A 205,417-nucleotide genomic window follows, 5' to 3' on the forward strand; every position below is an offset into this window, starting at 1 on the left:
AGCAGACAAGAATACAGCGTCAGCGACTCCATTAAATAATTTAAAAAAGACATATGACGTCTGAAAATTGTCTTTTTTTATGTAACTTTTACGTGTTTTTAGTTTGGATTGTGCTATAATTGTTAATTTTATAATAATAAGTTTATTATTGTTAAAAGAAAGAAAATACGACTAGAAAAAAAATAGTAATATAATATAATATTATATAAGAATTGCTATAATTTAACAGTTATTAATTGTCAGTAAAACACCGATCTTTACATTTAAGGAAGCTGTACACAGGTCTCTTGATGGTTTTAGGCTATTTTATTTCTAGATTTAAGTCATGGGCTAGTTTTATGCTATTTTTTACCTATCCCCTCTTCCCCTTAAATACATCACATAGCCCCACGCTAGAGTGCAGTCCCTATATATATAGTAATCTATAAAATATAAAAATGTTATGGAGGGAGGGGACATTGGACTATAATTTATACTCTGCATGGTACCCAAAGTTAAGAAAGCACGTCCTCTTTCATTATTTCTTTGGGTATTACTCTATCATGCATTATCTTGACATTAGTTAAAGGGTGAGCAAAAAAAATGCGTAGATTTTTAAAATTCATATTGCGCGGCTTGTGTTAATGGTAGAAAAAAGGCACGTATGTCGTTAGAACCGCTAAGAAGTCTATTTCCAGGAAATATAAAAACGATTCCTGTGCTATGCATAGTTTAGGAGCTACGTGTTAAACTGTCCAAACTGGTGTAAATTTTAAAATATAACTAAAATTTAGAGAAGATATTTTGCAAAATGAGATGCCTACATTTTTAAATTTCGAATTGTGCGGCTTGTGTTAATAGTAGAAAAATGTTACGCATACCGTTAGAACCGCTATGAACTGTATTTTTTGGAAATATAAGAACGGTTCCTGTGCTACAAATAATCTAGGAGCCAGATGTTAAAATGTCCTAAAATTTACTCGCAAGTCAAGTTTTAAGTCAGTTAGGACATTTTAACACGTAGCTCCTAAACTATACATAGCTTAGGAATCATTTTTATATTTCCTAAAAATATATTTCCTAGCGGTTCTAACGACATGCGTGCCTTTTTTCTACCATTAACACAAGCCGAGCAATTTGAATTTTAAAAATCTACGCATGTTTTTTTTACCCTTTAATTGTTAATAAATAATCCAAACTAATTAACGGATAATTTTTATCTACAGAATGGGTATTTTTGTTTGTTATAATTGTAATTATGTAGTTCTACATATGATATATGAATCTATCGTTCATTGTCTTATCACTAAAGATTTCTTTTCAGATAACTAACAAATATTAAATCAAATCGTATCTCATCATAACCGTTAATTATTAACGGCATAACCATGGAGTACGGCGAGGTATCGGACCCTTACCGTTATTGTCTGAAAGCCTCTGTCTCAAGTATTTGTAACGAGGTGGGCTTCGACGCGGCTGAACCCGCCGCCATTGAAACCTTAACAGAATTGTTGACAAGCCTTCTCATTGAAATTGGTCGTTCTACAAGGTAAATTAAATTGTTGTATTACTTTAAAACAGGGAGGCATGAAACATTGGGTTGTTTATTATACTAGTCCCCTATGTTTTATAATAACGTTTTTTTTATTCGTTGGCTTAAAAACTTTAGTGAATTTTATTAAAATTTGGTTTGGCGGTTCATAGAGTTGAGTGTCCAAACGTTTCAACCACTAATTTTGTGTATCAGCATTGGGGATATACATCAATTTATCGGACATTGTCTTATCCCTTTAGATTCCTAAAGGTTACACAGTTCAAATGATTTATCTCAAAGTCATAATGTTTTTTTTAGGCAATTTTGTGAGTTGGCTGGGAGAGTGGAGCCCATAATCGCCGACTTAATCCTCGCCATGGTTGAGTTAGGCGTGCCTATCACGGGACTGAATGAATTTGCCCGCCGGCGGACAGCCAAAGCCGTTACTACGCCGGGACAGGTAATTTTATGTATTTTAATTTTATGCATTTGACCTTTTTATTAAAATTTTTATGTGTAAATCATAATTATTTTAAATAACCTACCTAGGTATTTATTAAAGTTTTCATGTTTCTATATTTTCTATAGGTTCATACCCAACTTATTAAAAACATTTTATGTATTTTTTATATTAAAATGCGACTTAAGTAAGATTACTATTATATTCCCTACAGATTACTTGGGAATATTCATCCTAATTTACTTATTACTCTACTGCACTTAAAGCAGTAAGAACAATTTATTGTCTTTTGTTTTGACACAGTTTTAAATTTATTCAGTCCACGACACGCGATTAAACTTGAGCAAAAGTTGCAAGTTTAACAAAAAGTATGTATTTAGTATCTCATTAAATTTCATTAATTTTAACACAGCCAAGTCGCTACAGAAGAGCATAAAGAAATTTGCCAACAGACGAAAAATGTTCCCACCACTTGGGCTAGGTAGTTGTGTGGATTATACATCTATACTTATACATTTATACACCACAGGCACCGGAAGTGAAGCAGCCAACTATCCTGCACACGGGCAACAAGAAGCGGCACCCCGGCCACATACCCGAGTACATGCCTGAGCTGCCGGACAGCCACAGCTACATACACACACCCACACACAGACAACCTATTACTGACTATGAAAGTGTCAGAGAAAAAGGTAAGATTGAATTTTTTTTTTAAGTGAATAAATAGTTATTTATCGCATCGTATTACAAACAGCTTTCATCGGATAGTAAAATGAAAAATTATAAGATTAAACCAGTTTTGATAGCCCCAAGGGGCCGAAGGTCCGGACTAACAAAACTGGGATTAATTTTATGATATCTATTTCAACATCCGAAAAACTGTCTGTAACAAGATGCTATACATGATTTTTCAGTATGGCTTAGAACAGGGCAATTATTATGTAAAATTTTTTTGTGAAAACGCCCCTAGAGGCCTTTAGTAGTCACACCACTTTATATTTTAGTTTAAAATACATAAGTTCCTGATTTTTTTTTTCATTCCATAATATCGGACCCTTGCGTCGGTACAAACACATCCTGTTACTTTTATATAAGTGGTTTATTAACTAAAAATATGTAAAAAAAATATTTCAGCTGCAAGCCAGAAGCGTGACGTGGAGCGTGCCTTGACCAGGTTTATCGCCAAGACTGGAAAAATCCACAATTTGTTCAATACTGACGATACAAACCTATTCCCCCTCATCTCATGTGTCAAAGGAACAGAGATTATTTGATATTATAACATTTATTTTAAGAGATTTTTATCGGATTAATATAGAATATCTAATAGGTCACAGATAATCATATACAAGTAGTAAGTTTTTTTTGTTTGAAGCCTAAGATCTCAATAACTACTAAACCGATTGAATTCTTCATTTGAGGTAAGCTTCACATAAATCTTGTGATCGATTTAGGCTATTCTATTTTCTGATTTTTTCTTGGGATGGTTTCAATCTATTTTCTAGCTTCTCTTTGCGTCTTCAAATGCAGAATACCTAGAAGCTACGGGTGTTGCCGCTTGTATATGTAAAACTAATGGCTTTGCTTGCTACTAGCATGTAGGAGCTTTGTATTTGAACGGGGGAAAAATGGAAGGATAGCTTAAAATCACCATCCCAAAAATCTAATTTCGAAATGAATTACCTAGAATCTATATGGATATTCCCTAAAAAGTAAAACTCTATTGGATCAGCATTCGTGAGATCTTAATGAATTTATAACGTGGATATATTGTCAGCTCGTTCATACAGTAAAAACTAAAAGGGAGGGAAGGAAGAGACGAGGGTTGATGAGGGTATCGTTATTTTAGTCATCTGCGAGCATCACTTTATCAGAGTACTTGTAAATCTGGTACAATATCCAATTAATAATATATCAATTTTTGATGGCAATCCGTCGAATTTTTGGGCCGGATTCGGATTCCGGATTCTTAAAGAATCCGTCAAAAAAAGTGGCGGATTCTTGCGGATTCCGCATTCTTAATTTGGAGGATTCCGGATTCGGATTCCGGATTCTAGCAATATTTAAAAAGATTTTTAAAAAAATTTAAAAAATTAAGTGCTACATATGTCCTAAAAATTAATGTTCTTGGTGTTCTCTATAATTCACGTCCGAGAATCGAACCAGATTTTAAAATATATTATATATATATTAATGAAAATTTTTGCCTTCAAAGAGGAGGAGTTGAAAGAAAAAACTCGAGACGCTAATTTAGCCTACCAATTAAGAATCCGGAATCCGCTATTAAAAAACGGATTCCGGATCTGGATTCGGATTCCAAAATTGGCCAAAAATTGGGCGGATTCCGGATACGGATTGCCATCCCTAATATCAATGTAACTAATTGAAAATAATCTCTGACCTGTCTGTCGGAACTAGGCGAAGACGAATACAAACTGCCGCCCTACGTGGACGCACTCATCTTCAAGGACCAGATATTCGAGGACGACCCGGAGATGGAGCGGCGGACCCGCAAAAAGCGGTCATTCGAGCAGCTCAGCACCCAGGCGCCGGACGGAACCGGCGACGAATCGGACGACGAAAATGATCCGATTTTAGGCGGCGGAGGCGGTAGTAATAACGGCTCCGGCCTGCCGTTGCCGGATCTGAACACGTCGCGGCTGAACGAATCTCTGACCGAGACGGATTTAAGTGATAATCCGTTTTTGCGGCCGGTTCGGTTACCGCGAACGCCGAAAAAACAGCGAGATTGAAATGATATCTATATAACGTACCTAGATAATGTATTTTTTAATAATTTGTATTTAATTGTATAAACTTAATATCAGAATGAAAATTGTATGTATTATCATATTTTTGTTGTAAATTTCTTCATTTCAAATATTTTTTTACTTAATTTCGATTGTCCTTTAATCAAATATTTTCTTTGAACAAATATTGGAGAAAAAATGGGATTTAAATAGTTAATTCATTTTTAAGATTTAATAGGTACCTAATGCATTTAAAGTTTAAGTTCAAATGCCTATTATAAATTAATAATTTCATGACATTGTTCCTTATTGGGTAAAGGAATTTGGGTTAAAAAATAATAAAAATTAAAAATACGGATTTGTTGTAAGAAATGTTGACACCCTTATTATTTGTTTCTTATCTCTTGCTCTTGCAGACAAAATAAAATAATAAGTAAAATGTTAGCATCGCGTAGCTTGGGAGTGATTAGGGGGGCATCATCAACACTTTCTTCATATAATATATCTGCCAGGAATATTATCAACTTTTATTTGTACTAAAGAGAATCTATTCTATCATTCAATTTGTCTGTCCGTCCGAAAGTTAGGCCTTAACGCTATAAAGGAAATGTGATTTTCTTGGCTGCTATAAAAGATACCTAGACTGATAAAATTTTAGTAAAGATTCTTATGAATTATGTTTTGTCAGTCTATCTGTTGGTCATGCTTCAGAATATGTAAAAGTTTTTTTTTGTAAGGCTTTGTGAATTTTTTGGATTTTTGCATATTTTATCTCATTTTTTCATTGTTATGAGAACTGAACATCTGCTCTATAATTGACTTTGTCTGTTTGTCCATTCCATGATTTTTTGTGCTTCGCTACTTTTGAATGTTGTCATCCTTGTTTGTATCAATATTTTTGATAGAATATTCTAATCTATTCTACAATTTATTTATTCTGTCGGTTGGTCTCTCTATATAAAAGAACATAGCCACAATTAAAAGTTGATGAGAATAATTGAATATTTAGAGCCATGTCAAACCTTGTACCTGCTTATTCATCATACAATAATTTAAAGTAAGTTTTAAGTTGCTGCTATTCTGTAATTTACTTTATCTGTCAGTCAGTCATTCGTTAACGCTATGGGTGAAGTGTGATTTTCTCAGCTACTATTAGAGATCGACTCCTTAAAATTTTAGAGAAGATTCCTATGACATTTGATTATCTAATCTATAGATTATTTTTTTGCTTCACTACTTATGGATGTTGTCATTCTTTTTATAATTATCTTTTGTGCACATTTTTGTTCTTGTAATGGATTTTTAATGACTTGTCCTAAATAATAATTTAAGGTTTTTAAAAACGTACTTTTAGAAAATATAATTTCGACGCTTATTTTAGGTTAGGTTAGATAAAAGGTTAAAAGTGCCCGACAGTGTTAGAGATTGCAGACATGTTTTTAAGTATGAGGGGAGTGTAGGATAATTTTTAAAGACAAAATTTACCACTTGAAGAAAGGAAAAGACCACCGATGATTACTTGAAACTTTCACTGTACCCGGCCCCAGTTATTACAAATTTTAATCAAATAAACACTTAAATTTTACATATTCTCCCTCTGTTCAGTGTGTCCCAGCCGTCCGAGTTCGTGTACAACCTGGAGTTGAACCGGCCCAAAAAGATGAACGCGCTGTCCATGGAGATGTGGGGCGAGATTGGGGACTTCTTTGACCGGGTGGGCGAGGACTCCGACTGTAGGGTTGTCGTACTCAGTGCCGCAGGGAACTTTACTATTTTATTTCTAGGGAGGGGTGAGACAATTGACAGTGATTTATACTGAGCTGGATCTTTTAATCATTTTAGTGGTGAGCCAGATCGGGGTGCGCCGAATTTCAGCCAATCACAGCGCGGCATTTCATAAATGCTGTGCTCTCATTGGTGGAAAGTTGGCTCACCCCGATCTGGCTCACCACTAAAATATTTAAAGATCCAGCTCTGGTCCCCAAAGAATATATAAAAACACAGTTTTCATACGTTGGCTTAAATACAACAATGAAAATCGATATATTATCCATGTACGCTGATAAAGTGATGCTCGCAGCTGGCCTAAATAACGACACCCCCCATCCACCCTACTGGATTAACAAACTGGCCAATAAATGAGGTCCATATTAGCAGGCTATATTGATGACAAATTTTCCCCTGTCAATATATCCATGTATATCATATATCCATTATTCATTACAATGTAAAATATCACATTAGTGAACATTCTTGACGATTATGTCATATTCACTTTTCTGTAGGCTACACGGCAAATACGAACACACGAACATACCCTAAATGTAGAATAGTAAAAGTGAAACTGTTGCTACGCTCTAGGTAAGATGTTTACCTCTGGTATTGACTTGGTGGATCTATCAGAATTGGCTTCCGTCGTTTATTCAGGAATAGTTGTATTTATCATATATTATTACTTGGATGTTGCACCAGGTTTTTTTGTACTCTGATCAGCTGGCTAAAATAACGATACCAAACCAATTACCCCATCTTCTCCCCTCCTACTTGATGAACGAACTGCTATTTATGGGGAGGATCCTTTGTTGTATTTATCATATAATCAAATCTTTAGGAATACCCAGGGAGGAAGGGGACATTTTACTGTAAGAAATACAATAGATTTATTATTAATTGGATCTTATGCCATGTTTCATGTACTTTAAACTTGCAGTGGGCTATAATAACGATTACCCTCTTTACCCCATTACCTCCCCTTCTACTGGATGAACGAACTGGCCAATAAAATATCATCTTCACATCCTAATCCTAATAAACAAAGTAACTAGTAAGTTTTTTTTGTCTTTTGCGAAGGATCTCACTAACCGCTGAACCACTATGGTTCTCCTTTACAATGAAGATTCTTATAGGTCAAGGTATGGTTTTTAACTATTTTTGGTGAGGTATCTTCCACATTAATTGCCCCTAGATGCTTATAGGGGCGTAACCGCTAGTACTTTAAAAAGAAATACAACTTTGAATTATAATTAGATGACGATATCGCCCGTAAGTGTACAGTAATGTATAACAAAATTCGCCGGCTACAGAAACAATTCAGGCAAAGTTCGCCAGCCATTAGTTCAATTTATTTTTTTCAGTGAGGGAGAGCTCATTGAATTGTAATTTACAATAGTACCCAAAGTTTTATAATAACTTTGACTTATTTGATGAATTAAAAACTTTGGGCACTTTACGTGAATTTTAAATAGTAATGTCCAAACTATTATACCTACCAATAATTGAAATCTACAAAAGTCATAATTTTGATTATCATTAATAGGGATCTATATAAATTTATTTCTCATTGTCCTATCCCCTAAGATCCCTGAATATTTTGGGCTTAGAATAATTCCTATTGCCATTCATGAATTTTAAAAACTTTAATTTTTGTTGCCTAATATAATGGCGGGATTTAATAATAGTACCCTGGAACACTGCCCCAAGCCGATTATCGGCGCCATCCATTCCGCCTGTATCGGCGGAGGCGTGGATCTTATCTGCGGCGTTGACATCAGAATGTGCACAGAGGATGCTTGGTTCCAGGTTAGGACAAATATATTGCTTTCCCTTAAAATGCATATAGAGCACTGAATATCTGAAATAGATTGAAATTAAGGGGGAAAGATGGGGGGGGGGGGTAGTTTTTTCCTTGAATTTCCAGTGTGGGGACCTAACGCAGCGTTGCCCATAACCTACGGGGCTATCCACCAGTAATAAATAAACAAGGATGAAAACATCCATAAGTAGCGAAGCACAAAAATTATGTATAAGATTTTAAAGATTAGTTGTCAAAAACATGTATATTAGGGAAAAATCACGAAACCTTTTCAATATTTGTTTTTAATTTTTTAATACTTATATATCAGTACTATGACTAACAGACTGACGGTAAAAGTAAATTGGATGATCAAAACAACAGGAAATTTAATTTTGATATTTTTAACTAAAAAAATTTGGAAATTGGACCATAAACACCAAAGATACCAGGAAAAATGAGAAAAATATAAAAATAGCCAAAAACCTGCAAAAAGGCAGTCTGACCGCCATTGATGTTTCCTTGAAAAGACAGGAAATTTAATTTTGATATCTATAACTGACAAAATTTTGGAAATCGGACCATAAACACCAAAAGTATGGATAAAAATGTGAAAAATACAAAAATAGCCTAAAACCTGCTTAAACACAGTCTGACCGTCATTTTTTTTATGAAAAGACAGGAAATTTTATTTTGATATCAAAAACTGAAAAAATTTTGGAAATTGGACCATAAACACCAAAAATATGGAGAAAAATGTGAAAAATACAAAAATAGCTTAAAACCTGCTAAAAAGCGGTCCAACCGCCATTTATGTTTTATAGTTAATTGGGCTCCTTAATAATGGGAATGTTGTCAAAAAATTTCAGCCTTTTATCTTTTATAGGAGCCGAGAAAATCACGTTTCCCCCAAACTAAGACATACGGACATACAGACAGACGGACATTTCAAATTATAGAGTAGCTTCGCTACTAAAAATAACCTAACATGACCTAAATTAATAATCCCTCCCCATATTATAAGTGCTCTCGAATAAGCACTTTAAGGAAAACGCCAAAAATACCAAGGAGGGAGAGGATCATTCATTATAGATAAAATATATCAAAAGGTTCAATTAAAAAGTATCAAAAAAATTATCCAACTAAAGATTAACTTATCCATTGTTTCTTTCAACAAAAAATACCTAGTATAAAAATATGAAGAAACTTTATTAACAACTACAATCTATTTAAGGTGAAAGAAGTCGACATGGGATTGGCAGCTGACGTCGGGACCCTGCAGCGGCTGCCTCGTGCCATTGGCAGCCAAAGCTTGGTCAACGAGCTGTGTCTGACCGCTAGAAAGCTGAAGGCCCCGGAGGCCGAAAAGATTGGTCTTGTCTCCAGGGTAAGGATAGTTCAGCTGATAATACAACATTTTGCCTCCTAATTGACTCAAATTCGAATGTTGTCTATCTAAATCTACATATATAAAGCCTTTACAAAAAAAAAAGAATTTCCTCGTTCGCTTTATTTACCTGGCCCTCTATCTTTAGAATTTTTACTTTAGGTATACGCTAACAAAGAAGAAATGATGGCGGCAGCTCTGGAAATGGCGGCAAATATCGCCGCAAAATCGCCGGTTGCGGTGCAAGGCACAAAAATCAACTTGGCGTACTCCAGGGAACATTCACCAGACGAGGGACTAGACTATATTGCCAGGTAAGCCAAGTGGTTGAAATGTGTGGACACTCATTTTAAAACGAACCAACCAATTAAATAAACCGTTGTCAAGTCAACGAATAAGAAAACGTTATAATAAAACTTTTGGAATTATTGTAATAAACAGCCCAATATCCCCTCCCTCCTTATTAGGCCGACTCAAGATGCAAAATTTTTTGGCGCGCTATTTTAACCCATTCTATTCATAAATATAAGACTATTGATACCTTTAAAAGTGTTCTCAGACTATTTTTTCAGCAATATGTCAAATTCGAATTTCATAAAAAAGGGGAAGGTTCCCCCCTGGGGGTGAAATTTTTTTTTCTTTCAAACCATGGCTTTATACACCTTCCTGAATTCGTCTTGAAGAGTACATTAAGAATCAAAAATCGTTTTTTAAATATATTGATCCCAGAAAAAGTTATCCTCAAATAACCGTCAAAATCACCTGATTTTGCTAAAATGGCCAAAATTGTTAGTTTTTTGAGAATAGCTCTTGCTATGATCAAAATATTTTAAAATCGTTTTTTGATCCTTAATGTACTCTTCGAGACGAATTCAGGAAGGTGTATAAAGCCATGGTTTGAAAGAAAAAAAATTTTCACCCCCAGGGGGGAACCTTCCCCTTTTTTATGAAAATCGAATTTGACATATTGCTGAAAAAAAGCTACCAGAACACTTTTTTTGGTATCATTGGTCTTTATTTCATAAAAGGAATGGGTTGAAATAGCGCGCTCATTGAATTTCAAAAAAAGTGGTAATTCTGAGTCGGTCTACTCCTTATACTTATTTCATTATAAAATTGAACACCCACAAGGCAACAAACCATATATTATAATAAAACCTTTGTATGAAAGTCGTTATTGTGCCTTACCGTAAATAACACCCAACAGACAATCAGCTTTATGGTTCAAAGATCTTAAAAAAGATTAAATTTTCTAGTGTGCCTATTTATAGGCTAAGGTATATCCCCACTCTTACTATTGTATTGTCACATGTCTGTCATTATTAATGTTTTTATTATTGACCCTATTTAAGCTAAGACTAACCCCATCAACGTCTTAAAACATAAGGGATTAAAGTTAGTGGTGGAAAAGTTTGGACACCGCTTGTTTGTACCAACGAGCAATGATTTTTAATAGTCCCCAAAGTTTTTAAGTCAACAAACGTGAAAACATGGTCTTGAAACTTTGGGGACCCTCCCTCCCTGTGACATACACAACAATAACCTTTCTGGTGTATTTCAGGTTCAACATGGCGATGTTGCAGAGCGAGGACGTTATGAAGTCCGCCATGGCGAGCATGGACAAAACTGCTCCGCCCCCAACCTTTGCCAAACTGTGATAAAACAATACCGTTGTCAAAAATTTATAATATAATACATTTTACATGGAGTAATAGAAAGATTAACATTAACATTATTGGATATTTATATTGGAGGATTTTCGAAACAAAATTAGAAGATTTTTCACATTAAGAGTTATTTTGGAAATTTAAATCATTATTTTAGTACAATACCTACCTATTTATTTATTTTAAACTATTATGTATTAAGATATTACATACTTTTATTTATTAGAAAGAAAATATTTATCAAAAGTGCTTTTAATACAATATGTATATATACATACTTAACCAAAAAAACTATTTCAGAGTGAAAAATGCTGCTGCGCGCATGTCAGCGGTGTCAGCAGCCGGCGGCAGCTGCCCTGAGACGCCACGCGCTGCCAGCCACACAGAAAGCTGCCAGGAACAAATACTTAAATTGACATTACAGCAGCGAAGCTGTTCTATAATTACATATGTCTGTCTGAACATCAAAGATGTTTTTTTGGAGGGAGGGAGGGCCATTGAATTGTAAATTACACTGGTACCTAAAGTTTTTAATTACGTTTTCTTATTCGTTGACTCATAATCGTTGGGTACATTTATTAAATTATGATTGGTTGACTCTAAATTTTATTCCATTGATTTTATCTACAATTAATTGTCCTATCCCTTAAGAGCCTTGAAAACTAGCATATATTTTGAAGGATCGGTCCATTAGTAGGTAGGAAACAAACAAATAATTTAAGTATTGGTCTTAGTAGCCTGTACACATCAGCGGTCAGCGCGGCTGTACAGATTAAGATGCCTTCCCTTTCCCCAACCATGGAGGAGGGAACTATTGTAAAATGGCTCAAGGTAATGTAACTTTTTTTTTGTCGCGCCGCTACTCTTTTATTTTGGACTCTCTTGACGTATATACTAAATTATTTTATTTAGAACAAGGACATATTGTCTATAGATAGATAGTGAAGTTATAACTTCTCATCAAATAGGAAGTTGACAACACTTCTCTTGCCCTTCGAAAAAAGCACTTTTAGAAGAAGGGACAAATGTACAATTTAATTTAATTGTTTTTATAAGTATTCAATTTAAAAAAACGCTTTCAGTCATAGAATAAGGAGGAATAGAAATGAAAACCCTAAATATTTCTGGGAAATTTGAAGGAATCTTTGACTTGCGCAGTAAAGACAATAATGCTAAAGTAAAAATCACAATGACTAGTTGGACAAAATTAAAAAGTTTAATTTGTATCTAAATCCAATAGATCCGGTTTAAAATTTGGTTTTATATAGTGTTATACAATTTTAATCTTTAGAATAAATTTATATCTTATTCAGTAAGGCAGGTAATCTTGGACCCTTAATATCAATGGTATCATACGAAGAAAGTCACAACTGAAACACACCTCGTGTGGAAGTAAATCCAGCATTTAATGTTTAGTCGTTTTAGACAATAATGATAAGTTAATTGTTAATGTACACCTTGTTTTGATAAGTATGATTGACCACATTTATAATTTTTAAGGTCAGCCAATTAGGTACAACCCCTTTCCCCCCGCCCCTCCCCTACCACAAGTTAATGTATGGATGTAGTTGCTATCATGTATAAATCAGCTGTTTAAAAACAAACATAAAAGCGCAACCTAGTTTTATAATATAAATACTGAGACCAATATTTTTTGTAAATTTTCTTACATAATTTAATTTTTTAAGGCTTAATATGCACATTAAATTCATTTTTAATCCATTGTGAATAGGGAAGGGAAAGCTGGATTCTTGGCTACAAGGCTTTTAGTAAATTATTGCAAAAGGAATTTATTTTAAATATTTTTTCGTAATATTTACTGAAATCATGTTATTTACTAACAGCCTTATAGCCGTTTTGGTCTTTCAAAAGTTCCAATTTTACTTCAGGCTAGCCAGGCAGAATCTTTTACCTGGATTCTATTCTATACTTTATCTTCTTTGGCTTTCAGTTCATAAATACATAAAAATATTCAATATTTTTGTTAGTGTATCTGTCAGAACTACATAAGCAAACTTGGCATATCTTGGCAATTTGTCATAGCATTTTCAAACTTTTTTTTTGCAAAAAATAATAATCTGGCAAAACAATAGAACTTAATCTTTTTTTTATTTCAAAATCCATAGGAGGTAGGTTGTTATAAAACCAATCTTGTTATTTTCTTACTTTTATGGTTACTCAAATCCTTGTTTTTCTTTTTCTGTAGAAAGAGGGCGAATCTGTTGAGCCCGGAGACGTTGTGTGTGACATCCAGACAGACAAGGCTGTTGTCTCCATGGAGGTAGATGAGGAGGGTGTCCTGGCCAAGATCCTCATCCAGGCAGACTCCGGCACCACAAAGGTAAGCTTTTCACGGAGGGAGGGGTCATAGGGCTGTTTATTACACTAGTCTCCAACGTTTTATAATAACATTTTCTTATTCGTTAGCTTAACAACTTTGGGGACTTTCATTAAATTTTTAATGTGAGTTCATTAAGTTAAATGTCCAAACGTTTTAACCACTAACTGCAATCTACACAAGTAGTAATTTTGTGTATCATTATTTGGGATGTACTTTAATTTATTGGCCATTGTCTTATCCCAGATCCCTGTAAGCTTTTGCTGTTCTTATGCCTTTAGTTTTGACAACAGTTTTTACTTCTTCCACAAATTACAATTTTTAGAATTGCTTTCTCGTCATTGTATGGCCCTTGGTACTTGTTTTTGTTTGTTTTTTATTAGTAACTATATACCTAGGTACCTATTTCATTGTGTTTTTAGTTATTTGAGTTTGGGGGGGGGGGGTGGTTAATGGTTGTAGATAACAAAACTAGTTGTAGATAACTAAAGATGAGTATGTTTGTGTTGAATATTTTATGTTATCTTACCCTAGTACCCAAAGTCCAATACAACTAAAGCGATGAAATTTAGATCCATTGCCCCTTCCCGATCCCTGATCCAAATAATCCAATCCATATTTTTATTGTTATAGGTTGGAGCTCTTATCGCCATAATGGCAGAAGAGGGTGAAGATTGGAAAGCTGTGGCGGCTTCCGGAGCTTCTGCCGCGGCTCCTGCAACCCCAGAGGCCGCAGAACCAGGTAATAAGAACAACTCCTGGAAAATACTTATTCAATATTTATACAAAACGATTTTTTCCTTCAAGTTTTACTGTTTACACCACAAATCTAAAAGTCATGGAACTCGACTAAAAAAAGAGTTACAGTTTGTCTTAGAGATTCCAAATTGTTAAATTTGACGAGTAAAAGCAAAATAAAATTCGGCGGTTTTCGGCTTGAGCGGTGGTTCCGCCGCCGTTTCCTCACAGTTCCATACTCTACCTCTTTAAAGCTATTGCCATGCCAAATTCCCCCCTCCCTTTATTGTAAGCTCTTTTTTCAACTTTAATTTGTAAATCTGATTCCTATTCGTTCAGGCGACTCAGTTCAGAACTAAAATATAATCTTCATTTATAGAGTTTTTAAAGCTATTGATCGATCTCAACCCAAATTAACATCTTTGTAAAAGCCATTTATTGAAATTAAGAAAGCTTACTTGAAATCAGACTTCACTATTATTTTAGAAGCTCCTGCTGCCGCCGCCACAACCGGGGGCTCGACACCCGGCACCGTGATCAACATGCCGAGCCTGTCGCCGACCATGGCGGAGGGCACCATTGTCAAGTGGTACAAGAAGGAGGGAGAGAAGATGGGCGCCGGGGACCTGCTTTGTGATATTCAGGTATATAAGTAAAAAAAATTTTGGGGTGTACTATAAGTATTACTAGATGCTTCGTCCCTAGCCTCTAGGGGCGGATTGACTTGACAGGAAAATAGCCTAAAACCACCCCAAGAAACCTGCCCTGAAAAGAATTACCCAATTCGGATCAGAATTTTCCGAGATCTTTAGCTACAGACATAAAACCCTTTCTACTTTATATTATAGGATAAACTATTCATTTTCCTTCAGGTTTCTAGTTAATATTATCTTTTTAAGAATCTTGTTAAGAAGTTGTATAACTCTAAATTTTAATTTTGTTAATCTTCGCTTTATACATGTTATAAACCTTTGATAATCGATATATTATTGCTTGGATGTTGAATCAGATTTAAATGTACTTTGATAAAGTGATAAATAGCTGGCTATAATAACTTTACATCTTTACCCCTATAGTGGATGAAGGAACTGACCAATAAATGGGGTCCATATTAACAAACTAAATTGACAACATATTTTCCCCTGTCAGTATATCCACGTATATTCTATATCCATTAATCTACCTAGACTGACAAAGCTGTGGTATCCATGGAGGCTGATGACGATGGCGTCCTGGCCAAGATTCTGGTGCCAGAGGGAACTACTGGCGTACAGGTACACACTTTTTAGTAACGAAGCCAATTTATAATTCACTTTATCGGACCGTCCGTCAGTTCGTAACGCTATGGCCTGGGGAAAAACATGATTTTCTTGGCTCCTATTCAAGATATGCAGCTGAAATTAAGTGATTGAATAAGTTCATGTTCTTCATATTTCCATTAAATTCCATTGTTTTTGCTTATTGTTTTGGGTGCTAGATCGATTCATAGATTTTCAAGTTTTCGTGATTTTCTCAACTCCCTAGGTATTCTAGATAGGCGGCTTTATTTTTCAGAGATTGTAGAAGTTCTCATTCTATATATTTCCACCAAGTTTGAGATTTGTGTATTGGTCGGGGTGCTAGATTGATTCCTAGATTTTCCCGTTAATATATATTTTTTAAAGGTTTCGTGATTTTTTTCATTCAGTTTAATTACTTCTCCAGATGTCCATCCACAACTTTTAAGCTTCGCTACTTATGAATAATTTCATTTTTGTTTCATTGTATAATAATATCCTTTCTCTTTAAAAAGTATTAAGAAGTTATTTTCTATGAAGTTGGTTTTAAAGCAGTAATAGTTATTTCTCGCATCGTATTATAAACGGCTTTCCGCGGTTAATGTAATTGTACAATTATAAGATTAAAACCAGTTTTTTTTAGCCCCGAGATGCCAAAGGCACTAGCTAAAAATTTTTAATCTTATGATTGTACATTATTATATTCGTAGAAATCTGGATATAATTCGATGCTGATCATAGTTTTTTCGTATGGATAATCCACCGGTTTCGAATGAATACGAGAAATAAATTCCAAGTCTATTACCTAACTAAGTAACATGACATTTATTTGGAATTAAAGATTAAACAAACAGTTTTAAAAAAATTTCCTTGTTTTGTTTTGTGTTGACGTTAAACCATAATTTTCCTTGTACCCATATTATATCACAAGGACGTTTGCTTCTGATGCTAGCAATCAGGTTTTAAGGCATAATTTTACTACATCTGAAGGATTGACCTCTTCGGGGCTTAGAGAAGCTTCGGGTACAACTCCTCTCCACACCACCTTGAAGAAAGGGAAATAATTAAAGCACCAGGGATTGAGGGGACATTGTTTAAACTAGCAGTGTCCAAACTTTTCAACCAATAATTTTTATATAAAAATAATTGGGGATGGACATTGTACATCTATTTATCGTCCTTTGTCTTTTCCCTTAAGATCCCTTATCACTAGACAGACATTGGTGAATAGTTGGAAAGGTTATGCGGGGGAGAGGGGACAATTGAACACATGGTACACGCCAGGCTTGTATGGTAGCTACGCCATAAGCATTCAATTTCTATTGATTTTAAGTATTGTTTATTTTCTTAATGTTAAGAGAGTTACGTCTTATGATTATTCGACAAAATTCAAGTAATCTATATATTATTACTGGATGTTGTATCAGATTTTCAAGTACTCTGATATACATCTGGCTTAAATAACGATACTCGGACCCGTCCACCCCCTTTAACCCATTTACTCTACTCCTACTGGATTTACGAACTGGCCAATAAATGAGAGCCATATTACCAATCTATTTTGACGACAAATATTTTGACGTCAATATATCCACATATATCCTATATCCATTATTCAAATATTTTAAATACACCTTTTTAGCATATCATGCCGTAAAAGTATGTTACTGCCATACTGGTTGATTTTTTGACAAGTTATACCCACGAAAATTAAAATTGTTGTCAATGACACCTTGAATTTGGTAACTGTGGCGGCGGTGGCGGCTGCCGGATATCAGCTACGGCAGCTGGGGCGAATTTTTCGGCACCGCTCTTATAAAGTTTAAATAAATAGTTATAAATCTTCCCAGGGCCTATGAGAAGCTACCCTGTAAAGGAGAACCATATCGGTTCAGTAGTTAGCGAGATCCTTCGGTACAGACAGATAGACAGAGATTCTGTTATTTTATTTTAAGGATAATAACCTAAACTTGATAGCAAAAACTTAATCCAAAATTTTGGCAATTTTAAGTCACCTAATGACGAACCCTTTCTTGTGGGTTATTTTATTTATACTCAGAAATTTTTAGGTCAGGTTTTTTTTACTTTACAACTATCCTAAGTTGTTACGTGCAGTTATGAAATTAAAGATAAAAATTACTAAATAGTTTCTTAATAAACAAGGATGACAACATCCATAAAAGCGAAGCACTGAAACGGTAGGACAAACGAACATTAACACTTGTATAGTGTCTGAACTGAATAATCAGAATATAAAAGTACAAGAGTCGAAGCAAAATTGTAAGTAAATTTGTTGAAAAACTGCTTGATACAGGATAATGTTTATGGACATACTGACATTTTTAGGACTTAATTATAGAGTTGCTTCGCTTATAATATTGTATTTTGTTGTCCCAGGAATCAGTATACAAAAAAAATCAGATCAATCGGATGATTAGATCACATCAAAATTTGTTGTTGAAAAAGTAGAAAAATCAACATGTTTAAAATAGACGTACGGGCATTTTGGTAATGATTATAGAGTTGCTACGCTTTCTAAATCGTACCTAACAACTACAGAAATCATCATGCAAAGTTTGAAATGGATAGGACAATTCTAACATGCCTAAATTAACGAAAAAAGCTATCTATCTCGGACGGACCGACCCTAATTATAGAAAAGCTTCGCTTTTAAAAATTAATGCAAATTTGAGAATGTTTGTGTTTATGATAATCCAGGGATCTAAAGGGCTAAGATAATGGTCGATAAATTGATTGAAATCCCCAATGATAATGATAATAAGAACACATTAATATAAATCTTTGGGGACTAGTATAATAAACAGCCCAATGTCCTATCCCTCCCTGGTGATAATCATAGTTTGTTGGCCCCGAATTAACATTTTATTATGTTCTAGACTTTTCTGGATTTTTAAAAACATTGTATTTTAATGCAATTCTGCAAACTCTTAACTATGTCTGAATAAAGTTATCTAGTATTTACAAGAATTAATATATTTGAGTCATATTACAAATGTGTACACTATCTAACCAATAATGTAATAGGATTGTTGCTATACTGTTTCCTATTGGTTTAATTATGGGATTAGATATCAAGTCTTGCTATATTTATAGTGTATTTAATGTAATTCTGCAAACTAAAAACTATTTACTGTGTCCTAATTAATTTAATCTAGAATTTTAAGGATTAATATATTTCAATCATTGTGTACACAATCTAACCAATAATGTGGTCGTAATTTCTTTCACCGATTTCCTATTGGTTTAAATATTGGATTTTATATCTAGACTTGATATATGTATTGTGTATGTAATGTAATTCTGCAAACTAAAAACTGTTAACTGTGTCTGAATTAAGCCATCTAGTATTTTAAGGTATAAATATATTTGTATAAGTAATTGTGCACTCTTTCTAACCAATACAGTAATAGAATTGTTAACTGTTTCCTTATTGGTTTAATGATGGGGTTATAAATCTACACTTGCTATATTTATTGTATATTTAATGCAATTCTGCAAACTAAAAACTAAAAACTGTGTCTGAATTAAGTTATCTGGTATTTCCAAGAATTAATATATTGTCCAGTATGGCTTTTAAACCGATTTATATCGTCGGGATTAGATCCGGTTCTCAGCCATACAGAAAAATCATGTCTAGCATCGTATTAAAGACAATTTTCATGAGTATTAAAATAGAAATCCTAAAATAAATACCAGTTGAGTTAGCCCGTGCCTTTCTATTTCAAAAGGGGGGGGGGGGGGGGCGAAAGTGACACTTTTTGAAACCAAAACTTAAAGTCAAAGGAACTCAACTAAAAAAAAGAGTTACAGGTCTGACATTTTGCATGGCAGTTGCTTTATAGGGGTACAATGTAGAACTGTGAAGAAACGGCGGCGCAACCGCCGAGAAAAGGCAAAAAAAAAATTCGGCGGGAAACGGCGGTTTTCGGCGGTTGCGCCGCCGTTTCTTCACAGTTCCATATTGTACCCCTATAAAGCAACTGCCATGCAAAATCTCAGACCTGTAACTCTTTTTTTTTTAGTTGAGTTCCTTTGTTGACTTTTAGTTTTGGTTTCAAAAAGTGTCACTTTCCCCCCCCCCCCTTTTTAATTATACTTTTCTGTTCAGATTGGTGTACCTATTGCTCTCATGGTTGAGGAAGGCCAAGACTGGAACGACGTTGCCATTCCAGCCGGCGGTGAGGCCGCCAAACCCGCCCCAGCGGCTGTAGCCGACACCCAGGCCGCGGCTGCCGCCGCAGTTGCCAGTTCCGGCACCGTTAGTGTTGCCTCGGACCATCCGTTTGTCCATCCCTCTCAGGTCGGTCCGGCGACTGCTTTGCTGATGTCACAGTTCAACATTAAGCCGGAGAACATTACCGGCTCCGGCCCCAAGGGCAACATAGTCAAGGCCGACGTTAAGAAATACATCAAAGAAAACAATCTATCCGCGGTTGTGCACTCAGTACCGCTGCCGCAGGCAGCCGCCAAACCGGCCGCGGCACAAGCTGCAGCTTCCAAGTCACCCGCCGCCAAGCCCGCTCCTCGTCCGCGCAGCGGCTACACCGATGTTGAGCTCACCAACATGCGCAAGGTTATCGCCAAACGGCTGACAGATTCCAAGCAAACAGCGCCGCACGGCTACAGTTCCGCGACGGCGGTTATTGATAACGTGAGCCGGCTGCGGAAGGATTATATCGCCTCTGGATATAAAGTTTCTATTAATGATTTTGTTATTAAGGTTGGTGGAGTTATATCTAATATAGAATTCTTATTTCTTTACACAAATTTTTAAAGTAGGATGTCTTATTATGATTTTAGTCATTTTGCTTTGTTATTGAAGGGTTGGAAAGAAGGTAGAAAAATGGACTAAAACCATCCCGCTCATAAAGTGTCAAATGAAATATTTAGAAAAAGATAAGATTTTCCTTGACTTTTTTTTTGTTTGCTAAAATAGTATGATGAATGCGTGTATGTCTGTTTCTTTTTAGATTTTCAATATTAATTTCAAAAAGGCACCAGTTTCAAGGAGGGAGGGGACATTGGGCGATATCTTGCACTTGTCTTCAAAGTTTTATATTAATGTTTTCCTATTTGTTGGCTTCCAATTTTGATTGGTTGGTTCATTAAGTTAAGTATCCAAACATTTTAATCGATAATTGTAATCTACAAAAGGGGTAATGTTGTGTATCATCATTGGGGATGCACAACAATTTATCGGCCATTGTCTTAGACCTTTAGATCCCTGGACAAAATGATTAACTCCACCTAAACAACAAGGCTGTAGCAACTGCCCTGCAATACGTACCCCAGCTCAACGTCAACATCATCAACGAGGAGGTCGTGCCCATGTCAACCATCGACATCAGCGTGGCCGTGGCCACCGACAACGGCCTCATCACGCCGATAGTCAAGGACGCCGCCAACAAACCGGTGCAACAAATTTCGGCGGACGTTAAAGAGCTGGCGGGACGGGCGAGGGAGAATAAACTCAAATTAGACGAGTTCCAGGGCGGTTCATTTACAATTTCCAACCTGGGTATGTTTGGCATCGCCGAGTTTACGGCGATTATTAATGCGCCACAAGCGGCGATTTTGGCGGTCGGCGGCGGCCGCCAGATTATTAATCCGGACACAATGAAGCCAGAGACAATTATGACCTCAACACTTTCTTTTGACAGAAGGTAAAATACTTTTAGGGGAATAAAAGGATAGAATGATAGTAACGGGATGTTTGTCTGTGTGTCTGTAGCTTAGGATGTCACTGGCCGCTGGAACGATATTGTTTTCTTTTACAATGAAGCTTCTTGTAGTTCCAGGGAAGGTGTTTTTTTATCATCTTTGGTGATGAGCGTCAGTTTATTGTGCATTGTCTTATCCCCGTAAATCTCTAGGAAAGTATATACTACCTAGTTAGATCTAAGATTTTGTGTTTTGGAGTAATATCAATAATAATAATTTTAATAAAATATTATTATTTTCTTTAATTATTTAATTTGACTTTTTTTGTGTGCTTTAAATACTTTTTATACATTAATTGCAAATTAAATGTTAAAACGGTATATGTTCATTGCCATTTAAAAGGTGCAATTTTTTCAATTAAACATATTTGATATAATTTTATTCCGTTATTTTTATATTTATTAGTACAAGAATCGATATATTTTTACTTGGATGTTGCACTAGATTTTATGTATTCTGATGAAGTGATGCTCACAGCTGACTAAAATAACGATACTTCCCCTCTACACCCTATACTACATACCCTCCTCTCCTACTGGATAAACGAACTGACCAATAATTAAAGTTCATAATAGCAAGCTAAATTGACGACAAATTTTCCCCTGTCAATCCTATATGCATTGCTCTATTACGCATTTTTTCTTATTTTTTAGATTTATTGATGAAGCGTTGGCTGCCGACTTTATGACGGTGTTCAAGACCTTGATGGAGAGGCCGGAGCTGCTGGGAACCGGTTTCCTGCCCAGCATCAGGATGGATAGATCTGCGGCACAGCTACAATAATTTTCATACATTTTCTTATTTTTTTTGCTAGAGTAAGATTTTATATAAGGAACTTGAATAGAGGGATTTGGCATCTTTGAAAAAATGTTTTGTCTGTAGAGTAAAAAAATTCTCAGGGGGGGGGGGGGTGGTATTACCTTCTTTTACCCACCCCTACTCCTTTTTGGAACATCTTACCTCAATTTTTTTTTACTTGTAGGAGGTCAATTATTCAGTATGGCGGAGAACTGGTTCTAATCCAGCGAATATTAATCGGTTTCGAAGCCATTATTTTGAAAAATATTTCGATCAATTTTTAATAGTCATTATAATCACATAGAATTTTTTATTAATTTTTTTTATTTAATATTGTGCCGTTTTAATAAATAAGTTACATTCAGTAAAACCAGTGAATTTTTGAGAAAAAAGTTAGATACAAAATAAAACATTATTTTATTATTTGCACGGCTTGGCAGCCGCGCGTCGGCCACAACTGAGCTTTAAATTTAAATTAGCTTGAATGCTTTGCTGAGGCTTACATATGGCTGAGGCGCGGCTGTCGAGCCCTGATTAAATGAATTGCATCTATTTGGGTCTATTATCAATGCATTATTGTTGGTTTTTAAATAAATAATTAGAAAAAATAAGTTTAATTTTTATTTCATTTTTTATTATGTCCTATTATATAAGATAGTAAGTTTTTGTTTGTTTGTAGCTTAAGATCTCGAAAATTGCCGGTCCGAATGCGATGTACTATTTAGAGAAACTTTAAAACTGTCTTTGGTTGGTTTTAGGCTATTTTTTCTGCCTCCTCTAGAGGTATGGGGCGATGGAACTAGTTTAATACAAACTTTATCATAATTGGGGATCTACATCAATTTATCAGCCATTGTCTTATCCCGTTAAATCACGGAATCATACTACTCTACATATAAACTTTATTATTAATGTTTTTCAGATATTAATATTCTTTATATTAAATTATTACAAATGGTAAAATTATGACAAATACTTATTCAGCAATGTTTCAATTTTAATTGATTTATTTAACAAATAAAGTGAGTTATATAGAAGCTTCGCTACTAAGAAATATTGTTTTTATTTATTGGAAGATTTTTAATTCTGAAGGGTGTACAAAAAAATTGCATCCTTTTTAAAAACACATTTGCGCGGCTTGTGTTAATAATAGAAAGATACCACTCATACCCTTAGAACCGCTCTGATCTCTAGTTTTTGGAATTATGAATATCAACTTTACATTTTTCTACTATTAACACAAACCGCGCACTTCTTGTTTTAAAAAGGATGCATTTTTTGCACAACCTTTATTGCAGTTTTAATGATTAAGTTGTCAAAAAATGTTTAGTTACAAAATGAGCGGATGTTACATTGCAGAAATCAGGTAGTTTTTAAAGCGACGCTTCTCTATAATCAAAGTCTGTACGGACGTCAAGATTGTCCTGTTGATTTTTAACTTAGGATGATTATTCCTGTAAGTTAGATACGATTTAAAAAGCGTAGCAACTCTATATCGTTCATTTTAAGCAGATTTTAATTTTTTTTATGACAATTTTTGGTATGATATTATCCTGATATTGTAACAATGATTCTTAAGACAAAAGGTACAATAGTTCAATGCACCCCTAGAATCAAGTCCTAAAAATATAAGTATGTTCTTAAACAGAATCCTGTATTTGAGTAATTTATTTGAGCCAGAGCTGCGAGCATTACATATAAATTAAACAACATTAATTTGATTTCTCCAAAAAGTGAAGATTCTACGACCTACGTAAGACAGAATTGGAAAAATTTTATCATTTATTGTCCTATCTCTCTATCTCTAGTTCTTTTATACAGTTTTAATTACAAATTAACTAGTATAGTACGAATTAATAACAGTATTTTTTCCAGGGAGGGAGGGAATATTGGGTTGATTATTACACTAGTCCCCGAAGTTTTATAGTAATGTTTTCTTATTTGTCGGTTTAACAAGTGAAGTAAGCAAACGTTTCGTCAATTGTAATCTACAGAAGGGATATTTTGGTGAATCATCATTGGGGATGTACATTGTACATCAATTTATCGGTCCTTGTCTTATCCCGTTAGATCCCTGATTTTTTAATTCAAAGTAATAATCTTCCTTTATAAAGCATGCTCTAAAACTTACTTTGTCCGTCCGTCTGTCTATAGCGCTATAAAAACATGGGGAAAATTGAATAGATGCGCTTCTGGTATTACATGTAAAGATTCTCAATACCATTTACTATAAAAATACAAGGATGACAACATCCATAAGTAGCGAAGCACAAAAAATTGTGGATGGGAATACGTAGAAGTAGATTTAAAGTGTATTTATTAAAATCAAGAATTTATTTATTGGAGAAAATAAACACGAAACCTTGTTTTATTTTGTATGATGAAGACAGTTACATATTAGATGCACATAACAATGGGAAACAATATTTTGAAACTGTTAATGCAAAAAAAGTTTTAAAAATTGGACCATAAACACCAAAGATATGGGTAAAAATGTGAAAAATATAAAAATAGCCAAAAACCTGCAAAAAGGCAGTCTGACTGTCATTGTTGTTTTCTTCAAACGACAGTAAATTTAATTTTGATATCTTTAACTGAAAAAATTTCGAAAATCGGACCATAAACACCAAAGATATGGGGAAAAATGTGAAAAATATAAAAATAGCCAAAAACCTGCAAAAAGGCAGTCTGACCGTCATTGTTGTTTTCTTCAAATGACGAAAATTTTTAATTTTTAATATCTTTAACTGAAAAAGTTTTGAAAATCGGACCATAAACACCAAAGATATGGGGAAAATTTGGAAAATATAAAAAATAGCCTAAAACCTGCTATAAAGCAGTCCGACCGCCATTGATGTTTTATAGTTAATTGTGCTCCTTAATGATGGGAATGTTGTCAAAAAAATCAGCTTTCTATCTTTTATAGGATCCGAGAAAATCACGTTTCCCCCAATTCATTAATTACGGACGGACGGACAGACGGACGGACATTGTGAATTATAGAGTAGCTTCGCTACTAATAAGTTTGTTATTATACAGTACTTATCTTATTTCGTATATTTCTGTGCTTCGCCACTTATTTATATTGTCATCCTTTTTATGATATGTATTAAATATCAGCGATCTAAATGGATAAGACAATTGCTGATAAACTGATGTACATCTCCAAGTATAATGCACAAGTTAAACCCTTTTGTAGATTACAATTGGTTGAAACGCTTGGACAATCATCTTAATGAACCTATCAAAGTTCAACAAAAGTCCGAATTAGAAACGTTATCATAAAACTTTGGAGACTAGTAAAATAAACAGCCAAATGTCCCCTTCCTTCCATGATTAATATGGAATAATATTTACTAACGTCAATGTCAGGTCATGTTTATGCCTAATTAATCATATATTAAACAAGGATGACAACTTCCATAAAAGTGAACCTCTGAAATCAGAAGGGTGGACAAACAAACAATAACTCCTAATAAGTCTAAACAAAATTATAAAGAAATTTGTTGCATGTTTTCAAAGGACGTATATACTAGAGTATAGAGTTGATGCGCTTTCTAAAATCGTACCTAACTTTTAGAGGAATCATCATACAAAGCTTAATAAAATCTTATCCATTGAGATCCCTGCTGTTTGATAACCTTTCCTCTTCTAATGAGAAGCACCTAGAGGACTCTAGGGGCGTTGTCGCTTGTTAAACAATTGAAGTAAAAGAATAGAGGGGACATGAGCTATATATAACTCTAGGGACCCTTTGCCGACTTTCAATTGGGAATATTATTTAATAGCATCGGAAATATTTACACATCCATATCGCTTCAAAAGAGCAGAAAGTAATTTGCTAGCAGACAAAAAAGGTCCCCACCACTTGGGCTAGGTAGTTGTCTGTGTTATACATTTCATAATTAACCTTTATTTATGTAAGAGTAGGGAAACTAATACTTATACAAAAATATAAAAACACCAATTGTACATATTATACCTAGGTATCCTATTATATAAAGTAGTAAGGTTTTTTTTAGTCTGAAGCTCAAGATTTTAATAAATACTCAACCGATTGAGTTCTTGCTTGTCCTATCAATTCAAATACAGAGCTACTAGATGCTAGGAGCGCAGCTGCTAGTATATTATATAGAACAAGGATGACAACATCCATAAAAGCAAAGTACTGAAACAGTTGGACAAACGAACATTAACACTTAATGTCAAAACTGAATAATCAGAATATAAATGTATAAAAGTCGAAGCAAAATCGTAAGTAAATTTGTTTAAAAACTACTTGATACAGGATAATGAAAAGAGCAATCCGTCACGGATGTACGGACGGACGGACCAACCCTAATTATAGAAAAGTAATAATAATTTTATTAATTACTATGCAGTAATTAAAAGAAAAAACACTTGTAAATATTTATCATTTGGACATTTAGTAAAGCTACTTTATAACTCAATTTGTCCGCATGGTAAGGAGTTTATGATTTCTTGGAAGATGGATATTTTTTTTGTGATGATTTCTCTTACAAAATATGATAATAAACAAAATTATCCCCACTATTATCCCTACCCTATAACCTGTACCAATGTCGCAAATATTAATGTTAATGTAAGTGTTATTGTTATCATAACCCCGCTCCCGCACGCCCATAATAGTGCTTATCACTTATCTTAAATCGGCAACTAAGGACCAAAAACTTGAATAAAACCCAAAACAACTTTTTCCATCGCACCGAAGCTTCTTAACAAATTATATTTACTAAAAGTAATTTAAAACTTGGTCGAAACTGTAAAGACATATTCAAGATTTTATAGAAGATTTTTTCTGGTTAGGTTTTAGGCTATTTTATTGGTGGTTTTCATTTTTTTTAGAAATGGGGGAGGGGAAAGGTAGATTTTTGTTGAAATATTCCCAAATATCATCGACATAAATGAACCGTCCAACAAACGGACTCAGCTACTTGTAAAACAGTTTCGCTATTAAATAAATGTTTATTGGGGATGACTTTGTAAAAAAAAATTAATTAACATCCCAAAAAATTATCCCCTAAATTATATTACAATTATTTGTTGAATATACCATTTAAGATTCAATAGAAGTACCCAAAGTTTTTGTTAGAAAACTGTGGGTCCAGTGTAATTAATGTCTAAAGTTCACTCTCCCCCTCCTAGGTAGGTTACTAAAAACTTTCTTAGACTGGCAAGTTAAACCAGACTATACTAGTTATTTAATTATATTTCATACTATGTCTACTGTCAGGTAATTAGATAGATTATTACTTGGATGTTGCACCAGATTTTCATGTACTCTGATAAAGTGATACTTGCAGCTGGCTAAAATAACGATACCCCTTATCCACCACCTTTACCCTATCCCCTACCCTCACACTGGATGAGCGAACTGGCCAATCCTAGCAAACTAAATTGGCGACAATTTTCCCATGACAATATATCCACGTATCATATATCCATTGCTGTAAGATTTCTTTTTTGGAGGGGTGTTTTATCATATTCGCATGATAAAACACTGACTTTTATATAGTTAAGTTTGTCCGTCTGTCTGTATTTTTCATAAATCTACACAATGGATATTTTTGTTTATCATCATTGGGAAGTAAATCAATTTATCATGTTTAATCTTATTATATAAAGTAGTAAGTTTTTTTTTGTCTGAATCTTAAGATATCAATAACTACTTCTATTTTTCTATTTTAGTTAAGCTTCATATAGGTCCTCTGGTGGTTTTAGGCTATTTTGTTTAAAGATTTAAATCTTTAAATGGTTTTAAGCTATTTTCCTAGCCCCTCTGTCCCGTTGAATACAGAGCCCCTTGATGCCGCTAGTTTCTTATCTATAATACAAAGTAGAATGATGTCTGTCCGTCCGTCCCTTAAGATCTCGGTAACCACTGAACTGATCGGATTCTAATCTTAAGGGTATATACCTATTGGTCCTCTGTTGATTTTAAGCTATTTTCTTCGGGGGTGGGACACCCCCAACCCCCACAAAAATGAAATCCCCCCCCAAAAAAAAAATTGTTTTTAGGCAGTTACTTCAAAATAAATGTCATCACCAGAAATACTTAATTTTTTTTATATTTTTTTTTTAAATTACCTCTTGGGATATTAATTATAAAATAAATACTAAATTAATATCACTCTTTTTGCTAAAGAAATGAAAGAAATTCAGTTACCGGAACAAAAATGTTTTCTTATTTTCATTTATAGGTATTCAAAGAGCTTTTTACAGCGCTCAACTTTATTTTCAATTATCATTTAGGCCTGTTTGTCGGCTTGTAACACAAGTTTTTAAAAATTAATGTCCATTGTCTCTTCCCTGAAGATATCTGATTTTAAATTAATAATTTCAGTGGCCATGTGACCAATAAATCCTCCCCCCCCCCTTGTGTCATAAAGGGGGAAGGGGGGGGGGGCGAAAGTGACACTTTTTGAAACCAAAACTAAAAGTCAAAGGAACTCAACTATAGGGGTACAATATGGAACTGTGAAGAAACGGCGGCGCAACCGCCGAGAAAAGGCAAAAAAAAATTCGGCGGGAAACGGCGGTTTTCGGCGGTTGCGCCGCCGTTTCTTCACAGTTCCATATTGTACCCCTATAAAGCAACTGCCATGCAAAATGTCAGACCTGTAACTCTTTTTTTAGTTGAGTTCCTTTGTTGACTTTTAGTTTTGGTTTAAAAAAGTGGCACATCCGCCTCCCCCCTTTATATTTGTCTTCAGATAACTGCTGTTGACGAGATCTTTTCAATTTAAAAAAAATAGCCTAAAATCTTACTTAGACCTATAAAAAGCTTCTCTTATATTAAAAACTTAACCAGCTTAGAGATTAGTAAGATCTTAAAGGACTAACAAACAAAATACAAATTACCTTATATAATAAGCGTTTAAAGTCGCCTATTTTAAAACAAATTATAGCCCCTTCTCCATCGTTTTGATTGCTGAGCCGCAAAGTAGCAGCCGGCCGCAATAAATATCAGACATACAGAAACACATCCTATTACTTGTTTAATATATCCCTCAATGTTCTCAATCATTTTGCCGTTATGTTTAGCAGGCATTTTTCTGATTAATCCTTATTAAGGACCAATCCAATCAATAGTTAGACAATAAAATGATAAATAGGCTTCTAAGTGTGTGTGTGTGTGTGTGTGTTTGTTTGTGTATGTGTGTGTGTGTGAGTGTGTGTGTGTGTGTGTGTGTGTGTGTGTGGTGTGAAATAGCCTTATTTGTTGTAATAGCAGTGTTGTAATGGATATAGAATATACGTGGATATTATGACATGAAAAAATTTTTTTGTTATCAATTTGGGTTGCTAACATGGACATCACTTATTGGTCATTTTGTTTATCCAGTTGGAGGGGGGAGGATGGGGTAAAGGGAATAAATGGGGGGATAATTATTTTAGCCAGCTACGAGTTTCACTTTATAGGAGAACATGAAAATCTAGCGTAACATCCATGTATTAATATATCCTTGTTGTAATAACAGTGTTGTTATTATGGTAGGCCTAGGGTCATCTCAGGGGTGCCAGAATGTTAAAAATTTTGCGCATTTGACAAAAAAAAAAGTTTTATTTTGGCACCTGATTTTAAGCTGAGGCATTCTTACAACTGTTTCTTTTTATGTCTTGCATTTGACACAGTGATATTAAGTACAGTTTTCAATGTCTTTAGATATGGTATGCAGTGGTGTGCACAGGGTTGAGGAGTGTGTGGAGAAGTAAACTTTGAGGGTGTGAAAGAAGGAGGAATGCAGGCCTTCCTAATATTGATTTTAAGAGGGATGTAAACACCCCACTTCTAGTATGCAAAATGTTATATTTGCATTTAGAGTTTTATCTAATTTTGTGCATTTGTTAACTAGAATAATCTGAATATGAGTGATAAAATAGGACAAAAGGATTTAGGGGGGGGGGGGAATTCTGACACTTTTGTATAAACAGTGATTATAGGCTTTGTCTTTGGACTGAGAGGATAGGTTATTAGGGAAAAAATCATTCTTATATGATGAATTTCCTCCAGATTTAAGATTTTTTTGGATAGGCCTCCAGGTTCCGGAGCTCCAGACCTCCAGGTTGTCTCTCTACAGGTAAAAATAAAAAAAAAATTTTTTTTAAGAGTTAGATGTCAGCTTATAACACAAAATATGTATGTTTTTTCTGTCCTAAATATGTGAATAACAATCAAAATGAAGTATATTTTGTTTTATAAGTTAACTTCTAAATCTTATTTTTAATTTTTACCTGTACAGAGAATACCTGGAGGCCTGGAGCTCCGGAACCTGGAGGCCTATCCAAAAAATCTTAAATCTGGGGGAAATTCATCATATAAGAATGATTTTATCCCTAATAACCTATCCTCTCAGTCCAAAGACAAAGCCTATAATCACTGTTTACGCAAAAGTGTCAGAACTTCCCCCCCCCCCCCTCTTAGAAACAGAATAGCAAGATTAAATGTCCAGGTTATCTTGTGCTAAAGTTGTTGAACCTCATTGTATTTAAAATACTAAGTGCAACGATGAACTTTAGTTAATTTTTTCTTTTAATTCTGAGTGCTTGTTCTCATGATTAAGGTAATATTATTTGCTAAGATAGTATGTATGATAAAATAAATTAACTTTTTTTTGGTCGCTCAACTTAATTTGTAACCCTTTTCGTAAAAAAAAAAATTATAAAAATAATTAAAATAACAATACTTACAATGCATTGTTGTAATATGTAAAAGCGTATAATTCAACAGACATGCATTGAATTTAATTATGTGAATTTTAAATAGTTCCCAAACATTACATAGATGGGCACTAATTTTTTTGAAAAACACACAATTGTCAGTATAATTTCATGATATTTTAGTTATTATTAAGTAAATTTTATACAATATAAAAATTAACTTTTTGTTATTTTAAATAAAAAGTACATCAATCATTTTATGTTTTATAGACCATAAAAAACACTTTTGCTAATTATCAACATTGATATTAATATGAAGGATACACCTTCTAATTGAATTTGCAATTTCAATATAATATTTGATATAAAATATATGTGGATATATTGACAGAGGAAAATTTATTAATCAATTTTGCTTGCTTATATTGACCTCACTTATTGGTCAGTTATTTCATCAAATAAGAGAGGAGTGGATGGGTTAAAGGATAGATAGGCAGTATCATTTTTTTAGCCAGCTTCAAGTATTACCATAAAAGAGTACATTAAAATCTTGTACAACATCCAAATAGTAATATATTGATTGATATAATATGAATTTTCAAGATTTTTTATCACTTACAAGCTATTATACAACAGTTTTTGCAGCAGCTTATAATCTGCTGTTTCACAGCAAATTTAGCTGATGTCAAATGTTAAAGATTTAGAATCATAATGTTCAGCTAAACACTTTGCCAGAATAGATGATGAGAGATTGTGGTTAGCTCATGGCATTTAATTTTTATTTTGGGGATAATAATTTTTATTGGGTAATGTCATACTTATTATGAAGGGGGGTATGGTAATGCACTGTTATTACTTTGCCAAATAGCATAAATACTCCCTAAAAATAGTGGTATAATCAGTGCAATCATTTACAAGGCTTACACTTACTGCCTAAGAATTTAAGATTTTAGCATTTCTTTTCTTCATTCTAAAGCAGTTAGATCAGAGTTTGATTCTTTTGGTTCATGTTTTAGGATATTTTATTGGATAAATGGAAAACAAACCTTCTGAGAAAAAATCATTAAAACAATTTTCTGCAATTTAAAACATGTAATTTATGGTCATTTAAAGCAACCATCTGACACCCCTGACTCACAAAAAAGGTACCTATTCGTGTAATAAAAAGGCATGAAATTCTGTTTTGTCATGTAAAGGGTTCGTACCGTTTAAGTGTACATATACATTTTGTGTAGCTAGGGGCGTGCACAGTACTTTTTGGGGGCTTTGTTAGGGGGAGGGGGGGAGGTGACGGACTAAAGTTTTTGAAGTTAGAGTTGATGACATTAGTAGATTGTGATATCTTTTAAAAACTTTGGGTGTTATGGATGAGGGAGGGGGTGGGGTTATATTGCCTCGATTATCTATCAAAGTATGCACGTCCCTATGAGTAGTAAAAGTATTATTCAAGCAAATAAGGTTTTAAAATTATGTTACATTTTAAATTCAACTTTAATTATCATTTTATTTTTTGATTTCTTGTCTATTATCTTTTTTTGGTATTTTACCTATTTTATCATTTTTTTTTGTTAAAAAAATAACATCAACAAAAAGGACAATTATGTTTATAATTGGGAGACATTACACATTAATAATATTTTATTTCCATTGTCTTATCCCTTAATACTGAGTTTACTTTTAAAAGGCCTATTTTGGGGGCTGCTACTGTTGAAAGGCCTATTTTGGGGGCTGCAAATTGAAAGGCCTATTTTGGGGACTGCAAATTGAAAGGCTATTTTGGGGACAGCAAATTGAAAGGCTATTTTGGGGGGGCTGCAAATTAAGAGGCCTATTTTGGGGACTGCAAATTGCACCTGACAACAAAAATGCTTTATTGCATTTTTTTTACACAAATGAATAGATTTTTTTTAGCAGTGCAGCTGATCTGAAACTAGGATATTTCCGTACGTATGTTTGTAATTAAAAGTTAGTTGCGCCAAATTACTAATTTTCTTATACCTAAAATAGGTATAAGTAACTGAAATATACTTTACATTTTACTGTATATTAATCTATTGTTCAACGTTGTTATTGTTGCGCTACTTATGAGCACAATATAGTTGTTTTCAAACGAAAAAAAATGCTTTTTAAATATTTAAAAATAAAAAATTGTATTAAGAAATCAATACATACTTATTGAAAGGTTTTAGCATAAAAATTTGATTTATATGAATAGTTTTCCTTTTTGTGTTTTCTGTGTGTATGTGTGTGTGTGTGTGTGTATGTTTGTGCATGTGTGTGTGTGTGTGTGTGTGTATGTTTGTGCATGTGTGTTTATGTGTGTGTCCTGGGCTATTTGGTTGTGATTTAATAAGTGGGAAAAAGGAAAATGTAAATAACAAACGAATTTTTTTCCAATATGGCTTCGAAACCGATTTATATCCCCTGGATTATAACTCTCATACATAGTGAAAAATCATGTATAGCATCGTTTCACAGATAATTTTCCACGAATATTAAAATAAAAAAAACCTAAGATTAAAGAGCATTAATTTTATCCGTTTCTCTGGGCAATTAGTAAACTTCTCTAAAATTTGTGACGTTAATCAAATAATTTGGGGCATATTCTATAAAACTAGGGGCTCTGTATTAGACTGAAATATAGGATAAAACCACATGAAGACCTAAATAGATAAAGTTACATAGCTTAAAACCTTCCCATGACCTGTGAAAAGCTTCAATCAGATGGAGAAGAAGTTATTGAAATTATAAGCTTCATGCAAAATTAATTACTACTTTATAAAATAAGATTGGATATTTAAATTACAATGATATAAAACTAAAATATAAATTTGATACTGAATATTCATTTCCTATAACTGTACAAACTTCCCCCCCCCCCCCTTACTATTTTATAAAATAAGATTGGATATTTAAATTACAATGATATAAAACTAAAGCACATTTTTGCAACATTTATCTAAAACTTTATCTCTTAAATATTTTGGTATGATTATGGTTGTGCGTCCGTCTGTCTGTCTGTCCGTCTGTCTGTCTGTGCGTGTGTAGTAAGCTCGCTTCAACAATTTGTTCACTCTAATACATAAATAGTAGTTGCTAAAACTTTCAATAGCTAACACACACACACATACACACTCCACCTTACTTTTATATACACAAATAAATGTTATAAAGTACTATTAATGTTAAACTATAACAGGTGAATTAAATTAAAACTGTAAGTGATTTTAATAAAAAATAAAGTTTAGTTTGTTTATAACCTTTGCATTGCTATATAATAATTACAGAAAATGTGAAAATAAAGTTTTTTTTATGAGGAAAATCATTTAAAAAGTTCGTGATCAATTATAAGTTTTTAAAAATGGTAAGAAAGTATTTTTTTATTAGCGAAGCTTCTCTATACCTAGGGAAGAATGGATGTATGTTCGTTTGTATTTAAACAATTCAGCTATTCAGAGTTGTATATATTACTTATCAAGAAATAGATTTCTTTTTTTGTTATTTACTTATTTGTTACATATAATGTATAAATAATTTTTTTGGAATTTTCAAGTCTTTTAGCTAGTAATAAATATTGAGGTAGGATGAGGAAACACCGAGAAAACTGTGTATACATTTGGCAATTAAAATTCAACTGACCTCAATTTGACAACTTGCTCAAATGTATTGATGTTTAGTAGAGAGCATTTTTGGGTAAAGGGGAAGGCAGATAAATTATTTTAAGGATTTAATTTAGAATTGAAATACCTAAAATATACAAAATGTTTGAAAAGGTTGCTATGGCCAAAATGATAACTTACCTTGAGGGGACATTGAACTCTAAATTATTCCAGTACCCAAGGTTTTAGAAACTTATTTTCTAAAACTTTGGGTACTTCTATTTAATATTGAATTATTGATTCAAAATAGCAGTGTTCAAACTTTAAACTAAAAATGATTTTGATCTAGATCAGGGGTAATTTTGTTTATTTTAATTGAGGATACACATCATTAATTGTCTTATCCCTTAAGATCCCTGACTTGTGTTTTGTTTAGTTTTTCAAGATTAATTGAAAATGGATATAGAATATACGTGGATATATTGACAGGAGAAAACTTTTTTATTGGTTAGTTTATTCATCCAGTAGAAGTGGAGGGGATGGGGGTTATCGTTATTTAAGCCAGCTAGGAGTATTACTTTATGAAAGTACATGAAAATCTTGTGCCACATCCAAGTAATAATATATCCATTTTGTTGAAATACTGGTCGGGTAATCACAAAAAACATGTTTCAACAAAAATGGATAACAAGAATTTGCGTCAGGTGCCCAATAAATATAGAAAGACTAGATGAACCACCTCTGTTTTGGACCAATAGGAACACAAATATCAGATTAAAGCCAGGGATCTAAAGGGATAAGACAATGGCCGATAAATTAATGTATATTACAAACTATTATAAGCAAAATTATTACTATTGTGAATTACAAATTTGGGTTAAATCGTTTAGACACTGAACTTAAAGAACCAACCAATAAAAATTCGATAAAAGTTTCCAAAGTTGTTAAAACTTTGGAAACTAGTGTAATAGACAGCCAAATGTCCTTTCCCTCCCTGGACTGAATCATATGTGACACAATATATACCTAAATATCTTCGTCTGCTAGAAATTATTTTTTAAGTTGGACGGATTTTTGTGTTTGATTGTCCATCTAAGTTAATTAATCTATTAGTTGCCTAAATGCGTTCAAAATGTACCCTGAATTATATAAATGCTTGGATGTTGCACCAGGTTTAAATGTAAAAAAGTGATACTCGAAGCTGACTAAAATAATTAAATCCCCCATCAACCTTCTTTACCCCATCCCCTGCTTTCCTAATGTATATATACGAACTTGCCAATAAATGAATATTAGCAACCTAAATTGACGACAAATTTTTCCCTGTCTATTATTTTTTATCCATTGCGACGTTACTCTAAAACATGTCCGTTCGTCAGTCTATTTGTTCGATTTGCGGGCGTCTTATTTTTTTAATGGAATTATTTTGTTCAATTAAAATCTCTTTAGTTATAAATTAATTATTTTTAATTTGTTTCAAATAAGGAGGCGGGGGGGAAGATCGGTGCTAAACATGTCAATCTACCCCTCCCCCCCCCCCCCTCCCCTAAACTTTCTTCAATACTTTAGTTATATTTGATTTCTATGTATATTCACCTTTTTCTCTCTTTTTTAAAAGCGAAGCTTTTCTATAATTAGGGTAGGTCCGTCCGTCCGTACGTCCGTCCGTCCGTGCGTCCGTCCGTCCGTCCGTGCGTCCGTCCGTCCGTCCGTCCGTCCGTGCGTCCGTACGTCCGTCCGTCCGTCCGTGCGTCCGTACGTCCGTAACGGATAGCTTTTTTCGTTAATTTAGGCATGTTAGAATTGTCCTATCGATTTCAAATTTTGCATGGTGATTCCTTTAATAGTTTGGTACGATTTAGAAAGCGTAGCAACTCTTTAATCATCACTAAAATGTCCGTACGTCCATTTTAAACATGTTGATTTTTTTACTTTTTTAACAACAAATTTTTATGTGATCTAATCATCCGATTGATCTGATTTTTGGTATATTGATTCCTGGGACAACAAAGTATAATATAATCAGCGAAGCAACTCTATAATCAAGTCCTAAAAATGTTAGTATGTCCATAAACATTATCCTGAATCAAGCAGTTTTTCAACTTTACTTACAATTTTGCTTTGACTCTTATACATTTATATTATGATTATTCAGTTCTGACACTGTACAAGTGTTAATGTCCGTTTGTCCTACCGTTTCAGTGCTTCGCTTTTATGGATGTTGTCATCCTTGTTTGCTCTATAACTCACTTTGTCCGTTTACCAATCCGTTTTTTTGTACTTGTTATCCTTGTTGTTATTTTCAATACAATTTTTATCTTTTATGCAAATAAACATCACGCTTAGTAAAAATGTTAATCAACAATTAAAAAATTATTTTTGCATAGCAAGCCAGGGATCTTAATAGATGTATTTCCACAATGATGATACACAAAATTATTCCTTTTGTAGATTACAATTTGTAGTTGAAACATTAGGTCACTCAACTAAATTCACTAACCAAGCAAAAATTAATAAAAGTCACCAAAGTTGTTAATACGAGTTTATAACTGCATAATTAGATATAACTTGCATAAAATAAATTGCAGTTATTTTTATTGCATTTTTTTACAATTCAAATATGCAATTTTACTTTATAAACCTCAGAATCCCTCACAAATCCACCTACTTAAAAAAATAATTAAAAATTAAAAATTTTCCATTTGCTACAAAGTAAAGTAGATGTTTTGTTTTAATTGCCATGGATCTTAAAGGATAATGCCGAAATATTGGTTAAATTATCTCGCCAATTAAGACAATCTTGATTCATCCAAAACAAAGTTTTTTATTTTCTTCATAAGATTCTCCTTATATTTTCACTTGACACTTTCAAACATATCACTATTAAAAAATCACAAGTGAAAAAATAAGAGAAATTTTTACGAGAAACAAAAATAAGTTTGTCGTTTTTGTAGAGCTTCGACTTTTGGTTGTTGTCATTCTTGCTCGGCAGCCGCGACAAAGCCTCAAATTTAAACCCGTTTGGTTAGGTTTAGACTTCCAGCTGCTTTTTAAAATGGTAAAAGGTTGATTTCTCTGAGGTTTTCGGGCGGCTGACGCGCGGCTGCCGAGCCCTGGATGTTCTCCTTGTTTGAAAAAGCAACTTGACTGGCTGAGGGTTAAAGTTGCAATTATTGTTTATATATATAATTATACAATATATATTGTTATTGCTGATGTAAATAAGATGTAAAGGTCTTTTATTAGTTGCGAAGCTACTCTAGAATTTGTCTGTCCGTCCTTCAGTCAGTATGTAATGCTATAAAGGTAGTTTGATTTTATCGGGTGGTATTTAAGAAAGACATATGGAATTTTCAGCGAAGATTCCTATGGATCATGCTTATAAAAAGCCATAAAAACTTACTTTATTTAAAAGACTTAGTGATTTTCGTTGATTTTTTTTAATACTCTTTTTTTTGCATTGATTACTAAATATCTGCTTTATAACTCATTTATTTTGTTTGTGCATTTATGGATGTTTTTTGTGTTTCGCTACTTAAGGATGTTGTCATCCTTGTTGATAATTTGTTGTACCTATTTATTTATTTAAAAAGATAATGGCAATATATAAGAATTAGGCCTGTGCTGATTTGTGCCATTTTCACTTTATCTTATTTGTTGGCTTAAAAACTTTGGGTACTTTTATTGAATTTTGGGCGTTATCCTCTTTCGGTCTAAATTTCGGTAATTTTTAAATATTTGAAAAATAAATGTCTCGTAATAGGTATACAAATATATATATAGCATTTTACATAATTGTTTTATTTTCTATGCATAATTGAGTTTTTTAAAAAGACCCTGTATAATGTCCAAACTTTCCAACCCTTAATTTTAATCTGCATAATGGTTTTGATATATCATATAATTCTGGATGTTCCTCGATTTATTATCCATTGCCGTATCCCTAAAGATCCAGGAATTTATTAATTTACCACTAAAAGGTTTAAATAAATCACGCAACCTTGCTATTGATAAAATAATTTTTTTTTATCAAATTATTTTATACAGTTCTCAAGGGACATGACAATGGACGATAAATTGATGATAAACAAAATTACCCCCTTATGTAGATTAAAGTTGTTTGTTAAAAAGTTAGAACATTACAAGTTTTAAACCAACCAATCAAACTTCATTCAAACTTTTGGGCACTTTTATGAAATGCTAATTGGTTGGTTCATGTAAGCAGAATCTTATCACGTACCTAAGATCTCTGAATAAAAAAAACTAACCTTTAAAACAGCTAATTATAAAAAAATTTAACCTTATAAACTTTTCAATTAAATTAAAATAGGAGTTATATATCTAGCTATTTGTGGAGATGAATTTATATTCTATTTTTCTCTCCCTTCCAAATCTGAGATTATTATTGAATATTCTGGATTGAACATTAATTTATCTCCAATTGACTAGCATGTTAAACAACTCTCCTCCGACATCTTCAAAAAAAATCGCGGCAACCCTAAACACCCAGTTCAATTATCTTTTTGTCCTTTTCTTTTTTTCAAAACAATAAGTGTGGGTTGTCTGGTGGGGGTCAAAGAACACAATAAAAATTTGCACTGCTTCTGTCCGGGTTATTATTTTCTTATCTTCCTATTGATATTAGTAGCGCAGCTACTCTTTAACTAGGGTTTTCCAATGGATAAAGAATATACGTGGATATTATGACAGGGGAAAAATGTCGTCAATTTAGGTTACTATCATGAACATCACTTATTGGTCAGTTCGTTTATCCAGTAGGAGGGAAGGGGATAGGGTTATTTTAGCCAGCTAAAAGTTTCAGTTTTGATTGCTATTTCACTTGTAATTTATTGGTCAGTTCGTTCAAACTGTAGGAGGTGAAGGGATGGGGTAAAGGAGGTGAAAGGGGGGGAATCGTTATTTTAGCCATTTATTATATTATTTCTATAGGGATGATTTAATTTACAAGGCTGATGTTAGAAATTTCAAAATTTAATTTCTGTCATATATTCTACTTGTGGATTTTTATCATCCTTGTTATTATATACCAACTTTATTTATTAAATTTTATTTTTATTAGGTATAAAAACAATAAGAATATAATTATGTCCATAAGAAGCGCAGCAATAACAACATAACAACAATAAAAACAGTACAGAAAAGATTGAAATATTTAAGTGGGACTACCATAAGCACCTCCGGCTAGAAGCATTATAAAGTAAGCGGGCGGGTGTGACACTTTTTAAAACCAAAACTAAAAGTCAAAGGAACTCAACTTAGACAAAGAGTTACAGCACTGAAATTTAAAATAGTAGTCGCTTTAAAGAGGAACAATGTGGAAATGTGAAGAAACTGTGGTATAACCGCCCCTATCGCCAAAAACCGCCGTTTCACGTCTAAAATGTTTTGCCTTTCTCGCCAAATTAGACAATTTTAAATCATCTGAGACAACTTATTTTTTTTTATATTTTCACTTGACACTTGTAAAAATTTTTTAATTTTGCAAGAAAAGATAATAAAAAATTACGGCAGGAAACGGCAGTTTTCGTCAATTGCGGCGGTTCCCCCGCCGTTTCTTCACAGTTCAACATCGAATCTCTTAAAAGCAACTGGCATGCCAATTTTCAGTGCTAAAACTATTTTTTAAATTGAGTTCTCTTGTTTTTATTTATATTTTTCTGGACAAACGGACAAACAAAGTGGCCATTGTGACAAGAGTAGCCACTCTCCTTCCAAAGCATAAATATTTCTATTATTTTTTAATTATAGAGATTCTTTACTGAAAAGATTTTACCTTGCAGTCCTAGGAATCACTACACTATTCAAATGAATTTGATTTGCTATGCTATATAAATTAGGATTAGGCTAGATATCCGACCATTTTCAATATCCAGCCGGATACCGGATATTGAAACTATCCTGATACCGGATATTCAGCTGATGTCTAATGCCGGATATCCAGTTATCCGGCCGGATATCCGGTAATTTGCCGGATATCGGGCCATTTTCAATATCCGTTCGAATACCGGATATCCGGCATTAGAAATCGGCCGGATATCCATCATCCGGCCAAAAAAAGTATCCAGCCCAACCCTTATCTAAATTATACCTTATTGCTTCATCCAAAGTATCATCCAAAGTTTGAAATCTATCGGACTATTCTAATAATCAGAATTTATGAGCAATGCAATCCGTTTCGGACGTACGGACCTTATATATTCGTAGAAAAGTTTCGCTCTTTAGAAATATTTTTATTATTTTTATCTCTTAGCAATAAAAGCTAATAATGATTTGATAATTACTAAGTTATTTAATTTAGTGTTGCTAGTGCCGCTGTCCAGAAAGGAGGGGAGAAAACTTTCTTCTCGATCCTTTTATCGGAGAAAACTTTCTTCTCGATCCTTTTATCGGAGAAAACTTTCTTCTCGGGACTTTTAACAAGTTTTGTTCAGAAAAATAGTTTCAGGTAATCATTATTTAAAAGTATCATAATGATTGTTTATGTGTGTTTGTAGCTTAAGATCCCGCTAACCGCTGAACCAAAATGGTTCTTCTTAATAGTGAAGCTTCTCATAGGTACAGGGAAGGTTTATAACTGTTTTTTTTTCATGTGCATATGTTTTTTTCTCGAGTTTTACAAATATTTTATTAAAAGTTTTATTTAATAAATGTTTTAAAGAGATTTTTAAACCAAATATTTATTAAACTTTAGTGTTATTTTTCTTTATTTTGTATTTGAAATTATTGAAATATTTCTCCTAATTGATAGAAAGTATACTGCATTTTCAATGACCTTGAGTGGGTCAAATTAGAAATATACACGGATAAAAGGATATTGCTTAACCAAATTTTTTTTATCTTTTTTTAATTTACTAGCGGCTACACTTCTAGAGGCCTATAGAGGCACCAAGGAGATGGGATTTATTTTAGATTTAATAAAAAAAATTTAAATTCTGGGGGGTTGGTGGATTTTTTTAAGGCGGGGTCGACCATCCTTTCCCCCCATTTTTTTCCACGAATATTAATAAAAATCATAAAATTGATACCAGTTTTGTTAGCCCGGGCCTTTGGCTTTCGGGGCTAACAAATCTAATTTGAATCTAACAATTTTTTCATTCTAATATCCGTGAAAAGCTGTCTACAATAAAATGCGATAAATAACTAATATCCTTATAATTTCGCTAAGAAATGTCAATAATAGCAGGGATTTAAAGATATAAGGCAATGAAATTTATGTACAAATTCAATCTCTTTAGAGTCAAATAATTGGCGGAAAAGATTGGACACAGCTAGATTGTACAACCCAATTTAAATTGAATAAAACTATCCGAAGTATGTAAGCTAAGACTAAGTAAATGTATTTTATAAAACTTTGGGGACTTGAATAATTTTGAGTCCAATGGCACCTTCCTCCCTGGTTAGCTTTCACTAATAGGGAAAGTACGGCCACTCACGTTTTCCTTCTAGAGTAGCATAGCCACTATTAAATTTAGACTGTTTGTCTTTTCTCATTAAACAATCATGAATTAAATAGAACTTTACTAGCGGCTACTCTTCTTTTGTGAGGGGGAGGGAGGGGTATTTTACTAGGGCCGATTTATCTTGAAAGAATGAAGTTTTTTTTTTTTTACTTACAAGAGCTTTATCAGTTCTGTCCACCAGTTAGCGAGATCTTTTTGTTCAGACACACACACAGACAGACAGACAAACATTCTATTTGATCCTATTTGGGATTTTATTGTTCGTGTTTAAGGACAATAATGAATATGTATATTAATCATAGGAAATAGCATAACAATATTTAAAACAGAGGGTGCAATGACTCTTGTCTTTTTTAAACTTGAAAAAACTGTAATAGTCAAAAGAAATACTTGTAGCGCAGTGCAAATGAAAGTGTTTTGACTTTTGTGTCAGAACCTAAATTGGGACATAGTTCATTTCATTACCCTAGGTTAGGTAACTTCATTTCACTTTTCAATAAAATTTAAAATGCAGCGGTTTTTCAGAAAATTAAATTTGAAAATTTCAAGTTCAATTTTCACCCACTAGGAGTTACCGCATAATCATGACAAGAAAAGCGAAGATTACTTATTTACAATTTTGAACAACTTTGCTTTTATAAAGTTCTTCATAAAACCACTCCTGAAGTGAGTTAATTAATAGCCATTTTTATCAATTGCTTTGCTAAGGTCAGGAAAATTCAGCTTTTAATAAATTATATATAGAGAGGTTTTATGACTGACTTTATAAAAGCAAAGTTCTTCAAAATTTTAAATAAATAATCTTTGCTTTTCTTGTCATGATTATGCGGTAACTCCTAGTGGGTGAAAATTGAACTTGAAATTTTTAAACCTAATTTTCTCAAAAACCGCTGCATTTTAGATTTTATTGAAAAGTGAAATGAAGTTACCTAACCTAGGGTAATGAAATGCACTATGTCCCAATTTAGGTTTTGACACTAAAGTCAAAGCACCTTCGAAGGCACTGTGGTAGATGCATGGATCCTAAGGTATAAGACAATGGACAATAAATTTATGTACAACCCCAATGATGTTAAACAAAATTACCGTTTTAGAAGATTGTAAAAGTGATAAAGGTTTTGGTTGTGGAAACTGAACAACCACAATTCAATATAAGTTTTTGAATCAACAAATAAGAAAACGTTGTTATAAAACTTTAGATTCTAGTATAATGTACTTTTATTAAATATTGATTGGAAGGCACTCACCAGAAGTGTCCAAACTTTTACAAATTTGTTTCCGTCGATTGTCTTATCCCTTTGATCCCTGTACTACATAAAATAATACTTTTTAATATCATTTCATGTTTTTAGAGCAATTGAATTTTAATTCGCAAAAACCTAAATGAAAAACATTTATTATGAATTATGAATGATTAGTACATTAGTATAGGATATTTTTAAAAGGATTTATATACGCACATAATTAAATCAGGGATCTGAAGGGATAAGACAATGAAGGAAAATTATGTTGATAAAAAATTAGCTTAAGATTAAAATTATTATTTTAAAAAGTTTGAACCAAACAATCATGATTCATTAAAAGCACCTAACATATGTATGCCAAGGAATGAGAGAACATTTTTATAAAACTTTGGGTACCAGTGTAATTTACAGTCCAATGTTCTCTCCTTCCCTGGATGGATTCAATAGAAATATTATTTTCAATTAAGGACAGAGAATTATATTATAAATAACAATTATAATGTCCGTTTGTACGTCTGTCTGAAATATTTTGGAGAAATGTGATTTTCTCGGATTTTTTAAAAGATAGAAGTCTGAAATTTATTATGAAGATTCCCTATACCAATGAGCATCTAGTATATAATTTACTTTTGTCTGTTAGAATGTGTAAGTCATGCTATAATAGTCATTTCTTTCATCCTATTATAAACCGCTTTCCGCGGATATAGAATGTACAATTATTAGATTAAAACCATTTTTTTAGCCCTGAGGTGCCGAAGGCACGGGCTAAAAAAATGGTTTTAATCTTATGATTGTACATTTCTATATTCGCAGAAAGCGGTTTATAATACGATGCTATAGACATAGTTTTTTCGTATGATGAGAACCTGTTCCTGTCCACCGGATTCGAATGAATACGAGAATAGTTATTTATCATATTTTCGTAATATTGTGAATGCTAGAAAGGATATTAAAATTATTTCAACAATTTTGGTCATGTGATCAAAATTTGAAGTTTCCTTCTACTATTGCCCCCTCTGGGGGCGAAGTAGGTGGAAATTTAAATTTTTGTCACTTGACCTTAATATTGGTGAAATAATTTTGAATGACCTTTCTTGTATAAGCAATATTAATAAAATATGATACTTGGTTTTGTCTCATTCTCTATCTTTTTCTTAAATTCAAAAAAGTCTATCAAAAAATTTACATCATCTAAGGGTGAACAATAAATATCTCTGTCTATTTTTCTCTATATTTCTTCCCCCTCCCCCCTCCCTCACTTTTCTGTCTATTTCCTTCACTCTCTCCTCCTCTTTTGTACGCTCATTTATACAATAGAGATAACCTAGAGACAGCACAAGGGAATTTTGTTTACATTATGTATCAGCTATAAATTGTTGAATATCTTAGGTTAAAGCTTTCCTTGGGTGAAATTTTTGAAGAAAATATTTCTTCCATCATATAATGTGAAGCGTATGACACAACATATAATAAGTTAGTTATAAATAATTTAATTTCTTATAATAAAGTTATCTTTCTAAAAATTATATCATTGCAAAATTTAGTTGCAAATAATGTTGCCTATAGGGCTGTATTTCATATACAACAAAAAGTGAACAAAGGTTTCTTTTTAAGAAAAAAATGGGGTCAGATTGACCATCTATGTCTAATGTTTATACCCACATCAAATATTAAATTATAACAATGTACAGTAGAGTGGATCAATTTTGGACATTGAATTTGTAATCAACATCTACAGTTTAAACATCATATAAGAAACCTAAATATAAAAAATTGATTTTGTCCTTGAGGGGAAATGGGGGGAAGGTGTTTCCATGCATTAAAAATTTTAGAAGTTTATTCTGGAGGTGCAACTTTTTTTCTTTCAAAGTATTGCTTTATGCATCTTTTTGAATTTGTCTTGTTTATTAATATAAGAATATCAAATTGGTTTTAAAAAATATTCATCCAAGCATGAAAAATCTTAAATTAAATGTAAAATCTCTTGGTTTTTAAATTTATTTATGGATTTTTCTTGCTAGGATCAATAGTTTTTAAAACAGATTTTTTATTCTTATTCTACTCTTCAAGACAAAATTGGGAAGGTGCATAAAGCTATACTTTGAAAGAAAAATAATTGCCCCCCCCCCAAAAAAAAAAAAAAAAATTCTCCCCACAAGTGTCTTTCTAAAAGTTTACATGCATCAGCGAGCCTCCCCATTATTCAAAATATTTTCTTTTCATTTTTTGGTCTCTTATATGATGTTCAGACAGAAAGTGTATGTAGCACATTTAAAGGGCGAATATAGGTTTAATATGATATGAGCTTATATGAAAGGTGCCATTACATACTTTTAAAATAACTATGCTAAATTTAAAAATTCAAAAAAATTCTTAAGTAGATTTTACAATTTTTGCGTTCACTTCAACATATGATAAATCAGAAAGTCAACAAAATCGTTTTTTTTAACCATTATAAGACCTTTTTTTCACTATTTTTCTTAAATCAATTTGATTGTTATATTGGCATGCATCTTATAAGATAATTTAAATGTTTATTTGTTTTAATTATATATTATTTTATTACATTTTTAATTTCCGTCAAAATATTTTACGCAAGAGTGCCTCAAATATAGCGTCAAGGGTAAATAATACGTTTTAAAATTTATTTTTTCTATGAGGATCTGTGATTAATCCCTTATGAAATATTTACCCTAATTACGATACGTAACACGAACATACATACACAAACATGATGCAACTTTTAGCAAAAAAAATAATATTTTAATTTTTAAATATTTTTTTAAATTAGTGGTTCAGCCCTTACTTTTTCAATGTACTTTTACAAAACTATTTTATGAAAAATTTATTTGATCAAAAGTAAAAGTTGCAGCATCCAATGTCTGTCAAATCCTTTCCTCTTCATTATGACTATGATTGAACAGAAGCTTTATAATTCAACCTTCAGACACTGCCTTGTGTGATGCAGTGATGTTTGGATTTCTTAGGGAACTACATTGGATACGCAAAATGACGCAATTCTAATGACGAATTGGATCGGTTTTTGGCTAGAAACAGACTTATACAGTTAAATATGTCTATGTCTTTAAGTTATTTATAATCTATATAATGGCACCTTTGAAATAAGCTCATATTATATCAAACCTATATTCGCCCTTTAAAATTAGAAAATCATTGAAGATCAAGCCACTCTAATGTACAGCATTTATTTCTTCAATTCCACAGTACAAAATTATTCCTGTATTTAAATTTAACATATCATATAGGAAAAAATATTCCTGTATTTAAAATTAAAAATCATGTTGGAATTTTTTTTACAATTTTTAAATTTTTTAATAATGTACAGCAAATTATTTCCTTTTTATCTCATGTTTTGAAATTTATAAGATAGTTAGAATAAATTACAGAAATAATGAAAGATTTAAAGAAGAGAGCGTCAGGGGGGGGGGTCGAGGGGGGTTTCCCCCCTCAGGAGAGGGGGGGTTGAGGGGGGTCTCCCCCCTCAGAAAAAGCTTGGGCTTAAATCTTCAACAAATAAAGAAAACAAAATTATTTAAAAAATTTCTTTTTTATGTTAAATATTATTATTTTTGTGACACTTGATTTTGAATGACAAAAAATGTTGAAATAAATATTACCCACTGTATGAAATGTTAAATTAGAAATCAATAATGATGTTGGAAAATTTATTCTCATTTTATACTCTGAAAAAGGGAATTGACAAAAAATAATAATTTTTATTCCAAACTTTTAAAACAGCATGCCTATTTCTTATTGGTTGACACTCGAATTAAAATAAAATAATGAATATTATTTCAAGACCAGAAATAAATTTGAAATAAATAATTTTCTTTCCCCTATATTTTTTATTCCAAAATGCCAAGAATTAATTTGAAATAAAATAATTTTCTTTCCAATATTTTTATTCCTTTTTCTTATTGGACGTCATTTTGTGTCCAATGAGAGACTAGTGTTTAAATATTTTAAAGCTTATTACAGCATTTATTTTGAATATGATAATAGCAACATTCTCACATTAAATGTGATAAAAGTGATTTTCTATCTATTTGTTGTGACTACTAAACATCTGCTCTGTAACTTACTTTGTCCGTTTGTCTTTCCATGAATTATTTGTTTTGCGACTTATGAATGTTGATATTCTTGTCGGAAATATAAACACAGCCAAGTCGCTACCTAAAGAGCAGAAAGAAAATTGTTAGCGGACGAAAAAGGTTCCAACCACTTGGGGCAAGTAGTTGTCTGGGTTATACATATGATCTATAATTATACATTTATTGTTTCTACTTTAGTTTGAATATGTTCTACAGAATAAAGCTCCCTATCTTAACCTTATTGTTAATTTAGCAATATGTATCTATTAGTATCCTATTACTAAGTATTTTATCTAATTCGTTATCAGGCATAAATGTATAGGACAATTTGAATAAAATTCAAATACTTTTTCAGGGGTGTATGTTTCCAAGAAAGGGGGGGGGGAAAATGTGGTGACTCGTGCCACGACATACCAGCAATTTTATTTTGGGTGCTACTCCCTTAGTTTTAGAGATAATTGGGTGAAATCTTTTGGGCTGGGTCACTAATTACCCCAACTAGAGGTATCTTTCAAAAAAAACGGCGGCGGGTCCGCCGCTCCCGCCGTTCGCCGCCATTATCCGCCGCCGCCGCCAAAATTTTTTTTATTGCATTTCTCGCCGAATTAGGCAATTTGGAATCATTTGAGACCATGTTATTTTTTTCAAAAATTTTTCCCCTTATAACCAACCCTGCGGGGGGACTTAAGTCATTTTTTTTCAAATTCTCGTTTATCAAGGTATATCTTAAATTCAGTGCCTCTCCTAAGCTTTTAAAGATATTGAGACAAAACCTTTTGAGGTAGATCAGTAAAATATATTTGAATAAAAAATGGCGGCGGTACCGCCGCTCCCGCCGTCCACCGCCATTTTCCGCCGCCGCCAAAATTTTTTTTATTGCATTTCTCGCCGAATTAGGCAATTTGGAATCATTTGAGACCATATTATTTTTTTCAAAAATTTTTCCCCTTACAAGCCGTCCTGTGGGCGGCGGAAAATGGCGGTGGATGGCGGGAGCGGCGGTATCGCCGCCATTTTTTATTCAAATATTTTTTTGCTGATCTACCTCAAAAGATTTTGTTTCAATATCTTTAAAAGCTTAGGAGAGGCACTGAATTTAAGATATACCTTAATAAACGAGAATTTGAAAAAAATGACTGAGTCCCCCTGCAGGGTTGGTTATAAGGGGAAAAATTTTTGAAAAAAATAACATGGTCTCAAATGATTCCAAATTGCCTAATTCGGCGAGAAATGCAATAAAAAAAATTTTGGCGGCGGCGGCGGAAAATGGCGGTGGACGGCGGGAGCGGCGGTACCGCCGCCATTTTTTATTCAAATATTTTTTACTGATTTACCTCAAAAGGTTTTGTCTCAATATCTTTAAAAGCTTAGGAGAGGCACTGAATTTAAGATATACCTTAATAAACGAGAATTTGAAAAAAATGACGAAGTCCCCCTGCAGGGTTGGTTATAAGGGGAAAAATTTTTGAAAAAAATAACATGGTCTCAAATGATTCCAAATTGCCTAATTCGGCGAGAAATGCAATAAAAAAATTTTTTTTGGCGGCGGCGGAAAATGGCGGCGAACGGCGGGAGCGGCGGACCCGCCGCCGTTTTTTTTGAAAGATACTTCTAGTTGGGGTAATTAGTGACCCAGCCCAAAAGATTTCACCCAATTATCTCTAAAACTAAGGGAGTAGCACCCAAAATAAAATTGCTGGTATGTCGTGGCACGAGTCACCACATTTCCCCCCCCCCCCCCTTTAACTAGATTGGAAAATAAAGTTTTAAAAGCTATTGATCCATCTCAACCTAAGACTACTTTATCAAACTAACATCTTTGTACAGGCCAAATAAATAATTCAAAAACAAAGGTTTTCATTCTCAATCGTCCTATAAACTTTTTTGACATTTTAAACATATTTACACTCCTGCTACATATATATTAATGTTCTAACAGCAGACCAATACAAAACCAATAATAAATAGTTAATGAAAAATAAACACCCCTGTATTTTTGCCAATTTGGGATAAGGTGTAGAGCAACACTGATTTTTAAGCCTATTTTCATAACTTTGGGGGAAGTGTACAAATGCCGCAATTTGTTATCTACAAAAGCAGAATAAAGTCAATGTGAGATTCATAGTTGAGACAAATGACAAAAAATTTATGCACACCTTACTAAATTATAATAAACAAAATTATTCCTTATGTAAACTAAAATTATTGGTGGAAAAGTTTGGATACTGCCATTCAAATAAAGATTTAATAAAATTTCCAATTTATGATAATTTATGACAGTGATCAAGATCAACATGTTTATAAAACTTTGGGGACCTAAAGAATTATATTTTATGAATTAAAATCATTTATAGTTGTTACAGTGATAGGCTAATGGGTGATAAATTGATAATATCTTTAATCCTTTAGTGTAAAATTATCCATTGTCATATCTCTGTTCCCCTGCAGTATTAAGTAGATCTAATACTATTACGTTAGGTAATTAATCCATTAATATATATTCATTCAATAAATTGCTTCATAGACTTTTTTTACTAGAAGCTACACCCATGTATCTAGGGGCACTGTATCAGAAAGGGGAGAGAGGGGATAGAAAAGAAGCATAAAACCACCACAAGACTTAAATCTAAAAATAAATAGCCAAAAACCAGCAAAGGACCTATGTGAAGCTTGCCAAAAATAGAGATCCCATTTTGTTCAGTAGTTGTAAAGATGTTGAGCTTCTGAAAAAAAACCTTACTCTCCTTTATATGAAAGGATAGACTAGAAAAGTTATAGGCGGGGGGGGGGGGGGGTTAGTATAGCAATATGAACTTTTACAAATAAGATAAATTCAGGGATGGTGGGAAATTGCACTGTAACTTACACTGGTAACCAAAGTTTAATAACCATGTTAATTTTTCATTGACTTACAGACTCTTTGTTGTGTCCAAACTTTTCAACTAATGATTTTAATCCACAGAAGAGGTAATATTGATTATCGTCATTGTGGATGTATTTATCATTTTTCGTTTATCCTCTTAGATCTCTAGATTGAATGAAATTTTTGTGATGTATTACTACTTTTTTAGAGGGGGGAGGGGGTATAGAAATAAACATTTTTTATGTATAAACTATATATATCTTTTAACAATTGATATATTATCATATGGGCGTGGCAACAGATTTTCGTGTACTCTGATAAAGTGATGCTCAAAACCAGCTTTACCCATTTGCCCTACCCTCCTACTTGATAAATGAACTGACCAATAAATTAACACTGTATTAGCAACCTAAATTGATGACAAATTTTCCCCTGGCAATATATGTATTTAAGTATATCCTATATTTATTTCTTTAACACTTTACCCAGCCAACCTTATCTTTTTTGATACAATAAATAATTGCTAAAAATTATTTTTATTTTCCTTATGAATTATTATAGGTCAATTAAACATTATTTTCACCTGAAAAACATAAATCATCATCAGAAATTTAGGGAATAGTTAACTCTACTTAAATAAAGGGTGTCTAGAAAAAACAATCCCTTCACTTTTTTCAATATAACCCAACAGTTTTGGTCAAAAACTAATAAAAAATAATCCAATTCATGCTTTACCAATTACAATAACAATAATGAAAATTGAATCTACTTACCTCTCCAGAGCACTACAGCTCGAGACCTAGCCCTTGTAGAGAAGAATGCTCTACCAGGAGATTAAATAAGGACAAACCTTCTTAATTACTTGAAATCTTATACATAGACCCCTAAATGTTTAGACTATTTGATGGGGCATGTAAAACCGTTTCTATAGACACCTTAAAGGGACTGGGCTCAAAAAAATTATAATCTGATGATCAAACCTTAACATCATCTCTTTCATAATATCTCAAAGATAAGGCAAAACGGGCTCCCATTTCCTATTGGATGATTTAGATAGTATGTATCTAAATCTTATATGTTTATTGAATTGAAAATTTGTTTTTTTACTTATTACTAAATCTCTTAAAACATGAAGTTTATTTATAAGCTATTTGAAATGTTGACAAATTATAAAAAAATAATATAGAAGTAGCCATAAATGATCTGGTATCTACTAGATTTTATTGAGGACCATGACATTGTACATCAAGACTGTGCACTGTACAATTACATCAACACTTGTACAACAGTGTACAAACACCTGTACCTTAAATTGTATAGAGAAGTAACAGGATATCTAAATATGTTCACTTATCACTTATTGGTCAGTTCGTTCATCCAGTAGGAGTGAAGGGTATGGTATAAAGGGGGTGTATGTATTCTAGTCAGCTACAAATTTTACTATATTAGAGTAGTTGATAGTCTGTTGTAAGATCCAAGTAATAATAAATCCATTGTCTTTGATTAAGAATACATTAACAAAAAAATAACAATCCTTAAAATTTTTACTTTTTTTTAAAAGGATACCTACTATTCAAGATTCAAATTGGCACTTTCATTTTTTATTTTAAAATCTGTGTAGAATATGAATCGATATATTAATAATTGGATATTGCTCCAGATTTTAATGTTCTATTATAAAGTTATGCTCACAGCTGGCTAAAATAACAATACCCCTTTACCCCCTCCCCTTCTTCAGCTGGATGAACGATCTGACTAATAAATGAGGTCCATATTAGAAAGCTAAATTGATGACAAATTTTACCCTGTCACTATTCTATATCCCCTTGAATATATCATATTTTCAGCTTTTCCAAAAAGTTATGTCAATAAAAAAAATATATAAAATGTTCAATACATAAACTTATACTTTTAATCATTATTAAAAGTTCATTGTCCATTTTATACAAATAAAAACTTATTATTGAATGCATTTATAACTAGTACAGGAACAAGGATGACAACATCCATAATATAACAAATTATGGAAAATAAAGTAAACCAGGCGGAAATACAAATGTGGTAGAGTAGATGTTCATTTGTAAGTTGATTATTTTAAGGATAATTTTACATAAGACCTGTGAACAATTTACATTCTCAGAATGGAAATCAGGCCAGGACAAAAGGGGTCGCTATCTCAAATCGCATCTCTGAAAATCCTTAATTTTATTTAACTCCTGGAGCATTATGAGCTGATAGGCCATGTAACTTATATATTTACTGTATCCTCATCGGTTAAGAGAATCTTCTTAATAATTCAGCTGCATATCTTTAAAAGCGATAAAAAGTTCCATTTCCTCCTTATGAACAGTTTGACTAAAAATATTCTTTGCTTCTACAAGAGTGTTTTGACTTAATTAAACACCTCTTATTTAGTAGCGAGGCTACTCTATAATAAACTTTGTCTATCAGTCCATCCGTAATGCTTTAGTTAAAATAGTGATTTACTGCTGCTGCTAAAGCAAGATCTCTGATTTTTCTTGTCAACATTCCCATCTTTATTTTTCCATTCTGTGGTGTATTATTGCTTTGCTAGTTTTCTAATTATGGCAATGTTCTTGTTTCTTCAATATATCAGATAATTATAAAAATTCAAAGCTTGTATTATCTGCTTACAAAAAGTTTTGACTTTTATAAAAACAAAAAAGTGTATTTTTAATTGCTTGAGTAAATCGGCCATTTTTTGATTTTTGACATTTTTATGATTAGTAAAAGGTGAAATAAATAAGTAACAATTATTAACTTAAAAATAACCATCAAAAGTGCATCTTTTTGAAAAAAAGTTACATTACAAAAGAAAAGCAATTAAGACCACATTTAGTTACATGATCGAAAAACCGTAGGAATAAATCTATAATCCTTTCATAAAAAGTAGCTAGATATATCAATTACTACTGAACCTATTTAGTTTTTATTTCTATGGAAGCTTCATATAGGTCCCATCCCTGTGTGGTTTTAGAACACACCCTTTTTTTGTCAAAAACACAGTGGCTGTATTTTTGCTAGTGGTTAAAGTGGCAGCACCCCTTTTGAACAATTTTATTTTTAAGGTAAATTCTAAGGATGGTTTTACGCTATTTTTGCTCTATTCTACTACTTAGATGCCAAAAAGCAGTAACATATGATACAGTAAAACACAAAAAATTATGATCATTTTTTCAAACACTGCCGTTGAATAAGCTGAAAGAGATATTTGTATAAAAAACAAGGATGACAACATCCATAAAAGCGAAGCTCTGGAACGGACATTAACACTTGTATAATGTCAGAACTGAATAATCAGAGTGTAAATGTATAAGAGTCAAAGCAAAATTGTAAGTAAATGTGTTGAAAAACTGCTTGATACAGGATAATTTTTATGGACATACTTACATTTTTAGGACTTGATTATAGAGTTGCTTCGCTTATAATATTGTACTTTATTGTCCCAAAAATCAGACCAATCGAATAATTAGGTCACATACAAATTTGTTGTTAAAAATGTAAAATCAACTGTTTAAAATGGACGTACGGACATTCTGGTAATGATTATAGAGTTGCTACGCTTTCTAACTCGTACCTAACTTCTACAGGAATCACCAGCCAAAGTTTGAAATCGATAGGTCAATTTTAACATGCCTAAATTAACGAAAAAAGCTATCCGTGACGGACGGACGTACGGACGGAGCGACCCTAATTATAGAAAAGCTTCGCTTTAAAAAACAAATCTTGCACTACAGAAGGACAAACCAACGGAGCCAAGTGACATGAAAAGTAGCCTAAAACCTTATATACAGTCATTTATAATTATAATTGTGTCCAGTGTTTGAAAGCAATCATTTTTATTACTTTTAAAGTAAACATTATATCAGGGATCTAAAGGGATAAGACAATGACTTATAAACTCATGTACATCCCCAATGATAATACACAAAATTACCCCCTCTGTAAATTACAATTAGTGATTGAAACGTTAAGACACTCAACTTCATGAATCAACCAATAAAAACTCTCACTAAGAGTCCCCAAAGTTGTTCAGCCAATGAATCAGAAAAATGTTATTATAAAACTTTGGGGACTAGTGTAATAAACAGCCAAATGACCCCTCCCTCCCTGGTTGTTGAAGGATTAAAATGCATTGATATTGTAAATATAGAAAGATATCAGGAAAGAAAAATTTTAACCAAGTGGAAAAAAACCTCTAAGCCAACCCCCCTCCCCTAGTGGTCATTTATCCTGCGGGGCACCAGCCCTGAAGGGAACTCAGTATGGCTTCGAAACCAATTTATATCCTCTGGGTCTCAGTCATACTGAAACATCATGTATAGCATTGTATTACAGAAAATTTTCCTTGAATGATAAAATGAAAAACATGATATAAATACCAGTTTTGTTAGCCCAAAGTTTAGGTGGTCCATTTAGCAAAATAAGGAACGTTGTGGCTCATTTCCAGTTTGTACCAGATACACAATATTGCTCTTGTGTATTTCTTTACTCTGCACTAAAATAAAACTAGGACACTTCAGGAAGGTAGAGGACATTGGGGGGTAAATCAATCCACAATCCTTTCTTCCCCCGAATATCTACCAATAAAGTTGGAGAAAATATTGATTCCTCAGCCATTGTCCTATCCCTGTGTATCCCTGAATATATCATCGGGGAGGGAGGGGACATTGAGCTGTTTATTACACTAGTCCCCAAAGTTTTATAATAACGTTTTTTTATTCGTTGGATATATAACTTTGGGGACTTTAATTGAATTTTGATTGGTAGGTTCATTAAGTTGAGTGTTTGAAATACTAATTATAATCTACAGAAAGGGTCGTTTTGTGTATCATTATTGGGGATGTACATCAATTTATTGGCCATTGTCTTATCCCTATATATCCCTGCCTATATCATAGTATTTTATTTATTCCCTGGAATAAAAACTTGAAAAATCTGGACACAATTTGCAGTGTCTAGAGAAAATATAAATATTATTCATCAGCTGATTTTTATTTATTTACATTATTATTATCTAATTATGGTTTTGGTCAGTTTCTTTGGGTTAAATTTAAGAGAAGCTTTGCTGTTGAAAGTGCTTTTAAAATTAAAATGTCTTTGGAGCTTGGCACTATTGGGTCTTCCAAAAAGGGTCTGAGACAGAAAGAAGGACTGTTTTTGAGACTTAGAAAGAAAGGTGATCTAAAATAAAATTTTTCAAAAATTTCTTATTATTTTTTAATTTTTAGAAATAAATCATCTTTATGTAGAACTTTAAAACCAAACTAAGTTTTATCAGGTAGGAAGGTTGACATGGGCCTGTAAATTATGCTGGTACCCAAAGTATTTCTGCTTTTAAAATTCTTGTTAGGTTTTATTACAATTTTATCAACGTGTTATTGCTGCGCTAACTAAGAACATAATTATACTTGTTGTTCTCTTGATTATTTTTGTAGCACGTTTTACATAGTACAGCTTTCCAGGAATCTAAAGGGATAAGACAATGGTAATAAAATGATGTACATCCCCAATTATGTTTCCACCTCTGTAGATTAAAATTAGTGATTAAAACGTTAGGACACTCCATTTAATGAACCAACCAATCAAGATTCAATTAAGTCCCCAAAGATGTTGAGCCAGCGTTATTATAAAACTTTGGGGACTAGTGTAATTAACAGCCCAATGTCTCCTCCCTCCCTGACAGCTTTCCATTTAGAATTTGATACAATAACTTTGTTTAGTAGCGTAGCTTCTCTATAATTAGGGTTGGTATGTAGGTCATAATGTACTTAGATATTTATCTATTATTGTAAATGTCATATTTTGGGATTTATTGACAATACATTTACAAAATTGTGCTTCTGTATTTTATATTTCACTCTTTCTTTTAATACATTCCTACTTTTGTAACTTTTCTATTCTCTCTCTCTCTTTTTTTTTCTCTCTCTCTTTCTCTCTCTCTCTCTCTCTCTCTCTCTTTCTCTCTCTCTTTCTCTCTCTCTTTCTCTCTCTCTTTCTCTCTCTCTTTCTCTCTCTCTCTCTCTTTCTATCTCTCTCATTCTCTATCTTTCTATGACACTTAGATTAAAATTTTGACCAAAAATCAGCCTGCTCAATTAAATTTCTCTAAAATTATTAAAATTCAAAATAATAAAATTAATTATTTTTAATTAAAATATTTAAATTTCAAAAATGATTGAACTGTTGACCTTTTTACCCCTTTCCTGAATTTGTTACCTTTGCAAGCAGCTCCGGCCATGCTTAGATTGGGGTGGAATTTGTTTGGGTACTGTCACATGAAGGTTTTAGGCTATTTAAGGAGGTTATAATGAAGTAATGTTACAATATTGTAATAGCAGAAACCTGCCTGATTAAGGACAGAACATCAAAAGTGTGCCTGTCAGTGTTTTCAGTGTGTTGTTTATGCCGTTTGTCCGTCTGTTGTTGGCATGTTTTAGCTAGGCAGTATGTGTCTGTTTTCTGCCTCGGGGGAACGTTTTTTTCACCCCCCTGAAATCGGCCTGCGGTCCGAGGATTTTGTGTGGGGGGGGGAAGTATGGGGGAGGCATTGATTTTCATTGCACACACACATTTTACACAGAAAACAAGGATTTAAACATGCATGAAAGCGAAGCTCAATAAATCAGATTAATGAACATCAATTAATAATAATATTGAAGATTTGCTGCACAAAATAGTGCCTTATCATTTTAAGAATCATTATTTAAATAAGAGAAAATTCTATCCTGTGAAAATTTGGTGTCCAATAGCTTTAACATCATGATACAAAAAGTTGTCTCTTTTAAATTGTTTTATATTCTACCTAGGGATGTAAAGGGATAAGACAATGTTTTTAATCTGACAAATATGAAAACATGTTTTTATATGACAAATAACTTTATTTTCTTTTGTGGACTGAATGATATACCTTTAAAATAGAAAGCTTCGTTATTTAAAACACACAGACAGACCCACCGCCGGACGGACGGACAGATAGATAGTACTGTACTAGGTTCTCTGAGAGAAATGAATACAGTTCCTTCAGTGCTATAATATTAGCTCCTCCTGCCTCCCATTCTCTCTCTCTCTCACTTTCTCATGTGTTCCTTAGGAGATCTCAGCTGATTTTTCTAATATTCTCCATATAAATGTATATTTCTTCATCATATATCATACAGTTATCATAAAACAATTGCATACACATTGTTGTTGTGCTTGAATTTTAATTAATTCCACATTTTTAAAAAGTGTAAAAACGATCTAGTGATTCATTGTGAAATTTAAGATTGTTATACAACAGTCATATTAACACTCTGTATAGTGGTGTGTGCAAACTTGACACCACGTGAAAGAAAATTCCCGCATTTTTTCTTACTTTTCAGCGGATTTTTCTATTGTGTGTGTATTGAGTGCGCGGCAAGGTTGCGCATTTTGTTTGGCGGCTTTTTTTCTGGTGGTTGTCGCAAACTCTTGTTGGGGGTGGTGTAATGTATCATATGTGTTTCAGTAATTCTGAAATCTGTACACATTTTAAGCAGTTTTAAGTGCAGAAAATGGCCTATAGTTGTTCAACACAAGGCAACAGTGGAAAGTTTAGCGGCGGTGGAAGTGGTTGTGGTGGTATAACAGTTTTCAGCGGATCAGCAGCAGCAGCTGGCGGTGGTGATACTTGTGAACTTTCTGCAGCGACTGCGGCGTCCGACGAAGAGCCGTCTACAGGGGACAGCTACCGGAAGCCCGACGATTGACAACTAATAAGTGTGGATTGTGGACCTAGCCGGCTGCCCCACGGCCGCTGTCATGTGGCCGCCTTGCGGACATCTTCGCTAGCAGCTTTTTTAGTATGGTTGCAGCAGTTGTCAACTGCTAGCAAGTGCTTTCAGTACTCAGTAGCGGCTCAGTTTAGCGTCGGAAACTGTCGGACGACTTGCGGCAATCTGGCGACTACAGTTTTTGGGCTGTTGTTCAATTTCTACCCGCGCAAGCCCCCCTAGCAGTTAATAAAGACAGTAATATATAATACACACAGCTTTTTCTACAATATTTAACCTACATAAAGGAAAACTTTTTTAGTACGTGAAAGACGATTATTACGGGTTAAAAAAAAACTCTAAAAAAAGAGCATTTTTAAAGCATTGCTTTTGTGAGTTTAGTTAGTATCAATAGTGATACTTTTATCAAGTATAGAGCGGCGCACAGCTGCAGCTTCCCACCAGCCTGCCATAGGTATGGTGGGGGGTAGGCGGCTTCCCATGGTGGACCCGCAGGTCCAGATTGAGAAGGAGTTGGGTCACAGCCCCTCCAGCCAGAAACTATTGCCAGCCAATGAGAGTAAGCAGTTAAAGAATGATAGATAGATAGATTTGACATCCAACTATTTAGATAGATAGATAGATAGATATCTAAATTGCATAGAAAATAGAAAAATAATCTCAACTTTTTAATATTTTTAAATAGTAATATTGTTTTTAGGTTGATATTTCTCTAACCATTATTAAGAACATACATATTTATTTATTAATGTAATTATTGATAAATAAAAAAAAAACAATAATGTTAATAGTACATTCATATACTATGTATAAGTAAAAGTAAAATTAAGATCCATTAAGACTAAATCATAATTCAATTTAATTTTTTTCTAGAGGCGATTTCTCTTGGGAGGGTTGAATGTAACCTACCCCAATATAGTTATAAATATCCATGTACCTATGAGAAGCATTACTGTAAAGGAGAACCATATCGGTTCAGCGGTTAGCGATATCCTTCCCAACAGACATACATACAGGGTGGGGCAAATAAGACCGGACAAACTTTAAACGGCCATAGCACCAAAACTACTTGACCAATCAGGACGTTTGACCACACTATAAAAAGCTTATGTAATGACCTTTTAGCACAAAAAAAAATTTGGACGAAGATAGACGTGTACACCGAGCTGGCCGCGCATATGTTCAACAAGACAGATTCCAAATGCGCCGGTGGCTAATGCGCAAAATCACATAACGTAGGGTCCGATTGGGAAGGAGTTGGAATCTTGACCCCAAATTTTGTGGGTGTCTTAGGCTCATTGAGACACACATTTTGCCATGTTTAAATTTATTTTAGCTCAATCCTAGCCGAAATGAGATCAATTTTTCAATATTTTGAGCCTTAAGAAATCACAAACAGTTAGGCCCGACAGGGAAGGAGTTGGAAATTTGACCAACAAATTTTTGTGTGTCTTAAGCTCATCGAGACACGCATTTGAGGAGTACTTAAAGTCCACTGTAGCTAAATCCTAGCCCAAATGAGAGCAAAAACATGGATTTTGTCAATTTGGCGGTTACTCGTGTTCCTAAGGAAATGTGGCCTCCCAGCAGCCCGATCTTAATTCAATGGACTTTTGGGCCTAGGGCTACTTTGAAGCATGCACCAATAGACCTGCCCATACCACAAAGACCTCCCTCATTGCCACTATCAAGGAGAACTACGCCAGCTTGGACAGGTACATTTTGACCTGGACCTGCCTGCGGTTGAGGAGGCCGGTAGAGGCGGTGATTGGGGCTGGCGGCGATTTTGTTGAATTATCTACTAGTCATATACCTATTTTGCTTGCCAGTTTTTAAAATTCAATAAAATCTTTAAAAATGACGATTTTATGTTTATTTGTTTAGAAGTTAGAATTTGTCCGGTCTTATTTGCCCCACCCTGTATATACTGTTACTTTTATGTTACCTTAATAATACAATTCTGACAAAGTTTTTATAAATCAAACCAGAATAAACCAGTTTAACTGAAGGTACAGGGAATCATTACAGGGAATCATAGAAGGGTGGGACAATTGCTGATAGATTAAACATTAAGATATATAAGTTTTCCGGAATTTTAAAGTTAGGGGGAGATTTGAAATCTGCATCAAATTTTGAGGATTTTTTATAAAATTCGTTTTTTCTATAATTCTTTATCTAAAAGCGGAAATGCAATTTAAGTTAATTAATTTTGACATCTGTGATTGGTGGATTTAAAAAATCTGCGCTCTGATTGGATGGCGTACATCATTCAACCAATTAGAGCGCAGGTAGCTTAAAATGCATTTCCGCTTTTAGATAAAGAATTATACAAAAAACGAATTTTATAAAAAATCCTTAAAATTTGATGCAGATTTCAAATCTCCCCCTAACATTAAAATTCCGGAAAACTTATATATCTTATTAAACATCCCCCTAATTTTTTGTGTGTGTTTTATTCTGCCTTTAGTAGATTGTAGATTGAGGGTGTGATTTAATAGATTCTAAACGATTTGTGTTAAAATATGCATTTGGTAAATATAAATGTATAAGGAAGTAAGCTACTTTTTAATATTCGTAATTTTCTATTATATATATTTAAATGATAAGTTAACATCTGAGCTGGATCTTTAAATCATTTCAATGGTGCGCCAAATCGGGGTGAGCCAACTTTCCACCAATGAGAGCACAGTATTTTACGAAATGCCGCGCTTTGATTGGCTGAAATTCGACGCACCATTGAAATGCTTTAAAGATCCAGCTCTGCTCTTTAACTCACTTAGTCCGTTTGTCCATCCGTGATTATTTGTGCTTCGAGAGACATATCAATGTTGTAATTTTTAGAAATATGTAATATTGGACTGTAAATTACACTGGTACCCAAACTTTTTGTAACAACACTAACTTATTCGTTGACACACAAACTTTAGGCACTTTTATAAAAATAATGTCCAAACTTTTCAACCAATAATTTAACCGTGTTTTAGGTAACGAGGCCATGCGAAGTTCAGGCCAGATCCTAAAGTCCAAGGGACTCGACCTGGATGGCATCAAGCGCAGGTTCAGCAGCCAGGTACAATACTTGGATTGTATAACCTTTGTCTGTACTAAGTGTCAATGGATATATTATTACTTTGATGTTACACCCGATTTTCATGTTCTCTAATAAAGTGAAACACGCAGTTGGCCAAAATAACGAATCCCCCTTCCATTCCACTCTCTTTCTACTGGATGTAGAAAATGACCAATAATGAGTTCCATATTAAATTCCATTGACGACAATATTTCCCCTGTCATAATATCCAAGTATATTCTATATCCATTATGTACATTAAGCCGTTTGGCCGCAAGTTAGCAAGATTTAAAAATTTTATTAAAATAATCGATTCTGGCAACATTTTCTTTTTATTTTTAGGCTGATGAGTTGGTGCTAAATCCTGGAACCGACAATGAAATCAAGATTTGGGGATACAAGGTACGATATGACATATTATATATATATTTTTATATTTTCATCTGTTTGAAATGAAATATCATTAAACCGACTTTTAGAAGACAAATGGAAGGGGTAAAAGGGTGTAAACTGTATACCCCCCATAAACTTAATTTAAACCCCTCTATTTACCGCTCTTAAAATTTTTAAAAAATACATTAGATTACCCTCTCCAACCTCTAAACTCCTCATTTTACCGCCAAAAACACTGCAATCAATCAATCAACATTTTTGCGCCAAAAACATTACAATCATGAATCAATCAATTAAGTCTTTTGGCGCCAAAACACCACAATCAATCAATCAACCTTTTTTGGCGGGAAACGTTGATAACTTTGCGCAATTGTAGGAGAACCCGTTCAAGAAGGCTATGACCTTGTTGGCGCTGATCCCAACGCTCGGCTTCCTCGGGCTGGTGCTGTACTGGGTGGAGAAGTGGCGGCTGTACATCACCTGTGAACGGTGCAGCCTCGCCGAGGCCACCAAGGTTCTCATCAGGGTAAGTAATTGTCACTGGAATCTAAAGGGATAAAACAATGGCCTGTAAATTGATGATCAGCCCCAATCATGATGCACAAAATTACACCTTCTGTAGATTAAAATTAGTGGTTGATGGTGTAAACAATCAACTTAATAAACCAACCAATCAAAATGTAACAAAAGACTTCAAAGTTGTTAAGCCAATGAATAAGAAATCGTTACTATAAAAAGTTGGGGACTAGTGTAATAAACAGCACATTGTCCCATCTCTTAATTACTAAGGTAGTGGAGTACAGCAGGGTTAGGAAAATGGAATATAAATTGCAAACCTTAAAAATAATAGACAAGATTATCGTTTGTGTACAATTATTGGTGGAAATGTTTTGACACTTGTTACAAGCCAACCATAATTTATCCAATCCACAATACAGGGACAGGATAACATATTGACATCTAAAAAACAAATGGGTATAGTCCCTTTCGTGGCAACGCCCCTTAAGGAGCGTTTTTTCGTATTTTCACAGTAGCTTTTCTCCTATTTCTAGCCCCTGCGGGGGGCCCTTACCCTGAGGGCCCAATTGCCTAACCCTGCGGGACAATCACATAATCCAATGTAACCTAACCTAACTTAAAATAACCTATCAAAAGCCATTTTCAAAATACGACGAATCGCCTCGTAAGGGGCGTTGCCACGAAAGGGACTATTTCCAAACAAATTCTTATTTCTTGACCAGGCTACCGTACTTTATTAATATTATTTTTATTAAAAATGATTGTTTTCTAATTATTTTTTTATAAAAAGTCAAAGATAAGCTTTATTATGAAAATGAAATGTCAAATGATATATATTATTTTCTCTAATAACCTTTATTACTTATAAATTAAAAATTATGTAAAGGAACAATTACTCTTTGAATGATAAAGAGAGGGGTAGGTTTCTGGTAGAATCCGTAAAGGTGTGTGTTTTAAGGCTTAGAAATAGTAGTAGAACGATAATATTAAATAAATATGTGTATTTCCTATTGAAAAGAACTATAGACAATTTAAAAAAAAAAAGTTAACATAAATTTTTATCGTTCTACTACTGTTTTTTACTTATAACACATAACTACGGATTTTTACCAGAAACCTACCCCTCTCTTTGTGTATCATATTGACTATGTGGTGCTTTCCCTTCAAGTGCCTAGCGAACACAGTAGTCCCTCCTCATTGGGAAAATGTGATTTTCTCTTCTGTTAGTGAAGATAGACAGTTGTAATTTTGAATGAAGATTCCTATAACATATGCGCATCTAGTCTATGCATTATTTAGTCCGTCTGTCTATCGGTCATGCTTCAAAAGATACCTGAATACTTATTTCTTGATTTTCTGAGGTTTTTTGCCTTTTTTTTTCTTTGTTATGAAAACTGAAAATCTGCTCCACTTTGTTCGTTTGTCCATTTTAAGATTTTTTTATATGCTTTGCTACTTATGGATGTTGTCATCTTTGTATAATGTGATAATGACTTTTTCTCGCATTCATTCGAATCCGGTGGTTAGGAACCGGTTCTTATCCATACGAAAAAAACTATGTCTAGCATCGTATTATATCCAGCTTTCTACGAATATAAAAATGTACAATCAAAAGATTAAAACTAGTTTTTAGCCCGTGCCTTCGGCACCTCGGGGCTAAAAAACTGATTCTATATCCTCGGAAAGCTGTTTATAATACGATGCGAGAAATAACTATTAATGCCTCTCTATGCACGTGGTAAACGTCTGAAAAACGTACTTTCCTTAAAGATAAGAGTAAAGGATATTTTTTTGAAAGAAGTTGTATCAACTTTTTTTTTTATAGCTAGCCGGTTCTTTTAGTAAGTAGTAGATGTAAAATTTTTCATAGAATTCAGATATGCAATCGGTTTTTTTGTAGACCTCTTATTTTTTAAGTAATTTAAGTTTTTAAAAAAAATAATTAAGTCGGTTTTAAGGTACTAAAACGCAACAAAATAAAAGAAGAAAATGGCCAGTAAGAACAAAAATAGTAAGATCTTTAATTTGACACCTTACTTTTAAAATTCTGTTGAGTAATTATTGAAAAAATCTATTTTTTTAACCTCGGTATAATAAAAACTTTAGACCTAAATATTTTCTCAAACAGACATAAAAAACATGGGTTCATATATACCTTCAGAATCAGAAAAATATTACGAATCCATTGTAAGCAAAATTGAAAAAAATTAAAAAATTAAAAAATTAAAGAAATGGCCAATTATTTTTTTTGTTCAGACAACACTATTGTCTTCCCTTTTTTACCCCCTCTTTACCCCCTCTTTACCCCCTTCCCATTTTTATACTCAATTGAAGAATTAAGACGTTGCCTGTACAATATAATATGATATTTTCATATAATTCCTTTTATTGTAGTTTATATACTATATTGTAAACTTTTTTTTTCAATTTTGCTTACAATGGATTCGTAATATTTTTCTGATTCTGAAGGTATATATGAACCCATATTTTTTTATTTGTGAAATAATAAAATTAAGTTCAAAGTTTTTATTCTCGTGGGTTAAAAAAAATCGATTTTTTCAATAATTACCTGACAGAATTGAAAAAGTAAGGTGTCAAATTAAAGATCTTACTATTTTTGTTCATAATGACCATTTTCTTTCTTTTTTTTGTTGCATTTTAGTACCTTAAAATCGACTTAATTTTTTTTTTTAAACTTAAATTACTTAAAAAATAAGAGGTCTACAAAAAAAACCGATTGCATATCTGAATTCTATGAAAAATTTTACATCTACTACTTACTAAAAGAACCGGCTAGCTATAAAAAAAATAGTTGATACACCTTCTTTAATAAAATCATGAATTAGAAATATTTTAAAAAATAATCACGAATCATGTTCATTGGTACAGGGAATTCTCACAAAAATTCAGACTTACGGACTGAATGACGGACGGACAGACAAAGTGAATGATAGAGTAGCTTCGCTACTAATAAGCTGTTTATAAGGATTAATACTAGTGTAACTTCTGTTCTATAACAGGGCTAGATTCTATCATTCTCCTTTACAGAGTAACTTCCCATAGGTCCTAGTAATGTTTTTACTAATTTGGGGGAGGGTACCATCACCCTCCCAAGAGATATATTCATAAAAAAAATTACTGCCCACAAAAATTTTGTTTAGCTTTTTCTTTTTAAAACTATAATCAAAAGTGGGAGGGTTGACTTCCCGCTGGCCTCTAGTGACATAGCTGCTAGTATATTATTGCAGAAAGACAGAATAATTTAACTTGTATTGATCCAATACTGTTGTATCTTTTTATTTTACAATTTTTAATTTATGATATTTAGGGATCTAAAGGGATAAGACAGTGGACGATAAATTGATGTAGATCCCCAATGATTATAACAAAACTACCCCTTCTGTATTGTTGGAAAAGTTTGGACACTGCTAGTCACTACCCAATCAAAAATTAACAAATGTACCCAAAGTTTTTATAAGTCATTTAATAAGAGAAAGTGTTTTTAAGACTTTATTAATCTTATTTACACGAATAGCCTATATGTAGTTTAAAGATAGCTACGATAGTAAAAATATTTGAACTCTAACGTAAAATGGAAAATTTTTGACTTGCTGTTAAATTACCTATGTCCCCCCGCCCTCCCCTCATTCCCTTTTCTCCCCGGCGCACCGGTTAAATTCCATCAAAAATACTTTATCTTTCAATTCAGGGATCAAAGGATAAGTAACAGGGAAGAAAGGGACTTTGGACTGTTTATTAAACTAGTCCCCAAAGTTTTATGATAACCTTTTCTTATTTATTGGCATAATAACTTTAGAAACTTTGATTAAATTTTGATTGGTTGGTTCATTAAGTTGAGTGTCCAAACGTTCCAACAACTAATTGTAGTCTACAGGAGGGGTAATTTTGTGTATAATTATTGGGATGTATAACAATTTCTCGGCCGTATTATATCCCTTTAGGTCCATGTGAAAAGGTAACACGAGACTTTACCGCGTCAAAAATAAAGATGTTAAAAACATTTACCAACTGCTACATGTTAGATAAGCATAAATAGAAAATTAGGGAATGCCTTGGCACAACATTAAATTATACTCAGTTACAGGGATCTAAAGGGATAAGACAATGGCCGATAAATTGATGTACATTCCCAATGATGATTCACAAAATTACCCCTTTGATTTTCATCTTAAACCGTGCCATAAATAAAGATGTTAAAATACCTTCTGCTCCTACTAATTGTAGTTGCGCGACAATTATATGGGGGAATGCCTTGGTGCAACTTATTACCATGCACAGTTAGGACTTCCAGTCAATGATCGTTCTATCTAGTAAATTTAAAGTAATCTTTGAATCTCCAGTTTCTAGGATGTTTCTAAATGTATTAAATTTTTTGTTTAACGAAATTTAGATCCTTTAATTTTTCCTTTTAAAGATTTGTTGTTTTTTACATTCAAAATAATAAATTGTTATCTTGCATTATATACAAACAGTTCAAAGTTATTTAATTTGACATTTGATTAATTATTTTGCATTATGAAGTCAGGGCTCGGCATCCGCGCGTCAATCGCCTGTAAGCCTTACGAAAATCAAACTATTACAATTTTAAAAACCAGAGGTGAATTCTTAAAAAAACTTTTGCCTCACTAAAATCAGTTTGCCTTACTAAAAATTTAGCAAGGCAAAATTATCCCCTCTAAATTTTTAGCGAGCCACACTGATTTTAGTGGGGCAAACTGATTTTAATGAGGCAAATTTTTTAAAAGAAATAACCTCAGCTAGAAGTTTAAACCTGATCAAAATAATGCGATACCTCTTTTTTTTAATAAAATATCAAAGCATCTAAACGGGTCCTGGATGTGCTTGTACCACTATTACTTCCCCCTCTTTCCCCCAACCTTTTGCGAATATTAGGTGTTTTTTTCTAAACCATCTTAACGTAACGATGGACCCTAATAGTATGAAAGCTTCGCTATTATAAAGTATTTTTAAAGTTTTGATGAAATATGATTCTTTAGCCAAATCAATGATTTCTTAAGAAACAAGAAATTTTATTGATATTAGCGAAGCCAAAAAAAGTTTAGTATAATTATCGGAGGGAGGGGAAATTGGACTGAAAATTACACTTAGATCCAAAGATGTATAAACATTATTTGTTGTATGGCTTTATAACTTTGGGGACTTATTCCAGATTGGCTGCTACAAACTAACAGTATCCACACTTTTCAACCATTAATTTTAGTCTAAAAAAGGGTGTAAATCAATTTAACATACATTGTCTTATCCCCTAAGATCCCTGCAAATCTCTCTTTACAAATAAAATTAAATATGAAATGATCTTTCTGTTTTTCAAATATTTATTTATTTATATGGTTTCTTTTCTTTGCAGTTTTAGAAACAAAACTTCTCTGCAATTCACCGTAGGATCCCAAAAACACAAGTTTTTAAGGAGGGAGGGGACATTGGAGTGTTAATTATACTGGTCCCCAAAGTTACTAACACGTTTGCTCATTCGTTAGCTTAAAAACTTTGGGGGTACAAACTTTTCAACCAATAAATTCAACCTACAGCAGGGTTTATTTTGTTTATCATGCCTAGGTGTCTATTTGCCGTCAATTGTCTTTTCCCTTAAGGTATGTTGAAAAAGCTTTACTACTTTAGGATTTAAATCTTTCTTGTAGGTTTATTACATACACTGATTATAAGAAAAGGGGTAGTTTCACGAAATGCATTTGAACTTAATTTAGTGAACCGCATATTTTTTGCTAGCTAATGTGTTAAACTATATTTATATGGCATATATTTGAAAGTATTTCAATTTTCTACCATGTAGTTTTGAAAATATTCTGACTTGAAAATCGTCTTTTTGTGATATATGCAATTTAAAAAGACGATTTTTAAGTCTTGATATTTTAAAAACTACGTGGTGGAAAATTTAAATTCTTTCAATTATATGCCATATAAATGCAGTTTAACTAATTAACCAGGAATAAAAATGCGGTTCACTAAATTAAGTTCAAATGTATTTCGTGAAACTACCCCTTTTATAAAATAATATTATTTTGTATCTTGCAACTTATGTAATAATTTTAGATTGAAAAGAAACTTATGGCTTTAAATTAAATAATACATTTGTTGCTTTGCTATGATCAAATAATTTCATAAGAATGTATTGTATACTTACTACTTATAGAATTAAAAATCAAGAAACCTTTTCTTATGCAAAATATTTATAATTTAAAATATTTGATAACAATGCAAAATATTTATAAAATATTTTGATAATAACAAGAATAATAACAAGTATGAATTCCAAAAGTCATACAAGTTGAACAGACTGACAAATTGAGTTATAGAGCTGGTTTTTATTAATCAGTAAAAAAGATTGGGAGGCGAAGAAAAATATGAAAACAATATTAAAAAGAAAAAATAACGAAATTAATGTTTTTTTTTGTATAGGATTACTACAAGGGTATCCACACCTCGCTGTATGTGAAGGAGATGAAGAAGATTAAAACGACGGTCAGCCCGGACACCATCTACAAAAATTCCAACCCTGAGGTCAGTGGTTCGATCCTTCACAATAATTTTGACTATTAATATCTAAAATTTTGAATTTATCTTCTTTATTTCTAGTTAGGTTTACTAGGGTACAGGATAGCCCCGCAAGGAGTTATGTTAAAGAAGTTAACTCCCTTCCCTCAAATTTTCAATATGTTTAAATCTTAAGGATGAGGGGTTTTGTGTAATCGCAAGGCACTTTGGGGAAAAGCAACAGTTACTAATTATGAGATCTGTGTGTTTAGCTTCCTAGGGTGGTTTTAATTGTATTTGACTTGTCAAAGCGAGACTATTATTTTATTCACTTCGGCCATCTGTCCATTAAGATATTGGAGAATTTTATTTTACCGGCTGCTATTTATGATAAACTGCTGATTTTTTTTGGTAAACATGTCATTTTCTTGTATACTTAGTATTTTTTTTCAAATGGTAATTACAAGAACGATTGGATAAAAAATTTATTGAATATATATTTTTGTGTAGAAGCCAAGTACAGAAACCAAGATCCTACGCTGGTTCAACTTTAAGAAGCGGATGTACGTTTGGAACGCGGAGACCGCGACCTTCGCCGCCATGCGCGGCATGGACGAGGCCGGCCTCACGCTGGCCGAGATGCAGGAGTACGCAGAGAACGGCGGCATCAGCGAGACGGCGGCTGGCCTGCGGCGCATTCTGTACGGCGAGAATGAGATTCAGGAATTTATAATGAAAACTAGTGGCTCTGTATTAAAAGGGGCTAGAAAAATAGCTTAAAACCATCTTAAGACTTAAATCTAAAAAAAGAAATAGCCTAAAATCATCACGGGACCTATCTAGTGAAGCTTACCTATAATAGAGAAACCAATTAGTTGAGTAGTTATTGAGATATTATGCTTATGACAGAGGAAAAATTGTCGTCAAATTAACTTGCAAATATGGACCCCATTTATTGGTCATATTGTTCATCCAGTAAGAGGGAAAAGGATAGGTTAAAGGGTGTGGATGAAATATCGATATTTTAGCCAGCTACGAGTTTCACACTATTAAAGTACATGATAATCTGGTGTAAGATCCAAGTAAGATCCAATACATTCATTATAAATATGTGATGCAGGTGCCTGTACACAGTATACCTGTCCTGCTCATCAAGGAGATCCTGTCGCCTTTCTATGTGTTCCAGGTATAGTTCATTATTTGTAGCGTAGCTATACATATTATATTTGTCTGTACGTCAGATTAAATTGTTGTAATGGTCATCAAGGAGATCCTGTCGCCTTTCTATGTGTTCCAGGTATAGTTCATTATTTGTACAAAGCTACTCATGTATATGTATTATATAGCTGTCTGCACGTCAGTTCAAATGACTATTGCTCATTGAAGAGATTCTGTCGCCATTTTATATGTTCCAGGTATAGTTCATCATTATTAGCGAAGCTACTTATGTTTATGTATAGCTGTCGGTACGTCATTTCAAATGACATGACTATTGCTCATTGAGGAGATCCTGTCCCCCTTTTTATGTTCCAGATATAGTTCATCATTAGTAGCAAAGCTTCTCTATAGATAAATAGCTGTATGTACGTCATTTCGTATGTTCTGGAAGGAGACAGTTAACCATCCTTTTTACGTTATGTAATGGATTTTAAAAGAATTGACCATAACAGACAATAAAAATACATTACTTCTTTTATATAAAATAGGTTTTAAAATAGTTTTTTATCTTATTCTAGGTGTTCAGTATCTGTCTATGGTATTCTGACGGTTACTGGCTGTACGCTACCGCCATCCTGGTAAGTTAGTTGGATAGAATAGCTGCGCTCCTGTCCTATTTGTTCGAAAATGACTAATGTACAACCCAATGATGATACACAGAATTACCCCCTCTGTAGATTACAATTAGTGGTTAATACGTTAATAGACTCAACTTAATGAACCAACCAAAGAATAAGAAAACGTTATTAAACTTTAGGCACTATTTTAAAAGCAGCCCAATGTCCACTCCCTCCCTGCATTTTACAGTAGATTATACTGGTCCTCAAAGTATTACAAACACCTTTTTCTCGGTATGAGAACTTTGGGGACTTTCAGCAAATTTAGAAATGCCTATACTTTTCCACCATAAATTTTGATTTCCAGAAGGTGTGTTTATCGTCATTGACAATGATTTTTCAAAAAGAGCATTAACATCAAGGTGGGAGGGGACAATGAGCTGTTTATTGCACTAGTCCCCAAAGTTTTCTTATTCGTTGACTTAACAACTGTAAGGACTTTTATTGACTTTTGATAAATGAAGTTGGGTGTCCAAACGTTTTGACCTCTAATTTTAAACTACAGAAGGGATAATTTTGTGTATCATCATTGGGAACGTACTTCAAATTAGGACCATTGTCTTATCCCTATAGATTCTTGATAAACATACGGACATTCCGACATTAACTGTAGAGTAGATTTGCTTGAAAACTCTTCTTGATTTTCCTATTGTACGATGAAAAATCCCAAAAGATTTGTTCTTTTTTAGCAGACTAATTTAATAACCAAATAAAAAAATCAGTTTTTATCAGGTAGGGAGGGGACATGGGACTGTAAATTACACTGGTAACCAAAGTTTTATAAACACGTTGTCTTATTTGTTGGCTAAAAAATCTTTGAGTACTTTTTATTAAATCTTGATTTAATGGTAAAAACTACTAGTGTTCAAGCTTTTGCACCAATAATTTTAATCTACAGAAGGGGTAATTAAGTTTATCATAATTTTAGGTTTACTCAAACATCAATATATTGTTCATTGTCTTATCCATTAAGATTACTAGATTTTTATCTATTTCTTGCTCCCTAAAAACATATAAACAAGGATGACAACATCCATAAAAGCGAAACACTGAAACGGTAGGACAAACGGACAATAACACTTGTATAGTGTCAGAACTGAATAATCATAATATAAATGTATAAGAGTCAAAGCAAAATTGTAAGTAAATTTGTTGAAAAACTGCTTGATTCAGGATAATGTTTATGGACATACTTACATTTTTAGGACTTGATTATAGAGTTGCTTCGCTTATTACATTATACTTTGTTGTCCCAGGAATCAATATACCAAAAATCAGATCAATCGGATGATTAGATCACATAAAAATTTGTTGTTAAAAAAGTAAAAAAATCAACATGTTGAAAATGGACGTACGGACATTTTGGTGATGATTATAGGGTTGCTACGCTGTCTAAATCGTACCTAACCATTAAAGGAATCACCATGCAAAATTTGAAATCGATAAGACAATTATAACATGCCTAAATTAACGAAAAAAGCTATCCGTTACGGACGAACGTACGGACGGACGTACGGACGGACGTACGGACGGACCGACCCTAATTATAGAAAACCTTCGCTTTTAAAAATCTTCTAAATAAAAAATACGAAGTTCCGTCTACATAATAAATGTATAGAGTCTAGATAATGAATCCATTTTTTTAGTTCTAAAATTTTGGAGAAGAATGTATTTTCCAGTATGGCTTCGGAACCATTTAATAGCCATACTGAAAAATCATGTATAGTATCGAATTACAGACAATTTTCCACGAATATTGAATAAAAATTAAAAATAAGTAGGTAATATTTTTGTCAGCCTTAGTCTAAAGCCTTTCGGGGCTAACAAATCTGGTTTTAATCTTGAAATTTTTCATTTCAATATCGCTGAAAGCTGTCTTTAATACGATGCGATAAATAACTATTATTTACTAAGTATATTTGCAATAACTTTTATTTAATGAAATCTTCCAATTTTTAACATGTACAAAACGGCCTGCTTAATTGCTTCAAGATCCATGTCAGATCTATATAGGAAATAAATGTCTATAAACGAGCTCAAGTTTTCCAAGGAATATTTGTTTAAAACTCATAGTGCTCCAATAATCCATAATAAACTCTCATTGCCCAGAACGATAAGACCCATAATTTTACTTTATTAAAAATAAATTCCTTTTTTTTATTTCATGTTGCTATTTACCTTATATCAATGTATTTAATTTCTAATCATAAAAAAGAAAATTTAAATTTATAATATAATAAATCTAAGAAAACTCTGTTTTAAAAGAATTCGATTGTGGCGACACTTTGTGTGTTCAAATATTAAACTAAAATTGTAATCATCATCATTAACCCTTTGGTGATGGTAATGTAAAGAAAAAAATATAATTTAAAAAATCTTTTTAAAATCATTTAGATTATTAAATATTTACTTTCTTTTAGATAGTAATGCCGGGTGAGGAAAATAGATTTATTGAGAAATAGATATAGCATATAGAAAACTAGCCAATAGGGAGATAATTATATCGAGCCAACTCTAGTTAACTAATATAAGCATGTTTCATAACATGTATAATATACATACGTTTTGTTTATATAATATTTTTTGTTGCAATTTTCGTTACGTTTAAAGTCTTAAAAAGCTACTTTTTTACTTTTTGCTAAAACTACGCATACTTAGACTCAAAAAAGAGACACTAGATTATTTCAGTTTTTTAGTAGCGAAGCTACTCTATAACTTACTTTGTCCGTCCACCAGTCCGTCCGTAACGCTATGGGATAAATTGGCGTACATCCCCAATGTTGATAAACAAAATTACTACATCTGTAGATTAAAGTTCATGGTTGAAAAGTTTGAACAAACTATTCAAGATTTAATAAAAGTCCTCAAACGTTTTAAAGACAACGAATGAGAGAACGTGTTTATTGTACTTTGGGTACCTATTTATTATACTAGAGGTGGCGTTCTAAAATTATCCCGCTATTAGCTAGATTAAATATTAATCTTTTTCTTCCATTGTCCTATCCCTGTTTAAAGTATTTATAATTTTGCCTCTCTTTCTTTTTAAATATTTTTTTAGTTCAATATCTGACCACATTATGCACGTATCGCTAGTATCAAATTATTTTAAAACTAAGTTTTCTTTTATTTACTACTAGTGGCTTCGCCCCTAGCCTCTAGGGGCTTCGCCCCATGAGGTAATGGAAAGTCAACCCTCTAGAATAATTTTATAGTTATATTTTCAAAAAAGGTATTCTTTGCCGAATTACTCTTTGGTAAGATTAAACCCAGGTTGTGCGCCGTGTGCACAAAAATTTCAATTCGTAAAAATTAAACCGAGGTTGTTCACCGTATATCTCGTACGGGGTGAATTTTTTTTTTTTTTTTTTTTTTTTTTGAGGGGGGGGGTTCATGGGGGCTTCGCCCCATGGTGCAGTGGGGTTCCCCCAACCCAATTACTGGTTTTTGTTTACAAAAATAAAAAAAATAAAAAATTTGAAAATAGGGATTTTTATATTTTTATGGGGGGTTTGGGTGTCCCACCGTCCTAAAAAATAGCCTGAAACCACCAGAGGACCATAGGTATATTCCCAGAAGAGTAGAGCCCAATTTGTTCAGCAGTTACTGAGATTTTACAAAAAATGTAAAAAAAAAAAAATTTGATGGGGGTGGTTTTTTTAGTTTTTGGGGGGGGGTTGGGGGTGTCCCACCCCCCAGGAAAATAGCTTAAAACCATCACAGGACCAGTAGGTATAATCCCTGAAGAGTAGAGCCCAATCGGTTCAGCGGTTACTGAGATCTTAAGCTTCAGACGGACAGACAGACGGACAGACGGTCAGACGGACAGACATCAAGCTACTTTGTATTATAGATATTCTAAAATTTAAAAATTTCTGTTTTATGAATATAAATTTAATACTTCAATATAATTCAAATAGCAACATGAAATAAAAAAAAGAATTTATTCTTCATACAGTAAAATAATGGGTCATATCGTTCTGGTCAATGAGAGTTTATTATGGATTATTGGAGCACTATGGGTTTTAAACACCTAATATTCAGAAAACTTGAGCTCATATATAGACATTTATTTCCTATATAGATCTTGATGCAATAAAGCAGGCCATTTTGTTCATGTTAGAAATTGGAAGATTTCGTTAAATAAAAGTTCCCGTAAATATAAGTATTAAATAACTGACAGTTCATTGCCCGACTGTGTGTTTCTATAAGAACATGTTTACGAGTACACTTTTTTACAAATACGTTCTATCTACATTTTAGTAGCTAACCCACTCTACAATTCTCTTGTTCCGTTCGTAATGTTAAGTGGAAAATATCATTTTCTCAGCTGTTATTTAAGATAGACCGCTATTTTATGTTGTGATGATAACCACACAGCATTAAGTATGTAATTTACATGCCACAAAAGACCTATCCTATATCATAAAGTAGTAAGGTTTGTTTTACTGTAGACTAATATTTAGATTCACATAGGTCCGTACATGGTTTTAGTCCATTTGTCTGCTTTTCCTACTACTCCTCATATTGCAGAGTCCCTAGATGCTAGGGGCGCAGCCGCTAGTAAATATATGATTTAATAAGGTTTCTAGAGTTTTCTGCTTTCTGTAAATTCCTTGTACATCTATGGTTTTTTTGTGCTTCTCTTCTTTTGGATGTTGTCATCCTTATTGTATTTTTTTGACGGACGGAAAGAAAGCGAGAACAAGCGTCTTATTCTTTATGTATTGACGCGCACAAAACATGGGACGAGCACAAAAAATCGTATGTTACAAAAATTAATTGTTTAGTTAAAAAATCTTTAAATATACATGGCAATTTTTAAAGCCGGCAAAAACAACATTTTGTTCGATTGCCTAGCTTTATCTTCCTATTAGTAAGCTTTTTTGTCTGTAGCGAAGGATCTCGCTAACCGCTGAACCGACATTGTTCTCCTGAACAGAGACGCAGGTTTTCAACTGTTTTATCTCAACCTATCCCAATAAAGAATAACCTTCCAAAAAAATATTTTTTTCCTTTTGAAAACTCAAATTAGAAATAGGGTGGTCCCATTTTTTTCTACCTCCTACCTAAATTGCATCTAGAGGCTTCTAGAGGGCGTAGCCGCTTATAAATAAATAGGTACAAAATCAACGAAATGAAATGAAAAAAATAATTTTCTAAATTATAGGTATTTTTATTTATTTATTTGACGTTCTTGGCTTTAAATCTTAAAAATAAATCTTTCAATAATGGATTTATTATTACTTGGATCTCTCACCAGATTATCATTTATTCCAATAAAGTAAAACTTGGAGCTGGCTAAAATAATGATCACCCCCATGGACCCCCTTTACCCCATCCCCTACCCTCGTACTGGATGAAAGAAGTGACTAATAAATGATGTCCATGTTAGCAACCTAAATTGACGACAATTTTTCCGCTGTCAATATATCCACGTATATTGTTTCAACTATCATTATAATTTTATTTTTTACTTGATATATTTTAATTGTCAAAATGACAAATAACAAAAAATGGACGAGGAAAAGAAATTCATTTCAAGTATATACACTGTTAAAAATAATTTTTTTTTTTAGCATCAGATGATACTCTATATTCTTCACATTAATGTATAGTATCAATCCGTACGTAGTAGGAAAAAAACCTCATTACGATACAAGGAAGTTTTCAATGCAGTATTAAGTATTAGATAATGTTCTGTGAAGTAACACCTAGTACTAAATAATGTATTTGTCTGTATAGTATTGTCTAATACGCTCTTGGGAATATAATTCAATACGTTAGAAGTAATTTTTCATTGCCCTCCTTCGCAATTGTTGTTACCCTCTATCATAATTTTTGATACTTTGTAGGGAATGAAACTGTTTTACTTTGTATGAAAGATCAGTTTATAATATATGATTATTATATGTACATATACATTTTGTTATATCAACAAACATACCAAGCAGAGCCATAAAACATTAATTTAAATGTAAATTTAGTAAAAAAATTACTTTAAAGATGTTTAGGACTAAACATTATCCTTAAAAATAAAAACTATGGTCAGTCATAATTACAAAAAACAAAACTATAAATCTGAGCATAAATAGTAATATTTCATCTTTGTCTAAAACGACCAAGCATTGAAACACTTCCATGAGAGGTGTGCACGAATGGTGCCTGATTCAATTATTCTTTACAGTACGGATTCGTACCCTAGAACGAATGAATAGTTACTATTTTAATAAACCATTCTCTTGCGTATTGTCTGATATGCTACAGCGTATGAAATAGTACTAAATCAAGAAACATTTCTACAGCGTATTTTCCGATACCCTACAACGTATAAAATATTACTATTTTTATAAACTTTTCTACAGCGTATTCTATAGTACCCTAGAGCGTATCAATCGATACTAAAAAAATGTATGGGTTCTGTATAGTAATAATTATTGTGTTATATAGTATTACATAGTGTTATATATTAATTATATAGTTGTAGGGTACTTACGGGTCCAATACTCTCCAGAGTATCAATTGATACTAAATAAAAAAATTATTTTTAACAGTGTAGCGTAGCATCTCTATAATCGTTACCAGAAAGTCCGTACTTCCATTTAAAACATGTTGATTTTAAACCTTTTTAACAAAATTTTTTATATGATAAAAAATTGTCCTATTAATCTGATTTTTGGAACAATCTGTTTTTAAGCCATTGTGCATATTTATATACAATTTTGTTAAGACTTACAAATTAATGGTCTGCTTATTAAATTCTTACACTCTACCTACAAGAGTTATTATTCGTTTGTCCTACCATTTCAGAGCTTCGCTTTTATGGATGTTGTCATCCTTGTATATTTGTATAAGGATGTTGACTAAGAGATATAAGTGCTCCGGAATTGTAATGTAGGGAGTAGATTTGAAATCTGCATCAAATTTTAAGGATTTTTTTTATAAAATTCGTTTTTTGTATAATTCTTTATCTAAAAGCGGAAATACAAATTAAGTTAATTAATTTTGGCATCTGTGATTGGTGGATTTAAAAAATCTGCGCTCTGATTGGATGTCGTACATTATTCAACCAATTAGAGCGCAGGTAGTTTAAAATTCACCTATCCTATTGGTCAAAATTATTTAACTTAAAATGTATTTTCGCTTTTAGATAAAGAATTTTACAAAAAACGAATTTAATAAAAAATCCTTAAAATTTGATGCAGATTTCAAATCTACTCCCTACATTAAAATTCCGGAAAACTTATATCTCTTAATGTTGACATTAAAAAATATATCTAAGACCATGTACTATGAAAAATCAGGGATCTAAAAGGATAAGACAATGGCAGATAAATTATTGTACATCCCCCAATTCCGATGCACAAAATTACCCATTCTGTAGATTACTAGTAGTGGTTGAACGCTTAAACACTCAAGTTAATGAACTAACTATCAAAATTCTATAAAAAGTCCCCAAATTATTAAGCCAACGAATAAGAAACCGTTATTCTGAAACTTTGGGCCTGGGGTCTAGTGTAATAAACAGCTTAATGTCCCCTCCCTTCCTGATGAAAAATACTCAACAATTCAGAGATAAGACAATAAATTTTAATTTCCCCAACTAGATCATGTTAATATTTAGAGGGGGGGGGGGATGTGTGTAAATTAATTAATGCTATTTGCTATATCTTCCCTGAAAAGAGACTATAGTAATAATTTTCACTATATAAAAAGCTACAAATCATATAAAAAAGAAAAGCTATAAATTCATCTTTTTCAAAAAGATAGTGTTTTTTTTAAATTGTAAAATTTTAAGCTACGTCTATTTTTTTCTAGAGATGATTTCTCTTGGAATGGTGGTGGTACCCTCCCCTACAATAGTTATAAACCTTTACTGGACATATCAGAAGCTACAATGTAAAGGAGAACTATATCGGTTCACAGATAGACAGACAGAGTCACAGATAGACAGACAGACAGAGTCACAGATATACAGACAGACAGAGTCACAGATAGACAGACAGACAGACAGAGTCACAGATATACAGACAGACAGAGTCACAGATAGACAGACAGACAGAGTCACAGTCAGACAGACAGAGTCACAGACAGACAGAGTCACAGACAGACAGACAGAGTCACAGACAGACAGACAGAGTCACAGACAGACAGACAGACAGAGTCACAGACAGACAGACAGACAGAGTCACAGACAGACAGGCAGACAGAGTCACAGACAGACAGAGTCACAGACAGACAGAGTCACAGACAGACAGACAGAGTGTGAAGTAGTAATGAAGCTTAAATCCTAACAATCATAATCAACGAAAAAAGGTATCCATAAGATAATGCTGATAAAATTATGTAAATCTTCATTAATGATACACAAAATAACCCTTTCTGTAGATTATAATTATTGGTTACACTTTAGGAAACTCAACTTAATGAACCAACCAATAAAAATTCAATAAAAGTCTCCAAAGTTCTTAAGAAAATGAGCAAGAAAACGTTATTAAAAAAACTTTGGGGACTAGTGTACTAAACAGACCAATGCTCCCTCCCTCACTGTATCCATTATGTCAGTGACGGATGGACGGACAGACAGACATGAGATGAAGAAAAGCAGAGCTCAACAAATTGCGACTATTCATGGTTGAGCAACATTTAAACAAGGATAACAACATCCAAAACAGCGAAGCTGTTTTTGTTCGTTTAAATGGACAATCTGCCGACATTTGAACCAAGGACGTCCAAGGTTTTACTTGTGGGGAGTAAAATAAGGGGGATGTTTTAATGAATTTAAAAAAAAAAAAAAAAATTTTGGGGGGGGGGGGGTAAAATGATCGGTTTCAATGTTTGAGGGTGGTAAACACCCATTTACACCCACCCTTGAACGTCTATGATTTGAACTAATATTTGTGCAATACAAACGAACATATTGTAATATTAAATGTCACAAAAAGCTTCGCATTAAAAAGCTTCAATGACCTGCTTTTTCTATGAGTAAAAACATAAATAGAAATTTTGAATAACACATAGTGTTTCTATACAAGGATCTAAAGGGATAAGACAATGGCAGATAAATTGATTTACATCCCCAATGATGTTACTCAAATTTACTTTTTCTGTAGATTACAATAAGTGTTTGAAGCGCTTAGACGCTCAACCTAATTAAGCAACTAATTAAAATTCAAAAAAGGTCATAAAACAAATGTGAAAACGTTAATATAAAACTTTGGGAACTAGTGTAATAAACAGTCCAATATACCCTCCCTCCCTAATTTCTATACAATATACTTGAATGTAGCTAGTCTTTTACTTAAACATGTCTGTATGTCCTTCCGAGATAAACCATTGTACATCCCCAGTTATGATAAACTAAATTACCCTATTGTAGATTAAAATTATTGGTAGAAACATTTTGATACAACTAGTTTAAATCAACTTTTTAACAGTACGATTATTTTGTTTGTTATAATTGGTGAATATAAATAAATTTATCGTCAATTGTCTTATCCCTTAAGATCCCTGAAATTATTAAAGGTGGCAAAAGTATCATTGTTATTTTAAAAACTAAAATAAATAAATAAACAAGATAATTTATATCCACAAAAACGCAAATTTGCACATTAACCCTGAACGGTCAAGGGGGGGGGGCGTTTTTTCCGGTTTTTTGTCTCATTTTTTGGTGTGAAAAATAGAGGGCTATAACTGAGTGACTTTTTAAATATGGATATGACACATAACTGAGAGTTGGAATTTATTGAATATCTCCATCCTAGCTGGGTCAGGATGCCAGCAAACCTGGCAGATCCATTCAACTACAAAAAAAATATATGAAAGATTACAGAAAATCAAAACATTTTGACATAATAATGAATTTTTATTAAACATACTTTTCAAATAAAAATTACGTACTTTACAATGAAATAAAAAAAAACAAAGTCATATTTTAGCACAAATTGTGCTGATTTGAAGTTTTTGAAAATTTATGATTTTATAGACTAATTTATCTGATAATATAAAAGTGTGTTTGTAATTAAAAAGGGGAGAGCGGGCTTTTTATTGAGTGTGTTTGTTCATATCACCCACGAATTTATGGCTTCTGTAGCCTAAAACCATCCTGGGATCTATGCGTTGCTTTCCTAAGATGGAAAACTTAATTGATTGGTTAGTAAGATCTTAACAGACAAACTGAAAAAGCTTACTATATTATATAAAACTAGCGGCTGCGCCTCTGGCATCAAGTGGCTCTGTAATTTAAGTGGCAGAGGGAGGGAAAACAAGACCTAAAAATAATGCTTTGTCTGCTGGAAGAGTTAATAATTTTGTGGCATTCTGCGCAAGTAACCAAAGTCTTTTAAATTAGGCAAAATAAGAAAAGCTGTATTTGTCCTAGTACCCAAAGTTCTTGGCAACGCGTCTCTAGGGGCGTTTCGTCGAATTTTCACAGTAGCTTTTCCCCTATTTCTAGCTCCTGCTGGAGGCTCTAACCATGCGGGGCCAACTGCCTAACCCTGCGAGGTAATCACCTAACCTAAAATAACCCATCAAAAGCTACTGTGAAAATACTAAGAAACGCCTCTAAAGAGGCGTTGCCACGAAAAGGACTATACCCCAAATAAGTTTTGATCCATTGTCCCATCCGTTAATTCCTGTAAAAATATCCGATTAAAAATTGTGTATCAAATAAATTACTTGGAAATTGATAATTCAGCTCTATATAGATAAAGAGAAACTAAGCGATTTTCATTTTTTTCATTTATCAACCGACCAATCAAAATTTAATAAAGTTCCCAAAGTTGTTGAGCGAGCGAATAGAAAATGTTATTATAAATCTTTGGAGACTAAAGTAAAAAAAGCCCAATGTTCCCTTCATCCCTGATATGTTTCTCTGTCGGTCTATAGTTAATCCTCAATTGTTATTAAAAATTGACTGATAAATGAAATTCTTTCTCTGCAGAATTTTAGGTATTTGCAAATTGGAAGCAGGTAGTAAGCTGTTTATACATCTATACTATAAATCTATATTGGGAATGGGTTTATTATTACTCGGATCTTACACCAGATCATCATGTACTCTATAAAGTTAAACTTGTAGCTGGCTAAAATAACAATACCCTCTATACACCCTCTTCACCCCATCCTCCCCCCTCCCATCCTATTGGATGAACAAACTGACCAATAAATAAGGTCCATATAAGCAAGGTAAATTGACCACAAATTTTCCTGTCAATATATCCTTATATATTTTATATCCATTACTAGCGGCTGCTCCTCTAGCATCTAGGAGCTCTAAATTCGAAAGGATATGGAAGGGCAGAAAAATAGGTTAAAACCATACAAAGACTTAGTTATAAAAATAAAAAAAATAGCCTAAAACCATCTTAGGGCCAATACGAAACTTCCCTCTAAAGGAGAACCATATCGGTTCAGTGGTTAGCGAGATCCTTCGCTACAGACAAAAAAGGTTAGTACTTTATATAATAGGATAATAGAAATGTTTTCTGTATTAAAAAGCAGATATTTCTAGCTTTGGGAGTCCTCATATAGAAATTATTGTATGAAGCCTTTTAATTTTGAAAATACAAGATAGTACTTTAGTTTAATTAAGAACTCATGTTTTAAAATTTAAACAGTCAACAAAAATTATTTGATTTTGCTTGCAGTTTGCACGGCAGGGTTCGTAAGGGATAAGACTATGGGCAATTTATGGAAATTTTGGTATTTTAGCGGTCAAAAATAATTGTTTGATATCTAAATTAATATCGAACTAGCAGTGCCCAAACTAAACAACCATTCTTGGGGCTATTGTGGTAAAGTCACTCTTTACCACAATGAGTACCTCCTTAAGATATCCCATGAACTAGGGAACCTTATTATCACTAGGTAGGTACTTGGAAGATGTAGGCTGGGAGGACTTCTGGGATGGAAGGTCATCTTGGTGAGGGTTCTTCAGGCAGGAAGGTCTTCTTGATGGACTGCTACTTCCTTGTTATATTACAAAAAAATATTTGTTAAATAACAAAGATTTCTTTGGAGTTATATATTTATTTTGACTGTTAACAGTTTCAAAGCAAATACAGAACTGATTTATTACAATAAATATCTCAGCTTTTATACCCGTCAATTCAAATCAGCTGACAAAATGTTGACTTCATTTTTAAAATGGCTACTTCCATGATTCAAAATGGCTGCCTTCATTTTCAAAATGGCTGCTTCCATGATTCAAAATGGCTGCCTTCATATTCAAAATGGCTGCCTTTTGTTAACAAAATTTGAATTGACAATAAGAAGATCAGAACATCAATATAGACATTATATACATCATATACATAACATTTATATACATAAAATTTATGATACTAGTATTCAATCTATTGTGTTGTGCTCATTTTCAATGCTAGGATATCAGAAAATGCATTATGTGTGTATCAGAGTTCATTCAAAAACATGTATATTGATTTTTATTGAACTTTGCACTTTTTACAATAGAGAATGTGAAGAGTATTAAGGTTATATTGCACCTTTATACATAGTCTTGTAATCACACAAGTTTTGTTCTTTGACCACAAAGGTATACTAAGTTCTTCAATCACAAAGATAAGTCTTTAACCATAAAGGTCACTTCAATTGACCACTAAGGTCTTTGCACAAAACCACAAAGGTTTGTCCTGGACCACAAAGGTCCCTTGATCAACCACTAAGATTCATCCTTGACCACAAAGGTCCAGTCTATCACAAAGGTCCAATATATATGTCCTGGACCACAAATGTCCCTTGATCAACCACTAAGATTCATCCTTGACCACAAAGGTATTACTTAATCAATCTCTATAATATAGTTAACCACCAAGGTTTATTTTATCACAAAACCACCAAGGGTAAACATTAACATAGTATTCAAGCTTGGCAAATATAACTAACTTTTTATATTGCCTTGCTTAATACTCCACTATATAATCTCAATTGTTTAGAATCTTGATAACACAAATTTGTTTATTTATATGTGTCATGATTCATAGTTTCTAAACAAGGACGCTTTACAACACTATGTATTCAAGGTTGGTCCAGAGGGGGTCTATAAAATAACTTAAACCATCCTAAGACTCTAATCTATAAATAAAATAGCTTTAAGCCATCACAGTACATATTTGAAGCTTACCTTTCGGTTCTGTAGTTATTAAGATCTTAAACTTCAGACAAAAAAAATTCTACATAATATAAAAGGATTTCTAAACTGTATAATTTTTTTTTTATGTTTTGTTGTGAGCGGGATAATTAATTTATCTCACATTGACATTTCCCTTATAAAAACTGAGCTCGATTATGTAAAAAAGGTAATACAGACTTTTTACGTCACCTAACGTTATTTTTAGATTTTTATACTATGTAATCCTTAAAACGTAAAATACAGGAAATGACAGTATCATGATGTCTGTCTGTCTGTACTGAAAGAGTAGGTATGAATCTTTTACCTTGAAGCTTCCTATATGTCCCAGGAAGGTGTTTTATCTATCTTTTTGGGTGGGGTACCTCCATCCTTCCATAAGAAATCGCCCCTAAGAAAATAAAATACCCCTAAGAAAAAATATTTTTCTTTACTTTTTCTTTTTAAAACAAAAATTTAAGGGAATAAACACACTGCACCCCCCCCCCCTTCCCTCCAGTTTTATGATTGAAGGGATCATAGAGGTCTCTAGGAACGTTTTCTTTTCAAATTTATAACGTTTGTACCCCACAAAAAAAAGTTATTTCATTTTCTCAAAAAGAGTTCATGAGAACTTTATTTAGAGCAATTTTAACAAAGGAAAGGCAAAAACTAAATAAAAAACAAAAACGTTACATAACATAATATTTACATATCGCATTGTATTATAGACAGATTTTCGCGAATATTAAATTAAAAAATAAAAATTAAAACCAATTTTATTAGCCCCGAGACGCTAAAGGCATGGGCTTACTACAAAACTGGTATTTTTTTAATGCTCGTGGAAAATTGTCTGTATAAATCATTTTTCAGTATAGCTGAAAACCGTTTCTAATCCAGCGGATATTAATCGGTTTCGAAGCCAAACTGTAAATAGATTTTTTCTTCCTAAATACTTATTCTCGTTTTTAGAGTTGTATAATCTGAAATGAAATTTTTGTGTTTTATTCAACCTAAAAATGTCAACATTTAAAGAAAAAAGTACGTCTAAAATGCAGAACATTTCTATCAACTTCCTTTCCCTTTAAAAATATTGACCGTGGATCTAAATATATTATTTTCTCGTATTCATTCGAATCCGGTAGATAGAAACCTGTTCTCATCCATACGAAAAAACTATGTCTAGCATCGAATTATATCAAGCTTTCTCCGAATATAAAAATGTACAAACATAAGATTAAAACCAGTTTTTTAGCCGGTGCCTTCGGCACCTAGGGGCTAAAAAAACTAGTTTTAATCTTATAATTGTACATTCTATATCCGCGGAAAGCCGTTTATAATACGATGCGAGAAATAACTATTCTCTCCTTTTTGAGCTATGGTGAATTTTCTAAATGGTTTTTATAGATGTTTAATACCGTAAGACAAGAAGTTAATAAAAGGCCATAAAGGAATATAGCTGAATAAATAATTTTAATATTTTTTTACTCCCCCCTATGGACTTTTTCATCCTTGTTATTGAATTTCACCACTGTTCTAATAAATGTGATTTTTTCTCACTTTTTTTGACAGCTAAAGTACAAATTATTGTTTTTCTTTGAAAATCTCGAATTTGACAAATAAACAAGTAGCCTAATTATCTAGTAGCGAAACTGCTCTTTAAGTATCAGTGTCTGTCTTTCTGTCGGTAATGATAGACTGGCCCGATTTTTACTTTTTTTTACTCTTTTTCACTTTTTTTAACTTACCTCCTCTCTATTACCCTCCCCCATCCCATCTTCTGCACATCCCTTCGGCCCTCACTAACCTTTTAACATTTATTGAAACAAGGATGACAACATCAATAAAAGCGAAACACTGAAACGGTAGGACAAACGGACATGAACACTTACATAGTGTCAGAACTGAATAATCAGAATATAAATGTATATTAGTCGAAGCAAAATTGTAAGTAAATTTGCTTATAAACTGCTTTACACAGGATAATGTTTATGGACATACTTACATACTTGATTACAGAGTTGCTTCGCTTATAACATTATACTTTGTTGTCACGCTTTTTTAATCCTACCTAACTAATAAAGGAAGCACAATGCAAAATTTGAAATCGATAGGACAATTCTAACATGCCTAGATTAACGAAAAAAGCTATCCGTTACGGACGGACGGACGTATGGACGCGACCCTAATTATAGAAAAACTTCGCTTACAAAAAAAGGGAAAACAATACGTGTCCGGGACATATGGATGGAGGGACGGACATATCATATTAATAGAAAAGCTGTACCACTAAAACTAATTTTAATATCATATTGAATTTTTAAGCATTTATTTATAAAAAATTGTCAATGTGTTGAAAGAAATTTGCATAAAATCAAATTAAAATAGATAAATCGATGTATTGTTACTGGGATGTTGCACCAGATTTTCATGTATTATAATATAGTGAAACTCGCATCTGGTTAAGATAACGATACCCCCATCCAAACCCTATACTCCATCCCCTCCTACAGGATAACAAACTAACCAAAATTGTCCTGATTAGCAAGCTAAATTGACGACCAATTTTCCCTAGTCAATATATCCACATATATTGTATATCCATTTTCATATGTTAGTTTTGAACAAACAAAAATAATGAGCAATTTTCCAAATAGCTAGTCTTTTTATCTGTTTATAAATATTTATTTTTTACATAATATTTATTGAATTGCGTAATTTTATATAATATTGAATGAATTAAAACAGACTTTATTTTGCAAAATTCTTCTTAAAAATGCAATAAATACTGTACAAAAAAAATAGTGATCTTTTTCAAAATAAATTGTCTTATTTTATAACAGTTTTTATGTTTATGCCAAACCCCTACAGAGGGGGGGGGGGGGGGTTGTAAGCCTTTGGGACAGAAAAAAGCTTAAAACCATCACGGGGCCTAGGTAGGCTTTCCATAATTAAGAAAACTTCTTTTAAAGGTTAATGAGATTTTAACAGACAGACAAAAATATTACTACTTCATTTAATTTTAAAGTTTAATTTATTTTTTGAATAAAATCTAATGTTAGAAGCTATTAGTAAATTATAAAGAAGATTCACGCTTATTTCTGACATGCATATGTGTTCTAATTTGTGCATTAATACAGGGATCTAAAGGGATAAGACAATTAATGATAAACAAAATTACCCCTTCTGTAGATTACACTAAGTAGTTGAAAATTTTGGATACTCGACTAAATGAACCAACCAATCAAAATTCAATAAAAGTCCAGAAAGTTGTTAAGCTGACAAATAAGAAAACGTTATTATACAACTATGGGAACTAGTGTAAAAAACAGCCCAATGTCCCCTCCCTCCCGGATTAATATAATTTAATTTGATACATAATGTGTCAAGCACTTATTTATTTCTTATAATTTAGTTCGTTGATCTTTACTTAAAATTTTTTAATTTTTAAAAAAAATTTGATAAACAATTTACGCTATTTTAACCTTTTAAACCAAGTATAATATTTTTTACATCATTTGTATGACGGGGTTTCATAAAAAAGTTGTATGTTACAATTTATGAAATTAATCATTTAGTTTTCAGTATGGCTTGGAAACCGATTATTTTCCGCTGGATTAGAAACGATTCTCAGACATCTTTTCCGCGGAAAGCTGTCTATGATACGATGCGATAAATAACTATTATTTCATCATTTAGGTGACCTCAGTGTTGAGCTTGACGGCTGCCCTGTACAACACGAGGAAGAACCAGGCCAACCTGCGGGACACCATCGTCTCCAGCGAGACCGTCAAGGTGTTCAGACCCCAGCAGGACGGCGGCAGCATCCTGCAGGTCAGTATTATTCTGCTAAACTAACATGGTGTTTGTCTGTCTGGACTGAAAAATTTGCTAACATTAGAGTAAAACACTAGAGGGGGAAGGGGTTAAAGAACTGTATGTCCCCATCCCAAGGACCTTGAGCCGACTCTCAATTGGGTCTTTGAAAATCAAACAATAGTGTCGGGAACATTAACAAGCCAAGTAGCAGAAAACAAAAAAAGTCCTTGGAAAAGTTGTTATCTGTATATATGTACATCTTTACTATAGATTTGTTTCTCTAACCGAAGAAGGTTTTTAACTATTCATGCTATTGTGCTCCTGAAAACTAACTGTAGCCATTCTTGAGATATTAAGAATACATAGACAAACGCACCTATCAAATTCACATCCTATTTCTTTCAGGACATGATGTCAACCCAACTGGTTCCTGGTGACGTCATCAAGATACCAGAACATGGTTGCCAGTTGTTATGTGATGCTGTACTATTAGAGGGACAGGTACTATTATATTAATTTATTAATATATCTGGCATCATGATAAAGATATTAGAACATTGTTGCCAGGTGTTATGTGATGCTGTACTGCTAGACAGACAGGTAGTGTTATTATATCTGGCAACATGATAAAGATGTTAGAACATGGTTGCCAGATTTTATGCAATGCTGTACTACTAGAGGGACAGGTACTATTATTATATCTGGCAACATGATAAAGATATTAGTACATGGTTGCCAGATGTTATGTGATGCTATACTACTAGAGTGACAGGTACTATTATTCTTATATCTGGCAACATGATAAAGATATGAAAACATGGTTGCCAGATGTTATGTGATGCTATGCTACAAGAGTGACAGGTACTATTATTCTTATATCTAGCAACATGATAAGAACATCAGAACATGGTTGCCAGATGTTTTATGATGCTGTACTACTAGAGGGACAGGTACTATTATCGTTATATCTGGCAACATGATAAAAATATTAAACCATGGTTGCCAGATGTTATGTGATGCTGTACTAATAGAGGGACAGGTATTATTACTATTATATCTGGCAACGTGATAAAGATATTATAATATGGTTGCCAGATGTTTTGTGATGCTGTTCTACTAGAGGGACAAGTACTATTATTATTACTTGCGGCTACGCCCCTAGAGGCCTCTAGGGGCACTTGAGGAGGAGAGAGTCAAATTTAATAACCCAATTTCTTATTTTAAATTTTTAAAGAAAAAGTTAAAAAAAATTTTGGGTGGGGGGGCGAAATTTTTTTTTGGAGGGGGTGCCCCCCTTCCTCATTTTTAATTTTAGTTAAAAAAAAATAAATTTTTTTTTTGGGGGATGGGGTTGGGGGTGTCCCACCCCCAAAAAAATAGTTATAAACCTTCCCGGGACCTATGAGAAGCTACCCTGTTAAGGAGAACCCGATCGGTTCAGCGGTTAGCGAGATCCTTCGGTACAGACACACAGATACACAGACATCCTGTTACTTTAGTATAAGGATTATATATCTGGCAACATGATAAAGATATTAGAACATGGTTGCCAGGTGTTATGTGATGTTGTACTATTATAGGGCCAGGTATTGATAATATATCTGGCAACATTACATGATTATAAGATACTAGAATATGGTTTCCAGATGTTATTTGATATTTTGCTAATTGTTTAAAGGCCTAAAATGGCAGATGTCCTACTTAAAAATTAACAACTTATTGTTTTAGGCCATCATGAATGAGTCCATGTTGACCGGTGAAAGTGTCCCCGTGACGAAGACAGCCTGCCCCAACGACGAGGCCCAACAGTACTCGGCCAAGACGCACGAAAAGTACACTCTCAAGTGCGGCACTGAGGTCATCCAGACCCGCAAGGTCAAGGGCCAGACGGTGAAGGCGTTGGTGATCAGGACCGGGTATTTGACTACTAAGGGAGATTTAGTGCGGTCAATCTTGTACCCACCTCCTGTGGACTTCCAGGTAGTGTGTTTTTTATGAATGAATTACTAACGGACAAACAAGCAAATTTGGCTGAAATAAATTATTTATGAACAATCTTGTTCATTAGTACTTGAGTGCAATATGTCGAAAAACAAAAAAAAAGATTTCCAGTATGGCTTCAAGCCCGATTATCATTCACTGGATCAGAACCGCTTCTCAGCTATACTGAAAAATCATGTATGACATTGTATTACAGACAATTTTCAACTTATGATATAATTTATATCAGTTTTGTTAGCCCTGGCCTTCGACCAATTGGGGATTTTATACTTTTCCTTTTAACATCTACGGAAAGCTGTCTTTAAAACGATGCGCAATTCTGTTGATACTATTCTGCAAGCTTTTTTACTTCAGGTAGCTGCGTAGATTCTTTGCTGTTTTCATAGCGCATTATGTAAGGCTGTGAAGAATAAAATTAAATATGCTAAAATTATTAATAGGTTCACTGTAAAACATATGATACTTAATAAATATTATTTAGTTACAAAGAATCTAAATATTATTTATTTTATTTTAGTTTGAGAAGGACAGTTACAAGTTTATAGTGTTCCTTGCTGCTATGGCCACTGTTGGCATGATTTATACTTTTGCTAGGAAACAATACTATAATTATTCTAAATTATGTATGGAAATGTCGTATTCCTACTTTGAAATAGCGTATACTAAATTTGAGATGTCTTATTCCTTCTTTGAGATGTCGCTTTTCTACATCGAAATGTCGTCTTCCTACTTTTAAATGACGTATTCTTACTTTTAAATGTCGTTTTCTTTCATTGCATTGGGTTGATTTTTCTTAGGATGGTTTAGGTAACCTCCCCTAGACATATTTTTAGAATATCTTTGCAAAAAAAATAATAGTTTGACAATAGTTTGGCCATTAAAAGTTACATAATTTAAGTATTGATCTCTGCAGGATGATTATCGACGGCGAGACCTGGGAGGACATTGTACTCAGTGTCTTTGATCTCATCACTATTGTAGGTTAGTACAGCCCCCCCCCCCCCCTGATAGTAGAGACCTGGGAGGACATTGTACTCAGTGTCTTTGATCTCATCACTATTGTAGGTTAGTACAGCCCCCCCCCCCCCCCTGATAGTAGAGACCTGGGAGGACATTGTACTCAGTGTCTTTGATCTCATCACTATTGTAGGTTAGTACAGCCCCCCCCCCTGATAGTAATGACCTGGGAGGAAATTGTACTCAGTGTCTTTGATCTCATCACTATTGTAGGTTAGTACAGCCCCCCCCCCCCCCTGATAGTAGAGACCTGGGAGGATATTGTACTCAGTGTCTTTGATCTCATCACTATTGTAGGTTAGTACAGCCCCCCCCCCCCCCCCCTGATAGTAGAGACCTGGGAGGACATTGTACTCAGTGTCTTTGATCTCATCACTATTGTAGGTTAGTACAGACTCCCCCCCCCCCCCCCTCCTGATAGTAGAGACCTGGGAGGACATTGTACTCAGTGTCTTTGATCTCATCACTATTGTAGGTTAGTACAGCCCCCCCCCCCCCCCCCCCTGATAGTAGAGACCTGGGAGGACATTGTACTCAGTGTCTTTGATCTCATCACTATTGTAGGTTAGTACAGCCCCCCCCCCCCCCTGATAGTAGAGACCTGGGAGGACATTGTACTCAGTGTCTTTGATCTCATCACTATTGTAGGTTAGTACAGCCCCCCCCCCCCCCTGATAGTGGAGACCAGGAAGGACATTTTAAACGATTTTATTCATTTTTACTGATTTATTTTTATTTCAGTACCGCCGGCCCTTCCGGCGGCCATGACAATCGGCGTTGTCATCGCCCAACGGCGGCTGGGCAAGAAGGGTATCTACTGCATTTCCCCGCGTACCATCAACGTGGCCGGGTCCATTGACTGCGTGTGCTTCGACAAGACGGGCACTATCACGGAGGACGGTATGGACATGTGGGGCGTCATGCCCAGCGCCAAGGGCGTGCGGGCGGTCTTGGCGGGTAATGGCGGACAGACCAAGGCGGAAGAGGCGGATGGCAACACCGCCCGTCTGTTGGATCCAGTGAAAAAGGTTTAGCTTTAAATATTGTTTTTTTTCATGATTTTTTACAATGATGATAAACAAAATTACCCATTTAGAAGATTCAAATTATCAGTTGAAATGTTTGGACATCAACCAAATGTTCACATGTTTGAAACCAATCAATTTTAAATTCAATAAAAGTACTCAATGTTTGAGCATACAAATAGATTAAAGTTTAAAAAGTTTTTACCAGTTTTATTTACATTTATTTACGTGTCCATTTAAAACATGTTGATTTTTTACTTTTTTTTACAACAAAATTTTGTATGTTAAAATTATCCGATTCTTCTGATTTTTGGTTTACTGATTCCTATTACAACAAGGTATAGTGTTATAAGCGAAGCAACCCTATAATCGAGTCCTAATAACGTTAGCATGTACTTAAACAGTAACATGTATTTAATCAGTTTTGCAACAAATTTACTTATAATTTTGTATAGACATGTGATTTTGCGTTAATAGTCAGTTTATTCAGTTCTGACACTTAACAAGTGTTAATGTTCGTTTGTTCTTCCAATTCAGAGATTCGCTTTTATGGATGTTGTCATCCTTGTTTAAAATAGCCCCGCTACAACCAAATGATAACTCGAAACAGCAATTTTAGATATCTTAATTGACCTTTTTCATCTAGATAATTGATCTGAGTATGGAGAGCGAGATGAGGGTCGGTATGGCGGTCTGTCATGAACTCAATATCATTGATAATAAGGTTGGTTTTTAATTGATTGATTGATAGATTGATTGGTTGCTTAAATGGGTTGATTGATTGATTTTAACATACTTATTATTTTTGATTTATTTATTGATAGATTGATTGATAGATAGATTGATTGATTGATAGATTGATTGATAGATTGAATGATAGATTGATTGATTGATTGATAGATAGATTGATTGATTGATTGATTGATCTATAGATTGATTGATTAATTGATAGATTGATTGATAGATTGATTGATAGATTGATTGATAGATTGATAGATATATTGATTGATATATTAATTGATTGATAGATTGATTAATAGATTGATTCATAGATTGATTGATAGATTTATTGATTGATTGATTAATTGATTAATTGATAGATTGATGGATAGATTGATGGATAGATTGATGGATAGATTGATAGATAGATTGATAGATAGATTGATAGATAGATTGATAGATAGATTGATAGACAGATTGGTAGATATATTGGTAGATAGATTGGTAGATAGATTGATAGATAGATTGATTGATTGATAGATTGATTGATAGATTGATAGATTGATTGATAGATTGGTTGATTGATTGATTGATTGATTGATTGATAGATTGGTTGATTGATTGATATATTGATTGATAGATTGATTGATATAGATATATTGATTGATTAATTGATTAATTAATCTAAAGATTGATTGATTAATTGATAGAATGATTGATAGATTGATTGATATTGTTTGAGAAGCTACACTGTGAAGAAGAACCGTGTCAGTTCGGCGGTTAGCGAGAACTTTCGGTACGCACAGTGTCACATACAGAGATCCTTTTACTTTAATAATGATAAACAAATTACCCTTTTTTTCTAGGTGATGGGAGATCCTTTGGAGGAGAAGATATTTGAGTTTACAGGCTGGAGCCTAGAGCAGGATGGAGAGGATCCAACTCAAATGGTAACAACAATAATTTCACTTCCATATACCTATCCCTGCAGTAACTGTTGCTTACAATTTTAAAAGAAACAAAGTAGAATGATGTCCACATTTCATCTAGATTAATTAGGACTCTTTTGTCCCTCTCAAATAATTCAAAATTGTCAAATTTGGCGTGATAAAGCAAAAGAACTTTTTAAAAAAAAAATCTCTTCGTACCCAATTACAGTTCTACTCCAGATTTTATGTTCGAAAGCACATAATACTTCTACGGTAAAATGACCCCCTTTGTTATTTTAGTCAAACTTATTATTAATGTTGACATCAAATGCTACGTTAAAGTCAAACCAACAATAATAGTACAGAAACTAAAAGACTATTAATGGTGTTAAATTTATTTCAAACAGACGGTTTAAGGTCTTTTTTGAGTAAAGGGAGGATTTGACCAGTTATTTCTGAAGTATCTCGTTTAAAAAGAAACATCCTAGCAAGTTTAAAATTAATATAAAGCTTCCTAGGAATTGGTATAATAAAAATCTAGCTATTTAATTAAGAAAGGGGAAGGTAGGTTGTGCTAAAATTCCGTAAAGGAGTGAGTTTTAAGGCTTAAAAACAGCAGTAAAACGATAATATTCACTAAATATATGTATTTCTAATTGAAATTTTTATCGTTATTACTGTTTTTAACCTAAAACTCACAACTTATACAGATTTTTAGCACAACTTACTTCCCCCTTAAATACCACCATTAATCTCGCTAACCTTATAACGATTTGGCTCTGCTTTTGAGGAAATATACTTATCATATGAAGTATATGAAGTTATAGAAATATTTTTTTTGAGTGAGGGAAGTAGTCACTAGTTGTAGAGAATGTAATTAAAATGTAACAAAATTATTTTCATTTTTCAGGACAAATTTGTGATGCCTTACGTGCGTTCGCCGAAGGACCAGGCAACCGGCGCCTACATACAGGCCGCGCCCGCCCGCGTCTGCGAGTTCAGCTCGGACACGCAGTGCATGTCGGTGATCTGCCGCGTGTTCAAGGAGCACGCGCACAGCGGAGAGTTCAGCGCGCCAGAGTGCGTTATTTACTCCAAGGCAATGATTAATTACATGTTTGAAATTTTTTGGTTTTATTGCAAGGATTTAAAGGGATAAGGCAATAGCCTAAATTGATGTACATCCCCAATGATGATACACAAAATTACCCCCTCTGTAGATAACAATTAATAGTCAAGACGTTTGGACAATGAACTTAATGACCAAACCAATCAAAATTCAATAATTCCCCAAAATTGTTAAGACAACGAGTAAGAAAACATTATTATAAAACTTTGGAGACTAGTGTAATAAACAGCCCAATGTTCCCTCCTTCCCTTGGTTTATTTAAATTGAAATTGACAGGAAGTGGACATTGGAGTGTAAATTATGTTGTTCACCAAAGTTTAATAAATACATTATCTCACACGTTGGCTTACTTGGATCTTACACCAGATTATCATGTTCTCTTATAAAGTAAAATTTGTAGCTGGCATAAATAACGACCCCCCCATCCCCTTTCTTACTCCTATCCCCTCCTCTTCTACTGGATGAAGAAATTTATCAATAAATAATGACCATGTTAGCAACCGAATTTTGTTTCCTGTCATAATATCCACGTATATTATATATTCATTAAAGTAATTGATCTGTATGGCAGGGCTCTCCTGAAAAGATGAGACGGTTGTGTCGTCCAGAGACAATCCCCGCGGACTTCACAACCATCCTGGATGAATATGCCAGCCAGGAATTCCATTATGTTGCCAGATATTAATGCCCACATACATATTTTCTTTAAAAAGGATGACAACATTCATAACTAGCGAAGCACAGAGACAATTTTAACAAACAGGCTAATGAACATATTAATGGATGAATATCCGCTGGTTTGCAGCCATGCTGAAAAATAATGTTAAACAGCGGATTACAGACAATTTTTCATGAATATTACCATAGGAATCTTCACTAAAAATTTCAGCTATCTAACTTTAATAGCAACCGAGAGGAAATCAGATTACCGACTGACTGACGGACAGACAACGTTCATTATAGAGTAGCATCGCTACTAAAAAGAAGTAGAAAGTCTAGATGAATAAAAACCTTCGTTTGATAATTGTCCGGGCCAGGGATGGTTTTAGGCATTTGTATTTTTATAATTTAGCCTGGGTGTGGTTTTAGGCTATTTGCTCTTTGAATAAAGAGCCCTTAGATGGGCGCAGTTAAAAGTATTGCAACATAATGACAGCGTGTATAACTGTAGGGGTACCGTATCCTGGCCCTTGCCTCGCGCCACTTGCCCGCCGGCCTCGCCAAGAACGTGAAGCTGGCCAAGCTGGAGCGTGCAGACATTGAGAGGGACCTCACCTTCCTGGGGCTCATCATCATGGAGAATAGGCAAGAGAATAATAATGGATTGATTATTAATTGTATGTTACACCAGATTCTTATGTACTCTAATAAAGTCCTACTTACAGCGGGCTAAAATAAGGATACCCCCCATCTATCCCGCTTACCCCATCCCCTCTTCTCCCTCTGGATAAACGAACGGACCAACACATTTTCCCCTTTCTATATATCCACGTAAATCCTGTATCCATTTTTATAATAAATCCATTATTTGTTCTTAACTATAGGATCAAGCCAGTTAGCAGTGAAGTATTAGCAGAGCTTCATGGTGCTAATATCAGGCAGGATGTAGCAAAATATCAAAAATTATTATGAATCCAAAGGGATAGGACAATGGTCGAAAAATTGATGTACATCCCCAATGATGAAATACACAAATTTACTCCTTCTGTATATTACAATTAGTGTTTGAAACATTTGGACACTCAACTTAATGAACAAACCAATCAAATTTCAATAAAATTCCACAAAGTTGTTAAACCAATGAATAGGAAAATATTATTGTAAAACTTTTGGACTAACGTAATAAACAGACCAGTGTCCCCTTCCTACCAGGTTAATTATGTAAAGAATTTTTTCAATCCTTCATAAATAAAATAAAAATATAATTATTTTAGAAAAGATACAACATTATTTTCTTCTTCATATAAAATTCTCCTTCATTATCTGTATTTTAATCCATAAATTTCATATGTAACTTTTTCAGTTCCATAAAACATTCTTTGAAATACTTTTATCAAACTAGCACTTTTGCCTCTAGCATCTAGGAGGGAAGGTCGGAAAAAAAGCCTAAAACCATTTCAAGACTTGAATCTGAAATGCAAATTAGCATAAAACCATCCCAGGACCCATGTGAAGCTTCCCTAAAATGGAAAACCCAATCGCTTAATTAGTTAAAGAAATATATAGACAAAAAACCTTACTGCTATACATATATTATAATAGTTGCTTTGCCCCAGCTAGGGAAAGGTGGGGGATGTCAGGAAAACAGCCTGAAACCATATCAAGACATTTATAAATAAAGCATCCATGAAAAGTACAACCCATTTAGACCAGCAATTTCCGAGATCTTTAGCTTCAGACAAAAAAACTTACTACTTTAGTAGTAATTTTATTTTGCTACAACTATCAACTGTACAGGCCAATCATGGTGACCGGCGACAACATCCTGACCGCCATCAGCGTCAGCCGCAACTGCGGCCTCGTCAAGCCCGGCGTGCCGCTGATCCGCGTGAGCGCCACGGTCGAGAACGAGTTGAACGACAACCCGAGCGTAGAGTTTACCGAGTTGGACGACATTCGAACCCCCGGCAAAATGGAGATAAAAGAGGCAGGCGCTAAAACTGACTACAGTCGCGTCGATATGGGCGGCAATAATTATTACTTTGTGTTGGACGGCGCCGCGTTTGAGACAATTGTGCGGTACTACAAGACTGACCTGCTGCCGTTTATTGCGGCCCGCGGCGCGGTATTTGCCCGCATGCGGCCTCACATGAAGCAACAGCTGGTGGAAACTCTTCAAGACTTGGACTACTTCGTGGCGATGTGCGGCGATGGCGCAAATGATTGCGGCGCCCTGAAGGCGGCACATGCCGGCATTTCTCTGTCGGAGGCGGAGGCCAGCGTAGCCTCGCCGTTTACATCGCACACTCCCGACATCTCCTGTGTGCCGCAGTTGGTTCGCGAGGGACGCACGGCGCTGGTCACTTCTTTCGGCATCTTCAAGTACATGGCGGGCTACTCCATCACCCAGTTCTTGTCCGTTATGATCTTGTACGACATCTACTCCAACCTGTCCGACACGCAGTATCTCTACATTGACATGTTTATAATCACCACGCTGGCCGCATTTTTCGGGTTGAGCCGGTCGTACGCGGGCCCGCTGGCGCGCTCCCCACCACAGAACTCGCTCATCTCCTTCCTACCGCTGTTCAGCCTGTGCACCCAGCTGGCCATTGTCATTGCATTTCAGGTGACGGCGCTGAAGCTGATCGAGGGCCAGCCGTGGTACGTGGCCTACGACTACCAGAACCCGTGCTTCATCAACACGACCGTGGAGGCGGACTTCAGCGCGACCGGCCTGCCGACCATCGACGAGTATTGCGACCCCGAGGCCGACATTGATCCGGTGGCGTCGTATGAGAACTACGCCGTGTTCAGCGTGTCGCAGTTCCAGTACATCATCCTGGCCATTGTGTTCTCCAAGGGCTACCCCTACAGGCGGAGTGTCATCTTCAACATTCCGTTTATGGTGACATGTGCAATTTTGACAGGATTCTCCGTATACCTGGTTCTGGATCCGGTTAAGGAGCTCATCTATGAATTCATCATAGGTATAAATTATAAATGTTTTTGCAGTGCGGCTTTATTTTAACTAGATCCTGTGCGTCGATACCTTACTAAGTTACTAAGACTAAACCTATCATCCTTTAATATAAAGTAACATAGAGTGATCAACAAAGTTTATTTAAACATGTTATTTTTATTTGACAAAAAGAAGCAAATTATGAAATTAATGTTAAGAAGCAATAAAGTTATCGTCAATACATTACTGAATATGAAATTTTGATGTATATTATTTTAAGTTTGTGTTAGATTTTTAGAATTGTCCAATAAATGAAAAAAAAATCAGTTTTGGTTGGGAGGTATTTTTTTAGGGGCAATTTCTCTTGAAAAGGTTGAGTAGCTATGAACCTTCTAAAGACCTATCAGATCTTACATTAGGAGAACCATATCGGTTTAGCGGTTAGCGAGATCCTTTGTTACAACCAGACACACATTCAGACAGAGATCCTGTTACTTTATTATAAGGATTAAACTGCAAGTAAATAACTAATTAAAAATTTCACCCAATCAAGTTCATTCTGTATTTTCCCTAGGTTTCCACCTGTTTCTGCCGCCCGCTGATGAATTCTGGTTCCGGCCGCTGATGCTAGGACTTGCAGCTGGTAACCTACTCGTCGCCCTCTTTGTCGAAACTGTTATCTGCGACAGGAAAACAGACCTTTTAAATCAGAAAAAATGACTTGCCTTTTAAACAAATTGATGTAAGCCACCAATAAAAAAATACTTCTGTGGTTAAAATTATTGGTCGGATAAATAGGACACTCTAAACTCTAAACAACCAATAAGGATTTAATAAAAGTACCCAAAGGTTTTAAGCAAACGAATTAGAGTGCCTTTTAAAAAACTTTGGGTACCATTGCATTTATTGGACTGTAAATTATCTTTCATTGCCCTTGTTCCAGTTTAATTGGGTGGTTCAAACTTGTAGTGTTGAAACTTTTCAACAAATAAATTTGAATAGCTGACGGGGTTATTGTTTTTATTGCAATTAGAGATGTACAATGTACATTGTAGTACAATATATGTAATTCAATTCATCATCTATTGTCTTATCCCCCCCTGTCAAAATTAAGCCTAAAATAGCCCTTAAAACTTTAGTTAACTATTTCTCCTTAAACTAAAATTAGATAACAAATAAAATTTTGACAATCTATAGGGATAAATTTTTGTACATCCCCCAATGATGATACACACAATTACCCCTTCTGTAGATTAAAATTAGTGGTTGAAACGTTTAGACACTTAACTTAATGAACCAACCAATCAAAATTCATTAAAGTCCCCCAAGTTGTTAAGCCAACAAATAAGAGTATATTATCATAAAACTTTGGGGACCAGTGTAATAAACAGCCCAATGTCCTTTCCCTCCCTGATTTTAAAGTCTGTTTGTGCTGTAGGTGCTTCAAACAGAAAGTGGAGGCCATGAAGAAAGGAACCAAGAAGCACGAGCAGCTGGAGAAAGAGCTGGACAGGCGCAAGGATTTCCCCAACATCGCTGCTCAACCAACCTCCACCATGAACACGCCCAAAAAGGCGGGCGGCGGCACCGGTAAAGACCACAACGTCATCATTACGGAGCAAGGCGTCTCTGACGCAAATGACGCCCTCAACAGTCTTTTCTCCACCCCAACAAGCAACGTTGTGGGTCACGAAGCCGCCGCGGTTGTTCTGAACCCACCGCCGTTTTCGCCTAAACGCCATCAAAATCAGTTGACCAACAGCTCTCCGGCAAATGGGACTGTAAACGGTGGTGTTAGCGGTAAAGCCGCCGTTCTCAACCACCACAACAAGTTTCAACCATCCTTGTCCTCGACCGCCGAGTCTACGCCGCTGCACATGAACGGTATCAACGGCGCGCCCGGCAGCAAGTTCGACTCCGCTCTGTCGACGCCGGTACGAAGCCTTCCATCGCCGAACCTGGTAACCGCCATTGGTGCTGGCCTTCAAGAAACATCTGACAGCAGCTCTGAGTGCAACAGCAAGTTTGTAAGCTGCAACAGCATTTTGATGGATAATGAAACGGTGGCTGCCGCTGTCGCTGATGGATTCCTTGCTAACGGTGCAGCCATCGGCGGCGGCGGTGGTGATGAAAATCTGTTTAAACCTTCTGAAGAGGCAGCTGGGACCGCCGCCGACACGTTTGGAGGCGGATACAATCATACGACAACGGTTGCGGAGCCTGGGTATAACAAGACGGGCTCCAACTCTCCAATCCCCTACCGGTGACAATTACAACTACAATTTGAAAAACAAAATGGCGACTACTGCAACCACGTGTTGTACGCCATTTATGCTGCGGCTTTTTATATATCTTATGATAAATTTTGGTTGTATTATGTCAATACTGATTTTGAATATTTACTATTGCTATTATTATTATATTTGTTGGATGTTTTATATGAAGAATGCCAATATAAACCTAATTCTGAAATATGTGTTTTAATTTTTTAGTATTGAAGCTACTCTATAATTTGAAATGTCTGTCAGTCAGCCACAAGGAAACGAGATTTTCTCGGCTGCTATTCATGATAAACTACTTATCTGTTATGTTCAGATCATCCTTCAGTCTGTATGTACTGTATAGTTTGTAGTCTGTCTTTATATGTATTAGCGGCTAGTAGCCTCTAGGGACACCATAGGTGGGGGGTGAATTTGACTAGCCCCCCCCCCCCCTATCAATTTATGATTTTAAAAAAATTTGGTAGGTTATTTCTTGGGGCGATTTCTCTTCAGAGTGTATTCTGACAAGCAAATATAAAGGAAAATTTCCCTACAACCTCCTTTCCCTTTTCCTCCCCTTCTTTCCCACCCCTCTTCAGTTACATGACATAAACATTAAGCAAAATATACCACCAGACACTTTATAAGGTTTCGTAATTTTTTGGGTAGAATTGTTGGTTGGAATAGCTACCCCTGCCCTCACCCAAAAAGTTTTAAACCTTTCCAGGAAATATAAGAATACTAGAGTTGGCTCAATATAACTATATCGCTATTGGCTAGTTTTCTATAAGTACATATCTATTTATCTATTTCTCAATAAATCATTTTCCTCCCCCGCTATTACTATCCAAAAGAAAGAAGTAAATATTTATTAATTTAAATGATTTTAAAAAGATTTTTTCAATTATATTTTTTTCACATTATCATCACCAAAGGGTTAATATGATTAAAATTTTAGTTTTAATATTTTAACACAAAGGAAGTGTCGCCACAATCGAATTCTTTTAAAATACAGTTTTCTTAGATTTACTCTATTATGAACGTATATTTTTTATTTATAAAAATAAGGATTAGATACTTCAATGTAATTCAAATATCTACATGAAGTGAAAAACTTAATTCATTCCATAAACAAATAGGATAAAGGTCTTATCGCTTTGGTCAATGAGAGTTTAATGAGGATTATTGGAGCACTATGAGTTTTAAACACTTTACCATTGGAAGATTCGAGCTCATTTATAGACGCTTATTTACTATATAGATCTGTTATGGATCTTGATGCAATAAAGCAGGCTGTTTTGTAAATGTTAAAAATTGGAAGATTTCATTAAATAAAAGTAATCGCAAATATACTTAGTAAATAAGAAACGTCACTGTTGAAAAGAACCATAGCGGTTAGCGAGATTTTTTGCTACAGACAAAAGATATTTTTTTCTGGCATGTTTTTCCTCTAGATGCTGGGAATTATAAAAGCATTCAGAGGTAACATTATTTTTAAAAGTTTAATAAAGCAGCAGATAGTGTCTAATAAACAATACGTCATGTAATACTAATGACCAAAGACAAGCCAGTATACATTGTAATTGGCAAATGGTAAAATGTATATTGGCCAATCATTGGTTATTTATATTGTATGATGTCATTCTTTATTAGGCACTATAAACTGCTTCTTTAGAATTAGGGACTGTAATTTAGCAAATTAATTTCATTTAATGAAAATTCGTATATTTTTGTGGCGTTATGGTAAAACTTGTTTTGCGTTGTAGCTGAAGGGAAATGGGTAAGAGGCCGGGGGGAGGAAGAGGGTTGTGAGGAAATTTTTACTTGGAATTGTTCGTCAGAATTTTGGTCCCTTGTAGAGTGTCAAATCTGAATAATCAGAATATAAATGTATAAGCATAAACAAAATTGTAAGTAAATTTGTTGCAAAACTTTTTAAATACATGATATTGTTTAAAAACTTACTTACATTTTTAGGACTTAATTATAGAGATGCTTCGCTTATAACATTGTTCCTTGTCGTAATTGGAGCCTGTATACCAAAAATCAGATGAATCGGATATTTTTAACATACAAAAACTTGTCAAAAAAGTACAAAATCAATGTTATAAATGGACTTTTGGTAATGATAATAGAGTGGCTGCGCTTTCTAACTATTATAGGAATCATCATACAAAGTTTAAAATCTTTAGGACAATTATAACCTGTTTAAATTAACGAAAAGAGCTAACCGTTACAGACGGACGGACGGACCGACCCTTATTATAGAAAAGCTTCGCTTTTAAAATTTATTTTTTAAGATTTATAACTAATAGACAATTCTAACATGTCAATTAACGGGTGTAAATTACTATAACTCAAATCTACAGAAAAGCATTGCCTCAAACAACCGGGCAATGGCGCTACAACTTGCCGTTCCAGACTCTAACGGTCTAGACTCACTTTCCCGCGCTTTTTATCAGTTCTCATGGGGGGTCAGGAGGTTTGGTGGGCTTTTTAAAAATTCCATGCACATTGTAACAGTACGATTGTAAAGCTTCAAGACAACTTTTTGTTATGTGATTACAAGGATATTATATTTATAGACCCAATAATGAAGAGGAATTGGCCAATATTTTGGTTTCTTGTCCAGTATTAGCTCAGCAGTTAGTATATATAGTGATTTTTATATGATTGTGATTAATAGTATAACATAAATTTTAAATTTGTGAATATTAAAATTGTTTAACTTACAGGAAAAGCTAGACCACTTCCTAATGAGAGAGAACATTAAAGTGTTATACATAAAAAAAAACAGAGAAAATAAAATAATACTTAGAGTAATTATTGATTTGAAAACGCTAGAATTGATAAGACTCATAAACCAAATGAATAGCAGATATTTAAACATTTTATGTACGTTTTTTTAAAATTATAAATCACTTATTTAATTGCAGATAAATTGTGTACAATGATGATACACAAACTAACCATTTCTGAAGATTATAATTAGTGGTTGAGACTTTTGGACACTCAACTAAATAAACCAACCAATCAATACGCAATAAATGTCCCCAAGGTTGTTAAGACATACAAAAACGTTATTATAAGACTTTGGGGACTAGTGTGATAGGCAGCCCAATGTCCCTTCTCTCTCTGTAATCATTAATAATTATTCCATCGATGGATAATAAAAATATTAAGTCCAGGAACAAGCTGGCCACATTATTGGTTAGAGGGTGTACATATTTTGGAACAAATTTAAAAGGCCATTTGAAAGTGGTAAAAAAACTTTTGCTCTTTTATGAAATTAAATTTGCAGTTTATGAAATTGTACTCAGAGATCGGTAGTGATAAGACAATGGACGATAAATTTATGTACATCCTCAAGTATAATAAACAAAATTTCCCCTTTCTGTGATTTAAAGTATTAGTAGAAAAGTTGATTCAATTCATTTATTTAAGCCAACACACGAGAGAACATTTTTTTTATAAAAGTTGGGTATTAGTATAATTTACAGTCCAATGGCCTTTCCCCTCCCTAAATTGTATTTTTATTTTTTTTTAGTAAACTTTTTAGTAGCGAAGCTACTCTATAAATCACTATGTCTGCCCGTCAGTCAGTCAGTCAACAACGTATACATTGTTTTGTCTGTTATTTGGGGTTATTTTACGTATTCGTGTTTTTCTCGACTCATTTTCAAGATAGAGGACTGAAATTTTCAGGGATTAATCAATTTTACATTCTACATATTTTCACCAAGATTTATTAAGATTTGTCCATAAATTGAGGTGCTAGATCGATTCCTAGATTTTTAGGTTTTCGTGATTTTCTCTATTCCTATTCAGGATTGACAGCTGAAATTATCAGGTATTGAATATGCTCAAATTCTACATTGTTAAAAGCGAAGCTTTTCAATAATTAGGGTCGGTCCGTCCGTCCGTAACGGATAGCCTTTTTCGTTAATTAGACATGTTAGAATTGTCCTATCGATTTCAAACTTTGCATGGTGATTCCTTTAATAGTTAAGTATGATTTAGAAAGCGTAGCAATTATAATTAAACGATTGATCTGATTTTTGGTATATTGACTCCTGGGAAAACAAAGTATACTAATATAAGCGAAGCAACTCTATAATCAAGTCCTAAAAATGTAAGTATGTCCATAAACATTATCCTGTATCAAGCAGTTTTTCAACAAATTTACTTACAATTCTGCTTCAAATCGTATACATTTATATTCTGATTATTCAGTTCTGACAAACTGTACAAGTGTTAATGTCCGTTTGTCCTACCGTTTCAGTGCTTCGTTTTTTTGGATGTTGTCATCCTTGTTCCATCAATTTTTATTAAGATTTGTCTATTAATTGCGGTGGTAGATCGATTCCAAAATTTTTAAGATTTTATGATTTTAAAGGTTGCGTGATTTTAAAGGTTTCGTGATTTCTCTATTTTATAAAGTTTAATGTTTATTGTAGAACACTGCTCTATATTAATTTTTTTCCGATATCCCTTTATAATTTTTGAGCTTTCCTACTTATGGATGTTGTCATCCTTGTTTTCTATATAGATAGACAGTCAGAGAACAAAAAATACAATAATCAAAAAGTTTTGGTGAAAAAAGGATATAGCGAAAAGTAATTGATTTAAAAATTGGTTTCATTTTAACAATATGGTGATTGATGACACAATATCATACAATTCGAAGGCCCCGGGCTAACAAAACTGGTTTTTCATTTAAATATCCTCGAATTTTATTTTGGTTTTTCTTTTCTATAGGTGATTTCACCTGGGAAGGTGGTGGTACCCTCCACCATAATAGTTATAAACCTTCCTAGGACCTATGACAAGCAACATTGTAAAGGAGAATCATATCGATTCAGTGGTTATCGAGATCCTTCGGTACAGACAGACACACACACACAGATCCTCCTGTCACTTTAATATAAGCATTATCTATGTAAGGCTAAGATGTAAAAAAAAACAGTTTTGTTTGCCCGGAGGCCTAAGGCCCAAGCTACAAAAACTGGTAAAAAATGTAAGATATTTATTTTAATATTCGTAAAATTTTCTGTAATATGATGCTATACATGATTTTTCAGTGTGGCTGAGAACCGGTTCTAATCTAGCGAATATTATTCGGTTTGGAAGTCATTCTGGATTTTTTTGTAACTTATATAATATTCGGTCCAGACTTTTTATAATTAAAATAATTTCATTACTTCGTTTGTAGCAAATCTTCTTTATACCTTGTGATAAACATAAAATACCTTTACTTTAGAGCTTTTAATGGACAAGTCTAATTTAAATCCTTATTTGAAAGTAACAGGATCTCTGTTTGCTTGTACCAAAGGATCTCGCTAACTGCTAGAAAAAAATAAGTGAAACTTATACATTTATTGGTACCACCACTCTCCGAAGAAAAGAAATACCAAAAAGTATTTTTAAGTGCTGCAAGGCGGCGCCACTGTATGACTTACTGGACTTCCTTTCGTACAAGGGTGCCAAAAACTACAATTTAAAGTGTGTTATCGATTTCCCCCACTTTTGTGAGGCCTCTAGGGGCGTATCCGCTAGTAAAAATTAACAATCTAAATTATTAAAAACAAAGTGATCACTCCTATAAATTAAAATTATTTGTTGAAACACTTCTAGTTTGAACAATTCAATCAAGATTTAATAAAATTATCTTACGTTTGTAAGCTAACAAATAAGAGAATGCGTTTATACAAATGTCAGTCTGTCGGTATTACCACAAAACATTTAGATTTTGTTATGTAATAAAGGTTTCGTCATTTTCGACGAAGCCCAATCTGTACCACTTTTGAATCCTGTAACGTCATAAAAATGAGGGAATCTACATCTCTTTTTTAGGGGTTTTCTTTCCCACTTCTCCTCTCATCTCCCTAATTTTTATGACGTCACAGAAATCAAAAGTGGTACAGATTGGACTTCGTCTAATTTGCTATTGCTCTTTCATTTCCTTTCCCTCTTTTTATTTGACCACTGAATATCTGCTGTATAACTCAACATGTCCGTTTGTCCATCTGTCATTTTTTTGTTCTTAGGTTCTTGTGGATGTTGTCATCCTTGTTATTTTCTTACTATATTCTAACCTTGTAAATCAATATTAGCTAATCAAATCAAGTAAAAAGCTTATGTCATTTTTTGTACATTTTTTTTAGTAGTGTAGCCTTTTTTTATATTCGCGCAAAGATGTCCTAATAAGTACAATACATAACTATTCCAGTATGGATCCAAATTCTGTTCATTTCGCCTGGATTAGAACTGGTTCTAACTTCTGAGCCATATTAAAAAATCATATCGTTTAAGAGAAAAGAAATAAAAATCACCTTTAACTAGCAAAGTTGCAGAAATCTATAGTGATAGGACACTGGTCGATTAATTCATGTACATCCCCAATGATGATACACAAAATTACCCCTTCTATAGATTGGTGGTTGAAACGTTTGGATACTCAAAATAATGAACCAACAACTAAATTAAAAAATTTTGTTAACAAAAAAGAAAATGTTACTATGAATTTTTGAGTACTAGTGTAATTAAACAATAAACAGTCCAATGTCTCCTCCTTTCCTGGCTAGAATCATACAAATTTGACTAAATATTATGTTACTAAGCTCAATTGCAGAGTAGATGATGAGAATAAAGTTTTATAAACAAAAATACAATTGTATTTGATCTGAAAAAGTGATATTTGTGTCGTTAAAACTTTATTTCAATACAAAATGTGTTCTATAGTGCTTAGTTTCATTGTTTTATTTGTTGATTTTTTTTGTATAATGCTTTGTTTTAAATTTTTTTGTTCTAGCCGCTACGCCCCCTAAGGGACTCTAGGGCCGGGCACTTCATGTGAGGAAGGGGGAGTTTATAAATAAGAGGCGAAATCATATGGTCCATACAGACATCATGTTACTTTTAAACATTTAGTGTTTAAAAGGAATATTAGAAAGTTTAAGTGATTTGATAATTCAGGGTAAATGTTATTGGGTACATAAATATAGTCTAAAACCTGCCCTATTAAACTGTATAATTAGGTAACTAAATCTCTTTGCTCTAAAAATTTTGAGTATTACCATGAGACAGTTGTTAAATATCATTCATTATTAGAACATTGTTATTTGAATTAGACATAGCTTCATAATAGTAATAACATTTTGCGTATAGATAGAAAGATACAATAATACAAAATAAAACATTGAATTTACATGTGAGAACTATGATTCCAGATTTGAAAAAAAAATTAGGAAAATAGCATAAAACCACCTCATTACAATTAGAAAGCTTTCATGAAAAGTACAACGCACTCGGACCATTAATTTTCGAGATCTTTAGCTTCAGACAAAAAATCCTAATAATTTATATAATAGAAGTAGTCTCCTAGTATTTAGGGGAGGTAGTGCGGTAAAAATTGCCTGAAACCATCACAAGACTTAGATTTTTAAAAATGGACCTAAAACCATCTTAGGACCTATATATAGGCTTTCCTAAAATGGAGAAATCTATGGACATACTTACATTTTAGGACTTGATTATAGAGTTGCTTTGCTTATAATACATATTGTACTTTGTTGTCCCAGGAATCAGTAAACCAAAAATCAGAACAATCGTATAATTAGATCACATAAAAATTTGTTGTTAAAAAAGTAAAAAATCAACATGTTTAAAATGGACGTACGGACATTCTGGTAATTATCATAGAGTTGCTAAGCTTTCTAAATCGTACCTAATTACTACAGGAATCACCATGTAAAGTTTGAAATCGATAGGACAATTCTAACATGCCTAAATTAACAAAAAAAAGCTATCTGTCTTAGACGGAAGGACGAACGGAACGACCCTAATTATAGAAAAGTTTCGCTTTTAAAAATACTACTTTGTGTAATAAGGAATAAGATTATAATTTTCATGCATCGGAAGTTTGCTTCCTTTTCTATCATATAGGAACTAACACAGAGTTTTAAGTAGCGTAGCTACTCTGTTATTCACTTTGCTTGTCCGTCAGTCAGTTCAACGTTGCACAAATGCTTACAATACAATAAATTAATAAAAAAGATTAACACGGACTTTCATATTTTATTATGATTTTAATTTTATTTAAATATTTGTGGCAACGCTCCTTAAAGGGCAATTCGTCGTATTTTTAAAATGGCTTTTGATAGGTTATTTTAGGTTAGGTTATATTTGGTTAGGTGATTGCCCAACAGGGTTAGGCAATTGGCTCCGCAGGGTTATAGCCCTCCGCAGAGGCTAGAAATAGGAGAAAAGCTACTGTGAAAAAACGAAGAATCGCCCCTTAAGGAGCGTTGCCACGAAAGGGACTATACCCAAACATTTTATTGAATATTTAAGGACTTTCTACAATATCATTGTAATCCTTAGGGATCCTTTTATCAATATAGTTCTGGCAGGAGCCCTGAAGGTTCTTCACCATTCTGCGCACCTCGTCAGGCATGAAGTCGATCATGTCCAGCATAGACTCATCCGTATCCATCATACTAATAGATCAAATAGTTAATTTGGCAACCAGGGATCTAAAGGGATAAGACAATGGCCGATAAATTGATGTTTATCCCCAATGATAATACACAAAATTACACCTTCCGAAAATTACAATTAGTGGTTTAAACGTTTGAACACTAAACTTAAAAATCCAAATATTTAATTTGGCAACCAGGGATCTAAAGGGATAAGACAATGGCTGATAAATTAATGTTTATCCCCAATAATAATACACAAAAGTATCCTTTCTGTAGATTACAATTAGTGGTTGTAACGTTTGAACACAAAACTTAAAAATCCAAAATTTAATAGAAGTCCTCAAAGTTGTTAATCCAACAAATGAGGAAATATTATTATAAAACTTTGGGGACTAGCGTAATGAACCAACCTATTGAACTTTAATAAAAGTCCCCGAAGTTGTTGAGCCAAAGAATAAGGAAAATTTATTATAAAACTTTGGGGACTAGTGTAATGTACCCTCCCTACCCAGTTTGGTAGCCGTGAAATATGTATGCCTCATAAAACTCAAGGAGGGATGGGACTGTAAGTTATACTGGTCCCCAAAGTTATAAACTACTATGGCGTAATTTTATTTACTATAATTAGTGTAGATATCATTATCCATTACCCTACTCTTATCCCTTAAGTACATGCCCAAATTACCCGCTTATATTGGTACTAGCAGCTGCGTCCCTAGCATCTAGGAGCTATGTATTCGAAGGAGTAAGGAAAGTAGGGCAATAGCTAAAAACCAAACTTAGATATAAGAATTAAATAGCCTAAAACAATCTAGATACCTATAAGAAGCTTCCATAAAATGGAGAACTCAATCAAGTTCAGTAGTAATCAAAATCTTAAGTTACAGACATAAAACCTCACTACTTTTTACATATACTAGCGGCTACGCCCCTAGAGGCCTCTAGTGGCACTTTGAATGTTTTTTTATTTAAAATATCTAATTACAGAAATAATTGGTTTATGTTTCGTTGGAGTCTCTTTTTCGGGAGAGGTAATTTTTTTCTAGGGGCGATTTCTCCTAATAGGGTGGTGGTACCCTCCCCCAAAATAGTTATAAACCTTCCCGGGACTTATGAGAAGCTACCCTGTTAAGGAGAACCCGATCGGTTCAGCGGTAAGCGAGATCCTTCGGTACAAACACACAAACACACATAGACATCCTGTTACTTTATTATAATGATTGCTTAGAATTCCTGAATTAAGTTGAATTAGTTTATAAAATTGTGATATTAATAAAAAGCAAACAAGGGGGAGGTAATTTTATGGATTTTAAAATATCTAGCTGCCAAATTATTTCTTTGCCTGACTAGTTCTGAGAGGTGTGACCGCCAGTTTCCGATTAGGATCTGCTCGCTGGTTATGTGGCCCTCAGACTCCTTCATTAATGGATATCTATAATACAAATTAGAACAATGTCTGTCTGTCTATCTGTCTGTCTGTTTGTTTGTCTGTCTGTTTGTTTGTAGCGAAGGATCTCGCTAACCGCTGAACCGATCGGGTTCTCCTTTACAGGGTAGCTTCTCATAGGTTCTGGGAAGGTTTATAACTATTTTATTGGGGGGTGGGACATCCCCAACCCCCTCAAAAAAAATACCCTCCCCCAAAGAAAATTTAAAAAAAAAATTTCTTTAAAATCTAAAATACGAAAAATTGGTTTGATCAAACCTCTTGGGGCTAAGCCCCTAGAGGCTAGGGGCGAAGCCGCTAGTATAATATGGAAGAGGGGGAGATTGTCCTCAGTTTAGGTTGCTAACATGGTCATCCTTTATTAGTCAATTTGTTCATCCATTAGGAGGGTAGCGGATGGGGCAAAGGTGGTAAAACTCTGCAATTTCACTTTATAATAGGGTCCTACGAAAAAACGCAGGAGTGGACACTTAACCTAACCTATTTTAGACTATCTTTTAGGTTGGTCAGTTCGTTCGTCCAGTAGGAGAGGAGGTATATGGGGGGGGGGGTCGTTATTTTAGCCCGCTGCGAGTAACACTTTATTAGAGAACATGAAAATCTAGTGTAACATCCAAGTAATAATAAATCCATTCCTTGAGACTGGATAGGAAAAAGTTGACAGAATCCACAGCAGTTGTTATCACCACCTGCAGTGGCATATATAGTAGCTTTACAGACCTTCAGGGATTTTAAGGGATAGACAATGGACAATACAATAATGTACATCCCTAATGATTATACACAAAACTACTCCTTCTGTAGTTAAAAAATAAGTGACTGAAACGTTTGGACACTCAATTTTATTTACCTTCCAATTAAAATTTATTAGGTCCCCAAAGTTGATAAGAAAATAAAAGTATGGGGACTAGTGTAATAAACAGATCATTGTCCCCTCTGTGTCTAAAGCTCCTTTGCCTTTTGAGCTTTTAGCGTAGCCAACTCCAACTCTTTGCGCTGTTGCAGCATTTTCTGTTCTCGTTCCTATATATTGATAAAAAAGATCTAGATGGTCAATATGGCACAAAACTCCGTCAAACTTAAAAAAGGGATCCTGGGGCACTCGAGAAGGGGAGAGTTGAAATGGATTACCCAATTTCTTATTTTAGAATAACAAAAAGTAAAGGGGGGAGATTTTTTTTTTTTTTTGGGGGGGGGGAGAGGGGGGGGGGGTCGGGTGTAGTGGAGGATGCCCCCCCCCCCTCCTAAAATTTTGAATTTAGTTAAAAAACCTCAAATTTAAAAAAATGGGGGGGGGGTCGGGAAGATTTCTCTTGGGAGGGTGGTTGTATCCTTCCCCAAAAATAGTTATAAACCTTCCTAAGACCTATGTAAAGGCTCAGCGGTTAGGGAGATCCTTCAGATATAGATCTAGATATTATTTATCTAGATATTTTATATTTATTTTCCTGTGTTTCTTGCAGCTGTCGCATCATATCCGCGTGTCTTTTCTGCGAATTTCTCAGGAACCTGGTAGAAGTAATCAGTATTAATGACATGATACAGTAAATTATTATGATACCAAATTTTTATAAATACATTCACATTTTCCGGCTCTAAACTTTGTTTTCTTTATTATATCTTTATTGGTTGGTTAAAGTAACTGGACAAAGTGTTTCAAAAATCAGCCATGTGACGTCATAAAAATGAGGGAGATGGGAGGAGAAGTGGGAAAGAAAACCTCTAAAAAAGAGATGAAAAAATCGTCGCATGGCTGAGAGATGGAAAATCCTTCATTTTTATGACATCACATGGCTAATTTTTGTGACACTTAGTCCAGTTACTTGGTTAAAACTAACGATTTCCTGAAATGTTAAAATTTGATTTTGATATATCTAAAGAATTGGTAATTTTGTTAATTATGGATCTATTAAAATCGCTTGATATCTTTTAAACAATAAAAGACTTCTTGTATTTGGCAAATTTTTCTTTAAACGTAAAAAATTAACAACTAGATATGCTAATTTCAGATTTAAAGAGATAAGGTTAAACTTTTTGGAGATCACTGTTTTGGAGGTCCTTAATAAAAAAAATATTTAAATTTATTTTTTGGGGAATTTTTTTCTATGGGCCATTTTTATTGGGAGGGTTTTGGTACCATACCCAAAATAGTTATAAACCTTACCAGAAACTATGAGAAGCTACCCTGTAAAGGAGAACCAGATTGGTTCAGAGGTTAGCAAGACAGACAAACAGACACCCTGTTATTTTATTATAAGGATTGAATATTCTTACTCAGCATGCTGGTCACTCAACTTCTTCAGTTGTTCCTGTTGTTCGGTGATCATTTTTTCTAACTCTGCCTGAATTTCCATGTCATTGTTGTCATTATCAACTTTTACAATGACATGTTTATATTCAGCAAACACATAACCATTCAATGTAACTGGACAAAGTGTCTAAAAAATCAGCCATGTGACGTTATACAAATGAGGGAGATGAGAGGAGAAGTGGGAAAGAAAACCTCTAAAAAAAGGGTTGGATAATTCCTCATTTATGACTCATTAATTTATGAGGTCCCATGGCTGATTTTTGAGACACTTTAGACCCCTTTGGATGTTTTAAGGGGATGTATAAGGAGAATGTAAAAACTTGTCATAGGGGGTTAACACCTCTTAAACCCCCTTCTATGTGCAATGCCGCGTGTTAAATTAGATAATGATAATAATTTTCCTTTTTCTTGTTAGCAACAGCAAGTGATATGCCAACTCCTGCAGCAGCAGCACCTCCTGCAACAGCTGTAGCTATCAAGGCAGCTGTTATGAAGGCAAACCTCTTCCTCCTATAGTTAGATACATTTATGGATTTGTGTATAAGGAAAGATGACATATTAGATATCTTGGTTAAAATAATTTTAAATTAGTATAATTTGCCATTAAAAATCCAAATTTAATTTCCATTCAATCAGCCAAACTCATGTGAACACCTAAATGTAAAGGAGAATGTAAAAACTTGTCAAGGGAAGTTGACTTAACACCCCCTTAAACTCCCTTCTATGGGCAATGCAGTGTAAAATTAGATTATGATAACAATTTTCCTTTTTCTTGTTAGCAACAGCAAGTGATATGCCAACTCCAATAGCAGCACTTGTTCCTGCAACAGCAGCAACAGCAGGAACAAGTGCTTTTGCAACAGCAGCAGCTATCATGGCACCTGTTATAATGACAAACCTCTTTCTCCTTCAGTTGGATACATTTATGGATTTGTGTATTAGGCAAGATGTTATATTAGGTATATTTGTTTTAAATATTTTAATATCTTTAAAAGCCAAATTTAATTCCCTTTTTCCTTAGCCAAAATCATGTACACACTGTAATGTTTCTTTTATATCCATTGAAGTATCTAACTAACCTATGCTTGCTAGCAATATTAATCTTAGACACAACATCTGAAGAATTCTTTTCCAGCTTATGCTTTAGTGTCAGCAGATTTGCATCAATTTTACTCAGTTTCTTATTAACATCCTTCAGATACTCCTCAGCTTCCTCAAGAAACTTATCACTTCTAGTCACAAGATCCATCATTTGTTTAGCTGCTATTTTGAGTCCCTTCTTGGCTTTGGCAGGTTTCTCTTCAGCTAAATCCATTAGACGAAGAAGTCTATCCCCGCGTCTGATGGTTTCCCTCGCTAAATTGATCAAGACAATCCTTATGTTGGTTAATTCTTTTCTTATGTTTGAAAAATCTTCCAAGCTTTTTTTGTATTCTGGTATTTTTTCCTGGGGTATGCCAGCTGCTTCTAGATTAAGCGCTCTTATCCTAAAACAAAATGAAAATGGCTGGTTTGCAGATATTGCTTGCAAGTAACTATGTATAACAAGATTGGTAGGATATCAATCTAAGTGTTAATATTAGGGATTTGATTATATTTCAATCATTCCTTTTTTGAGGGGAGGAGATGGAAGAGTTGATTAGATGAATTATTCTCTACCTTAACCTATATCAATCTTTCTTTCTGTTTTTTAATAATAAAATAATTTTGTTGAAATTTACAAAAAGCATTCAAATAGGCAGACTAAGTGAGTTATAGAAAGAAACTTGGGCATTTATTTATATTAGAAGACAGTATAAGATAGAACCATGTTTACATACCTTTTTTAAATCATAAACAAACAATGATTTGGAGTTATACAGTAGCTGGGCTATTTTCACCAATTACCATGTTAAGATTAAAGTACCTCTGATTAAGATCATTGATTTTTGGTGTAACTTCAGTATTTGTAAAATTATTGACAGCTTTTCTAAGAGTAATTCCAGATTCAACTATTGCAGTCACTACTGTCCCAGCTGTCAGCTTTCTGGCCTAAAACAAAGAACATTTTTTTAACAATATGCATGAGCTATGTTTAGTGTTTGCACAAGAGATATTTAAATTCATTTTTATGTGCTTGTAATAATGTAAATATCTTTTGCAGAATAAGAAATGTTCTGTAATTGTTTTGGAAAGAGTTATAGCCAATCACATATGGATGTGGCCAAAGACATCCGAGCTTTTATTTGTTTTATTGAAGAGGGGGGGGGGGGTGAGTTGTTCATAAATATTGGAGGGTTGACCCCCCACCCCCCCTTCCTGGACATGTCTAGTTGCGGCCAAATCTAATAAACATGGGGATACAAACCTTTGTATGCATTTTAGGCATTAATCCCCCTCTAACGCCAAAACTGCCCCCCTACGAAAAAATATTTTTTGGGTGATTTGGTTGGCTAACACAGAAGAAACAGAGTGACCATAGATATGTTAAATAATAATAACCTGAAAGGTTTGGTTGGCCAACACAGAAGAAACAGAGTGACTATAAATATGTTAATTAATAGCCTGGAAGGTTTGGTTTTGCAAACACAAAAGAAACAGGGTGATCATAAGTATGTTAAATTATAACCTGGTGAGTTTGAATTTTGCCAATACAAAAGAAACAGGGTGATCATTATTAATTAAAAAAAACTGAGAGAACAACCTTACAGGGTGACCATAAATATATTATATAATAACCTGGATTTTTTTGTTTGGCCAACACAGCAGAAACAGGGTGACAGGAAATATGTTAAGTAATAATCTGGGAGGTTTGGTTTGGCCAACACAGAAGCATCAGGGTGGCCAGAAATACGTTAAATAATTACCTGGACGGATTGGTTTGGCCAACACAGAAGCAACAGGGTGACCAGAAATATATTAAATGATAATCTGGAAGGTTTGGTTTGGCCAACACAGAAGCAACAGGGTGACCATAAATATGTCAAATAATCACCTGGAATGTTTGGTTTGGCCAACACAGAAGAAAAAGGGTGACCACCAAAAGAAATTCTTCTTTTTTTCTCATTTTTCTGAAAATAATAGTTGTGTGTACAATTGTAGGGGGGTAAAGGAAAATTTATTTTTAATATTTTCAAAATCAAATCATTTATTGTTAGAGATACTCAAATTTCACTATTTTGAGTTTTTAAGCACAAAAGAATTGTTTGATTGTATGCCATGAATCTAAGAACACTCTAAGATAAACATAATAACCCTGTATGTAGATACAAGAATGAGAGTAAAAGTTTTGACACTGTTAGCTTGTGCAAACCAATCAATATTTATAAAAAAAAGTCTCCAAAGTTTTAAGCCAATTAAAGCGTTATTGTGTTAAAATATTTTGGAAACCAGTATAACTTACATTCCCATGTTCCCTCCCTCCCTCCTAATGACTGTCTAACAAATGTAGTACAATATTTAAACAATATCTTATTTATATAGCTATGATTAAGAAACTGATGTAAATTTATCAAAAACTATAAATACTAAAAAATGATATATCTAAATGACATATGGAGTAAACAAGAATGATAAAATACATAAACAGCATAAAGAAGTTTTGATTTAATTTACATTTTTATTTATTTTTTTGACGTTTGTCTCCTCCTATGTTAGTCCACTCCGACGTTAGTTCATCCTACCTTTGTCTACTCCGACGTTTGTCACTCCTGCGTTTCTTCTGGGACCCTGTCTCTATATCTTAAACTAGCTAGCAGTTACGCTCCCAGAGGCCTCTAGGGGCAATTGAGGAAAGGGAAGGAAGTAAATCGATCAGCCACTTTTATTTTTGTTTTAAACGAAAAAGACTTTAAAAATTAATGAGTGAGGATTTTTTACAGAGGCGAATTCTCTTGGGAGGGTTGGGTCCTTCCCCTATCCTCCCATCCCCCCAAAAAAATTAAAAACTTTCCAAAGCCTATAAGAAGCTTCTTTAAAAATGAGAGCCATAACGGTCGAGCGGTTAAAGAGATCCTAAGCTAAAGACAGACACACACATTCATCCTGTTAATTTTATATCATGAATCATTTACAGAAACATCAAATTGAAGACAAAAATACAAGAAATTGTGTATTAGCTGTGCTACGAAAAAACTTGAATTTAAAAGATGTCAAAATAAACGTTTACAGTGAACCTTGGGTTAATCACAAGGAGGAAGGGGACATTGGAATGTAAATTACACTAGTACCCAAAGTTATGTATCTAAGTGGTTGGCTTAAAAACTTTGGGTACTTTTATCGAAATTTATATGTTTGGGTCAACACTAGTAGAACCCAAACATTTCAATAAATTTGTTATTTTGTCTATCATCATCGAGTATGTACATCAATATATCGTCCATTGTCTTATCCTTTATCCCTGGTTGAATCAGAGATTTAAGCAGCGAAGCTTCTCTATAATTTTAATTTTCTACTGTCTGTTTGTCTATTTGATCATTCAGTCCGAGGGTCTATAGCACTTGATTACATCAAATTTGGTTGACAAGGATGACAAGGATAACAACATCCATAAAAGCGAAGCTTTAAAACAGTAGGACAAACGACCATTAACACCTGTAGAGTGTAAAAACTGAAAAATCAGAATATAAATGTATGAAAGTCGAAACAAAATTTGTTGAAAAACTGCTTCAATACAGGACCATGATTAGAGACATACTTACATTTTTAGGACTTGATTATAGAGATTCTTCGCTTTTAACAGTGAACCTTGTAGTATTATATGTATATTAGAATTCCAAAAATCAGTTGAATAGAATAATTTTATCACATAAAAATTGTTGTTTGAAATTTTAAAAACCAATATATTGCTACGCTTTCTAAATGGTACCTAACTACTACAGAAATTACCCTGCAAAGTTTGAAATCGATAGGACAATTATAACATGACTATATTATAACGATATGATCTATTTAAATGACTTCTGAACATCAACTTTTCTGTACATCCTTGTTTTATTACAAAAAAAACTTATTTTATTTATTCTTTCATCTTTTATTGAAACATTACCTTCTTCCCTAAAAGTTGCCTTGTTAAGCACGAACCCCCCTCCACATTATTTTAAAAAGTGTGGGTGGAGGTTGGTTTGCGTTTGTTTGTTTATAACTTTAGGTCAGGTAAGGTTAAGGTATATTGGGTACTGGGTAGCCCCGCAGTGTAAGGACAGCGCAGCAGGTATAGACCCCCGCAGGGATTAGGCATAGATAAATAAACCAACCCCTCTCCCACCTATTTTTTACATGGTTGGGGGGGGGGGGGGGGTCATTGTTCAACATATACTTTAAAGGACAACACAGAAACAGAGTTACAATGTTTAAAATACTTGATTTGCAACTTTTAAAAGACAACATTTGTATTTTTTTCAGGGAGGGAGGGATTATTGGACTGTAAATTATGCTGGTACCCAAGTTTTCAATCCTTGTTCTCTAATTCGTAGGCTTCAAAACTTTTGGTATCTTTATTTCTTGATAATTAGTTGGTTAAAACTAGTAGTGTTCAAACTATTCACCCAATAATTTACAATAATTATAGATTCAAATTATTAGTGTATGATGACCCATCTAAGGTTATAAATCAATTGTATGATGACCCATCGAAGGTTATAAATCTATTGTATGATGACCCATCTGAGGTTATAAATCTATTGTATGATGACCTATCTAAGGTTATAAATCTATTGTATGTTGACCAATCTATGGTTATAAATCTATAGTATGATGACCCATCTCGGGTTATAAATCTATTGTATGATGTCCCATCTAGGGTTATAAATCTATTGTATGATGACACATCTAGGGGTATAAATCTATTGTATGATGACCCATCTAGGGTTATAAAGCTATTGTATGATGCTCATCTAGGGTTATAAATCTATTGTGTGATGACCCATCTAGGGTTATAAATCTATTGTATGATGACACATCTAGGGGTATAAATCTATTGTATGATTACCCATCTAGGGTTATACATCTATTGTATGATGACCCATCTAGGGTTATACATCATTGTATGATGACCCATCTAAGGTTACAAATCTATTGTATGATGACCCATCTAAGGTTATAAATCTATTGTATGATGACCCATCTAGGGGAATAAATCTATTGTATGATGAGTATGACCCATCTAAGGTTATAAATCCATTGTTTAATGATCCATCTAGGGTTATAAATCTATTGTATGATGCCCCATCTAGGGTTATAAATCTATTGTATGATGACCCATCTAAGGTTATAAAGCTATTGTATGATGACCCATCTAGGGTCATAAATCTATTGTATGATGACCCATCTAGGGTTATAAATCTATTGTATGATGACCCATCTAGGGTTATAAAGCTATTGTATGATGCTCATCTAGGGTTATAAATCTATTGTGTGATGACCCATCTAGGGTTATAAATCGAATGTATGATGGTCCATCTAGGGTTATAAATCTATTGTATGATAACCCATCTAGTGTTATAAATCAATTGTATGATGACCAATCTAGAATTATAAATCTATTGTATGATGACCCATCTAGAGTTATAAATCTATTGTATGATCACATTCAAAATTCCCAACAAGACAGTTTTGTCAATATTGTTTACCCATCACTCAAAAACATCAGGGCTCGACAGCTGCACGTCAGCCGCACGTTAGCCTCGGATAATCAACATTTTACAATTTTAAAAATCAACTGGAAATGTGAAATAAACCCAAATATGACAATCTATCTTTAAAAAAACATTCAAAGCATCCAAACGGGTTTAAGTTTGAGGCTTAGTCGCGGCAGACGCGCGGCTACTGAGACCTAAAAAATATAAATTCCAAGAAAGAACACTTCAAAGCTTAAGTGGAGTCTCCCCCCCCCCCTTTCCTTTCATTAAAAAAGAGTTGATATTGAAGAAATTGACTTAGAACTTTAAATTAAACACTGGTACCTAAAGTTATATCTCTCAACCGTAGGTAATTTTCTTTTATTAAATATTGATGAAACATTGACAGAAAAGTTGAAATTCCCAAAAAGTTTTAAAACATTTATAACATTACGTAATTGATTAATTTATCATAATTTATCATAATTTGTATTACGTTTTCAGATATATAATGAGATATTATGATCCCCAGCAGGAGATAAGAAAATGTCGTCTTTTGTCCCCAATTTTACCCGCCAAAAGTTCGCCGCCATTTTTCTCTACAAATATGCCGTTAAAAATGTCACCCAAGTCAGGCCAAACGATGTCTGTAGGATCTGAGGAGGGCAGGTTCGAGCCCTTGCCCCGTCTGGCTAAATTGGAGCCTAGAATGCTGTGTCCAATTCATAATCATTCAAATTACAGGTTTGTTAATCAAATGGATATATTATTACTTGGATGTTACTTCAGATTTTCATGTTCTCTAATAAAGTGAAATATCCACCTTCCATCCGATATACTCCATCCCTTCCTTCCTACTGGATGAACGAACTGAACAAATCCATGGTACTAACCTAAAATTGACGACAATTTTTCCCTGTCAATATTGTACACAAAGTGCCTGATGAGAATTAATAACTCATATCCTTTTTAAAAATAAATATGATTCATGCCCTTGGAAAATTGACTGTAATACGATGCTATACAGGATATTTCAGCATGGCTGAGAAGCGGTTTCAATCCACCGGATATTATTTGGTTTCGAAGCCATACTGGAAATAGAAATCCTAAAATAACAAAATATTGAAAGCTTAATTACTTTGTAACATATATAGACTAACAGACGAACGTACAAACATACCAGAGTTATAGAGAAGCTCCGGTGCTTAAAAGGCTTTTTAGTCATCATATATCATTGACAATAAAAGGAAGGAAATAGTATAAAAAGTGCGCTTATGATATTTGGATATCTGTCAAAGTAATAGTTATAGGATATATGTGGATATATTGTCAGAGCTGGATCTTTAGCCCCGCTGTGATTGGCTGAAATTCTGCGCGGGGTGATTTAGCGCACTGATGATTTAAAGATCCAGCTCTGGGGAAAATTTGTCGTCAATTTAGCTTGCTAATATGCACTTCATTTATTTGTCAGTTCGTTCATCCAGTAGGTGGGGGGGGGGGGGTAAAGGGTGTATCATTATTTTAGCCAGCTGTGAGCATCTCTTTATAAGAGTACATGAAATGTGGTGCAACATCCAAGTAATAATTTATCCATTGTAAAAGTTGGTTCTAGAAAGGTTTAGTATTGTTATTAGCAAAGCTACTCTATAATATAAAATGTTTCAATGGATATATCATTACTTGGATATTACAACAGATTTGCATGTTCCTTGATAAAGTAATACTCGCAGCAGGATCATTTTTTGGGTATTTAAATTTCTAGAAGCGATTTTTCTTGGGAGGGTTGTGGTATCATACCCTAAAATAGTTAGAAACCTTCCCAGGACCTATGAGAAGCTGCATTGTAAAGGAGAACCATATCGGTTCAGCGGTTAGCGAGATCCTTTAGTACAGACAGACAAACAAACATAGATTGATGAGAAAGCATGAATGTTAATACACATCTTGGCAGATTACAAATAAATCTATATTTGCCAGTTTCAGGTTTAGTTAAAATGCCCCCCTCTCCCATCCTAAAATCACAAGGATGACAACATCCATAAAAAGAAACTTCTAAAATGAGAAGGTTGGATAAACGAACAATAACTTTTTTATCAAAACATTAATTTGTAAGTCTAGACAAAACTGTATGAAAATTTGTTGCAAAATTGCGTAATTTTGCTTATAATATTGTATCATGTTGTCCTAGGTATCATCATTCCAAAAATCAAATGAATAAGATAATTATATCATAAAAAAAGTTGTTGTCAGAAAAGTTAAAAATCAACATATTTTAAATTATTATAGAGTTGTTACGCTTTCTAAATCATACCTAAATGTTATAGTAATCATAATGCAAAGTTTGAAATCGATAGGACAAAATTTTTTTCATATAATTGTCTAAATAAGGATGACAACATCTAGAAAAGCGAAGCACTGAAACGGTAAGACAAACGGACATTAACATTTGTATAGTGCCAGAACTTATTAATCAGAATATCAGTTGCTTCGCTTATAATATTGTATTTTGTTGTTCCAGGAATCAGTATACGCTAAGCTACGCTTTCTAAATCATACCTTACTCTTATTGAAATCATAAAGCCATAAATCGATAGGACAATAAATTCCTCATATAATTGACTAAAAAAACGGTAAATCTTTAAGCAACTGGGAAATTGTGTTTGTATGTTGAATGTTGATCTTAGTGTATTACAAGCACATTATTATTGGGTGCGTAGTTACTCTATAAATCACACATTTCTGTAAAGTAACAGTATGTCTGTCTGTCCGATTATGTCCGATATGCTCTCGTAAACAGCAGGACTGCTGGTTCCACAAGTTTTTAGTAGGCTGCCTAAATTTATATTGAAGTTAACTGTAAATTTTTTTTTTATAATTTGTGTATTTTTTACTTAAACAAAGGGTTTGATTCTATCTAGATTTCATATATATGTTTAATAGACTATAAAAGTTTTAAAGATTTTGAATCAATATAATAGATTTGAAATCTGCAAAAAATTTTAAGGATTTTTTATAAAATTCGTTTTTTATATAATTCTTTATTTAAAGGCGCAAGTACGATTTAAGTTAATAAATTTTGACCAATAGGATAGCTGGATTGGAAACTACCTACGCTCTAATTGGTTGAATGATGTACGTCACTTGAGCTTCTCCAATCAGAGCGCAGATAGTTTTCAATCCACCAATCACAGATCTCAAAATTATTTAACTTAATTTGTATTTGCGCCATTAAATAAAGAATTATATAAAAAACTAATTTTATAAAAAATCCTTAAAATTTTATGCAGATTTCAAATCTATTATATTGATTAAAAATCTTTAAAACTTTTATAGTCTAATGTATAGTATCGCATATCTATAACTCAAAATTTCCGTCTGTCTGTTTTAAATCGTATTTATATGAGTTAAATGTATAGATAGATGATAATTATAATTATAAAATATGCCCCAACTCTATAAGAAAGAATGTCTGTCAGTTTGTCCATAAAGCTAATAGAACAATGAAATATATTTGGCCTCTATTCTATCTACTTTTACCCTGTATTCAATATGAAATCATTTAACCTTAATGTTTAACTTTTTAATATATTAATACTGTATTAATATATGCTGCAGAGATTAATGGAATGTAAAATATTTTTTTTTTTAAATCCTTTGTTAAAAATTTTGTAATTCCAGTAAGAATTTATTTGCATAGCTAGTTGAAGGAAAGAAAAATAATATAAAAAAAACAAGGATGACAACATCTATAAAGCGAAGCTCTGAAACTGAAGGACGAACGAACATTAACACTTGTAGAGTGTCAGAACTGAATAATTAGAATATAAATGTATAAAAGTCAAAACAAAATTGAAAGTAAATTTGTTGAAAACTGCTTAAATACATGATTATGTTTAAAGACATACTTACATTTTTAGGACTTGATAATAGAGATACTTCGCTTATAGCATTATACTTTGTTGCCCTAGGAATAAGTATTCCAAAAATCAGATCAATCCAATAATTATATCATCTAAAAATTTATTGTTAAAAATGTTAATAATCAAAATTAGGGGAAAAGATTAATTTTATTTCTATTGTTCTATCTCTACAAGCCAGGGATCTAAAGAGATAAGACATCTGTCAATACATTGATGTACACACCCAATTATGAAACTCAAAATTACCCCTTCTGTAGATTAAAAATAGTGGTTGAAATGTTTGGGCACTCAACTTAATGAACCAAATAATAAAATTCAATTAAAGTCCCAAAGTTGTTAAGTCAACGAATAAGAAAACGTTATTATAAAACTGTGGGGACTAGTATAATAAACAGCCCAATTGACTATTCCTGTTACCTTAACACTGATTAAATAATAAATAATTCAGGAGTAAAAGTTTGTCTGTGGGCGGAGGTGGGGGAGTTGTGGGTGGAGGTGGGGGAGTTGTGGGTGTGGGAAGTGGGAAAGAAAGTGGTGGGCAGACTTCTTCACCCAACAACCACAACTTTTCAAATAAAGGTCAGCCATTTTGTTTAAAAAAAAGAAGATAGGGTCCGTCCGTAACGCTTAGCTCTTTGTCCAATCAATTTAAACTTTGCATGATGATTCCTAAAACATACAGGTACGATTTAGGAATCGTAGCAACTATATAATCGTTATTAGAAAGTCCGTACGCCAAACTTGCAAATCAATTTTCTGCTTATTACCTTCTGACACTCTACAAGAGCTATTGTTCGTTTGTCGTTTCTTCTGATCTCGGGGCTTTGCATTTATGTTTGTTGTCAAGCTCGTTTCTAGCAGCAACTCAAACCTTTATAATAAAAACAAGGATGACAACATCCATAAAAGCGAAGCTCTACAATCAGAGGGAAAAACAAACGAACATTAACGAATAGTACATAAAATTGAGTAAATACATAATACAGTAAAAGGACATACTTACAGAGATTATAGAGTTGCTTCGCTTATAACATTATACTTTGTTGTCCCAGGAATCAATATATCAAAAATCAGATCAATCGGAGGATTAGAACACATAAAAATTAGTTGTTAAAAAAGTAAAAAATTCAACATATTAAAAATGGACGTACGGATATTTTAGTAATGATGATATATTGCTAAGCTTTCTAAATCGTACCTTACTACTAAAGGAATCACCATGCAAAGTTTGAAATCGATAGGACAATTCTAACATGCCTAAATTATCGAAAAAAGCTATCCGTTACGGACGGACCTACCCTAATTGTAGAAAAGCTTCTATTTTAAAAATGTCTTTTTCTAGCATGAACGACATACCGATGGACTATATGAGTTGTTTACTGGAGGCTCTAAAAAAATCGCAGTCTATTTAAAGCTGCAGTTAAGAACATTTTATTCCAGTATGGCTTCGAAACCGATTAATATCCGCTGGATTAGAAACGGTTCTCAGGCATAGACATGTCAAGCATTGTATAACAGACAATTTTCCACGAATAATAAAAAAAACATAAATTTAATACAAGTTTTTTATCCCGGGCCTTTGGGGATGACAAAACTGGTTTAAATCTTATAATTTTTTATTTTAATATCTGCAGAAACCTGTCTATTAATAAATATTCCCCTCATAATGCAACGAAAACTTACGGACGAGCTGAGATATTATACTGCATGCTAAGATTTTAGTAGCGGGACAAAGTGTCTAAATCAGCCATGTGACGTCATAAAAATCAAGGATTATTCATCTCTTTTTTAGGGGTTTTCTTTCCCACTTTTTCTCTAATCTTCCTGATTTTTATGACGTCACTGATTTTTGAGACACTGTTTCCGGCTTCAATTTTTATATATTTTAGGAATAATGAAGAAATCATTTGCAAGCACAAGTACAAATAAAAATAATTTCGCCTATTTTACCTCCCCACAAACAAGGTAAAAAATGGTCAGCTGAATTTTAGTTGCCGTTTGTGTACACAGTTTCATCAGTGTTTCCTCGTCCTGCTAAAAAGCTTCAAACTTCAAAAAAATCTAAATTTGAAAAATTAATTTTTTTTAAAGTTTGAAGCTTTTTTAGCTAGTATTTTATTTTATGACACACATAATAGTAAATATTGATATAGGATGAGGAAACACCGAGGGAACTGTGTACACAATTGGCAACTCAAATTCAACTGGCTAAAAAAATAGCAGCGCAGCTCAGGGATCTAAAGGGATAAGACAATGGCCGCTAATTGATGTACATCTCCATTGATGCTACATAAAAATTTTCTTAATGTAGATGTGGGTGAATCGCACTCAACTTAATGAACCAATCGATTAAAATTCAATAAAAGTCCCCAAAGTTGTTACCTTACCTCGTAAAAGTCCCCAAAGTTGTTAAGCCAACATATTAGAAAAGGGTTATTATAAAACTCTGGAGACTAGTGTAATGAATAGCCCATTGCCCCCTCCCTCCCTGAGCGTAGCGTATCTTAAACTTTGGGTACTAAAACCAATGCAACTTTTCATATTTTGGCTATTTTTATAGACTTTAGGCACTAGCGCATAGAATGCCGCTAAAAAAGTTATTCTCCTAGCAGACTAACATTACTGAACATATTTAAGAAAAATAATTTACAATCAAGTCAATATAACCAAAATTCAAAAACAATATCTAGTTTTGGAAATTAGTTATTCTATAATTGATTTAATTGCCAATTGTCCCATTAATTTATCCATAAATCAAATCACCTTTTTTAGGTCACTTTCTGTAGAGCTGGATCCTATGAAGTCAAATAGTTTTAGCAGTCAAAATAATCTTCACGATCCCTTTACCCCTGTTCATTTCAGGTAATAAAAAGGCTGTTCCCCTTATTTTCAAATATAATGAGTTATAGGCTAGGTTAAGTTAGGTTAAAAGGGCACCGCAGGTTAGGTCCTGTAGGGATAGAGACCCCCGCATGAGTAGCATAAAGATAAAAACTAACCCCCTTACAACTTATTTTCAATATATTTACAAAAATATAAGGGTGATGGGTGCCATAGTCCAAGGGAGATGGTAAAAGTGTGGTTATCCCCTCTAAAACATTGAATCCTCTCATTTTACCACCCTCAAATTTGAAAAAATACATTAGATTACTTCACTCAAACCTTTGAAACCCCTCATTTACCCCTCTCCAATTAAAAAAAATAAATTAGATTAACCCCCCTCAAACCTAGTTAAAACCCCTCATTTTACCAACCTGAAAACAAAAAGTTTAGGCATTATTGATGGAGAGCATATTGTTTTGACAAACTGCACTTAAACAAGAAATAAGATACTATAATTAATTTTCTTCTTAAGTTTTGAAAATAATAAACAAATGATTTAAGATTAAATTAAAAATCAGTCAGTAAAAGTTATTTATTGCATCGTATTATAGACAGCTTTCTTCGGATACTGAATTAAAAATTACATGAATTAAACTAGTTTTGTTAGACTCGAGGGACCTAAGGCCCGTCTAACAAAACTGGTGTTAATTTTATGTTTTTTTTTTATTTTAATATTCTTGAAATATTTCATTAATACGATGCTAAACATGAACCTTTATTATGTCTGAGAACCGGTTTTAATCCAGCGGATATATTAATCGGTTTCAAAGCCATGAATTTATTTTAAATGACCACAATGCCGCCAAATTTGTCAAATGGTTATAAATGTCGTCTTTGTGCAGGAACCATGACAGTGCAAGTTTATCCCTAACTACAGATGAAGAAAATGGTAAACTAGACACAACCTCGCTCAACACAGTTCTAATACAAACAATGCAAGATTACAACAAGTCTTTAGGAAACATTATATATTTTACATTCTTGAGGATGGTTGCACCCCCCCCCCCCTTTCATTAGAGTTTGATATGTTCGCTTTTTCATAGTTCTAAATCATAGTAAGAAAGTTTGGGTGTGGGGGGGGGGGTAAGTGACTAACACATTTGATTAAAAAAGAATAAAGGAAAGGATAACCGCTTATTATCACTTACCCCACATAAAATTGACCCTAAGTCAATTTGTTATTAGGTCAATGAAATTAAATTTAAAGTTTCTACGATAAAAAAGAAAACTAATCTAAAATGTTAATGTTTAAATCAGAAATGAAAAAGTCAACTAATAATGATCACAACCCAAGAAGGGAGATGAAACATGATATTTCTTCTAAACCCATCCACTGCCCCAAACACAAAATAAACGAGGCCTATTTTAACAACATAAGCAGATTTCAAAATCAAAAAATGGCGGGTAAATATAATGAAGAGAGTGATGACAATGGCAGCCATGTTGTTTCACCACCGCCGCCATATTGTGGAAACCCCCGGAAAAATTTGGCGCGCTTTTGTGGGAACAAATCAAATCAGCCAATCTCTAATGGAGAAGATATTTCAGAAAGCACCTTTGGTAAATATATATATTACATTTATTAAAACTTTTTATTGGCATTCTTTGCAATGAGGGAGGGGAAAATGGGCTTTTGATTACACTAGTCCCCAAACTTGTATAATAAAATTTCTTATTCGTTGGCTTAAAAATATTGGGGACTCTTATTGTTTTTTGATTGGTTGTTTCATTAAATTGAATGTCTGTTTCATCCACTAATTGTAAACTACATGATGGGTAAATTTGTATATCATCATTAGGGATATATTGCTCATTTCCTTATCTCTTTCGATACATGTATTCTTTGGGTATTTGAAAAATATTTATTTATAACAGGTATAGACTGGGTGGATACAAGTTTTGCTGGAATACATGGATATGGATATCCGGACAGGATAGGGCTCTGGTCCCAGGTAATTATATTTCTATACCTGGATATCCGGGCAGGACAGGACTCTGATCCCAGGTATAATATCTCTATACCTGGGTATCCGGGCAGGACAGGACTCTGGTCCCAGGTAATTATATCTCTATAACTGGATATCCGTACAGGATAGGGCTCTAGTCCCAGGTAATTATATCTCTACACCTGGATATCCGGGCAGGTCAGGACTCTGGTCCCAGCTAATTATATCTCTTTACCTGGATATCCGGGCAGGGCAAGGCTCTGGTTCCAGGTTATTATATCTCTATAGCTGGATATCAGAGCAGGACAGGGCTCTGGTCCCAGGTAATTATATCTCTATACCTGGATATCCGGGAAGGACAGGACTCTGGTCCCAATTAATTATATCTCTATACCTGGATATCCGGACAGGATAGGGCTCTGGTCCCAGGTAATTATATCTCTATACCTGGATATCCGAGCAGGACAGGGCTCCGCGGAAAGCCGTTTATAATACGATGCGAGAAATAACTATTCTCGTATTCATTCGAATCCGGTGGATAGGAACCGGTTCTTATCAATACGAAAAAACTATGTCTAGCATCGTATTATATCCAGCTTTCTACGAATATAAAAATGTACAATCATAAGAATAAAACCAGTTTTTTTAGCCCATGCCTTCGGCACCTCGGGGCTAAAAAATGGTTTTAATCTTATAATTGTACATTCTATATCCGCGGAAAGCTGTTTATAATACGATGCGAGAAATAATTAATCTAAATACTTATTTACAATTTACCTATTAATCTAGTTGTATCATTACTAGGACGTTGACAATAATTCAATCAGCCAATCACAATCCTCGATTTGCTACACTGACCAATCACAGCCCTCAAACTGTTTTAACGACCAATTAGAATCTTTAAATCCAGAATCAGCTGATCTAATGAGTCCAGCTGTACACCAAGTGCCCGCAAGCTTCTGTTGGAAACATCAAAGGCGCCCCGCAACAGCTGAAAATGCTCAAAAACCGGTTTTAATTTCAACAGCTGCTCCACATAACTGCAAAACTGGTTCTGACAGCTGTATTCATGACAAACAAAGGAAATTAAGACAAATTTATCATTAAAGTCTGTTTTTTAAAATAAATATTAAAAGAAGCATATGTATTGTATAATGTATATATTATGTCATAAATGATCACTTTAACATTGTGACACAATGTTGACATAAGCAAAAAAAGAGTATGTCAACACAAAACTTTCAGGTTTGAAAGGGTTAATCAAATCCTGGGATATAAGGGGATATGGCAATGGACGATGAATTGATGTACATTCCCAATTATGATAAACAATACCACCTCTCTAAATTGGTTAAAAAGTTTGAAAACTGATGGTTTTTACCAAGATTTTATAAAAGTATCCAATGATTTTAAGCCAAAAAATGTGAGAGTGTGTTTATAATACTTTGGATACCAATTTGATTTTGAGTGCAATGACCCCTCCCTGCCTGAATAAATAAACCCTATTGGTATTGGTCCAATTTCATGAGCAAAAAATTATAATTATAGATTTCTACTACATGTAATATATCACACTGCACTGCAGTAAAAATGTGGATATTTTATTACTTGGATGTTGCACCAGATTTTCATGTGCTTTGATAAAGTAAGGCTAAGTTGCAATACCTCCCATTCACCCACTTTACTCTATCCCCCTCCCCCTCATACTGAACTGACCAATAAAGAGAACCATTGTATTAACCCAAATTGATAACAAATTCTCTCCTGTCAATATATCCATGTTGTATACTATATCCAAAGCAGTAAAACAAAGAAACAGGAAGGGTCAATGAATATTACAATCTTAGACCAAATAAGAAAAATATGGTCAGTATTTGATGACATTTTCATTGCGGTTAGAGTAAATAAAAGGAGCATACCTCTAACAGAAGCCGAGCTTCCCTGCATAGAGAGCCCTATCGGTCCAGTGGTTAGCGAGATCTTTTGTTACAGACAGACATCTTACCTATGTTATTATAGATTCAAATAATTTGTCTTTGTGACTTTGAAACCGATTAACATCCGCTGGAATAGAACCGGTTCTGAGTTATACGTAAAAATCTTACAACTCTTTTAGGAATAATGAAAAAAAATAATTAACTGTTTTATTTATCTAGGGCTTCGACACTTTTGGGCTAACAAAACTGGAATCAAACTTAAAACTTACATTTTACTATCTGCGGAAGGCTGTCTATAATACGATGCGATAAATAACTATTGCTGTTTGTCTTAATAAATGATGTTATGGTCCAATATTAGATGTTCATTATAGCTAAGACACGGAAATATATCCTACAAAAAGTAATCCGTTAAAATCTCACCGACCATTGAACCGATAAGGTTATCCATTTGTCGGAAAGCTTGGATAGGTCCTGTGATGGTTTTAGGCTATTTTATTTAAAACAAAACCTCAGGGGTTTCCCATAAATATCTAGTCGAGCAAAGAATCCCCCCCCCCCCAAAAAAAAATAATTGTTTGAAATTAATTGGAAGGGAGGGGGAAATAGAGATTTAGTTTTTCGTGTGTTTGTGTTTTTTTAGGTCAGGTTTTATTGGGTACAGTCAAGAACTTCCAATGGGGGGGGGGGGGTAAAAGGGTGATTACTCCCCAAATGAATTTGGGGGTTCTTTAGGCATTTTCAATTTGGAATTTTCAATTTTTAACCCCCCCCCCCCAAATAAAAAAGCTTGCCTCTATGATATAAAGATTACCCCCCTCCACCCTTTAAATTATATTTTCAAATTTTACCCCCTCCCCCAAATGAAAAAGCTTGGACGGACGCCCCTGGGTACAGTGTAAGGATATGACAATAGAGTGCAATTTTGGAAAACCAGGGATGGAGGGGACAATGGACTGTAAATTACACTGGTACCCAAAGTTTATAATCACACAATCTTATTTATTAGCTCAAAAGTTTGGGTACTTTCACTGAATTTTGATTGGTTGGTTCCAAACTATCAATATCCAATAATTATGATCTGCGCAAAAGGGGTAATTTTGTCAATTATCATTAAGTATGTAATGAACATCAATTTATCTGTAATTGTCCTATCCTACAAGACAGGGAGGGGACATTGGGCTGTATATTATACTAGTCCCCAAAGTTTTATAATAATGTTTTATTATCCGTTGGCTGAACAATTTTGGAGACTTTTATATGGAATTTTGATTGGATGATTCATTAAATTAAGTGTCCAAACTTTTCAACCACTAATTGTAATCTACAGAAGGAGTATTATTGTATATTATAATTAGAGATGTACATTAATTTATCAGCCATTGTCTTATCCCTGTGGAACATACAAGGCCTATTATAGGTTTTGAATGCGGTACCATTAATTACATTTCACACTCCAGTGTGTGTAAAGAAAAGTCCCAGGGGCGTAGCTTGCTGAGCCCCCCCCCCCCTTTACATAAAAAGATAAAATATATATATATATCATTTTGGCAGCGGAAAGAAAAAAATAAAATAATTGTTTTCAAAAGAACACAGTAAAAGTGTCTGACTGATTAAGACGTAACAAAAAAAATTAGCCAATGAGAGGCCATTATTGACCAATGGTAAAATTTATAGTGGCCTCTAATTGGCTAATTTTTTATTGTTACGTCATAATCAGTCAGACACTTTTACTGTGTTCTTTTCAAAAACTTATTTTTTAATGATAATGTTAGGTTCACATATTAAGGGTTGTGGTTCAAACTTCAGAAAGGGACGGAATATTGGACTTTAAATTGTACTGGTACCCAAAGTTTTATAAACAAGTTCTATTATTTGTTGGCTTAAATTTATAGTCCATTGACTTATCCCATAAGATGTCTGATCATTCTTTGATACTTTTTTTTATCAGGGACATAAAGAAGACAATAGCCGATAAATTGATGTACATCCCCAATGATGATTTATAAAATTTTTCCTTCTGTAGATTACAATTAGTGGTTAAAACGTTTGGAAACTCAACTTTATGAACCAACCAATCAAAATTCAATAAAAGTCCCCAAAGTTGTTAATACAACGAATAAGAAAATATTATAATACAATTTTGGGGAGAAGTACAATAAACAACCCAATTTTGTCTTAATTATTACAGGTGTGAGAATAATAGCAGTGGCAACTTTTCAACAAATGATAATTTTGAAGAAAATGACTCCGATGAAGAAAGTGAGAAGGATGATCATGATGATGAGACTTATTTTAATAATGAAGATTTTCAACAGTCTGACCTCAACAAAGCATTTGATTGTAACCGAGAATTTGGTCCAGGTTAGATTTTTCAATAGCTTGTTCGATTTTAGGTTACTTTGAGGTTTGCAGGCAGGTTTTAAGCTAGTTTTACCAATGAACCAATATTCTTTAAAAACAACACTAGGTGGTCTTATGCTATAAAGGTTTTAGATTTCAATCTTGGAATTGATTTATGCTATTTTAATGACCTCTCCCCTGGAGATTCACGAGGCGCAGCTTCTAGTTTGTGTGTATTTTAGAAACAATTATTGGTTTTATTATTTTTAGTGTGCTGCCCTAATGCCGTTGTAGCCAAGATTAACCAGAACGGCCGTCCTGCAAACGCCTGCGCATGTATCAACAATTATCTCTGCTACCCAAGTCCTTTGATAAACGGGCGCTTAACGGGTAATCCCGTTAAAAATGGTATTATATCCTCCGTTAAGTCAAGCTTAACAAATGTACATTCAACCGCCACACAAACTTGTAATACTGCGGCTAAGAACGGTGATTTTTCCATTGATAACGCCTGCAACACCCATAACGGTTTCATCCGCCGAAATTGTGTGTTATCCCCGTGCATAACAACCGCTAGACAGCCGTATAATCTTCCCCACAAAACAAACTATCAACCTCCTCTTATTACCGCCAATACTCACCAAAAACCCGCCATCTTGCCTTGCGCCGCCGCCTCCCCCGCCGTAACCGCCGACAGCCTTGTACCCAGCACATCCTACCTCAACATGGCGGAGTCAAACACTGTTTTTGTCCACCCCAAACGCCTGATCACACCGGGGGCGCATGGCGGCAAAAATGGCGGAGTTTTCCCGCTCAATTTTGTGTACAAAAATATTAGAGAGGAACTTTTAAAAAGTGAGAATGTGAGCTGTAATTCTCCGGATGTCTGCAGCCGTTGGAAAGTTTTTCGCGCCTTTTTTTATCAGCAGCTTGGCTGCGCTATAGGTCTTAAAAGTCGGTCAGTCCGTCCATCCGAGTAACTAAACAAAAATTGGATTTTATAATAGGCTATAAAAGATGGGGGTTTACTTTTTATCTGGTCATAAATTACACTGTCCGCTCTTTGAATGCTTTTATTTTATAAAAAACAGTGTAATAAAGCTTAATCCTGCGCTTGTATCACGTATGGGCATAATTGTCCTTGTTTATGTGTATTGTGTATATCTATATTTTTTTGTATGGCTTCGAAACCGATTAACATCTGCTGGATTAAAACCGGTTCTCAGCCATACAAAAAAATTATGTATAGCATTGTATTACAGACAATTTCCCCATAAATAAAAAAAATTATAAAATTAATACCAATTTTGTTATTCTGGGTCTTCGGCCCCTCTGGTTTTAAACTTATATTTTTTTATTTTTATCTGCATAAAGCTGTCTATAATACGATGCGATGAATAACTATTAATTGTTTTAATATAAAGGCGTTAAAAACTTAATTATTTATAGTTTAAATTGGAACTACCAACCCAATACAATATTTCCACAACCAGTTTTTGGTATTGAATGCTTAGATTTCTGTAACATCCAAGAATTTTCTCAAAAAATAGACTTAAAAATATCAAATAATACGGAAAAAGTAAACAATGAAAATTTGAGTTTAGCTCAAAAAACTACAAAATCAAAATTAATCCAAACAAGTTGTCCAAATGAAAACGCGTGTGAAAATCCACAGTTAATTCATACAAGTTGCTCAAATAAACTTACGCAAAGTTGCTCAAAATCAATTCAAACAAGTTGCTCCAATGCAAATGCGCATGGAAAGAAAAATGTATTAAAACAACAAAAAGTAAAAAATGTTGAAAGTCCAAAGTTATCAAACTGCACAAGTAACACACAGGGTGCGTGGCCTAAACAAATAAATCACAAATTATGATGATGACCTTTTGGAGGCTTTGTGTCGCTTCGGCCGGGTTCTAGACCTCTACATGAACCTGAAACATACTCCGCATTTTATAATTGCAGTGTAAAGCATCTATTCACCCTATAGACAACTAACCCTTTGATTACAGGACCTTTGTCTGAGAGTCCTAACCGTGCATGGTTATGCGTTGCAACTGCTTATGGGCCTAGGCTTTCCCACTACTCTTACTGTTAATATTACGCAACTGACATAGTTAGGTACCATTCTAACATCTCTGGTGTGACGCGGTGTTGTTCAGACTTGAATTGGACACCTCCCGACAGCATGCCATGCCAACACCTTGACAATTACACTTATGCTGCGGGTTGAAAATAATGAATTATAATTGTTAGATACAATCTATGTACCATTTTGGAAAGGGAGGGGACATTGGGCTGTTTACTACACTAGTCCCTAAAGTTTCATAATAACGTTTGTTTTATTTGTTGGCTCATCAACTTTGGGGACTTTTATTGAATTGTCCCCAACCTCCTTGAATTAGGACAGTAAAGGTGACGCACACGCCTGCAGTAGATTGTGAGCCAAGCGGATTTGTACTGGATGATTTTATCATTGAAGTTGAACAGGAAAATAGATATATAATTACTTGGATGTTACAACATATTTTCACATACTCTAATTAAATGGACCTTACAGCTGGCTAAAAAAACGATAACTCCCATCCACTCCTTTTACCACTTAACCTCCTACTGGAAAAAGTACTGACCAATAAATGAGGACTAAAGTAGCAACCTAAATTTAAGACAAAATATCTTCTGTTGTGATATCCATGTATTATATATATATCCATGAACAGGAAGAAAATTTACCTCAGAATGGAATCTATATAAGGTAAAAGTTATTTATTTAATCATATGATAGACAGCTTTGCGCCGATATTAAAATTAAAAATCATAGTATTAAAACCAATTTAGTTATCCCCGAGTGGAAAATTGTTTGTAATACAATGCAATACATGATTTTTAAACGGAAAAATGTTCAGGCCTCTAAATAATGGTAAATATAAATTGTTTTTAGCATTTTATTTATTTTGTTTTGATGTATCAAATATTGTATTTAGAATTTTTGTTTCACCAAAATCAAAGATAAAATTTTAACATCATATTTTATTTGTATTTTTGAATTTTTTAAAAATTTGTAATATTTAACTTAAATTTGATTTTTAATTTAGATAAAAGATTTTTAACCAAATTTGGACTTGATTCAAACCCAGCTCAAACCCAAGACTTAAATCTAAAGATTTATTAACCTAAAACTATCTCAAGACAAAAAACATAAACATATTTATTTGGGCATTGAAATTTAAAAAGATTAAAAAATATAAGATACAATTACAATTAAGTTTTGTGAAGCTTCCCTAAAATTGAGAACTAAATCGGTTCATTAGTTATCGAAATTTTAAGCTATATAAAAAAAATATTACTCCTTTTTATTACAGGATAAATCTCAAGAAAGAACACAGCAATAGTGTTTGACTGATTATGACGAAACAAAAAAAATTAGCCAATGAGAGGCCACTATAAATTTTACCATTGGTCAATAACGGCCTCTCATTGGCTATTTTTTTTTTGTTACGTCATAATTAGTCAGACACTATTACTGTGTTCTCAAGAAATACAACTTATATGTTCAGAATATGTACTGTACTGTATTATGTATTCACATTTTGTTATCATTATCATAGTTATTTATCGCATCATATTATAGACAGCTTTCCGCGGATGTAAGCTTAAAGTTCAATTCCATTTTGTGATCACAATAGGGCTAACAGATCTGGTTTTAATTTTATGATTTTTATTTTAATATTCTATAAGCCATACTCTAAATGCATTTCTGTACTACAAAAAAGAGGTTATAGAATAATACAAATTTTGTACAAAAGAAGAGATCCCATATTCGATTCCCACTGTTAAGATTCCCACAAATGGATTCCCAGAAATTAGATTCCCCTAATGTTGAATATCCTATGTTATTCTTTTCCCCATTACTCTTTGCCCAGATGCACTTAGCCTAAATGCCATAAATTCATGAGATCATATTTCCTCTTCGACAAATTGCCGCATCTAAGGATATCCCTAGAAACAACATTCTTTTATTGGCACAATTATTCTCTTTTGACATATGATTGTTAAATATGTTATAAAAGGACGTACAGTTTCTGTTAACGATTATAGATGACCTAACCTATAGAGAACATAAATTATCATGCAATGTTATATGTAGATCAATAGGACAATTCGATCATGGTTAAAATAACGATAGGAGCTACTTATGGACGGACGGACGTAGAGATTAAGGGCACATCGAAATGTGAACTGTAAGAAATATGATCTCTTGGCAAAGTGTAATTAGGATAAGCGCATTATGGATATCATACTTCAGGGGTATTATTTTTTTAAGGGAATCTAATTTAGGTGAATCCGTCACATTGGCAAAATGAAGTTTGAGAATATAAAAGAGGAAATTCGATTATGGGGAATCAATTTGGGGAAAAGTACCTAGAACCCTTTTATAAGATAATTATTTATGCCCAAAAAAAGATATTTTTAAACCAGAAATTAAATTACCTTTTAGATCTAATACTTTAGTGTTTTTTTTTAAACTTGAGTATATTTTCGGACCAATGGGTATCTGTCTTTTGTACTATTATTCAACAAAAAGAAAACTATTTAAAGATTTAACAAAAACATGTGTACTTCGTTACTTGAATGTATTTGGCGCATTCCCAAAAAACGGGTTGTTTAGCATTGAATCTCACCCCCCCCCCCCCCCAAATTTTCTTTGAAATTGAAAGGTGGTGGTATAATGGGTACTGGGTAGCCCTGAAATCTTAAGGCACAGCAGTGTTATTTCCAATTTATTGAAAAATATAAAGATGATTAAAGTCCCTCAACAGATTATGACGTCATATGATAGAATAGCCAATGAGAGGCCAGTATACACTGTAATTGACCAATGCGGTAAAATTTATGCTGGCCTCTCATTGGTTATTTTGTCGTCATATTCTGTTGAGGGACTTTATTCATCTTCAATATAAAGGGTGAGAGTTTGAGTGCTTAACAGCTACTTTAAGGGAAAGCATTATGTTTTAAGCTTAAAGTGAAAAAAAAATGTTAAATACTTCAAAAGAATTATAGAATAGGATTGTTGTGTTTAAAGATGCATTTTGTGTACTTTAGATATTTAAAAATATTTTTTTTTCAAATTTTTACGCAAAAAATCTCTAGTATTAAATCTGAATATGATTTGGCGTGAAATTGGTCCCTTTTGAAACACTATCAGCCAGGGTTAGGTCCATAGACGTCCAAGGGGTGGGGTAATGGGGCGATTACCCCCCCTCCAAACGATTTTGGGCGCATTTTTAATACTCTATATCTAATAAAATTTAAATTACCCCCCCCCAAAATTTTACCCCGGGGGTAAATTTTGGGGAGGGTAAACTAAATTTACCCCTGCCAACAGATTTTAGGGGGGGTAATTACCCCCCCCCCCCCCCAAGCAAATTTTACCCCCGGGGTAAAAATTTTGGGGGGGGTAAAAAAATTTTGCGGCGCGCTTCGCGCGCCATTTTACCCCCCCCCCAAAATAAAAGAGCTTGGACGCCCCTGGTTAGGTTGGATATTTTTTTGTCCGGATATCTGGTATCCGGTCGGATATCTGGTCAACGCCGAATATCCGGCAATTAGCGGATTTTCGGTCGGATATCTGGCATTATAAATCAGCCGGATATTCGACTCTGACAAACTAGAGAAAAAAAACCTACTCTGTGTAATGTTATAGGACAGACGGACAGACAGACATCGTTCTACTTTGTATTATAGATAAAAATGCTTCGCTACTAATGTGTTTTGTCATAATGGATTTATTATTATGTACTCTAATAAAGTAAAACTTGTAGCTGGCTAAAAGAATAACCCCCCCATCCAATCCCTTTACCACATCCCCTTCCCATTTTACTGGATGCACGAACTGACAACCTAAATTGACAACAATTTTTTCCCTGTCATAATATCCACGTATATTCTATATCCATTGATGCATCCTTTATTATTAAGGCCTGAAAGTTCTGAACAAATATTGAAGGCTCACCATCTGTACAGTAACACCCAACAAACAACCGGCATCGGTCAAAACTTTCCGGCCAAAAATTCACCGAAAAAAAATCCGCCAATTTCATGCAACAATCAAGGATTAAAGGTCAGGAATAAAGCGATTAGAAATTCCCAGGTACAGGCCAACCCTTTCATTGCACGGCCTTTGTTTGGAAGTCCAAAATAAGCATGATGATTAGTTGCGCCAATTTTTATTTGACCTTTCTAATCGATATAGGATATACGTAAATATATTGACAAGGGTAAATTTGTCGTCAATTTAGAATTACTAATTTTGACCTTATTTATCCATTATCGTTCATCCATTAAGAGGGTAGGGGATGGGGTAAATGGGGATATCGTTCTTTTAGTCCAAGTAATAATATATTGATAATTCTAACGTATAATCCAACTATTTTTCAGACAACCAACACTTTCATTACACGGTCTTTGCCTGAAAGTCCTAAATAAGTAGGATGAAGAGTTTGACCAGTTTGATTCAATCTTATGATAACGTTTTGTTATTCGTTGGCCCAACAACTATGGAGACTTTTATTAAATTTTGATTGGTTGCTTCATTAAGTTGAGTGTCCAAACGTTTAAATTGTAATTTACAGAAGGGATAACTTTGTGCATCATCATTGGGGATGTACATCAATTTATCGGCAATATCTTATCCCTTTAGATCCCTATCAACAACGACATTATTGTTGATTGATTGATTGGTTAACTATGCCTTTATTCCTGGTTACTAGGATCTCCTAGACTCAGTCATGAACACACATTCCATGACCAAGACACATGACAATCACATGACCAATACACATGACAAGCACATGACCAACACAAACTATGACAAGCCCATGACAAAGGAAGCCAGCAAAATTGCGCCAAATGGGCAAATCCAAAATGGCGGCCACACTGTTTTTGATAATTATTCACTAGGATAGAAAAACCTGTTCATAATTTAAAAAGGGTGACAACATCCATAAAAGCGAAGCACTGAAATGGTAGGACAAACAGACATTAACACTTGTATTGTGTCAGACCTGAATAATCAGAATATAAATGTATAGTATTTGAAGCAAAATTGTAAGTAAATTTGTTGAAAAACTGCTTGATACAGGATAATGTTTATGAATACTTACATTTTTAGGACTTGATTATAGAGTTGCTTTTCTTAAAATATTGTACTTTGTTGTCCCAGGAATCATTATACCAAAAATCAGATCAAACGGATAATTAGATCACATAAAGATTTGTTGTTAAAAAAGTAAAAAAATCAACATATTTAAAATGGACGTACGGACATTCTGGTATTGATTGTAGAGTTGCCACGCTTTCTAAATCGTACCTAACTACTACAGGAATCATCATACAAAGATTGAAATCGATAGGACAATTCTAACATGCCTAAATTAAAGAATAAAAGCTATATATCTCGGACGTACGGACGGACGGACTGACCGACCCTAATTATAGAAAAGCTTTGCTTTGAAAAAAATATATTTAATTATCAAAATTGTGTATCTTTTTAAAACCAAAACTAAGTCTGTCTGTTTGTCTGTTTGATTGATTGTCTGTTTGTCTGACCGTCTGTCTATCCATCTGTCTATCCGGATGTCTGTCTGTCTGTCTGTCTGTCTGTCTGCCCGTATGTCTGTCTGTCCGTCTGTCCATCTGTCTTATCGTCTGTCTGTCCTACCGACTGTCCGTCCGTCTGTCCGCTTGTCCGTGTGTCTGAAGCTTAAGATCTTGGTAACCGCTGAACTGACTGGGCTTTACTCTTTAGGGAATATAGCTACTATTCCTGCAGTGGTTTTAAGCTATTTTCTCAGGGGGCTAAAAACTTGTTTTCTAACTGACTAATAGGCGACCTTACTTGTGGCGGGGGACATGAGTTCGACCATCTGCACGACTGTGGATCTTGTGATCAGCTGGTTCTGGACGAGGGGGACACACACACCACCACCACTGCTGATAGGTACAGATAGGATAGATAGATAGATAGATAGATAGATAGATAGATAGATAGATAGACAGTCAGACAGACAGACAGACAGACGGACAGACAGACAGACAGAAAAACAGATAGACAGAGCTACAGGCAGACAGACAGACATATATATATAGACTATACTACACACAGACAAACAGACAGGCTGACAGACAGATAGATAGACAGATCAATAGATAATATCATTTTTAAGAAAATTAAATGAAGATAGATAAAACAAATACAATTTTAAGGCTAAAATATGGAATTATTGGTCTTCTTGGCATGGTGCGTAGAAACCTGGCTCTTGTGTCCGCCAGCAAGGGTTCTCACCACATGGAGTCAGGCCAGTCAAATTTGGAGACTAAACAGGATTCGGAGTGTTTGTCAGACACAACCAGCCTTCTTGCTGACAGCGGCGGCTGTCTGCCCCGATGTGACTCGCCGCTGGTCGATGTTTCTATTTGCAGCCCGCCGCCCCCGCTGTCTGAAGAAAATGGCGGATTGAACGTAGCGGCGGCGGATATTTCTCCCCAAACTCTTGAAATGATTCAGGTTTACAATTTTGTCAGGGATCTGAAGGGATAAGACAATGGACGATAAACTGATGCACACCCATGAATTTGAATAACAAAATTAACCTTTTTATAGATTAAGACTATTAGTGAAAGAATATGAACACTGAACGTGTTCATAAAATTATACTCCAGTATATAAAATGCATAACCTTATATCTTTGTCTGTAGTTTTGGTATAATGGATTTATTATTACTTGGATCTTACACCAGATTTTCATGTACTAATAAATACCTCCCCACCTCCCCCCCACCCCCACATATCCACACTCTTCAGCCTATTCCCTCCCCTCTTACTGGATGAACGAACTGACCTATAAGTGTTGTCCATATTAGCAAGCAAAGTAAACGAAATTTTCCCCTGTCATAATATCCACGTATATTATATATCCATTATTTCAGGAAGATGATTAAAGTTGCTCATCAGATTATGACGTCATACGATAAGATAACCAATTAGAGGCTAGCATAAGTTTCACCATTGGTCAATTACAGTGTATATTGGCCTTTCGTTGGCTATTCTATCGTATGACGTCATAATCTGTTGAGGGACTTTAGTCATCTTCTTATTTTAGGATTACCTGTCCCGAAGTTCTCGCAGTGATGATTCCAAGTGCCTGGCCTACTCCATAGAATTCTATCAAAAATCTTTCTATCCCGGGCTATATTGTGGCAGGTGTTCTACCTGCTTGCAAACCAGCTGGCCAATACCATAGTTCTAGACTTATTTATTCCTTGGAATAGAATTCAATAAAAAAAAACTTTCTATGTTCTTCTTTATATTATTTATTCCATGGTATAAAATTAGATAGAATTTTATTAAACACTTTCTATGGTCTAAATCATGTTCTACCTGCCTACAACCAAACTTTCTATGTTAGTCTATATTTTGTTCTATCAGCTTACAAACCAGTTGGCCTATTCCATAGTTCTAGACTTATTTAGTCCATGCAATAATAATAAATTGATTTCTACTATATTTTTTTATGATGTAACCAACTGGCCTATTGCATTATTGGAAGATGTTTGACTCAATAAAATTCTATCTATGGGAGATATTGTACTTGATATAATTCTATCAAAAGCTTTCTATGGCTACATTGAATTTCTACTTGCTACTAACCTTAGTTCTTGACTTATTTATTCCATGTAAGACGTTGTACTAAATATAATTTCTAATGATTATTTCATTAAAATCTTTTTTAAAAATCTATATTTTATAATTCTATGTCAAAATTTTTTTATTATTATAGATATGTTTTTGTTTTGTTTTTTACTGTGATCTCATAAAAAATTTATACCAATTGTCATATTTAAAAATCATAAATAATCATAATTATACCAAAAAATCATTTATAATTAAATATATATATTTTTAATGAAGAAACCACTGTAGACTATTTTTTTATAAGGAAATTTTTTTGTATAAATTACTTTGTCTGTTATCATTTACTAGTGTTTACGCCCCTAGAGGCTTCTAGGGGCACTTGAGGAGGGGAGAGTCGAATTTGAAAACCCAATTAATTATTTTAGATTTCAAAAGAAAAAGTGAAAATCGGTAAAATCAGACATACAGACAAACACACATCCTGATACTTTATTATAAGGATACAACTCTATGAGAGGAAGGAAGGGGACAATTGGGCACTAGTCCCCAAAGTTTTATGATAATGGTTTCTTATTCCCTAGATTAACAACTTTAGGAGTTTTGATTAGTTTGTATATTAAGTTGAATGTCAATCACTAAATGTAATCTAGAGAAGGGTTAATTTTGTGTATTATCATTGGGGATTTAGATCAATTTATCGGCCATTGTCTTATCTCTTTAGATCCCTGATTTTATGGCCTGACCGTTCTTTTTAAAAAAGTTTAATCTTGATTTATTTGGAATATATGACATTGATAAAGAGTGGTCGTAGCTGACATAATATCGACATATCGATAGGGCAGTGACAATATAACTGCATACTTCTTCAATCTTGATTGGTTGGTTCAAACTAGCAGTGTACAATCTTTTCAACCAATAAATTTAATTTACAAAAGGGGAATTTTGATTATCATAAACTCGGATGAACAGCGATTTTTCTTAAGATGTCCTATCCCTTAAGATTCTTAATCATACATTCCCGAGATAATTAGAAGTATAGAGACACACACACACACACATCCTATTAGTTCTATAATTAATTTGCATAACAAAAAACAAGGATGACAACAACCATAAATTCAAAGCAATAAAAATCAGACGGTAGGACAAACGAACTTGTAGATTGGCAATTTATGAGTCTAAACAAAATTGTTAATTACATAATACTTTTTTTGTAGGACTTGATTATAGATATGTTTTGCATTTAAATAAATTATACCTTTTTTTCTTAGGAATCATTATTCCAAATAATGACGAATGGGATGATGATTACATAAAAAACTTTGTTATCAAAAAGGTTTGAATGAACATATTTTAAATGGACTTTCTGATAACGATTTTAGAGTTGCTACGCTTTTTGTTCGGGCCTATTATATTACCAAAAAACTATCAGAGCGGGGTCATCTCAAAAAACGCCTATCTCAGAAAACGCCTATCTCAAAAAACGCCCATCTCAAAAACGCCCATCTCAGAAAACGCCTATCTCAAAAAACGCCCATCTCAGAAAACGCCTATCTTAAAAAACGCCTTTTTCATAAAATGCCTACCAATTACAGAAAAGCTTTGCTTTAAATAATTGTAATTCAAGACGCATCAGATATTAAGTCCTTTATATTTAATCTAAAATATACAAAGCAAAACAATACACAATGGATATAAGATATACGTGGATACATTAACAGGGGGAATTTGTCGTCAATTTAGCTTGCTAATATAGATCTTATTTATTTGTCATTCATTCACCCAGTAGGAGGTAAAGGGATGTGGTAAAGGGGGTGGATACGTGATGTCATTATTTTAGCTAGCTGCGAGCATTACTTTAACAGAGTACATGAATATCTGGTGCAACATCCAAGTAATAATAAATCGATTATGTCTACTAGATCCAGGGAAATGAAAGGATAAGACATTTGGTGAAGAATTTATGTACAATGATAATAATGGCACCATCCCAATGTAGTGAAAGTAAAACCCCTTCTGACAAATTAAACATCTCTTTAAGAGCCATAGGGTGCAACCACGTAATATATAGGAATATGTGTAATTGTGTTGTGATGGTTTTAAGCTATGTACTTTAGGGTAGGAACCACCATCCTCCCTCCCTTTTTTTTATTTGACAAAAACAAATATGAAGATAGGGGTGGACCTCCCCCACACCTTGGAGCGAATTTGGCTCTGAGTTCCAAATGGGCTTTACATTGCTTTAAGTCATCATAAAGAACATGATAATACATCATCATTAATTCAGAACACTACATGCTAATATTGACAATAACATGAATATGTAATATAGTTCACATGAACTTTCAGAAATCAGAGAATAGAACAACAACCAAATAATCATAGCTAATCAAGAATTTTTATATTTATTTATCTAAAAGTAATTAGATTTAAATGTGTTTGATTTTAAAAATGAGTAATACCCAATACAAATAAATGTAATTTAATAATATTATAATAAAAACAAATTAAATATTCAATTTAAACAACTTGATTAATATTGGAATCAACACAATGATATTTTAAAAACTTAGCTACATCTAGTGTAATATTTTAAAACTAAATTAAGAGTAGAAAGTAGTAAAATATCTCCCAATATACAAAAAAGACCAAATATGTTTCAAATTTCAAGATCCCCTCATAAAAGAATGTTCTATTTATCTTGCTACTGTTATACATAATTAAATATAGTATATTTTCTTATGTTAAATCGTTACTATTTTAGTCTTAAAATGTGTCAAATTCCAAGGTCCCCAGCTAAGTGATTTTTTTGATGGAAATAATATTACTTGGATGTTGCACCAGATTTTCATGTACTCTGAGAAAGTTATGCTCGCAGCTGGATAAAATAACTTCTTCCCCCATCCTGTACCCTACTGGATGAATCAACTGACTAATAAATAAGATCCATATTAGCAAGCTAAATTTGCGACAAATTTTTACTTGTCTATATGTCCATGTATATCCTACATCCATTATCCCAAACTCCCCTACTAAGTTATTTTTAACTTGCTATACAAGAATATTTTCCAGAATTGTAAATGTAGCATGATAAATATTATAAATGGGAGGTCGTAAAATATATTTACTGAATTCTTCCAAACTGGATCTTAGTTTAGTTTAAATTTTACTCAATAGAGGTCTTTTTAAACTTTTTTTTGTATAATTTTTACTTTAAAGAAACAAATATACATACTTTTTTTTTTAAATTTATTAAATCATTTTATATTCAATAATAAATTTTGTTAATATAAAACAGATATGCAATATCTAAAATTGGTCACTTTAAACTACTACAGCCACTCAAATCCATCGTAAAATCATAGCAAATAAATACGTTGGAATATAAATGTTTTGTCTGATGAGTAAGGGCAAATTGCTGTTTGAAAGATGTGGTTCGTTTTAAGAAGTTTTTTAAAAGCATAGGGCAAAGTTTACATGAAAAATAATAACAACTCCCCCCCCCCCCCCATCCTCTTTGGTGTCGCAGTTTTGTGTGTGTTTTTTGGGTACATAGAAATTGTATTATCGAGTGTCAAACGGACAAGCAGACAAACGGAAGTGATTGTACAAGTTTTAAAAAATACAAGGGCAAATATCCACTAAAAACTACGATACTTCTTCTAAAAGATTAATTTTTAAAAGCGAAGCTTTTCTACAATTAGAGTTGGTCTGTCCATCCATCCGTGCGTCCGTCCGTACGTCACAGACAGATAGCTCTTTTCGTTAATTTAAATCAGTTAGAATTGTCTTGTCAATTCCAAACATTGAATGGTGATTCCTGTAGTAGTTAGGTACGATTTAGAAAGCTTAGCAACTCTATAACCATTACCAGAATGTCCGTACGTCCATTTTAAACATGTTGATTTGTAACTTTTTAACAAGAAGTAATTATATATAAAAAATATCTGATTGATCTGATTTTTGGAATACTGATTTCTAGGACAACAAAGTACAATGTTACAAGTCCTCCAAATGTAAGTAGGTCCCATTCTCTTCCATAGTACTGAATGAACTAATTGACCAATAAATGAGATCCTTATTAGCAAGCTAAATTTGTGACAAATTTTTACTTGTTAATATATCCATGTTTAATTAATAATTATATCCTATATCCATTATTCTAAGGTCCCCTACTAAGATATTTTAACTTGCTATACCAGCATATTTACTAGAATAGTATATGTAGCATGTTAAATATTATATGAGGGCGTTGTAAAATATTTAACTGATTTCTTCTATATTTAGTTTAAATTTTACTCAATAGAGTGCTCTTTTAGAACTTTTTGAAATAAATATTTACTTTAAATACACAGATATACAAAATTTATTGTAAATAGATTAATAATTTTATATTATATTATATATTTTTTTATTATATAACAGGTATGCAATATTTAAAATTGGGTGATTCTAAACTAATACAGCAACTAAATATATTAGTAAAAACAAACAGATTTCTTAGCTGGTCTTCAATGTTAGTTGTTACCATACTCATCAATGTCTGGAAGAGAAATATCTCTTATACGTGAGGTGTTCATTATGAACCAGTGTCCTGTCATATCCTTAAAGACCTCAAGGTGGGGGAGAGCCTAGAGGGAGGAAGTTGTTTTCAGTTACATAATGGCACAGCCATTCCCGAGATACTAAGAAGTAAAGAGACGCACAAGTATACACATACATGCATCCTATTAGTTTTTATAATTAAGTTGCTTAACATAAACAAGGTTGACAACATCCATAAAAGTGAAACTCTAAAATCAGATGGTAGGACAAACAAACTTTTAGAGTGTCAGAATATGAATTTACAAGTCTAAACAAAGAAGTATAAAACTTTGTTACAAAACTGCTTAATTACAGGATACCATATATTCTAGGGGTGCAACCGCATAATACTGGTGTTGTGATAGTTTTAAGCTATGTTCTTTGGTGTAGGGACCCCTCCCCCCCCCCCCCCCCATTTATTTGGTCCCGCTCGGGCTTTACATTACTTTCATTCATCGTAAAATCTTTATGTGTGAACCATCTGTATATTTAAACATCTTCTATTAAAATAATTGAACTAATTTAATGCTTAAGTTAACTATAATTATTACTTGGATACGAAAGCGTAAATTAGTTCTTACGAACTTGCAGAAAAGAATACAAATTTAAACAGGTAACATGTGCAATCACTATACCTATCATCAGTTTTTATAAATATAAATATGTTATATATCTTATTGAAATATTTTAGTTCTAAATATAAATATTACCAATTACAAATAAATGTAAGAAAATAATATTAAAATATAAAACAAACAAAATTTCAAAATACCCGACTTATTAATATTTGAATCAACATATTGATATTTTAAAAAGTTAGTTACCTCTAGTGTAACATTTTAAAACTAAATTCAGAGTAGAAAGTGGTAAAATATCTCCGAATGCACAATAAAGACCAAATATGTCTCAAATTTCAAGATCCCATCTTAAAAAATGTTCTTTTTATCTTGCTTCTGTTATACATAAGTAAATATAGGATATTTTCTTATGTTAAATCTTTACTATTTCAGTTTTAAAATGTGTCAAATTTTAAGGTCCCCTACTAAGAGATTTTTATAATCGATATAATATTTCTTGGACGTTCCCAGCTAGAAACGTCGTAAGGAAACTCGCATCCGATATGTAGTATATTATCGCCAAAATCTTATTTAAGATTTTATAGCAAAAATCGAAAAAAATCGCTAGGGATTAATTCGATTTTGTAGTAAAAATCGCGGCAACCACGATTTCCCTAAGATATCGTAAACAATAGCATTTTATGTGTGTCAACACACACTTACAAACAGACACACAACCAACATATAATCAACATCATTCTGCGAGAAATATAGTTTATAAATTGGCCGCTAGAAGTTCACATTATTTTAAAAAATATATTGCATTTTTTCTGTTGTCAAACAAAATAAATATAAAACTAATAACTAAAATTGTCATAATGTGTTCATGTTTAATATTGCAAATAAAAGTATTTTTAAAAAGTTTATTTTTTAAATGGCAACATTTTTAAATGTGTGTCTTAATATTCCTTAAATCATTGCCATTCAGTATGATGAACTTAAAAATACTCTACCATAGTTAATTGAAAATTTATGAGAGTATACATGAAGTAAACGGGCACAAAGAATGGTGTCTCTTTACACCATGTTTCTCTCACTCTCTCTTTCTCTGTCTGCATGCACAGTATGAAATGGAATTTTTATGCAACCTCTTACCCACAAACAATATTTACAAACAAAACTACATGATGTTAAACATTTTTTAAATGTACTTTTTATTCACGATTTGGGCACGATATCGCTTACGAGCCTTACGATATCGCTTACGATTTCGTGGGTGTATCGCGCAGCTCTAAGTACCTTTTCGACCATTTATCGTATCATATCGTCGATGTGCATTGGACGACTATTTAGCGATATCGTAAGAACTCGTGCTCGATTGCTACACGATATCGTGCGCTATAGTAGGGCGATAGTGACGCTACTTTCTGGCTGGGTTGCACCAGATTTTCATGTACTCTGATAAAGTTATGTTCGCAGCTGGATAAAATAACTTTACCCCCCATCCTCTCCCTTCTTACTGGATGAACAAACTTACCAATAAATGAGGTCAATATTAGCAAGCAATTTTACTTGTCAATATATCCATGTATATCCTATATCCTTTAACCCAAGCTCCCTTACTAAGATATTTTTATCTTGCTATACAAGTATATTTTAGAGAATATTATATGTAGCATGTTAAATATTTTATAAGGGGGTGTTGTAAAATATTTAAGACTAATTCATCTAAATTTTAGTTTAAATTTTACTCAATAGAGTATCATTTAAAACTTTTTTAAATAAATCACTTTAATTAAACAAATGTTAGCATATATTTTTTTTTAAATAATACAATTATTATCAAATTTTATTTACCATTTTGTTATTATATAACAGTTATACAATATCTAAAATTGGGCAGTTTGAAACCAAGACAATTAATATTTATATTGGTAAAATTGTGAAGTACCATTACGAAATAAAATTTCGAGTTCTTTGAGTGCACTTGTTTGTTGGAGGAAATCCTAAATATCCTTACACTGCCCGGCAGCGATTCTAGATTGGTGCAGTTGGAACCTTTATGTCCTTAAAGTGGTGCAATTGTAAACTGTGGTAGTGCTAAACAAAATTTAAAATGCACCCTTTCAAAAAGTAGTGCATTTTTGAAAAATAATGGAAAAGGTGGTGCATTTTAAAAAAAAAGTGTTATAAAGGCATTTTTCAGTGTGGCTGTTGTAAAGTTAGGAGCCAAATTCTGTAAAAAAAAATGTTTCCTCCTAGTCTGCTTGAGATAACAACAATATGAGTATTTTCTCTCTTAAGAGAAGCTTTCGCTAAACACTAGCAGTTACGCCCCCAAGAGGCCTCTAGGGGCACCTGAGGAGGGGAGAGTCGAATAATACCCCAATTTATTATTTTAGATTTTAAAAAGATTTTTTTCAGAGGGGGAATTTTTTTTTTTGGGGGGGGGGGGTAGACAAAGAGACATCCTATTACTTTAGTATAAGGATTAGCAACTACGCCCCTAGGTACTCCAAGTTGCCCTTGAGTTATGATTAGGGAAGTCAATCCCTTTTACTTTCATTTTTAGTTTATAAAAAAAAGTTTTAGGCTATATTTCTGCCCCCATCTCACCCCTTCGAATGCAGAGTTGTCTGAAGCTTTAAATCTCAAAAATTGCTGTTTCAAATGTGTGGTACATTTTGGGGATTCTTTTAAAAAGTCTTGATGTGGTTATTTTCTTGACCTCCACCGCCCTCCCTGGTCTTAGAGTCTAAGTTCAAAGCAACTAGTATTTTATAAATTAGTAAGTTTTTTTTATTTGAAGCTTAAGATTTCAATAACTACTGAACTTGTTGCGTTTTTTTTGGTGGGAAGCTACACATAGTCCCTGATATCGTTTTTGTCTATTTTATTTTTAGATGTAAGCCTTGGAATGGTTTTAAGCTATTTTTCTGCTCGTTACTGAATTAAGAGCCATAGATTCTAGGAGTGCAACCACATAATACATGGGGAATATATGTACTGGTGTTGTGATGGTTTTAAGCTATGTTCTTTGGGGTAGTGACCACCACCATCCACCCCCCCCCCCTAATTTTTTGGGCTCCTGATCGAGCTAGCTTTACATTACATTCAGACTCAGTCATCGTAAAATCTTTGTATGTGAACCATCTTTCTGACTTAAATACAAAGGCGTAATTTAGTTCATAAGAACTTTCAGAATAACAGCTGCATATATTTTTGACAAAAAATATCCTAACTATTAGTTTTTTATAATCATGTAAAGATTATATATATCATATTAAAATGATTAGTTCTAAATATCAAAAAAAAAAAAGAAATTTAATAATATTTAGGTATCAAACATAAAAAATTCCAAAATAAACAACATAATTTATATTGGAGTAATTGTTATTATATTTTTAAAAGTTAGCTATGAAATGATTATTTACTTAAATAAACAAATAATTAGATACATTTTTTGTAATATTACTTAATCATTTTTTATTAAATTTTTTATTTTGTAATTATATAACAGGTATGCAATATTTAAAATTGGGTGACTTTTAACTATACTATATAAGTAAATGAATATATAGGTAAAATTATATAGAATTATTAGTAGTGTATTCCAGGGGCGTCCAAGCTTTTTTTTTGGGGGGGGGTAAAAAAATTTAGGGGGGGGGGTAATTCGTGTTTGGGGGGGGTAAAATGGCGCGCGAAGCGCGCCGAAATTTTTTTTTACCCCCCCCAAAATTTTTACCCCGGGGGTAAAATTTGATTGGGGGGGGTAATTACCCCCCCTAAAGTCTGTTGGGGGGGGTAAATACTCCCCCCAAATCTGTTGGGGGGGGGTAATTACCCCCCCCAAACTAATTTACCCCGGGGGTAAAATTTTTGGGGGGGGTAATTTAATTATGTAAAAAAAGCACCTACCTAATCTATTAAGTTAATAAGTACTATCCTATAACATAAAGTAGTAAGTAAGGTTTATTTGACTATAGCTTCAGATTTCATTACTTTTAATACTGAGTTCTCCTTTTTAGGAAAGCTTCACATAGATCCCATGATGGTTCCACACTATTATAGGTCAATCCTTTGAGTGGTTTTAGGCTATTTTTCTCCTCCCTTTTTACCCTTTAGAAAACACGAGTTCTTAGATACTAAGGGCGCCACTACTATCTATAATACAAAGTAGCTTGATGTCTGTCCGTCCGTCCGTCTGTCTGTCCGTCTGAAGCTTAAGATCTCGGTAACCACAGAACCGATCAGATTCTACTCTTCAGAGTATATACCTATTGGTCCTGCGGTGGTTTTAAGCTATTTTCTTGGGGGGTGGGACACCCCCAACCCCCCCAAAAAACAAAACAATCCTCCCCCATTTTTTTTTTTCTTTCTTTTTTTCCAATTTTGCAAATTCGTAATTTAATCGCTATTTTTTTTTTTTTTTACGAATTTTGCGAATTCGTTATTTAATCGAGAAAATGTTTTCCTGCTGGGTAGGTGCGAAAATTTGTGATCCGTTCTGCTGGGTAAGTAATAGAAGATGTATTATACCTCTTGGGGCAAGCCCCTAGAGGCTAGGGGCAAAGCCGCTAGTTCAAATATATAGTAGTATCTCATTCTTTAGAACATAAAAATACAATAATTAACTCACTAACCAATGAACTAATATGATTATACTTTAAAGTGAAGCCTCTTATAGGTCCTGGTAAGTTTTATAACTAGTTTTGAGACACCCTGACATCCTCCCAAAAGAAATCGCCTATAGAAATTCTTTTTCATTATTTAATGAAATATTTAATTTAGTTAGGTATCTATTTTATGGAATCTTCAGTGCTTTACAATTACATCATAGATCCCCGGGATGGTTTTAGCCCTTATAAAGGCCCAAGCAAATAAAACATGATCAAACTATTAAATTTTTTGTTATCATGGTTAAGAACTGTTTAAACTGGTTGGACTATATTGGGGTATAGTCCCTTTTGTGGCAACGCTCTTTAAGGGGCGTTTCTTCGTTTTTTTCACACAAGCTTCTCTCCTATTTCTAGCCCCTGCGGGGGGCCAATTGCTTAACCAAGGGGGGCCAATACCTAAACCAATATAACCTATCCTAAAATAAACTATCAAAAGCCATTTAGGATATACTTTTCATTAACTATTAGGAGACCAAACGAGGAACATAAAATATATTACACCTCAAGGCTCGAGTCACACTATGACTTTTTTTAGAGGGGGGGGCGGGGATTACTCCCTCCCCCCCCAAAAAAAAATTTTCAGTAAAATTTTTTTTTAAGAACATTCAATTTGGGGGGGGTAAATACCCCCCCCCAAAAAAAAATTTTTAAGAACATTTATTTTGGGGGGGGTAATTACCCCCCCCAAAATGGTTTGGGGGGGGTAAATACCCCCCCCAGAATCGTTGGGGGTGCCTACGGCATCCCCAAGGTAGGGGTAATATTTTTTTGGGGGGGGTATTGTTCACAAAATTTTGGGGGTGCCTACGGCACCCCCAAAATCGTTTGGGGGTGCCAAATGGCCCATTACCCCCCCCCCCCTTGGACGCCTATGGTGTATTCCATGTATTTATTACTTCTAAATTTGTAATTATTAAATAGAGAAAATCCTTTTTATATAGTACGGCGGTCCGACCAATAATTGCGAGGGGAAATTGCAATCCAAGTTGGTGGGTAATAATTCTTCTGAAAATGTACTAATACATTAAAGTACTTGTATCTATGAATGGTCTAGGGGGTTATTATTTCTAGAATTTTTCTTTATAATTCAATGCAATTTTACTCTATATTCTCTTTTGTATGAATTTGTTGAATATCCTCTTTATTGAGCTTCGCTTTTATATATGTTGTCAATAATTCATGTTTGTGACAAAATTTAAGAATTTCCCGACTGATGGATATTAATTGTTCTAAGTAACGTAACTGTTAACTTGTTCAAATGAACCTCCAGATAATATAGACAATGGATAGTGTTTACAATAGCGAAGAAATCAGACTGACAACAATCATTTTTATTTTATTACATAATTATGTCTTATTGAAATGCTTTAGTTCTGATTATCAGTATCAGCAATAACAAAGAAATGTAAATCAATAATATAAAAATATACAACATAAAATAAAAATCTAAAATACCAGACTTGATTAGTATTTGAACATTACTTTTAAATTTTAAAATGTTAGCTACCTCTAGTGTGATATTTCTAAACTAAATTCAGAGTAGAAAGTAATAAAATATCTCCTAAGGCACAATAAAGACCAAATATGTCTCAAATTTCAAGATCCCCTCTTCAAAAATGTTCTATTTATCTCGCTACTGTGATACATGACTAAATATAATATATTTTCTTATGTTAAATTCTAAATATTTTAGTCTTAAAATGTGTCAAATTCCAAGGTCCCCTACTAGGTGATTTTTATAATGGAAATAATATTACTTGGATGTTACACCAGATTTTCATGTACTCTGATAAAGTTATGCTTGCAGCTGGCTGAAATAACTTTAACCCCCATCCTTTCCCCTCCTACTGAATTATCCAACTAACCAATAAATGAGGTCCATATTTGCTAGCTAAATTTGCGACAAATTTATACTTGTCAATATATCCATGTACATCCTATATCCATTATTTCAAACTCCCCTACTAAGTTATTTTAATCCTGCAATACAAGTATATTTTCTAAAATAGTATATGTAGCATGTTAAATATTACACAGGGTCGGTGTTGTAAAATATTTTAACTGATTTCTTCTACGTTTAGTTTAAATTTTACTCAACAGAGTACTCTTTTTAGGTATTATATGTAATATTATTCACTTTAAATAAACAAATGAGTAAATTTTTTGTACCCTAATTAAATTGTTTTTTAGTAAGGTATACATAATTTATATATAAATTAGATTTGCAATATTTGATATTGGGTGATTTTAAACTACTACAGCAAATAAGTATACTACTAAAATCATAAAATATTGAATTCAAAATTGCGTTTGGGTAATTGCTACCTTTCTGTAAATGTTTGATAGAGATAATTCTCTAACAAGTAATGTTTCATCGAAATATCAAGCATGTCTATACTACTTAGAGGCTTCAAGCCGTTTAGAGAAACAGCAAATAAACAATTTGGTCAAATCTTACATATATTTCTTGTAAAGTGAAGCCAGTATAATGTTAAATTCTAAACAACTAGATATCTGGTAAAGGAAATCCTTTTATATAAAACACATCATGATAAGGAACAAATACATCCAAATACTTGTATCCATGAACGGTCTGTGGGGTCAATACACAATATAAGATTTACGTGGATATGTTGACAGGGGAAATTTGTCGTCAATTCAGTTTGCTAATATGGATCTCATTTATTGGTCAGTTTGTTCATCCAGGAACTGGAGGATGGGTATCATTAATTTAGCCAGGTTTGAGCCTAACTTTATCAGAAAACATGAAAAATTTGTTGCAACATCCAAGTAATAATATATTCATTACAATGTCCAAGGCTTACATCTAAAAAGAATATAGTAAAACAGCTTAGGGACTATGTAAAGCTTCCCCCTAAAGAAAAGCTCAACTAGTTTAGCAATTATTGAAATGGTAAGCTTCAAATAAAAAACAAATTTATAAAACACTAGTTGCTTCGAACTTATATTCTAAGACCAGGGGAGGGCGGTGGAGGTCAAGAAAATAGCTTAAAACCACACCAAGACTTTAAAAAGCTTGAGAAAAAGCTTTAGAATATTATTGAATTAACTTTATTTATAAATGGTTTTAAGCTATTTTTCTGCTCATTACTGAATAAAGAGCCATAGATTCTAGGGCTGCAACCATATAATACACTAGTGGTTTCGCCCCTAGCCTCTAGGGGCTATGCCCCAAGAGGTAAAAAAATTGAGGAGGATTTTTTTTTTTTGGGGGGGGGGGCGTCCTATCCCCCAAGTAAAATGTCTAAAAGCACCACAGGACCAACTGGTATATTTTCTGAAGAGTAGAATCCGATTGGTTCAGTGACTACAAACATCTTAAAGGACAGACAGACGGACGGATGGACAAAAGACATCAAGTTACTTTGTATTATAGATAGGAAATATTTTATGTACTGGTGTTGTGATGGTTTAAAGCTCCGTTCTTTGGGGTAGGGACCACCACCATCAGCCCCCCCCCCCCCCCAATCTGACTCTACATTACTTAAGTCATCGTAAAATCTTTATGTGTGAACCATCTTATCTTCATCTATAATACAAAGTAGAACGATGTCTGTCTGTTTGTTTGTCTGTCTGTTTGTTTGTAGCGAAGGATCTCGCTGACTGCTGAACCGATCGGTTCTCCTTTACAGGGTAGCTTCTCATAGGTCCCGGGAAGGTTTATGACTATTTTCTTGGGGGGTGAGACACCCTCAACTTTTTTAAAAATGAAAAATACCCACCCCAAAAAAAATTTTTTTTTCTTTTTAAAACTAAAATTAAAATAGTGAGGTAGACTACCCTACCCCATCGAAAATTTGGTTTAATCAATCCTCTTGGGAACTAACCCCCCCCCCCCCCAAAGCCCCTTGAAGCTAGGGGCGAAGCCGCTAGTAGTTTATATAACACTGCCTGTTAACACCAACTATCCGTAACCTAACTTGGATACGAAAGCGTTATGTAGTTCACATGAACATTCAGATATAACATAGTAAAAGTATTTGAGGAGAACAGAATGTCGAATGAATACCTTAAATGTTTTTATAAATTTAAATAAGTTATATATCTTATGACAGTAGTTTAGTTCTAAACATGAGTATTACCAATTACAAATAAATTTCATAAAACAATATTTAAATAAAAACAAAGAAGACTCTCAAACTAAATATCATCATTTATAATAGAATTGTCATACTAATATTATAAAAAGTTAGCTACCTCTAGTGTAAAATTTTAAAACTAAATTCAGAGTAGAAAGTAATAAAATATCTCCCAATATACAATTTAGACCAAATATGTCTCAAATTTCAAGATCCCCTCTTCATAAAATGTTCTATTTATCTTGCTACTGTTATACATGATTAAATATAACATATATTCTTATGTTAAATTTTTACTATTTTAGTTTTTAAATGTGTCAAATTTTATGGTCCCCTGCTAAGTGATTTTTATAATGGATATAATATTACTTGGATGTTGCACCAGATTTTTATGTACTCTGATAAAGTTATGCTTGCAGCTGGCTGAAATAAATTTACCCCCCCCCCCCACCATCCTCTCCCCTCCTACTGGATGAACCAATTGACCAATAAATGAAGTCCATATTAGCAAGTTAAATTTGTGACAATTTTTTTCTTGTCAATATATCCATGTATATCCTATATCCAATATCCATACCCAGGGGGGGGTCGTAAAATATTTAAACTGATTTCTTCTATTTTTAGTTTAAATTTTAACCAACAGAGCACATTTTTTAAATGTTATATGTATTATTATTCACTTTAAATAAACAAATGTACATATTATTTTTGTAAAATATGAATATTATTATTATATTTAGATATACATTTTGTAATTATATAACAGTTATGCTATATTCAAAATTTGGTGATTTTAAACTACTACAGTAAATATTTATAAACATAAAATTATGAATAATGTGTGTAAAGGAATCCCTCTACTTCTTGTTTTGTTCTGATTTTTTGATGGAGGAAGACCTCTCACTCACAGTGCTGCCCAATCAACAAAGTGAGGGGAATTTGCAATCTAGTTCATCAACAGTTTTTCTCCTTTCATATTGAATCTAAAATATACAAAGCAAATACACAATGGATATAAGATATACATGGATATATTAACAGGGGGAAATTTGTCGCCAACTTCGCTAACTAATACGGACCCTACTTTGATCAGTTTGTATTGAACCTAGTAATAGTGTCTAACTTTTTATCTTCGTGATGTAACAAAAATCGAAGGATGAGAGGGGAGGTGGGAAAGGAAACCCCTAAAACAGAGATGGATTTTTGTTACGTCACAAAGATAAAAAGTTAGACACTATTACTAGGTTCGGGTGTATCGTTATTAAGCCAGCTACGATCATGACTTTATCACATTAGCCCTAGTAATCTCAAAACGTGTAAGTAAGCAATTAACATTTTTTTTGGCTTACTTAAATGTGCCATTGTGCCATTTTTGTGGTAAATTACTGATAAGCCATAAAGAATACTAATTGCTTACTTATATCAGCATTCTACAACAATTTGGTCTTACTTGTGAGATAAAAGAGGGTGGAGTAAATAAATACTCAGTCATTTACAGTAAAAGTGGCTTATATAAGTTGAAGTGAAGAAAAAGAAGGAGGAGTAATAATTAATCCCTTCCTTCCTGTAAGCAGTTTATGAAAAAAAGAGAAGATTTGGCTGATATAAGCCAAATAAGCAACAAATGTGATTGATTACTTATAAGTAATTTATCCAAAAATTGCATGATTTGGTATATAAGCCAAATAAGCATTTATTGTGATTGATTGCTTGTAAGTAATTTATCAACAAATTGGATGATTTGGTATATAAGCCAAATAAGCATTTATTGTGATTGATTGCTTATAAGTAATCTATCAAAAAATTGTATGATTTGGTATATAAGCCAAATAAGCAATAAATGTGATTGATTGCTTATAAGTAATAATAATATAAAAAATTGCATGATTTGGTATATAAGCCAAATAAGCATTTATTGTGATTGATTGCTTATAAGTAATCTATCAAAAAATTGCATGATTTGGTATATAAGCCAAATAAGCATTTATTGTGATTGATTACTTATAAGTAATTAGCATTTTCATTGATTGCTTATAAGTAATATATCAAAAAATTGTATGATTTGGTATATAAGCCAAATAAGCATTTATTGTGATTGATTGCTTGTAAGTGATTTATGAAAAAATAGCATGATTTGGTATATACGCCAAATAAGCATTTATTGTAATTGATTGCTTGTAAGTAATTTTTCAAAAAATAGCATGATTTGGTATATATGCCAAATAAGCAATCATTTTCATTGATTGCTTATAAGTAATTTATGAAAAAATAGCATGATTTGGTATATAAGCCAAATAAGCAATCATTTTCATTGATTGCTTATAAGTAATTTATGAAAAAATAGCATGATTTGGTATATAAGCCAAATAAGCAATCATTTTCATTGATTGCTTGTGAGTAATCTATCAAAAAATTGCATGATTTGGTATATAAGCCAAATAAGCATTTATTGTGATTGATTACTTATACGTCATTTATCAAAAAATGACATGATTTGGTATATAAGCCAAATAAGCAATCATTTTCATTGATTGCTTGTAAGTAATTTATCAAAAAATTGTATGATTTAGTATATAAGCCAAATAAGCATTTATTGTGATTGATTGCTTATAAGTAATCTATCAAAAAATTGCATGATTTGATATATAAAACAATAGTTTCTTTGTTTTATCAGCCCACATTTTAATTTTGATTATGATGAAACAAATTGAAAATAATTTCATGGGGTGCCAATAACACTTGTATAACACACTATTATGATTTTTATTTTAATATTCATGGAAAATTGTCTGTAGTACAATACAATGCATAAATTTTCAGTATAGCTAAGAACCGGTTCTAATCCACCGGATATTAATTGGGTTTGAAGCAATACTGAAATAGATAGTAATCACATTGTATTATTAACAGCTTTCTGCAGTTATAAAAATGTAAAAGTTTAAGTTAATAATCAGTCTTTTCGTAGAAAAATGGATACAAATACATTTCTTTGTATGGCTGAGATCTGGTTCTAATCCAACGGATTAAAAAATTTACTTACCTTTCAAAGAAATTTAGAAAAGCACAGCTTTTATAAAATTAGGGTTGGTCTGTATGTCCCTCCGAGATGGTTAACTATTTTCTTTAAGGCATATTAGAAAAAATCAATATTTTTGCTTATTTGGCTTTTATTCCAAATCATACTATTTTTTTATAAATTACTTATAAGTAATCAATAAATATTTTGATTTATTTGGCTTACATGCCAAATCATGCTATTTTTTGTTAAATTACTTATGAGCAATCAATGAAAAGCTTTTAATAATTTGGCTTATATAAGCCAAATCTTCTCTTTTTCTTTTTTTATAAACTGCTTACAGGAAGGAAGGGATTAATTTTTACTCCTCCTCCTTTTTCTTAACTTCAACTTATATAAGCAAAATCATGCATTTTTAAAATAAATTACTTATAAGAAATCAATCCCAATAAATGCTTATTTGGCTTATATACCAAATCATGCAATTTTTTGATAATTGACTTATAAGCAATCAATCACATTTAATGCTTATTTGGCTTATATACCAAATCATGCTATTTTTTGATAAATTACTTATAAGCAATCAATGAAAATTGTTGCTTATTTGGCTTATATACCAAATAATGCAATTTTTTGATAAATTACTTATAAGCAATCAATCACATTTATTGCTTATTTGGCTTTTGATAATTGACTTATAAGCAATCAATCACATTTAATGCTTATTTGGCTTATATACCAAATCATGCTATTTTTTGATAAATTACTTATAAGCAATCAATGAAAATTGTTGCTTATTTGGCTTATATACCAAATAATGCAATTTTTTGATAAATTACTTATAAGCAATCAATCACATTTATTGCTTATTTGGCTTATATATCTGATCATGCCTTTTTTTGACAAACTACTTATAAGTAATCAATGAAAATTATTGCTTATTTGGCTTATATACCAAATCATGCTATTTTTTTTATAAATTACTTATAAGCAATCAATGAAAATTATTGCTTATTTGGCTTATATACCAAACCATGCAATTTTTTGATAAATTACTTATAGGCAATCAATCACAATAAATGCTTATTTGGCTTATATACCAAATCATGCTATTTTTTTATAAATTACTTATAAGCAATCAATGAAAATTATTGCTTATTTGGCTTATATACCAAATCATGCTATTTTTCTATAAATTACTTATAAGCAATTAATGAAAATTTTCACTTATTTGGCTTATATACCAAATCATGCCTGTTTTTGACAAACTACTTATAGGTAATCAATGAAAATTATTGCTTATTTGGCTTATATACCAAACCATGCAATTTTTTGATGAATTTTTTATAGGCAATCAATGAAAATTATTGCTTATTTGGCATATATACCAAACCATGCAATTTTTTGATAAATTACTTATAGGCAATTAATCACAATAAATGCTTTTTTGGCTTATTTGCCAAATTTTGCAATTTTTGTTAAATTTCTTTTAAGGACAACATCCACAAGTAGCAAAGCACAAAAAAATGTGGATGGGAATATGTAGTAGTAGTGTATTTATTAAAATCAAGAATAGATTTGTTGGAGAAATAAACATGAAACCTTGTGTTATTTTGTATGATGAAGATGGTTAAAGTAAATTACATACTAGATGTACATAACAATAGGAAAAAATATTTTGAAACTTTTAATGCAAAAAAGTTTTAAAATTGGACCAAAAATATCACAAAAATGCGGAAATATGTCAAACATATAAAAATAGCCAAAAACCTGCTAAAAGGCAGTTTCGCCTCCATTGTTTCTTTTCTTCAAACGCCAGAAATTTAATTTTGATATCTTTAACTGAAATTTTTTTGAAAATTGGACCATAAACACCAAAGATATGGATAAAAATGTGAAAAATGTAAAAATAGCCAAAAACCTGCAAAAAGGCAGACTGTCAATGTTGTTTTCTTCAAACAACAGGATATTTAATTTTGATATCTTTAACTGAAAAAAAATCGAAAATCGGACCATAAACACAAAAGATATGGGGAAAATGTGAAAAATATGAAAATAGCCAAAAACCTGCAAAAAGGCAGTCTGACCGTCAATGTTGTTTTCTTCAAATGACGGGAAATTTAAGTTTGATATCTGTAACTGAAAAAACTTTGAAAATCGGACTATAAACACCAAAGATATGGGGAAAATTTAGAATATATAAAAAATAGCCTAAAACCGGCTAAAAAGCAGTCCGACTGCCATTGATGGTTTATAGTTAATTGTGCTCCTTCGTGATAGGAATGTTGTCAAAAAATTTCAGCTCTCTATCTTTTATAGGAGCCGAGAAAATCACGTTTCCCCCAATTCATTAATCACGGACGGACGGTCATTGTGAATAATAGAGTAGCTTCGCTACTAAAAAGTAACATAGGTTAGGTTAGGTTTTAGGCTAGGGGGCCAAGTTCCGAGCACCTAGCCAAGGGCAATCACCTAATCTAACTTAACCTCTCAAAAGCTACTGTGAAAATATGACTAATCGCCCCTTAAGAGGCGTTGACGTGAAAGGGACCATACCCAAAATAAATGTTTCATTGTTCAATCCCTTGCGAAGTTTATGTATAACTTCTGTTAATTAATAAATGTTATCATGTTATAGATTTCAAACTTCGGGTAATGATTCCTGTAACATAAATAAAACTTGGTAAGCGAAGCATTTCTATTATCGTTATCAGAAAGTCTGTTTGTTAATTTAAAACATCTGGCTAAGCTCTTTACATTATAAATTAGTATACACTTTTGTCCACATGTCTTGATTAGGTGGTACCAATCTAGTAGTGACCTAACTTTTTAACCAATTATTATAATCAAAAGAAGTGATAGTTTTTAAAATTATCATTGGGAATGTATTGTAGATTTAAATTATCATTGGGAATGTATTGTAGATTTAAATTATCATTGGGAATGTATATTGTATGTAAATTTATTATCCATTTCTTATTCATGAATTATTATATAGACAATATTTAATTTACATAGATAAGATACATAAAACACAGCCTTATTGTTTTTAAGCGAAGCTTTCCACACAAAAAATATATGTAGAAAAGTATATCTGTATGTAAAAAGAATTATTCTTATGGTTTGCATGTTTCTATAATTTTGTCTTTAAATTTAAGGATGTTCAGTGTTCACTATAAGAAAATAAGAGTGGGTTCAAATTTTAGTAGTAACCAAAGTATCATAATCATTTGTTGACCTAATTTTTTTTTTACTTTTATTTAATATTGTACACTATCTTATCCCTGAGCAAAATCAAAAATCATTTTTAGGACCAATTATTGAAAAATATTTTATTGTTATCGTAGCATTCTTAAATTAGCTTTTAGCTGATAGTCAAACTATAAATTATGGTTTTGTTGGTCCTGAAGGGCCGAAGGCTTGGTCCAATGAAACTGGTATGAATATTAGGATTTTAATTTACTCTTCATAGAAAATGTCTATATTTGGATACAATACATGATTTAGCAGTATGTTTGGGAAATGGTTCTAATTCGGCGGATATTAATCGATTTTGAAGCCATACTGGAAAATCAAATAAATTACGGACTGAATGACGTGAGGCAGTAAGTGAATCATAGACTAGCTTTGCTTTTTATTCTTTTTTGGTTAGTATTTTTTTCCAGAGGGAGAGAGGAGACAATTGGCTGTTTATTTCAATAGTCCTCCAAGTTTTACAATAACGTTTTCTTATTCGATTGCTTTGGGGAGTTTTACTGAATTTTGATTGGTTTATTAACCCTTAACAGTCAGGCCCCTTACCGCACCTTTATCGGTTGGGGTGGGGGGGGGGGTCATTCAATGCCCCCCCTCCTTTTATCTCAGTTTCTATTAAAGAGGGCTAAAAATTTTGGTGCAAGTCCCCTGTTTGATAATGAATTTATGTAAATTTTATATTAGAAATATCAAATATAAATTTCAGCAGCCGCAGCTGTATTTGTCAGCTGCAAGCCGCCGCAGTCGTCGGGAAAACGGCGGCGAATCTTTATGAAATGTTATTACAATATGTAGAAATGTTATAAAAGCTTATGTTTAAAATTTGAAGTATCTAAGTCAAAAATTACGGCCACAGGAGCCTTTTCAAGATTTCTGTAGACCTGGAGGATCAGGACCTGCAGGATCATACCTGGAACCTAATATTGACTTGAACACCTGTATTTCATATAAGGATGTACTACTAGAGAATATTTAGTATTTTGGCAAGATAAAATGCTTTGTTTAAGTCAAAAAATATTTTGATCTTCACCTGGACAACCCTGCCATGTTCGCTGGCATCCTGTGCCCGCCAACATAGAGATATTAAAAAAATTCCAACTCCCAGTTATGTGTCATACTCATGCTTAAAAAGTCACGCAGTTACGCTCTTTATCTTTCACACACAGAAAATGAGATAGAAAAAAACGGAGGGTGGGGTGGGGGAGCGTCCCCTCCCCCTCCGACCGTTAAGGGTTAAGTTGAATGTATAAACGATTCAACCACTAATTTTAATCTACAGAAGGGATAACTTAGCATGTCATATTTAGGGATGTGCATCAATTTATCTGCCATTGTCTTATCTCTTTAGATCCCTGATTTGTTTCATAATTTTATTTGTTATTTTTGTTTAGTGAATGCTTTTTATTACACGACAACAACATAAAGTTTGAAGTTCCATGTATGTGTTGTAACACTTAATATAGGCCAACGTTACACTTATTCTGGAATGGATAGGACAATGGCAGATTGATTATTATACATTTTTACATAAAATATGAAATGGTTTGGCAAGGATAATTAATATTCCATCGTCCTTCACCAATATACCAAAGTTAATTAAATCTACAGACCTTTGAATCTAATTTATTAAGCTAGGTATATAAAATTTTAAGTTGAAATCTATTTTTTTCCATTTAAAGAATCAAAAGATAATTTCTCTAATTTAAATGAAAACAATCAATTCTTAATCTTTTGTCCTAATCCTCATATAAAAGTAACAGGATGTCTGTCTGTGTCCCTGTATGTCTCTATGTCTGTATGTAATGAGGAACTTTGCTAGCAGCTGAAAAGATATTGTTTCTCTGTATGGTTCTTTAAATGTATCTTCTCATATGTCCTAGGAAGGTTTATTACCATTTCATAAGGGTACCAAACTTCTCAAAATATAAATAGTTCCTAGAAAAATTATTTCCCCCTCCCTAATTTTTTTTTACTTTTTCTTTTAAAACTAAATTTGGGGGAAGGTCAATTTACCCTTTTTTCCCACTTCAAATGCATCTAGTGGCCTCTAGGGGCGTATCTGCTTGTATACAAAAGAGTGATGATTACAAGGGGCTTGGTGATGCTTTGGGTACAAGTCCTTTCCAGGTCACCATTAAACGCCATTATTTACATCTTGATTGAGATGTATAAACTAGCAATGTCCAAACTTTTCCTCCAAAAATTAAGAATTAAAAAGTTAACGGACAGACAGACAGACAAACGGACAGACAGAAGGACAGGCAGACGGACAGACAGAAGGACAGCCAGACGGACAGACAGAAGGACAGACAGAAGGACAGACAGAAGAACAGACAGACGGACAGACAGAATGACAGACTGACAGATTGACAGACTTACAGACGGACAGACAACCAGACGGACAGACAGAAGGACAGACGGACAGAAGGACAGACAGACGGACAAAAGGACAGGCAGACAGATGTACAGACAGACGGACAGATAGACAGACAGACATACACACACACACACACAGACGGACAGATAGACGGACATAAATACAAACAGAGGCATTGCATAAGAACAGACAGACGGACAGACAGACGGACAGACGGACAGACAGACGGACAGACAGACGGACAGACAGACGGACAGACAGACAGACAGACAGACAGACAGACAGACAGACAGACAAACAGACAGACAGACAAACAGACAGACAGACAGACGAACAAACAAGACAGACAGACGGACAATCGGATGGACAGACAGACGGACATTTGGAATTACAGAGTAGCTTCGCTACTAAAAAGTATTAAAAACCGCTTTAAATTTAAATTTATCTGGCCAAAAAAAACAGTTATAGATATAAAAAATTTACGTTACATTAAATTGATTTGCCTTAATAAAAGTACTTCAGAGTTATTTTGATAAAACAACATTTTCTTATCCCCGAAGATCCCTGAATTAAAATATGTACAAAGATTCTTAACAAGTTAACTACTTCACATTATTCGTTGGCATAAAAGTTTTTGGTAATTTTAACCACCAGGGATCTAAAGAGATAAGGCAATAGTTAATTGGACGTACATCCCCAATGACAATATACAAAAATACCCCTTCTGTAGTTTGCCATTACTGGTTGAAACGTTTGCACGCTATACCTAATGAATTTACCAATCAAAATTCAATAAAAGTCCCCAAAGTTGTTAAACCAACGATTAAGAATACATTATCATAAAACTTTGGGGACTAGTGTAATAAACAGCCTTATGTCCTGACTCTACCTGAAAACCACGCCCGCTCATCTTAAGAATATTGGTGCTTTCACCCAGACTACCAGGTTGAGCACTGAAAATCCCTTTTTTATGAGGTGGGGCCAGGTAGTTTTACAAATTTTCTCACAAATTTAAAGGTGGCAGGAGTTATCAGTGCTCAACAAGTACTTTTTGTGAAAGCACAAAAATATTTCTACAAATAATCATAAGCTACATAAGACATAATTTGGTTTCTAAAAATTTAATGTAATGTTTATTTTGTCAATTGTCTTTTCCCTTCCCATAACAAATCTATTTTAGATGCCAATTGTAAGTGTGTGTATAAGTGCGTGCGTGTGTGTCGTGCCAGTACAACATGGGTCAACACAGGCTGACCCAGGCTGACACAGGCTGTCGCGTCAGTTGGCCAAGGATACTCCTGGTGGAAACATATGTATTTGTTAAAAATCTGTGCAATATATTTTCTACAGTAAACGTTATTTTTATTTATGAAACCTTCTCTTGTGAAGTTGTGAATTCTATATCTTTATTAACAATGCATTTCCAAACAATTCTAAATATTAAGTATTACTTTTAAGAAAGGTATTTAAATTGTAGGAAATCGTAATGTTATATAAATCTACGCATCTTATTGAACCAAACTTTGTTGAAAAGAAACTGGGTATACATTTCTGTTAAAGAGGTAAGACTCTATTTTTATTATAAAGTTTATTTTATTACATGTATTTTAAAAAGTGAAATGAAATCAACAAAAAATGTATAGACATTAGATTTGATTAGTTACTTATTGCATCGTATCATAGACAGCCTTCCGCGGATATCAAAACAAAACAAAATAAGAATATAAACAAAGCTATACGATGCTATACACAGATCAGTATGGCTGAGAAACGGTTCTAATCCAGCGGATATTAATCGGTTTCCATACTGAAATAGTAATTTATCGTATTATAGTCAGCTTTCCGCAGATATCAAAATGAAAAGATTAAAACCAGTTTTTTTTAGTCCTAATTAGAGCCGAAGATCAGGACTAAGAAAACTGGTTTTAATTTTATTATTTTTATTTTAATATTCAATGAAAATATTCTGTAATACAATGCTTTACATAATTTTTCAGTATGGCGTAGAACCGGTTCTAATCCAACGGATAATAATCGGTTTCAAAGCCATACTGGAAAATGGATTATCAATTGATAAAAGCAAAGCTTTTATAATTGGTGTCGATCCGTCCGTTTGTGGAAAATTGTCTCTAAAGCGATGTTTTACATAATTTTGCAGTATGGCGTAGAACCGGTTCTAATCCAGCGGATAATAATTGGTTTCGAAGCCATACTGGAAAATGGATTATTATAAGAAAACTGGTTTTAATTTTATTATTTTTATTTTAATATTCAATGAAAATTTTCTGTAAAATTTTCTTTACATAATTTTTCAGTATGGCATAGAACCGGTTCTAATCCAACGGATAATAATCGGTTTCAAAGCCATACTGGAAAATGGATTATTAATTGATAAAAGCAAAGCTTTTATAATTGAGGTCGGTCCGTCCGTTTTTACGTCCATTGGTTAGCTTTTTTTCGTTAATTTAAACTTGTTAGAATTGTCCTATCGATCTAAAACTATGCACTATAACACTATAATTAAGTAAAAAAATGTAAGTATCAGTAAAACAGTATCATGCTTATTTCAGAGTTTCCTCGTTTCTTTGATATTTATCAGGGGTCCAATGGGATAAGACACTGGCCGATAAATTGATATACATTTCTTTTTATAATTTGCAAAAATTAGGACTTCTTCAGATTACAATTAATGGTTAATATGTTTGGGCTCTCAACTCAATAAACCACCCAATCAAAATTTATTTAATGTTGTTAAGCCAATGAATAAGAATAGTTATTTCTCGCATCGTATTATAAACGGCTTTCCGCGGATATAGAATGTACAATTATAAGATTAAAACTATTTTTTTTAGCCCCAAGGTGCCGGAGGCACCGGCTAAAAAAACTGGTTTAAATCTTATGATTGTACATTTTTATATTCGTAGAAAGCTGGATATAATACGGTGCTAGACATAGTTTTTTCGTATGGATGAGAACCGGTTCCTATCCACCGGATTCGAATGAATACGAGAAAACTAATTATAAAACTTTTGGGACTAGTGTCATAAACAGCCCAATGTCCCCATCCTTCCTGGATATTTATATTGTTGTGTCCCATGTTATTATTGTAAAACAAAACTTTGGGGAAATTTAATGAATTTTGGTTGGTTGGTATTGCACTAGTTGTTCTCAAACTTCAATCAATTCAATTAATAATTTAAATCCACAACAGGGGTAATTTTATTTATCATCATTTTCTAATCCCTTAAGATCCATGAATTATACAAAATGTTTCATAAATACGATGTCTTATTTGTTGACTCAAAACCTTTTTGTACTTTTATTGAAGTTTTTTTTATTGAATCTGTTTTCTACATATATTTTATAACCGTGGAAGGCTGTTTATTATACAATGTGATAAACAAATATTATTTCATCATATTATGGACAGCTTTCCGTGGATATTAAAATAAAAATTCAAAATAATTAATTACATTAAGCGCTATCCTATAAATTCTCACCAAGTTAAACTAGTTATAAAACTTTGAATAAAAGTGTGATTTACCCTCCAATGGCACCTCCCTCCTTTGCTCAAATATATGCATCATGAAACGTTTTAAGTAATAAAGCCAATAATCGACCCATTTTAAATATAATCCAACTATGTAGTCCCCAAAGTTTTATTATAATGTTTTCTTATTCTTTGGGTTTACAACTTCAGGAGAGGTAATTTTGTATACATCAATTTATTGGTCATTGTTTTATCCCATGAAATCAATTATGAATTAACCAACTCTACTGAAAAATAATGTATTATAATTATGTAGACAATTTCCTGGGTATAGTCCCTTTCGTGGCAACGCTCTTTAAGGGTCGTATTTTTAAAATGGCTTTTGATAGGTTATTTTAGGTTAGGTTAGGTTATATTGGGTTAGGTGATTGCCCCGTAGGGTTAGACAATTGGTCCCGCAGGGTTAGAGCCCCTCACAGGGGATAGCAGTAGGAGAATAGCTAATGTGAAAATATGAAGAAACGCCCTTTAAGGGGCGTTGCTATGAGAGGGACTATACCCAATTTCCGAGTTATAACGAAATTTCCAGTATGGCTTCAAAACCGATTAATATTCGCTGGATTAGAACCAGTTCTGAGTTATACTGAAAAATTATGTATAGCATCGTATCACAGAGAGTTTTCCACTTATATTGAAATAATACTCATAAACCTAAAACCAATTTTCTTATCACGGGCCATGCGGGGTTAAGAAATCCGTGGAAAGCTGACTATAATACGATGCAATAAATAATTACATTCTTTATTTTTCACATATAAATTTCCTGTATGGCAACAAAACCGATTAACATCCGCTGGATTAGAACTGGTTTTAAGCCATACTGAAAAAGCAAGTATCATTTCGTATTATAGCCAGTTTTCTACTATTATAAAATGCAAAATCATAATTTAAAAATATTTTGTTTTTATTTCCGTTGTGTTAGAATAGTATTTCAACCCTACATGTTGAATTATAGACAATTTTACACAAAAAAATCATCAAGGAATTAAATCCATCAAATTTTAATTATAAACTTAGTGTATAGTTTTTTTTATCCGTGGAAATCTATCTATAATACTGAAATAATGAATCATTTAAAATAATCTTTTTTAGAAGCGAAGCTACTCTATAATTCACTTTGTCCGTCAGTCTGTCAGTCAGTCCGTAACGGGGGAAATGGGATTTACTCAGCTCCTATAAAAGATAGAAAGCTGAAACGTTTTTGACAACATTCCTATCATTAATGAGCACAAATAGCTATCAAACATACAAGGCGGTCGGACCGTTATTTAGTTATAGATATCAAAATTAAATTAAACAGTGTCTATTAAAAAATCTAAAAGATTATTACATTTCTTTTTTACCTCATTTGAGCATTTACTTTATTTCATTATAAATACATACATGTATACATAACAGTGCGTCTGTTATATATTTATTTTGTAAAAACTATTTTGACGCAAACCTTTTCACATTTTTTGAACTATGCATTTTGTTATTAATATTTACATTTACTTGTTTTAACTTAACAAATATAAGAAATGCGAGGGGTTTTCACTAGAAATATTTGGATTGCAAACTTGGTTAATAGAAGAAATAGGTTAATGTTAGGTATTATCACGTTTTGATGTATATTTATGAGCAAACAAAGTAGGGAGGTGTCATTGGACTGTAAACTGTACACGGGTAACCAAAGTTTTATTACAACTTTATCTCATTTTTTTACTCAAAACTCTAGCAGGTTCCAAACTATTAGTTATTTTGTTGTTGGTTTTTTTTTTTTTTGGGGGGGGGGCGATTTTTCTTGGGAGGGTGGTGGTATCCTCCCTTAAACAGACAAAGACACACATAGATCCTGTTACTTTTTAAAAACAGTATATTATTCAAAAAATAATAATTATTTATCGCCTCGTATTATAGTTAGCTTTCCGCGGATATTAGATTGAAAAAATTAAAATATTAAAACCAGTTTTGTTAGTTCTGAATGGTTGAAGGACCTGGCTAAGAAAACGGATTTTAATTTCATGATATTTTGTTTTAATTCTCGTGGAAAATTGTCTGTAATAAGTTGCTATACATGATTTTTTTCAGTATGGATTAGAACTGGTTGTAATTTAGCGGATTTTAATTGGTTTTGAAGCCATACTGGAAAAAATATTTTCGGTACTAGGCCATACTGAAAAATGTACAATCATAAGATTATAACCAGTTTTATTAGCCTTAGGAATCTCGGGACTTACAAAACTTATTATTGTACATTTTTAAATTCGGGAAAATTGTTTATAATACGATACAACAAATAACTATTCCAGTATGACTCAGAATTTAATTAATATCCGCGGTTTAAAAACAGTTTCTGAGCAACTCTGAATAAAACAACAAATCTGGAATTAATTTTGTATTAAAATTTTGTATCCTTGAAAATGCGTTTAAAACGATGTGATATATAATCCTTCACCAGGGAGGTGGGGGGCATTGGACTGTTAATTACAATGGTATTCAGAGTTTTATAAACACATTATTTCATTTGTTGTATGAATAGATTTTCAACCAATAACTTAAATCTTGAAGGAGTAATCTTGTTTATTATCATTAGGGAGTATTATAATTTATCATGCATTGTCATATCCATTAAGATCCCTGTCCCTTACAGCTTAAAAATTATCATCTTTACGCTGCGGTGGATACAAGTTGTTGGTGAAATTCGTAAAATCTTAGTTATATGAAAATGAATCAAATTAATCTCCCTTCCAATAATTAATCATAAAAATTTTGACCAAGGGCTGTATATTAACTAACCTCTAAGTATCCTATCCCTCCTCGTAACATTGTAGCATGGTTAATAAAATTATCACGATTGAAATTATATTTTAACTAATGTTAATGCATTATTTATCTGCTATTGACCTCTCCCTCTACATCATATTTTATTGTTATCCAATACTATCAGATATCTGAAGGGATACAACAATGGACTAAAAATGCAGTTAGGACTCTAGACAAAATTCGTGCAATCAAAGATTTGGTTGTCTATTGGGTGTTACCTTACTTAATACACTGGGCGATTGAGCGCTTTACACTGCAATTTAAAACACAGAGTAGGTTCAAGGTGGCGTGGATAGGAATTGCACCCGAAGCGTCACCGAGCCCCTAGAGGTAATACTGGTATAAGGACAAGTATGTTCAAAAGAAGAACAGCATTATCTTACTATACTGAATTTAACATGGACAAGTATAAATATAAGTAGAGCAGCAATATTATACAATAGTGATGTTTAAGTAATGTTGAAGTATATTCATAAATAGCGCAGCAAAATTATATTATGCTGTCCCTAGTAATCTCTCCTCGTGGAGTAAGCATGAAAAAAAGTAAATTGCTTACTTAATTGTGCCATTTTTGTGGTAAATTACTGATTTTAACATGTGCATTTATTTCCACAAGTTTGTCAGCAACATTATAATAATCTAAATTTAACAAGGACATTAGTAACGCAGCAACATTATTCCTTCTAATGTTAACAAGGACAGTAATATACATATTTAGCACAGCAACATTATACTATACTAATTTGAAACAAGGATAAGTATATTCATAAGTAGGGCAGCAACATTAAACTATTTAACAAAGTATCCTCATTCCTCTCCCCCTCTGTTTTTTAAAAACTTTCAAAATATATTTGGTTCTTACACAAATAAAATTTTTTTATTACTCCCTTATCATTTCTATGGCATTGTGGTACCCAAAAATGTAGGTACCCAAAAGTTTTTCTATGCGTGTGTGTTTTAGTTATGCAGCAAAGAATCTGTATAATTCAGTACCAAATTTTGCCCTGGATTGTTGGGCTTGTTTTTATAGCTTGTAAGCTCATTTATATGATTGGATCTACCTGTAAAATGTAAAAATTGAATTTTGGGACTTTACTTCTAGGGGCTAGTGGAACAAAAGAACCCCCAAAACACTAAAAATATAAGTTCTGAGCATATTTTTAAAGATATCAATCTGATTTTTTTAAAGAAAACTTTTTTAACATAACTTAACTAAGTAACCATTACAGATTTCATTTCAGGACTTCCTTTCTAGAGGCTAGTGGAGCAAAAGACCCCCCTTAAACTATAAATATGAGTTCTGAGCTTATTTTTAGTAGCAAAGCGCTACTCTATAATTAGTAGTGAAGCTACTCTATTATTTGAAATGTCCATCTGTCTGTCCATCCATCTGAGACAGAAAGGGGGAAACATGATTTTTTCAACTCCTAAACCCTGAACCACTTCATTATGCATTTTACATTTTCTGTATATTTTGTCTATGGTAGTCCATGATTGTACAGATTTACTGTACATTGTTTCTATTTGATAAAGCAACACATATGATAAAAGAAAAAGATTCTGTTTAAAGTAAAATGCTTATGTGTCAATGAAAAACTATTTTTTTTTATTTTTTTACTGGTCTCCTTCATTATGCAAATCCAAAGAAAATCAATGGAGAAACATTTATTATGCACTTTTCTCCTCTTTTAAAGATTGAATCTGATAAAATAACAATTTTTAAAGGGATTTATGCAATAGTTATTATGAAAAACAGTATAAGGTAGAAATTAATGAATTTTCTAAATAAGAAATATTAGGAAAAAAAAATTCAACCTTTATCACTTTAGAGGACAACTGCTGACCTCCAGTCTAATGGATGTAGCTTAATACATGTTAAAGATAAAAATTACCCTTAAAAGTATACTAAAATGTTTTTTAATGTATTAAAAAAATCAACTTTAAAATTTTGATTTTAAGGATGATGTCCTTTGAGATACTCCAGGTGATGGTGATGGTGAGTCAAATGTACATGCCCATTACAACAACTTGTCTATTAACCTATGTACCATTTTTTGTAGTCATAGCAGCCTCCAATTGAGCCTCCCGACACAAAATATAACCATTATCTAAAAACTACAATATTTACCTTATGAATTAGAGTAATTTAAATTGTATTTTTTTTCTATTTTAATACTGCATGGCTTGAGGCTGCTATGACTACAAAAATTGGACCATAGTGCAATATATAAGTTTTCATCATGGCCATGCACTCTGATAACTTTGGCTCACCATCACCACCAGTAAGAGCACCTTAAAGGCCACCATCATCAAAATCAAGATTTTAAAATGGATTTTTTGATACATGAAAAAACATTTTTGTATACTTTTGAGGGTAATTTATATCTTTACCAAGTATTTAGCTTCATCCATAAAACTGGGGTTCAGCAGCTGTCCTCTAAAGTGATAAGGGTCGAATTACTTTTTTTCGAATATTTCTTATTTATAAAAATCAATAATTTCTACCTTATACTGTTTTTCATGATAATTAATGCATAAATTTCTTTAAAAAATTTTATTTTATGAGTTTCAATCTTTTAAAGAGGAGAAAATTGCAAAATAAATCTTTTCCCATTGATTTTCTTTGGATTTGCATAATGAAGTGGATCAGAAAAAAATCAAAAAATTTATTTTTTGATCAATACATAAGCATTTTACTTTAAACAGAATCTTTTTCTTTTATCATATGTGTTGCATTAACAAATAGAAACAATATACAGTAAATCTGTACACTTATGGACTATCATAGCAAAATATCCAGAAAAATGTAAATTGCATAATGAAGTGGTTCAGGGTTAATAAAAGATAAAGAGCTGAAATTTTTAGGGATAATTATGCTAACAATCTTCATATTTTCACCAAGTTTCATTAAGTTTTGCCAATTGTTTGTGGTTTTAGATTGATTCTTACATTTTCGAGGACTTCCAAGCTTTTTTTTGAAAGGGGTGGTAATTTTCATTTCAGGATGTAAATTCCCAAAACTTTTTACCTTGGGGCTAAAATTTGTTGGTATAAATAATCCCAATAATAGAAAAATACTTTTAACTTTAAAAACTTAATTTTTTCATCACAATGTGTATAATAAAGGATGAATTCCGACATTTATTTGGCCCCCTTTTCGACATATCTCTTTAGATCTCTGGTAAATTATGCTTTTGAAAATCAAAACTCATTTTAATGAAATTTTATTTTGTTGATATCTTTTTTGTTAATAAAGTTAGGATCATGAAAATATCATTAACCTTACAAGACTCAAAAAAATGCTTTCAACTTAAAACTTATTTTAACTTTTTACTTAAAGGACGCCTGCAAGAAATAACTCGCTTTAACTGCTGAAAGACTGCCACAAGAAGACCCAATACCCCAAATTTAAAGCCTTCATCTTCAATAACAAAAAAGTTCTAGGCATTTCAAAATAGCATTTTATGTACAATGGAATTTTTGAAAGATTTCCAATGCTCATAAAAGAAAAATACAATATTAGATTACGTCGCCTAGACACAAAATTATAACCTTATCTTTGTCAGAAACTTAGATTGCCTGTAACTGATTACATTTTTACAATAAAAACACCACATTTCATAGTCAAAATCTAAGAAAAAAATTCGATTTAAATTGCATTTTTAAACGAAAATCATAGCGGAAACAAAGGGGTAAACTAATACAAGCTTAGCTGTGATTGGTTGCTAAGCTGATTCAGCCTTCTGATTGGCTACAGTACATTCGGTACAACGCAAGTAAAACTTAATTTTTTTTAATGATTTTGACTATAAAAATGGGTATTTTTATTGTAAAAATATAATTAGTTACTGGAAACCTAAATTTATGACAAAAATAAGCTTATAATTTTGTTTCTAGGCCACGTAGTTTAATTTCAAAGTTTTCAACATGAGCATTGCAATTCTTTCAAAATTTTCATTGTACATAAAATGTCATTTTAAAATGCCTAGAACTTTTTTGTTATAGAAGCTGAAGGCTTCAAATTTCGGGGGTTTGATCTACTTGTGGCAGTCTTTCAGCAGTTAAAGCGGGGTATTTCTTGCAGGCTTCCTTTAAAACTTATGTAAGTTACTTTTTCTTAAGTTACTTTTTCAAAATTTAGGCTCTTTCTAAAATTTTTTTCTTGTGTGGAAATGTTAAGAGATCAAGAACATATGCTACTTTTTTTGATACACTAAGTAATATGGTCTGTAAACCCTAAAAAATACTTTTTTGTGTGTCATGCTGTATTACATAGAAGCTCCACAATGATGTCTTAGTTCCTAAATGCCAAATTTCATTGGGGGTGGGGGTTATCATACCTGTACATCCCTCCCCCCTTAGACATCAGTGCACTTCATTGCTTGTTTTTATATATAATAGCTTTAAATTTTTTTTTGAATAAAAGTCTAATCCCAAATGACAAATACTATATTAGATATTTTACTATTATTTATTTATTCTAAATGTTAATAATAATTCATGAATATTTATTGTAAATATTAAAGAAACATATGTTAGAAAGAGTAGTTTTGTGTATTTCATATCAATATTAAATATATATTAATTTTAGTAATTTTTTCTCAGGAGTTTACTTCATTGGAGAACAGAGTTGATAAATCAATCAAAATATCATTAGAGTACATTAGAATCACTTCAAAGGCAGATTGTCTCAGTCTGTGGTTAGAGTGGTTTTGCTGGAACTTTATAACACAACTTTAAATCAGAAACAGAAGATTGATTTATGCAGAAAACTAGTGAATTTGATTTAAACATCTAATTTGTATAAATTTAAAACAAACTTTTATCAGTCCTTTTTTAAACATGAAAAGAATATAAAATTTTTGAATGTATTGTAATACTGTATAATATCATGTAGTTTAATATAATTTGACTTATAAAGTTTTTTTTTTACATTAATTATAGGTTCAATTTTGCCAATTTTCATCATGAAAGTAGGAAATAAATCACAAAAAATGGCTTGTTTAAGTAAGGATTTTGTAGCAAAAATGGAAGATTTAAGTAAGGAATTAGTCTCAAACATGGCTTGTTTAAGTAAGAATTTTGTAACAAAAATGGAATATATAAGTGGGAGATTAATTACAAAAATGGCTTGTTTGAGTAAGAATTTTGTAGCCAAAATGGAAGATATAAGTAGGAATTTAATCACAAAAATGGCTTATTTAAGTAAGGATTTTGCAACCAAAATGGATGATTTAAGTAAGTAATCAACCCCAAAAATGGCTTATTTAAGTAAGGGTTTTGCAACAAAAATGAATGATTTAAGTAAGCAATCAACCCCAAAAATGGCTTAATTAAGTAAGGATTTTGCAACAAAAATGGATGATTTAAGTAAGTACTCAACCCCAAAAATGGCTTATTTAAGTAAGGACTTTGTAGCAAAAATGGATGATTTAAGTAAGCAATCAACCCCAAAAATGGCTTATTTAAGTAAGGATTTTGCAACAAAAATGGATGATTTAAGTAAGTAATCAACCCCAAAAATGGCTTATTTAAGTAAGGGTTTTGCAACAAAAATGGATGATTTAAGTAAGCAATCAACCCCAAAAATGGCTTAATTAAGTAAGGATTTTGCAACAAAAATGGATGATTTAAGTAAGTACTCAACCCCAAAAATGGCTTATTTAAGTAAGGATTTTGTAGCAAAAATGGATGATTTAAGTAAGCAATCAACCCCAAAAATGGCTTATTTAAGTAAGGATTTTGCAACAAAAATGGATGATTTAAGTAAGTAATCAACACCAAAAATGGCTTATTTAAGTAAGAATTTTGTAGCAAAAATGGATGATTTAAGTAAGCAATCAACCCCAAAAATGGCTTATTTAAGTAAGGATTTTGTAGCAAAAATGGATGATTTAAGTAAGCAATCAACCCCAAAAATGGCTTATTTAAGTAAGGATTTTGCAACAAAAATGGATGATTTAAGTAAGTAATCAACCCAAAAAATGGCTTATTTAAGTAAGGGTTTTGCAGCAAAAATGGAGGATTTAAGTAAGCAATCAACCCCAAAAATGGCTTGTTTAAGTAAGGAATTTGTAGCAAAAATGGAAGATATAAGTAGGACATTAATCACAAAAATGGCTTGTTTAAGTAAGGATTTTGTAACAAAAATGGAAGATATAAGTAAGCAATCAACTACAAATATAGCTTAAATGGCTGAGAAGGGATTAAATTTTGAGGAAAAATAATCCGGATTAAAATCTTAATCTGTAAGACATTTACCTCAAAAGCGTCCGATTTTGCTGATTCTTATCAGCCACCCTTATTTTTGGGGTTTTTTAGGGGTTTATAGGGCAATAATAGTTCTTCAAGTAAGCAATTAACCTACGAAAATGGCTCGTTAGTCCGACATGTCCGATTTAAGTAAGCCACTTTTGTTGTAAAGTGCGGACTTTCTCGATGTGAGCACGTCCTACTTAAATCTGACAAAAATGCTTATATAAGCACAAAAAAAGGTAAATTGCTGAGACAGAGATTACTGGTACATGAAAAACTTGTGCAACATCCAAGTAATAATATATCGATTTAATTGAACTCTTGTAGAAGTGAATCAAGCAATAGTAGCTTGGTCGTTTTTACAATATCTAATGACTCCAGGGATCTTAAGGGATAAGATGTTATTTAACAAGAATGACAACATCCATAAGTAGCGAAGCACAAAAAATCATGGGAGGGAATACGTACAAGTAGATTTAAAATGCATTTTTCAAATAAGGGATAAATTTAAAAGTTCTTTATTAGTACGAAATTGTAATTAAGTTCACATGAACTTACAGACAATAGTGGAATGATACAGTAAAGCAGATTTACTTTGCTACAAATTTCCACATTTTAATTTAATTAATTAAACTATGGACTTTCTTGAAATGTTTTAGTTTTAAACATCAGTATTATAAAATACAAAAAATTTTAACTGAATGATATTAAAATATTTAAAACACAGAAAATTCCAGAATACCCGACTTAATCAATACTTGAATCATCACCTTAATATTTTTAAAAGTAAGCTACCTCTAGTGTAATATTTTTAAACTAAATTCAGAGTAGAAAGTAGTAAAATATCTTCCAATGCACAATTTAGACCAAATATGTCTCAAATTTTAAGATCCCCTCATAAAAGAATGTTCTATTTATCTTGCTACTGTAATACATGAAAATATAACATATTATCTAATGTTAAAGTCTAAATATTTTAGTCTTAAAACGCAGGGAGTTAGGGAACATTGGGCTGTTTATTACACTAGTCCCCAAAGTTTTATAATAACATTTTCTTATTCTTTGGCCTTGTAACTTCAGAAACTTTAGTCAATATTGGTTGGTTGTTAAGTTCAATGTTCAATCATTTCAACCACTAATCTTAATCTACAGAAGGGGATGTAAATCAATGTATTGGCCATTGACTTATCCCTTAAGATCCCTGCAAATTTTAAGGTCCCCTACTAAGATATTTATATAATGGATATAATATTACTTGGATGTTGCACCAGATTTTCATGTACTCTGATAAAGTTATGCTTGCAGCTGGCTAAAATAACTTCACCCTCCATCCTCTCGCTTCTACTGGATGAATCAACTGACTAATAAATGAGTTCCATATTAACAAGAAAAATTTATGACAAATTTTTACTTGTCAATATATCCATGTATATCCTATATCCTTTAACCCAAGCTCCCCTACTAAAATTTTATATATCTTGCTATACAAGAATATTTTCTAGAGTAGGATATGTAGCATGTTAAATATATTAAACTAAAATCATATAGTAGCATTCATTCAGAAAGTCATACATTTATTATTTATCTATTAATGAATAATATAAAAATGTACAATTACATTAAAGTACTCGTATCTATGAATGGTGTAGGGGGTAATTATTTCTAGAATTTTTGTTTATAATCCAATGCAATTTTACTCTATATTCTCTTTCGTATGTATTTGAGCTTCGCTTTTAGGTATGTTGTCATTCTTGTTTGTGGCAACATTAAACAAATTCCCAACTGAAGGAAAGAATTGATGTGAAGTAATAATATTGTTATTTAGTTCACATGAACTTACAAATAATGAAGCTAGAAATATGAGTGCTAGAAAATCAAATTATTAGACTGTTGACATTATTTTAATACTTTAACATAAATATGTATTATTGAAATTGTTTAATTTTAAATATAAGTATTGCCAATTATAAATAAAAATTATTTAACAAAATTAAATATTTTTAATGAAAAAGAATTTTAAAATAAATAATGTTATATATAATAGGATCATAATATTATTATCTTAAAAAGTTAGCTACCTCTAGTGTAACATTTTGAAACTAAATTCAGAGTAGAAAGTAGTAAAAATATATCTCAATGCACAATAAAGACCAAATATGTCTCAAATTTTAAGATCCCCTCTTCAGAAAATGTTCTATTTATCTCGCTACTGTTATACATGACTAAATATATATATGTTCTTATGTTAAATCTTTACTATTTTAGTCTTAAAATATGTCAAATTTTATGGTCCCCTAAGAAAATTTTATAATTGATATAATATTACTTGGATGTTGCACCAGATTTTCATGAAATCTGATAAAGTTATGTTTGCAGCTGGCTAAAATAACTTTATCCCCCATCCTCTCTCCTCCTCCTCCATATTAGGAAGCTAAATTTGAGACAAATTTTTAGTTGTCAATATATCCATGTATATCCTATATCCTTTAACCCAAACTCCCCTACTAAGATATTTTTATTTTGCTATACAAGAATATTTTCTAAAAAAGTATTTGTAGCATGTTAAATATTATATGAGGGGGTGTTGTAAAATATTTAAGCTTAATTCATCTAAATAGGATCTACTTTTAGTTTAAAATTTTCTCAATAGAGTATCATTTAAAAACTTTTTTTTAAAATCACCTTAATTGAACAAATGTTAGCATATATTTTTTTTTTAATAATACAATTATTATTATTTTAAATTTAACATTTTGTTATTATATAACAGTTATACAATATCTAAAATTGGGCAGTTTTAAACCAAGACAATAAATACATACGATGGTAAAATTGTGAAGTATCATTACGAAATAAAATTTCGAGTTCTTTTGAGTGCACTTGTTTGTTGGAGGAAATCCTATTTAACCTTACACTGCCCGGCAGCGATTCTAGATTGGTGCAGTTGGAACCTTTATGTCCACAAAGTGGTGCAATTGTAAATTTAAAATGCACCCTTTCAAAAAGTAGTGCATTTATGAAAAATAACGGAAAAGGTTAAAAAAAAATTTGTTAAAAAGGCATTTTTCAGTGTGCCTGTTGTTAAGTTAGGTGGCAAATTCAATAAAAAAAAAATGTTTCCTCCTAGTCTGCTTGAAATAACAACAATATGAGTATTTTCTCTCTTAAGAGATGCTTTCGCTAAACACTAGCAGTTATGCCCCCAAGAGGCCTCTAGGGGCACCTGAGGAGAGGAGAGTCGAATAATAACCCAATTTATTATATTAGATTTTAAAAGAAAAAGTAAAAAAAACTATTTTTTCAGAGGGGGAATTTTTTTTTTTTTGGGGGGGTGGGGGTAGACAATTAGACATCCTATTACTTTAGTATAAGGATTAGCGGCTACGCCCCTTAAGTTATGATTTGGGAAGTCAATCCCCTTTACAGTCTTTCATTTATAGTTTATGAAAAAAAAGTTTTGGGATACTTTTCTGCCCCCATCTCACCCCTTCGAATGCAGAGTTGTCTAAAGCTTTAAATCTCAAAAATTGCTGTTTCAAATGTGTGGTACATTTTGGGGATTCTTTTAAAAAGTCTTGGTATGGTTTTAAGCTATTTTCTTGACCTCCACCGCCCACCCTGGTCTTAGAGTCTAAGTTCAAAGCAACTAGTACTTTATAAAATAGTAAGTTTTTTTTTTATTTGAAGCTTAAGATTTCAATAACTGAACTAGTTCAGTTTTTCTTTTTTTGGGAAGCTTCACATAAATAATTCCTGAGATGTTTTTTGACTATTTTGTTTTTAGATGTGAGCCTTGGAATGGTTTTGAGCTATTTTCCTGCTCGTTACTGAATTAAGAGCCATAGATTCTAGGGGTGCAACCACATAATACATGGGGAATATATGTACTGTTGTTGTGATGGTTTTAAGCTATGTTCTTTGGGGTAGTGACCACCATCATCTACCCCCCCCCCCCTAATTTTTTGGGCTTCTAATCGAGCTTTACATTACATTCAGACTAAGTCATCGTAAAATCTTTGTATGTGAACCATCTTTCTGACTTAAATACAAAGGCGTAATTTAGTTCATAAGAACTTTCAGAAAAACAGCTGCATATATTTTTGACAGAAATATCCTAACTATTAGTTTTTAAAAGCGAAGCTTTTCTATAATTAGGGTCGGTCCGTCCGTACGTCCGTCCGTCCGTCCGTAACGGATAGCTTTTTTCCGTTAATTTAGGCATGTTAGAATTGTCCTATCGATTTCAAATTTTGCATGGTAATTCCTTTAGTAGTTAGGTACAATTTAGAAAGCGTAGCAACTCTATAATCCGTACGTTCATTTTAAACATGTTGATTTTTTTACTATTTTAACATCAAATTTTTATTTGATCTAATCATCAGATTAGTCTGATTTTTGGTATATTGATTTCTGGGACAACAAAGTATAATGTTATAAGCGAAGCAACTCTATAATCAAGTCCTAAAAATGTAAGTATGTCCATAAACATTATCCTGTATAAAGGAGTTTTTCAACAAATTTACTTAAAATTTTGCATCGACTCTTACACATTCATATTCTAATTATTCAGTTCTGACACTATGTAAGTGTTAATGTCCGTTTGTCCTACCGTTTCAGTGCTTCGCTTTTATGGATGTTGTCATCCTTGTTTATAAACATGTAAAGATTATATATCATATTAAAATGATTAGTTCTAAATATAAAAATATAAATAAAAGTAATTCAATAATATTTAAGTATCAAACATAAAAAATTCCAAAATAAACAAAATAATTTATATTTCGTTAATTTTCGTTAATTTAGGCATGTTACAATTGTCCTATCGATTTCAAATTTTGCATGGTGATTCCTGTAATAGTTAGGTACGAGTTAGAAAGCGTAGCAACTCTATAATCATTACCAGAATGTCCGTACGTACATTTTAAACATGTTGATTTTTTTTACATTTTTAACAACAAATTTGTATGTGACCTAATTATCCGATTGGTCTGATTTTTGGTATACTGATTCCTGGGACAACAAAGTACAATATTATAAGCGAAGCAACTCTATAATCAAGTCCTAAAAATGTAAGTATGTCCATAATCATTATCCTGTATCAAGCAGTTTTTCAACAAATTTACTTAAATTTTGCTTTGACTCTTATACATTAGCATTCTGATTATTCAGTTCTGACATTATACAGGTGTTAATGTCCGTTTGTCCTACCGTTTCAGAGCTTCGCTTTTATGGATGTTGTCATCCTTGTTATTATATTTTTAAAAGTTAGCTATGAAGTGATTATTTACTTAAATAAACAAATATTTAGATACATTTTTTGTAATATTACTTAATAATTTTTTATTAAATTTTTATTTTGTAATTATATAACAGGTATGCAATATTTAAAATTGGGTGACTTTTAACTATACTACAGTAAATGAATATATAGGTAAAATTATGTAGAATTATTATTAGTGTATTCCATGTATTTATTACTTCTAAATTTGTAATTATTTGATAGAGGAAATCCTTTTTATATAGTACGGCGGTCCGACCAATAATTGCGAGGGGAAATTGCAATCCAAGTTGGTGGGTAATAATTCTTCTGAAAATGAAAATGTACTAATACAGTAAAGTACTTGTCTCTATGAATGGTCTGGTGGGGGGGGGGGGTTATTTCTAGAATTTTTGTTTATGGTTAAATGTATTATTACTCTATATTCTCTTTTGTATGAATTTGTTGAATATCCTCTTTTTCGAGCTTCGCCTTTATATATGTTGTTAATTATTCATGTTTGTGACAAATTTAAAAATTTCCTAACTGATAGATATTAATTGACATTGTACTAAGAAATGAAACTGTTAACAAGTTCAAATAAACCTCCAGATATAGACAATGGACAGTGTTTACAATAGTGAAGTAATCAGACTGTTAACAATTATTTTTTTTTTATTACATAATTATGTCTTATTGAAATACTTTAGTTCTGATTATCAGTATCAGCAATAAGAAAGAAATGTAAATCAATAATATTAAAATATACAACATAAAATAAAAATCTAAAATACCAGACTTGATTAGTATTTGAACATCACTTTTAAATTTTGAAATGTTAGCTCCTCTAGTGTAATATTTTTAAACTAAATTCAGAGTAGAAAGTAGTAAAATATCTCCCAAAATACAAATAAGACCAAATATGTCTCAAATTTTAAGATTCTCTCTTAAGAAATGTTCTATTTATCTAGCTAATGTTATACATGACTAAATATATATATGTTCTTATGTTAAATCGTTACTATTTTAGTCTTAAAATGTGTCAAATTTTAAGGTCCCCTACTAAGAGACTTTTATAACCGATATAATATTACTTGGATGTTGCACCAGACTTTCATGTACTCTGATAAAGTTATGCTTGCAGCTGGCAAAAAAAACTTTACTCTCCATCCTCTCGGCCCCTACTGGATGAACCAATGGACCAATAAATGGGATCCATATTAGCAAGCAATTTTACTTGTCAATATATCCATGTATATCCTATATCCTTTAACCCAAGCTCCCCTACTAAGATATTTTTATCTTGCTATACGAGTATATTTTAGAGAATAGTATATGTAGCATGTTAAATATTTTATAAGGGGGTGTTGTAAATTATTTAAGACTAATTCATCTAAATTTTAGTTTAAATTTTACTCAATAGAGTATCATTTAAAAACTTTTATTTTAATAAATCACCTAATTAAACAAATGTTTGCATATTTTTTTTTTTTTAATTATACAATTATTATTATATTAAATTTATCATTTTGTTATTATATAACAGTTATGCAATATCTAAAATTGGGCAGTTCTAAACTAAGACAATAAATATTTATTATTGTAAAATTGTAGAACCACATTATGAATAACTAGCGGCTTCGCCCCTAGCCTCTAGGGGCTGTGCCCCAAGAGGTTTGATCAACCTAATTTTTCGTATTTTAGATTTAAAAAGAAAAAGTAAAAAAAAAAAATTTTTGGGGGGGTGTTTTTCATTTTTTGGGGGGGTTGGGGGTGTCCCACCCCCCAAGAAAATAGCTTAAAACCATCACAGGACCAGTAGGTATATTCCCTGAAGAGTAGAGCCCAATCGGTTCAGTGGTTACTGAGATCTTAAGCTTCAGACGGACAGACAGACGGACAGACAGACATCGTTCTACTTTGTATTATAGATACCATCAGATTCTTCTGATTTATCAATTATCTGATAGAGGCGCACCTCTTCCACACAGCACGGCCTGAATGAAAGTGAGGGTAGTTCATATTGCAAACCAAAGTGATGGACAATTTTTCTACTGCCACATTAACCACGTATATGCTACATCCGTTAATGAATCATGACACTATAGGAAAATATACAAATATATTAATGTATTTGTATCTATGAATGGTCTAGGGCAAGGACGTCCAAGCTTTGAAATTGGGGGGGGGGAGAATCACCCCTTTACGACCATGGTCTTGGGGGTTGTTATTTCAAGAATTTTAGTTTATAACTCAATGCAGTTTTACTCAATATTTTATTATGTCTGAATATCCTGATATTGAGCTTCGCTTTTATGAAAGTTATCAATCTTATTTATGACAACAGTAAAAATTTTCTCAACTGTAGGAAAACATTGATAAAAAGAATCGACGTTTATAAGTTCAATTGAACTTTCAGATATATAAAATAGATGAGGAACTATTTCCAAAGTTGTCCAATTTTCGAAAAATTATTATTTCTATATTTACATAAATATGTCTTATTAGAATAGTTTAGTTCTGAATATCAGTATCACCATTAACAAATTAACAATTAACTAGAGGCTACGCCCCTAGAGGCCTCTAGGGTCACTTGAGAAGGGGTGAGTCGAATTTGATAACCCAATTTCTTATTTTAGATTTTAAAAGAAAAATTTTTAAAAAATATTTTTGGGGGTGGAAATTTTTTTTTTAAGGGGAGGCTGCCCCCCCCCCCCTATAATTTTTAATTTAGTTAAGTAATTTTTAAAAAAATGGGGAGGGAGTATTTTTCATTTTGGGGGGGTTGGGGGTGTCCCACCCCCCAAGAAAATAGTTATAAACCTTCCCGGGACCTATGAGAATCTACCCTTTTAAGCAGAACCCGATCGGTTCAGCGGTTAGCGAGATCCTTCAGTACAGACACACAGACACACAGACAAACAAACATCCTGTTACTTTAGTATAAGGATTATATTTGAATAAAAAAAAATTTGAAAATACCCAACTTTGTTAAGTTTTGAATCATTACATTTACATTTTAAAAAGTTAGTGTAAAATTTTTTAACTAAATTCAGAGTAGAGAGTAATAAAATATTTCCCTAAATACATCTAAGAGTAAGACTAAATATGTCTTAAATTTCAAAATTCCCTCTTTTAAAAATGTTTTATTTATCTCGCTTCTGTTAAACTTGACAAAATATTACACATTTTCTTATGTTAAAACTATTTTATGTAAGTCCTAAAATGCAAAGAGAGAGCGGACAATGGGCTGTTTATACACTAGTCCCCAAAGTTTTATAATAACGTTTTCTTATGCTTTGGCTAAACAAATTGGGGACTGTGCTGAATTTCTATTGGCTGGTTCATTAAGTTGAATGTCCAAACGTTTCAACCACTAATTGTAATCTACAGAAGGGGTAATTTTGAGCATCATTATTGGGGTTGTACATTAATTTATGGGCCATTGTCATATCCCTTTAGATCCCTGTCTAAAATGTGTCAAATTCCAAGGTCCCCTGCTAAGGGATTTTTATAATCGATATAATATTACTTGGATATTGCACCAAATTTTCTTGTACTCTGATGAGGTTATGCTTGCAGCTGGCTAAAATAAATTTACCCCCCCCCCCCCCCACCATCCTCTCCCCTCCTACTGGATAAACCAATTGACCAATAAATGAAGTCCATATTAGCAAGTTAAATTTGTGACAATTTTTTTCTTGTCAATATATCCATGTATATCCTATATCCAATATCCATACCCAGGGGGGGGTCGTAAAATATTAAAACTGATTTCTTCTATTATTAGTTTAAATTTTAACCAACAGAGTACTCTTTTTAAATGTTATATGTATTATTATTCACTTTAAATAAACAAATGTACACATTAGTTTTGTAAAATTTGAAAATTATTATTATATTAAGATTTACAACTTGTAATTATATAACAGTTATGCTATATTCAAAATTGGGTGATTTTAAACTACTACAGTAAATACTTAAAAACATAAAATTATGGATAATTTGTGTTAAGGAATCCTTCCACTTCTTTTTTGAATTCAATTCTTTGATGGAGGAAGACCTCTCAATCACAGTGCTGCTCAATCAACAAAGCGAGGGGAGTTTGCAACCTAGTTCATCAACAGTTTTTCTCCTTTCATATTGAATCTAAAATATACAAAGCAAAAACACAATGGATATAAGATATACGTGGATATATTAACAGGAGAAAATTTGTCACCAATTTTTACTAATATGGAAATCATTTATTGGTCAGTTTGTTCATCCAGTAGGAAGGGATGGGATGTGGTAAAGGGGGTGGATGGGGGTATCATTATTTTAGCTAGCTGCGGGAATTACTTTAACAGAGTACATGAAAATCTGGTGCAACATCCAAGTAATAATATATTGATTTAATTAAACTCTTGTAGAAGTGAATCAAGCAATATTAGCTTGGTCGTTTTTACAATATCTACTGACTCCAGGGATCTTAAGGGATAAGATGTTATTTAACAAGAATGACAACATCCATAAGTAGCAAAGCACAAAAATTCATGGATAGGAATACATACTAGTAGATTGAAAGTGTATTTATTAAATACACTTTCAATCTACTTTAGTTTTACAATGTTTTTATAATGTCTACTGACTCCAGGGATCTTAAGGGATAAGATGATGATTAAAAATTGATGTACAATAACGCTATTATAATAATAATGGCAACATCACAGTTATGGAGTGAAATTAAAATCCCCTCTGACAAAATGAACCCACCCTTCCATCACATGATTTAGTACCCTATCTTAAATGTTGGTTAGTCCCAGAGTATTAGATTACCCGCGACCGTGGCTCAACACGTAGTGCATCCGCTCGTCGTCGGGAAGGTGATAGGTTCGAATCTTGGTCCGAAACCACGTCATAACTAAAGACGTTAAAAATGGTTCCCACTGCTACTATGTCAGATGCGCGACGTAAATAGTTAGAGGGGCGGGGAATGCCTTGGCCCAAAAAAGGCGCAACCTGCTACCATGCACAGTTGGGACTTCTTAGACAAAGGTCGTGCATCTCAGAGAGTTGGTTGTCTGATGGGTAAATGGACGCTTTACACCACAATCATAAGTATTGTATGTATGTTTCAAGGTGGGTGTAGAGGGGTCTAGTACCCGAAGCAACACCAAGCCCCCTGGAGTCTTAACTCTTAGTACCCGCGACCGTGGCTCAACACGTAGCGCATCCGCTTGTCGTCGGGAAGGTGATAGGTTTGAATATTGGTCCGACACCGCGTCATAACTAAAGACGTTAAAAATGGTTCCTACTGCTGCTATGTCAGATGTGCGACATAAATAGTTAGAGTAGGGTGGAATGCCTTGGCCCAAAACAGGCGCAACTCATTATCATGCACAGTTAGGACTTCTCAGACAAAGGTCGTGCAATCAAAGGGTTGGTTGTCTGATGGGTGTTGATACCCTAGGCGATTGAGCGCGTTACTCTGCACTTTAAAACGCAGAGTATGTTCAAAGGTGACGTGGAGAGGACTTGTGCCCGAAGCGTTACCACGCCTCTACCTAGAGTCATTAGATTCTAGAGCGAATTTAATCTCCACAGTTTTATCTTAGTTCCGAACGTGCTTTATGTCACCTTAAGTCATTGTATAATCCATGTAAATTAATCATCTTTATCTATGATTTTATTTATTTAAATGGTAATCTATTTATAACAATGAATTAATAATATTGCATCCTTTAAAAACCCAAAAAATTATAGAATAATAATAATTAATTATTGTTAACTCATTACACTTTCTGCTAATGTTTACATGGGTGTGTGATACAGTTCATAAGAACTTCCAGAAAACAGAGATACGTTTAACTCAAGACTTTACTCATCAAAATGAAATTACTCAAATAATATAAACTATTTCTATTTTAGATATATTTGACTTAAAACATAAGTATTACCAATTACAAATAAATGTAAATTAATTTAATCATATTAAAGTATTTTGAAACAAAAAAAATTTTAAGTAAATGATGTTATTTATAATAGAATCGTTATACTTACAATTCACAAATTTTCTACCTCTAGTGTAATATTTTTAAACTAAATTCAGAGTAGAAAGTAATAAAATATCTCCCAATATACAAATAAGACCAAATATGTCTCAAATTTCAAGATTCCCTCTAAAGAAAATGTTCTATTTATCTAGCTAATATTATACATAATTAAATATAGCATATTTTCTCATGTTAAATCGTTACTATTTTAGTCTTAAAATGTGTCAAATTTTAAGGTCCCCTACTAAGATATTTGTATAATGGATATAACTTGGATGTTGCACCAGATTTTCATGTACTCTAATAAAGTTATGCTTGCAACTGGTTAAAAAAAACTTTACCCCAAAGACATCCATGAGGGGGGGGATAAAAGGGTGATTACCCCCCCCCCCCATTAAATTTTGGGGTGCAATTTTGAAATTTGAATTCACCCCCTTCCAAAAAAAATTTAAAAGCTTGGACGTCCTTGATTATATGATATCTAGATTACCCTTGCTTTACCCCCCAACATCTACCCTCCTACTGGTTGAACCAACTGACCAATAAATGAGGTCAATATTAGCAAGCTAAATTTGCGATAAATTATTATTTGCACTAGATTTTCATGTACTCTGATAATGTTATGCTTGCAGCTGGCTAAAATAACTTTACCCCCTATCCTCTCCCCTCCTACAGGAAGATCCAACTGACCAATAAATGAGGTCCATATTAGCAAGCTAAATTTGAGACAAATTTTTATTTGTCAATATATCCATGTATATCCTATATCCATTATTCTAAGGTCCCCTACTAAGTTACTTTTATCTTGCTATATAAGAATATTTTCTAAATAAGTATTTGTAGCATGTTAAATATTATATGAGGGGGTGTTGTAAAATATTTAAACTAAATTCTTTTAAATAGGATCTATGTTTAGTTTAAATTTTACTCAACAGAGTTCTGTTTATACAATTTTTTTATATATATATTTATTTTATGTAAACTATTGTACACTTTTTTTTTTGCAAAATTTTAAAATTTTGTTTTTATAAATTATAAGTTTTGTAATTATATAACAGTTATGTAATATATAAAATTAGGCGAAGAAACACTAGTAAAGCAATTATTCATATAAGAAAAAAACATAAATTTTTCTAATAAATTCCTATTCTTCAGAGTTATTATTACTCTCCGTGGAATATTTTAAAGAGAACACTCTCTTATGCGCGATTAGGATCAATCATGAGGCTACGCAACGTTAGCAGCACCTTTAGTTCTAGGGGCGATTTTTATTTCGAGGGTTATGGCACAATGTGACAATACCCCATAATAATTATAAACCTTCCCAGGACCTATTAGAAGATACTGCTACATTGTGAAGGTGAACCATATCGGTGCAGTGGTTACCTAGATCTTTTCAGACAGACACACACACAGAGACATCCTGTTACCTATATATAAGGATGTTCTTTTGTCTGAGCGCTTCACTTTTATGTATGTTCTCATTCTTGTTTATGACAACAATAATTCATTAGGGGAGGTCGTAAAATATTTAAACTGATTTCTTTTAAAAGGTATCTTTCTTCAGTTTTTATTTTACTGATTTATTAATATAAATTAATTTTAGTTTATTTAAACCTAAATTGTTAAATATTTGATCGATAGAGGAAAACCTCATACACACAACACGATATTATGCGTCTAACATGAACTCATTTATGTTCCAGAATCTCCCCCCCCCAAAAAAAAAAAAAAAATATTTAATCTCATTTCTTTAAGTAAATGATAGGGACTATATCTAATTGAGTACAATATGCTAGTTGGAACCAACCAATTAAAAATTAATAAAAAATGTCCAAAGTTTTTATCCAAGAAATGAGATAACATGTTTAAAATACTTTGGGTACCAGTATAATTTACAGTTTAATGTCTTCTCCCTTCCTGAGAGCTATCCTTATACTAAAGTAACAGGATGTCTGTCTGTTTGTACCAAAGGATCTCGCTAACCACCGAACCAATCGGATTTTCCTTAACAGGATAGCTTCTCATAGGTTCCAGGAAGGTTTATAACTATTTTGGTACATCAGCATAAAAGAAATACCCCCTGGAAAAAATCATCCCCCCCATTGGGGGGTTGGGGGTGTACTACCCCCCAAGAAAATAGCCTAAAACCACCACAGGACCAGTAGGTATATTCCCTGAAGAGAAGAATACGATCGGTTCAGTGGTTATCAAGATCTTAAGGGACAGACAGCTACGGATAGACGGGCAGACATCAAGCTACTTTGTATTAAAGATATAGGAAATATATGTATGTACTGGTGTTGTGATGGTTTAAAGCTCTGTTCTTTGGGGTAGGGGCCACCACCATCAGCCCCCCAATCAGACTCTACATTACTTAAGTCATCGTAAAATCTTTATGTGTGAACCATCTTATCTTTATCTATAATACAAAGTAGAACGAAGTCTGTCTGTTTGTTTGTAGCGAAGGATCTCGCTGACTGCTCAACCGATCGGTTCTCCTTTACAGGGTAGATCTCATAGGTCCCGGGAAGGTTTATGACTATTTTCTTGGGGGGTGAGACACCCTCAACTTTTTTTAAAAATGAAAAATACCCACCCCAAAAAAAATTTTTTTTTCTTTTTAAAACTAAAATTAAAATAGTGAGGTAGACTACCCTCCCCCATCGAAAATTTGGTTTGATCAAACCTCTTGAGACCCCCCCCAAGCCCCTTGTAGCTAAGGGCGAAGCCGCAAGTAGTTTATATAACACTGCCTGTTAATTCCAACTATCCGTAACCTGACTTGGGTACGAAAGCGTTATTTAGTTCACATGAACATTCAGATGTAACATAGTCAAAGTATTTGATGAGAACAGAATGAATACCTTAAATGTTTGTTTTATCTTATGACAGTGATTTAGTTCTAAACATGAGTATTACCAATTACAATATTAAAATAAAAACAAAGAAGACACCCAAAGTAAATTTCATTATTTGTAATAGAATTGTCATACTTGTATTTTTAAAAGTTAGCTACCTCTAGTGTATAATTTTAAAACTAAATTCAGAGTAGAAAGTAATAAAATATCTCCCAATATACAAATAAGACCAAATATGTCTCAAATTTCAAGATCCCCTCATAAAAGAATGTTCTATTTATCTCGCTACTGTTATACATAATTTAATACAACATATTTTCTTATGTTAAATTTTTACTATTTTAGTCTTAAAATGTGTCAAATTTTAAGGTCCCCTACTAAGATATTTGTATAATATATATAACATTACTTGGATGTTGCACCAGACTTCATGTACTCTGATAAAGTTATGCTTGCAGCTGGCTAAAATAACCTTTCCCCCACCCTCTCCCCTCTTACCGGATGATAATGACCAATAAATGAGGTCCATATTAGCAAGCTAAACTTGGGACAAATTTTTACTTGTTAATATATCCATGTATATCCTATATCCATTATTACAAAGTCTCCTACTAAAATATCTTTATCTTGCTATACAAGCATATTTTCTATGAATGTAAGTATTTGTAGCATGTTAAATATTATATGAGGGGAGGTCGTAAAATATTTTAACTGATTTCTTCTACTTTTATTTCAAATTTTAACCAACAGAGCACTCTTTTAGAACTTTTTAAAGATAACTATTTACTTTCAATAAACCAATGTAGACATTTTTTTGTAAATTAATTAAATTATCTTATATAATATTATTAATTTTGTAATTATATAACAAATGTACGATATATAAAATTGGGTGATTCTAAACTAAAACAGCAAATATATATTTGCATAAAAGCCTACTATATTGTACTTTAATCACTTCAATTCTGGTTTCTCTTTTTCTAATAATGTTTTCAAGAGTAAATTCTATCTTACCTGACGTTTAACACTTACACTAGTACTAGTTGCTTTGCCCACAGCCTCTAGGGGCTTTAACCCAAGAGGTAATTTTTAAAATATTAAGTACCTCTGGCGTTGCAACCACTAAAAATTTTTAAAAAAGTGGGAGGGGAACTTTTATATTTAAGGGTTGGTGGTGTCTCACGCCCCCAAGAAAAAAGCCTAAAACCACCACAGGACCAGTAGGTATATTCCTGAAGAGTACAATCCAATCGGTTCAGTGGTTACCGAGATCTTAACGGACAGACATCATTCTACATTGCATTATAGATTATAGACTATGCCCCTAGGTTCCTCAGGTTGCCCTTGAGTTATTAAAAGGGAAGTCAATCCCTTTTACTTTCATTTTTAGCTTATAGAAAAAAGTTTTAGGCTATATTTCTGCCCCCATCTCACCCCTTCGATTGCAGAGTTGTCTGAAGCTTTAAATCTCAAAAATTGCTGTTTCAAATGTGTGTTTCTTTTAAAAAGTCTTGGTGTGGTTATTTTTTTGACCTCCACCGCCCTCCCTGGTCTTAGAGTCTAAGTTCAAAGCAACTAGTATTTTATAAATTAGTAAGTTTTTAGTAGCGAAGCTACTCTATAATTCACTATGTCCGTCCGTCCGTCTGTCCGTCCGTCCGTCCGTAATTAATGAATTGGGGGAAACGTGATTTTCTCGGCTCCTATAAAAGATAGAGAGCTGAAATTTTGACAACATTCCCATCATTAAGGAGCACAATTAACAATAAAACATCAATGGCGGTCGGACTGCTTTTTAGCAGGTTATTTTTTATATTTTCTAAATTTTTCCCATATCTTTGGTGTTTATGGTCCGATTTTCAAAATTTTTTAAGTTAAAGATATCAAAATTAAATTTCCCATCATTTGAAGAAAACAAAAATGACGGTCAGACTGCCTTTTTGCAGGTTTTTGGCTATTTTATATTTTTCACAATTTTCCCCATATCTTTGGTGTTTGTGGTCCGATTTTCGAAATTTTTTCAGTTAAAGATATCAAAATTAAATTTCCTGTTGTTTGAAGAAAACAACAATGACAGTCAGACTGCCTTTTTGCAGGTTTTTGGCTATTTTTATATTTTTCACATTTTTACCCATATCTTTGGTGTTTATGGTCCAATTTTAAAAAAAATTTCAGTTAAAGATATTAAAATTAAATTTCTGGCGTTTTAAGAAAAGAAACAATGGCAGCCAAAGTACTTTTTAGCAAGTTTTTGGCTATTTTTATATGTTTGACATATTTCCCCATATCTTTTTTGGTCCAATTGGTATTTTTGGTCCAATTTTAAAACTTTTTTGCATTAACAGTTTCAAAATATTTTTTCCCATTGTTATGTGCATCTAGTATGTAATTTATCATACATAATAATACAAGGTTTCGTGTTTATATTCTCCAATAAATCTATTCTTGATTTTAATAAATACACGTTAAATCTACTTCTACGTATTCCCATCCACAATTTTTGTGCTTCGCTACTTATGGATGTTGTCATCCTTGTTTTTATTTGAAGCTTAAGATTTCAATAACTACTGAACTAGTTGCGTTTTTTTTGGTGGGAAGCAGGGATCTCACATGAAATTTTTTTTTTACACGACTTTTTTTTAAAAAAGGGAAGGGGGGGAAGAAAAAGGGGGAAAAGGGGAATTAAAAAGGGAAGGGGATAAGGCAAGAAAATTTTAAAAATACACGACTTTTTGGCAAAAGTCGTGTAAAAAACACGACCTTGTGATCACTGGTGGGAAGCTTCACATAGTCCCTGATATCGTTTTTGTCTATTTTATTTTTAGATGTAAGCCTTGGAAAGGTTTTAAGCTATTTTTCTGCTCATTACTGAATTAAGAGCCATAGATTCTAGGGGTGCCACCACATAATACATAGGGAATAGCGTAAAGTAGTTCATTAGATCATACAAATAATCGACAAGATACAGGAAAAAGTTTAACAATTATACACAAAGATTGTTTTTATATATATAAATAAATTATATATCTTATTGAAATGTTTTAGTTCTAAATATAAGTATTATAAATTACAAATAAATATAATTAAATATCATTAAAACATACAATGTAAACAATTATAAAATACCTAATATAATCAATATTCGAATCAACACACTTAAATTTTATATAGTTAGCTACCTCTAGTGTAACATTTTAAAACTAAAAGTTGAGAAAAAACGTAGTAAAATATCTCCCAATGCACAATAAAGACCAAATATGTCTCAAATTTCAAGATCCCCTCTTAAGAAAATGTTCTATTTATCTCGCTACAATGATACATGACTAAATATAATGATTCTGTTATGTTAAAGTCTAAATATTTTAGTCTTAAAACGCAGGGAGTTAGGGAACATTGGGCTGTTTATTACACTAGTCCACAAAGTTTTATAATAACGTTTTCTTATTCTTTGGCCTTGTAACTTCAGAAACTTCAGTCAATTTTGGTTGGTTGTTAAGTTCAATGTTCAAACATTTTAACCACTAATTTTAATCTACAGAAGGGGTAATTTTGAGCATCATCATGGGGATATACATTAATTTATGGGCTATTGTCTTATCCCTTTAGATTCCTGCCTAAAATGTGTCAAATTCCAAGGTCCCCTACTAAGATATTTGTATAATGGATATAACATTACTTGGATGTTGAACCAGATTTTCATGTACTCTGAGAAAGTTATGCTCGCAGCTGGCTAAAATAACTTCTTCCCCCATCCTGTACCCTACTGGATGAATCAACTGACTAATAAATGAGGTCCATATTAGCAAGTTAACTTTGCAACAAATTTTTACTAGTCAATATATCCATGTATATCCTATATCCATTATTCTAAAGTCCCCTACTAAGTTATTTTTATCTTGCTATAATAGAAAAATTTATAGGATAGAGTATATAACATGTTAAATATTTTATGAGGGGGTGTTGTAAAATATTTAAACAAAATTCTTTGAAATAGGATCTATATATAGTTTTAATTTTACTCAACAGAGTTCTCTTTTAAAACTTTTTTTTGTAATTATTTACTTTAAATAAACAAATGTAGACATTTTGTTGTAAAGAAATCAAATTACCTTATATTACATTTTTTATTTGTAATTATATAACAATTATACAATATATAAAATTGGGCGATTTTAAACTAGTACAGAAAATAAATATATAAGTAAACAAGGATGACAACATCCATAAAAGCGAAGCTCTGAAATGGAAGGACAAACGGACATTAAGACTTGTATAATGTCAGAACTGAATAATCAGAATGCGAATGTATAAGAGTCAAAGCAAAATTGTAAGTAAATTTGTTGAAAAACTGCTTGATACAGGATAATGATTATGGACATACTTACATTTTTAGGACTTGATTATAGAGTTGCTTCGCTTTTAATATTGTACTTTGTTGTCCTAGGAATCAGTATACCAAAAATCAGACCAATCAGATAATTAGGTCACATACAAATTTGTTGTTAAAAATGTAAAAAAAATCAACATGTTTAAAATGGACGTACGGACATTCTGGTAATGATTATAGAGTTGCTACGCTTTCTAACTCGTACCTAACTATTACAGGAATCACCATGCAAAATTTTAAATCGATAGGACAATTATAACATGCCTAAATTAACGAAAAAAGCTATTTAAAAAAGTAAAAAAATCAACATGTTTAAAATGGACGTACGGACATTTTGGTAATGATTATAGAGTTGCTACGCTTTCTAAATCGTACCTAACTACTAAAAGAATCACCATGCAAAATTTGAAATCGATAGGACAATTCTAACATGTCTAAATTAACGAAAAAAGCTATCCGTTACGGACGTACGGACGGACGGACGGACGGACGTACGGACGTACGGACCGACCCTAATTATAGAAAAGCTTCGCTTTTAAAAACAGTAAAGTACTTGTCGAATATTGTGATGCATTCTCTTATTGCTTTTAACTATGTTTTGAAGAGAAATTTCTCTTATACATGATGCTAAATTAACTATTAGAAAGGGGGGTGTTGTTAGATTTCTTTTAGATTTTTACTGGGAGAGTGGTGGTACCCTACCTCAAATAAAATTAAACCTTCCCAGGAACTATGAGTATCTACATAGTTAAGGAGAACCATATTGGCTCTGCTCCTAGTACTTTATTAAGAGGATACAAATACATTCAAATACTTGTATGGTCTTGGAGGGTGTTGATTCCCAATCCCCTCCCCCCCCCCCCAAATATTTAAACTCATATCTCTGTGTATAAGATAAAGGGCTACATCTAATTGAATACAATGCTAGTTTGAACCAACCAATTAAGATTTAATAAAAGTGTCCAAAGTTTTTATCAAAGAAATGAGATAATCTGTTCAAAAAAATTTGGGTACCAGTATAATATACAGTTTAATGTCTTCTCACTTCCTAAGAAAAATATATATATAGATATAACATACCCATTACCAAGCCATTAATGAGATCTTAAGAGACACAAAAAAACTCAAAATAATATATTTCTGATCTTTACCTAATACACAGTAATTGATTATAGGGTTGCAACCACATAGGGAATATATGAACTGGTCCTGTGGAGGTTTTAAGCTATGTTTTAAGGGGTTGGGACCTTCACCATCCTTTACTTTCAGTCATCAAAAAATCTTTGTTCTGGTTTAAATTCTATACGTGTAATTACCTTGGTTACGAAAGCGTACCGTATTCTTTTGATCATATGAACTTTCAGATATAATGCTGTCAAAAGTCAATGTTGACTGAAGATCCTTAAAGTAATCTAATTACTTGTTTTTACAATAATATATAAATTATATATTTTATTGAAATGTTTGAGTTTAAAATATATGTGTTACCAAATACAAATAAACATAATTAAATAACATTAAAATATATAACATATAACAATTAAAATCCAGAATACCCGAATTTAATTAATATTGGAATCATCACACTTATCATATTGAAAATGACCAGATATCCAGCCCAACCCTAGTGTAAAGAAAGGTCCCAGGGGCGTAGATATGTGGGGTATCATCCTCCCCCCCTCTTCACATAAAAAAGATAAAAAAAAATATCTTTTTGGTGGCGGAAAGAAAAAAAATAAAATAATTGTTTTCAAAAACTTATTCTTTAATGATAATGTTAGGTTCACATATTAAGGGTTGTGGTTCAAACTTCAGAAAGGGACGGATTATTGGACTTTAAATTATACTGGTACCCAAAGTTTTATAAACACGTTCTATTATTTGTTGGCTTAAAAATTTTGGGGACTTTAATAAAATCTTGATTGTATTGTACAAACCAGCAGTGCCATCAATATTTAAATCTACAGAAGAGGCTTAGCATACTTTGGGGTTTATTTAAATTTATCGTCCATTGTCTTAAGATTAATTAAGATAGATTGTTATTCCAGATAATTTGTAGGTTTTACTATTCAATATTTCAAATAATAATGGATATATTTTTACTTGGATGTTACACATGATTTTAATTGTATCTAATATAGTAAAACTCAAAGCATGCTGAACTAACGATACCCCCCAAACATTCCCTTTACCTCATCCCTTCCCTTCCTACTGGATTAACGAACTAACTAATAAATGAGTTCCATGCTTGCAACCTAAATTAACGACAATTTGTCCCCATAATACAAGTTTATTCTATATCCATAAAAATAATTTTGTCTTAATTATTACAGTTGTGAGGATATAAAGAATAATAGCAGTGACAACTTTTCAATCAATGATTTTTATGAAGAAAATGACTCCGATGAAGGAAGTAAGAAGGATGAGCATGAGACTTATTTTAATAATGACGATTTTCAACAGTTTGACCTCAACAAAGCATTTGACTGCAGTCGCGATTTTGGTCCAGGTTTGATTTTTCAATAGCTTGTTTGATTTTAGGTTACTTTGAGGTTTGTAGGCAGGTTTTAGGCTATTTTTACCAATGAATCAATATTCTTAAAACATAAATGCTCGTAATTTAAGGTTTTTTCTTTGCATGAAGTAGAATGATGTCTGTGTATTCCTTCTTTGAAGTAATAACCGAATCATAAACTCATTGTTCTTCTGATTTATCTTTTTTGGCTAAAATGAATTAAATATGATTTCTGGCTTTTCATGCGTTTTGTCTAATATATAAAGTACTAAGGTTGTTGTTGTCTGTCCGTTAAGATCTCGGAAACGACTGAATGGATTGAGTTCTTAATTTTAGGAAGATTTACACAAGACCCGGGATGGTTTTAGGCTATATAGTTTTTAGGTTTAAGTCTTGGAATGGTTTTATGCTATTTTAGTAACTTTCCCTGACCCTAGATGCTAGAGGCGTAGCTGCTAGATTGTGTATGTATTAGCAACATTTATTAGATCCCCTTTAATTTTAGTGTGCTGCCCTAACGCCGTTGTAGCCAAGATTAACCAGAACGGCCGTCCTGCAAACGCCTGCGCATGTATCAACAATTATCTCTGCTACCCAAGTCCTTTGATTAACGGGCGCTTAACGGGTAATTCCGTTAAAAATGGTATTATCCCTTCCGTTAAGTCAAGCTTAACCAATGTAAACTCTACCGCCACACAAACTTGTAATACTGCGGCTAAGAATGGCGGTTTCTCCGTTAATAACGGCTGCAACACCCCTAACAGCTTCATCCGCCGAAATTGTGTGTTATCCCCGTGCATAACAACCTCTAGACAGCCGTATAATCTTCCCTACAAAACAAACTATCAACCTCCTCGCCTTATTACCGCCAATACTCACCAAAAACCCGCCATCTTGCCTTGTACGGCCGCCGCTCCCGCCGTTACCGCCGACAGCCTTGTGCCCAGCACATCCTACCTCAACATGGCGGAGTCAAACACTGTTTTTGTCCACCCCAAACGCCTGATCACACCGGGGGCGCATGGCGGCAAAAATGGCGGAGTTTTCCCGCTCAATTTTGTGTACAAAAATATTAGAGAGGAACTTTTAAAAAGTGAGAATGTGAGCTGTAATTCTCCGGATGTCTGCAGCCGTTGGAAAGTTTTTCGCGCCTTTTTTTATCAGCAGCTTGGCTGCGCTATAGGTCTTAAAAGTCGGTCAGTCCGTCCATCCGAGTAACTTAACAAAAATTTGATATTGTAAGAGGCTATAAAAGATAAGGGTTTTAATTTTTATCTTGTCATAAATTACACTGGCCGCTCTTTGACTGCTTTTAGTTAAAAAAATGTTTAATAAAGCTTAATCCTGCGCTTATATCACGTAATTGTCCTTGTTAATGTGTTTATCTATATTTTTTCGAAACAGATTAACATTTGCTAAATTAATACAGTTTCTCAGCCATACTAAAAAAATATAAAATAAAAAATTAATACCAATTTCGTTATTCTGGGTCTTCGGCCCCTCTGGGCCAACAAAACTGGTTTTAATATTATATTTTTTATTTCTATCCGCAGAAAGCTGTCTATAATACGATGCGATAAATAACTATTAATTGTTTTAATATAAAGACGTTAAAAACTTGAATATTTACAGTTTAAATTGGAACTACCAACCCAATACAATATTTCCACACCCAGTTTTTGGTATTGAATGCTTAGATTTCTGTAATATTCAACAATTTTCTCAAAAAATAGACTTAAAAATATCAAATAACACTGAAAAAGTAAACAATGAAAATTTGAGTTCAGCTCAAAAATCTACAAAATCAAAATTAATCCAAACAAGTTGTCACAATGATAACGCGTGTGAAAATACAAAGATAATCAATACAAGTTGCTCAAATAAACTTACGCAAAGTTGCTCAAAATCAATTCAAACAAGTTGCTCTAATGCAAATGCGCATGGAAAGAAAAATGTATTAAAACAACAAAAAGTTAAGAATGGAGAAAGTCCAAAGTTATCAAACTGCAGTAGTAAAACACAGGGTGCGTGGCCTAAACAAATAAATCACAAATTATGATGATGACCTTTTGGGGGCTTTGTGTCGCTTCGGGTTCTAGACCTCTACATGAACCTTGAAACATACTCCGCATTTTATAATTGCAGTGTAAAGCATCCATTCACCCTATAGACAACTAACCCTTTGATTACAGGACCTTTGTCTGGAAGTCCTAACCGTGTGTATGGTTATGCGTTGCAACTGCTTATGGGCCAAGGCATTCCCACTACTCTTACTGTTAATATTACGCAACTGACATAGTTAGGTACCATTCTAACATCTCTAGTGTGACGCGGTGTTGTTCCGACTTGAATCAGACACCTCCCGACAGCATGCCATGTCAACACCTTAGCTGGATCTTTAAATCATTTAAGTGCTGAGCCAGATCGGGGTGCGCCGAATTTCAGCCAATCACAGCGCGGCATTTAATAAAAGCTGTGCTCTCTTTGGTGGAAAGTTGGCTCACCCAGATCTGGCTCACCACTAAAATGATTTAAAGATCCAGCTCTTGACAATTACACTCATGCTTCGGGTTGAAAATAATGAATTATAATTGTTAGATACAATCTATATACACCGCGGCTCGCTCACTTATAGAAATGGGAAACTTATAAAAGTTTTACTCAACACACGAAATCGTAACAATTTTCATGAGAAATACGCATTTTATAAGGCATATAAAACGCTCTAATTTTCGTTCTATTTAACGTAATTTTATAATTTTTTTGGCTGTTTATTTTATTTTACATATACTTTTATCATTCTATCAAAAAAAAATTTATCTTTTTTCATCATTTTTTGGAGAAATTAATGCTTAAACTAAGGGTATCTTTAGACGCAAAATTGACGCACTTAGAATAAAAAATGCGTATTGAGTACAAAGGGGGGATAATTTCAAGTCATGAATGTTCTAAAGATATCTTTTTTTCCATAAAATTTTAATGTTTAGTCCAATTATATATATATACTATTTTGGAAAGGGAGGGGGACATTGGGCTGTTTACTACACTAGTCCCTAAAGTTTTATAAGAACGTTTGTTTTATTTGTTGGCTCATCAACTTTGGGGACTTTTATTGAATTGTCCCCCATCCTCCTTGAATTAGGACAGTAAAGGTGACGCACACGCCTGCAGTAGATTGTGAGCCAAGCGGATTTGTCCTGGATGATTTTATCATAGAAGTTGAACAGGAAAATGGATATATAATTACTTGGATGTTGCACCATATTTTCACATACTCTAATAAAATAGTCTTTCCAGCTGGCTAAAATAACGATAACCCCCATCCACCTCTTTTATGACTTCCCCTCCCCTCCTACAGGATAAATGTACTAACCAATAAATGAGGACTTAAGTAGCAACCAAAATTTAAGACAAGTTTCCCCTGTTTTAATATCCATATATACCATATCCATTAATTGAACAGGAAGAAAATTTACCTCAAAATGGAATCTATATAAGGTAATAGTTATTTTATTTATCTCTTCATATGATAGACAGCTTTTCGCCTATATCAAAATGAAAAATCATAGGATTAATACCAATTCAGTTATCCCCAAGTGGAAAATTGTTTGTAATACAATGCAATACATGATTTTTAAACGGAAAAATGTTCAGGCCTCTAAATAATGGTAATATAAATTGTTTTTAGCATTTTATTTATTTTGTTTTGATGTATCAAATATTGTATTTAGAATTTTTGTTTCACCAAAATCAAAGATAAAATTTTAACATCATATTTTATTTGTATTTTTGAATTTTTTAAAAATTTGTAATATTTAACTTAAATTTGATTTTTAATTTAGATAAAAGATTTTTAACCAAATTTGGACTTGATTCAAACCCAGCCCAAACCCAAGACTTAAATCTAAAGATTTATTAACCTAAAACTATCTCAAGACAAAAAACATAAACATATTTATTTGGGCATTGAAATTTAAAAAGATTAAAAAAAAATACGAATACAATTACAATTAAATTGTGTGAAGCTTCCCTAAAATGGAGAACTAAATCGGTTCATTAGTTATCGAAATTTTAAGCTATATACAAAAAAATATTACTCCTTTTTATTACAGGATAAACCTCAAGAAAGAACACAGTAATAGTGTTTGACTGATTATGACGTAACAAAAAAATTAGCCAATGAGAGGCCACTATAAATTTTACCATTGGTCAATAACGGCCTCTCATTGGCTAATTTTTTTTTGTTACGTCATAATCAGTCAGACACTATTACTGTGTTCTCAAGAAATACAACTCATATGTTTAGAATATGTACTGTACTGTATTATTATATTCACATAATGTTATCATTATCATAGTTATTTATTGCATCGTATTATAGACAGCTTTCTGCAGATGTAAGCTTATAGTTAAATTCCATTTTGTGATCCCAATAGGGCTAACAGATCTGGTTTTAATTTTATGATTTTTACTTTAATAATCTTGGAAAATTGACTGTAATTCTATAAAGAGATACTGAAAATGCATTTCTGTACTACAAAAAAAGAGGTTATAGGCTAATTCCAATTTTGTACAAAAGAATGGATCTTGAATTTGACTTATATCCTTTATAAGATAATTATTTATGCCCAAAAAAAGAAATTTTTAAACCAGAAATTAAATTACCTTTTAGAACTAATACTTTAGTGTTTTTTTTTAAACTTGAGTATATTTTCGGACAAATGGGTATCTGTCTTCTGTACTATTATTCAACAAAAAGAAATCTATTTAAAGATTTAACAAAAACATGTGTACTTCGTTACTTAAATGTTTTTGGCGCATTCCTCCAAAATTACTGTTGAACATTGATCCCGCCCTCCATTTTTTTAAAAGCGAAGCTTTTATATAATTAAGGTCGGTCCGTCCGGCCGTACGTCCGGAACGGATAGTTTTTTCGTTAATATAGGCATGTTAGAATTGTCCTATCGATTTCAAACTTTGCATTGTGATCCCTGTAGTAGTTAGGTAACGTTTAGAAAGCGTAGCAACTCTATAATCATTACCAGAATGTCCGTACGTACATTTTAAACATACTGATTTTTTTACTATTTTAACAACAAATTTTTATCTGATCTAATTATCCGATTGATCTGATTATACAAGTGTTAATGTCCGTATATGCTTCGCTTTTATGGATGTTTTGTGGATGAAAATGAGGTGGTGGTTTATTGGGTATTGGGTAGCCCTGAAAGCTTAGGGCACAGCAGAGATGGGGCCCGCAGTGTAAATTCCAATTTATTGAAAAATATAAAGATTATTAAAGTCCCTCAACAGATTATGACGTCATATGATAGAATAGCCAATGAGAGGCCAGTATACACTGTAATTGACCAATGCGGTAAAATTTATGCTGAACTCTCATTGGTTATTTTATCGTATGACGTTATATTCTGTTGAGGGACTTTAATTGCATCTTTAAAAATATGGAGGGTGAGAGTTTGAGTGCTTAACAGCTACTTTAAGGGAAAGCATTATGTTTTAAGCTTAAAGTGAAAAAAAATGTTAAATACTTCAAAAGAATTATAGAATAGGATTGTTGTGTTTAAAGATGCATTTTGTGTACTTTAGATATTTAAAAATATTTTTTTTTCTAATTTTTACGCAAAAGATCTCTAGTATTAAATCTATATATGATTTGGGGTAAAATTGGTTCCCTTTGAAACACTATCAGCCAAGGTTAGGTCGGATACTTTTTTGTCCGGATACCGGATACCGTATTTCCGATTTTATAATGCCGGGCACATAGAATAAACCGGACATCCGTTATCCTGTCGGATATCTGGTCAACGCCGAATATCCGGCAATTACCGGATATCCGGCATTATAAATCAGCCGGATATCCGGCCAAACCATACTATCAGCTTTGCCCCAAGCTAAAATAAAGAACTTAAGCTTAACTGATAACTTAGCTGAAAAACTAGAAAAAAAACATACTTTGTAAAATGTTATAGAATTGGGGATATTACACTTTTAAATTACACTGATACCCAAAGTTTTATAACCACAATAGCTTATTCCTTTAATCAAAAACTTTGAGTACTTTTATTAATATCCAGACTTTTCAACCAATGATTTTAATCTACTGAAGTGGTAAATTGGTTTATAATTATTGGAAATGTACATCATATCCCTTAAAAGTCCTGAAAAATCTTGGCAACTATTTGATATATTCATCCTTGTTTTATTAATAACTAGCGGCTTCGCCCCTAGCCTCTAGGGGCTTTTCCCCAAGAGATGATAACAAAGTTAAGGTGAAATTCGTAAAAAAATAAGAAGGACCAAGGAAATCTCCTGCAAAAAAAAATGGGGGGGGGGGATTTTTGTTTTGTTTTGGGGGGGGGGGGGGGGGTTGGGGGTGTCCCAACCCCCAAGAAAATAGCCTAAAACCACCACAATACCAGTAGGTATATTCCCTAAGAGTATAGCCCATTCGGTTCAGCGGTTACCGAGATATTAAGCTTCAGACGGACAGACAGACAGACAGACGGACAGAGAGACATCGTTCTACTTTGTATTATAGATAAAAATTCTTCGCTACTAATGTGTTTTGTCATAATGGATTTATTATTAATTGGATCTTACACTAGATTATCATGGACTCTAATAAAGTAAAACTTGTAGCTGGCTAAAAGAATGATCCCCTCCACACATCCATTCTTTTACCCCATCCCTTCCCCTCATATTGCATGAAATAACTGACTAATAAATGATGCCAAAGTTTGCAACCTAAATTGACGACAACTTTTCCCATGTCATAATATCCACGTATATTCTATATCCATTGATGCATTCTTTTTTTATTAAGGCCAGAAAGTTCGGAGCAAATATTGAAGGCTCACCACCTGTACAGTAACACCCAACAAACAACCGGCATCGGTCAAAACTTTCCGGCCAAAAATTCACCGGAAAAAAATCCGCCAATATCATGCAATAATCAAGGATTAAAGGTCAGGAATAAAGTTATTGGAAATTCAAAAGACAGACAGACATACTGGCAGACAGGCATACATACAGACAGACATACAGATAGACAGATAGACAGATAGACAGATAGACAGATAGACAGACAAATAAATACAGACATGTAAGTCTTAAGATTTTCAGGCGCTAAACATCTTAACTTTTATACAGACAAACAACCCTTTCATCGCACGGCCTTTGCCTAAAAGTCCTAAATTGCGCCTGTTTTATTTAATCTTACTACGAATGTCGTGCATCTAAAAAAATTGAGATAAGATTCAAACCCATCACCTCAACAAGGCAGGGAGGGATGGGACATTGGGCTGTTTATTACACTAGTCCCCAAAGTCTTATGATAACGTTTTCTTATTCGTTGGCCCAACAACTATGGAGACTTTTATTCAATTTTGATTGGTTGTTTCATTAAGTTTAGTGTCCAAACGTTTCAACGTTTCAACCACTAATTGTAATTTACAGAAGGGATAACTTTGTGTTTCATCATTGGGGATGTATATCAATTTATTGGCCTTTGTCTTATCCTTTTAGATCCCTCTCAACAATGACGTTAAACTTGATTGATTGATTGGTTAACTATGCCTTTATTCCTGGTTACTAGGATCTCCTAGAC

General features: G+C 33.0%; 6 protein-coding genes and 1 long non-coding RNA gene across 12 annotated transcripts; 6 read left to right on the plus strand and 1 right to left on the minus strand.

Annotated features, from left to right (window-relative positions):
* Positions 1–1,307: 1,307 nt before the first annotated feature.
* Positions 1,308–5,150, plus strand: Taf8 (TBP-associated factor 8). The gene is made up of 5 exons (XM_080155593.1): positions 1,308–1,528; positions 1,832–1,973; positions 2,503–2,665; positions 3,108–3,228; positions 4,390–5,150. The coding sequence occupies exons 1-5, from the start codon at positions 1,368–1,370 to the stop codon at positions 4,724–4,726; spliced, it is 924 nt and encodes a 307-aa protein (XP_080011719.1). The 5' UTR covers positions 1,308–1,367; the 3' UTR covers positions 4,727–5,150.
* Positions 5,140–11,649, plus strand: LOC145315611 (delta(3,5)-Delta(2,4)-dienoyl-CoA isomerase, mitochondrial). Its single transcript, XM_080155592.1, has 9 exons — positions 5,140–5,233; positions 5,731–5,780; positions 6,329–6,481; positions 7,083–7,148; positions 7,749–7,817; positions 8,182–8,302; positions 9,529–9,681; positions 9,844–9,995; positions 11,243–11,649. The coding sequence occupies exons 1-9, from the start codon at positions 5,162–5,164 to the stop codon at positions 11,337–11,339; spliced, it is 933 nt and encodes a 310-aa protein (XP_080011718.1). The 5' UTR covers positions 5,140–5,161; the 3' UTR covers positions 11,340–11,649.
* A 415-nt stretch (positions 11,650–12,064) lies between these two features.
* LOC145315644 (dihydrolipoyllysine-residue acetyltransferase component of pyruvate dehydrogenase complex-like) lies at positions 12,065–22,611 on the plus strand. Its single transcript, XM_080155637.1, has 8 exons — positions 12,065–12,179; positions 13,555–13,689; positions 14,320–14,428; positions 14,911–15,068; positions 15,612–15,698; positions 19,831–20,442; positions 20,982–21,385; positions 22,097–22,611. Exons 1-8 carry the CDS (start codon positions 12,126–12,128, stop codon positions 22,224–22,226), a joined length of 1,689 nt encoding a protein of 562 aa, XP_080011763.1. The 5' UTR covers positions 12,065–12,125; the 3' UTR covers positions 22,227–22,611.
* An 887-nt stretch (positions 22,612–23,498) lies between these two features.
* Positions 23,499–100,211, plus strand: LOC145315635 (polyamine-transporting ATPase 13A3-like). 4 transcript variants are annotated; one of them, XM_080155623.1, is made up of 24 exons: positions 23,499–23,607; positions 40,842–40,988; positions 60,982–61,067; positions 61,410–61,469; positions 61,837–61,986; positions 68,439–68,540; positions 69,024–69,233; positions 69,631–69,699; positions 70,250–70,309; positions 87,177–87,311; positions 87,702–87,797; positions 89,025–89,276; positions 89,815–89,889; positions 90,209–90,278; positions 91,056–91,342; positions 91,986–92,063; positions 92,926–93,009; positions 93,899–94,087; positions 94,689–94,773; positions 95,287–95,422; positions 95,662–95,715; positions 96,575–97,767; positions 98,314–98,426; positions 99,176–100,211. In XM_080155623.1, the coding sequence occupies exons 3-24, from the start codon at positions 60,993–60,995 to the stop codon at positions 100,004–100,006; spliced, it is 4,404 nt and encodes a 1,467-aa protein (XP_080011749.1). In that variant the 5' UTR covers positions 23,499–23,607; positions 40,842–40,988; positions 60,982–60,992; the 3' UTR covers positions 100,007–100,211. The 4 variants fall into 4 exon arrangements, with proteins under 4 accessions (XP_080011749.1, XP_080011750.1, XP_080011751.1 ...); XM_080155624.1 differs by lacking the exon at positions 23,499–23,607 and adding an exon at positions 34,022–34,287; XM_080155625.1 differs by lacking the exon at positions 23,499–23,607 and having other exon boundaries at positions 40,854–40,871; positions 40,902–40,988.
* A 7,853-nt stretch (positions 100,212–108,064) lies between these two features.
* On the minus strand, positions 108,065–186,432 carry LOC145315643 (uncharacterized). 3 transcript variants are annotated; one of them, XM_080155635.1, is made up of 11 exons: positions 186,396–186,432; positions 115,213–115,288; positions 114,145–114,269; positions 113,318–113,725; positions 113,003–113,145; positions 112,202–112,268; positions 111,373–111,436; positions 110,885–110,947; positions 110,561–110,616; positions 109,823–109,894; positions 108,065–108,498 (listed from the first exon to the last, which is right to left on the minus strand). In XM_080155635.1, exons 2-11 carry the CDS (start codon positions 115,282–115,284, stop codon positions 108,348–108,350), a joined length of 1,221 nt encoding a protein of 406 aa, XP_080011761.1. In that variant the 5' UTR covers positions 115,285–115,288; positions 186,396–186,432; the 3' UTR covers positions 108,065–108,347. The 3 variants fall into 3 exon arrangements, with proteins under 3 accessions (XP_080011761.1, XP_080011762.1, XP_080011760.1); XM_080155636.1 differs by lacking the exons at positions 113,003–113,145; positions 186,396–186,432 and adding exons at positions 112,639–112,748; positions 177,054–177,073; XM_080155634.1 differs by lacking the exon at positions 186,396–186,432 and adding an exon at positions 177,054–177,073.
* On the plus strand, positions 123,250–125,617 carry LOC145315647 (uncharacterized). The gene is made up of 3 exons (XR_013878096.1): positions 123,250–123,333; positions 124,644–124,719; positions 125,527–125,617. It is a non-coding gene; the product is annotated as an uncharacterized LOC145315647 (long non-coding RNA).
* LOC145318167 (uncharacterized) lies at positions 139,724–141,171 on the plus strand. The gene is made up of 3 exons (XM_080159513.1): positions 139,724–139,862; positions 140,129–140,429; positions 141,025–141,171. Exons 2-3 carry the CDS (start codon positions 140,160–140,162, stop codon positions 141,163–141,165), a joined length of 411 nt encoding a protein of 136 aa, XP_080015639.1. The 5' UTR covers positions 139,724–139,862; positions 140,129–140,159; the 3' UTR covers positions 141,166–141,171.
* Positions 186,433–205,417: the final 18,985 nt, after the last annotated feature.

This window comes from Acartia tonsa, chromosome 4 (assembly GCF_053477335.1).
Source record: "Acartia tonsa isolate MP-2025a chromosome 4, ASM5347733v1, whole genome shotgun sequence".
Taxonomy (NCBI): domain Eukaryota; kingdom Metazoa; phylum Arthropoda; class Copepoda; order Calanoida; family Acartiidae; genus Acartia; species Acartia tonsa.

Coding starts and splice junctions, on each gene's coding strand:
- Taf8 (XM_080155593.1), top strand. CDS start 1,368: ATGGAGTACGGCGAGGTATCGGACCCTTACCGTTATTGTCTGAAAGCC. Junction 1,974..2,502: donor CCGTTACTACGCCGGGACAG/GTAATTTTATGT, acceptor TATACACCACAG/GCACCGGAAGTGAAGCAGCC. Junction 2,666..3,107: donor TGAAAGTGTCAGAGAAAAAG/GTAAGATTGAAT, acceptor AAAATATTTCAG/CTGCAAGCCAGAAGCGTGAC.
- LOC145315611 (XM_080155592.1), top strand. CDS start 5,162: ATGTTAGCATCGCGTAGCTTGGGAGTGATTAGGGGGGCATCATCAACA. Junction 5,234..5,730: donor CTTCATATAATATATCTGCC/AGGAATATTATC, acceptor AATTGAATATTT/AGAGCCATGTCAAACCTTGT. Junction 7,149..7,748: donor TTGGCTTCCGTCGTTTATTC/AGGAATAGTTGT, acceptor TGAATTATAATT/AGATGACGATATCGCCCGTA.
- LOC145315644 (XM_080155637.1), top strand. CDS start 12,126: ATGCCTTCCCTTTCCCCAACCATGGAGGAGGGAACTATTGTAAAATGG. Junction 14,429..14,910: donor CCCAGAGGCCGCAGAACCAG/GTAATAAGAACA, acceptor CTATTATTTTAG/AAGCTCCTGCTGCCGCCGCC. Junction 21,386..22,096: donor ACACTTTCTTTTGACAGAAG/GTAAAATACTTT, acceptor CTTATTTTTTAG/ATTTATTGATGAAGCGTTGG.
- LOC145315635 (XM_080155622.1), top strand. CDS start 58,454: ATGGTGGGGGGTAGGCGGCTTCCCATGGTGGACCCGCAGGTCCAGATT. Junction 90,279..91,055: donor TGATCTCATCACTATTGTAG/GTTAGTACAGCC, acceptor TTTTTATTTCAG/TACCGCCGGCCCTTCCGGCG. Junction 95,716..96,574: donor CTTCATGGTGCTAATATCAG/GCAGGATGTAGC, acceptor TCAACTGTACAG/GCCAATCATGGTGACCGGCG.
- LOC145315643 (XM_080155635.1), bottom strand. CDS start 115,284: ATGAGAAAAAAAGAAGAATTTCTTTTGGTGGTCACCCTTTTTCTTCTG. Junction 112,269..113,002: donor TGTTGCTAACAAGAAAAAGG/AAAATTGTTATC, acceptor TGGAAATTCAGG/CAGAGTTAGAAAAAATGATC. Junction 111,437..112,201: donor TTGAGTGACCAGCATGCTGA/GTAAGAATATTC, acceptor TACTTCTACCAG/GTTCCTGAGAAATTCGCAGA.
- LOC145318167 (XM_080159513.1), top strand. CDS start 140,160: ATGGTGCGTAGAAACCTGGCTCTTGTGTCCGCCAGCAAGGGTTCTCAC. Junction 140,430..141,024: donor AAACTCTTGAAATGATTCAG/GTTTACAATTTT, acceptor TTCTTATTTTAG/GATTACCTGTCCCGAAGTTC.